At 40.4% G+C, this 273,956-nt stretch overlaps 1 protein-coding gene across 2 annotated transcripts; it reads right to left on the reverse strand.

Moving 5' to 3' along the window:
* Positions 1 to 12,582: 12,582 nt before the first annotated feature.
* Positions 12,583 to 195,189, reverse strand: SLC35F4 (solute carrier family 35 member F4). Of its 2 annotated transcripts, none has more exons than XM_019725797.3 (8): positions 194,843 to 195,189; positions 37,518 to 37,703; positions 32,766 to 33,063; positions 27,876 to 28,095; positions 19,285 to 19,410; positions 17,034 to 17,226; positions 15,106 to 15,195; positions 12,583 to 13,026 (listed from the first exon to the last, which is right to left on the reverse strand). In XM_019725797.3, exons 1-8 carry the CDS (start codon positions 194,943 to 194,945, stop codon positions 12,785 to 12,787), a joined length of 1,458 nt encoding a protein of 485 aa, XP_019581356.2. In that variant the 5' UTR covers positions 194,946 to 195,189; the 3' UTR covers positions 12,583 to 12,784. The 2 variants fall into 2 exon arrangements, with proteins under 2 accessions (XP_019581356.2, XP_019581357.2); XM_019725798.3 differs by having other exon boundaries at positions 12,772 to 13,006; positions 194,843 to 195,137.
* Between the last annotated feature and the right edge of the window lie 78,767 nt (positions 195,190 to 273,956).

A 273,956-nucleotide genomic window follows, 5' to 3' on the forward strand; every position in this document is an offset into this window, starting at 1 on the left:
TTTTCACATTTTCAACTGGGGAGAACCATACAGGTGCCACTGAAGACAGGCTTTCTGAAAAACAAGCTCTAGTTCTGAATATCCCATTATGGCTTGACTTACAAAGTCAAAGATTTGGCCTAAGAGATCTGGTCATGTCTGGATGGTCATAAAGTTGTGTCTCTGTTTCAACTATCTAGTGCTCTGTGACCTAAGAGCAGTGGCTTAAAACAATAAGGATTTAGTATTTCTCATAACTACTGTGTTGGTGGGCTCAGCTGGGCAATTCTTCTGCTCCCTCTGGGGTCAGTCAAGTGGCAGGATTTGGCTGGGGGCATAACTAGGGCTAGAACATCCAAGATGGCCTCACTCACATATTGGGGCCTAGGTTCTGTCTATTGGCTGGAGATCTCAGCTCGCCTCAATTTGTCTCTCCAGCCCAATAGCCCTGACTTCTTTTCCCTGGCAGCTCAGGGCTTTGAAGAGGGTGAAAATGCAAATTACAAGGCTTCTTAAGGCCTCGGCCTGGAAGTCACACAGCATCACTTCTGCCAAAGTCTATGGGTCAAAGCAAGTCGGGACCACCTCAGATTCAAAAGGAGGGGAAATCAACTCCACCTCTTGATGGAGCAGTAGCAAAGCCCCTTTGCAAAAGAGTACACTGCATGCCACCTTTAGAAACAATCTGCAAAGGAGAAGGAAACTAGGCATGGAAAAACTGGTGATGCAGGAAAATAGCCTCAGGCCAGAAGACTCAGGACCTCTGAGTGGGCTCTATCTTTCAGGGATTGCCTGGAGAAAACCATGGGATTCTGGGGTGCATTGGTAAAATGGATTAACTGTTACCGGTTGTCTGCTTTAAGCCATCACCATTACCCCACAAGACCCTTCTCCTCCCTTTACTCCTTGCTCCCCCCTGCACTATTTCCTCACTTGTAACCCTCCCTCACCCCACTCTTATTGGCTCTTCAAACCCTTGTACTCGAGTTGCAGTACTCCCCCCTTATCCACAGTTTTTCCTTCCATGATTTCAGTTACTTGCGGTCAACCGCGGTCTGAAAATGTTAAATGGAAAATTACAGGAATAAACAATTCATAGATTTTAAATTACAAGCCCTTCTGAGTAGCATGATAAAATCTCATGCCTTCCTGCTGCGTCCTGCCTGGGATGTGAATCATCCCTTTGTCCAGCGTGTCTACACTACACAGACTCCCCACCAGTTAGTCACTTGGTAGTCAGCTTGCTTAGCAGATCAGACAGTCGCCACGTTGCAGTGCTTGTGTTCAAGCAACCCTTGTTGGACTTAATAATGGCTGCAAAGCTTCAGAGTTGTGATGCTGGCAATTCGGATATGCCAAAGACAAGCCGTAAAGTGCTTCCTTTAAGTGAAAAGGTGAAAGTTCCCGACTTAATAAGGAAAGACAAAAATCATATGCTGAGGTTGCTAAGATCTACGGTAAGAAGAATGAATCTTCTATCCGTGAAATTGTGAAGAAGGAAAAAGAAATTTATGCTAGTTTTGCTGTTGCACCTAAAACTGCAAAAGTTATAGCTACATTGTGTGATACGTGCTTAGTTAAGATGGATAAGGCATTAAATTTGTGGGTGGAAGACGTGAACAGAGAACTTATTCTGATTGAGGCAACGTGTTGCGCCAGAAAACATGGAGCCTTTAGAGGCTTTAGCAAGGGTCCCCGTGAAACAAGTGACACCAAGCCGTTTATTGCAAGCAAGGGATGGTCCCACAGATTTAGGAATAGTTTTGGACGGATGTGTTCTGTAAGTTAGTAGCATGTATACTTTCAGTTAAAAATAAGTAAATAAAATAAAAATTACTGGAGAGCCTGCATCTGCTGATGAAGCTGCTGCCACATTTCTGGCAGAGGTGAAGAAGTTGATTAGGGTTTGGTACTATCTGGGGTGTCAGGCATCTACTGGGGCCCTTGGAACATATTCCTGGGAGATAAAGGGGGATTACCGTACTTGATTTTTCTGGCAGAGGCAGAGGTATCAGGTGGAGAGTCTTCTTCATCTGCAACTTAAATACATGTGCACATACACACTCAGTGCTGTATCTTTTATGGGTAATTAGAGAATGTGCCATCTGGGGGCTGCAGTTTGGCTTTCACAGGGTTTTGTGTTCTTCATATAGGCTTGCATTCCCCAATTGTGCCATGGACCCCAACAGACACTATTGTTTTACACCAAGGCTGTCCCCCTTTCACTTGTTTCTATTATCTGCCAGGCCTCTGAGGGCATTTATGTTTGCATTCTTGATTTAGTCCATCACCCCCAATTTACCAGTAAGAGAATCCAGGCCCAGAGCGGTGAGGTGATTGACTTCTCTGAATAAAACGAAACAAAAAAACCAACCACCCAACCTCTGCTTTCTTATTTATTATCTTTTTTCATCCTTTCAAAACCCAGTGGGAGAGTTCATAGATGAGAAAATCAATCTTTGGGTCTTAAAAAAGGCCTACAGCTTGGGTCTCTTGATTTTTCTCTCCAAGACATTTTCCAGTATAGTCTGCGGGGTTGGCCTGACGCATACGGAAGGAAGAATGTTTTCTGTTCCTCAGGTTAGGCCAGCATTTTCCTGGGATTCTAGGGGATCTTCTGGACTCGCCCTAAGCGCAGTCCCTAAGTACAGAGCTGACCTCATCTGGCGTTCTTGGAAAACCCTGAGCAAGTGAAGTTCTTTGCAGACCCCATGAATCATTTCTGTTGTTATCTTAGAGCAAATAATAAAAGCAAACGTGAAACTCAAGTGAGCAATGTTACTTTGTGCAAACATTGCAGAACGCGTCTTTCATGTTGCATTGTGGACTCCTAGAGAGGAGGGCCAGCTCATTCTTTTGTTCAGCATCTAGAACAATGAGCAGCAAATAGTGGGTAAATAGATAAATAGTTGAAAGCCTGAATGCATATGTTTTTGTGGTGGTGTGGGGTGGTGTGGTGAGTTCTTTAAGTGAGACGGCTTTGCTTTCTCCATGGATTAGTAGAGACTGGGTACCCAGGCTGGCCTCTTCTTACTGCCACTGTAATTTTACACAAACCTAAGTCTCACTTATCTCACCTCTAATAAATAAATAAGTAAATAAGTAAATAAATAAATAAAATGAAGTGAGAGAAGATAATCTCTTCAGTTCATCCCAGGTTCAAAATTCTGTAATTCTTTTTTATATTGGTTCAGGAAATGGAAAAAAGTACTTTAGTCACATATTTTGTGTTTTTCTATCAGTCCTCATTTTTAAAATTTTGGAGTTTAAACTCTCCTACTAAAGGAAGAAGAACCAATCAGTGATTCTTGAGAGACATGCTTGGAAAGTTATGCTTGAGTTGAAGAAATATATTGCCTTGGAAGCTAGTGAGTGTGGGTCCCTGTGGCTCATTTGTATTTTACACTGCCAAATCTTGGGACAAATGAGCGTTCTGGGACGGAGAGAGCCAGCATAGCCTGTGTGGTTATAGAATAGGCCAACTATTAATAGTGTTCACTTAATAGATTACAAAATAGACTGAGAGACTTACAAACTAGGAGATAATTATTTCTGTTTTCCTGGATTCGGCAGACAGGCACTTCCTGAATGTTCTGCCATGAATAGTGTCTGGCATTTAACTGACACTCATCAAAACTCCACTGAGTGAGCAAATGCATGAACCAGTGAATAATCTATGCTGATTCAGTCTTCTTTTCTACCTGAACAGATTGCATCAATTGCGTTTTCTTCATTCTTTCTCTCTTTTTCTCTCTCCTGGCTTGAACGTTATGCATATTTATCATATGCCTATCGTGGTTGCCCTTACTTCTGCTTTCCCCCAGATGCAAAAAAATGTAAGTCTCCTTAAATTTGATTCCCAGTCCCATGTCCCCCTCCAAGGAGGCAGCCACTGATACGATCTTGTTATTTGTTCCCTGAGATATAGAGGTAGATTTTCTATGACGCTGATGAAGCTGACGTTCCGGACCCTTCACTTGGATGCTCCAGTTTAGTACATATTTAACAAGTGTGAAGTTAATTATTATCTCCCTCCAGCTCCCTTGAACAGGCTCAATACACATATAAAGAACTGCATGACTTTTTCCAACTTATATAGACAGAAATCTGGAGAATATGTGTAGGAATGGATATTGAGAGTGTGGGATTAAGGTAAAAGGAATGTAAAGTTGGAAAGCCTTAAAAATGGGACTGAGGTTTGAGAGCCATGAAGGGGGAGGGGAGAGAGAAAGAGAGAGAGAGAGAGATTTATCTCTTCTGTTTATTCCCAAATGGAGTCTGTCACTTACAAAGGCCATGGAGATAGGTGAACCCTTAGAATACAATGCAGTGCTAGGAAAGAGATGGATATTCTTAGCAAAATACATTGCAGAAGGTGTGCTGGCTGGGATTTAATCATTACCATTGAAAAATGCTAGTTGTCTTTTAGCTATTTTATCTGAGGGCTTCTCTCCTCTCCTTTACTGCAGGTATGAATAAACCCTCCCCATTCTATCCATTCAAGGACACCATACAAAGACACAGAACGACTTATAACTCACAGGAAAGGCAGGACCCTGATGAGGGAAAAGAGGGGGTGGTGGTGAAAAAGGACAGAGGACCTGGGGGTAGTGGGAGAGACAGAAAGTGTGAGGAAAGGGGGGAATCTTCTGATGGGAGGTTAACTAGGAGGTTTTGCTCAAGAAACTGGACCAAGATGCAGCCAAGAAGAGCGCACTTGGAGACGTACTGAACAGCCTAGGTTGACGTCACCCGTGGACTTGACATAGTTAGGAAGTTTTCATTGGATCAGAAGGAAAGACTGGCAGAACATTCTCTAGGGTTGTGTGTGTCTGCTTCACTGGCTGACAGTAAGACCATTTGTTTTAGGTTTTAACCACCCCTCCCTTTACAATAAAGAGCATAGTGTCAGGGTTACAGTAGAAAAAGAAATGACATGTGTCAGTAAAAACAGCCACAGATCTAGAAGATTCTTATTTAATCACATTGCTTCTGACATCAAGTCCCCTTGATTCTCTCTAGCCCCACCATCAACCACAGCAAATCAGATTTCATGGATCTGAGTAACCAGCATTGGGCCATTCTTATGATTTATTAACCCAATGTACCTCCCAGCTGGGTCATGAGTAATTTGTGTTGCACTTAACACAGAGAGGAAAAGAATATAACAGTTCATTTTCCATCTGCCAAACCTAGGAGTAACTTTTTGGCCAGTCAGCTATTATTTGATCAATTGACCCGTCAGTTAACCATGCACCTGGGTTAAAAGATAGTTGATGGTGAAGTCAAACTGGAATATTTCATGAATCAAGGCATTCATATTGAAGAAAAAATTCATTTTACAAATGGCAAGACTTTTATTAATCATTACTATGCAAATAGGTACTTTAAAATGAAGCTCTGGGTTCTAGCTTAATTTTCAACTTTTCTGTATTTTAATTTTATAAGTGGTGTACTGTTTTAGGGAAATGGCACTTTACTTACATTGCTGGGCACAAAACTTTCCTGGTTTATCTATAATAGCAGAATCTTGCACTACTTTCTCATCCAACTAAGAACAAAGATGGTAGAAGAACAATAGTTAGAGGGGAAACAACCAAAGATATTGGCTTATCAATTAGTCATTTTTAAATAGGTACTGGCCTTGGAATTCAATGGCAAATGTGATTCACTAATCCCATTAAAAGATGCCACTACTGTTGTGAAAACTAATGTCCTTGCCCAGGATGAGATGGGAAGTTAACTCTAGTGAAAAAAACAGTGGAGCAGGAGTTAGCCTGGGTTCAAGCCAGTGATGTACCACGGGCAAATGTGTGCTCTCGGGCAGGCCACTGTTACATTCTCGTTATTTCTTCCCTCAGGTATAGTGGTAGATTGTCTATGACACTAATGAAGCTGAAGTTCAGGGCTCCTCACTCGCACGCTCCAACATTTTAGTACATATTTAACAAGTGTGAAGTTAATTGTTATCTCCATCCACCTCCCTTGAGCAGGTCCAATACACAGAAAGAACTGCATGATTTTTTTCCCCTAATTTATACAGACAGAAATATGGAGAACACTTCAGAACCTACAGAACCATAGGATCAACGTTATGAATGTGGACTTTTATATTATTGTAGATTGTAGATGAAAAGAGAGAAGATAGGGATAAAGTAGAGATACAGATGTGCCAGAGAGGCTCTTGGAAAACTGAGAATTGAGTGATAAAAGTTAACACCGTTATTAAGATTAGGTAATAGCAATGGCATCTTGAAGATAGTACTCTTTCAAGGCCACAAGTAGGAAGAGCTTTAGAGTCCTGCTCAAACATAGTAGATGATGTTAACATTTCCAAGAGAAGAAACCTTGGAAATGTCAATCAGAAGTAGGTTATCAACACAAAACAGAAATATCGCAGGGTCTACTCAGCACTGATCAGGGATACAGGTTCATGTGTAGGGGTGACTGAAGGAAAGGCGAAACTCGTATGTAAAAGGAGAGAATTAGACTGGTGTTAGTTGATGGAAACAGAATTATTAAAGGTAAAAATATAAGTAAAGTTTAAAATGACAAGTCAAAGTTGGATTTTATAAAAGATGGAAACTGGAAATATTTTAACATTAAGATGAGTTAATGCAAATAAAAAATGTAACAAGATAGAAACTTTGGTGAATGTGCCCAGGTAAATCACATCACCAGTATGATCCAGAAGATGGAAAGTGCCTTAGTTTTACCTTCTTGGGACTTTAAGAGTGAGGTAAGCCAAGGACACTGATGGAGGTAGAGCAGCAGTCTTGGTGCAGTGAATTTCAGTGCATAACTTTCACTTACGTAGGTAAATGGAATCCTTAATTACACTATAAGAAAAAAATCCATATGTAAGGGAAGTAATCAGGGAAAGATGAACTCTGGACTTGTTAGCTTTTCCCTTAAGGGAAAAGGCATTTAGAAGGGCTTTGTGTAGCAAAGAAGAAGCTCAGAAAGAGTTCTGTCTGCTGGACAATTGTGGGTACCATGTGTAGCTGCACTGACTATTTCGGTCATAACCAGCGTCTATAAATCAAGCGTTGGCAAATTTATGGTGTCTACTTGTTAATATCATTAACTGAAAGGAGCTTCCCTTTGGGATTTGGTAGAACACATTCTGCCAGTGGATTGTGTAAACGGCTTGGGATGGGAGCAATTGTACCAGTCAGTTCCTCAGATGCCTCTCTTTACCACCTGCTATTGTCCAGCAAGGATGAGCTCCTCATCTTTACAAGGGAGAGGGAGTTGAAATGGAAATCAAAAACAGAAGGGAAGAGTTTGAATCATACTTTTGACTCTCCTTGCTTTGATTTTAGGCTCACCAGCAACCTTTTCATCAATGCTCAGCTTCCCAGGTAGATTTGCCTGTTAGGGAAAGATTGTACCAGCCTTACTAATGTGAGAGTTTTGCTCCATATGACAGTTCAATTTATGATTATCAATGAATACATTTTCTGTTTATAGTCTAGTGGTTACTAGTCTAGTTCTTCAACTTTAGCCTGCATGGGAATCCCGTGTCACCTGAGCATGCCCTTGGTTAATTTCAAGCAGGGCTTATTAAAACTAGATTGCTAGCAATCCATAATGGGAGCCACAGATGCAAATTAAAACTTTTTTCAATTTCTAGTAGCTTCATTAAAAAGGTAAAAAGAAACGAGGTGAAACGAATTTGATCATGTATTTTATTTAACCCAACATATACAAAATATTCTTGTTTCAATAGGTAATGAGTATACAGCAATTAATGAAATAGCTTACATTCTTCTTTTCATACTAAATCTTCAAAATCTGGTGCATTTGACGGAACACATCTCAATTTAGATTAGCCATATTTCAACAGCTCCACGTGGCTAGTGGCTAACATATTGAAATGAACAGTGTGGTTTTAGAGCCTCTGAATTCTCTGAATTTATTCCTCCGGAATAAAGCAGCTAAGTCACACTATTTTTGAAAACTGTCAGGGGTTTTTGGAACAACCCCCGAAGCCCATTCCTGGAACCCAGGTTATAATTCTTGCTCTTAAGATTCCTCAAGCTCCCAAAGGATCTGTTTCCCGTCTCCAGCAGACAATGACCAAGTAACCTTTGCTTTTGTGGCACACACGTGGAGGCACACTGGCTTATCAGAGCTTTAAAACATTGCTCTTTCTGCCGCTGATTTCTCGATACTAACACTCCCAGACCATCACCTCCTGTGCTCTCCTGTTCTCACTTCACCTCCAATTACTACAGGTAACTGGAGGTAGGGGGTGGGGGGAGAAAAATAAATAAGAAGAATTAGAATTAATAGAGACTTCTGTGTCAGCCAGATAAACCAGCATCTCCTGTACTAGGTGTTCTCTATACTTGTGACAAGGGTTTATGGATAAGTAAGAAAGAGGATTTGTACTTAAATATCAGAAACATTCTAATGCTCGTCCGGGTATACTGTTCACTCTTTTATCGCTTACGTTGTCCTTCTCCAAATCCTTTGTCCTCGGGTGCATCTTGACAAAGCGCTGGCACAAAATTAACAGGCGTGCAAAGCCTGGATGAGCAAAATTGATTTGCCTATAATTTGTTTGTGAAGCGATCAGAACGTGGTTGAAGTGATTTTAATTTCAGTGCCCAAGTTGCCAGTCTGTCTTTTTGTCAGGCAATTAGTTCCACTGGCTGGGCAAGAAAGCCACAATGCACAATGCCGGAGGGAGCTGGCCACATGGAAACGGTGTACCCTCTTTTGCTTCCTCCGAGTGTTTCTCCCGCTAGGCTTCTTTTGTCTCTCTGGTTTATTTTGGGTAAAATTCCCCGCTCGGCACCAGGCCCTGTGACGTTGCTAAGCACAGTGCTGTGGATCCGTGCTCTGGATAAGGACCTGGAGGAAGGTAAACAGACAGAGGAAACGCTAACAGTAGTTAATACTTCTGGACTGTCCGGCAGTGTGTTAAGCTCGTCTACACGTGATTTTATTTAATACACCATCAACCTCAAATGACAGGTATTAATAGCCTCATTTTACTAATGATGAAATCAAGGGGCAGAGAGAGGTTAGTAATTAGCCAAAGTCACACTTCTAAGAAGTGCAGAGTCGGGGTTGCAACCTGGGTGCTCTCTCTTCATCCCTGAACTGTGATGCCCATTCGGTCACCCTCAGAAGCCATGGCCTCCTGGACTTTCGGGAGGAACCAGGGTTGGATAAAGAGATAGTAGTCACCTCAACAAGGCACTTCCACCCAGGAGGGCAAGGACTTTGTCAGTATCCTCCAAACCCAGCTGAACTTGGCTCGTTGAAGGCATATGATAGGCACAGAGAACGCACAGCGATATTCATTCAGTGCCTAAAATACGTGATCCCATCTGACTCTCACAATGCCCATGAGACCTAGCAAGGAGAGGTATTAGTATCTTTATTTATGAATATTCTACTTTTCCTGAATTAAAGGGAATATCTCACATTCTCAAACTGATTTAAACAAATTTCTGAGTTGGTTTAATTGTCGTGGTAACAACTTACGTGTGATGTTTGAAGTTCCTGGAAGCAGAGGCCATTTGCTAGACATTTTGCGTCCCCTTCCTCACAGTACAGAGAGAGGACATTTCTATGACCACAGAAAGTTCTAGCAGACGCTGTTGCTCTAGAGGCGGTCAGAGGCCAGGTGGTGATCATGTAACATAACACCCTACATCAGAGCCAGAAGTAGAACTTAATAATTTTTTGATGAATAAACGAATGAATACCATAATGGAAGTGTTTTCTCAATATAGACGGAGCTAATTACGGTGCTCAGTCATAGGTTGAAGTAGGGCTTAGCTGACTCCATTTTTCAAAATGAATCGTCAAAAAGAGCAAAACAACTCATTTCTTAAACATGTCAAAACGCAATTTTAAATGTCGTGCTAAGTAATGGCAAGATGCTGGGGTGGGTTAGTCAGTGATTACTGCCAGTTAGTAATTTAAAAACAAGGCAAAAGCAATGTTTGTACCGATATGGCATTTACATAGTCAAAAACAACTTGACTTAGATAATGAATTAATTCATATTTGTTCATAATATATTTCATTTCTTTTGTGCCATTTTTCATGTAGCTTAGAGCGTGCCGTGGTGATTATTTTAGTTAATATCATGTCATCTACCTATGTCAGGCGACTGGCATCGACTTTTTAAAAAATGACAGAGAAAAAATGTTAAGGTTTTAATTTACCATGATGCCCAGCCAGTGGGTTGGTATCCTGAATCCCTTTTGCTTGCCCTGTTATCGTCTCATTTACACTTTTGGGGACACTTGAATAAAAAAAGAATACTAGAACGGATACCACAAAGGCTTGGCTTCTTGCACTAAATTTCCCAGAAAGTGCAGATTATCTGAAATTGCTGGATGCCCTAATCAGCCTCTTGGGCAAGAAGTGCCTTTTATCAGTTTACTAAGTGTGTATTTTGTGGAAGCACAGCAAAGGCTGTGGCACATTTAACCCCGGTTGGTCTTTAACTAGTCTCACCTGAGACAACCTGCTCTTAAGTAAAACTGATTTACTATAGTTCAGGGAAGGAGCATATCTCCAATGTGAAGCAACCCATCACTGAATGTCTGTAAGTGCCAGGCACTGTGCTAAGAACACAGTGATGAGTGCCACACAGATCCTGCTCTCCAGGAGCTCACGGTCTACAGAGAACTCAGGTGAGTAGACTGACAATTACCGGGGAGTGCGACCAGTGTGATACTGGGGTAAGCAGAGGCTTCTAAAGAAGCCACATTGTTCAACTTGGGGGGTAAGAAAAAGACTTCCCAGGAAAATAAGACTAAATCCTGTCACGAAGCCTAGGTAAGGGTTATTCAAGTGAAGAGAGAGGAAAAGAGAATACAAGAAAGAGACATTGTCTTGAAGAACTCCAAGTGCAGAGTAAAGTATAGAAATTCCAGGGGGCCGCAAAGGGTGGGATGGTGGAACGAGGCTCTGGAGCTGTGGTCTAATATGGTAGCCAGTAGCCACTTATGACTGTTTAAATGTTATTTCAAATTAATTAGTAATAAATAAAGTTAGAAATGCAGTCCCTCAATTGCACTAGCCACACCTAAAGAGCTCAATAGCCATTTGTGGCTACCGTGTTGGACAGTGTAAATATAGAATATTTCCATCATCACAGAAAGTTCGATTGGACACCTTCTCTAGAGGCTGTCAGGGGCCATTCAGTGATGAACTTTGAATGACATACAAAAGTGTTTGGACCTTTTCCTGAGGACAATGAGATGCCACTGAAGTGTTTTATTCAGGAGAGTAAAACGATCACATTTATATATTAGAAAGGTCACCCTGCAGGGCACAAAAGGGATTAGAGAGAGGCAAGACTGGGAATTAGCGAGACCAGTAAAGAGTATATTTCATTCATCCCTGAAAGAAAAGATGGGGCCTAGAATAGGTAACATAGGGAAGTGTATAGATTCAAGAAATATTAAGAAAGAGAATCAACAGGACTTCTGGTTTAGATGTGGAGGGTGAGGAAGGCAGAATCTAGGCTCGATCCCTGGCTTGGGCAGCTAGTGACTAATGATACGATTAACCTAGACAAGGAACAAGGGAGAGGAAGGGAGAGGTCAGGGGAGGAGAGATGACAAATTCAACTTTGTTCTTGAACCCGAAATGAACAATGGGGCATCCAAGTGAGCTTGCAGAAGGCATTTGGATGGTCAGATCTGAAGCTCAGGTGACACATTGGGGCTGGAGATAAAGATTTTGAAGCCGGCACCACCTGGGTGATGTTTGAAGCCATGGAGCAGATGAGATCCTGGAGGGAGAGAGTGTGGAGTGAGATGCAAGAAGGCTGAGGACTGGACACTGACATGATGAGACCAGTCTAGGAAGGGGAGCCCAGAGAAGCAGCCAGCGAGGGAGAAAGAGAACCAGGAGACTCCAGTGGGACGTAGGTGAAGAGACTAGTTCAAGAAAAAGGAGTGGTCATCCTGTCAAATGCTGCAGAGAAGACAATAAAGTAAGGATCGAACAGTGTCAGTATGGTTTTTTGAGAGCCAGGTCGTTGGTGACTTTGGTGAATGCACTTCTGGAAGAATGATGGAGACAGAAGGTAGATTGTAGTGGGTTGAAGAGTGAATGGGAGTTGAAGAATTGACAGCAGATACAAACAACTCTTTCAAAAATCTTGGTGGTGAAGGGCTTTAGAGATGGCTGGTAACAGATGTCTTTAGGATCACTGGGCCATTTTCAAATGTCTACCACATATTAGAGATATTTGTAGCCTCTCATGCTCTGGACTATTCTAAGCTTGTTGAAAGTACAGATGGGGTCTTCCATATCTTCACATCTCATAGTTCCTAGTGTAGGTCTTGTATATAGAAAGTGCTCTGTTGATTAATTACTTTCCAGCTTTCAAATTTAAGGTTCTTGTTGGACTTAAATACATATATTTGTATAGTGTGTATCCTTTTCATGTGTTTTCTTCTTATGCAACTTTCTCTGATGGAATGAAAACAAATCTCAATTCCAGATGAGAAAAAGGTAATGACAAACTCGTAATTTAAAAGAATCGTATGTTTTCAGGAAAATTTGTACATTCTGGGGAAATAAATCCCTCCAAAACAGAAGGACTAGACCAAGGATGAGTATGTTTTAATAAAAAAATTTTTATTATGATTGTTTACACCAGTTCCTTGATAAGCATATAAATGTAAACTTTTATTGTTGGCATTATTTCACATATGACTTGTCCAAATTCAGAATTAATATGGTCAGGTGAGTGTACAGGGGGAAAATTTTATTATATTCACAGAATATACACATACGTGCATTCAAAACGTGTCCCCCTTCAAGCTAGTGGTATGGACACCGTCCCGTTGGCCCTGCTTCTGCTCCGCAGGTGTACGCTGGGATCCGTGATATCATCCATATGCTCCTCACTCTTCTTTTCCTTCAGGCTGTTGATGAATCTCAGGGTAATTTCATCCCACTCCTCCGGCAGTAGCATCAGCAGAAACCCAATGCAGATGATGATGGTGGCAGCCAGGCGGACGACATTGAATATCACCTCCTGCTTCAGGAGATCCACAGCTAAGTAAGAAATATCAGGTCAGTCACCACCTAGGACTGTTTCTAAGCTTCTTTGAAAAACAAAAATGACCAAGGTCAGTGCTACTTCTAAAGACTTCAAAAAGTCTCATTCTTTCAAGTGCATCTTTCCTTTCCTATGCCATTATCTATAGTGTTCCCTTCATTTGTTTTCCATTCCTGATCTCTAAATCTTACTTAGCCTTCGAGGCTTGTGTCATCTGATTTAATTACCCTGCAGTTTTCTTTAAGACTTTTCCTCTGTATCCCTTCACGCTTCTCTAGTTTCATGGGACCGTTGAAGATTTTTCAAACGCGTCAAGCTTGTTAATATCTAGGTCTTTGTACATGGTTCTTTAAAAAATTTTTAATTGAGATGAACTTCATATAATATACAATTAACCATTGTAAAGTGAATTTAGTGGCATTTAGTACATTCATCATGTTGTACAACCATCACCTCTATCTGAATCCAAAATATCTCCATCACTTTAAAATAAAAGCCCCCACCCATTAAGCAGTCCTCTATCCCCAACCCACCAATCTGCTGCTTGTTTCTATGGATTTACCTATTCTGGATATTTCGTATAAATGGAGTCACATTATATGTGACCTTTTGTGTCTGGCTTTTTTCACTTATGTTTTCGCGGTTCATCCAAATTGTAGCATGTATTTGTACTTTTTTTCCTTTTTATGGCTGAATAATATCCCATTGTATGTATCATAATTTGTTTATCCATTTACTTGTTGATGGGCATTTGGGTATTTCCACCTTTGGCCATTGCTAGTAGTGCTGCTATGAACATTCATGTACAATGATATTTTTGAGTCCCTGTTTTCAATTTTGGGGGGTTATGTACCTAGCTGGTCATAGATATGCTGCTCTTTTTGCATAGAATGCCCTTCCCACATCATCTCTACTTCATCCAGCTAAACCCTCCGTGAGGTCTCTCCCACTAGGTTTCTTGCGGGAAGCTTTCTTGGTGGCCCCTCCTGTATTCTCTCAGAGCATTCAGTACATACCTCTATCAGAGCAATTCTCTCTTTACATTGTATTAACTCAGTTCCTTTTGTCTCCCTCTCTATAGTACGTAAGCCCTGCAAGCAGGGACTGTGCCTTATTCAGAATCTATCACTCGTGTTATCACAGTTCCTGGCACAGACCAAGTGCTCAGAAATTCTTTATTCTATGGATGAATGCATAAACTTCATTGACAATTACACTCCTCTCCAATGTTCCTTTCCTCTGAATATCTTATAGTCTTTGGAGTCTGTCACATAATTCGACATTTAATAATAAATTACTTTGTAGAGTTCTAAGTTATTTCACGTATGTTGGTCCTGTTTTCCAAATTCAGGTGTAAGCTTTCCACAAACAATAATATCATTTTTTCCCTGTCTCTTCTACAGTCCTGATCACACATAGTAAGTGTTCAATAAACATTTGCTGATTGTCCTAAGGCAAAGAAAGATGGCTACCCAAGGCTTGGAATCACAGATTTTTAAAGTTAGAAGGACTGTACAGTCATCCAGATAACCCACTTCCGTTACTTGTTTTACTGACAGTTTTCACTAGAAAGCTTATCCTAGAATAATAGCTTCTCTTGTCCCTGAAGTAAATCAAATTGCTTTTTCCTATATCTGTTCCAGAGGCCATCTGCTCTGCCCCCAAGAGAAGCTTCTGCAGCTCCCCATGGACAGTCTAATGAGGAGCCAACACCCCGTACATTTCCTACACTTTCATTAGTGACGTTTACTTGAGAGTCCTATGCTGGGATGCCTTTTGTTTCCATAGGACTGCCTCTAAAAATACCACAAAATTAGCTTGTCAGGGAGATTACATGAAACCCAAATGATACATTTGGCATTTAATTCTAAAAGCACAACCAAGTGAAAACAGTGTTTGTAATTGCAAATTTTAAATCTGCTGCATAGTTATTCTGCTGTCTGCCACCTTCATGATGTTTAAAAACATCTTCCCAGGCAAGGGACATAATTCACCATTGCTCAAGGAAACAACACAAGGCGTAAAACAAACATGAACAGGAGACTTACTGTGCATCTGTCAAATCGTACCAGTACCTGCATTTCCAGGAACACTGAGCACCGTCCCAATGGAGATTAGGATGGGGTATGTCAGCACCACACCGACATTCACCAGGATGTTGAAAACTGTAACATGAAGGAGGATGAACAGGATAAAGGGGAATGGATATGTCGGGTGCTTTCCTTCTTAGCATAACAAAATCAACGTCTGTGCTAAACATGCCTTCTAAACTGTCTGTACCTTTGGTCAATTAATCCTCTAATTTTGGAGATGGATGTGTGCGTATCTAACCTGCAGTAGTCTTACTCTTTTTTCCTCCTCTGGCACCCTGGCTGCCTGATCTCTTGCCAGTTGGCTGGCAAAGGGGGTATGGAGCAGATGCAAAGAGGTGAAATACTCATTTCACTGTGCTGTGACACGACAGCCAGTGGAGTGTGGAGACCATGCTGCCTGGGGGAGAACCAGCATCCCACTAGCACCGTGGCACCCAGCCTGAGCAGGCTTGCTCAGGAGTGTGTATTAGACGTGCCAAGGGACAGACGTCGGAGGAGGGTTACTTTGCAGCAAGCCAGAGATCATGCATACACAGCTGGGGCCAGAGTCAGTGAAACTTTGGTTATGAGGCTTCCCAGTTAGGTTGGTTTGGGCCAGGAAATTATCTAGGCACTTTCATTAGGATGCCTGGTCTTATGGAAACACTACTGTTGATTTCTACTTAGCGGAGGTTATGACAGGTCATAACCACTTATTTCTGGCCTTCAAAAGCAGAATTCAAAGGACCAACACTTTGTGTTTGATTCTTTTCTTGAAGTGTCTCCTGTCTTGCTTAAGATCTCCTCTTAGGGGCCTGCGCCAGAGTAGAAAAAGATGACCCAATGCATATAGGGAAGAAAATAAGGCCATTTTTGCTCCTCAGAATTGCAGTGCTGCTTCAGATTAGGTTTCAGACTATGTCACACTGATAAAGAAAGTCAACTGAGGGGTGGCAGATGTCTTTCAGGTCAAGTCTTGTGGGTAAGGGCGGAGTGGGCAGAGGGGGCTATCCTTAGGTGATATGAGGAAAGAGAAACAGAATGAAAATGATTTGATTCTGAGTAGAGACACTGAGTCATTGGTTGGTGACAGTTCAACTGCTTGGTGAGAGAAGAGTGGCTTCGTTATTTTTCAAGCTCCTCTCCTCTGAAGTGACAGCGGCAGCGCAGCTTGAAAGTGGGAGCCTCCTGGTTACTCAGGGGAAGGAGACAGCCTCGGAGTTATAGGGAGTTACAGGAAGAGAGGATATCAAAAAGAGTTCAGGTGACTTTTTCTTGGTCATCAATTAAGCAGCCTACTGAGCTGAGCCCCAAGCCCAGTTCTGCCTTCTTCTTTTGCTTCTTGAGGGCTTTCTATCTCAAACTCATTCTCTATACACAGCCAGAGTGGGCTGTTTAAAGTGCAGATATGAGTCTGTCACCTCCCTGCTGAGAGATTAAGTGGCTTTTAAAAGTAACCTCCCTGAATGTGTCTTTCTAGGCATCTTTCACGACCTGCTTCTCTCCCAAATGTCATCTCTTTTTTCCTCCCCATTCCTCCTGCCCTCAGTGTTCCAGCCACTTTGAATTCCTTGAATGAGTGTTCGACTCTCATTGTCTCATTCTCTCCCTCTGCCTCACACACCGTAACACAGTAACATCATGAGTACATCATGAAGAATGGACAGGGCTGCTTGAAGCTCAGTGTGATCAGAGTGGCCTGGACCTCCAGCTCACACTCTAACTGACAGGAGACACACTAGTCAGCGAGCTCTGATCTAATCAAGCAATAGCCTGCAAAGAACGTCTAAACATTCAGTAACATTAGCCAACAGTAGGTAAATTTGGGAAATGGAGGACAGAGGTACACAAGGGAATAATCTGATAATTAAATTATCCAAGGAAGGGTCAAGAGAAATCAGGAATGGAAAGATACCGCTGGGGTCACTTACCCAGCCACAGCCCTGCCATCCCGCAGAGACAGCCCCACGGCAGAGCTGCAAAGGAGGCCCACTGCTCCACCTTGGTGAAATACAGGATGACCGGGGTGAAGGAGATGAAGATTAAATTGAAGACACCCAACGTGGAGACAAAGTGTGCCGCTTCACCAAAGTTGGCACTTCCGAGAAACATCTTAAACAAAACCTGAAATAGGAAAAAGAAAAGAAAGAAAAGCTTTAAGCCACCCAGTAAGAGACTTTGCTGTATCAGAAAGGTGAGTTCTACTCATCCACACAGTGAACTTACTAGCCCAGAGTCTATCCTCCATATCTTCTTACCTTGCCATCTGCATGGCATCTAATGGGTTGTTGAAATAAGGATGCCTTATAGCCTTCAGATGAAACAGCAAATGCTGTAAAATGAATTCCTTATGGTGTTGAAAACTGCTATGGTACTGTACACTGGGTTAAGTGGCCACCATCAGTGGTGGGTATAGGACGAGTGATAAATAAAAAGAGAGAGGCCCAGGAGAAACCTAGACTGAGACACCATCAATTCCTCCCTCCAAGCATGGAATTCATGGCACTATTTCAACACATACTGAAAATCTGATTGGATGGAGAGAGCCTGTCGTTATGTGGTTGAGAGAGATAATAATTTACAAGCACTTTTCTCTCAGAGCCTTAAATACTTTGACACATACTGTGTTTATTCTCCAGATTAAGAAAAAAAAAAATTCCCTAGATTATAAATCTGTGCACAGAGAAAGATCACAAGGAGATGTGAATGGCTAACCCAAAGTCACACATCAGGCTGGGGAGGAGACAGGACTCTAGTCGATAGTTCTTGGCTTTCTAACCCCTCCGCTTCCTATATTAATCCTGAAACAATGGGGAATGGAGCAGGTCTTTTCTACGGTGCACATATGATTTTGTGCGTGTCAGCAAATATTACCACTCCCAGAATGAATCCATCTGTAACATGGTCAGGAGAATCCTTTCTAGGAGAGCCATCCTGGTCACACAGCAATTCCAGGTATTGCTTTTAATTTCAACCGAACTTCTTTCTTCCTTTTGAGAGACTTAATAAAAAAAACTTGATCACATGCTAGTCTTGGGTCATATCAGACATCTCAGTGGCATCTCAGTTGGGGGCAGGTTAGACACTAATGGCAACTGAGTGAACACTTGTCAAGCTTGTCACACAGAATCAGTGGGCCAGGAAATGTCAATATGGAAATAGACTCTATGTCCTCTGAACAGCAGCGCTAGTGAATAATCAGAGCAGGCATCCAGGAGAGATGCAAAGGGCATTTTCTGCCTTTCAGAGACCATTTTCTCATTCAAACACCAAGAGAGATGAAAGTGGAACAATCCTTTAGCTATATCCAGAAAATTGGCTCTGAAAAGTGGAGCTTTGAGGAAGAACCTTTTAGATCTGCTCTCTTAGTCCTTGCTTCTGAAGTTAGAGGCAAGGACTCTGAATAGAATTTTCACTGATGACAGGTAGCTCCAGGGAAGAAAGACTGGTGAGTAGGTAGTGCAGACCCAGAGTATCCATCAGAGACGAAAAGAGGCTGTTCATTTTGCTACTAACATGAGCTTCTGTGACTCATGTTCCTACGTGTAACCTCTCAAATGACAACTTATTATTTTTAATACCTCAATTGGAGTTAAAATAATGACCACAGATAGTTCAAATAAAGAAACATGAAGAGAGGAGAGGTCTTTCTCCGCCCCTGCTATAACTGGTTGATGTTAGGGGCGGGGGAGGGCCATGGAGCAAGGGCTTTGAAGTTGGCCAGTCCAAGTTTAAATCTTGGCTCTAGCACTTCCTGATTGTATGACTTTGGGCAAGTTACTTAATCTTTCAACACCTCAGTTTCCTCATCTGTCATTAAAAAAATATTAACATACCAAAACAATATCTGTTGACTAGAATGCAAAGAAATAAAAGAAAAAATAATGCCTCCATATCCTAGAGCAAACATTTGAAAATTTCATGAAAGTTGCTAAATGCTTCTTCAAATCTAATTACCTCTTTGAAATTGGGGTTCAGTGCCTATGTCTCATAAAGGTGCATTAACACAGGTGAAATTCTCTGGCAAGTGTCCACCATATAGTAAGCACTCAATAAATGGCACTTATTATTAAACCATCTTTATTTTTTTCTAGCCAAGATTTTCCTTCGTCCTTCCTTACTTTATTACTTAAGTCTAAGCTAAAAATGACAATGTACTACATAAGAAAGTGCACAACGTACCTTATATAATGCAGACGTAGAGGCTGAGCCCACTGCAAATGCCACACCTATGATGGAGTCAGCATGGAAATTATCTGCATACGCCATCATGACGATGCCCGTAATTGCCATTATTGCAGCAACTATCTGTCAAATAGAATGCAAAGAAATAAAAAAGAAAAATTGATACCCCCATATTCTTGAGCAAGCCATTGAAGACTTCCTGAAAGTTGCTAGATTCTTCCTCAAACCCAATTACCTCTTGTACATCTCTGTTCAGTTGCAGGAAGGGTCAGTATTAACAAGAAATCAGTATGCTCATGAGACATCTAGGCAGAGAATATAAAAGTTGCTCACATGCTAATTAAGTGCTAAAAATTTAATTATTTAGCTCAACTTTCTAGAGATTTTTACCCGTATTGGTGAAATAAATTTAATAGGAAGTTACTTCTAAGCATTTTCATCCAATTGTTTTTTCTTCAAACAATTTAGCATACATTTTAATCAGCTCCTTGTATCAATGTGTGTTTCTGAAGACCTCCACATAACCAGGATTTGATTAGAGAGACATAATAGTGATGCAGCTAAGAAGCAAAATTTAGGCCAAGGGAGGGAAAAAAAAAAGAAAGTGAGTAATCTCTTATAAAGAGCAAGCTTGTACTGTCACTTGGAATGTCAAATGGAGGCAGTTCTTCCTTTTGTTTATATGCAAATTAAACCACAGAAAGGTAATTCTATTTAATTCTTCTGGAGCATTAACTGCATAAAGTGAAATGTTCATAATTTGGCTGAAATCATAATGGTTTACTATAAATTAATATGACACTTGTTATATTCAGAACAGGAGTCCACTCCTTTAATGAAATACTGGTTTGCAGCTGTTTCTTTAATTGTCTTGAAGTGGTTCTGCTGGAGAACATTTCAAAGCTACAGTACACAGTAAAATAACAACCCTGGAATAGGTAACAATATGTCATTTTCTTGTGAAATAGTCTCATCAACTTTAAAATCAAGACACAACTTGGTGTGAAATTTAAACATATGTGGTGATAAATTTTAAGCTTCAGTTCTGAGTATTCTCAAGTAAATCAGTTCCTTAGTAGATAGCTTTTTCACATGTGATTTTTTTTAAACATTTTTGGCCCTTAGTGAATTATTTATTACAACAAAATGTAGATCTTTAACATATCACCGTAGACTTGCTCTAGGCCAGTGCAAAGTATCGCAGTGATGACACATATCATTTAGATGTTGCTAAAGCAATTCTTTTGTTAATGACCACCAAAAGCAAATGCACAGTTGGTTTCAGAGCCCGCTCCATACTGAAGTGTCCTTTATGAAAAACAGCAGGCGTGCTTCAGAACAGATGCTGACATGTCAGCAGTGAAATACTGTCTTCATAAAGTGTTATCCGGGAGGCTTCTTGATGGGAGGGGTTTCTCGTGCTGAGTGAATATCGTGTTCTCTGAAGCTGCCAGGCATGTGTTCTAATGAGACTATGCCTCAAACTATAGGGAATAGAATTTAATACACACACCATGAGGTATCAAGGAAAATTTCCAAACAAGAATAGTCTCATAAATAAACATGGTGAGGGGGTTATCTAGACCTGGAAATTCTGTGAGGGCTATCATTTTCTTTGATTTGGGGATATATAGTTCAGGCAGGGATTTGCAACAATTCTTTGAGCAGTCTGATTTCAGAGAATGAAAAGGCACATTAGACACTGACATTTCCTGATTTGTTTTCATGTTTAAATAACGTCCATGGCTTAAAGTATTCGGGTGCACAGGTCGATTTTCCTTATAGGACTGAACTTGTAGGTAATAAGTTTGAATTAATATTTGTTTTCTTTTGGCCAAGCATCAGTTGTACTTTCTAGGTCAAATAAACAAGACAGGGTTAATACGGTGTTAATCCTACTGCACTTTAATATGATGTGCTTTTCATATTTAAAATTATTGAAAGTATTCTATAATATTTAATTCTGGGTTTAGGGAATTATGAAAACAAACAAAAAAGCGAAAAACAAAATCACTGTCTGGAAAGTGATGAATATCTAATACTATTATCCCAAGAATCTGACCACAGTTGGAAACTCTTTCTTTTCTGAGTCAGCCATTAGTAAAAATATATATGTCTAGTATTTCTATTATACGTTTTATGAAGATAGGAATTAGATATGGACAAAGATTACATAATTTTGCAGCAATTCAAAGTTATAACCATGGTGAGACTCTTTAAAATCTCCATTACATTTTATATTCAAGTGCTTGTGAAAATATTAGCTTAGACCACTTAAATTGACATATAAATTACAGCAGTGTCTCTTTCAATTGCTTTCATGGAAAGAAGCATTTTTCACTTTAGGGGGCCAGACAACGCTGTTAGTTAAGTTCTCAAAGCATGAAAATCTGAATATTTGAGATGTTAGAAAAATTCATCTCTACGGTATGAACAGTAATTTATAGGTTATATAGGTTTCCTGTGGGGAAAGATAAGTTAAATTATTTTCCACATTTTTATTTAAATTCCACAACTATAAATTCTCTATCACCATCTTTTAAGAAATTTTCAATACGTATGTTTCTTACCTACACAGTTGAAACTAAGGGAAGGGATCTCAGCTAATCTAGAAAATGCAGGGAAAGGTTGGGTGGAAGCCCTCGTGGAGCGGTCATTTGGATGGTCCCAGAGTGAGTGGCACTGCTTGGCACCACTGGTTAACTGCAAAGCAAATATTCCTCAAATTTGCAGAGAACAAACAACCCAAGCACAGATCTGAGTCACATGCATTTTCAGAATTCATCAGTCATTAAGGATTAATAGCCTGTTTTCCTCAACAGAAAAACATAAAATGGCTCTTCTCAGGCTCAGGATACTGGAAACGTGCCTGCAGGAAGCCAGGGCCTTAAATATTGTGTCAGCGGTGCTCCTATGTGCACATCCACACGGTGAAACCACAGAAGTGCTTCTGAGTGCCTTAGCATCCCATGAGAGACTCCTGTGCTGAAAATGTACCATCTCGTTGTGCCACCTGCGTGGCCTCGGGAAAACATGGCTCTCCTCACAACCTATTCCAGTTCCAGCCCCATCACCAACCAGAGGTATCTAAATAAGACAGAAAACCTACCACGACCATTACCTGAATCTGTTTTTGGGGAAAATGTTAGTAACCACAGTGACCATAAAACTGACAATGTTTAAACCTCTCCGTCCTCTCACATCATGCTGAGCCCGTTATCCCAGCATGCCACTGGAATGACAGGAGACAGCTACCTTCCTCTAACAGTCTCTGCATCAACTTTCTGGGCCAACCAGAGCGATCACGAGGCCATTCGTGTCTGTTCCTAAAGCCCAAAGAGGGCCATAAACGTAAACATTTGGTGGTCTCACTGTGCTATATACCGTACCACCTGTGACCCTGCATGAAAGCTAGGCTTCTTTTACCTCTCAAAGAGCTAGTGTGTACAGATAAAGGCTAGGAAAGCATCTTGCTTTTCGCTGTTTTTGTCTTCTTATGTCTTCATTTTTTTCCCCTCTTTTGGCTCAGGCCCTCAAAAATCACCAGAGTCCAGCCTTTTTCTGGCTTTCCATGAGGGTTTCCAGCCTCGTCACATTCACCGTGTTTTCCACTGACAAATGGTTTCCAGAATTACTATTCTCATAGCAATATCAGCTCTTCTAGGGTTCAAGATACTGAGATGAACCTTTAATTGCTTCTCTTTCTCTTTGTAACCCTAATATCTTTCCTTAATTTGCCTTGCGGTTAACCCTGTTTCTGCAGGTGGGTGGAGCACGCAGGAGCTTCACTGACTCACAAGGACCCTTGAATCCCAAGCCTGCCGTAGCCTCTATTGTGGAGGGTCTCAAAGCTACGCTGCCAGCCAGGCTGTACTCACGTTCAAGACTAAAGGTCAGCCAGCAGCTGAAGGTGGGACACACATTCATGGCTTGACCTATGAGACCTGCACAGATGACCATCCTTGTTCTCTCTGAGTATATTTAGAGCCTGTTTTCAAGGAACCATGGCTATACAGAATTCTTAAATTTATCCACGTGTTCCATTTAAGGTTCCATGAAGATAAACCATGTGTTTCCCTCAGATCCAAAGAACTCGGGCAGGAATTGAAGTGAGAGAAGTGAAAGAGGTGGGCAGTGTATAGCTGTCCTGATACAGTGCATGGGTGAGGGGGAGGAGGGTCAGTCCTTAGGATGGGTCAGACACAAGGGGTTCAGAGCCTCAAACCAAGATTCCCACTTCCCCACCCCCGGCCACACATATACAATGAATTTTCTATGAGTAAAATCCAACTGAAAATGATCTCAATGGGAGATCAAGATGAAAAGGAGGAAAAGAAATGCCAGAAGGAAAGACTAAAGTGTGTGTGTGTGTGTGTGTGTGTGTGTGTGTGTGTCTGTATGTTTGTGTGGTGGGGGATAGAGTGTACCTATTGATGGCTCCTTGTTGAAGGGGTTATGGATTCCTCATGGACATAAAACTGGAGCCATTACAACTCAGCGTTCTCCCCTGGTACTCATAAATCATTCTCCTGCCAAGAGGGGGATGAAAGGGCTGAGTCTCACTACGCACCCTCTGCTGCCTCTTCCAGGAACCATCAAGGTTCCGGAGAGAGGATTCTGCTCTGTACCTGAATGAACAGTTACTGCATAAATGTCAACCAAAGGCAAGATGGAAACGAGAGGTTTTCTTGAATCTCATCTAAATGTGTAATATTGGCACAAATCAGTAGCAGCTCAGCTCCAGTGTCCTGATTTAGAGTGCTCTGGAGCCCAATTTGAATTCAGAGAAGTGCAGTTTAAGCCATGAAAAATTCACGTTAACTGACACACTCCAGTCAGTTCTTGGTAGATGTAGCAAAGTCTCCAAAAGTGCCACAATTTGGGAAGTTAACTGCATAGGGAGACAATTATAACTAGAAAATATATGGGTGCCAAGCTGAAGGGACATGAATTCATCTCCTAAATCTGCTAAGAAAAATGGGGTCTCTTGAACCATTCACCACCTACCAATTTTCTTCATATGTTCAAGGAAATTTAAAAAAGGAAAGAAAGTTTCAATAAATAATATAAAAAATGAAGGGGAGACAAGACCTTAAAGGAAGGTTTTCACTTTCTAGTCTAACATTTACTTTTCATTGGCGGGAAATAGACAGCAGTGACAGAGAAGAAAACCCCCAACCAGTAGCTCATTTTCTTTGAGAAAAAACTTTTTACAAAGTGGTTTCTCTGCTTCTCATGAATTTAAGAACTCTAGCTACACAAGATAAGATCTTGGAGATGGGAAAACACCCATCTTCAAAGCTGCAAGAACTGGATTCTCACTTAAACAAACATTTTTGCAATTAAAAAAAAAAGATCTTTTAAAAAAGTTTACTAATTTCCATGGGATAATCATTTATCAACTGTAAGCAACTACTCATGAAGGAAGTTTCTAACACACCAAAGTTTACCGGCGAATTGATTGAAATGATTTCATAATAGAAAAATAAGTGTGTAACAGATTACCTTTCCACCGTAATTCAATCAACATTCAGAGGAAACAAAATAATAACAAGTTATTCAGAATACAAAATTAGTTTTTTTGTGAGCATTGCTAATTTTGGCCAACCAGTGCTCCAGATAAATCCATATTTACTGATATTATAACTTAAGGCATGAAATATAGAAGTAGGGAAGGACGTATATTTGTTTTAAATGTGATCATTCTTGAGGTTAAACATATGAGAATTATAATCCAAAATAGGTCTTTTTCTAAACTACTAAAGCCTTAGAATGAGCCAGAAATATTAATTTTAGTTTGATGACTGAAAGCAACCCTTTAACTTTTTTTTTTTTTTAAGAGTATTCCAAGTCAGGTGGCAGATACAGGCTGTTCTTTAGAGTATTTATGGATGTAGCCAATAAGAGCTGCATTTATATTGTCAGTATTCTGTTTGCCCTCCTTTAATTTCTCCAATGACCTAATTATACATGTTTTCAATATGTGTCAGGAGGAAAAGAATTGCTGATACTGTCAAAAGGCAAAATGCTGAATACATTTTGGTGCTTCTCATATTCCATGGCCTGATTATGGGCATCGTTAAAATTACACCTGGGCAGGTTTCTGAAACATGGCATTCGACACTTCCTAATGTTTTATAATGAGAAGTAAAGTACTTCCGGTCGTTTAAAAAGAAAAGCATGCCTGACATTAATACTTACTATTTTGCTATCTATGATGTCTTACTTTATGTACATACTTACAACAATTACTATCGGCTACTTAATATTTTTTCTATCAAGTCTTATTACTTACAGATGCTGTATTAATTTCCTGAGGCTACTGTAACAAATTACCACAAACTTGGTGACTAGAAACAACGGCAACTTATTCTCTCACAGTTCTGGAGGCCAGAAGTTTAAATCCAGCGGGGCCGTGCTCCCAACAGCAGCTCTAGGAGAGAACACTTTCCTTGCCTCGGACAGGTTCTGGTGGCTGCCCCATTTTCCTGAACTTGTGGCCACATCAACTCCAATCTCTGTCTCTGTGGACACATTGCCTCCTCCTCTTCTGTGTGTCTCTCTTACAAAGATAGTTGGTATTGGATTTAGGGGCCACCCAGATAATCCAAGATGGTCTCTTCTTTGCAAGATCCTTACGTTAAGAATGTCTGCAAAGACCATTTTTCCAAATAAGGCCACATTCATAGGTTCTGGGGATTAGGACAAGGACACCTTAGTGGGGGCCCCCATTCGACCCACTGCAGGTGCCAATTTAAAAATGGCAATGGTTTGTAGCCTCTAGGCAGATTTCTTATATTTCTGTGATTTCAATATAAGTTATATAGCTAAGTTTTTTGTTTTCCTTTAAAGACCTCCAATAAACATTGAACCTCTTTCGGTATGATCTCTCGCATCAGTAAGTTAAATGCATTCATTCAGTCTAATGCAATCGATTTTCTCAGCAGTAAATCTAATAGTGAATATATTGGTTTCCTTTTTGTATTCAGATGCCACTCAAAGAGCAGAAAAGCCTTATGTCTCTTTCCCCCCCCTTCTCACAACGTCCTCCAAATTCTCATGAGTGATCCATGATGGTGGTAGATAGAAAAGAGAAAGATTTCATAAGCATGAGTTTATTCACTATATCCTCAAATATCTATTGAGTCCCTACTTTTCCCCCTGAATTATTCTAGGTGTTAGAGGCAGAGCTAGATGCATGGGCATATGACCTATACAGCTACATAGGGCCCCTGTCCTTGGGGTAATGCTCTGCTATTGCCATCTTGAAATTATTAATAATTTCTCTATCAGGGAGCCCTGCATTTTCATTTTGCACTGGCCCCCACATGTTATGTAGCCCATCCTGAATGGATCACTGAACTCTACAGGGAAGGGCCCTGTTCTCAGGCACTTGTCAGGGCACCTGATGGTGGAGAGCCAGCACCAGCACTACACATATAAAAAAAAAATTATGCTAAGCCCATTGGGTGTCAAATCTAAGATTAGCTAGTGCAGAGAGTGGTACCACATCTGGGTCTATTCTAATAGTATCATAGACCAATTTAGAGTTTCTCATCTTGTCTTCTACCATAACTATCTACTTCTTGTTCATGCCAAGCTTTAGTCTTGAATTTTTGAGCAGCCTCTCCTAAGATGCAACCAGAATTTGCTATTTAAAAAAAATAAGGTTAATGGTTATCATAAACTCTCTATTATAGACATTAATTTCAGCATTTAGGGAAGAAAGGACCCTGTAATCATTCCAACAAGAGCAATATTTTGATAGCAAAACAAATTTCAAATCCAATCTTGGATATCTCTTTCAGAGAACAATAATTATGTGATGTTTATCTTCTGAGAAAAGGCTATTCATTTAGACCTCCTTCTAGAGAATTATTTTCTGAGTATTTTCATCTCATTATATAAATGAGATCTGGCTTCTTAAATTTGCATGACTTTCAATCCAGCTAACATAGAACAAACACAGACATTTAAAAAAAAATATTTCTGAAAGGAGTAAACTCAGAACTGAAGTAGTTGGTGTTAGTTTAATGCAATTCAATTAATTTGTACCCAAAACTACAAGCTATTGCTTTAAGTTCCATTTCCAGATTAGTCACATAGACATATAGCCACTTTTAACAACACTGTACCATTACCAGTGACTTTAATTACTATTTAGTAATCTTATCTAATTACACTAATATTAATTAAATCCATCTCTGGGGGGAAAACATGAGGGAATTGTCTTAACATATGTTGATTGAAAAAAACCAAATCAGAATTGTTACTGTGGCTAGTTTTCTCAGACCCTTCTTTCCTGAGGACAGAAGGAGTTGATTACACTGTTAATTCTAAATAAGTACTTCTTTTCCCTGTCTGTTTTGGTGCCTCCTGTTGGAAGCTGCCCACTGCTCAGAGGAAATCTCTTTATCCTTTCATGAGGTTGTAACTGCCTGGGCATCCTTATAAACCTTCAAATTCCGACTTGTGCTTAGAACCAATGGGAATGTTTTACAGACACTTCATGACACAAAACAGCTCTCCTGATGCCAAGGAGTCATGATTAAGGGCCGCCTCACGCATTGAATCAAGTGTGCTATTACCCTCACTCCCATGAACCTGTCTTTCAGCACGATCCATGACAGCAAGAAGACAAACGCTTTGTTACAACAGAACAGAGCAGACACATCCGTGGCTGTCAGCTTCTTTAAAGCCAGTAAATACAGGTAGTTAGTCAAAGTCCATAGAATAGAAAAGGGAGCAGTTCTTTTAAGAAAGAGCTTCAACGTCAGACCATCTTCCCCAAAAATCCGACTGCATTCCCTAGGAAAGAAAAAGAGGTGAAGAGTCAGGTACTGTTTGTGATACATCTCGTGTTGCCTAACTCTCGACAGCCATTCTCAGGCAAGAGCACAAACACTCAAGACTCATCGGTCATCCGTAGAACATACCAAACCCAGTTCTGCCATCTACAGACCACAAAGGGTTCCAAAAAGAGCCCACATCCACCCGGCACAGAGCTAGCCTAGGCCTCTCCTAACCCACATATGCTCTCGACATGACTGGGGCAGACATTCTGCTGTTGCTGAACATTCTCAGCGAAGCTGGAAAAATACAGAAACAAGTGTTTGCTGGAATTACTAGTTGTTAAAAGAGAAGGTTTTTTTCCAGTGGGCTAATGCAGCAGCATCAGGATGATGCTACTGTGTGAAAAGGCTACAGACAACTTGCGGCTTCACATATCATGTAAAGCCACTCACAGCTTGAGAGGTTACTATTCCTAAGGCACTAAGTCTCTTTCTAATATATTTGCCCAGTTAGATGAATTTCTTTTTTCTCTAGCATTTTAAGGCAGAAAAAACAAAACAAAGAAAGCTTCTGTCATAACCTCAAAATAGTAAAAAATAAAGTAAAATAAAATAAAAACAAAACTCAACAAAATATAACTTTGTTATATACACACATTTGGCCCCTTTGGAGGAATTATCTGAATTCATTGTGTAAAAATAGTCACTTCGGTTAAATCATTCATTTGTTTGATTTCTGACTAAATTGATTATTTAGCCCAAAGGGCCATTTTAAACAAAATGTTCAAGCTAGTGATATGGATAGACAACAAAGGAAGTGATATAGTAGCTGCTTATTTCACCATAAACTAAAAATAAGCTTGCCACTGGGAGAATTCAGCTTTATTTTTTTCACTCAGTTGTTCATAAACGTGTAACCACCTACTGGGCAACTATACAACGAGCCAGGCCCTGTATTTTCAAGAGCAGTATAAAAATCTTGTTCAAACCAACAAGTTCTAATAATGTTTACACATCTATAATGAAATCCATTTACATGGCTCTAGATCGTACTAGCACTGGCTTCTCTTCCAGCTTTTCCTGAAAAGAAATAATTGTGCCTCAAAATATTGCAAACCAAAGTCATCTCCAGCCAATGTTTGCGTGCCATGCCTGACGCCCCTTTACGCCCCAGGAGGACCACAGGGAGAAGGAAATGACACAATGATGAGTCTCTAAGCATAGGGGGATGGCCTTCAATAGTATCCCATGGTAAACACTGTGCCCAAGCAGCCTAGAATGCTGGGAATTACAGACCAGCCATTCCAGGACGGTTAAAAATGCAACACGCGCACACTGAAACCATGTAGTCGTTCACTTTCACGTGGGAGACAACCAAAGAGAAGGATTTTTCGAAAATGAAAATGTGATTTCCCAAAGGTAAATTTTAACTGGAAAGAGACAGAACTTTAGTGAAGGGACTAAATCACGTAGGCACAAAGCCTTAGTAAAGGAAACAGAAATTACATGTGTTCACACACACAGGACAATAGATGGCCTCTCCCAAACCCTATAGCCGTAAAGATACTTGGAATCAGAGCCACACACAGAACAAGCAGCAGTGTTCACAGAACATCCTGGGCACAGGTTTCATATTCTGTACTTACAAAGGGATCTGCTGCATGAAAGTCTGCCAGCGAGGGCCGGAGTTGACAGTCGTGGGTTTATCCTGACATCTACAACTACTAAATGCCTTTTAAAATACACATTTATGAAAGACTGTAACAAACCCATTTCTGATTAAAGAATTTCTTATCACCGGCCCTAGCCAGGCAGTGATGGTTGTTCTTCCCCGGAGTACACCATCATGTTGGGTTGAGTGTTCTCAAGCAAACACTTGGTATGCATGCAAGTGAACGATCTGACCCCCCAGGGAAGACCAGTAGCAGCAGATGGACAGGGAGAGCCCCCCAGGCAAAGCACTGCTGAGAGGGAGAGCACCCCCCACTCTCCCCGCAGAGACTGTACTTTTCTCCTGGCTAGCCCTGTCCTCCAGGCATTACCTACCTCATTGTTCCCCTTTTTTTCCTTCTCTCACTGTCAACTTTCTCACCGTCAACTTTCTCACCACTTATCGCTGCTGTTGCAAGAATTAAAAATGCTCTCCATTCAAATGCCAGGTCACCTGTGTAGAACCTTATGCTACTTAAGCATTAAACTGCTAAGAAATGCAAAATTTCCAAAAAAAGAATAGATTTCTATGGAGAAGCAAATAACAGTGGGTCTCTTCTTGGGATGGTGAGATCAGTATTTCTAGACTAGAGTCGGCATTGACAGGTGGCAAAACTTGTACTGAAGTTTAGACGTTGGGAGACACCAATAATTTAATTATGCGCACCATCATTATAGCAGCTACTAGTTATTGAGCCATTTCTGGATGTCGGATGACATTGTAAGCACATTTCATAGGTACCTGACATAGACAAATATATCTTTGGCTCTAGTTTCACGCTTTCTAGAGATTTTTTTTCCCTAAGAAAACACCCCTATTCAAACTGTGGCATATAATATTTTTCTTCTTAAATTTCAAATTCACCTGAGGCAATTGAATTCTCTTCATAGTATATATATGGAAGGATCAAAGTATCAAAAACTACTTCCAAACAGACAATTGTTACCATCTAGATTTAATACTTTATGAAAAATTCTTTTGATGTTAGTGATAAGAAAAGAACTGGCAATGCTTTCATATCATTCAAGAGAAAAGGAGAAACTAGTCAGAGGGTCTGATGCTGTGGGACAAATTCTGTTTCTAGTCTTACACACTAACTCCGTTTTCCCATTGTTCTGCCCTCAGAGCTTTGGGGAGTGCCTTCTTGGCAGAAGGCGTTAATGAGTCTACAGGGAACAAAAAGATCAGGGATCTCAGAATCTTCTGGTACTAAATACTTCTCCTATGGAGGAGGCCCTGGAGAACAGTCCCTTCAAAGACAATGTTTTCTGTTTGACAATCAAAGCTCTTCGATTCGGTTTTAGACATGGTCAACTTCACTCTACCGGCACTAACAGTTGGAGGTGTCCCAAATCACAGATTTTGCTAAATTCAGTGTCAGTCCATCATGGGAGATGAGGTAAAGATGAAGCTTATTTCCAAAACATTTCTGTCAGCAGCCGCCTCTTGTAAATGAGTTGTCTTAAATAAAACCGACTTGGCTTGCTCTGACGTGCTCTGAGGTACTACTTCCCATATTAAACTTTCATTGTTCGTATCAACCTGTGTATCTAAACCATAGGAGAATTCCAGCAGAGCCCTCCTGCCATGGGTAATGCACGTATTTTCAAAGAGGGAGAATTTTAGTCTGATCATCATGTCCCCTGCAATTGTTTATTAAATGTTATTATTAAAAAAGAACTTACACCCCGAGATCATGTCTATGTTAATGGGAATCAAATTCCAAGTATCTTTGACAATCACAAACAAGTAGAAGGCTTTTTTTTCCCCTCAAAACCAGAAAATATTAAAAAAAAATTTTTTTCTTTAATTAGAATTGAACTTTCATGGACACACGTGGAAAATCCACTCAGTGTGACTTTAATATTCCCAGGCACTTCCAAGCTGGTGATAGAAAACGGAAATTGAAGACACAGCCTCCACAGTTTATGAAGCTTTTAGAATAGTCTTATAATGCACCAATTATAGTAGTCATTCCTTCTTTCATTAGGAACAGGGGCAAGACAGAAAGTTTCTTTGGGCTCCCACAAGACAAATTTATTGTTCGGCCAAGGAACAATAAGCTAGTGTGGAGAACTGTTTCTCTCCCACTGCCATCCAGTGAGGTCCCGACTAGTGTTTTTTCTTGGTGATCAGAGCTACTGTCTTGGAAGTTATTCTTTAACACTGGGCTGTTCCTTTCCAAGAAGCTGTCTGTTAGCAAAGGAACTTTGACCCAAACGCAGCTTTGGCTTTCCTTGAGTGCTGTGCAGGGCTGGTGGACATTGGCCTGCCAGCTTCCAGGGCTCTCCAAGATGGGGCTGCAGAAGCCAGGTTTAGCACCGAGCAACCACTAGAACCATGGTACTACCAAGTTCATGGCTGGAAAACCAACAGACAAGGGCCCCTGTTCTCCTAGCCAACAAAGAACGGCATCTTTCAATCTACTCCAGGGCCATGTATGAAATGAGGTCATTTCATCTGCTTAGGCAGCACAGTGTCCAGAACACAGAGCAAATATTTTTCAATTAATCTTGTTAATACAGCTTTTTTTTTCTTCTTTTCTTCTGGGCTTGAGATACTAGGTGTTGGTTTAAAACATGACTCTCAGAGATAAATAGATCTCAGTTGAAATCTGGGTTCCATTATTTATAAGTGCGTGGCCTTGGACAAGTCATTTAACCTTGCTAAACCTGTTTGCATTAGTGTTAAAATGGCGAGCATAGCACCACTGTAAAAGGCAGGTATTACCACCAGTGACGAGTACATAAGGTAAGATATACAAAAGCATCAGCACAGTGCCTGGCATGTTGCAGACCCTCAGCGATTTTTTTTTTTTTTAAGGGGGAATGATTCTGTTTCCTGGCGGTCATGTATTCATTACCAACCTCAGATCCTGTCTCTCCACACGCTTACAGTCCAAGAGATACAATTATGCATATTTCCATGGAATTCTCTTAAAACATCTCCTATTGGCCATTTAACATAAAACTTACCTGAATTTTTTCATTGGGGATTGCTTTTCTTGAGCAGTGGCCAGATGACCAGAATAATAGACTGGGAAAAACATAATGTTCCAGTTTGTTGAAAACCACGTCATGAAAAATGGACAGTAGAAGTTCTTATAAGTAATTTTTACAATCTGTGTTGTTCCAACCCAAGACGATGACACTGACAAGACGATCAAGAGTCCCCAGACAGCCTTCAGAACCACGGATGTGCAGGAGAGGCAGCGAGCCTTGATTCGGTTTTCTTGGCTGCTGTTCTCAGGATGAGTCTGTGTTCCATCATCTCCTGTAAACAGGAACGGGAAACAGATGTGTGGGAATCACGTCATAAAGCAGCAATCAAAGAGGCAGACAGTAGAATCACCAGTGGTTTTATTTTCGACCTTCATTTGAAGAGACTGATAACTCTGGCTCATTTTCTCTCCAGAATCTCTGCTCTGTAAGGTACAGTATGTATCTGGACCTCCATCCAGGCCCTGACGGTGTTCATGAACTAGCTGTGTGCTGTGCTGTTCTGCAGTGTACTCTACCCACTTCCTTGTAAGAGCTTCACACATTTCAGCCCCAAAGACTTTGGCCTTGGCCACAGGACCTGCTTTGTTTAATCAAATGTGAGCAAATGTGCGTATGCCACCTCCCAGTAGAGCTTCAAGAGGCATCACAAGGTCTCACCAGCTCTCTTGCACTTCCTCTCTGTCACTAGATGGAAAATCCCCAGTAGGAGCTGCTCTTTTAGTCTATGTGGAAGAATGAGCAGAACCAGCCGAAGCATCTCTCCATCTGCTGACATGAAAAGTGAGCGAGAAATAAGCATTTGCTGTTATATTCCACTGAGGGTTTTATTTTATTTTGTTTTGTTTTGTTTCTTTCTTTCTTTTTTTTTTTTAACTGCAGCAATGATAACTTTTAAATTGAAAAGCATTGTGTCCCAAGAACAGAGTAGTCCTGACTACACAAAGTCATTTCCCATCTCAGGACAAATTTCCATGTAGTTCTGGGAGCACAGTGAGTTCTACTTTGTATTTTTACATGGACTAAAAATATTTAGTAGTATTTTTTTTTTTTACACTAAAATAGTCAGAGCTCTCTGAAAGTGACAATCCTGAAGGCCTTCTCCTCTGATAGGGAACACAAGTTCAACACAATGAATTAATGTGCCTGTCAGGAAGTTAAGTGGGAGCAGAGGGCCCCCTGTATCCCTGTGCTCCCTGAGATCCTGGATGGTCAAATCCTGGGGGAAGGGAGGCAGAACTGTCTGCAAGTTTCTCTTTTGTGACTTCAGGCATCTCCCTTAAGCACAAGGTTTATTCTGGGGGTGAAGAAAGTGGTGCAGCCTGCAGATTGCAAGTGGCAGTAGATGCGTTTCTCATGCTATCTCTCCAGCGCCTGCTGGCTGTCCTGCTGAATGTGTTCCTACTGCTTAAGGAGCCAGGCATGAGTGCCCCACGGGAGTAAAAACTTTCACCCAGCTAAGGCTTTCTGATGTAGTTATTTGGGGGGAGGGGAGCAAGCCTGGAAAGTGAATTCTTCATTGGGAATATAAACCAAGTAAGGATGAACACAGCAATTACTGTATAATTTCCAGGCCTTACAAATAATACTGAATGCTCAGGGCCTAGGCCTCCAGAGGATGGAAACTGGTGCTCTTTTATCCATTTACTCAACCAAATCCTGTGGAGACTACCAGGAGCTAGTCAGTCAGTTGGGTCCCAGGGGTTCAAAGAGTTGAGTTCATGGCCTAGTAGAAAGCCAGAAAACACATCCAATACAGTGTCATAAGAGCCAAGTATGGCAGCTACAAGGTATACAGAGGCAGAGGAGAAGCGCTTGTTAAGGGGTGGAATAGGACATGATCAGGAGAAACTTCCATGATGCAGTGATGTCGAGGTGACTCTGGAAATATGAGTTAGCCAATTCCCCTGACTGTAGAGACAATACTTGCTCTTGAAAACAGTTCTGCAAATTCCCTGTATGATCATGTGGCTTATGCAGAGAGTAGAGGGAGGGTTAAACCCTAAAATGAATCAGAGGGTAGAATAAGGCTTTTGTGTTGGGAGGCTGGGAAGGAAACACAAACCTCTCCACATAAGTAGGTATTATTCTCATTTTATAGATGAAAAAACTGAGACTTGGTTTAAGGTTATCTAAGGATGAACCCAAGTCAGTATGACCTCAGGGTCCAACCTTTTTATTCTGAATACTCACTGTGTCTAGCATTGAGGTGTGAGTGCTCTGTTCAAGCCCTAGAAGTTTCAGAAATGGTTTGGAGAAAGTTCTCTTTCCTGGCGGGAATGGCAGTGTTGCAGTCTTGCGGTTTCAGAGAAGTGACACTTAAGAGAAAAGTGTACTCTACTACACTTCAGATCTCGTTATTCTCAGGGACTATCTCACAAAGGAGAAATGATTTTACACAGTGTAGGTATCACTTTGAGCTGGTATCTGCCTTCACTGTCACCTGTTTTGAAGATTGCTTCTGGACTACCACCATGCCATGGGTGGCACTTTTGATGACATTAATAGTCACCTACATCCTCCAATAGTGTTGGCCTATTGTTCTATTAACTCGATTTAATTATTGCCAATTCTTTAATTTTTACCATCTATAGGTACCATAGAGAGATTAGGTCTCCAGAGCTCTTTTATTTTTCTATTTTAAATATGATTTTCAAAAATAGCATTGCTTAGATTTATAGTTTTTGTATAGTACATCATTAAAATTGATTTCCTAGGAACTCTCCATCCATTTTTATGAACTTTGTTGGAGTCACACACATTGATGGTAGAGGCTACTGGAATTTGGAATCATGTCCTAGCCCTGCCATTGTATGGCCCTGAGGACGTGTTTCATTCCAGTCTTAGCTTCTTTATCTGTCAAACAGCAATAGTATCGATCTCACAGGATTCATTTTGAGTTTAAGTACCGTAACATTCATGAAAGCCTTGTGAGCTGCTCTTCAGATTCTTCTCCTTTTATTTTCTTTGTGGTGCCCTGGAATATCCCCAAGTGCCTTCTGAATTAGCACAGAAAGAGTAAATTATGTCCCATGTGATCTTTAATAGTATAGTTTTTGAAATTTATAATCTGTATATGATAGATAGGGCAAGTCTTTATTAACCAGTATGTTTAATTAACTGAAACATTCTATTCTGCGGATAACTGGAATAATAGGAATATTACTGCAACGTATTAAAGCCAATTAAAACTTTCTGAAGATCTAAGATGTCATTTTCTTTACTTTTTAAAAAGAATTTTAGCCTTGGGGCTCATACCATTTAAAAATACTGCCATTTGTTGAAAAACATCTTTTTTCATATGAATAAAACCTCTTCTCAAATTAGTAGGACCCTAGCAGAGGCTTTCAGGTTTCCTCTATACCTCTGTTTACCCCTCATCTCTAACTGTGTCCCCTGAATTGCTATGTCTCTTCTTTTTTTTTTTTAAAGCCAGTTTTATCAAACTTCTGTTTTTGTTTGTTTTGTTTTTTGTTTGTTTGGGTTTTTTTACTACCCACTTTTTTTTTTTTTTTTTGGATGGAGTATTTTGCTGTTGTTATTGTTTTGAAGGATACAAGAGATTTTAATATGTTGCTGGCCAAGCTGAAGGAACAAATGGAGAAGGAGAGAATGAAAATGCAGGTGAAAGAGATGGGGAGGAGGTGATCATGGTACAGGAAAAGGAGTTAGCAGTGTGGCAAAGGGAGAAGTGTGGTCACATGACGAGAGGAAGTGAGCATGGACTCGGTGCTTGAGAGCATTCTCTGGGGAAGGCAATAAGATGTCCATTATCAAAAAGTAACGGCATTGGACAGCAGCCTACTGGACCCAGCTGCCTTTAGAAATGCTAAATTTGTTGGGACACTCATGGATATAGTTATGAGATTTATCTAGCAATTCTAGTGACCCAAGTAACCCAGAGGTTACTGAGTGGTCAGACAGATGAGGGGAAAGGCTAAAGGTCTTGACTGATCAGTAAATGCTGATTAGAAGGCAAGTGAAGTGTCCTGAAGGAGGTGTAAAATTGGGAAAACCTGAAGGGCTCCAAGGACTGGTAGTCCTGATGAGGACAAGGGCAGAGTCTGATTTTACTGGTGTTTTTATTCTTTTCAAAATGAGCACAGTGTGTTATTATTGAACCCCAGGACCAAGATGAAAGATTATGGCTTTTGATACCTTGAAGAGGATGAGAAAATCTTTATAAGTTACCTTATGAACATCATTAGATGCCATTGTTTAACCACATGGTAACCCTTCAACGATATGTTTTGGTATTCTCGGCTACACCACACACCCCTCACAGATTGTACAAATATGCTCCTTGACTTATGATGGGGTTACGTCCTGATAAACCCATCATGAGTTGAAAATATTGTAAGTCTAAAATGCGTTTAATACTGCACTGTAGGGTATGGGTTGTTTGCCCGTGGCTGCATGGGAGCTGTGGTGGCTGCTGCTGTCCAGCGTTAGGAGAGAGTATCATACCACGTATCACTAGCCCAGAAGAAGGTCCAAATTTAAAATTCGAAGTATGGTTTCTCCTGAATGCGCATTGCTTTCACACCATTGTAAAAATAAGAAAATCCTAAGTCGAACCAGTGTAAGTCGGGGACCATCTGTCTCTGTACATTTCTAAATCTTCCCCTAAGAGTTCATGTAGTACCTCTGCATTCTGTGCCTGTGGTGAAATATTTCATGGAGGGTTAGAAGATTGCCGGGATGGATGAGAGGAGGCCACCAGCATACCTGATCTGTTCTGCCTTTCCACTCTGTGTCCACAAACTCCAGATGATCCTCGGCTCTGAAGTTCAAGAATGGGCGCAGAAGAGTCTTCGGTGATAGAGAGAGGGGACAGCTGTCTACTGACGCCACTGTGTGAACTGGGGCAGTTCGCTCCTGGTTTACATCGAGTAACCGATGCTCTGGAGGTACCTGGGAAGAAAGAGTTCACACCAGTGTGAGAACTTCCTGGAGGAAAAACTGGAAATAGATTTTAAGTGCCTCGGCAGTAAAATGTACGGCTGCCACAACCAGAGTCCATATGGACCATTCATTGAGCACATTTCTAATTTTATAAAAGGGGCTCCTGAAAAGAAAATGCTAGGTTGGCAAGGTCTGTGTCTCTAAGATAAAGGGTCTTTTTAGATAAATTCAATAACTAGAAATGAACATTAGAATACGGTGTTTGCATTGATAACATATGTCCTAAGTTAGAACAGCTAACACTAAGAGTTTGCCTCAAGGAAAGCAAAGTGTAATGTTATGCTTGCTTCCTCCCCTTCCTTCCCAAGGCTGACTGTGGGATACCTAACTGGTAAGACCGCCAGCAGTGTCACCTGTCATATCCACTGTGCACTTTCCATCAGATTGATCACTGAAATCCAACTTCAGTCTGTCTCCTCAGTCACCTCCTTCCTCTCCTGCTTCATCTTCCACGAACCCTCAACCCGGTCTCAGCTTCATGGGCCTACAACAAATGCACTCACACAGGGCGCCGTGCTCAGAAGGAACCCCAATCCCCTCCACATACATACACACATCCCAGGGTGGGTTTTCTGTAGTTGCCATCTGGAAATTCTTAATATTTTTATCTCCTAAACTGTTCTTTATAAGTGGCTTTTGATGGGATAATGGGGCACATACAGGGACTTGGAGCCTCAGTTCATGCATGGCCTTGTCTCCTGCTGTCTCCCTACATCCTGGGGTGGGTTTTCACTTTTGTCCCTGCCTACCAATCTCACCGGATTCTGGGCACTGGCGTGGAAAGCGTTGGGGTATCAGGGTGGGACTGCCAGCGTCTGTGGGGGCCTGCCCTGACCCAGCAAGTAAGTATCCCCATCTCTAAGGGAGTAGACATTAAATAGCAAATAACAAAACACCATGGCATGGGGAGAGATAGATAGATAGATAGATAGATAGATAGATAGATAGATAGATAGATAGATAGATAGATAGGATAAGAAGGGAAAAGTAATTTTTCTGCTTTTTGACCAAGAGGCCCTACATTTTCATTTTGCACTGGGACTTGAGTGTCCTGCCCGAACCTAAATACTCCATTCCAGTGAAGCTGCTTCTGGCTGTGTTCTGATGCCTTACTTTCAGTGCTGACAGCTTTTAGGCCTTTGGTGTTCCGTTCCTCCACCTGGGACACTGAATCAACACAAATCCTTGAACACTAGATCAAGTCCTGATTGGTTCCTGCAGTCTTTGCTGTTACACATACTTGTACGCATCTGTACTTTCTTTGAACGTGTACTGTCTGAGCTCATTTGGACCGCAGTCATGCACTAGCTGCCCCGATACTTAATTTTCTCATGTGTGAATGCTTGACTCTCTGTTTTTGTAAGCTGCCGATGTCAGAGACTGTTCTCTCTCGCTCTCTGTTTAAATAAACTTCTAAGTTTGGAACAATTTTATATTTACAGAAAAGTTAAAAAGATAGTTCAGAGAGTTCCCACATTCTCTTCATCCAGTTTCCTCTAATGTTAACATTTTATATACCCCTGGTACATTTGTCAAAATTAAGAGATTAACTTTGGCAATTACTATTAACCACACTTCAAACTTCATTTGGATTTCACTAGTGTTGTCACTAATGGCCTTTTTGTTGTCACTAATGACCCTTTTCAATTCCAGGATCCCATCCAGGATGCCACATTACATTTAGCCATCATGTCTCCTTAGCCGCCTATGACAGTGTTTCAATCTTTCCTTGTTTTTCATGACCTTGACAGTTTTGAGAAGTACTGTTGAAGTGTTTTGTAGAATCTTCCTCAGTTGGGGTTTTCTCCTTGTTATATTGAGGTTATGCATTTGGGGTAAGAATACCATAGAGGAGAAGTGTCCTTATCACATGTTATCAGTTATTGCACTCTACCAATATGACTTATTACTGATGATGGTAACTTTGATCACCCGGCCAGAGTAGTGTTTGCCCGGTTTTTCCAGTCTTTCTCCCCTTTCCATACTTTGTTCTTTGGAAGCAAGTCATTAAGTCCAGCCCATACTCTGGGGTGGGGAATGGGGAAGGGTTAAGCTTTACCTTCTGGAGGGAGAGTGTTTACCATGTATTATTTGGAATTCTTCTGAAAAGATTTGTCTCTTTTCTCCCTTTATTTATTCAACCATTTATACCAGTATGGACTCATGTATATTTATTTTATACTTTGGGTTATGATTAAACCTGAGTTGTTTACTCTTTTGCTCAAATTATTTCAGCTTTCGCCATTAGGTGATTGTCTTCTGAGTTCCTTTGATATATTCCCATTCTTTTGTGTTTTCTGAACTCCTCCTTACTTTCTGGCACTGTACAATGCTCTGGCCTCATTTTTTATTCTTCCTGCCTCACTCCTAAAATCAGTCATCTCTCCAAGGATCCCTAGTTCCTTTAATTGGAGAATGATATTTAGAAACCAAGAACTGGCTGTGTGTTTATTGTTACTGGAGCACCTCTGAATGTGTGTCTTCTGAGTTGTCAGAGCTAGGAAATATGTGTATATATGTCAACCTATGCATATGTATATATCCATAGTTATTCCTGTTATCTATATAGCTTATACTTTTTTAAATGATCTCTAAGAACCAGGTAAAATGCTCTATATACAGTGTGACCTTAAGAAATACTTGTTGACTTTGATGAGGAGCAACTGGGATGATTAGATGCAGAGGATCAGAACTGACTTGGACGCTGAGGGCCATCAGCTCCAAGACAGAGCTACTGTTTTGACCACTCTCTGGGGCATTTGTGTTTGCTCCTCCTTGTAAGTTGTGAATTTCTTTAGTCTCATTGATACCTGGTGGAGAACAGAGGCTGTCATTTGCTCTGGGTCATGGAGGCCATGTCTTGTTGTGGTACTTCTGAGATGTCAAATGAAAAGTCAAATCTTGATAAAACGATATCTTGGCTTTAATTTGGCTTTGAAGACATCATGTTATGTACTATGTGAGTAATCACATGAAGCAATCAAATCAGAACCTCGAGAAGCAGTGATGCGCCCCAAAAGAAAGCTGGTGTTCCTGAACCATCATCTCCCACAAGAACCTAGCAGGACAGCAGCGTAATGTAGATGCAAGTGTTAGTTCCACAGCTCAGGCCCCTCCATCTATGACAAAAGCGTATCTTGTCTTCTCTTCTTTCTTTTTCTCTCAATCTTGGGAAAAACTAAGTAGAGGTATATAAAAATGGAGGGAGCTGTATATATATCAGTTGGTGTCTCAAGTTGACTTCATTAAAATGTATTATTTAATCTTGGATTTAGAAAAAAACAAAAAATATACAGCTACTCAAAATGTCAACAGAAGCATTACATACTGATTACTATGCTTAAATTAATACTATGTTAATACTGTTATTATCAAAGTATCAAAAATATATAGGTTGTTGTTTTCCATATCCAAAATATCTACTGTACCTATGTTTCTAATTGAATATTTCAAATTCAATGAAAAAAGGCTGTCTAAAATTCAGTGAACCCTCATTTATTCATGTTCTTCAAGAGGTACTGCCATTCAGATACTCCAAGTCATTTTCAATTATCTTTCGAGTATCTTTTATAATTTATTTTTACATGAGGTGTGCCTTCTCATGTCTTCTTAGGTGAATGTCAGGTTTCATTTTGCAATCATTTGGCAATTGTAGGAGGAAAGAAAGAAGTCCAAAAATAGGTTGGATAGCAAGTTGAGATGGGTTGAGATAAAATATTGGCCATAGGTACTAAAAAGTTGGTAAATGTGTAGCTAGCAAGTGTTGGATTTGTAAGCTAAATGAGTAATTTCTCTTGCTTCCTCATTTTCACTGAAGTGTTACGCCCTGGCTTCTGGACCTCCTTATGGAAAATAGCTCAAAACCCATTGCCTACTGCCAGTTGCCTCCCACTGGTTGATTTGTGGAAAGACCCAAGAGGAGTTGAGCCACTGGAAATATTTAAATCATTGTCCTAAAAAGGCAAACTTTAAACTTCAGAGCCAGGCCCAGAGGCACGTTTAGAGCTGGAGCCATGAAATAGTCATCTGTAGTGCTATAAATGAAGACACTGTCCGATGCTCTGTGGCCTGGTACCACTCAATTAATATAAAGCCAGTGCTGACAAAAATAAATATTCAGAATGTCACCTGGATGATAAATAAATCATATCTATTTTCTATGCCACAGTGAGTGCCTAGGCATTGCAAATTCAGTTAGTGGGCAATGTTCAGACTTCAATAGGTATTGAGAGTAAAGGGTAGTAGCAGTGACGGGTTGGAAGTCTCTCATTAGTCACACCAGGTGATCCCCCTCTCTCTCTTATAAAGACATCCGTGCTTAGGCAGCCCTTACACTTGTCAAACACATGCTCTGGATTTGTATTTTAAAGAAGGCGTTGAGGTCAATATTCATGTATTTGGGCTCCTTTCTCCCAATAAATTATCACCCTTAATATTTGCTTGTTTAGATCATTTCTGGCCCTAAATCTCCCTCCAGTACCAAGCTTTCTTTCTTTAGTGCTGCCAGGGCTGACCCTCCACTGTGGCCCTAATTACACCAATGTTTTATTCTACCTAAAGTTGTTTTCCTAATTCCAGCTTCCTCTTATCTCGCCCATACCCAGTTTCTGACTCCTCAGCCTTCTTACACTTTCTGTCATCTGTAGAATTAGATTATGCGTGATTTCTGCGGAATATTCATAGAAATCTGAAATTGATTTTTAAGTATTCCCAAAGTACCTAAGGAAGAATTTTGAATCTATTTGGGTGGCCCCATATATGAATCAGCAGAAATACCTCAAAATTGCCTTTACCATTTTTTTTAATGATAGTCCTGATTTTAAATAAGTTCCCAGATAATAGAAAGTGTGTTGTTGTTGCATAAGAATACATAACAATTTTTTTAAAAGTCTGAGCCCAGTTAACAACTCTCTGAATGTTTTTAATGTGGATACCTTGGCCCTCTGTCCTATTTTTAACTGCCCAGCACCCAGTTCCCTTCTTGTTCACAAGGACACCCCTTTTACACGAGCCTTGGTGAGAAACAGTGCCCCGTATTCCACAAAGAAAGCTAAAGAAACCCAAATAATTCTCTGTGCCCCTGGCAGAAGGGGTGTGGGCACGGATGGCAGGGTGCGGGCACGGGTGGTAGGAGTGTGGGCACGGGCAATAGGGGTGCAGACATAACTCAGTTTCAGCAGATCAGACCCTTCTGTCCAGAACTTTGAGTCTCAAGGAAGCTAGGATTGTTGTCAGCAGGGTGTCAGGTAGTGAGTGAGGGCGATAACAGCATCCTGGCAGATTGCCCCAGCGGCTCAACAGCAATGGCCTCTCAGTTCCTTCACATTTCCCGAGGTTCTGTGAGTCTCTCCTCCCAAATCTACCCAATAAGTCTCCCTTTTGTTAACCAGCCACAGCTGACCTCTGAGGCTTCAGGTCAAGAGCCTTGTCTCATACCGACTCTCCAGGGCCTTCACAGGCATCCAGCCCCTCAGCCCCTGCTCCCCTGGACCTTCTTCCCCTTTCCTTCTGATGTCTTCACTCACCACTTCTTTTTTGTAATTTTTAAAACGTTTTCAATTACACTTAACATACAATATTATATTAGTTTCAGGTGTACAACATAGTGATTAGACATTTATGTAACTTACAAAGTGATCACCCCGAAAAGTCTAATACCCACTTGACCCCATACATAGTTATTAGAATATTATGAACTATATTCCTTATGCTGTGCTTTACATCCCTGTGACATTTATATAACTGGCAATTTATACTTCTTAATTGCTTCATGTTTTTCACCCATCCGTCCCAAACCCCTCCCATCTGGCAACTTCACCGCTTCTTTTTGGATTGCAGCCACCCATGTGGGGCAGTATCTGTTCTCAGAGAGGGGCCCATTGAGAGCATGAAGATTTTCTGGAATTCTTGCCAACTTCCCTGTAAGAATGTAATGATATACATTCTTAAAGGGGCATAGCTAGCCAAGCTATCTTTGCTAAACACCTGGGGGCAAGCTTTCCCCTGGCAGGTCGCTGGCTGATTCCCAGTGTGAAGGTGGGGAGGGAGAATAAGATGCAACACCGCACTTTCCCCTATGTCACTCTGATGCCTACAGCAAGTAGAGATTCATTGGCCATACAGTAAATACCCCTGTCCTGATGGTGCTGAAATATTCACTTTAACTCACAAAAACCAAAAGGAATTTAGGATCCCCTTTAGAACATTTCCCATGGAGATCAGCTCAATAAGTTGAAGCAAAATAGGTAAGAAAATGCTGTGCTGTATGAAGAAAATAAAACTAAAAGTGCTGTCCTTGTCTGACATAAATCTATAGTTCAGCTACTCCTAGAGCAGTAAATATAGTTCTGCAAGTCGTACCTTTGCACACACACTCCCTTCTCTTAGGTGGTAAGATGCTGGCCTTAAGACTACACAACTATTTTGCTTTTTATAATACCATATACACTATTCCTAAAATACATACAAATAACGTAATGGTATTTAAAGTCATATTTTAGATGCAGTAGGTGTGTGTATGCTTGGAAATAACTTCTTGTTAAAGTAACTGATTTTAATTTGTTTTCTAATACTGGTTTTTCATCTGCTGAGCTTACTTCCTGGAATCATCCTGTTTGCTTTTCATACGTCTTCATATTGCCTTTCTTCTAGTTGAGGCTGCCCCCAAAGTCTGATTTCCTTGAAATATGAACCAAGACATTTACCCACATACAGTATAGGAGCATATGACGAGTGCTAAGGTTGCTATATACCTTGCAGCATCACTGCCATCCTCTTGCAATGTCACTATTGCCCCGAAAATCTTGAGAAATATTCCCTACTGATGGCAAAAACCCTTTACTTACAAATTCCTCTCTGGTAGGCTCTCCTGAAAAACATTCCCTTCCAAATGGCCCTGGTGAGTTTCTTGATTGATGGATTTGACAAAGCATTAATAAGGCAGATTCATAATTCATTAAACAATTCAGGATCAACCAAAAGACCTGAGGCTATTAGACTCATTCATCCATTCATTCATTCATTCATTCATTCATTCACAAGGCATTGATGCCTACTAAGTGTCCAGCCCTCAGCTAAGTACAAAGAAGACAAAAAAGCATGGTGATTGTCCTCATTTTCTTACAGTCCAGACAGGGGAAAAGCCAATTACACAGTCATTTCTATAAAGAGAGCTACATGCCGAATGGGTGGATAAGGCAGTCTTTAATCAAGGAGCCAACTGATTGCTCAGCCCCTTGCCCCTGCCAATGGTCCAGAAATATCTTCTCATTTGGGAACTTGCTTTTAAACCATTAGACTATGGATCAGTTCACAGAATATGTATGCCTTGTTTATGAGCAGAAAGAAAGAAATGGGCAGTTGAGTATGCCAGGGTACAGCTAATGCCGTGAGCGTATACATTTGTCACTCCGGGAGGGGAGTGCAAGTCAGGAACTGGCAGAGGCAGGTGATTACTAACTTAAGCTACAAGCTAAATAAAACTATTTGCAGGTTTCTGCCTTAGGGGCTATGAAGAAAGTTGAACAACCAGCATCAGGTCATTTTCACAATTTTAAATTGTGTGTGTCCTCACCAACCAGGTGTGTGAGTGACACAGTTCGTGAACTGAAACCCACAATGGTAAGTCCCAGCTCCACACTCAACTAAGCCTCTTCCTTACTTACCTAGATCCTACTCTCCCTTCAGTGTCCAGCTCCAGGCCTATCACCAACTATCTGGGCCCAATATCTACTTTCAAGGTTAATCACTGCCACTGACTATCTTTAAGCAGGGAAATGGAATGATCAGATTTGGGTTTTTAGAAGATTGCTCTACAATGTGGAGACTGGATTAAGGGGGAGTACATCAAAGATAGAACTACTTGTTAAGAGATCTCTGGCAGTGGTCTGAGGAAGAGATAATAGTGGCTTTGAAGAAGTTGTAGCAGTGAGGTCTAAGAGAGGAAGATTTGAGAGCTATTGCAGAAACAGAACTGACATAACTTCATAAATGATTGGATGTAGAGAGATGGTGAAGGTGAAGAAGGAGTCAAGAATAGTATCAGTTTCTGTCCAGGACCCCAGCATGGATAAGACACCATTCACTGAGTTAGAAGAAGGACCTAGTTTGAGCGGAGGGTGATGAATGTAGTATTAGACATGTTGAGCTTAAGGTGCATAAAAGTTATCCAAGGGAAGATAGACAGCAGGCAGCTGGGCACAAGGTCTAGAGTTCAGAAGACAGATTTGGGATCGAGACCCAGATCTGAGAGCCATCATAATATGGACAAGTCATTGAAGCCACAGGAGAGGTTATGGGTTGAACCGTGTCGCCTCCAAATTCACATGTGGAAGTCCCAACCTGCAGTATGTCTGAATGTGACCTCATTTGGAGATAGGGTCTTCAGGGAGGTAATCAAATTAAAACGAGATCATTAGGGTGGGCCCTAATCCCATGTGACCAGTGTCTTTAGAAAAAGGGGAAATTTGGATATGCGTGCGCACACACACACACACACACACACACACACACACACACACACAGAAAACACCATGCTAAGATGAAGACAGATATTGGGTTGCTTCTACAAGCCAAAGAATGCCAAAGATTGTCAACAAATCACCAGGAGCTCAGCAAGAGGCATGGAATAGATTCCCTCTCACAGGCCTCAGAAGGAAGCAACCCTGCTGACACCTTGATCTTGGACTTCTAGCCTCCAGAACTGTGAGACAATAAATGTTGCTTAAGCCATAGAGTTTGTGGTACTTTGTTATAGCAGGCCTAGGAAACTCATAAGGGGGGGAATGAGACCATCCAGAGAAAGAATGCTGCATTTGGTGCCTAATAGTGCATTAGCTTTTATTAGTTAGGTGGGGAAGTTAGGGAGATAAAGCTTGTCAATCTCAAGATCTGTGAATTCCATACGCTATAATAGAAAACTAATTCAAGCCAATCACCCTTGCCTGTAGGCAGCTGTACCATAAGTCTCAGGATGTATGTACTTCCCCAAGGGACAAAACCTCTATGCATATGAATAGATGGAGAGCACTCATTGAATCACTTCCCTTGCAGGGTCTGGGAAGGAATGCAGCTACAGAGGCAGAGGCTTTTCTTAGCCTGAGGAAGGTGGGGGGCGGGGGGGCTGTGCCCACCTCTATGAACCCCGTGGGTTCTCCTGTTGATCCTCACTGGACTGCACCTATCTTAGGTTGCTTTCCACGTGGAAAGTCGTACCCATCTTTGACTGTCCAGCCACCTTTCTGGGACCAAACAGGGAGGTACAAGGTGCAAACCCAAAGGTTAAGCAAAGTCCCAGAAAGGATCTGTCTCGCAGACTCTCCTTTCTTTGGGGGCAGGTACAAGGAGACAAATGGTTAAGCTGCTGCGTGGCTACAAGGATGTAACAATACGGGAGCCAAAAAAGGTGAGTGAAAGAAGAAGACCATGGCACAAAGTGTGCTTTTGTGGTACCACGGTCGTTGTTGACCATGGATTACTGTTTGTGGAGCTGTAGGGGCAAAAGGATTGGCATTTATTGAGAAAGGTGTGGAGGTGGGAAAGCACATGCTGCAAGTATAAACAGCGCACAAATGCAAAGGGAAAGGAAATGTATTCTATATTGAGATTTTGAAAATACCAAAATCATGTTATTTTAAGGAGTAGATGAACCATACCAAATCTGTTGTGTGGAAGGGGGAGGATGGACACACATGAAGACGGGTGGATGGAAGGAGACCAAGTCTCTCTGCTTTGATTCACAATACATTGGGGCAAAGAAGCTAGAAAACAGATGAATTATAACGCAACATGGAAAGCTCTAATACACCAACAAATCCTGGGCTTAAAGGAAATGAAGATCTACAGCATGGATGGGTAGATACAAGCAAAGATGGCAGAGCTAGGTAATTCAGGGTAGTTTTGTTGGAAGAAAGATAATCCTTTACTCACCGTGCAAAAGGTTCATAAAAATCTTGCATGGCTTTGTAATTTAATAGGAGAAGATGTAAAACTTTCTTTAAGCTCCCTGAAATCTTCCTACCCAGAATTCAGGAGATCTGATTTGGCAAATTAATCACTTCCCTGCTGCATCCATGGTTGTTGCAAATGTCCAATCCAAATCCTCACTAGAAAGGTCATTTCTTGGCCAAAGATGAGGAATATGTATTAAATTTCTATTCCTTTGGTAAGCAAATGGAATAAATTATCCCCCGAGAGGACCGTACTTACTGAAGTGAGGTAAATTACAGCAGCTCTGCAAGTGATAGAATGCTTAATGCACCGGTACTGACGGTAGAGCATAATATATTTTAAAATTCTCTTGTAGAGGCAGCTCCTGCAGTTTGTTAGGCATGCTCACTCTTGCAATCCTAAATTTATCTAATGGAGTGGAAGGTACTTCTGATGTTCACGCTGTCTGGAAGATGACTTAAATATACTACACAGGACATGGGATAAGGTAAAAGGTCCTGCTGGCAATGCCTTCTAAACATTCCTTGCTCCATCTCCTCTTGCCCTCTTTACCCCTCCAGTTCCCCACATTATGCCTTCATTGGCTCTCTCTTGCATAATTGACTGCCACAGGCTCAGTCCCCAGGACTGCACAGAGAGGAGCTGCCATGTGCAAATAATGTATCTGGTATCAAAGAGAAAACTCTGGATATCCTTGACCCACACACCTACAGCCCAGAGGCTAATTTTCCTGGCCACTGTTTTGGCTAGAGGAGATTTAGCAAACCTTATTGGTTCATTCATAAACAATTGCTGAGGTGTGTGCCAGACATTGAACTAGGCTATATGGGCTCCAAAGAGGGCAAAGACCAAGTCTGTCTGTGTTGGTTCACAGCATATTGGGGCAAAGAGGCTGGAAAACAGGTACGTTATAACCCAATGTGGAAAGCACTAATATATTGACAAATTCTCAAATGAAAATGAGAACCTGCAGGAACCTGAGCCTGGAATGTATAAGAAATTGTGAGACCCCAGAAGTAGGAACAATACTTACAGGACAACTACGTCTTGGGAAAATAGCCAAAACCAGCAGGAAAACAGCCTGTGGTGTGTGGGGTCATCTGAACTCAACAATAGTGAAGCTAAGTTGTAATGATGTGCAACTTGGGCTAAAAACCAATTGTGGTTTTCAGCCTTAAAAACTCTATAATCAGCTCCCTTTTTCAAGCGACATCCACAGAACCTAATTCCTTGGTTTCTTTCCGTCAGTGTTCACTTTGTCTCAGAAACTTCATTATTTTTTATTAATATACAAACAAAAGGTTGTAGGAGTATAGAAGACTATGCTTTATATGTTTTTGTCCCCACCATCAATGCCTAGCACAGGAAACCTGGGTGGAGAAGCTTTCTGTGGAGACTAAAAGGATAGTGAGTGTGGTTCAGTGCTCACTCATGCATCCAACAAATATTTACCGAGTGCTTCCTATGTGCCAGGCACTATGCTAGTTGCCAAGCAGAGCTTAATTGATAAAACAAATAGGGTCTCATCCTTGTGAAGCTTAGTATAAGGGAACAAACATATAGACATATGAATACAGCACGAGTAAGCAAATACATCAACAAATAATTACAAATTACAAGGACTGTGAAGAAAGCAAGAGGGAGTGGTGATAGAGGATAACCGAGTGGTGTCCAGATAGATTGCTGTAGTCAAGGGAAATCCCTCTGGGAGATTAAAGGTAAATGGAGACCTTAGGTTGAGGAGAAGATACACATACAAACACAGAGGGAACACTGATTCGGGAGGCAGGTACAGCATGTGCAAAAGCCCTGAGGTGGAAAAGAGTTTGGTGAGCTTTAGGAACGAAATACAGGTCAGTGTAGGTGGAGTACCACAGACAAAGGAGAGAAGCGCATAAGATAAGGTTAACAAGGAGACAGAAGCTAGATCAATTTTGAGGTGGGATATCTGGATGCAAATATCTACTGGGCAACTGGACACATCTGACAAGAGTTTGTGGATGAAGACAGAATTGGTCACACAAACTTGGAATCATTCGCATCAATGAGACAGCGGAAAACTGGACAGGAGATTAATTACCTAAAGCAATGACCATAAAGTAGATGCCCAGAGGGTCTGTGATGAGCACCCTGGGGAATGCCTGTTACCAAGCGGTGCAGAGACTGAGGTCAGCAAACAAAACAGAGCAGAGGAGTCACAGGCAGAAGCAGTCATAGAGGTGAGAATGTAAGACAAGAGAGTTTCAAAAGGAAGACACCAAACACTACCAAGAGCTCAGGGAGATTGAAGGTGGAAGAAATACCCACTGACTAAGGCTCTAGGGATGTCACGGGTGTCTTATGAAAGCAGTTTCCGTAGCGAGTAAGGGAAGGAAATGGAAAGACTAGGGATGGTGGCAGAGGTATGAGAAATTGGAAGGTAGACAGCATCAGCATCCGGTGAAGGTTATTCCAGACATATGGGACAATTCCAGCTACAATCAAGTAACTTGTACAGGATGAGTTTCCCCTCTCATTGCAAACAAAACTGGACAAACCGTATGAGGCAACTGTTTGGCCAGTAGGTGGTGCAAGATGGCAATCCCTAAGAAAGGTCACCTGGAAAGCTCTATGATCTCCAGCTTTTGCTTGGGGAAAATTTCCTCCCCAGGGTACAGAAAGCTGAATCTGAGCAGAGCCTTGAGGTACCACCAAGTAGAGGAGGCAGAGATCAAAGTTCGGGGCAGCTGACGTCATTGGAATTCGTGGGGCAGTCAGAGAGGAGGGAGCTGTAACTTCTGAGGCTGTTACAAGCAAGTCACAAGTCACTGGCTTATTTCTCCAGCCATGCCATTGATTACTTCTCCCCATCCAACCCCTGGGCCTACAATCTGTGAACTCATATTTAAGTTCAAAGTCTCAGTTTAAGTGTTGCCCACGTTTAAGGGCATTCCTTGACCATTTGCCCCACTCTGTGCATGTGCGCTTACCTAATAACACCATATTGCATTGTAATTTCTGGTTTACATATTTTCCTCCCTGTCTGTCAGCTTCTTAATAGTGTGGACTCTGCCTTGGCCATTTCTGAGTCCCCAGCCCTGGCACTTAGTAGCTTTTTGTGAGCATTTGCTGAGTTGCCTTGCCTTTAAGGAGAAACTAAGTGTAGCACCTAATTATGTTCAATAAATTTAATGTGTATATGTCTTATCATCCTCACACATGTTCAAGAAATATTTAATGACTAAATGAATAAATTGACACCATTAGAAATGCCTTAATTAAGGACAAGAACCCATTTCTACTTGTTTTGAATCTCTTACGCCTCTCTGAGAGGATGTTGGGTACACACTAACCACTGAATAAATACTGGTGAGATTGGTTGATTAGCAGGAAAATCAATAAACTCTAGATGTATCAAGAATTTCCTCATATTTGCATCTTTGAAATGTGAGCACGGAATGGAAACCGCAGTGGAAATTACTTTTCGATCTCTCATGAACACTGGATGCAGTTGATTCTAAGGCAGGGGTTTCCAAACTGTGGGCTGTGGCCTGCAGGCCAACTGCAGCCCGCAATCCATTGTTAATTGGCCCACAGCAAATTCCAAAAATATGTTTAGTTTACTTAAATAAACCAGGTGAGGCAATACGTACTTCACCTCGAGTGAGTGGCCCGGCTGTTTGTGTATTTTACCGCATATGGCCCTTGGTGAAAAACGTTGAAAAAAGTTTGGACATCTCTGCTCTAAGGAGTCGCCACATTTAAGATCTGAACAGCAAGGACAGGCTTGTTTTTGTGTCCCTGTTTCTGTTTTCTGGATGGAAACCATTAATAGACACGCTGAGCTGTTCTGATCAGCAGGGGCATGGAACAGAATCAGCTTTCCAGGCTTTTTGGCAAATCTTAATAGAGTAATTATACAATTTATTGTGTGTCTGGTTCCATCAGGGGCCAGATCAAACAAAGTGAAACATCTGAGGCTTGATATTTACAAAGTCTTATTTGAGGGGTAAAAGGAGAGTCTGTCGTATGCTTCCCTGAGACAACGGCAGTTTGTGCCACTCTCTCTATTCCTTTCTGGCCTCACCGGTGGACCACTCACAGTCACAAGCTCAAGTCCCCCTGTCTTCAATTGCTCCAATGGAGCAATTGCTCTACTGGAGTCCCAATTGCTCCAATGATGCTCTTTGATTTCTCAGTCACTTGGAGCAGCATTCATTGAGAGGCATTTCTAATAAAGCTACGGTCTGAGGAAACTTGTTCCCATCTGAGATTTCGCACAAATTTTTATCTTTTCCCAGAAGCTGCTGATAGCATAGCTTCCAAAATATTTCTAAGGTCAAGCTTGACTTCCGGCATGGTCTCCCGAGAGCATAAATTCTGCACCGTAGCACAGTTGAAAGGGCCCAGGTTTGGAAGTCAGATGACCGAGGACACAATGTCAGCTCTGCCTCTCACCGGTGTTGTGCTCTTAAGCAAAGGGTCTTTCCTCTCCAAGCCTCAGGCATCTCATTGGCCAGGAGGAAAGTAATATGTATCTAGTGGGGCTGTTGTAAGGATTGGACAAGATAATGCATATCAGTGTTATTTTATTTACAGAACATCATAGCACCCAGAATAGTGTCGTTCACCTAGAAGGCTCCCAAAAAGTATTTACTGATGTAATTTTGCTTAAACTGAAGGGATATATTAGGTTGGGGCAAAAGTAACTGCGATTTAAAAGGTTAAAAAAAAAATAATTGCAAAAACCGCAATTACTTTTGCACCAACCAATACCGTAGACAGAATCTGACTTATAAACTGGAGGTTTTCCCAACTCTAAATGCATTTCCCCATAGAAACAAAGTTATAAAGAGTGGTTTGACCATGGACTGGTACTAAAATCCCCTTTAGTGGATAATATTGCTAAGATGCTATGTATCTGCAGTGGGGAAGCACAGGCATTAAGCAAAACAAGAGAAACTGACTGAAAACAATTTTATATTTATGTTGAAAGTTTGGGTTGTGGAAAGTAGGTTACATTTAAGAAAGAGAAAGAAGTTGTAGGTAATTACTGGGGGAAACTTTTATGTATTTCCCAAGGCTCTCGGCTGATGCCCTGCATTTTTATTCTGTTTCATTCCCATCAAACCTGAATACTGCCTTCTTTGGTACAGTTTATCCCACTAGCATCAATTCTTGGCTTACCAAATGGTGGGGTTTTAAGAGTGTAGTGTATTTCCCAAGGAACAGAAAACTTTAAAAAAGGATGAGTGAGAGAGAAACAGAATATTTTTTATAATAACTCTAAGAACAAGTTGAAAAAGAACTTGGAAGCAAATGGAGTTAAGTGTGTCGGTGTGTATGTGTGTGTGTGTGTGTGTGTGTGCGCGCGCGCGCGCGTGAATTCTACCTCAGGCAATCATTTTAATGAAGACATGAGCTGTCACAGCAGAGGAAAACGGTATATGAGCATTCTCTCTCTCTCTCTCTCTCTCTCTCTCTCTCTCTGTCTCTCTCTGTCTCTCTCTGTCTCTCTCTCTGTCTCTTTCTCTCTCTGTCTCTTTCTCTCTCTGTCTCTTTCTCTCTCTGTCTCTTTCTCTCTCTGTCTCTGTCTCTCTCTGAGGGTGAAAATGGGAGTGGTAGTCAAGATTTCAGAACAGGGACTTCCCCATAATGGCTTCCAGGTGGTATTGGTATGTCAGCCATTCCAGAACTTGGTTTCCATTCTAAAACAAGTGGATAAGAGGGGCTTGTAAAGCAACATGAAGGAAGGGGTCTGGGTGACTTCTTTGGAAAGTCACTTAAGTTTCCTAGATTTGGGTGTTTACAGTTTACATCTATAAAATGAGCAAGTGGGACTAGACACTGTATGGGAAATTTCAGTGTGAAAATTTTAACTTTTATGAAGATCGTATGACATCATACCAACTAACACTTTGTTTTCACCTAAGTACAAGTTAAAATCATAGATTTTGCTTGTGAAACCCAATATGGTTCTTTTTAAAATTATTTTTTATTGGGGAACAGTGTGTTTTTCCAGGGCCCATCAGCCCCAAGTCATTGTCTTCAACCTAGTTGTGGAGGACGCAGCTCACTGGCCCATGTGGGAATCGAACCAGCAACTCTGTTTTTAAGAGTTTGCGCTCTAACCAACTGAGCCATCCAACCGCCCCCCAATATGGTTCTTCACCCTCACTTGCTTAAAACATTATCTTCCCTAAGCATTGCCATGACAATTGCCATGAAATAGTTTGGTGTCTTGTGAGGAGAGGAGTTTCAGAATTATACTGAGATATAGGCCAAATCATTTGGAACTTTCCATGGAGTAAAAGATATATGTGAGAATTCCTGAAAGAATAAGAAACAGAAACTGTCTTTCTTTTTAAATATAAAACTACTCATATTCTACAGTGTTAAATACTGCTTTATAGAGTGTATTTTCAAGAGAAAATTCAATAAGATATATGACAAATTTATTAGACTTGTGTGCTAGGGGCTTTTATCAAAGGACATAGTTTTTAAAATCCACTGCACACATTGTGAAATTGATAATCTTTACAAAACAACATCATAAAGTTTTAGAATCTCAGTTACACATAGAGAAGGGATAGGGTCAAATTTGGCATTTTGCCTGAAAAGATCATTATACCAGAAATTAGGATTTCCAGGGCTTAGTGGCTGGATTACCTGCTGAGTATCTGACCCTGGATATTTTCTTTTTGTCATTCTGTCTCTTGATTGTCTATACCGGGGGTGCCAAAAATATATATACAAGTGGACACTTTGGTCAGCATTGCTCAAGCAGTAGTTCACTGTAGTTAGAAGTATCTGGACACTGATGGTAACCACTTTGAGTGCCTCTTGTAATTGCAGAAGTCAAACATGACTTGCATTCATCTTTTGTTATCAGTATATATTGAGTATATTACAATTTTAGTAGTTTTTTTCCTTTTTTAAAACTGTGTATACACTGTTTTGGCACCCTCTGTATATGGAACTGGGAAATGACTACCATTTTCTCATATCAAGCTCTTATTGCTATGCTTGTATAGTTTTTGTTGTAATATTGCAGTATAACACAAAATTTACCATTTTAACCATTAAGTGTACAATTCAGTGGTTCAACACTACCATCCATCTCCAAAACTTTTTCATCTTCCCAAACTATAACTCTGTACCCATTCTCTTATGTTAACAGTGTTTCTCTTCATCTACTTGGAGCATCAAACAATAGAGGTCTCATACCATGTACCCCCTTAGTGTGGTGGTGAGAAAATAATTTTACAGAATTATGAAGGAGAAATTGAAAAATGCAGACTCACTAATTTGATGTCAAATGTGCTGCAAGGTTTACATATCACATTGTAATGATTTAAAAGCCCTGTTGAGTTGCCCTCAAAAGTGTGAATGTTTGAACTAGGTGATGTATACTCGTATACCCACACTGTGAAAGCAGAACAAGAGGATTCTTGCCCCTTTCAGTAAAAAACAAACAAACAAACAAACAAAAAACAGGAATTAACTGAGAAGACTGACAAGAGTTAAACACCTCCGGAAGACCTTCCAGGGATGCAGATGAATCAGGTAGGCTGTTGCATGTTCCCGGAAGACACACCCCTGCGTGCCATTCCACCTGGGGATTTTCCCAGAATCCACCTTTCACCTGTCTACTCTCCATTATTTGCTGTTCATTTTGAATCCCATTCCTTTTACTTGCTGCTTTGGACCATCCTTGCCTTCCTTTCCTGCCTCTGCTTGCCCACGGTTCCCCTGCCCCTCACATGTAGCCACACTCCCATCTTGGATAAGAACAAGATTCCCTTTTGTTTAATCCTGTAGGTCAGTCCCATATTGGAAATATGAGCTCATTCTAATTGCACTTATTCATATATATATATATATATATATATATATATATATATATATAAACATGAGTGAGCTACCTAATCAGAGATATGTGTTATATACAATGTGTTATGCATTTGTTCAGCCACTTACTCAACAAGCATTTACACAATACCCTGCATGTACTAGGCACTATCTTAGGTGCTGGGAAAATAACTGTGAATGAGAATGTTGCTGCCCTCACAGAGTTTAAAGTCTTTAGGGAAATATAGACCAGAAAATGGGCAATTACAATGGTATAGATAAGCAATATGATCGGAGAATAGAGTGGATCTGTCTGAGCCATGGCAGGGGAACTAGCTAGGCTGGGGGCTCAGACAAACTTTCCTGGGGAAGTGAAATCTAAGCAGGAGCCCAGAGAAGAAGGAGTTAGCCAAGCAATGTCGTAGGGAACCTGGGACACACTGCATGCCATTCACAGATAATGATAATTTCATTTTTTAAAATTAAATGTATCTGTCATCCAGAAGAGAAAATAAACTCTTACCTGATGTGTAGGCAACAGAAAGAACTTTAAAGGTGCCATCTAAATGCAGTAGAGTCTGCTTGTCTTTGGGGTAAATAATGATGCTGTCTTGTGATGAGATTTATTTTCTTTTTGCATTTCAGTAATAAAATCACATCAAGTGAGATCCAAGAGAGGATTTAAAACTAGCCCTAAGTGTTTCTATCAGACATTTAGAGCTTATTATTAATACACAAGTAAAAAAGATTGATCATGTGACCAAGATTTTAAAATAAGATGTTAAAAGTCTTGGTACCGTGTTTTCCCAAAAATAAGACCTAGCCAGACAATCAGCTGTAATGCGTCTTTTGGAGCAAAAATTAATATAAGACCCAGCTTATTTTACAATAAGGCCGGGTCTATATACTATACTATGCTATGCTATGCTATGCTATGCTATGCTATGCTATGCTATGCTATGCTATGCTATGCTATGCTATGCTATACTATAATACTGGGTCTTATATTAATTTTTGCTCCAAAAGATGCATTAGAGCTGATTGTCTGGCTAGGTCTTATTTTGGGGGAAACAGGGTATATTTGATTAAAGAATCCAGTCATTCATAAAACATTAGTAATGTCTTTATTCTTTACACCTCACATCTGAACTCAGACATGAAAAGATGTATGTGCTCTGTCAGAGGATCTTAATCTATGGTCCAGGGACACCTGGGGCCTTCAGGAGGTCCCCAAATGTTGAGAAATTATATCCAAAAATTGTGTGTATGTATATATTACTGGGGAGAAATTCCATAACTTTTAATTGACTGCTCAACAAAATTCTCACATCTCCCAAAGTTTAAGAACCACCGCTCTGAAGTATGTCAGCAAGTGCTAAAATGGCAGTTAAAGCGAGACGGAACTTTAGAGAACCTCAGATGTGAGTTATCCCACTTGTGGATTAAGAAACGGAGGTACCATTTTATCCTCATACTCAAACTGAATGTGTTCTCCAGGCAAGAAAATCAACTTAAAATGTGGCAGTGAAGATTTTGGTTAACAGAAAACCAATTTAAGGACAGAATTCCAAACCGTGAGGACTGCTAATCAGTAGAGTGGTGTTTCTAAAAAGGAGTACAGAACTTTCCTTTTTCAAAATTTTTGAAGAAAAATATGGGATTTTTGTCCCCCAGAAATGTAAGGTAGAGGATTCCTGGCTAAAGACAAGAGAATAGACAATGTGACAATGCAATCCTTAGATGCCCCCATTCTCTTTCCTCATTTATGGCAACATTCAGGCAAACATGACAAGGCCCATCCATATGGTTTTCAAACACTGCCTTATGTATACAAAACCAGCAGTGGAAAAGGTTGTGTGCTTGTTCTTCCAGCTTTGCCAGTTGGAAGTAATGGAAGACTTCAGACCCCATAATTTGTTCTAGGATGGACGTAAAACTCCAGTATTTGGGATTCAAATATTTTATGATTTGTGATCAATTGGACATAGGCCAGATTTGAGTTTGGCTCTGTAGTCTCAAAAAAGCTTCCTTAATTAAATAAAGATATTATCACTTTACTAATCCAGAACTTAAAAATCTGTTGCCTAAACTAATGCAGGTAGTGTTGATAAAGAGAGAATTTTAATTCTTTTTCCTTTAAAAAAATCCAGCCTTCAATGTATTAGTTTGTAAGATTCCATGTTAGTTAATATCTCTGAGTCGAAAGGACTGGCAGTTTCATCTTCAGCAATTAATGTTATTTTCTCCTTCATTCTTTAGAATTAGACTCAACCCAAGCTCGCATGGAATTTCAGTTAGGCTGATAAGGACCTCAGTTCAGCTACGTAGGAAAACGTGCATTTGATTCAATTTCTTTAGTATTCCTTTATTTCTTCAAATGCTAGACTCTCATCTAGAAGTCTTTACATACTTTCCTTATCTACATAGTGCTGCCACAAGAATAGCAGCTAAGTAAATTACTGAGACATTAGCGAAGCCCAAGAAAGACCTCTGCAATAAAAATGCAAAAATAGAGAGCTCAGCCTCCAAATCAACTGAAATCTAAATAAGTCAAATCTAAGCAACTTTTTAAAGTTTTCTCTTTGGGGGAATCTCACAAATTCTCCCTAAGATAATTTTCATCTCCAAACCCCCACTTATGTAAGTAAAAACTGTATGTAGGCAACAGGCAGTTTCAGCTATATTTCAAGGATTTTTACAGAGAATACACTCACTGATGACAACACTGAGCATGAGGAAAATAAACCAGCCACACAGAGAAGGGCAAATGCCTGTAAATCGGCATTTACCGCCTGATGGAGGCGCGTTTCATTCAGAGACATTGGAAGATGCTAAGGGCATCACTCGTGCCCAATGTTTCTTCATCTTTTGAAGTCTTGTTTACAGTGATTTCTCTGAGTTCAGTTTGAATCTCCTGTTCTCTAGTAAACACTCTGCTTCAGCTGCACCTAGATGTCATCTAGAGATGCTGCTGAAATCTACAAGTACTGATGTGCTGTTTCCCTGGGAAACCATGCAAACACTGTTTGACCTCCACTAAAATTTTCCTCTTAATCAATTGTTAGGCACAATGGGAAACTATACCAAAAGAAGAGGGATATCAAGATTGCTTTCCACTTAAAGTGCAGCAGGGTTGCTGAACTGAAGCGTTACATAGCTACGTATATATTACATTATCTATCTATGTATGTATAAATGTAAATGCAACCGAGGCAACATATTTTCACGGTGAAGCCAGAAGGAAGCAACTGCAGCAAAATCTATGGAAAAATGTTGAATCCACTGTGCAAATCATATGGGACAACTGTGATGCCAGGTTTTGTATTCTGACTTTGATAAAAGGTAATTAATTTTTATAGAAACTTCAATATTAAAATGTTTCCATAAACAGAATTTTCTTATTTAGTGATGACAGATATTATCACTATATATGCATGAATTTACCAGCACAGATAGATCTCTGTGGTTGCTATGCACTTGGATGCCCTAGATTGGAGCTCAGGAAAGAGGGATGGAGTTTGAGAGCATCAGTACAGCGACTACAGTCTTTGGAGGAGCTGACAAATCGCAGGGGGAGCCTGAAGGAAGTAAAAAAGAGCAGGCCTCTGGCAGAGCTCTGAAGAATACTTAACAAAAAGCCCCCAAAACCTTTTTAGCTTGAAATGATTTAAAACTTACATGGAAGTTGAAAAAAAATTGTCCAGAGACGTCCTGTGAACACTTCAGCAAGCATTTTATCACAGTCATACAGATTGCCACAGTCAGGTTACCCAATAGCTTTATCACCCCCAAAACCCTCCCACATACTAATGCCCTTCAGATCCACCCAAGGTTGTTGCGTCTATCAATAGTTTGTTCCTTTTTATTGCTGAGTAGTATTCCATGGTATGACTCTACCCCCGTTGGAACACTAACTGTTATGGGACTAAGAGAAGAAAAGTAGCCTACATATGAGAATAAGAAAAATGAGACCAGAGAGGGAGAAGCAGGAGAGCTGGAGTCCAGAACTAGAGGAAGAAAAGTGCTCAGCTGTGCCAATGGCTGCGAGTGAGATACGGACAGGAAATTCAGCAGCAACAACCACACCCAGCAAGGTAGTGAGAATCCACCGAGTGCTAGGAATGTGCTAGGCTCTGAAGGCAAAACCGGAAGCAAAACCAGACCTGGTCCCTGCTCTCATGAGTCTAGATAGTGAGATGAAACCAAACAAATAATCTCACTATGAAAATATAAAATTTTATAAGTGTGGATGAAAGAAAGGGAATGTTGGTTACAAGACAGTATAACAGAGGGACAAGACCTAATCTAGAGCTTATTCATTCATTCATTTCTTCTTTTATCTTTTCATTTATTGTGCAAGACTTATTGAGGGTCTAGTATATGTGCCAGTTCTGTGCAAGATTATGGGGATATAACAGTAAAGAAGATGGACAAGGTCTTTGTGGCACTTACATACTAAGGTGTGGAAGTGATGTTTGAACTGAAAGATCTGAATGATAAGAAGTAGTGAAGTAGATGTGAGATGGCTTCTCCACAGAAAGAAAAGCATATGCAAAGGTCCTGTGGCAGTGTGCAGCATGGTTCATTGGAGAAACTGAGAAATGTGGCTAAAAGCTATAGAGTGGTTTTAAACAAGGAAGTCAGCTGATCTTACTTATAAAAGGACCAATGGGGTAATTGTGTGGAGAGTGAACTATAATGGAGTAGGGAGTTCCAGTGAGAGATGGTGATGGCTTTGGCTAGAATGGTGAAGATGAAGATAAATAGCCAGAGTCAAGCCAATTTTGGAGACAGACCTGACAAAATACAGTGCTAGTTTATCCAATCCAAGCCAGGAGAGGGGGTAGAAAGCAGGGGATAAGGGAGGGAAAGCCTTAAGAACAACTTCTGAATTTCTGGCTTTTGCAATTGGTGGATGTTACTGAGCAATGAAGGAAGAATATGGGAGGCAGGAGGACACATCAGGATGTGGAGAGGGGTGGAAGGGACACTAGGTGATCCATCTTAGGTGTGTTAAGTCTGAGAAGTCTATGAGACACCCCAGTGGGCATGTCAGAAAGTCTGCTGGATTGCACAATCTGTTGCTCAGAAGATAAGAGTAAGCTGGAAATACATGGGAATGGTCAGCTGAGATATGTTTCAAATCGCTACAAGTTTTGATGAGATCAGCTAACACACCTGGAGAGCCCCAGGGGGAAACAGTACTGAGCCCCAGGAGCTCCAACATTTAGAAATGAGGTTGAAAGGGAGCCAGTAAAGGAGACAGATGCTTAATAACTAAGCATCTGTGAAACTGAAATTCAGAAAGGCCTCAAGGGTGGTAGCTTAATATGCCCCATTTGAAATGCCAAAAGAAATTATTTTCTAGGAATTACTAATGTATTCCTGGAAGCTAATGAGCTGTTTTGATTTCTGAGAACAAATTTAAGTAAGTTTGAGAAGTTGCATCAAACAATCATGCCAGTGTATGTAATTACGCCAACACATACGGCTCCTAACCACCACTCACTACTTCAACAGCAGTAAAAATGTCGGCGATAATGCAAGGGAGAACAGAACCTTAACTCACAGCTTCCTGGCTATACCAGGAGAAGTAAAACAGCTTTTACTTCCAGCTTTTATTGTTGACTTGTTGAAGTAGGTTTTGCATGCTTTTAACAGATGCTTCAAGCAAATTATCCATAACTTACACAGCAACCCTTAATGACTGCTTCACAATCACCAAATTAGACAGCCAGAGACAAGAAGGGAGCAGAGGTGGGCATGTAGGGATTGAGGAGAACCAGGAGGAGTTAGGCAGAGTTTACTTCCCTGTAGAAACCCATCCAAACTTCAACACTAAACACTGGGCACAGCCTCTTTTGGTGGGGATGAGAACAGCCTGAGCAGAACTGTTTTCTGTACATTCGATTTACTTACTAAACATGTAGATCTTACTGAAATATTTTGAAAACTTGTTTCTACGCTTATTGCAAAGGCTACACTGAAAATACCCTTCTCAGCAGCTTTATTCCTTGCGCTGTTCATAACAGATTTGTAGCACGTTTGTAGACTTCTTTAACAATTTATAAAGACTGCTCATATACCCGATTTTATGTTACCCTTCCATTAATCTGTGAGGCACTTACTATTATCTTTGCTTAACTGGTGAAGAAACCAAAGCTTAAAAGGTTGCTAAAAGTAATTTGTCACATTGCCGACAGTTTTCCTAGTAAACACTTTAAGATTGTTTCGTTCCCTGGATCTTGAGCTTATTACGCTAAGCAAAATAAGTCAGACAGAAAATGTAGACAACCATATGATTTCACTGATATGTGGGATATAAAACTGAAAACAAAGGAACAAGACAAACAAAGAAACAGAAACTCATAGACACAGGCAATAGTTTAGTGGTTACCAGAGGGTGGGAGGGAGGGGATAGTAGAAGAGGATAAAGGGGGTCAAATATATGGTGATGGAAGGAGAACTGACTCTGGGTAGTGAACACAATGTAATATACAGATGATGTAGTACAGAATTGTACATTTGAAACCTATGTAATTTTACTAACCATTGTCATCCCAATAAATTTTAATTAAAAAAAAGATTGTTTCATTCCAGAATCGTGTATCAAGCACTTGCTATGGATCAGGAATTGTGCTAGCTAGGATCTGGAATATAAAAATAAATCGGGTAATGATTTCTGCTTCCAGTCTACTGATACTTGTTAGTAGGGCTACCAGACAAAATCCCATACAATATATGGGATAGACTTATACTAAAAACTATTGTTTATCTGATTCACATTTAACTGAATGTGCTGTATTTTTATGTGCAAAATCTGGCAACTCTACAAGTTATTAGAAATTTTTATGAACCACAGAGGCCAACAGAGTTCTCCTTGTTATTTTTACATTATACAAAGTGATTCTAAATGGTTCATTTTCCAGAAAAATTGTATCTGCCAACAAAATGCAAAACACAGACTGATGGTTATTAACCACAGCATAACCAGACAACAAATTATAATTTGTTGTATTGCAACAAATAATTATAAATTATTTTTCTAGCTAAGAACAATTTTATCTCTTCTAACTTATTATATATAAAATTCTTTTTTAGTTTACAAAGAGTTTTGCACGCATTATCTCATTAAACCTTACACAGAAGAAATGATATGAAGCCCAATTTACAGAGGAGGAAACCAAGGCCTAGAGAAGCCACCTGACTCGCTTACAAGTGAATAGTAAGTCACGGTGCTCTGAAACCAGTTAATCAATTCCCAGCTCAAGTGCTTCTTTTTCTACAGGATTCTGGATGCTGATGACAATTATAACTGCTAAAGTAGAATCCTAAAATTGAACTCTTCCTCCCTCAGTTTTGGATGAGGCCACAAAGGCAGAGGATAATATAAAAGTTGTCAGGTGTCCCCAGATCCTAAGTCAGGGTGCCTTTCCTAAGTCCATCTATAAAAGAGACAGCTCTGGAGAGAGTTGTTGATGAGCTGTGCACCCTGGCTCGGCCCCTCACCCTGTGGTGGTGGAGGGGGCTGCTTCTCCCTCTCTTTAGGTGGATGGGCAACATGGAAATCACTTGGGGCACTTGCTGTATGTCCATAACGCAGCACATAAGACTCAACGTAAACTAATGAGGTCTGGCCCCAGGACTTTTGCTGGACCTTTGGGAAAGGTACTCTTTAATTGTTGAGATTACTTAAATTGGTACAGTACAAGCTTGGAGCTTTTGTCTTTGCCACAAAAGAAAATGGAGAAAGACAGGGTCATCATTGTTTTGGCATTCACATCAGGTTTCACCTAAACACGATACAACCCCTGGACTTTTCAGTTTTATAAGCCAATAGATTCTGTTTTTGTTTTTCTGAATCCAGTTTGCGTTAGGGATCTGTCACTTGTAAATGAAAGGGTCAGGACCATTTTAAAGGCCCTAAGCAAGGGAAGCTGATGACATTTGACCTAATAGCTACTGCCAGCACTTGGAAAACAATTTGAAAACAACCTCATTAGCGAAATGGAAGATTAAGTCAATTACCGAGTTTGACCTGACAGGAGATAATGAGAGGTGCCCCTGAATCACCACACTGCCTGTTCTCTGCCCAAAATGTATCCTGCCTCATTAATGACACAAGTTATTCTATTTTTCTCTTGTGAAACCATTTTCTCATCCTCTCTTATCTATATGCATAAATTAAAAAGATGGAGGCTTAATCGAGAAATCCTCACTTCCCCCACCCCCATGTTAATACGGTATCTTCTGCTTAAGATTAGCTTGAATCTGTAACATCTTATGTTGATTCATGATTATGCTTGGTTAACTATTCACTAAAAATACAAGCTTATTGGTTTCATCAGTGTCAGATAAAACTTTGAAATATGTTCTTAATTGAGGATCTCATCATTCCATTTTAAAATAATTCCCAGAACATTATTGCCTTCTTTGTGTGAGGCCTGATAATTTATTAGGAGATATGGCGGAGAACATGGTACTGACCCCGATTTATTACATACGTGACAATGGTCTACATCTACTAGTCTGCTAGGTGTATTCATTATGAACCTACTAGTACGTACAACTACCACTACTTCTACCAGCAAGCTCCTGCCTTAGGATACTGGGCCTCCCAGGTGTTCTGGAGCAATGAAGGGAAGACACGGGTTCATCTATGAGGAAGAACCTTAAGAAACTCTTTTCAGCTTATGGTACCCGTGGACATTACGGGTACCTGAGGCATCCTCTCAAGTCCAGCCTGAAGCAGCTAACTTTTCCTCAAAGCAGACAAAGGCCAGTCCCTTCTTCGCTATTAAAAATCTTCTCTCTTTTTCTCTCAATACACCCCCTTCCTTAGACTATAACAACTCACATCTCATAATAAGTCATTGAGTCCCTCATTGGGAAAGGAGGGCACAAGAGGGGAGGGAAGGTTAATGTTTCTCTCTAAGGCTCCTCTGGTTTCCTTATCTTCTCATATGCACTGTAAATGTTCTAGATGGATCCGTGTGTTTTCAATAGCCTGACTACATGGTGTTTCCAACATCTCGGCAACTCAAATTCCATGAACCCCACTGCGTAAATATGGGAAAGATAAAGAATCCACCTCTGCTCATCTAAACCCTAATCACAAAAAGTACGAAGCAGAACAGAAGTACAAAATGACTCTAGACCTTAGAAAGGGAAAAGAAATGTCAGAAAGCTTCATGCCAAGAGAACACATGAACACATAGGCTTGAACCAACTGTAGATTTGGGTGTTTTCTGTCCCTTAAATTGCGGCTCTGAGTAACTCTCTTGTTTTATTTGGGTACTAGTTTTTTCAACAAATTTCACACCCAACAAAGTTCAGTGATACTTTCTTTCAACATGTGCCAAATACTGTTTAAGAGCATTCAAATGATATTTTATTTGCTTCTTTTTTGATAAGGCATCATCCCTATTCTACAGATGGAAAAATTGAGACCTAGAGAAGTAAAATGACTAAGGTTATACAGCAAGTATCATCACACAGAACCCTGATACATCATTTTGGATAACATAGTTCCCATAAGTTTGGTTCACATAGATTATCTCTATCAAAATAGTATGTAGAAAAGATGAATATTTTTAGGTTCAGTCCTTTAAAAAAACCACTTGAAACTCAAAAGGAATCAGGTGAAGTTTTACAAATTATACTCACATAAAAATAGAACTTACACAGACTCGATTGAAGGCAGACAGTTGATATACTGTGGAATTTATGAAATGATAGAAAGTAGACATTTACATGAGCTATGAATTAACTGGTTAATGAGGGCTGACTCTGCACACCAATATAATGGCTTTCCGGTCCTTTATAAAAATTCATTTTTTCTTGCTAGAAGGCATTATCACAGTGAAAATAAATATTGTGTTATAAAGAGATCCTGTAAACAAATATTACCTAGGCTTAGAGAGGAAGCAAAGATAATTAGTTATACAATGTAAGCTTTTTTCTGTTCAATATCATAGGCACCTGTTACACCTTAATTATTTCCTCAGAGGAAAGATGATCATGGATATGCTAGTTTAAAAAGAGAGATTATGATTAAAGTAAGGTGGTGATAAACAATACTGTGCTTCAGTTTCACTGAAAATCTTACCAAGTCAACAGAGATGGCCCCCGAATAAGATGCTGGGGACCTGAATCTCTCTGGACCTGAGTTTCCTCATTTTTTAAGATGAGCGTGTTGGCCTGGATGACCTTAGACTGCAAAAAACAACAATAAAACAAAAACACCCTTCAAAATAAATGTTGGTGAAAGGAAGGAATCGATCTTTTTGTTGCCTTACTTAAAAGCAAATAACAAAATCCTCACACAGTTTATCAAATAGAATTGACTAATCTGAATACTTAATTTTGAGAGTTTGAGATGTCCTCAAATCTGTTTTCTGCTGTGGCTCTGTAATTGTGCATATGAGAAGAGGGGAAATGATCTGTGATATTGAACCAAAGCTGATGGTTCATCTTACAAACAATTCTAATCCCAAACAGTTTAATCACTAATTTCCCTTTTTATTTAGTGCTGATGCCACCTCATGGAAGATTCTGCTTGACCCTTTTCTCCAGGCATTTCCCCTCCATTAAGTAACCTCTTTAGATTGCAGGCAACCCATTCAGACGGTTAGAAGCATTGACCTTCTATATTTTTAAAAAATCTCAAGTACATATACCTCTGGAAGTTCAATACCACCAAAGTCACAAGGCCATTTACAAGGATTACTTTCAAAGGCCGTTTATGGTTACTGTTAAATAAATTATATGTTCAGTGTCCTAGAGCTTTAGAGAAGAGATAAAAGTAGGATCCCTGCCTTGAAGTATTTGCAATATCCTGCCAAGCCCAATAAAATAAGGCATGAAAGAGTATTTCAGTGTAATAAGAACAGTCAGGTCTCACTGGGGAAAAATTCACAAGGGAGACTATCACAAAGAGAAGACCCAGCAAAACCAAGGCTATTCCCTCTGCTACAGAACTGAGTGATTAGAGAGAAATGGGGGCTCTGGCCTCACTCCTCCGGCATCATCACACCGTTTGGACTTGAGGTAAATGTGGAGGGAATCACTGGTCAGCAGGACAGGAGGCCACCAGCGCCCACTCCCAGGCTGTTGGATACTACAAGTGTCCAAACTTGTAGGGAGAGCAGTTCAGCTCTGGGACTTTGATTCACTTTTCATCACCACAAATTTAGATGCAAAATAGAATTGCTGAAAACACAAATGTATTTAGTTTGTCTGCTTCCTAATCAAGACTATGGCTATAATCTGGAATTGTTCCTCTGAAGTAATCTGTGCCAGGGAGCCGGGGGTGCTCGCTGCCACCGTGCAGAATAGAGTCTCTCCACGGCAGCAACCTGATCAGGGATGGGGCCACTCTCAGTCAGTGTATTACTGTGCTAGGGCTGCTGTAACAAAGCAGCATGAACGCAGTGGCTTAAACCACTGTAGTGCATCGTCTCACAGTTCTGGAGGCTAGAAGTGGGAGATCAAGGTGTCGGCAGAACTGGTTCCTTCTGAGGCTGTGAGGGAGAACCTGTTCCATGCTTCTTCCCCAGCTTCTCGTAGTTTGCTGGCTGTCTTTGACAGTTTTTGAATTGTAGGAATATCACCCTGATGTCTGCCTTTATGGCGTTCTCCCTCTGTGCGTGTCTACATCCAGATTTCCTCTTTTGTAAGGACACCAGTCATATTTGGTTAGGGCCCACCCTCCTCCAGTATGACCTCATATCAACTAATTACACCTACAACAACCCTGTTTCCAAATATGGTCACCTTCCGAGGTCCTGGAGGTTAGGACGTCATATGAGTATTTGGGGGAGGTAAGTCAGGAAGCTGTAAAGAAGGGAATGTTCCTGAGTTTGCAGCGTTCTAGCTTATTTAAAGGTCTGCTGATTACGCCTGAGTGCCTCCAAACCACGGGATGTTGTCAGGTGTTGTCACAGCCCTTGATTCGGTACTCCATGGTGGCTCCTACTGCTACATCAGTGGCAGCTGTGAGTCTTCAGAGCTTAACTTGAACCACTCGGGAAATGTCTTTCTCCCCTACCTAGAGTCACCCGTCAGCTCAGCATGTTGTTTACCATGTACCAGAAAGGCTGAGCTGGCACTGAACCACCTCCCTACTCTATTCTTCCTCTTTTTACAAAATACAAAGTGATAAACAAGTTACAAATATCCCCTTTCTAGAATTGAATAATATTTAACAAACATTTGAGTACCTATTCTGTTTGGGAGGTGGGGGGCACTGTGCCAAGAGCTGTGGAGGAGAACAAGAGAGATGGGTGTCTATCCTCGTTAAGTGTCCTGGGAGGGAGACTGCTGAAAAATATAGCAACAAGACATCGGGCTACTTTTCTATCAGGTGGTCTAAGGTATCTAAATTGGCCTTCTGTGTCCAGACATTTTGTGAAACCTGCAGTGGTGAGGAGGGCTGGGCATTTAGGGCTATGGCCAAGTGTGCATGGCCGTTCACAGATGCTACCCTACAAAGCCTGCGTCATGCACAACCACACACTGCGCCTCCGAGTTTATCATCCTCCCCTTTTCAGTTTCTGGGTCTTTGTACTATCACCTTATCCAAAGCAGTTACTATAGACCAAATGTTTGTGTCCCCCCAAATCCATACATTGAAATCTAATCCCTAAAGTAATGGTATTTGGAGGTGGGAGCCTTTGGGAGGTGATTAGGTCATGGGGATAGAGCCCTCCTGAATGGATTAGTGTCCTGATGAAAGAGACCCCAGAGAGCAACCTTGCCCTTCCACCATGTGAGGACACAGTCAGAACACTGTGTCGTCGGATGTGGGCCCTCATGAGACACCCGATCTGCTGGTGTCTTGATCTTGTACTTTCAGCCTCCAGAACCGTGAGAAATAAATTCCTGTTGCTAAGAAGCCACCTCATCGATGACTTTCTGTTATAGCAGCCTGAAGGGACTAGGACAGCTGCATTCCTGCCAAGGCTCACACCACAGGCTTCCGTGACCCATTCTTAGTTCTTTCTGCCAACGCATACAGGCTTGCACTCTACACCCACCGTTCTCACTGCGTACTTGTGGGTGACAGCCTATTATCACCAGCATCCCTTCTCATTTTTCACCCATAATAAACTGCCAATGTTGCAAAGTGATCGTTTTCATAGATTAGGATGGTTATCCCTTTAGAGTCACAGCTCCCAGTCACTTATATCCTAATGCATGTGGTCCCCTGACCCCTAATCCATGAAGAGCATCCCTGAGGACTAAAAGAAGAAGGCATTGCCCCACACTGCAGCCAGGATCATTTTCCTAAGGCCTGGGGTTGATCCTGTCACTGTACTGTTCAAGAGTCTTCAAGAGCTTTCCTGGACTCCAGAATAAATGCATCATGTTTTAGCACAGATTACCCCAGGCTCTGCTCCATCTCTTCCCTACCTGCGTTCCCAACCTCGTTTTCCACTACTGTCCTTTCACATTTTACATTCTAGCCAAATTGGACTACTCGTTTCATTTAAATGTTTTAAACTTTCTATTTCTGTGCTTTTATTTTTACTGTTCTTTCTGCTTGATATTTGTTGCCCCAATGACATATGCCAAATCTTATGCAATTCCTCCGATAAGAATTTGTCCTCTCCCCATTCTGTGTTTCCATGACATTCTTAGTGTAAATGACTGAGCACAATTACAACATTCCATCATGACTTCTTTATTTGTGCATCTTGTCTTGGCTATTAGATAGCATATTCCATAATGGATAGACCTGCCAATTTCCTAGAAGTACTGAGCACAGAGACTTAGACATGGCAGGTGCTTAGTCAGGGTTCAATTTCAAAGCTGCCAATGAGTCAAAAAGCACAAGCTCAAGCACCATCTGGGTGTTTGACTCAAATGGCTTTTCTGTGCTTTTCTTGCTTTCCTCCCTGCTTGGGTCTTTCCCACAGGAACTAATTGCCAAGCGTATATTCTTCCCTCTGCCTTTCCTCTATTGGGTAACAGAAGGAAGAGGGCCATGAGATTCCCAGATCAGCTTTTTAGTCTTTTCCTGGGCTTTGGTTTCGTTAGGATACTGTCCTTGATAGACTGTATTGAGCACAACTTTGAAGCACTGATCCTTCTCGTACAGCAATTTAAGCTTCAGGTCAGAACTGAGGTCCATCTCATGCTATGGGTCTGCTCCTTCTTTTCATGAACTTTCTATGTGAACCCAACATAGTATCATTAGTGACTTTTGTGGGTTTCTTTTGGTGTGATATAATTTACCCCACCACCTCAGGCTAAGGGTTGCTAGACTGTCACAATATCATGTATGCATCATTTGCCCCAAAATACAAGATTTGTGCTTGGCCTTGCTGTTCTCCACCGTGCCACAAACAGCATTAGACATGAGGTTCTATGCAGCTGCAAAAAGTTCATACTACCAACTGGGGTTGAATAGACCTCCACACAGTCTACTCTTCCAAGTCAGAAATCAGGCCCTCACTGTGATTTACTTAGCATAATAATACTGGTGAACAATTCATTATTCTGGGGAATTTGAGGTTTGTAAACATTCTAAAATAATTAGGTGAAGAAACATAGGGTTAGAAAGGTACCAAAAAAGAAAGGTTTCAGTTCTGTGTTGGCCACTAATTTACCATATATATAGCACAGTGTTATGAATTTGGGTAAGTTACTGTGTCACTTTGAGCAAGTTATTTAACCTCCCTGAGTCTCAATTGTTGTAACCATTCAGAGCTTTTTTGAGAATCAAATAAGAATGCACATAACACATGTCAACAGTGTGCCTGGCACATAACAAAGTCTCAATGAGAAGAGGCTATTATGATTACGAAAACTCAGGTAAGTTGATTTTCTCCTTGGTGACTATTCTTCCCTCTTTAAAACAGAGATCATAGTTGTCATTTAGTGTCATCTGATAAGATTGTTTTATAACTTGCTATCCATTAAATGCACTAAGAGTCTCTGATGAAAACCTCTCTATGAAGGGAGAAATTTATATTTTTTTTTCAGAAAAGCAGTTAGTTATGATTTAACGTGAAATATTTGTTCTCCTAATACTTTATTAATACAACTAGTGTCAAATATGTAAACTTTCTAAATGTTCCAATTCATTATTTTAAGTGGCTTTTTATCAAATAGAAACATCTGTGTTGAAACAACTTTGATTCAGTGCTTGTCACAGTGACAGTGGGATTTGTCAGGTTTATAATAAATTTCCTTGCATGTCTGCATCTATTTGAGATGCTTACCAATTAATTAGAGAGGAAGAGCTCCTTTAGTAAAAATAAAATAGCAGACAGGACATGAGGAGTCCTTATCCATCAGGTTTTAAGGGACTTTCTGACATTTTTGCTCTTTTTCTTTCTTAATTGAAGGACACAACACTGATTTCCTAATTCCAACACCAATTCCTAAATTGAGATCCAGTTTACAGCCAGATATGGCTCTGGTTGCCAAGGTTCTTTGGAGAAATGCTAAGGGTCACAAAGCCTGACTCAGTTGGCAATGGTCTGTCATTTGGATGTCACCTGTTCCTATCACCCCAGCCCCAAACGCAAAGACAGGCAAACAAACCCTATGACCCTGCCTACCACATAGTAAATACTCAATGTGTGTTTCTAGTAAATAAATGAGTTAATTTCTACCCTTTATTCCCCATTTGAACATTTCAGGACCCTAGATTTTGAAGGAGAGCCTTCAAGCAGAAAGGGGTCTACAAGACCCAGAGAGAAAGAAGAGGAGATGAGGAGGAGAGAGTCCAATGTTCATCCTCAAGAGTGAAGATGAGACCACTAGGCTCCTGGGTATCACTGTCTGGGAAGCCAAGAGCCTATGGAGCAGGATCTTAGGTCATAAGAATTCACAGAGATTTCTCTGGCTTTCCCCAGGTGTGGGACTGGATCCCTGCAGTAATTAGCAGGGAAACCCTTAAAATGAGAAGGGAAACTGTGCCTGTCCCTTCCAGGACAGCAAAGGAGTTGGGATTGGAAGCCTCTCCCCATTTCCAGCCGGTCATGAGTGGAAAGGAATCCGGAGGAACAAAGAGGGTGGTGGCAGTAATTAAGGAAGGGGAAGTAGGCTGTGTACCTGAAGCCTGCAGCCTGCAGGAAGGGTAAAAAGAACATGTGCAGACAGCCTAGGTGAGGTAAGGGTCCCCGGGTCTCAACAGTTCAAATGTGTAATTTTCTCAATGAGCTGCATCTATACCACCCAGAGTCCTCAAAGGGAGCAGCTGTATTAAGTAACAACAGTGGCAAATGCTTGTATAGTGCTTCCTATGTGCCAGATAGTGTTTATGGGATAGGCACTATTAGTATCCCCATTTTACAGATGAGGAGACTGAGACACAGAGGAGTGGAGTATCTTGTCCAAGTTCTCATTGCCAGTAAATGTTACAGGATTCAATTCTCAGTGATCTTTTCCCAGAGTCCAGGCCGTTAACCACCACATGAATTCTTCCTCTATAAACTAAGGAGTATATATCTGAGGGGATGGATCTTAGCTTTAACATCATTGTTTATTTAAACCTGAGAAAAATAAACAATTCAATGACAAATTACAATTAATGTGTTATCTTAATAAACTTTCCCCCCTCAAAATAGCAGTAAATTGTTTTGGTAATATAACCATGAAAAAAAAAAAAAGACTTTCGTGATGGAGCAGATCTACTATAAAAATTAAAAAGTAACTCCAAGAAATCTGCTGAAGAAGCACAAAGTGGTGAGCTAGTTAGTTGTAAGCACAGCTAGGCAAATTAGTCCCTGGTGATTTTGGATCCCAAATCACCAAGAGACAGGCCCACTGGAAGTGAACGGAGCTTTGTTTCTCCACTCAGCTATGCTAACATGCAAAAATGCTCAGAAGAGATTTTTTTGGTTTGGTTTGCAGATCTGTTTGTGAGGGATAACCAAATATGTTTGAGCATCCTAGAAAAATGGGGCTCAATTAGAGGGAATGGGCATGGCTCAAAAGTGTAGATGAAGCATGATTTACAAGGCCTTTCTGGCTGGTGAATGTCTGCAGGTCACTGTCTTCAGGCATGCATAGGTGTGCATGTATCACTGATGCATGCTCATGCAGTGGTGTATAAACCAAACATCAAAAAGCTGTATATGGATTAGATTCAAAGGCATCACAATTAGCAAAAAAGCTTGGTTCTTGACCAGTTGCTGCTGGGGCTACCTTTACAGTTCACAGCTGTCCTACCCTTGTGCCAATCATAATCTGTGAAGCAATCCACCTGCAGCCACATGGTCCACTATGGAACCATAATCCATCGTGGAAACTAACCTCCAAGATGGTCCCCAGTGGTGTCCATCTCCTGGTGTTCACACCCTCATGTGGTCCCCTCCCACACTGAACTAGGGTTAATCTGTGTGACCAACAGGACACGACAGAAATGATGACATGTCACTTTTGAGATTAAGCAATAAATGACACTGTCCTTGTTGCTCATTCTCTTTATCAGCTAATTCTCTTTGGGGGAAGCCAGCTGCCATATTGTGAGCAGCTTTGAGAAGAGGTCCTTGTAGCAAGAAACTGAAGCTTCCTGCCAACATGAGTAAATTTGAAAGCAGTTCCTCCCCCCCAGTCAAGCCATCAAATATTTTGACTGCCAGCCTGTGAATCACCCAAGCAAGCTGTTCTCAGTTCCCAGATTCCTGACTCTTAGAAACCATGTGAAATAATAAATGTTGGTTGTTATATACTGTGGGATGATGTGCTACGCAGCAATAGAGAACTAATGCATCCACTTGGCTAACACTTGCCAGTTTGAATTGTTCGGTTTCTTCTGCACTATAGATGGTCTCAGGCAATAGTTTCACAGAAAATTAAACTGGGCGGACAAATCTTGTCACCGTGAAAACAGTTACAGAACATTGCAACATCCCTTTAAGGCTTTTCATCTTTACAGATATCCAGGTCTACAGAAATGAAATGACTTATCCATGGCCACCCTGTCAAGGTTACAATGTCACTGCCCTTTCAGACACCTCCTAATCCAGCAAGAGCCTCTGGGGCACCCACCTAATCATTGGGATCAGAGGCCGTGGGTAGCAGTGAGTGGGAACTGGGAGGAGCCCTTTTGATCCCTGATGGTCTTATTGCTGCCTCAGTTTCCCCAAGACAATTAGTTTTCAGGAATCCAAGACAAAATGGTTTGAAGAACCATGGATGAAACCAAGGTCAGGTTTTGTTTTCCTCTTTTCTGCTTGGCTGGGCAAATGCTGCTAGGGCTCAGGGTCACCAGCCAGACAGCAGCCCCACCCACAGTGGGGAGCGTGGTCTTTCTGGTGCATGAGGCAACAGTGCATTCGCATCCTCCAGAGGCTTACCAGGCACCACTCCTGTCTATTCCTCATGCCTACTGAGGCATGCTGTCAAGCTCTAGAGTTTCCAGGATCTATTTTATGGCAGTATTTTACCAGCCCCACTTAGGGAAGTTGGACATATGGCCTAGTATTATTGACTTCTTGGTTCTATTCTCTCTTTTTATGGACCTTTCAACATGGTCTTGGCAATGCAATAACCTGAAGCCAGTAAATAACTGTAGCAACAATAAATCAGTAAGACTCAGTCTCAGTACTCTTGACGATAGAGGTCAGCTCCCTCAAGGACTTCAGCCCGGACATCGAGCATGAAGCTACTGTGTGTGAAGGAATATGAAGGCTACGGACGCAGGTGCCCTACGTGACAGGACAATCAGGGCCCTGTACTCTAGGGCGGTGAGTCTCCCACTTCTGTGAACATCAGCATGAGCCACACGTCTTGTTAACACAGCTTGCTTGACCCCCCTCTCAAAGTTCCTGACTCAGTATATCTGGAGTGGAGTCTGATCATGTGCATCTTAACAAGGTCCTAGGTAATTACTACCAGCCACACTTTGAGAATTGCTCCCCAGAGGGTTAGATTTAGGGTCACAGACTCAAGAGCATTCAATAGCCAGACAGAAACAAAAAGAACTGGGCATAACCTTAGGAAGTGGTGAGGCCTATGGCAAGCTGCAAAGTATATTCATGATTTATAAGTCATTCGACTCAAAAGCATTACGTTAAACCCAGTGCAGGAAGGCAGCCGTCTGGGACCCTAGCTCAGGTGTTTGCTGCCACCCACCGTTCACTCCAATAGTTCCAAATGCACCCTTTGAAAAAGCACAGAAATTCATGCTGTCGTTGGAATTCTACAACTTGGACTGAGCCCTTTTTTTCCCTAGTTTTTTTCACAGAAGTTAGAGATCATTAATAATTATGGTGCCAAACTAATGCCCATTAGAAATGAGCTGACACTACCATTGGAAAAATGTGATTAGAGCATCCTTCTAAGAGTTGGCAAGGTGTACAGGATATTCCTCATTTCTCCCTTTAGACGCACTCTCCATCCTACTTTCCCACCTGCTGTGCTCCCAGAGGCTGACTGCTGGGCACCAAGTGAACTCAGCTCCCTTCCTTCAGTTTCTGGTTGGGACTGGCCGACGTGAAGCGCTGGCAGGAGACTGGAGGCAGGAGGAGAGAAAGGTCACCCCCTGGGCCATGGCGGTCACTGTGCTCATCTCAGACCGCAGCTCCTCCTCTGAGGGTTCCAGCTACTTTTTCTGGGACCTACTCCTTCCAGGGTCACTTCATGTCCAAGGGCAGAAACAGCTTCCTGCTCCACCATTCCTTGTTGGTTTCCCTTTGCCCTAACCAAACCTTAGTGACTAGTCCCTTTATTACACTCTGTGCAATCACCCCTTTGAGTGTGTTTTGTGTTCCCTACCTGGACCCTACATGATCATTCACAGCTTTGCTGCACAAGATGTAGAATATTCCTCATTAGTATCAACGTTACATAAGACAATCAAGCAGCAACAAAGCAAATAGCAGAACAGTGGTTATTTGGCCTTTGGTAAAACTAACCACAGAATGCTGCCCAATTACAGAACTCACGTTTTTGTCCAAGTGCCAATCAGCATTCCACTTCTGGAGTCCAGGTTCAGGTTGTTCAGTGGTAGACCACACGGGCGCAGTATCAGCCTGACCTAGAAGAATCTTGCTGCCCACGCCTCCTATGCGTTTGTTATTGTTACTGAGGGACTCAGCGCAGCGACCTCTGAAAGCATGGGAGGGAGCCTCAGAAAAAGTGACTATCATTACAGCACAGGGACCGCGGAGCCAGGACACAGTTCCCTGCACCTGACATCTAAACACAATTGCTCAGATTCCTCCAGTTTGTGAATGACACATTTGGGACAAGCATCAACCCTTTAGTTCCATGGGGGTTCTAGCAATGGAAAGTGCCACAGGTAACTGAAAACAGAACTTGACAATTGCCACAAATTGGTCTGCTAGTCAAATCAGGCTGCCAGGCCCTCGTTAGGAGTGACAGGTCTGTATCACTTCTTCTTTCAGAACAAGAAAATATAAACCGTCCTGGGTCATGAGGCAAAGCTGTAAGTGAAAGACTGCAAATGGGCAGCTTGCGGCACTGCCCGATCTACCAGCATGGTTCAGTCTGCCCAAACAATGTTTTTATGTTTTTCACTTGGTTGCCAACATACAATATTTAGGAGATTTCATATAAAAATTTGGATTTTCAGCTTTTATTGAAAAAATTTTCATAGCAGTATGATGCTATACATAGAGTAAAATACTCGATAAACCTTGATGGAAATATTAATGGCTATAAACTAATAAGAGAATGAGGATGGTTCAGTGTTGCCCATCACCTAGAAAGGCATTTACTAATAATCAAGTATCTGCTGATGGCAAGGCAGCTACCAGAGACAGATGTACAGAGAATACACAAGTCCCCCTTTTATCTACCAGGATACTTTTCAAGACTGCCAGTGGATGCCTCAAACCCTATATGTATGTATATAGTTGACCCTTGGACAGTGCAGAGATAGGGACCCCCCATGCAGTCTAAAATTTACACATAATTTTTGACTCCCCCCAAATTTAACTACTATTAGCCTATTGTTGACCGGAAGACTTACAATAACATGAATAGTGGATTTACACATATTTTGTATGTTATAGGTATTATATACTGTATTCTTATAATAAAATAAGAGAAAAGAAGATGTTATTAAGAAAACCATAAGGAAAGTATATTTACAGTATTTATTGAAAAAATCCGCATATAAGTGAACCTGCTTAGTTCAAATTTGTATTGTTCAAGGGTCAAGTATACTGTTTTTTTCCTGCACACACATACCTTTTCACATAAAGGAAGCATTTAATGGCTTCTCTTTGGCATATCCAAATTGCCAGCACCAACTACTTTTGCACTTTGGGCTCATTATTAAGTAAAACAAGGGTTATTTGAACAGAAACAGTGTGATACTGCGATAGCCAATCTGACAACCAAGATGGGCACTACGTGACATATGGGTGGGAGTGTGTACAATGTGGACGTTCTGAACAAAGGGGCAGGTCATGTCCATGTCCTAGGGATGGAGTGAGCGGGTCAGTGAGAGACTTCATCAAGCTACTCAGAACAGCACGCAATTTAAAACTTATAAATTGTTTATTTCTGAAATTATTCATTTAGTATTTTTGGGCCATAGTTGACCATGGGGAACTGAAACTGCAGAAAGTGAAACCACAGATAAGGGGGAACTACTGTGCTTATTTGAGCTAGCCCAAGGTTCAGCAAGCCCATGACAGATGTTCCTCGACTTACGATGGGGTGACGTCCTGATAAACCCATCATAAGTTGAAAATATCGTTAAGTCATAAATGCATTTAATACACCTAACCTACAAAACATCATAGCTTAGCCTAGCTTGCCTTAAACATGCTCAGAACACAATATCCAAAAAACAATGGCAACACAGGACACTGTAGAGTACCGGTTGTTTACTGTCGTGATTGCGTGGCTGACTGAAAGCTGCTGCTTGCTGCCACTGCCCCGCATCATGAGAGTAACATATCACATGTCACTAGCTTGGGAAAAGATCAAAGTTCAAAATCTGAAGTAAAGTGTCTACTGAATGCATATCACTTTCACACCATTGCAAAGTTGAAAAATTGTAAGTTGCGCCATCATTAAGCCAGGTCCCACCTGTATTTGTGATTCCATAATCGCTAAGGAATGACTGTGTCCCAGGGTGTTTTCTCTACTGTCACTGGGATGGTGGGAGATGTCCATTTTACAGGTAGCATGGGGGGCGGGAAGCTGGACAGCCCAGTTCTGAATCATGGATTACACTCAACTCAGAATGAAAACCACACTGCCCTCCATGTGTGACAATAATTGCATCAACTACTAGGGAGGGAGGTGCTTCTATAAACACCAGGCCTTCTGGTCTCCAGGCCTGTCCTGTTGACCTGAAGGCTTTCAAGCACAGTGATAGATGAAGCTCCAGGTTAGAAAACAGAGCCTAACAAGCAGAGAGAGTAAGAGATGTTGCCTTCCCTGGGCTTCCCTGGGGGGCCATGTGCACCCCATTCCTTGGTGGGCTGATTTAACAAAACGCTGCTGCTTCATTGTGAAGCCAAACCATTCTCCTTTCTTCCCCTTATCATCTACTCCTCACACTTTAAACACACACACACACACACACACCACCTTAAGGACTGAAAACAAGCAGAAGTTTACAGAGAAAAAGACACTTGTCAGAGTGGAAAACATTACGGTTTTCGACTCAGGTCTTCCAGAGAGCTTAAAGATGGGTTAATCTGCATAACCACTTCAAATTTTAAATCATCATAATAACAGCTAACATTTACTGTACTAGCCATATAATTACAGGCCAAGTATGTGTATGTCACTTTATTGAGACTGCTTTATTTAATTCTCTTGACAATCCTATGAGGCAAGCACCATTGCTATCTAAGTTTGAAGCCTGAGAAAACTGAAGCTAAATAACTTGTTCAAGTCTGGACAGTAAGTAGCAGAGCCACAAGGCTGGAGAGAGAAACTGTGGCACAATGGAGAACTACTTGGCAATAAACGGGAAAGAATTACTGATAAATGCAACAACATTGGTGAATCTCAAAACATGCCGAGAGAAGGAAGCTACAGTATACATTGTATAGTAATGACTTGGAAGGTTCAGAGATTTTAGCCTGTGTGGAAGCTACCCAGTTATCCTGCCCCCTTTTCCTGGATGCTGGTAGAAGACCCAGGACTCCTGGGATAGAGTATTTTTCACAGCGATAGCAACAGCCAGCGCATCAGCACTGTCTCGCATAGGACGTGCAGGATGACGGGAAGAGCCAGGGGACATCTGCACGTGCAGTGGAGACCCTGAGCTTGGCAAACCTGCATCCTTTATTGTGGGCAGTGAGCACGCCTGCTCTTCGCTTGCAAGGCACACACAATCTTTGTTTCCAGAGCCATTTGCTATACACATATCCTTGAACAGAGAGTCTGGGACAAAGATCATTAGTGCCTCTGATAGCAAGATGTGCAGAAATATGAGCAATTCCAACACTGTATAATTCCACTTGCATGGGATTCTAGAGGAGACAAGTCATTTTTCTCAGGTAGTGGTAACGCTCTGTATCTTAAGATGGTTTTTGGTTACATAGGTGCATTCATGTATCACAACTCAGTGAAAATACACTTAAGATTCGTGCATTTCATTGTAGGTAAATTTTACATCAAAAGAAAAAAGTGTAAACAAACACTAACTCTAACTAATGATAGGTATGCCTAAGTATTTAGAGGGAAAGTGTACTGTCTGCAGTCTACTTTGAAAGCACTCCAAATAAACTGGATTAACAGAATGATAAAGGGATGATGAATAGATAGATAACTATGCATAAATCAAGTACAGTAAAATGTTAATGGTAGAACCTAGATGGTATGCATACAGATGTTTGCTATAAAATTCTTTCAACTTTCTGTTTGAAAATTTTATAATTAAAATGTTGCAGAAAAAAATGGAAGTCTAAAAGAATAAGAAAACATGGATGGACATGAGGAGATAGCCTTTCTAAATTAAACAACAAAGAAAACCATGAAAGGAAAAAATTGAGATGACTACATAATAAGTTTTTTAACTTGCACATATGTAAAACACCCTCCCCCTACATACGCACAGAAGCATATAGTCAAATGGTGAAAATGAAGAGTTCTCATAAAGCAAAAAGAAAAAGATTAATACTAATAGAAAATGAGCAAGGGTCATGAACAGGCAATTCATAAAAAAGTAATGCAAAAATTATTAATCTATTGCAAACAAAATATGCAACATCAGTCATCAGAGAGATGAAAACTGAAACATCAATAATATGCTATTTTTGCCTACTTAATTGTCAAAGAACTTTTAAATCATCACATACCCAGTGTTGGTGCTGATATGAGGCTGATTTGAGTGACCAGAATGCATGAACTTGACTCTCAGTTCCTCCACTTAACAAGTGAAGTGACCTTAGGCAGGGTACTTAACCTCTCTGTGGCTCAATGTTCTCATCCATAATGTTGGAAAAATAATAGTATCCATTAAGTTAAAATACTACATCTCAACAATGCATCTAGGCACAGAGAATAGGTCAATAGTCTGAAACAAAAAACAGAAAACCCAGTATGTAGATTTTTGGGAAGTTCAGAACACAGAACCAACAGGGTCCCAACTGTGAACCTAATCACTGTGGGAGGGATTCTATTATACGCTGAAAAAAATGCCTCAGGTATTCTTCAGATAAATATATGGCTAACTCATTTTCTAAGGAGCCTAAATGTACAACTGTTGTACTATGATTTTTCCCAGAAGTAAAACATCTTCAGGAGCTAGCAGAAAGGAATGCACATCTTAAAGAAATCTTCACAAAGTCACATTAGAATTTTCTCCCTTTATAAACAAGGTAGAACAAAAATCACCAACATCTTTTCAGCAAAATAATTTTCTACCATTGCAGCAAGTTTTAAAAATACAATGAAATAGAAGAAGTTATGTTAAAAGCTGGGTTTTAAAATTTTCAGCAATTTCTCAGACCTAGAGCAACCCTGAGACCACTTCCGGAATCACCTTTCCCCCTACAATCACAGCGGCTTTGGGCATCCAGGGCCTGGGTCTGGAAGGCCTCACCCTTCCTACCTGTCTCAGGGCTGGGTATCGATCTGGCTTGGGAATCTGAGCTAACAGTTGGCATCACAGACGTCTTCTCTCTTGTCTGCAAATGTCTGGGCTGCTTTCAACTACACTTTCCCTTTTTTTCTACAACTTAATAACATAAGTTTCTGTCACTTTTGATTTTTAAAATTAGTCCACTCGAGTTAAAAAGTGTCAGTTTAAATCTGATTCAGCTATCCTCTCCCCATCAGAGATTGGACTCCCGAGACTATCGCGCAGGGCTTCACGCAAGGAGGAGGGACCATGGCCTACCTCTGAGATTCCTCCTATCCCACCAGCTTCTTGTGGTATCTAAATGAACCAAAACAAAGACCATAGACAACTCCCAATGTCAACCAACCATCCTTCTATAAGAAGATTTCTGTTCCATCTGTTTACCTCCTACCCCAGCCCTGGAGGAGCTGGGTTTGGATGGCGGTGGTTTTCTCTAGGTAGTGTTCATTTTCCCTCCAGGTTCCTTCATTAGAGAAGAAGCCTCTCCACCTCCAGGGGCACCTGTGTCTCTCTATAACCCCTCCCTCCATGATTTCCTGTACTCCTGGGACAGCCAGGAGAATCACAGCATCTTTCTTCCAGAGCCTTCCAGAGCCTTGGAAAATGGATGGGTTGCGAGGTGGTTGGCAACATCTTCTTCCTAGCACACCACACCCTTGCAGGCACAGGCTCTCCCAATGGGGCCTCTCTAGAACAGATGCAAGTACCAGTCTCTGCTTACACCCCCTAAGTCCCACCCCTGGTCCCCAAGCAGCACCTGAAGAGCTCTTCCCAGCTACCCTTCTGACAGAGACACTAAGATGGGTCTACAGGTTGGGTAAAAAACCATATGTCAGTCTTCCCTTCTGGAAAGCACCCCCAGCCTCAGAGAGTGAATGCTTCGCCAGGAGCCCAGCCCCCTCACTTGGCTCTGAGGAAGAGAACATTCTCTGTCTCCTCTTTCAGAGGTCTCTTCAGGGTTAGAGAGTTTGTGGGCAGATTCTGTAGCTCCTTAGTTAGCTGCTTAGGGAGGGGAGGGATGGGGTGGGTGGGGTAGGTCTGGGAATGTCCAGTCCCAATTGTAGTGACTCATTTTGTTTAGCACCTTTTGTTTTGAGCTTTAGGACTAAACTGTAAATCAGAACAATGTGAAAATCCCCCACTTGATATTACTTGTAACATGTATCTTTCTTTCTTCCAGAAATTTAGATAAATGAGTATAAATGCATTGGTATAGATGATCTATGGGAGAAGAGCCAGATTTTCAAAATGCTATAAAAGAGACGGGTTGCAGCTGAATTGCAACTAAGGGTAAACAGTATTACTAACTTTAAATATAAAGACATTGATTTAGACCCTTAGGTCTCTGGTGGCATCTATCGATGGATTTGTCCTGCCCAGCTGATTAGAAAATCAAAGTCACATGGGAAATCGAGTACAGGCAGGTATGACCTTTAAGAAAGATTAGGGCCTTCACTTGACCTGACCACCAGAGGTTAGACCAAAATTGATTTTGACGACTTTGAGGAGATTTGAAGAAGAGAGCAGAGACTGCCCTTTGGTTAGAAATGAGCAATCATAGTAAATCTTTGGCTTTAGGCATCATTGGCAAACGGGTAATTTTCCTCAAGTAGCACAAGTATTACCCTTTTTCAGTATTAATAGTAGTTCCTTTTATTTTATTTCATTTGGACTGAATTGTTCTAAAGTATTCATCGACTGCTTTAGTCCTAGACAAAATATACTGATCATATCACACTATCTTTGATTATCCAAGGTCAAATCCCAATTGGTGTTCCAGGATCTAATATAATGACACCCTCAAAAGCCATTTGACGTGAGCAAGTCTTTGCTCCATACACTAAACAACCTCCAAGTTCACTGCTGTGTGAATTATTTGTTCCTTAGAGATCTTTCTGAAATTTTCCCTGTGATCAGTCTGACGAGCCCTCTCGCTGCTGCATACTGTCCGTTAGAAGTCCTTATAGTGTGAGGCACCTGGTCTTAGAAAAAAGACAACCACGTTCATTTGAACTACATGAAAATCAAGAGTAAATAAGTTATGAGAGTGGGTCTGAGCATCTCCAAGAAACAAAGTGCATCACCCTCACTGCATGTGACAACATGGTTTGATGTTCAGGGACCATTTGTGGTTATTTCTTGGTTCTTGGCTGTGTTCAGGATGGATGAGGTTACCAGCTACTTGAGTTTCAAATAAGCAATGTTGAATTATAGTTTCTAGATAGAAATTAGTTGTCATACCGAAGCATTAATTCTCATGTCACTGGATCATTATTTCAATTAAAAATCTACCAAGAGATGAAAATAGTCAGCCCATCTTTGAAAATGCCTTCATGTTACCAAGGAGCCAGTTACTTACTTACCTGGCCCATATCTTGAAATTAATTCCTAAAGCTATTTTTACTATGCGGCTGTCCCTGGAGCCACACTCTAAAGGATGCTATTTCCAGCATGAGCTCAGTCGTTCAGAGAAGTATCCTGGGGTTTTCAGTTCAAAAAATCAAATTAGTACAGCTGGGTCGATTACCAAAAGCCATTAGAAGACTCTGGTTGCCTTTTAACGGTTCCCTACTCTCCTGCACTCTTTTTGCCTTGGAACCACGGATGTTCAATAGGAGAACATTTTTCTGAATTGCTTTTGACACAGGCTGCAGACAGGCAAGCATGCAATCAGAAGCTCATCCAGAATCAAAGTTATGTGACAGTGCTGATCTTGGTTCTAAAAGTCAAAAGGAAAGTTTAATTTTGACACAAGACCCATTCTGCTCTGATCCACGTCAAGGATATTCACTTATTATGTTTTTCAGGGGTTTTGATGACCTCATATCAATGTTAAAATGTGGGTCCCTAGATAACATAGAATGATCACTACAGTCTTTATCAATTATATTTTCAGATTTATTGGGAAATATTTTCTGTCTAGGTGTGTTATGGATTGAGCTGCTCCCCCCACCTCTGCCCAATGAATGTATATATTGAAGTCCTAAACCCCAGTATCTCAGAATGTGACTGGAGATAGGGTCTTCAAAGGGTAATTAAGTTATAATGAGGTCATTAGGGTAGACCCTAATCCCATGTGATTGGTGTTCTTATAAGAAGAGATTAGGATAGACAGATACAGAGAGAGGCCTATGGGAAGACACAGGGAGAAGACTGTGATCTACAAGTCAAGGAGAGAAGCATTAAAAGGAACCAACGTTGCTGACACCGTGATCTTTGACTTCCAGCATTCAGAACTGTGAGAAAATAAAATTTCTGTTGTTTAAGACACCCAGTCTTTGTTATAGCAGCCATAGCAAACTAATACGTTTCACTGGTTAAAAATCCACACCATAAGCCAAAAAGGTAAAGAAAGCTCATAACCACATATGGCAGCATTTGAGTTACAATTTGAGTACCTTTCTCTTCTAATTGGCCCTGTTTAAACATCAGTTATGTATAGAATTGACACCATCCTTGATTGGTCCTCACAGAATAGTTACTCTTTGAACAATGGTGTTCTTTGTCCTCTTTCAAACATGGAACATCTGAACACTTTCTCATCTGGAACCCAATGAGCTCTCCTGAGTTCCAGGCTCCTTGGCGTTTGTTCCTCCTCTAGAGTCTGTGTGTCAGTTGAGCTGACCCCCTCTCTTCCCAGTATTAACTAATGAACCTCTCTCCCACCATCTCCTATATCCCTTTCTTCTCCAGTCTGAAGCAGAGACCTTCCTGTGAGACACACACATAGGTAGGTACTGATTTTCAATACATTGTAGTTATCTCCTTTACTGGCCTTAACTTAGTCACCAAGGAATTAATCAGCTATTAGTGACAGAGTCCATCTCTACTTGCCAACAACAACAACAACAACAACAACACACATCAATGTACTAAAATGTAATTCCAAAAAACTTAAACAAGAGAACCCTCATTTGAGACAAAATGTCTTTTTAACAATATGAAGGCTGAAACAGCTGTACACTTAAAATTATAGAGATGAAAGATGAATTGCTACATTGCAAGTCTGTGGAATCATCCATGTGGACTTACTCCTAGACAGGGGTGGTTCTCAACTCCAGGTGAGTCTCCTGAGGAATACTTAGAAAATTCTGATAGATCTCATTCACAGAGATCCTGAATTAACTGCTCTGCAGTAGGACCCATTCATCAGTATTTCAAAAATATATCAGGAATTTGAAGGAGGGATCATTAATGAGGGAAAGAGTTAAAAAGTTAGTAAAGAAAAAAGGCAGAGATTATGAGAGAAAGGGAGAGATTGAGAGATAGAGGGAAGGAAAAAAGGCGGTTGGTTTATTTTTTGTTCCTAACTACTAGGCAGGACCCAGTGTTTCCTTTGCAAGCAAAATTTGGGATAAATTAGGTTTCATTGCAGCTAAGAGCATCATATTAAGACCTTGGAAAAACAACTCAAATTGTGTTGCAGAATGGATGTTAATTCTACCTGTGGCATCACCATGAGACAACTTTATAAATTATAGGGTACACTAAGTTATTTTGATGAGGTTATGGATTCTTTATATCGCTTACTCAGACAGGGATAACAACAGAATACAACCATTTTTACAGTTTCTATTGATTTTTCAATAAAATGAAATTAATGATGATTACACCTCCAAGATGTGTTTTCTCTATAATAAGCTTGGCATCTCTTAACCTGAGCAACCACAGTTAGATGTCAAGGTGGGCAAGATCCCATCTAGATGTAACCAATGGTCTGCTAGCCTACTGCAACCCTGTTTTCTCGCTATTCTTCCTACTGGGTAATATTCATTTGTTGATCTTATTGAGGTCCTCAAATGACAAATACTTGGAAATTAAAGCAGGATCGTGAGTTATTAGAAAGGGCTTCTCATAATTTACCATTGTAAATTAATGTAATTTTTTTCATTCTCCAATCTAACAGACAACAAGAAAAACCTGGTTAAAACAGTGCCATGGAGACACCATGTTCAGGTAGAGCAACCACACACAGGGAAGTGGGCTGAGATGACACCAAAGTTACAGTGTGCAAATTATTTGTTAGTCAACTGCAATGCAGAATATCTTTTAAAAGATATTAAAAGAAAATACAGCATAAGAAAATTTGTTTTTCTGTCTCTCCTCTTTCTCTATCTGAATATGTTGTGTTTCAAATTCAGCATTCTTCAAAATGAGCTAATTTCCTCTTCCTTCCTGAATTTGGGACCTCAGTTAACAGTATCATCCTCCAATCAAATTAGAAAACTCCCCACCATGATCTCTCTCTCTCTCTCTCTCTCTCTCTCTCTCTCTCTCTCTCTCTCTCATCCCCAATCCACTCCCCTTATGTAGCCAATACTACTTCCTAATTTTTTCTGGAGTCTCTCCCCCCACTGCTTAGCCCAGTGCCACTAGCTTACTTGAGGCTCATGTCATTACTTACCTGGAGGACGGCAAGGTCTCCTGATGGAGTGCTAAGCCTTCGCAATGCTCAAATACTTTTAGGAATGAGGCATTTATTAAAACAACAACAAAACACTTTCTGTGCCTGGTCTCACCGCTTCCCCACCAAGCCATTTTCCATAACGTACCCAGACGTATCTTTTCAAAATGAAAATTGAATATATTATTCCGTTGTTTAAGATCTTTCAATGCTTTAAAGACATAGCTTAAATTTATCAGCATTCTAACCCTTTCATCCCTGCCCACACTGATGGTTCATGCTGTCTCCCACCTCTACAACTTTGTATACTCTACTCCCTCTTTTGAGAATATCCTTTAGCACTCCCTCTCTCTAATCCTAAACTCCTTCTCTAGCTCAGCTTCTAAGCCTAAAATGAAATGTTACACCTGGCCAAGCCAGCATCTCTTGGAATGAGTTAGTTGATCCATCCTTACGGTGAGGATTTGTATAGGCCCAAACGCTCTATACAAATCCTCACTGTAAGTTATTCATTGGGCAATAACTATTGAGCAGATGCTAGGCACACAGTAGCAAATAAGAAAGGTAAGGTCAATGCTTTCATGTAACTAATAGTCTGGTGGGGAGAGACAGATGTTACACAAAAAGAGTAATATCTAAAGTGATAGAGTGACAAAAATCTAACTGGGAGAGATTGAGGACAGTACAGGAGACAAGAAAGTGGAGATAACTTAACACATTTACGGTTTTTATTTATTTTCATGTCTGCCTTGTCCTCTAGGCTGTGACCCACAGAAGAGAAAGGACATCGTGTTTATTTATGTAAATGAGGGCACAGCAGAGTGTCTGGCTTGTAATAAGCAATGAGTAAATGTTGGATGAAAGAAGGAGGGAAGGAAGGAAGGGAGGGCGAGAAGGGAGGGAGGGAGGGACGAGGGAGGGAGGGAGGAAGTCAGGAAGTCAGGAAGTCAGGAAGTCAGGAAGGAAGGAAGGAAGGAAGGAGGGAAGGAAGGAGGGAAGGAAGGAGGGAAGGAAGGAAATGAAAAGATGTGACCTCATACTTAGTTTTTGCTACACCAGCTCTTGGGTAATATACCAAACTGAAGGCAGAAAGCCTAAATGCTAAATTTAGCTGACCATGTACTCTAACTATGATGGACTGATACCTAACTTCTTTTTATACATTGAAGGTCAAAGGAAACTACAGTCCACATTCAAGGGCAGGAGTTCAAGGGCAGTAAAGGATTTTATGGATGTTATGGAGTCAGATACAGAACTGGAATCAGAGCATATATAATGATGGGCACGCTACTGGGAAAATTAAGAACACGGGTGCAAATTATAATACCAGAGCATGAATAATCAACAGAAAAACAGGAGCTTCTGTTGGCTATGTGAAAGTAATATTAATTGCAGACATTTATGTGATCTACTGACCATTTATGTTTATGTTGCGGCACAATGATAATTTTTACTCACATAACATTACATTTTTAAGATTAGCTTTGTTTCCTGCCTTCTCAAACTAATATTGATCTATAGTGCCTGCCATGTAAAAGACATTTACCTGGGCTCTGTTAGGGAATACGCAAAAGATTTTATCTGTTTTGCAGTTGTTTTGTTCCTCTCCTTCTCTCTTGCTACATTCCTTTGTTATTTGATGATTTCTTGTAGTTATTTGTTTTGTTTCTTTTCTTGTTATCTTTCCCAGTATCATTTTTAAACATGCACGTAAAAATTTTAAATATAATCTAGACAATTGATTTTAAGAATTTAATATATACTTTATGTAATAACAATGATCTCAGTAGATACAGAGAAATTATTCATTAAAATTAATTTCTCATTTGTAATAATTTTTTTAAATCCTTAACTAACAAAGAACAAAAGGAACTTCCTTAACTCCATAAGGGAATGTATGAAAAACTAACAACAGTTACAAGTTTAATGGTGACACTTCAGAAACATTCTCATTAAAGTCAGAATGAAGGATGGTATCTATTACTTTTACTCTTTAACATCATATTGTTTGTTCTATACTTGAAATAAGAAAAGTAAGTGAGAAGAATAAGAATTGGAAAGGAAGAAACAAAATGTCCTTATTTGTGATTGCCATAGACTATCCCAAAGAATTTACAAATGATTAAAATTAATGAGAATTCAGTAAATTCTTTAGTTACAGGAATGAAGTATAAAAACCAACACCATTCTGCCGTAATAAGGATATAGAACAGTTCCATGATCCTCCAAAATTTTCTTGTGCCCATTTGTAGGAAATCCCTCTGACCCTTAGTTCTTGGAAACCACAGACATGGATTTGCTTTCTGTCACATGGTAGTTAGCCTTTTGAATCTGGCTTCTTTTACTTAGCATAATGCATTTAAAACTCATTCATGTTGTTGCATGAGTTAGTAGTTTATTAATTTTTTATTGCTAAGTAATATTCCACTGTACGATATACTACAGTCTGTTTTTCCATTTAAAAGTTAAAGGACATTGGGGTGTTTCCAGTTTTTTAAATTATGAATAAAGCTGTTATACATATTCATATACAAGTTTTTGAGTGAACGTAAGTTTTCATATCTCTTGGATAAATTTAGAAGTAGGATAGCTAAGAAACTATTTTCAAAAGTTACTGCATCATTTGTATTCCTATAAACAACACACAAATTCTAGCTGCTATACATCTTCTTCAGCATTTGGTATTGTCAGTTTTTTGTTTTTTGTTTTATTTAGACATTCTAATAGGTATCCAGTGGTACCTCTTTGTTGTTTTACTTTGTATTTCCCTAATGACTAACGATATTGGTTTATAGTTTTCTTTTAATGTCTCTGATTTTGGTGTTATGATGATATTGGCTTTATAGAAGGAATTGGGAAGTGTCCCTTCCTCTTCTATTTTCTGGAACAGATTATGTAGAATTGGTATTATTTATTCCTTAGATGATTGGTAGATTTCACCAGTGAAGCCCTCTGGGTCTATGAGTAGAAAGTTTTTAACTATAAATTCAATTTCTTTAATATGCATAAGGCAATCCACATTTGCTATTTCTTCCTCTGTGAGCTTTGACAATTTATGTCCTTCCAGGAATTTGACCCTTTCACTTAATCAAATTTATGGGCATACACCTGTTTGTAATACTTCTTTATTGTTTGTTTAATGTTTCATGGGTCTATAGCAATGTCTTCTTTGCCATTCCTAATATTGACAATTTGTGTCTTTCTATTTTCTTGATTAGTCTGGCTATAGGTTTATCAGTTTTATTGATCTTTCCAGAGAACCAATTTTGGGTTTCATTGATTTCCTCTACTGTTTTGCTGTTTTCAAGTTCATTTCTTATTTTTATTATTACATTTTAATGCTTGCTTTAGGTTTAAGTTGCTCTCTTGTTTTTTAAGTTTCTTAAAGTGGAAACTTAGATCATTGATTTAAGACATTTATTATTTTCTTGTACAAGTATTTAATGATATAAATTGCCCTCTAAACATGATTATGGATGCACCCCACAAATTTTGATATGTTGTGTTTTTACCTTCATTCAATTAAAAATATTTCTAATTTTTTTTGTGACTTGCTCTTAGTGCCATTAATCATTTAGAAATGTGTTGTTTAATTCCAAATATTTAGGGATTTTTTTGAGATATATTTCTGTTATTAATTTCAAGTTTAACTCATTTATGTTCAAAGAACATATGTAGCACGACTCCAGTTTTTTACAAAGTTGTTAAGGTTTGTTAAATGGCCCAAAATATGGTCATTATAGAACATTTAGAAAATTCATATTAGCAAAAACAATATTTAAAAAAATCTATTGCCCAGAGATAGTTAACAGTTTTATATGAATTTTTAAATTTATTTTATTATACCCATATATATATACATGTCTGTATATGTATATATACACACATACACACGTGTGTTTATGTGGACACATTTACAAATGTAGAATTATGCCACGCAGATACTTTGTAATCTACTTTGACTATGTAAAGCAGCATAAATGACTGGTCATGATATGAGCTCTTAAACCACACTGCTTGGGTCCAAATCCAGGTTTCCTAATTTACTAGCTCTGCAACCTTTGGCAAGGTCTTTAAATTCTCTGTACCTCAGTTCTTCTCATGTGAGATGGGATGATAATAATAGCATCTTCCTCATATGGATGGTTAAGAGAATTACTTGAATTCATATAAATAAACTACATAGAACAGCACCTGGCATCTTCCTTCATTATATTAAGTGCTTGCTATGTTTTATTTTTGCGTTTCCCTGTCATGGTTCCAGGGTAAGGGTGCACCACGATTTATTTAGCTCATACCTCAGTAACAGGCATTTAGATATTTTCAGTATTCACTAGTACAATCTCACTGTGATAAAGATCACAGGTGGAGCACATTCACGATTATTTTCTTCCTTGGGATGAATTCACAGAAGTGCAATTGCAATTTTGAAAGATGGGCGTAGTTTTAAAGGTTTTTTATGCTTTTACTCAAATCCCAGAGAAGATGTTTGTTTTTGTCATTTTCATTTATTTACTAACCCATCATTATGTAACAAAGTGTGCAAATGTGTCATTTTAGGAAGTATTTTCCAAAATCTAAAATAATTCTTGTTGAAGTTCCAGTAGATAACAGTATTAGAGCACAACTTACTAGGTTAAGCTTCAAAGAGCTCCCCAAAGAAAGGATTTCATTCTATGACCTTAGAGCATGAACATGTTACTTTTGTAAATGAATCCCAGAAAGATGACAGCAGATGTCAACCAAAACTACAAAGGAGAATGTGCTGCTTCATTGAGTAAGTTTTTAAACTGTATTAATTATATCTGGGAAATCAATAAACTGATTATGGAAAAATTGCCTTTTAGACATTTATAGCTTTCTTAAGTTAGAGGTGAATCCACCCTCTATGGGTATAGATCACATAGATCTTTTATAAAAGGAAAATGTTTAATAACATACAGTGCATAGAAATAGAAATTTCTCTCTATAAATATATAGTATATGTAGATGTAAAATATATATAGTATATAAATATATATATACATTATACCACATATAAATATACACAGTATATATAATAAATTGGGAAGTGTTCTCTCCATATAGACCTATGTATGTAAAGGTATATAAAGAAGGATATTTCCAACCATGAATACTTATCTTCCTGATTTGATGAAAAGTCCACTTGATTCATTAAGAACAAAAACCGGAAGATTTGGGGATAATTTCTTCCACGTTTTAACACTGAAACCCTAAATGGCAGTGTTTAGGGAGGTGAGGGATATGGCATAAAGAGGCCTTCAAAGTTTTATCTTAACAATCTTCCACATTAGGCTCTTTTCCCCAGTGTGAATAGCAAATGTTTGAGGAAACTCTGGTCAGCAAATAAATACAACCAAACCCAAGAATCTCATCTCAGCTAAAAAAGTGTGGTTCCTGAAACCAGGTGAGACATTCTTACATATTTAACCAATCCTTGAGCCATTCTTCTCAGAAATCAAGATTTGCCAGAGGCTAAATCTAATCACACTAAAAGAGAGATCACTCTAGGGAAACCATCTTACCTCAAGAAAACTATAGCAGAACAAAAAGGCAGCCCAATTTTGGGGAAAGAATTGAAGCAATTCTATTTCCTTGCAGCAAACAAACTGATAGAGAAAAGCTGATTTATCTTAAGGACACACAGAGCCAGAGAACTAGAAAAATGAGGTGCACAAAGCGTTTTTCATTTAAAAAAAGCTCTCTTTAAAAAGGATTAAAAATTCTTCTAAAATGCAATTTATACTCCAAGGTATAGCTTTGCTTTGGGTCCAGAGTCTGTGAGATTTTTCTGTAAAATTAAGGTTTGATCGCACAGAATAACTAATTTAGTATATCTTCAATATTTCAGGGGTGCGGAGGAGACCAAATATGCAACAGCTGCCACAAGAGACGAACTGAGCCCATGGACTTGATGAGAGGATGGTCTTTTTGGAAAACAGGATGCTTAACAGAATACTAGTACCAAACCTGAGACTGTTCTTCGATTTTAAATAATATTCTGGTACCAGTTTTAACTGTGCCTTCTGACGTGACCCATCTTCATGTAAAAAATTCATGTAACTTTCTGGCATCTTTAATTTAGTTGAATAAAAGATCTCATTAATACAAGTTGGTAATGCTAGTTTATCAAAATGTTTGCTCTGTGCCTCTTTCATTACAGTGCACATTAGCAGAAACAGTGAGAAATATGTCAACTTCTCATTTAATTTATACATCTTAAGTCTAAACACTAAGAGAGACATCAAAACTAATTTGTTTTAGACCAGCAAAGAACAGCACCAGCAAACGCTTTCTCTTTTCAAAGTGCTTTTCTATTATTAATCACTGTATCTGCACCGTGTTCCAGGAGCTGGTTCAGTCTAATCCCCATTGTATGGATGAGAACTTTGGGGCATACGAGCCAACAGTAATCTGTTGTAGGCTGTACAATGAAGGCAATGGACAGTGGCCACAACCAATGAGGATAATAATTTCTGAGTTCTAATTCTACCTCTTCTATAGATTGTTGGGATACATTGTCTTTACTTTTTTAAAAACGCACACACATATACAAATATTCTTTATGTCAAGCTACAGTTTATATTGACTTTGCACACATAGGTGTAAAACAAATCACCAGCTGTTCTGCCAAGGCAGATGCCACAACAGAGGAAACGGAAACTAGAACTCTGGAGTCAAGTAGACCAATTCAAATCTTGGTTTTGCCACCTACCAGCTATATAACCCTCTCTCAATGCCATTGTTTTTTCTTCTGTAAAGTGGGGCTAATAGCATTATCTTCACAGAGAGGTGATGAGATAACAGAGCAAACTGTGAGCTTAGTAATTGGTACATAGTAGATGCTTGACTATCTGTTCCTTTCTTCCTTCCCCATCTCATTAGAGAATACAGTAGATGTCAAATTAAGTTAAATCATTGTCTTTTACTACTTACCTTTAATGAGTGACAATCTTCAATTTTGCAAATGCAAATAACAAATAGCACAGGCCAGGCCTAAGCTGCATGTGCACAGTCCTCAGATCAGCTGCTCACAAATGGCCATACACCGTGTCCCTGTCATTAGCTACTCTGTCCAAAGGGCTAATGGTGATGGCAGTTGCTGGCAGGTGGGCAGTGGGAGAGGTGAGTTGTTATGGACAAGACTAATCCAATACCAGGTAATTATTCCCCCATATGACTCCCTTCCTTAAACACTTCTCTTTCCCATGGATACTAAACTTGGCATGGGCAAGCTACTCTCATACTCCTTTTTACTAATTAGCATTACCCCCCAAAACTACTTAGGAAATTCTTGGTAGTTCCTTCTAAAGAGAATCACTCTAAGAAGCTGAAACTATCAAGATATCTTTTCAAACAACTCTCATCCTCTTTATTGTCATACTTTGCCAGTTAGAAAACAAGTGACTCAAAGTGTTCCTTCCTCAAAAGGACAGGCTGTGTCTTGTTCTCTGCAAAAGGGAGCCCAGGCCTGATGCAATGAGCCTCAGATTCCCAAAGATCCTTGGGGTTTCCTGATAGAACTTTCCATTGCTGCCATGCAAGTTCCAAACAAGGGGACCCTGACCCAAGTATAACTCCTCACCTTTTCTCCAGCACACAGGGCTTAGAAAGAGAGAGTTCGAAACTTTTTCTTTCTTTCTTTCTTTTTGATGTGAAGTAATGTAGAGATCCAAAATTTCGTTGCATGACCTTGAACCAGTGTTTTAACATCCCAGGACTATAGAGACGTTGGTAGCAAGTTTAGCACCTTGACCACCACTCCATGGTTTCCTACGTGGGAAGACAGACTGGGGTATGGAAACCTCTGAACTAGGAGCTGAAAGGCCTGGTTCTAGTCCTAGTTCTGAGAGCATTTGTGTGGGGCCTTAACTTGCATGGCTTCAGCTTCTCCCATTTAGACAACAAAAGTCAACGGCCAAATCAGTGATTCTGATGAAAGCTGAACTGTTGCCCCAGAAAAATGGTCAAAATCACAAAAAATGGCCCCAAATCCCAGGAGAGGCCCTGGCCCACAGGGCAGGATGGGCCTTCCCTTTCTAAGACACTGCGGCTTTTGTTCTCATGTGTCCTGACAAGAAGGGTTGTCTCATCACCTACCGGCTCCTGTTGCTCTTGTGGCAGGAGACAAGGAAGAATGGGTTAAGGAGAAAAAAGCACAAGACGGCCAAGGTGACAAATGATGACTAGATCATTAGCTAGATAAACTCTCCCTACACATAAACTTAGGCCTCTGTGCAAAGAAAGAGCTCACTTCTGTGGCCCTGTGTGCATTTACATAGGAAGTCAGCCAAAATATCTCATTTATTGTTGATGTCATATGCATAACAAAGAGAGAAAGAGAGAGAGAGAGAGAGAGAGAGAGACTGCCCTGTAGTTATTCCTACCTAGGAATAGATGGAAGCCCACTCTGCGTACCAATTGGCCAGCAGGGCGTCCTGCAGCAGAGTGGAATGAGAAGTACTCCTTGGCCAGTGCCTTACCCTAGTGAGGGCCAGGCAGCAGAGAACTCTGTAGTAGCAACAGAAGGTCACCAGCAGCACAAAGATAAAGAACAAGGTAGGGTTCTGCATTGCCTCCTGATTAGGCAACGTTGTACCTAGCTCATAAAGCTGTTCTGAGAATTAAATGAGTTAATATATGTAAAGGACAGTGCCTGGCACTAAGATAGCATTAATAAATGTTAGCTATTAGTACCAAAAAACTAATTGACAAAGAAAAAAAAAACACACTACTGGAATGCAACCCAACAGTGGGTACTGAATACATATGGAATCAAAAAGATCTTCTACTCAATAAGTGGATAAGAAGGCCCGGAACAAGAAGATAAGGTAACTCCTAACTCATTTAGTTAACACAATAAGAAGTGCTAACTTAATGCATTTATAGTTGTTGTCATAAAACCCAACACTAGCTGTGTAAGACCTGTGCTGTTTCTCTGTTTGACCCCAGATCCACTCTCTGCTCCACTCGGCATCCCAGAAAGCTGACCTCTACAGTGTGGCTCCCTTAGTCGCTGACCTCTTACTAGGTCGGGACAATAGGAAGCTCCAGCAAGAAATGAAGGCAGCTGTGTGCCCTCCTCTATGACTCCAGCTCCTGTTGAGTGGCCCCACTCTCTCAGGGTTTGGGTAACATCGTTCCCTCTCTTTCTCCCCTCAGGCCAACGAGTTATAACAGTTTTCCACTGTGACCAGACTCTGAATATTTCACCATCCCTTGCTGGTCTCCTTAACACTGTCCACACCTCTGAAAATAGTCCAGTATTCTTTCTTTAGTTAAATCCTTTTGATTGTGACATCTGTTTCCTACTGGACACTAACTAAAACACTGTTACTTTCTTATCTAGATGTTTCCTTGAAATCAGTCATTTCTCCCCAACTACAAGTTAGCAGAGTTGCCTTCTTTCATTCTTTATCTCTTTCAGCTCACTGCCCCACTCCCAGCTTAACACAAAAAGCAATGCGTTCTGGGCACAAAAAAATGGCTGACATGCCTAGTCCTCCATTCGATCCCATGTTTCCCCCGAATGAAAGCACCATTAACTAAAGAAATCATTTCTAAAACTTCACATGCCTGTTGAAAGGGGTCTGTGCTTCATGGCTGAGCTGCTATAGATAGTTTAGAGCAATTGTTCTCAACTGCAATGTCAGCCTCAACATAGCACTGAATCAACTGTGAATTCTGCCACAATAATTGGTTACTAATCATACCTGTATATGCATCTTATAGATATTATGTCTATGTCTATCTATAAAAAAATTTAGAAAAGATATAAGTTTTGTCAAAAGTGTCACTGTCCTAGACTAGATTCTAATCTTTTCTTTAAAGTGAGAGAGGAAAAAGGATGGATTTGCCACCAGGGCAATGGGAATAAGGGCTGGAAGTGGTCACGATAGTGTCATTTTTTCACTTACTACCTATTTGTTGAAGTCCACCATGTGGCAGGCCCTGTGCCACGCACAGAGGATACAGCAAGAAATAGGACAAAATGATCTCTGCCTTTGGAGAGTTTATGGTGTGATGGTAAAGGCAATTTTGACTAAGTTCACGAAAATGGTGAGTGTCATGAAGAAGAGATCCAGATGCTATTTAAGCATATGACAGGGGACCCAACTTACCCTGGGGAGTCAAGGAAGTCTTCTCTGAAGAAACAAAGTTGAAAGATTGACTGACATTGGCTAGATGAGTAAGAGTGAGAAAGAGTGAGAAAAAAATGTGTAAAGACCAGGAGATGAAAAAGGAGATCACGTGTTCAAGGAGTTGAAACAGGCCAGCAAGGTGTAGCAGAAAGAGTACATACAACACGAGGCTGTAGACGTGAGCTGGATCAGGCAGGACTTTGCAACCAAATTAAGGATGTGGATTTTATCTGAAGGCCAGTGGGAAGCTATTGAAGGGCTTTAAGAAGGAGAGAGTCATTATGAGATTCTGAAAAGATCTCTCTGGCTGCAGCAGAAAAGGTAGAACAATGAGGGGAGGCATGGGTGTGGGGAGACTAATTTGGAGGCTGGTGCACTTAGTCTGGGCCAAGGATGACACTCGTTTGAATCAAGAGAATAGTGATGACGGAGAGAAGTAGTTGGATTGAGAAGGTATTGAGAAAAAGCATCAGTAAGACTTGCAAATTGGTGGGATGTGGAGAATGAAGGAGAAGGTAGAGTTATGACAACTCCCAGTTATCTGTCTTGGGTAGTTGGATGGACCGTGATGCCACCACCCGAGATAGGGGAAGACAGGATAAAGACGGAGCTGGGGGCATGAGAACATCACCTGTTGGGTTAGATGAAGAAAAAGTGGTAAGAGCTGCTGAATTAAACTACAGATTGAATCATATAAAATTGTCAATATTGGACTATTTTTGATGTACAAAAATGTAAATTTAATTTGGTTGAAATTAATACCAGCCGCACTGGTGCAAAAGCCTCTCTTCTAGGATTAACATGTTTAAGAAAATCATTGTTTGATTATGGTGTTCCTTGAGTCTTTCTTTAAGGTTAGTCAGGAATGTCTCTAGTCAGTCAAGAAGAAGCCATAGAAAGGGGGCACAGACGTGCATGCACACACATACATGGGGGCCTAAATCAAGGGACACAAAGGCACGGACTCATCCAACCCACGTGAGGAAAATTAAGCTGCATGCAGCACCAGTGTAAGATCAAATGCATTCAATGTACTCCAGAGCTATTCTAGGACTACTGGAAAATACTTATTCAATTAACTTAGAGCCTGCAGTGAAGTGAGACTTTAAAAACTGGTTCACACGTATTCACCTTTATACTGGAAAAAGCAGCCAAGAAATGTACTGTGTTTGTTTCTAATTTTAAACAAGAATCCAGGTTTCTTACTCTGGAAATCACTTAGAGGAACAGGCACACAGCACAGCATATAGAGGCTCCATCCTAGATCTTGGCTCACTGTCAATGGTCCTATAGTGAAAAGCGGCAGCTCTTCTTTTTTATCTCCCCTGCAAAGCCCCATAGGGGACAATCAGGGGTACTAACCAGGGTCTAACATTTCTCAGTGCACTTTCTGAAAGGACTATGCCTCCTCTTCAGGTTGTGTCCTCTGCTACTGAATTTCAAAGTTCTGAGCCTATTTCTCTTGAAACGAAATCACATTTGCAATGGGACAGCATCAGTTGTCCACACAATATGAGATTGTTTTCACTGAGTACAGCACCATCCTCTAGGTCACTTCAAATTAGGGATTCACTTCACTTTGCCTGGTATTAGTATGTTATTTATGATTAAGTAGACATCCAAGGAATATACTGCGAGCAAAAGGCAAAAGTCCACACTTAAAAGATTCAAATCTAATACATTAACTACTAGTTCAAGGTAATACTAGCCGGGAGTTTTTCAAGGTATTGATATTAATAAGTTGATTTCTTACACATAATATTTTCCACGTGAAGTCTCGTTTCCAGGTTTGTAACGGTGTCTGCCTGTTTTCTTCATTTGCCCCAAGGCCCAGGGCAGGGAGGGAGGGAAATTTATACTTAATATTTAATTACCTTCTTTGCTTATTTTATTCCTCAACTGCTTTAACTGATGATTTTTTTTTAAGTAGAAAGGGATTATTTTGAATTGCTATGACATTTGTTAGTTTCTCTCAAGGAAATAATTACATATTTATATTTCATAATTTTAAAGATCTTCTAAATGCTTATCAGAATAGATGTTACTTATAATCCACCAATAGGGTGATTTTAAAAATTTTATAGACATGTCTGTGGCTAGCTGGTTGTAGTTGGTAAGAGCAGTAATTCCTTATCTTTGGGGATTTTCTATACTTTGTTGTTTTTGGTTTGATTTTATTATTTTTATATATTTATTTTGGAAAGCTTCTATTTTATTTTAATTATTATTAGTTTCAGATGTACAAAACAATGCATATAATAGTTAGACATTTATACCCCTCACAAACTGATAACCCTCTTCCCCCAATTTACTACCCCTCTAACATCATGTATAGCTGTTACAATTTCACTGACTCTATTTGCTTTGACTTTGTACTTCCTACCACCTCCACCTTCTCAGAGACAGCATATACACATCTTCATATAAATGATCTAGGCCAGAAACCAAAAACATATACTGAATTCTTTCTTTCCTTTTATCTAATTCTCTTCCCAGTTTCAATCAAGTCACCAAATTCTGCTTGTTCTCACTCTTAAGCATATTTCTAATCTCTCTACTCTGCTCCATCTTCAAAGGTGCTACCTTGGTTTAAGCCTCATGATCTATCACCTGGACAACTAACTGCCAGAGCATCCCAACTCTTTTCCCTGCTTTTAATTATTTCCACCTCTCAAGCAATCCACAGTACATCAAGCATGACCTTTCTAAACACACAGATCTGGCCATTGCCTTCCCCTTACAACCCTTCAATGGCTCTCCTTTGCCCATAGAATAAATTTCAATGCCCTTAGCTTGATTTGCAATGTCATCTGCCTCATAGCTCTTTCCTCCCTTTCCAGCCTTATTTACCCGCCCCCATTCCATAGCCCCTCTCGGCACCAGCCATGACCAATTATTCACAGGTTCTTGAATATACTCTATACTGGTTCATACCTTTATACCATCACATATTTTATTCTTTCTATGTAGGAATCTTCCCTGCCAAGTTACATTTTTCCCCTTTTGTGTCAGCACCAAACTGGGTAGATATTTTTGCATTTATCACACTATACAATAATTCTGTTTCCATGGCTGCCTTCCTTTGTAGAATATAAGAAGGAAAGAGAGTTTTCTCATTCATTCCACCTTTGCCAACACCTAGCATGATGTCTGACTTATGATATATGTTCAGTGAACAGATGCATAAGGTGTTAAGTGGCATTGGCATTAAATTTTTTAAAAACTGAATTAATGAATATTATTTTGCTATAAGAATATAGGAAATTCCTTCAAATACATATGTTGTAAAATGTTGTCCAATATTCATTGAATTGTTGTTGTAGCCCCACTTCCCCGCTCCTAATGAATCTGCTACTCATTGTTCAAAGGCCACAGACAATGTCTGAATCCCAATCATACAAATATTTCTATACCTAGAGAGAAAACAATTTCACACAATACACCTAACAGAGGGACAGTAGCCACATCTTTATGTATAAGACATGACGTTTATGGATATAAACAACATTTAAGAAGATAAATGTCACTCAGAATCAAGAAGCAACTTGACATCTTTTTGCATAACAAAATTAGATTATTTTTAACTTTGACTCATCCCCAAAGAAAGGGATCCCCCAAAATTGTTCAGGTCATAAACCTGACAATAATGCATCCATAAATTAAACCAGAAATTAAGAGTGTTGCATCAAAAACACAACAACAAAATAAAAGTCCCAGGACCTGAGTAATGTTTTAATTTATTATTCACTCTTTTAAGATATTCATCCAGACCAGCTAAAATGTGTGTCCCTGCTGAGAATCTTAAAAATAAACTTTAAACTTAGGAACTCTGTGAATCCAGTCCCTTTACAGAATGAAATCATTTATTTGTTGACTCTGCCTATAAGTGAAAGCATACAGCCTCTGTTTAGTTTAATTAATTATGGATATAAATTGCCCTGAAGTGTTTGTTTTTCTTTTTCTTTATAAATAAAACCACCAAGAAAGAATACTGAAGATATTGCCTGCCTGTGTGCATTCTTTCATGTAGCAAACACCTATTAAAGCCCTTGGTAGGCCCAGGCTATTGAGAAGAATAATTCGCAGCCGTCTCCTTCAAGAGGCTCTCAGCTCAGTGGGGGATATGACACCTAATCAGGTAATTATAAAACCTGTAGATGCCAGATCACTGCACTGTACACCTGAAGCTGAAGCTGAATAATAATGAATGTCAACTATAACATTATTATTCACAAGAAGTGGAGTACAGCATAAGGAATAGAGACAGTGGAAATGTAACGGCTGTGTGCGATGTCAGAGGGGTAGGAGATTGGGGGAGGAGGGTTATCACTTTGTGAGGGGTATAAATGATAAATGTCTATTACAGTGTTTTGTACACATGAAACTAATAATAATAATAAAATAAAAACCATGTGGGAGGTTAGTGATAGAGACACAGGGTTTGCTGTAAGCTCAGAAGAGAAGTATCTAGGCCACAGGTAGCAGATCAGAAGAACAGACTCACTGTTTTGAGACTTAAAGGGCAAAGAATAGGTATGGTAAAAGTAAATCTGGAGTGAGATGTGAGGAATGGGAAGATGAAGGAGTTTACAACTACTAATCTCTGTTTTCCCAATAGCGGAGCATTCTAGCTCATTTGCTGGGAGAGAGGAGTCAAGAATTGAGTAGGGGGATCTCTTCTAAGACGGTGAAAGTATGGAATCATTTTTGAGAGGAATAGGAAAGGAAGGTGACCAAAGATAAGAAAATTGTTGAAGAATGGCTCTGAGGGCTTAGTTAGGGGACTAAATCTGTAGGTAAGCCAGCCTGCAGGGTTGTAGGAGAGAAAGAGGCAAACAGGAACATGTGTTTCGTAGACCCATACGGCAGAAGAATATAAGAGGAAGTGAGGGGGCTGGTGAGAAATCAGTTCAGATGGCTCACCACAGGTGGGATGGAAAGGAAGGTCACTCAGCAGTGTATGGTGACCAGTGTGACCGTCACCTCTGTTTGCCCAGGACCAGCCTGGTGCAATTATTGTAGTGTCCACTCACTTGCAAAATACCCTCATTGGACAATTAATTATATGGCCCCCTAATGATGGTCTGGGAGAAAGAATAAAGGAATGGGCCTTTATGAGGTTAAAGGAATAGGGTGTTGTGGCCAAAGAGTGGAATGAAGGAGTTATGATTTAACAATGGAGGGGTTCCTGATAATGAGAAGAGAGAGTGTGGTCCGGGGAGTGACTGGCTGAGACGGTGCAGAGATGACAGTTTTTAGAGTTAAGGTAGCCCAGGAAATATGAGGCTAATCAGTTGGCTGAGTCATTTTCATGGCCACTGAGAGCAGCGCCTGGTATTTAGTATACGTTCAATAAATGTTTGAGACTATGACGGGAGTTGGAGTGGGAAGGGAGACTATGAATCAGGTCCCAATGATACAGACAATAGGCAGTTGACCAGAAGAGGAGACACAGAAGCGAGGAGGGGTTTTGAGATGGCACAGATGCCTGATTACAATATAAAAATGTAATTTTAAAACAGAGAAGAAGAGTAATGATCAGACAGCAGTCAGGAGCAAGCCAGTAGTTTGTGGGGAGAATAACAGGGCTATAGGACGAGCTGCAGAAGAGCTGTCCCCAGGAGAGAGGAATGGCGAGCACCACTGCGTGAGGGTTTCCATGCCGTCAGCAGAGGGCAGCAAAGGTCCCGTTAGGAAGGAGGCCATGGGCTCTGTCTCAAGGTAAGTGAGTCCTACTGACGTCAAAAAAGTGCAGAAACCAAACATTAACCTTAATAGGAAGTTTGATGGTACCAGGTGATTTCTCGTGTACCATTTTTTCCCCCTTGTATCCTTGCCTAGACCTTCAAGGGATGGTATAATGAAACAAGGACAATTCTGGGCTAAAGTGTCAATTATTTTATGTTATTATCTAACAATTACCAAGTTTCCTTGAAAATAAGACCTAACCGGAAAATAAGCCCTAGCATGATTTTTCAGGATGACATCCCCTGAACATAAGCCCTAATGCGTCTTTTGGAGTAAACTTTAATATAAGACCCGGTCTTATTTTGGGGGAAACACTGCATTAGAAAATAACTGGTGACTATAAATATGTCATTTCTACTTCTCATATACGTATCATGAACAGCCATTTTTCTAACTCATTTTGGGAGAGAACTGTAGCTTGTCCCAACTAGTCAGTCTCTGTCAGTCTGTGTGGAATATAGGGGCAGACCTCAGTGGGCAACTATGCACAACTTGTTTTGAATTTTATGAAAATGTACAACATACTAAATATTCTCAAAACGCTTACCCTTTAAAAGTGCAAATTAAATTATCATCATCAAATACAAAGAAGGTAAAATTAAAAATGTTTCATTTCAATAAAAAGAATCTCATCAAATTCAGTATGTTTAGAATAATTAGAAAATATCTGGGTCCCTCTGACCTGAAATCATAGTTTGGGGTGGGGTAGAGAGCACACAGTTGAAGAATTCTGGGCCTATTGAGTCAGGGGGAGACTGTAAAAGGAGTTGGAGAATGGTTCATTCCAAAACTTATTCCAGTGAAACAGATCCTGTCCCAATCCTCTGCTGTCCCCTGTCCCAGTTACTAAGACACATGTCCTCAAGCACGTGGCAAGTCTCTTGACTGAAAATTACCTGTCCATCCAGTATTGACTTCAGTATTTTCATCTTTTCAAATTCTGATTAGTATGGTGACCCTCAGACTCGGGACACCAGAGGCTCATTTCATTAACTATCTATTGTGTTTTCATGATTTTTTTCCTTGGGTCAACCCCTATCTAAATATCAAACAAGAAAATGGAAAAATTGTAACTCAGGTCACCAGTTGTATAGAAATATCAGAGGTGACTTTTATTTTGGTTTGTTCTTATGAGGAAGTGTTCTGTGTGAATAATCTAAACTTAATCAAAATATCACTGTCTGAGCTAGGGGGCATCTCTGAAAAATGGTAGCAATATAGGTGTGCATTATTTTATTTCTCCCTGTTTCATTATTTAGATCCACATGCTTCTGCAGCAGTAGGTATCTATATTTATTTCATAAATCTGTCAAAAATCACGGCAGCTGCAACTATGAGTTTAGCCAACAGTTACAAATAAGAAACCAGCATCCTTTCAAAAGGATTTTAAATTTCAGACCAAAATATGGCACAGTGAAAGATACAAAGCTTTTCAGAATGCGGTTTGTATTAAGGACAGTGGTGACAGTTAGGGATGGAGCTGCTAAGGGAAAGTATGATATTTAAATTAAAGTAGCAGTGGGAGATACTTCTTGGGAAGGAGACATTTTCTCTTATTCATAGAAGGGAAGACCTTGACAAGACAGAAGAGACCATTTAGTGAAATCTTTTCATTTAACCAAGGAAAGGATGACGGTCCCAAGTTTTGGGGTCTGTTGAAAGACCCACACCACACAGAGCCCAGGTGAGAACCAGGAAACCAGAATTCTCAGGACCGGGTCAGGGCTCTAACTTACACAGTCTCTTCTTTAATACATGGGTACCACATCGTACATTCATGTTTGGAGGTAACACAGCAGGGGTTTCCACTAAACACTCCATGACCGTCATGAACACCTGTCATTTTTTGACCACCAAGCATTATTTCCTAAAGTCTTCTGATTCCTTTGAGGAATCACCTCTCTCCTACTAGGACAGGTTTTGGTGGGAGGCTCAGTCAAGGCACCTGCCCCACTACTGTGAAAGCTAAAGCCAATTCTGGAGTTTCCTCTACCAGAGGTGTTTTCTCCCACCCTCCAGCAGCCAGGGGCAGGTATAGCTGGGTCTAGGGAATCCAGCAGTTGACCTTGCCAAGACTGCCTAGAAGTCAGTGCCTGCTCCTAAAATGTAATACCTCTTTCTTAACTTTGTGTTTTGAGCATGGACATCAGCCCAGGGGTTTTCCTATATTTTTGCAAGATATAGGAACTATTCCCACATGCAGCAAAAACAGAAAAACTACAAGTCTGCTGAGATTTGACTATAAACAGCTGATGGAGTTTTTGTCATGCTGGTATTATCTTGGGGTTAAAATCATTGAACCTAGAGCCTTTTAGAAGAACAGAGAAAGTTTCAATTGCAGATAAAATTTAAGATGAATTACAGGATATCATAAAACTGGTGGTGTGAGGTGAGCCTCTGGAAATCTCCCCTGGAATTTACAACAAATTGAAGAGCTATAACTCCACAAAGGGCTCCCTGTGCAGCAGACAGGCAAGACTAAGAGGCACACTAATGAAATCACCTAAAGGTGGGCAAATTGTGCAAGCGGAGGAGGAGGGAAGGGAGAAGTGCAGAGAAGGGGCCACACAGTTCAGGATGCAGACCTAGCTTGGTGCTCTGAGCTCACTGCATCCTGGAACTACCGCAGCTGCGGGAGAGGGAAGAACTCGGACTACTAGGGCTCCGCTTATGGCCCACAGGGCTGAGGGGGCAGCATATAACACGGCTGAACCCAACGCTCACCGCAGAGACCTCAGAGCAAAGACTGACAGAAGAAGGCTGAAAACGGTGGATTAAGCCCTCACTGCCAAGGAGAGAACGGAAGCCTTAGGCACTGAGACTAGCCGCCCCCTCCCACCCCTCCCAGAGCTCGCCCCGCCCCCACCTGTCCGGTGCTAGAAGTGGAACAGTAGCAGTGTCAGAGCAAAAGAACAGAATATTAGCAGTTCTGAGAACTGTGGTCCACAGACACGGACTCACAGCCCAACTAGTTCCAGCAAAGGGGAGGGAGCCGTGGAAGCAGGACCGGCTGTGGTGGTGGTTGCCACCTTTGCTCTGGGTCACCTCTCACAATGCTACCTGCCCCTGTCCCCACCTATCTGGGTGGATCCCTGCAGGAGTAAACAGAGCTGCTGAAACACACAGGCTCTGAATCTGGTGCAGGAAGAGCTTTGGAACTTCAGAAGCTCACCACATCCCCCACGAAGGTGGTGCCCTATGACCCAGGTGAACTGTTCATAGAGGAGAAGCCCACCTTCCAGGGAATCCCCCCATTGTGTGAGAAGCTGGAATAGTGCAGAGAAAATATAACACTACAGTGTGAGAGACAATAAAAGGCTGCGGTCAGAGAGAAAATAAGACATTCTACCAACATCTACTGGAAAACAAAAGAAAGACCTCTTTCTATCAACCTGTTGCAGAACCCAATCCTGTAGGAGTCTAGAAAGAGAAATAGTAAATCATTAATTGCCATGAATAACCAAGGTAACAAGACAGATCAGAAAGAAAATGAGAAGTCTCCAGAAAATAAACTTAAAGACATGGAAATATGTGACTTAAATGATAGAGAATTCAAGACTGCAGTTCTTAAAAAACACAATGAGATGAAAGAAAACACAGACAGGCAGTTTAATGAACTCAGAAACACAATCAAAGAACAAAATGAACATTTTACCAAAGAGACTGAAATTTTTTAAAAGAACCAAATAGAATTTCTGGAGATTAAGAACTCAATAGAAGAAATTAAGAACGAAATAACCAGCTTAGGTAGTAGAGTTGACCAGATGGAGGAAAGAATCAGTGACATCGAAGACAGAAATCTGGAAATGACATAGATGGAAGAAGAAAGAGACTTGAGACTTAAAAGAAATTAAAGAACTCTACAAGAACTTTCTGACTCCACCAGACAGAGCAATATAAGAATAATGGGCATACCAGAAGGAGAAGAAAGAGAGAAGGGAACAGAGAGTATATTCAAACAAATAGTTGACAAGAACTTCCCAAACTTGTGGAAATAACTGGATCCTCGAATCCAAGAAGCAAATAGGACACCTAATTACCTCAACCCCAAGAGGCCTTCTCCAAGGCACATTGTATTGAAGCTGTCAAAAACTAACGACAAAGAAAGAATCCTCAAGGCAGCCAGGGAAAAGAAGACAGTAACCTACAAAGGAAATCCCATTAGATTATCATCACATTTTTCAGCAGAAACTCTACAAGCCAGGAGGGAGTGGAATCAACTATTAAACTATTGAAAGAGAGAAATTATGAGCCAAGAATAATATATCCAGCAAATATATCCTTTGGATATGAAAGAGGAATAAAGACCTTTCCAGACATACAGAAGCTGAGGGACTTTTCTAACACATGACCTGCACTACCAGAAATACTGAAGGAGGCTATTTGACCAGCATAAATAAGGATAATTTGTGGCAACCAAAACATAAAAGGGGGGGAGAGTAAAGGCCTGAACTGGAATATGGGAATGGAGAAAGTAAGCGTGCTGAAGAAAATGGAATACTCTAAATATGAAACTTTCTTTTACATAAACTTAATGGTTACCACTCAAAAAAGAATCCAGAACTGAAATGTATAATGTAATAAAAGAAGAAACAGAGGGAAAAATCATAGGATACCACCACAAAGAAATAATAAACAACAACAAAAAGGGAAAGAAACAATGGAGACACAGTCCTACCAGGAAAACCAAACATAAAATGATAGGAAATCCTCACCTATCAATAATCACCCTAAATGTAAATGGACTGAACTCACCAATAAAAAGGCACAGAGTAGCAGATTGGATCAAAAAACTAAACCCAACCATATGCTGTCTCCAAGAGACACATCTCAGCTACAAGGACAAGCATAGACTCAAAGTGAAAGGGTGGAAAATTGACACTCCAAGAAAATGGTATCCAGAGAAAATCAGGTGTAGCCATATTGATACGAGATGAAACAGACTTCAGGATAGAAAAGGTAACAAGAGACAAAGATGGACATTTTGTAATGATAAAGGGGACTATAAAACAAGCAGATATAAAAGTCATTAATATTTATGCCCCCAGTCAGGGAGCACCGAAATGTACCAAGCAACTACTAACAGAACTAAGGGAAGAAATTGACCAAAACACCATTATAGTAGGGAACCTAAATTTGACAGTTATGGATAGATCATCCAAACAGAAAATAAATTAAGAAATAGCAGCCATAAATGACACATTAGATGAAATGGACATAATTGACATTTATAGAGCACTTCATCCTAGAACATCAAACTATACATTTTTTTAGTGTACATGGAACATTCTCAAGGATAGACCATATATTGGGACATAAAACTAGCCTCAGCAAATTTAGAAGATTGAAATCAAGCATATTCTCTGATCACAAGGCTTTGAAATTGGATATCAACTGCAAAAAGAAAGCAGAAAGAAACACAGATATGTGGAGATTAAACAACATACTTTTAAGAAACGACCAGGTCAAAGGAGAAATAAGAGGAGCGATCAAAAGATACATAGAAACAAATGACAATGAAAATACATCCTACCAAAAATTTTGGAATGTAGCAAAAGCAGTTTTTAGAGGGAAATTTATATCATTATAGGCCTATCTCAAGAAACAAGAAATATCCCAGGTAAATAACCACACATTACACTTTAAAGAACTAGAAAAAGAACAAATGAAACCCAAGGCCAGCAGAAGAAAGGAAATAATAAAAATCAGAGCAGAACTAAATAAAATAGCGAACAAAAAAAGATAGAAAAAATTAATGTGACAAAGAGCTGTTTCTTTGAAAAGATTAATAAAATTGACAAACCTTCACTAGACTCAGTAAGATAAAAAGAGAAAACACTAATAAACAAAATCAGAAATGAAAGAGGGGAAGTTATCACGGATGACACAGAAATACAAAGCATCATCCAAGAATACTATGAAGGACTATATGCCACCAAATTCAATAACTTGGAAGAAATGGACAAGTTCTTAGAAACATAGAGCCTTCCTAGGCTGAATCACGAAGAATTGGAAAATCTAAATAGACTGATCAACAGTAAGGAAATTGAAACAGTCATCCAAAACCTTCCCAAAAGCAAAAGTCTGGGACTAGATGGCTTCACTAGTGATTCTACCAAACCTTCAAAGAAGATCTAATACTTGTCCTACTCAAACTCTTCCAAAAAATTAAAGAAGAGACAGTACTCCCTAACTCATTTTATGAGGCCAACATTACCCTGATACCAAAACCTGGTAAGGACAACACAAGAAAAGAGAACTACAGACCAATATCTCTGATGAATACAGATGCAAAAATCCTAAACAAAATTCTAGCAAATCGAATGCAACAATGCATTAAAAAGATTATTCATCACGACCAAGTGGGGTTCATCTCAGGGGCACAAGGATGGTTCAACACACACAAATCCATCAATGTGATACATCACATAAACAAAATAAAGGACAAAAATCATATGATTATATCAATTAATGGAGAAAAAGCAGTTGACAAGATACAACATCCATTTATGATTAAAACACTTAATAAAATAGGTAGAGAAGGAAAATACCTTAACATAATAAAGACCATATATGACAAACCCTCAGCTAATATCATAATGGTGAAAAACTGAAACCCTTTGTTTTATGTTCAGGAACACGACAGGGCTGTCCCCTATCATCTCTGTTTTTCAACATAGTGTTGGAAGTCCTTGCCAGAGCAATCAGGCAAGAGAAAGAAATAAAAGGCATCCAAATTGGAAATGAAGAAGTTAAATTGTCACTCTTTGCAGATGACATGATGCTATATATAGAAAACCCTGAAGATTCCACCAAAAAGCTATTACAAACAACAAACGAATACAGTAAAGTTGCTGGCTACAAAATCAACCTTCAAAAGTCCATTGCATTTCTATATACTAACAATGAAATCTCAGAAGAAGAAATTAAAAAAATAAAAAATTCCTTTTGCTATTGCAACAAAAAGAATAAAATACCTAGGAATAAACTTAACCAAGGATGTGAAAGACCTATATGCTGAAAACTATAAGACATTTTTTAAAAGAAATTGAAGAAGACACAAAGAAATGGAAAGATATTCCGTGCTCATGGATTGGAAGAATCAACATAGTTAAAATGGCTGTATTACCCAAAGCCATATACAGATTTAATGCAATCCCCATCAAAATCCCAATGGCATTTTTAAAAGAAATAGAACAAAACATCATCAGATTTGTATGGAACCACAAAAGACCTTGAATAGCCAAAGCAATCCTAAGAAAAAAGAACAATGCTGGAGGTATCACACTCCCTGACTTTAGCTTGTACTACAGGGCTACAATAATCAAAACAGCATGGTTCTGTCAGAAAAGCAGGCACACAGACCAACGGAATAGAATTGAGAACCCAGAAATAAACCCACACAAATGGACAGATAATTTTTGACAAAGAAGAAAAAACATATAATGGAGAAATGACAGCCTCTTCAATAAACAGTGCTGGGAGAATTGGAGAGCCACGTGCAAAAGAATGAAACTGGACTGCTTGCTATCGGTCACCAAAATTAATTCAAAATGGATCAAAGACCTAAGCACAAGGCCTGAAACAATAAACTGCATAGAAGAAAACATAGGCACTAAACTTATGGACCTTGGGTTCAAAGAGCATTTTATGAATTTGACTCCAAAGGCAAGGGAAGTAAAAGCTAAAATAAATGAATGGGACTATATCAAACTTTAAAGCTTCTGCACAGCAAAAGAAACCATTGACAAAATAAACAGGCAACCAACTGAATGGGAGAAGTTTCTTGCAAACAGTGCCTCCGATAAGGGGCTAATATCCAAAATATACAAGGAACTCATACAACTCAACAACAAAAAAACCAACAACCCAATTCAAAAATGGGCAGACGACCTGAAGAGACATTTCTCCAAAAGGGATATACAAATGGCAAATAGACATATGCAAAAATGCTCAACTCACTAATCATCAGAGAAATGCAAATGAAAACCACAATGAGATATCACCTCATCCTGGTTATTATGGCTATCATCAACAAGACAAATAGTAACAAGTGTTGGAGAGGCTGTGGAGAAAAAGGAACCCTCATACACTGTTGGTGGGAATGCAGATTGGTGCAGCCGCTATGGAAGGCAGTGTGGAGGTTCCTCAAAAAATTACGAATAGAATTACCATATGACCCAGCAATCCCTCTTCTAGGTATCTACCAGAAAAATCTGAAAACATTTATCTATAAAGACATGTGTGCTCCATTGTTCATTGCAGTTTTATTTACGGTGGCCAAGACATGGAAACAACCAAAATGTCCTTCGATAGATGAATGGATAAAGAAGTTGTGGTATATATACACAATGAAATACTATTCTGCCATAAGAAAAGATGAAATAGTACCATTTGTGGCAACATGGATGGATCTTGAGATTATAATGCTAAGTGAAATAAGTCAGACAGAAAAAGTAGAAAACCATATGATTTCACTGATATGTGGTTTATAAAACTGAAAACAACAAAAGAACAAGACAAACAAATAAAGGAATAAAAACTCATAGACAATAATTTAGGGGTTACCAGAGGATAAGGGGTGAGAGGGCCTCTAGAAGAAGGTAAACGGTGTCTAATATATGGTGATGGAAAGAGAACTGACTCTGGGTGGTGAACACACAATGTGAGATATAGATAATGTAATACAGAACTGTACACCTGAAATCTATGTAATTTTACTAACAATTGTCACCACAATAAACTTTAATGGAAAAAAAAGTAAATACAAATAAAATAAAATTAAACTAAAAGAAAAAAAAGATGAGTTACAAAGAAGCAACACACACAAGTCTGAGGCTGAGAGCAGGATTAGATTAAAATTTAAGAGATAGGGGTGGCGGGTTAGATCAGTTGGTTAGAACGTGGTGCTGATAACACCGAGGTAGCCAGTTCAATCCCCACATGGGCCACTGTGAACTACACCCCTCCTTAAAAATAAAAAAAATAAAAATAATAAAAAGCAAAATAAAATTTAAGAGATAACAGCAGATTAGTGTGAAAGGCATTATTTATATACCTAGATGTTTACTTTTCAAACCTTTCTCTCTATATACTTAAATCCAGTGTTTAGTAGTTTCATAAGATTACATTTTTCTGTTTTGAGTTTTATTTTTTAAAAAAATAACAGCAGGTGGACAAAATGGTAAAATGGGGAAGAAAAATCTATCTCAGGAAAAAAAATAATCACCTCTCTCTATGCTCTGCCCTTACTATGGCCACGACTGAAGCGTGATGCATGGTGGCAGACTTTAGCTGCAGATTCCATTTCTCTGATAAATAAACCCTTTGCAAGGCTGATCTTACTACCTCAAGCATAATCAACAAGGGCAGTAATGTTTTATAAAATGTATTCATACTATAGGAAAAGGTTTTTAGTTCCAGAGTGCTGTAGGGATGAAAAATTCTGGTTGGTGATAATTAAGACACACTAAATGTTCACACATATTGCTCTATATGTCACGTTCTGCATCCTTAGATTTACAAGTCAATATGTTCAGCCAACAACTCTTTGGGAACCAGAAGTTGAGCCCTCCAATTGTAGTAACTAAGCAGATGGCATTACAAATGGAGTTAAGGCGCTTCATTCAGTCAGATTTTACAAATTGGGATGAAGAAAACCCAGCCTGAGCTACACTGGGTTATGGGAATGCAATAAGGAATCCTCTGATCTTAGTTGGAGGGAGAATCTTTCTACAAAAACAGTCACCCAGAATATCATACATCAGAACATTCATGCAAGCAGCTAAAAGACAACACGAATTTCTAACACATATACATCATTTTCTCAAACTGCATGAAAAATTTATTGCAAAATTTACATTGCATTTTGGAAACAAGCCATCTGTTGTTTATAGGAAAGGTCTTTGAAGAAAAGGATATGAAGTGAGTTTCAGAACCAAAGGTGACGGGAAGGGCATTGATTCATTTATAAATACATCACTATGCATAAAAAGCACATAGCCTGCAGATCTATAGGACATAGATAACTTATTGCCAGAAATTGCTAACATCCGGATCTGGGCTGCTCTGGCTTTGCTACTATTCAGCTTGGGTCTCTGTCCCACTGTCATGTCATAGGTTTGTGTAGGCGATGTCAGAAACCCCTGCTCTTCAGCCTAGTGATTTGGAAAGTACGCATTTTGAAAATAAAAGTTTTACATTCAGAAGTCAAGACAGAAATATGACTATAGGCTTTTTAAAATACATTTGTGCTACAAGGGAGTTTCAATTTTCTTTTTTTAAAAATCATTCATGACTATTAAAATCAGCTTGCATAGCCAAAGATAAGTAGAGAGATATTCAATCAGCCAATTAATTTAGAAATATCCAGGAAAAGTTTGGGGGGCAGCTCAAAAGACACAAAGGAAGCAAGACTGAACTTAGAAGCATATATTGGTTAAAAAACAAAACAAAACAAAAAACAAACATCTTACAGTTTCAACACTGATGTGTGTTTAAAAATACTGGAACATTTTTTCCCTTGATGTGTAAGTAACATGAAGGAGGAAATTTTCCTATTAACACAAAGATGAATTTTAAACATTTTAACCTTTTAGTTATGGAAAATTTCAAACATATACAAAAGTAGAGATGACAGTATAATGAACTTCCAACTACCTTTCAACCAGCTTCAGTGGTTATCAGTCCATGGCCTCGGCACGATACAGCATAGCATGTGGACAGTATGTCAGTATGTTATAAAGGACAATGCTATTCATTTGTTTTCTAAAGGAACTGGTTAGCTTCACTCTGTTCTATGGCTACCACTTGAATTTTTAAACCTACCTAGCTATTTTTAGAATCATAAAACCATATCCTCGCTCAATTCAAGACCCCCTTACCCAAGATCCTCATACAGTGTAAGGAAAATACTTCCAAAAACAATAGGAATTATTTAAAATTCAGGAAAGCTGACTTATGAAGCAGTGGATACCCCATCCCTGGAAAGGCTGAGATACAGGCTGGAGTTCAGCAAATATTTAATTTAGTCATACCTTGGAGATATTGAGGGTTCCATTCTGGACCATAACAATAAAGCAAATATCACAATAAAGTGAGTGACATTAATTTTTTTGTTTCCAACTATATATGAAAGTTATATTCACACTATACTGTGTTCTATTAAGTGTGCAATAGCTTTGTGTCTTTTTTTTACTAGTAAGTGAGTCAATACCTTTCCTTTATACTTAAAGCCAACTTGAGCTGAGTTTCTTAAAATATTTTTATTAAAATATAGCTAACATACATTATATTAGTTTCAGAGGTACACCATAGTTATTCAACATTTATACACCTAAAGAGGTGATCACCATGGTAAGTCCACCAACCATCTGACACTATCATAATATTATTGACTATATTCCATGCTATACATTACATCCCCATAACTTACTTGTTTTATAACTGGAAAATTGAACCTCATTCCCCTTCACCTTCCCCCCTTTTTAAAAATTTTCAATTACAGTTGACATTCAATACTATTTTATATTGATTTTAAGTGTACAGAACAATGATTAGACATTAGTATTATTTAAGAAGTGATCCCCTGACGGGTCTAGTACACACCTACTACATAAGACCACTACACTAAGACCAGGAGACATAGCAACCCTACCTAATACATTGACACAAGCAAAGGGAGCCAGCCAAAATGGGGAGACAAAGAAACATGTCCCAAATAAAAGAACAGAACAAAGCTCCAGAAAAAGAACTAAACGAAATGATCACAATGGAAAGGCTCCGTGTCACACATCACTTCTGGTATGGCAATTTCTGTATGCTGAGGAAACAAACAGACCTGAGTTTGAATCCTGACTTTGCCACTTTGTAGTTGCATTTCTTCTCTGAGTCTCAACCCTTCCATCAGAGGGTTGCTATTAGGATCCAATGAGGTAATATAAATAAAATGTCTAGCACACATAAGAAAATTAATAGATATCTTCCTTTCATCTCCCTTTAGTCCCAAACTAAGTTGCATATAATGACAGAAAACACACAGAAAAACGTAGAAGTATTTTACTAAATGAAGTAACATACATATGTAATTCTTTAATCACTGTCTTCTTATGAGATAATATTTATTGGAATATTAAATTGATATAGTTGTTCCCATGAGTTTTCCCTAGACAATCCATATGTAAAAAGGATTGGAGAATACAGTGCTTTCATATCAGAATATTAAGCTGGGGCAACATAGGGCAAATCACCCCAGTGATTTATAGCAAGAAGAACTAAGGCAGTTTTCTTTCTTCGGTTACATTCTTACGCTATAGAGAAAATAGCAGATTTAGAAAATGAAAAGTTTTTGATAGAAAGGAAGAGAATTACATTAAAAGCAAATGGGAAAAAATCCTAAAGTAGGTAAATCCTTAATTACCCTTCCTCTCACTAGCTTAATACTCAGCTCCAGTGGCATTTTATTTCAGGTTAATGACTCCTAGGTGATTTCACTGCCCATGAACTTTCAGTATAAAATAAGTTCTTGAGTAGCCTTGTGCCTGTAATCAGCATCTCTCTGAGGAATGGGTGGCTCTCTCTGCCTTCCAATACTCACTTCCAGTGTGGAAAATTTCTAACAGCTACATGAGGCATCATTATTATTCTATATGTAACCACTGTGGGTTTTTTTTTTTTTTTTTTAATTCTTTCCTAGAAGTACCTGTCATATGACAAGTACTGACATCTGTGACATATACAATACAATATGCTCGAAAACTTGAGAATTTTTCTGGATTTGACTTATGTATAGTGCATAGGGTTTTGGTGACTTTATTGCAGATTTTTTTCTTCTGGAATATTGTGTTCTTCTTTCCCTCTTTTCACAGATGTCCTATAGCCATCCAAAGAAAACTGGTATTTTAAAAGTCTAAAATTATTTATTAAGAGTGTTTTAATTAGCCCATACTTCATAGCAAATCATCCCAAAACTAGTTGGCTTAAAACAATGTTGTTGTTTTTTGTCTCATGATTCTGCAGAGTAGCCAGCTATTCCTTTACTGGTTGTACCTGAACTCACTCATACAGCTGCATTCAGCTGGAGTGTTGGTGGGGTCAGAAGGTTCAAGATGGCCTCACTTATGTCTAACAGTTGACGCTGGCTGTTGCCTGGGTGCCTCTGTTCTCCCCCACTTAGCCTCTTATCCTCCAGGAGGCCAGACTGCCTTTCCTACATGACTGTCTCAGCACAGTGTCCTTATGCTAAGTGGTCTAAAGCAGAAAGTGCAAGGCCTCTTAAGGACTTGAAGTTGCATACCATTATTACCATTGAATTTTATGGATCAAAACAAGGCAAAAGGCCAGCCAATATGCAAGGGATGGGGAAATAGACTCTACCTCTTAATGGGAGAACCAGCAAAGTCACACTGTAAAAAAGGTGGGGGAGGAAACCATTACAGCCATCTTTGAAAACAATCAGCCACAGAGGGTTCTAAACAATGGTATCAAATTAAGTGTCTTGCCTTTCTCAGAACTCAGCTTGCCTCTCTAAGCCTGAGCATAGCACCATACCTCTCTCTGGCTCAGATCTCCTAAGAGTGAAAATGTAAGCCTTGGTTAGAATTGCAGCACATCTCTCAGTGTTCTGACTGCATTAATAATCCATAAAAGGATAAAACCTCACTTGCAAGTAGAAGTTTGAGGAAGAAAAAAAGTGTAGTTTATTTTTTTCACAAAAACAATATATGTTTTTTATCCAAGTTGGAAGAATAATGTAGGAAAAAAAGTTCAATCAAGTACAATACCACCAACTGCTGTGCTCCGAGGGTCCATGAAGGAAAATCTTTGAGATCCAAAAGTGGAGAATGTAATTGGGATGGCAGAGCGATCATCTGTGCACCCCCCATGATGATGCTGTGAGTACAGAGCAGCCCTCCCACACTCAACACACCCCAGCAAAAGTCAAGAGGCAACTGAACAGCAACAAGTGTGTGGATCATGCCTGGACTGCTACTCAGAAATTGGGAGCTGTGACCTCTCTGATTGCTATGAGTTGTTATCTGACTGTGAGCCTGACTCTGGTGTCTCTCTCTCTGCCTGGCAACACTGCAATTGCCCATGGGATATGCAGAAAGCATTTTAGATGCCTCTGAAAAGATAGAATGGTAAACTACCAGAGTATGATTTTCCCCAGAGTTTTGGCTACAGCTAATCTATGGGACATTTTAAAAGACTGGAGTACAAATGGGAACGTGTCCGAAGTTTTAAAATATTTGATTTGAAAAAACAAAATCATGAAGTTATTACAGACATTTGAGAGCCAAAATTTGCTTGCATAGGCATCATACTAAATTATAGCAAGAAACGTGGTACAGATTTTTCCCCTATAAATCAGTGATTCTTATCGTCTTTCGTAAAAGATTTTACAGAAGGTTTTTCAAGGTGTCAGATGCTTACCTGGTGTTTTCACTAGTTTGTCAATTAGATAGATTCACATTTTGCTCCAGTAAAAGATACAGGAAGATGACATCTGTGTGTGTGTGTGTGTGTGAAGGAGAGAAAGAGATAAATTATTCATCTATGCTATCTAAGGCCCCCCAATGGAACAATTCCACCTAATGTCCAAAACAATATGTGCTTCTATTTACTGTCTGGCTGTTGATCTTCCCAACTGGTTACAGTTAGTGATTAGAAATACCTAGGATCATAGCTATAGACCTCTTTTCCTCCAGCCTACTCCCTATTCTGCACCTGCTCAGATTTCTCAGTTTATTTTCTTCTTCCCTTATTAGGGTTAACCAATGATAGATATTTTCTTACTTTGAAAGACTGTAAGCTCTATTATCATCTCTTGACTCTAGACTGAATTATGGCACTTAAAGAACGTACAATGTCCAGAACTGTGAACAGATAACTAGAAAGGAGTTAATAACAAGGTTGCAGCAGTGGTAAAATGACCCTGTTAGCTGTCAGATGTTAAATGCATATGGTGTAGGCAGCAGTATGTGTCAAAGGCTCCAGGTTTTAGACTACTCAAGTTCAGACCTCAGCTTCTGACATATTGTCCTCTGTCTAAATTCTCCTCTAGTATCATAATGAACATTTTATTACTGTAAGCCATGCCACACTGGGCTTTTTCAAAGAGTGATGAAATGCTAACAGCTCCTACAAAATGTAGCAAAACAATGGGAAGAAAACCACAGATGAGCAGAAGCTTGGCACTCACTGCCTTCAAGGACACAGCAGTTGAATTAATCTTTTCCAAATGTAACTAATTGAATTTTCAACTTGAAAGTAAACAAAGATAAGGCTTATTAGATTACAATACTCATAAGTGGGAAAGGATCAGTAAGTACTAGAGGTGGTTGGAAAAATGAAATTATCTTGGGGTAAAGACTTGAACACACTGAAACACCAAGACACATTATAATTAAAATGCCAAAGGTTAACGACAAATAGAGAATCTTAAAAGTGGTAAGAGAAAAGCAGTTACCTACAAGGGAGCTCCCATGAGACTGTCACTGATTTCTCAACAGAAACTTTGCAGGCCAGAAGGGATTGGCAGGAAATATTCAAAGTGATGAAAAAGAAGGACCTACAACCAAGATTACCCAGTAAAGCTATCATTTAGAATCGAAGAACAGATAGAGCTTTCCAGACAAGAAAAAGCTAAAGGAGTTCATCACCACCAAACCAGTATTATAAGGAATCTTAGAGGGACTTTTTTAAGAAAAAAAAAAAAGATAAAAAAATATGAACAATAAAATGGTAATAACTACATACCTAACAACAATTATTTTCAATGTAAATGGATTAAATGCTCCTATCAAAAGATAGGGTGGCTGAATGGACAAGAAAACAAGGTCCTTACATATGCTGCCTTACAAGAGACTCACTTCAGATCAAAAGACACACACAGACTGAAAGTAAATGGATAGAAAAAGATATTTCACAAAGATGGAAACAATAACAAAAAACCTGGGGAGCAATACTTCAACCAGACAAAATAGACTTTAAAACAAAGACACAAGAGAAAAGAAGGACCTAGTAATCCCACTTCTGGATATTTATCTCAACAAACCCAAATGCTTCTTTGAGGGGACATGTGCATCCATATGTTCATTGCAGCATTATTTACATAAGCCAAGATATGAAGGCAACCTGGGTGTCACTGAATGAATGAATGAATGAATGAATGAATAAAGAAGAGGTGGTACATATATACAATGGAATATTACTCAGTTGTAAAAAAAGAGGAAATTTTGCCATCTGCAACAACATGGATGGATCTAGAGGATACTGTGCTGAGTATAAGTCAGACAGCAAAAGACAAATATATAATTTCACTTATAAGTGGAATCTAAAAACAAAATAAACAAACGAAACAGAAACAAACTCAGATACAGAGAACATTTTGTTGGTTGGCGGATGGGATAGGGGTTGGGAGTGGCTTAAAAGGGGAAGAGATTAAGAAGTACAAATTGGTTGTGACACAGTGGTCATGGGGATGTAGGGTACAGCATAAGGAATATGGTCAGTAGTATTGTAATAACTATGTATGGTGTCAGATGGGTACTAGATCTATTGGGGTTATAGGTGGGAGGGGGTTGGGGACAGGCTGAAAAAGGTGAAGGGATTAAACAGTACAAATTGGTAGTTACAAAATAGTCATGGGGATGTAAAATATAGGGAATAGAATCAATAACATGGTAATAAGTGTATATAGTGCCAGGTGATACTAGTCAGGGGGATCACTTCTTAAATTATATAAATGTCTAACCACTATACTATACACTTGAAACTAACATAAAATAATATTGAATGTCAATTCTAATTGAAAAGTTTAGAAAGGGGGGAAAGATCAATAATACTGTGATAGCATGGTACAGTGTCAGACGGTTGCTGGCCTTATCATGGTGATCACTTCTTTAGCACAGGGAATATAATCAATAATGTGGTAATAACTATGTATAGTGCCAGGTGGGCACTGTTGAAAAACTATGATGTACACCTGAAACTATCATAATATTGTATGTTAGCTATATTTTAATAAAAATCTTTTAAAAATAAAAGATTTGAACATGCTGAAACTTTGAGCAAGGAGAAAAATATATAACTAATGTCTACATTAAAAAACTCTGAGAGGTGTCCTAATTATGTCTGCAAATGAAGGTTCAGTAATCTATGAAGTTAATTTCCCACTCCAGAACTGCTGATCCATCCAAACCTTGGAGGACATTAGGAGCTCATTTGATTCTTAAGTGGTAGGTACCAACTCACCTGCACTTATTCCACAAATTTTTGTTGCCCTCCTATTTATATGGCCCATATCCATCTCAATATCACAGGGAGTGTAAACCTGGACAGAAAGCAAAATGACCTCTGTCCTAGGAAGAGATGTCACTAATACTATGAGTGATAGTCTCCCCAGCTCCCGCCCAGGGTCCACAGACTTGCTAGACCCTGACCACCTGGAGCTAGGCCTCCATCTGATTCTTCCTCCATTGGATTCTAATTCCCTCTTGGATGTGGATACTTGTGGGCCCCAGGATGTGACTCTGCTTCCCTCACTGTATCCTGCCACATACTGTTTTGGAGATCTCACGGTTGTCCATGTTCTGCTGTAGAATATTACATGAAAAGATTAAGAAAAAAAATGAACAGATTTAATTAACCCGCTTTTCAGCCAAATTAACTGTTGTTTCATTTATTTCTCAAAATCATTGGAGTCTGCCTAATTCCACTAGATTCACCATGTCAAATTCATTAGTATACATACAGTCTTTGTTTCATAAATGTGTGAATTTTCATTTTTTTTTAAAGCTTCTGTCAATGTGTAATTCAGGAGAAACCTCAGCTGTGTTCTGGACTGCCTTCCTCCAGATTGGACACAAAGAAATGACTCTCACTCTCACTTTGCAACTTATAAAAATAATACAATCAAAGTTTCTTTTGTAATCAGTTCACTGGTGGTGGCCAGGCTTTTTGTGTGTGACAGTGTGTTTCTTCTTATATAAAGACTACCCTGGGAACATTCATGGCTTATGCACCTGCCAGGAGGTGGGGCTACTAGGACTGGGGAACAGACATTTTGAGACAGTCCTCAGCGTGCCTGTGGGAGTTAATGCAATCATTTAGACTTCTAGGTGTTGTAAAATCTCTGTGAGACACTCCACCACCATCCACCGGAGGGTTCCACGTTTGAGAAGCTCCATTCCAGGGCTCTTAGGGACCCAGGAGGCATAAGGACCCCAGCACATCAGGGTTTAGCACTTTGCTAATTACATTTGTGTCTCCCTTCCTTTGACTATCTGAAGGTTTCTCTGTGTGGTAGGAGTGAAACAATGCTGCAGCATCGGTTTGGGGAATTATTTGTTCTTAAACACAAAATTCCTAGGTTTGATTGAGAAGGGCATGGTCTCAAGAGCAACTTTGGGCTCTGCACCCCAAAACGGGTATTATCAAATGCCATAATAAGCAAAATGTCAGAATCCAAAGATCCTGCTTTCCTGGACCAAACTGCCCCCTGGGAATTGTGTTGCAGACTGAGCCTGCAGGGATGTTTGAGGATTGAGACTCGGCAACAGTGTGGAGTTTCAGCCCACCCTGGGCTTGCAGCGTGCCTATTTTGTTACCTTCCTCAACCTCAGAACAGATCAGAACTAATAATTCCTACCTGGCAGGTTCAGAGTGGCAGAAAAAAATCACCGACATGGGGTGCCTAGCATAGAGCAAGCGCTCAGCAAATCGTAACTGTATTTTTAATTTAAAATGCAAGACAATGATAACCTGACTCCTGGGATAGTTTTGTATCTATTTGGGATAATTTATAAAAAGCCACAAAACTCTATTTTTAAGATTGGAAAAACATGCTATTATTACTAGTCATATATAGCATTTTCCAAGTACTTACTGACATAATTTGGGCCATTTATTTCAGGACTGCGGGTAAGTTATTTAATTGTTGTTTTTCTTTTTTTTTTCCCCAATAGCATGCATATTTTGTCTCCTGATACACTGAAACCCTTAAGCTGCCTAAACTCTATCCACAGGAGGTCCACAAGGCATGCTTGGTGGAAGAATGATAAGGTTTAGTGATTCTAGTGTTTTGTTTGTTTGTTTGTGGGGTTTGTAGGGGTGGGGCTGCTTGTTTTTGTCTTCCAAAGCTTTGCGTCATTCCAAAAGGACTCAAGGGGTAGATATTATGCAAGTACCACTTATTATCCAGAAATGTAAGGCTAGAGAAAATGTGCTTTAAAAATACAGGAAGGTTATTATGACATGTTTGAATTCAAACCTGTTTCTAAGGGCTTTGCAGCAGCTCAGTATGGGGCTGTCTGGCTGCCTACTTGTATCTTCTGCCCTACTCAGGAAAGGAACCTGAAAGAAGCCTAAGGGTGGAAGCTTTTGAGATAAGCTATTTTACTAAGGATCATGTTTCCCCGAAAATAAAACTGGATCTTATATTAATTTTTGCTCCAAAAGATGCATTAGGGCTTATGTTCAGGGGATGTCATCCTGAAAAATCATACTAGGGCTTATTTTCCGGTTAGGTCTTATTTTGGGGGCAACATGGTAACTGAGACTGTTAAGAAAGGTATTATCCATTCCATTTAAGATATTCAGAGTCGTGGGGAATAAAATAAAATAAAAAGGAAATAAACACATGAGCCATAATGTCCTCTAAAATGTTTGTCTTGCTTTCTAGAAGGTTATCTCAGAATGAAAGCCTGCTGTTACAATATACTAAAAACAAACAAACAAACAAAAACAACTTAAGAAGTAAAGCCAAGAACTTCAGAGGGCAAATGCTTGCTGCACAGGGAAGTATGGACCCATGTCATCAGGGACCTGCTGAAGTCATGCGTTCTTCCTCAGTGAGACATTCAGCTACGTTTTATGTCTATCGATGGAAATGTGAAGTCCCTACAGGTTTAGCCCACATTTCCAATAAGCACGCCAAAAGGTTAGACTTTGTCTCATGTACATCATCAAAGCTGCTTCTAATTTTGACTACTTTTTTCTTTAACATTTTCATATGAAGTATTTCAAATTGATACAAAAGTAAAGAAAGAGGTATAATGAACCTCCAGGTACCCATTACCCGGCTTCAACAATTAGAAACCTATGGCCAATATTATTCCATGTATACACCTAAATACCTCCCCTATTCCTAGACTATTTTGAAGCAGACCCCACTTCATTATATCACTTCATCCATAAATATTTCAGCATGCATTTTTAAAAGATTAGAATTGTATTGTTATACCTACCCACGGTGCTATCAGACAATCAAAAAATATTTATAGTGATTCCTTGAGGTCAGTAAATACCCAAGTCTGACTACCTTTTGTATAATTATACACAAGTTAATTCTACACAAGTTGAAGCATTTACATGAAAATCACAGCTGCCACAGAGACCCCAAATCTCTGAACTTTGTTAGAATTAAATGATTGATAGAGAACAGTGTCTAGCATAAACTTCAAGAAAAAAAGTCTATTTCAATGAAGAAAGTGATCCACTCTTAGGAGCATTTGCTTTCCCCAGTGAACTTAAACAGTACATTTAATCTATCCACTTAACTTAAGGTGATGGAGTGTCTACACATGGAAAATTGAAAACATGATATTTTTAGGTTCAAGTTGTAGAATTCTATATCTGACCAGGAAAACATCTTAGAAATCTAATGAAGCCAGTTTGAGCTTGACCAAGCCAGCCATTGGATAACTTGTTGGTTTATTAAAGAAAAACTGAGGTTTGTGTTTTACTGGTAGGTTAGAAAAATCAGGAATATAACCTATTGAAGCCCCAAATTCTAACTACACCTGAATGTTAAAGTCGCTTCTACAGTATATTAACAGTCTAGATCTTGTGTGTGTGTGTGAGTGTGTGTGCGTGCACGCAAGCACATGCACGTGTGTGTATTACATAGTTTTATGCAATTTTATCACATGTATAGGTTTGTATGACCACCACCAGTCAAAATACAAGGTTGTTCCATTACAAGGATCCCTCATGCTACCCTTTTATAGACACTGTGGTGTGCATGTGTTTTAAGGTATGATTCATGAACTACCTGTATCAAAATCATCTGGGGATCTGGGGGCGGAGCCTGATGTTGCTTATGAATTCCAGAGCCTCACTGAAACACAGCTGAGTCAGAAGTGTTGTGGGCTGGGGCTGGCAATTTGCATTTTAACAAGCTGTCCAAGGGATTTTTATTTATATTAAGCTTTAAGAACCTCTGTCATATTTCAGTATTCTGGCTATAATATATATTTTTCTTAAAACTAGACCTGAAGAGATCAAGAACTTTTAAATTCAGATGCAATCTGAACTGTTGCATCTAAATATAATGAATATAGTTCAAGCTCACATGGAAAGGCTATTTTGGAATCTGGGGGAGAAACGCAATGTGTATAGTTTACGTGACTGCATCTAGAGTCAACTAAAATTGCAAAGTTTAGACTGTAAATTCATTCCCAAACATGCAATATAAAACACACCTCTTTGCTAGCTCCTACCTGAGCACTGTGCTAGGGAGTTTACCAACACGAGGTATTTAACCCTCAGTCTAATCCTGTGTTGTGGATCTGCAGGTCCTCATTTTATAGATGAGGACACAAAGGCTCAGAGGAATAACTTGCCCACCAGATACACAGCTAGTGCTCAGCTGAGCTGCGAGTAAGACTGACATCAATATTCACACTCTTTCCACAATGCCAAGAGGATTCTGATATAAAAAACAGAGGGCAGTTGAGTTAGATTGATATGAACACTCTCTAAATTTCTCATTTTGTGATTGAAAATTTATCTTTATTAAGTTTTGATGCTGTTGTTGGGAACTCAAAAGATCTATTACCAGACTGCAACAATGTAAGTACAGTACAGAAATTGAGAGTATGCATTTAGAAATCTTCATAGCAACTTGACACTGCTGTGACACCCAAATAAGTGAGCAGCAGACTTGCATCCTTGAAGAGAGCGAGGCCAGTTCAGAATCCCAAACTCGCATAATGTGTGTCATGTGCTCAAACCACATGCTAGTCATACTTAGCAGGACCATGTACTGGTTTGTGATGGATTGGGAACAAAGAATTGGTCCTTCCCTACAGATAGTTTGAAAAGCACTGGGTTTTGCAATTGAATAATTTAAAGGTATAAACGATGCACTTTGCATCCCATTTTCCCATGGTACAGGGCAGATACAAGCTGACCAGCCTCCCAGAAGCTGCCCAGCTGTCTCATTTGGTGACACACCAAAGGCTTTCTCAGACCACCATGATTATAACACCAACTACAGTCCACAACACAGTCACGTACAAAATGTCAATGCTTAGCATGTTTACTTGGGGAACCCGGGAGAGGAGTACTCAGAACACAAAATTCACTCCCAGGTCCCTCACATGTGACTTGAAGTGACATCTATATTGGAGCTCTGATGTAAATTTACGGGCAGTTTCTGTGGTTATTGTCAGTCCCTCCTTTAGCCAGATCAAAATCCTTTTGATTTGGAATCTGACATCTCTTGTCTCACCTGCCCAGCCCCTCTCCATTTTCTTTGACCTAATAGACACAATTTAGAAAATCAGCATCATCATTACAGCAGCTAGAATATACTAAAAACTTGTGTCAAACATGGTACAAGGAGCTTTATGTAAATTATTTCATTGAAGTCATAAAAACTAAATAAAGTACATATAATTATCCCCATTTAGTTCATAAGAAGGACTAAAGCTTAAGGTAATTTTCTCTGGGTAACACGGCTAAGAAGAGGTAGGACAAAGATTTTATTTCATCCCCTATGTTCTTAATCAATTTAGATAAATTAAATAGTCAACGGTATTAACATCTCCATGTAGTTAGTGGTAAATAGCTCCATTTTACAGATGAGAAAACTGAGGTACAGAGAGGGTCAGGTACCCAGTGAAAAGGCAAGTAAGTTCTCATGACTCAGAATGATGAGCTTCAGATGGGCGCTCACTTAGGGACTATGTTTTTCCTTGTGTGACTACTATTCACAAATGTCCCACTCTGCTGTTTGAAAGTCATTACTTGTACTGTCTAAATGGAGATTTACTTGGGCTGACTATCTCAGAAAGGAAACAGCAAAACAAATCATTTCACTTGAAGTTATGAATGCCTAGAGCTTCTGGGCCGTGTTTTTATTTTGGTTAATATGTAATTTAGGCTCCTCGCACGTGAATGCAGAATGAGGCTGTATACAAAGAGAGAAAAGCCAAACTACATTACAAGGAGTAGGATAAAAATAGAAGGATGTTAGTTCTCAAAAACGACGATGGATATATTAAAAATTCCATACTCTCAATGAAAGTATCATTTATGTGGGTATCGGTAGTATTTTAAGGCATAGAATTTGGCCTTTATTAAATTTTTAGTAAGTTGATATGCAACACTGAATCCAAACACTGAGATTTGAAAAATAAGCCCTTAAAAAACATTTCCTGTATGTTTGTGTGCCTTTTTCTCACAACCAGGAAATCCATTACCTTTCCCAGATATTTGGGTAACAGAGCAAGATTGCTAATTAGTCTTTCCTACTCCAGGCTCCCCGGCCAGGTCATCCCTTTCCTGCCATCCCTTCTGCTTTTCTGATAGAGCAAAGGCACTTAATACGATCCCTAGAAAGCAACTCTCAAAAGAGAGATGAAGTTTGTTGGGGTGAGGGTGGGGGTGGGGTGGAGAGTTCCTAAGAGAATTTCCCACATTTTAATGCTTTGGGTTTTATTGGTCAAATTCCTAACAAATCCTTTTTCATGACAATTTGCTGACAAGAGTTTACCTAAAAGTGCCACTCAAACTTGCTTTCCCAAAAGAGGAATCCCCAGTCGTATAATCCCCCTCCCTCCAGCACCCCAACTCCAGCCCCAGCTGTTTGGAGGAAGATGCAGACACCTGGGGTCCAGCAGTCTGTCCTGCCAGGTGGACGCTCGGCATTGAGATGGAAAGCCCTGCGTCTTGTAGGAAGCCCAATATGGCCATTACCTATCAGGATCTGAAACAGCCATTTTCTATTTTAAGAAACATTGATACCTCAGGAAAGCACGTGCCATCCTGCTGCGGCTACAGCAGGAGCGGGAGAGCAGGGGTGCATGACCTTGAGAAGCAGGAAAAAGATCCTTGGCAAGGGGTGGTCACATAACCTGGGGCTTTCTCTATGCAAGCACTCTACTTTCATTGTCTTCACTCCTCCCTTCAGACTTTGGGACCCTGAGGGCTTTGTTTTACCACTGAGGACAGCAGGGGAGAGAAAAGAGTTTGCTTACATGACAGAGCCACTTGTTCATGGTGGGGCAGCGAGCCTGAGGCCTCGTTATGATTTGGACTATTTCTGACGATTACTGGCAGCCTTTGATGAAGAGTTGGTGTCTACAAGGTGGTATGTACCATCTTCTGGGGACAGTGTTTGGCCACACCCAACCCCCACTCACTATCACTGACGACTCCCCCTACAGGAGCAACCACAGCCTCCTTCTCCTGGTGGAGTCTCCCCAACACTGGGCAGCCGTAGGGTTCGTAACTGTGTACCAACTTCCATGAGCCTTTACAGGGACCCACAGGTGCCTCAGAGGTAATCTTGTACATTTCTGAGGGCTGAAGAGATGGATATAGGATAGGGGCTGCTCCCTTCTTTTCCGCAGATATCTCACGCCATGGTCTTTACAAGCCCTGTTGGCATGGTTGCTCCACTGGGCCTTCAGACATCTCTAGACCAGATGCACGTACCCATTGCTCTTTTCCCACAAGCCCTCAAATGTCAGGGAATACATGATAAACTTCCCTCCAAAGAATCGTCTCACACATACCACCCTGAGGGAAGCACCAGGAAGAGACTGACATTTAGCTCAGTGAACATCCAGCCAGCTGCCTTTCTTCCACACTACCCAACCTCTAATGATTCTCCTGCTGTCCCGGCTTTTAGGTGGAGGGGAGGGAATAGCTCCTATTCTCCATGAACATGGGCTTCCCCCCAGGTTAGACTCCCTCCATTCGGCCCTTTCCTTATATTGTCTGGGGTGGGAAGTGTCTGTGCCATTTCCACTGTACCTGGTATCTCTGGGTGGTCTTGGCAGGAAGCTGTCTGTCCCCAGATGGGTGGCTGTACAGACTTAGAACATGTGCAACAAAGACTTCCCTTCTCTCTCAAGTTTGGTGAAATGACCAGGACATAGGAAGAGTCCCTTTAAACATCCTTTACACAGAGACAAGATCCTTGGCAATCATTAAACCAATGCATTTTAATTGTTCCTAACTTAGAATCGGTTCTGGGCACCCTTCTTCCTGTGCAGTTTATCACCCAAGGGAAAAAGAGAGTTTTTGCTTAGGATTCTTTAACGAGACTCCAGGCATTTGCGGAGGAAGCAGACGAATTCAATTCCTCCATCTCCCCTTCAGGGCCAGCTCCCCTCCCTGGGTGTAGCACCAGTGTAGTCTCACAGAGCCCCTTGCTCAATGTTCTGCTGTTGCTGTCTTGAAATTCTCAATAAGTTTTGGGAAAAGAGCCCTGCATTTCCATCTGGCACTGGACCATGCAAATGATGCAGCCTTCCTGCTGGTATTCGCATATCCCACTTACCACAGGCCTCAGGGCCTCCAGATAAAGTGAAGATGAGAGCAGTGGAAGAAAAAGGAAAGAAAGTCAACATTTTCTGGTCTAAAGAATCAAGGAAGGAAAAAGCAGGAGGCAGGGACAAAGGCAAGCAAAGTGGTCAGCATTGTGTCCAATTCCCCATCTCTGGACTGAAGCCCAGAGAAAGGGGGGATGTTCAGCAGAGTGGGGGAGCCAGATGGAGCAGGGACTTCAACTCCCAGTGCTAATCAGAAACCTGGCAGGAGTCTCAGCCTGTCCCTTACCAAATGGGGCTGCCACAGAAAGGTAAACTTGGTGTCCTGGTGTAGGTAGGCAGGGGGCCCTCGATGCTTAGCTCTCTTGGCCAGGCTGGCTCCTATGGCCTATGCATAGGAACCAGACATTCCCTTGGCTCCCAGGTGCAGACTGGAAAATCTCCAGTGGACCCCAACACAGCAGCCGTCCAATCCACCCTGAGCCTGCCACAGGGCTCACTGTGTTGGCAGGGTTCCAGGCAGTGGATGACGCAATAGAGACACTCCCAGGGCCCCCATTAGTGAAGCTGAGCTAGCCAAGTCCAGACAGAGGGGCCCCAGCCACCAAAATTTAAACAGTACAGGAGGGATCGGAGAATTTCAACACTCTGCCACAACAAGGTCCTATGAGCCCCTCTCCCACCACAACCCAGAGACCATGTCAGAGAGAGGAAGCAGAAACAGGACAGGCAAGCATGACCTAAAGGGCCTATTTCAAATGATAGTCCAATCAGTGTGACGTGGGGTTGACAATTTCTTTCCCATTCCCTTACAGGTGGGAGTTTCCAAGGAAGACCAGATTGATTATAAACAAAAATAATGGAATTACATTTCCACTGCACATGTAAGCTCATAACCCCACTACATTTTATGTTGTATCAAGTGCTACATTAACATTTTAATTATTCATTATAAAAGAACACAAAGATGATATGTATAAATAAAATCCACACATATAATCCTCAAGCTTCAGTTTATCTAGTGATTCCCAATTTTTCTTTACCAAACCTTACTTCACAGTGCTAATTTCAGCAGTTTTATGCAAATTACTTTCCCAATCATTGTCTTATTTGACTTCAAAATAACCTTTAAGGCAGGTAGGAAAGATACTATTGTCCCTATTTTGCAGGGGACTTGTCCAAAGTCATAGGGCCATCACAGGCAGAACCAGACCGGAAGCCGGGCCAGACTGCCATCCAGTGCTCTTTCTACCTGTTCAACACTTTATAGCCAGGCTGCTAAAAATGGATAAATGTAGTAGATGCATTTACTACGTCTTTTCTACTAACCCACTTCCCTACTCGTCAGGGAACTTTTATGGACAGCTGCTCTCATTTCTATGTCTATGTCTGATTTCTGTTCTGATTTTTATATTTTCCTTTTGTCTGCTCACTTTAACTTCATTCTCTCTTGTTGTTAGTCTCTTACGATGGAAGCTGAGGTCTTTGATTTAGACCTTTCTTTCTTTTTAATATAAGCATTTTAGTGCTATAAATTTCTCTCCAAGAACTGCTCTAGCAGCATCCCTCATATTTTGATATGGGGTATTTTCATTTCATTCACTTAAAATTTCTAAAAAGAAATCTTTGATTCATTATTTTTAGACGTGTGTTATTTAGTTTCCAAATATGCAAGTATTTTGCAGATAACTTTCTGTTATTGATTTCCAATGTAATTCCACTGAGAACAGAAAACATCCTCTGTATGATGTGTAATCCTTTGGGAAGGCTCGTTCCCTGGCCCTGGCTAGTTTCTTCACATGTATGTACGGATCAGTTCTTTGTTGAAAACTCAAGGAGGAGCCTCTGCAGATCTCTTGACTTCTCTCTCTGTCTAGGTCTCTCCTTTCTGGTACTCTGCCCTTTGAAATCTAGCCAAGTTACTCTCTCCCAATTCTTCAGATTCTTAACTCCATCTCTTCAACTCAGGGAATCTGTTAGACTCTGTGTGGGTTCCTTCTTCTTACACTGCAAACAAGAAATTCTCTCTAGGCAACAAGCGGGGGTGATTGGTTGTGGGACTTGATCCATTTGCTTCAAAGCCTCAGGAAGGAGAGTCCAGTTGGGCAAATCTAATTCATGTGCCTGCATCGTTGCTGTTGGGATTCAGAGAGAGGATGAAACCCTGATTCTGTCCTAGACTCACCCAGTGGTGGTCTCCCTGAACAATAGGCTCAGATGCTCTGCAGCAAATAAAACAGCAAACGTATACTATATCTGTCTTTCGAGGTCTCTCAATTTTATTCACTTAGGAAAAATTGTCCAAGACTTGGACATGGGCAAAAGGATTACTGAGAACCCTCTCTGTGTAGTGCTAGCCATTATTTAGCAAGCCGCCCAATGGTTATCCGATTTTTTAGGGATCCTTACCTATGTTTGACGTGCTATTGATGAGGATATTTTATACTCTGTAAATGTAAATATTAATTGCAGAAAAAAGTGAAGTAACTTGTTTCGTAGAAATGCAAATGAATGAGCCCAGTGATACAAATAATTTGTACTGAAATGAAAAGAGAACCCCAAAGTTGTAGTTTTACTGTCTTGTAGAACCTTAACCACTTTTTAAATCTTAATTAACAGTCTTATTAAAACGTCCTTTCTTTCACTTCAAACACTTCAGTTTCCAGTTCTCTTTGAGCCAACTTTTCATATTGCTATTTCCATCATTAATGACTAAAATATATTTGAAATGTGTTCATTTTATATTTGTATAAGTTATGTTTTCAACTTTTGGGATTTATACTTTGATAATGCTTTCCACCAACATCAAAATACCAGCTTCAAGAGACACCCTGGCTCTCCTACTTTCTCTAGCTCATTTGTGAATTAAAAATATGTAGAGAAAGAACCCTGTTCTCCTTAATACAACAAAGGCATACGAAAGACTATTTTTTACCTTTTAAAAATAATCTAAGATAAAAAGAATACCAAATATTCAGAGGCAGGATCGTATTATGATTCAGAGTACAAACTCTAGAGTCAGAATGACTACTATTTACTGGCTTTGTAACTTTTCTTTATATCAGTTTTATCTTCTATAAATTTGTGATAATAATTTCTACTGGGTTGTTAGGAGGATGAAATGACTTGGTACTTACAAAAAACTTAGATCAGTGCCTGAAACATAGAAAGTACTATACTAGCTAATATTATTAATTACATTATTATATTACATATATTATTAACACATATATTTAATATTATTAATGTTTGTGCTGCACGTTTACAAAGTACAGATTTATAATCCTTTAATAGTTAATGACACCACTTTCCAAACATATATCTTACCTGACATTCCACACTATAGTAGCTTGTATTTTCTGAAGAGAACATCCCAACAGATGCTACTTCTCATCTCATTTACTACTTTAGAGTGTAACCGTGGCACACCCTTATCAAGAGGTAGTATCTACTTACCCTACCATTGAACTTCAGCTGGCCTTAGTGACTTGCTGGACCAATAGAATATGGCAGAAGTGACAATCTGTGATTTCTGGGGTCAGGTCATAAGAAGCCTTGGAACATTGCAATTGAAATGCTTCTTTGGCATGCGACTATCGCTGCAAAGGCCAAGCCACACAGAAAGGGCTACATGTAGGCATTCTAGTCGATTGCTCCAGCTGAGTTTCCAGCCAATAGCCCACATCAACCACCAGCCATGTAACTGAGTCATTGTGGATATTTTTACCCCAGGTACGTCTTCAAATGACTCCAGCCCTATCCAGCTCCTATTCAACTGAAACTGCACAAGAGAATCCAAGTAAGAATCTCCCAGATGAACCCAGTTAACCCAGAGAACCATAAGAGATAATAATAAATTGTTATTTTATGCTACGAGGCTTTGGGATATTTTGTCATACAGCAATGGACCACTAAAGGGCACCCCCTTTTGGTCTCCCTGCCATGGAGTTCTAAGAAAAAGAGCCATCTTGGTTTATCTCACTGTAAGTTGATCTACCTTAAGAATTACGCTGCCAAGCAAAAGCAAACTAAAATTCTAGCTGTTACAAACTCTCCGTCCTCTTGGACATAATCTGGGGAGGCTACACGTTCACAGCTCACTTACAGAATAGTCATATTCAGCATAAATATTTGAAATTAGTGAAAAGTCTCTCAGGCTTTTCCTAACTTAAGCTCTCCCCTCCCTTCAAGAATTCTAAATTGCCTTTTTATCAAAGTGAACATGGCTACTACTGAGTTCCAAGATTTTGAAAACCCTACATGGGTAAAAACTAAGAAATGTACCATTTAAAAATTGCAAGTATTTTTATATCACTTTAGGAAAATGTAAACACATGATTTTCCTTTGGAGCAGGTGAACTTTGGATTTAGAGCAAGGAAAGCCAATGGACCTTCAATTGTGCGAAAGTATTACAAAGACCCCTTTCTAAAAACAGGGAGGTTTGAGGCTGTCACGTCCAGGAGCTCAGTGTACCATGTACAGATTTGTCTCATGGGTGAGCAGAGTTAGAGCTGTGTAGCTAACACTAGCTTTAAAGCAGTGATTCTCAAACTTGAAATCATTTTTAAAAGAAAAAAATTATTGGAAAGCCTCAGTACTCTTTTAAATTATTTTTATTATAAAATCACTTAAATATGCACAAACATAAAACAAATATGTATTGAGTGCCTACTATGTGCCAGGCACTATTCTAGGCACTGGTGACAGACTATATCCCTGACCGCAGGCAGTCTGTAATGTGGGAGAACGAAGATTCTAAGTGAACCAGGCCACTTATTTTCTAAACATGCCCTTAGTCAAGACCGAAAATGAGGAAATGTGATAATGCTGCACTATTGTCATCTGATGTCTTTGTAAGACTAAAGGGCAGGACACATGTGCAGAGAGGTGGAGATGCCCTGGGAGGGAGTCAATGTTCCTATTGTCAGTTGTCCTGGGAAAGGGTTGAACCAGGAGCAGGAAATGGGGATGCAGAAAGTAGGCCTTACAGGGGAGGTAAAGAAAACCCCTCTGCAGGAACCTGTCAGTCATTTCTGGACTGTGAGGCTATTTTTGCCCACAAAGCCCATTTTACCCTGGGAACCATAGACACAAATATTTTAAGAGCCTATAAAAATGTTTGAAAATTGGGGGAAAATTTATTGGGCTCCAACATAAGAAAACTGCTAAATCAATATTAATAGATGTTTAATTAAGTGCCTCAACATGTAACATTGTGTCAACAGCACTAATTGTTAAAATTGGTATTCAAAACATCATTACATTGGGAAATAATTAATTGGTCAGGTTATGTCATTTTGCAAGAGTTCTCAAATATGTATGATTGCCAAGAAATCATTCTCAGTAATGAATTAAATGAGTTGCCAAATAATTTCCAAAGAAAACTTACAAAAATCCTTTCATACAGTTAATGTTAAATGAATGTAAGATACAGGTATGTGCCAATGTGTTTGAGAGGAAGTCAAGTACAGTTTCTAAAAGTTTGAGAACTTACAGGCAACAAAGCTCTTAAACGCTGAACAGTTCTGGTTGCCCAGAGCCCTCTGGACACTGGGAGCTGAGTGCTTTCCTAGCCATAATGGAGCGGGCCAGCTGTTAAGTCAGGAGGGGTGTGAGCAGGGAGCCACCTGGGCCTCTCTAAACCCATACAGTGCTTTTGTGTGGCTTAGAAAAAGGTGACCCTTCCAAGTAGATGGAGTACCCTCGCCAACGCATAGAACAGTACACGCCAGAATGGTCAACACTCTTCCACAGATATACAAGATTGGCTTCTGAATCTGCACAGATGCAACCAGCCCAAACTTCATAAAATCATGCCATAATTTCAGTGTCACACATCCATCGTGTTATTTATATCTTTTAACATACAATGAACGGCAACCAGCCTTTCTCATTCTGGAAGGTGATCTTTGTGGATTCTAGTAAGAAATACCATCTCTGAACAAAGGCTGTGCAGAACCACCAAAGCGGGTATTCAACCAGAAAAACTAAGTCAGTGCTGGAAGGGCCACATCAGCACCTACTACAGGGCCCAAGAAGTATGGAAAAGTGGACAAAGGGCACTGGATCCAATGTTGTCTGTGTGCTTAGAGATTCTGTAACAGTGTTTTAAGTCACCTCTTGAAACAAATGAACATGAATTTTCTGCCTCTTTCTTTAGAAGACCGATGTAATACAAGTTTTAAATGGATTTTGACCACAATTTCCCATAGCCTACGGGTGAGCCTTTTTTGAAAAAGAGCAGCCAGAGTTACAAAATTTTACTGATGCTTTGCATTAATCACTTAAAAACACCATCTGCCTCCTTTGTCAAGGGCCCCAGTTCTGAATTTAGAAGAGAAAATACAACAACAAAACCCACAGAAACAAAAATTAAACTGTGAAAACACTAACCCAGGGATAAGTTCTGTCGACAGCAGAGCTGGGTCCCAGACGATCCATTTAGAACAACGAAATGGGAGCCGGCACTACTGAGTGAACAGCCTATTAACATGCCTCTCATCAGTGGCCCCGAAGTGCCCCTCAGAGGGCCATTCAAAGGGCAGGGCACAGGGGTCAGGCAGCTCATCCCGTCTGACAAGTGGTGGCAGGGCAAGGGCTAACTGACAGGACATCTGTCTGCTAGATTACTGTGCAATGTGGGTCTTGGCCAACTTGCAGCATTTGGGAGTTGGTTTGGAGTGGTGGGAGAAGAGGGGGTGTCAGGCCTGGCTTGTTTTGCTTATACAGTTAAGAAGACAGAAATATTATATTTCGTACTCAGTTATTATCATTGAGATAAGGGCCTTTCTCATAACCAATGATCAAGGTTCCCAGAAAAACAAATATAAAATCAAGCATTCTGGGGGATGGGGGAAAAGGCAAGGGTAGGGCTTAAACTCTTGGGTTATGTTTTCACCTTTATGGCCGCTCTCTTCCTCGTGAACTGTCCAAGCACCCCAAGCTGGGAAATGGGGTGATCTATGGTGCAGGGCCAGGGCCAGTGGGAAGGGGGTTTGCGTATACATGACTTGTAAGGACTGTCAAGTGAAATCTCATAGGCCTTTCTCCATGGCCAGCAAATGAATATGGGTCCTGGTACATTTTGTAATACAGTAAATGCTTGGAACTTTCAGGCCAACTTATTGTCCCATAAGTCACAGTACACCATAGAAAAATCTGGTTGCTTTGTCTTTCTTAGTGCATTTAAAACCATGGGAAGGCCTGATACCAAAAACTCGGTTTCGTCCTGCACACTCAGAGGATAAAATTGCTTCACTTTAAATTTCTTAATGCGAAAAACAGAAGCACTGATATTTTTCATGCTCAAAACTTCACTGGCCAATTTAAAATTTCAAATCAGTCTTTCCCCTCACAGGTTATTCCATGTTTCATAACCAATTCCAGTGTTATTCCATGGCCTCTGACTGCCTTTATAGCATAGCTGAATTCTTTTGGAGAGTATAGTTTTACCTCGTATTCTTCTAATGACTTTTCTCCTAGCTTTAATATCTCCAAGTCAGATTTTTTTCTTTTTTTCCTGGCTCTGCACTTATGAATTTTAAATTTACCTGACTAGAAATTGCACATCACCCGCTTCACCTGTGCTTGTGTTCATACCCTATGGTTCCATTTAATAACACTAGAGACTAATTTATAATGTGTAACCCCAAATTCCTGTGCCTTCCATAAATGGGGCTGAAAATATGTCTCTTCGCTTACGAATCACTTCAGACCAAAGGTGCTATGAAGCTGTAATGGAATTACACAACTATTGCAGTTACCTGCGTAGAGAAACTAGTGGGGTGGTATTTCCTAGCAACATGGAAAAGAAAGCAAAAGGTACATTCTATATAATCCAATTCTGCTACGCATTGTCTCCCTGAAGTCGTAGGTTGTCAAACTGTATAAAATTGTCCAATATTTTTAAAATTGTGTAATTATGTTTTTCTAGATGTATCTGTGCTTCACAGTCAGTTCTCATAACTAATTTCACTTTGCAAAGCATGCGTTATCTTTGGCCTTATAATCCTTTTTGGAATCCCCATCTATCCCTGTGTGTCTCCATGTATAATTACACATGGAAATAGGAAAACCTATCTGTGAAGCAACACTAAAGAAATATACTCAAAGCTTATATAATATACTATATTTCTTGTGCTTTTAGCCACTTTTTCACTGTCAGGAAGTAAAATGCCATGAACAGTGACTTAGCAGCAGGGGGGAAATTTTTCTCCAATTTTCTCTTTCAGACCGTGAAAGTAAATGTATGACTCCCAGAGCTCATCTCCCCTAAGGACTGAAGGAGGAAAACCATAAGAAGTATAACATTGTTCAAGGTCAATTTCAGGGAATAAAATATATAGTGAAACCAGACCCTTGGCTGCTTCCCTGGAGACAATTATCTTCCTTGATGACACTTACGCATGTTAAATGTTATCAACTAGATTTATTGAGCACTTACTATGTGCTACGCATATGCATTAGGCACATATACTGTACATAACTCACCAACCCTACATGGAAGTTACTACTGTACCCATTTAATGGATGAGGCAACAGGCATAATCCTGTTAAGTTCTTACAGTTAGTACAGGACAAAGTCAGTAAAGTATGAGATGAAGCCTGAATTCATATCCAAGTCTGTTGGCCATCAAGGCTTGTGCTTTTCCTCTCTACCACTGTTAAGGGACATCTTTTATTAGGAAAGCCAGTCAGCATATTGGGCTATAACTTTTCCACTATAGATGCTGGTTACTCAACTTTAAATAACGGCTTCTGTCAAGAATAGCCCTTTTTTACAATAGAAATTAGGACAAAATAGGCTCTAGAGAAACAATCTAACATCAATCTAACAATCTAACAACCAACATGACCTGAAATGTGAAACTAATTAACAGCCCTTTAATTGTTCATGGCAATTGCCAGTTACTGCAGGATAATGGGAAAGCCAATTGAATAGTCATTTCCAGGTTGTCCCCAGGATCTCTAATGACATTTCTCCGAAGCCGGTACCAAGTCTAGGCCCTGAGAAACTGGTATGTATTAGTCACATAAACCGGATGTTAAATTCATGCCACCAGTAAAAATATCTTCCACAACTCATCTTCCCTAAGGATTGATGGAGGAAAATCATAAGAAACACAACAGAGTTCAGAAGTCAAAGTAACATGAGACTGATATACTTCGGTAATCTCTGAGAGGCCAGGCACGTATTGGCGAGTAATACAAGCAACAAATGTTTATCATAATTACCCTCCGTTATCAAGGACAGCTTAACCATACTCATCAGCAGCAAAGTAACCAGTAAAACATTTTTTTTTTAGAAATGTAATCAAAATGATTAATTTACATGAGTCCATTACAATTACCCAAATGATCACAGTAGTTTAAATGTTTTGATGATGGAAAAATTAGTCTTCAGTTACCTGGAATATTGTGCTACATGAAATGTCTTTGGGATTATGCCAGACATCACAATTTAACTGAGATGGCAGGTGTGATATTACACTGACTCCTGACCAAGGCAACATTCTCCTCGCCCTGATGCTAGATGGTCAGGCCAATTCCTGTACAGCTGTCCTGCCCGATGTCCCTGATGATACAATGAGGCAATAGCTGAGAAATTGCCTTTTTTTTTTTTAAAAGCACTCAACAAAATCAAGGTATATGACTTACCAAATACACACACACACACACACACACACACACACACACACACACTCACACACGCGCCCATGCACATACACACCAGTGTTTGGAAAGCAGGAAAGGGAATTCTCCAAAGGCCCGACTTCATCTTACTGCATAACTTCCCAAATCCTAAGAATATGCCTCCCAGGGACCTCTGATGAACAGAACACACGCAATTAATAATGAAAAGGGCTGTACCCTGAGAAAAATCACAACCGTTCTTCCTTTTCTATGCTCATTTTTTAAACTTTTTTTTTGCCCTTTTTCCTTTACAGTAGCCATGACCACTAGATCTGTGGGTTCATCTGGCTTATTTTAATTCACACTTTGGGCTTGAACTTACTTTAGATTTCCCATTTTATTCATCATTCTGGCCACTGGACTTTGGACATAAAGGCTTCTTTGGGTATGTTCTGAAAATGTTATGTCGGTAGTACCTTTCAAATAATATATAAATAAAACTACTCAAGAGTGTGTGCTTGATAAAACACAGGTGCACAGATAAAACACACTTCTGGGGAAAAAAAGACCTTTTAAGGATTCAACTATCGTATATATTGGTACCAGACATTAATCAGAAGACCAGAAATCTTGAAGATGTTAGTGGAATTCAGAGGATTGGGTTTTGAATTCCTGTACCACCACTTACTAACTATAAATCTTTAAACAAGTTACATTATTTCTCAAAACCAAACCTTCTTCATCTATTAATTGGAGGTAACATGAGCTCCTCAACTCAAGGGGTTGTTTTGAGAATTTACATTACAGAATGTATGCTTTTCACAGACCTTGGCACTAATTGGGGCTCAATAAATGTTAGTTGCTAATATTTTCATTAAATGTAATCATATGAGTATTCATTTCTAGTCAGTTTGTTTATATATATACAACTTAGACTATTTACCAAGTGTGGATCAATGGAAAAAGAACAATTTTTGCAAACATTCATGTTTTGTCTGTGGCTTCCATGTGTATAGTCAGCCTTCAAGTTTCCCTTAGGTAATCTAAAAGAGCTCAGAAGACTGCATTCATTTAGAAAACATTCACTGGGGCCCAATGCGTGTAAAGAAAGAAAAAAAGATTCAAGAGCTTACAACCATGCTTACTCTCAACGACCCAAGTGAGCACAGTGAAGTCCTCAGAATTTCTGGCCAACATTACGTATTCAAATCACTTAAACAATCTGGCCATGTGATGATCCAATATAATAAAAAAGTTCCAAATCAGCCATGATACAGCATTATACATTTAGTCAGAAATATCAGCTACATGAAAGTCACCCAGAAATCCAATGTCCTAGAAGCCACTGGATGAAAAAGACCAAATCTCACCTCTTTGATAAAAGAACACAGGAAATATGAGGCTGATTTCTAAATAAAATTAAAAGAACGAAAGTGTACATAGATTATAGTATAAAAATATTTCTGAAATGAAAAAAGAACACAACAAATAGGTTGATTTCTAAATAGAGTTAAATGAATGAAAGTGATACATAAATTATAGTATAAAATGTTTTTGCAATAAACTTAATATAAAATTAATAGTCAAAATATTTAACTTTCATTGCTCCAGAGTAACAACTCTCCACCCCTGAATTGTAGGTTGTCATTTTTGATAGTCATTATTTGCTATTTTCATCAGGTTCATGAACTTTCGCTTGATCACCTCAGCTGCAGAATAAACTGCTGCTAATTCTGATAGATGAATTTTAATTTGTGTACAACTTTTTACAGTTAGAGTTGGAAAAGAATTAGAAGTATTAGCAGGTAAGATGAAGATAATGCATTTCTATCTATGTAAATTGTTTCGAATTGACATCAGTAGAATATAGCAAAACTCATACAACAAAAAGCATTAGGAACAGAGTAGATAATGGAAGGAACTTCTCAGGTAGCAAAAAAACAAAAAACAAAATGAAAAAACAAAATTGAATTTTGATTCTTGCTTCAAAAATATTTTTCTTTAAAGTGTAGGTGCAAATAGTGTCATTCTAAAGCACCATGTGTGCAGAATGAAACAAGCAGACACAGCTGGCTCCTGGCCATAGCAGATGGAAGGAAACCAATGAAGCAGTTAAGCATCAAACTGAGGGACACACACACACACACACACACACACACACACACACACACGAGACTCAATAATTATCTGATGTTGATGAAATCCTGTTTCACAGGCATCTCAGATGATAGGTGACACGAATGATATTATTGACAACTTGATAGACACTGACCAGGTGAACATGCTCTTACTACTCAGTTAAAATATGGAAGCACATTCATTCACACTTGCTCATGCACAAATCACCTCAAACTTCCTAATTTCATGACTGTTTCCTGCACAGAAAGACTTTCAGAACCATGTCCAAATTTCCACACAAAGTACACTGCTATAACCTCCCACAGGCTGCGAGGACTCATAAAACTGGTTTTTAAAGACACCCTCAGTGAGAGGTTGTCAGCCTGACATTCACAAGTCCTGTGACTCAGCCAGAGCCCAGCAGTCCCACGCTGTCACGTGTGCTAGGGGAGGACAGACACTTGCTGCCTACTGGGCAACTTGCAGGTGGGACTCATTCACGCTCCCTCTGCCCCAGGTAATCTATTTTTCTGTTTTTAGTATTTCCAGCGTAGGCAGGCCAGCAGGACTCCTCCTGGGAAGTGGCATTGGGAACTGGTATAGAATGAGACAGGCCATATGGGTCAAGAGGAAAAAGGAACTTTACAATGTCTTGCTCCCCACCTTGCACATTAAAATGCACTGTTACTGACTAGCTGTGTGTTGTTTTGCTAGTCACCTAACCTCTTTAGACTTCAGTTTTCTTATCTGCAAAATAAGAGAACTGAAACTCTAAAGTACCTTCCAACTCAAACATTCTATGAAGAGTAGCTGGGAAGTATTCCATGTTCGTAAAACTATTTTTAAGAAGAGTGTCTGATGAAAAAAGACATTAAAAAATGCACAGAAAAACTAGTCACCTTATAAAAATGGAAGCCAAGAGAGAAAAAGGAAACCTAAGCCCCAAACATAACATGTTAAATACTGCATGGTAAACAGGAGTACTGGACTCATTTAGTCATCCCTGTAGTAGTGTTATATGTCCTTGCCACATCCTGATAGAGTGTGCAATGCACTGCCCCACCCATTAACCTTGTGACTGGCCATGTGATTCACATTAGTCAATGGGATATTAGGAAAAATCATACAAAAAGAGATTTAAGGTGTGTTTGTGCATTTGGGTTGTCCTCCTGAGGTTCTGCCATTGCCATAGAGAAAACACACCACAGATAGTCACTGCCTACTCAGCCTGAAATCCAGAAGAGACCCAGAGAGCAGTCCTGAAGGCCAGCCCAGTTCAGGTGAATACCACAGACCCACGAGCAAGAAAAAAAGTATTTTTGTTGTAGCCACTGAGATTTTGAGGTTGTTACAGAGCATCATTACAAGAAAAGCTACTGATAAACTGTGTAAGGAAAGAACATATGGAGAATGAAGAAAATGCCTAGAGAACCTAAGAAGATAAATACCTAACTATCTATATCTATAACTAACTACATCAAAGAACCTAGAAGGAAGTATACGCAATGTGGTCTCAAGTGTATGTGAAAATGACAGTGATGTCAATCTGAAAACTGTACACAAATTACAACAGGAACTTTTACACTCAGTTAGAAATGAACATAATTAATAACCATAAGTAGTTAGCTCAGTAACAAAATTAGACCTTTACTGGGACAGAGGTAAAATTCTGGAAAATTCTAAAAAGTCCTGAAATTTCATTTAGAACTCTGGTTTTCACAAACTACCACATACTGTCTTTTCACATTGTACTCAGCCTGGAGGCACTGCCGGCATTTACCACCATAAGCCATGGGGCTGTCACGCACACACCTTTTATTTTTGCAGATGGACTTTTATTTTTTAATTTTTCTAATTGAGATGCAATCAACATATAACATTGTGTAAGTTTTAAGGTGTACAGCATGATGGTTTGACACATTTATATATTGCAATGTGATTACTGTCTAAGTGTTAGCTAATATCTCTGTCACTTCACATAATTATCCTTTCTTTTTATTGTGAGAACAATTAAGATCTAGTCTCTTAGCAACTTTGAAGCTTATGATACAGCATTGTTGACTATATTCACTATGCTGTGCGTTAGATGTCCAGAACTTATCTACTAGCTGCAAGTTTGTACCTCTAAACAACATCTGTGCATTATTAGATCTCCAGAACTTATCCAGTTATTGCAAGTTTGTACCCTTAAGCAACATTCCTCCAATTCCCTCAACCCCCCGACTCTGGTAATCACCATATATTTTCTGTTTCTATGAATTCAGCTTTTTTAGATTCCGTATTTAAATGATGTAATACAGTATTTGTCTTTCTCTGTCTGACTTATCTCACTTAGCTTGGTGCTCTCATGATCCATCCATGTTGTCACAAATGGCAGGATTTCCTTCTTTCTCATGGCTGAATAATATTTCAACATTATATATGTATTTCACTTATATATGATATATATACATACATATATGATATATATATATATATATATATATATATATATATATATATATATACCATATATATCACATCTTCCATATTTATTCTTCTGGTGACAGACACTTGAGTTGTTTCCATGTCCTGACTATTGTGAATAATGCTGCAATAAACATGGGAGTGTAGCTATTTCTTTGAGATACTGATTTCAAGTCCTTCAGATATATACCCAGGAGTGGGATTGCTGGTTCATTTGGTAGTTCCATTTTTAATTTTTTGAGAAACTGCCATACTGAGTTCCATAATGGCTATACCATTTTACATTCCCAACAACAGTGTATGAGTTCCCCTTTTGCCACATCACCAGCATTTGTTATCTCTTGTCTTTTTGATAACAGCCATCCTGACAGATGTGAGGTAATAGCTCAGTGTGGTGTTGATTTGCATTTCCCAGATTAGTGAAATTGAGCATCTTTTCATGTACCTACTGGCCACTTATATGTCTTCTTTGGAAAAATGTCTGTTTATGTCCTCTGCTCATTTTTTAATTGGGTTACTTGTTTCGTTTGTTTTTGTTGTTGTTTTTTTGGTATTGAGCTGTATAAGTTCTCTATATATTTTGTATATTAAGCCCTTATCAGATATATGGTTTGTGAATATTTTCTCCCATTCTGTAGGTTGCCTTTGTAATTTATTGATTGTTTTCTTTGCTGTGCAGAAGTTCTTGATTTTAATACAGTTCCACTTGTTGCCTGAAGCACACACCTTCGTAACAGACAATGTTTTAATTTCTCCTAGGATCCAGAAGTTACTGAATCTGAACGAGTCACCTTTATGGAGAAATGTGCACACATCTATCCCATAATTAAATAATATAATTACCATGCTGCCATGTGATTTTTATGCTTCTCTGTCTAGTGGAGCCAAGAGTCCTACTCGGCCAACTTTAAAACTTTTATAGTAAAAGCACAAATGTCTTAGTTTTATTTAACAGCTTAGTTTTGTTTAACAGACTAAGCAGAAAGGACCAGAGAATAAACTAGGCAGAGAGGATAAACTACCAAAGCTTGGTCAATATCAGAGTATCAATCATGCTTGTAAGAATAGAATATCTGTTATTTTATTATTTGTTAATAGATTATGTAACCCAGGACAAAAAAGTTTGTGAAAAGTTTGTACATCAGCAAGTTAGTATTATAGTAATATCACAACAATGTAAAAAGAAAGGCTCTAGAAAACAAGGTTTAGAATATTCTTAGAATTGTTAGCACATTGTCTTTGAGTGGTAGAGCATTTCAGTGACTAAAATTTTTCTTTCTATTTTTCTGCATTGTCTATATTTTCTTTATTGACTATGCATTACCTTTCCTAAATTACAATTTCATTCATTCATAATAGTTTTCCTTTTTGGTATACGTTGTTTTGTCTTCTTCGACAACCTTACCAAAAATGTGGGAAAGCAAATTAATATTACAATAAGTTTATGTATTTATATGTGATGTTCAAAAGTTTTCTTAATTACCAACAACACAAATGTGTGGTCCCACAACTAAAATTATAGCTGCATTTTTTTGAGCCTAATGTTAACCAGAACAATGAAATGACATAGTCTCTACAAAAGAGTTGACAATGCCTTACAGTTGGTCATTAAAAATGAAAATGCCATCTTATTGTAAGATCAGGGAAATTTTGACATTACAAAGGACTTGAAAATATTGTGTCCCAAAGACACACTCATCATATCTCCAAATTTGTAATTATTTCAACACAATGGAATGGCCTAACTCAAAAGTTATATGAAATAAATTATAAATATTATAATCTCAAAAAATAAAGAAGTAGCATACTCTTCATCCCAGAGAGCTTCAAGACTTTATTTAATAGAATATCACAATTACTATTTCTTCAAAGACAAGTAGAAAATAAAAATGAAATGATTTTCCTAAGGCCACAGAGTAAAAACATTATTATGCTAAATACTTACTGATTTATGAATGCTTCTTGAGTGTGTCATTAGAATCTTGAAAATATATGTTACCATTGGGCTAGATAGAGAAAATATCTGTTTTTTAAAAATCAGAATTCCCAAGTTGCAAAATTAAAGTGGTAAAATTCATTTCCAAAGCAAACATTTAAAAAAAATAAAGCTATCTACTTGGCTTTGTGGGGAATTGCTACTAATAACTATTGTTATACAGTTCACAAAAATATGACATGTTATTTCATTGCCTGATAATAAGCTTAGCAGAACAAAGTGTAAATAAATAACTCTATGCTATTGTTTTTCAGCCTCAGAAAATTGCACGTACTTTTACTAGTGATAATTTTGTGCACTTAAAATCTAGAAACATTCATTAGAAAATTAATAGTCTTATATCATAAATAATATAAGCACATCTTTAAAAGACATGGAAGATTGTAAAATTAACAGTAAAAGACTACCATGGACCACTTCAAAGATTTACCTACATTTCTAAGAAAGCTAAGGAACAATGTTGGGAGTTTATTTAATGTATAAATTCTCTTATTTTGTAAGGGCCAAAAACCAGCAAAATGTATTTCCTGTTTATTCATACTACACACACACACACACACACACACACACACTTACATCATAGCAACTAAGATCACCCATGAATGGATTTTTTTTAATAAGGGCTTTTTTTCTTCTCCATAAAGAGAAAACACCTTACCCTTGCCCTGGTTGTCTGTGGGTGGAGAAGCAGAAGTCTTACCAGGATTCATGGAAAAATAACAGACTTATGGAAGAGACTCCAATGGGTGAAGTCACTTGTAGTTAATACCAGAAAGAGCAGTGCAGACATTGTAAGTCATCAGATTACACAGGAGACCAAACAATACAGCACCCTAACAGTTTGGGGCTTTACTAAAGAGAAACAGCTTTTCTGCCTCCACAAAAAGAAATTTTTCCGAAGCACAGTCTGTCCCTGAGGGAGAGGAGTGACAAATGGGATTGGTCAACTCAGGGTAAATGGAAAGCTCACTCTTTCTTCCTTGTCAGAGTGCCTGTTCATGAGCTCTCTCTGCTCCTCCAGCCTAGTGCCTCTCCTGAGTGGCCTCTTCAGTTGGGGGAATTCTTTCCCAGCTGGGTACCAGGGTGCCACCTGGGCATAGGGCAGTTCTGCCTAACTCAAGGGTTCAGCTGTTAGCAAGCCACATGGCCAGCAGAGCGAAAGCCATCACCTTCCTCCTGACTTCTGGCAATGAACAAATGATATTTGGTCCCCATCTTTACGCTACTATATCTCAACTTGTTCAGAAACAAAGCCTCTTTGAGTACAAGTTTAGGGTTAGTTTTGTTCCAATGGTGCTATAGCAAAACGCTATACTACCCTCAGGAAAGGACTTTCATCCCTTGCTGGTTGATGTGCAACAACGCCTAGCTGAATCTACGGCCTGATTTATGAGCAAGTCAGCTACCATCACGTGGGACAGTGAGTCCGCACTTGAATAGTCTGCTTACCAACAACACAGTTCTGGCCATCGCACTCTATGGTTTGGGCTCTTATTTATTAATGTTTCTCTTTGTCAAGGGTCATTGTTTTTTAATGTCAAGTATTATGCCAAAAGGAAACTACATCACCACCATGAAAGGAAAATGAGTACCACTTGTCAAGGATTAACACTGAAAACATGCATAGCACTGAGTATATGCCAGGCACCCTTCTAAGTGCTTTATAAATATTAACTCACTGAATTCTCAGAATAATCCTATGAGGTAGGTAATCTTATTGCTGTCATTTTCAGATAAGAAAACTGAGGCATGAAGAGACCAGGAAACTTGCTTCAAGTCAGGCAACCAGTGAGGGGCAGACGGAGGTGTGCCCCAAGTATCCTGGCTCCAAAGTCAGCTCTGACCCATCGCAAACATAGAAAGTGACCATAATGACAAAGGCAGTGAAAAGAAATCAATGCTCTCACAGTATAAAAAATATGAAAATGAAATGCAAAGCATAACAGCCAACTGATGAACAAAAATTCACACCTGGAAATTCTATTTTTCTTGCCTAAGAAATAACTTAATAATCAGTCTATAATAACATTTCCAATTTGAAAATGAAAATGAAATACAAAGAATAATAACCAATTGGTTTATGAAAATCCACTCCGGAAAATCCTATTTTCTTCATGCGAGAAATAAGTGTTGATAATAACTCAATACTAAAAGCTTCATTTTAAAGAGCTTCATTTTAAGATTAATTAGAGTGAAATGCCCTGAAGAGAAAAAGTGTTTTGTTTTTGCTCCTCTTTTGCTATGTCCTAAGCAGAAATCTATAGAGGTTGAATAGACTTGAATCACTCTGCGTTCACATAATGGCATTTTCCTCACCACATTCTTCAGGGTCCTTATCAGTAGCGATTTTTACTCCCCACCTCCCTCTTCGCCCACAGGAACCTGCCTTTATTGATCCATGTAGCCGGCAGGAAGTGAATTAGAGTTCTTGGCTCTACTACTGTAGCTTCGCCTAAGCAATAACACTGTATCTGTGAGGTCAAGGATTTGATGGGCTATTCTCTTCATAAAGTATGCATGAAGAGAGACAGTGTTAACTCTCCCCCAGCCCATTTCCTTTGCCTCCTGGTCACCCAGGTACTATACATTCCCCAGCCTCCCTTGCAGTTAGGTGGGGTCACATGACTGGCAAATAGACCATGAGTAGAAGTGATTCATGGCACCTTCTGTGATCCTGAATGCCCTCTCTTTGCTTGTGGCTGGAACAAGCCAATTGAAAGACCTAGAAGAACGTAAAGCCCCCGAATAGAAGGTATCTGAGTCCCTGAATGACTATGGAGCAGAGGACCCTCCCCCCCACCAAAGCCCACACCGGACTATGATGTGAAGTGAGAAATAACCTTTCACTGTTTTAACTCACTTTGATTTTGAGATAGTTCATGATAGCAGTTAGTTAATACAATCCTCATCAATATAATACATTAAAACCAATGCTCAACTCCTACTAGTATTTGAAAATTGTTCTTCTGTGAATCCCTTAAAATGACCATTCTTTGGGAAACGCTCATGTCGGAGACACTGCCCCTACCTACACAGCTTGGTCATTCCACAGAAAATGTGCTTCCAGATGCTGACAAAAATGATCAAAGCTTGTGTCATACTAATCTCACTCTGCTCTGGAATTTATGAGTTTTTCTCTTTCTGATAACCCTACACTGTAACTGGCACATTGAATAAGTAGGACTCCTGGGGTTTAATTACAAAAACTTGCTTTTTCCCATTATCCCTTTAACCCAGTCAGATCCTTCCTTAACTCTGACTTTGATAGTCATAATCAGATCTTTTAAAAAACCTGCTGTCATTTTAAATCACAACTGCAATCCCAATTCAGTATTTAAAAGTGTCAAGTTGGGTACAGTAATCAAAAGATCAATCTTCATTCAAAGTTAAGACTTCTCTCTCCCACATACACCTCCATTATCCTGGGCCAGCAGCCAGCTGCTCCCCCACCTTTGGGGAGTGGGTTCTGGTTAACATCTTCTGTATTAAATTCTTTCTCCTCCACCTACCCTCTGCTATTTCTTTTTTTTTTTTTCTTTTTTTCCACTGCTATTTCTGACCCATGTCCCACCCAACACTGAAGCCACAAGGGAGAAAAAGTAAAAGGACAGGAAAATTCCTACTTGACCAATACTATAGTAAGATAGTGCTGTTCTTTCTGGTGTTGATGTACATTTAAAGAGGACATTTTCTGTTGTATCTTTATGAGTCCTCTGGAGACTCCCTTCTGAGTCCCTCTGACTGCAACTGTGTTGACTCAGCATTTCCTATGGCTGCCCATTTCCAAACGCCATCAGCTCTTGTCCCCTATGCCCAACCCCCCACACGCCATTGTACGCCTCACAGCCTTTTACTGCCAGGGTCTCCTCACACCGGTTGAATCCCATTAGAATTATTCCAGGCCACTGGTTCCACATCTGGTCCCTAGGATACACATTCCATCAGAAGGCAGTGTGATTTTTCAGAGGTGGCAGCAGCTTACCATCCCATTGCTCTGGCTCCTTTGATATCCCAGTGGGGACAGGGGATTGGGTGACAGACACCTAATCTACCAAGCCCCTCTACTGACAAGGGTCACATTTTAAGCTCTCTGGGGAGTGTGGTAGAAGCCCCCTCTTCAGATTTGTGATGAGGTTGTGAACACCTCACTATTTCCTCCCCTTGCTTAATTTATGTAGAATCACAACGCAGCTTTCCCCTCTTTTTTATTTTTATTTTTCTGAGAGGAATTCTCCTCACAAAATTTTAATTTTGAGTATCAATTCACCTATCCTTACATAGGTGAGGGGCTTAATGAGTCATGTAAGTGGTTTTCAGACTTCCCTTTCATAATTCTGCATATGGTTTACCACTCCTTTGGGAATGGACCTTCTATTTATCTTGCTAACTCAGCTGAAACTTCACAATCCTGTTATCCTGGTTAAATCAAGGTCTTCCTTGTGAGCCAGCATTCCAGTCCATACAGATCTGAGGCTCTGGTATCTTATTTAACATGTCTACACTTTAAGACGGCTTGACTATTATTTCTTACACATAGCAATCGCTCAATTTGTGGGTTAACAGCTATTCCACTTCCATTTCTTTTAAGCATACAATTTAATGTTTTTTCGACCACCCCTGCTGGGGGCTTTGTCAGTCTATGTTTCTATTCTCCCATATTCATAGTGCAGCAATTTGGTTGGAAGGGAAGGCTAGGGGACTACTCCTGAAGTTGCAAATGCTCAGTTTTTACTCTGATAATAGGTTGTAGATCCATCAAAAACACCAAAGTGTCCTAAAGATGCTTTTCTTCACACTTGACATACGATGAGAAAGTTTCACTTGTCCATATTGAAGTTATCTTGCTAATATATTTGCTTACCTGCTCATTGTATGTCCCTCTGCACGCCCCACCCTCACCCCACTGGCCTCTCTTTCCCGTGACAGCAGAGCGCTCACTCACTGGGTTGATGGCTGTTAACTATCACCAGTGCCTGTCACTGTGACAGAGAAGATGCTCTAAGCCAATGCTCCCCAGGCTCCAGGGTGCATAAGAATTACGTCGGCATGATTCTAGTAACTCAGTAGGCCTGAGGTTAGGCCTGAGAGGCTGCTTTTCTACACAATAAGTGCCCTGCTGATGCTGATGGTCTGCAGGTGACCACACTTTGAATAGCAAGGTTGAAAAATATTTGTTGAATGAATTGTACTTTTTGCTTGATTGTTTGCTTGTTTACAATAGTTTAGGAAGGCTGATAGAGATTATAGGTCAGGGAGCCCCCTTGCCACCACCAGTGACTATCCCCAATTTTCGCCTCGGTTCTCACCTTTCTTAACATCAGCCCCTGATGTTTCACTGTCTTTCACTCGGGTTCATGTGAGCCCATCCTTCCTGCAGAAAGTCTCTGAGTGCCTGACAGTTGTAAGATTGTTCCTAGTAAACAGTTTTTGCAATTGAAAAACAAGAGCTCTGTCTTTGACCTTTTTCAGTTGTCTCTTCATGGTCCAGGCATCATTTCAGAGAACACTGTGCAAAAGGGCTAGACCTTAGCTTCGGGTTGAGGACTCTAAATTGCACAAGTCTCAGCAAGTTTCAAAGAAAAAGGCTCATCCAATGCCACATAGAAGTGAAAGTGACCATTCAGACTACACTGGGAGGTTTGGCCTCATCTTACTTTTTAACTCCTCTAAGGCAGATGGATGTTTTGCATAAATTTGCATACTGTGTTTCCCTGAAAATAAGACCTAGCCAGACCATCAGCTTTAATGCGTCTTTTGGAGCAAAACTTAATATAAGACCGGGTACTATATTATTTTATTTTACATTACATTACATTATGTAAGACCTGGTCTTATATTACAGTAAAATAAGACCAGGTCTTATATTAATTTTTGCTCCAAAAGACGCATTTAGAGCTGATGGTCTGGCTAGGTCTTATTTTCGGGGAAACACAGTAGGAAAGTGGAGAGAGGTAGAATGGAAAGAGCAAAAATTTCAAAACTTGGTTTTCTTTCAGATTCTCTACTTACTAGCTGTGTGACTTAGGGTAAATTAGATAAACTTCTGAGCCTAAATTATCTCATCTTTAGAATAAAGATAAGAATAGCAGTTTCGCAAGATCACTATAAGAATTAAATACAAATATATAGCAAGAGACCAAAGGCAATGTCTGGCATGTAGGAAATACTGAGCAAATATCCCTCCCTCCTACCTCAAGGACCAGCACAGACCTGGAAGACATGGATTCTGCAGGAACCATATGTTGTAAAGCACTTTAACTTTTAAAGCACCTTCACAGCTGTTTTCTTACTTTGTAATTCTAGGGAAAAAAGGAGCAGGTGGCGGGGGGAGAGGAATACCCAAAGAAAAGAAAAGCAGGAACTAGGGAAGAAACACAGGACATTGCAAAACAAAAACGAAGCTTACAGTTTCATCAAATATAGGGCGAGGATAGGTGACCGTCAGAGGCTTCCCCAAGAGAGGTGAAGGGCAACTGACAGCAAGTTAAGTCCACAGTACCTGTTCTCCAATTATTAGGTTGGTGCAAAAGTCTTTGCAGTTTAAAAGGTTAAAAATAACTGCAAAAACCACAATTACTTTTGCACCAACCCAATAAAATAATAATAAGCTAAGCATCTGAATTTGTTGTGAATTTGACAGAAATTAACTTTGGAGAAGAAAGCAGTGTTGCTATTCCACTCGCCTGTAAGTGGAGCAGCAGCAGCACTTGGCCGTTCTGAGCACTGATGTGAATTCCGTGGTGGGGCCTAAGGGATTCAGCGGAGCCATGCTACTCGATTAAAACCTCAATGTAGTCTCTGTGGTGTAATGTTTGCTGGACCCTTTTACATGTTAACATCAAAAGCAAGTGCAAATCTACAGTACAGATAGAATTGGGGCTCAGCAGGAGCCCAAACTGTACCTTTCCCCTCCCCGCCTCCTTCTCAGGGTCTACATATATGGAGCTACCAGGCATCTTCCAAAAGATAAGTTAGACTAAAGGTAGAAGCAGCACCCTCCCTCTTTGTAGAGAACAGTCTCTTCTCATCCGGAGATATGCAAAGACATCACCTGAGGCAGTTGGTTAACATGATAAGGCTTGTCCACCTCAGGAGTTCTCCCACTGCCCCTTATTGCCTCCAGACTAGGTTGCACCACAGGCCCAGGAAACAAAGTCCCTGATCCAGTAGGAGTGATACATGCTAATAGGACCTGCTCATGTGTGCAAGTAGGAACCTGGAGAATGGAGAATACATATGAGAACGGGTCTTCGAGGTTTTAGATTAGGAGACAGAAAATATAGCCGGGATGCAGAAGAATTTATTGATACAAGAACCTTTTGCTATGATTTGGGTACTTAATGTTTTGGCAAAATCACCTGAGACTGGTTCAAAAATGTGCCTGGAATGTCCTCCTGAAGATTGAATATGTCAATGGCCTATTGTAAATTAGGTAGAGATATGAAATTGTCCTAGCAGTGTATTGAGGTAGGACTCAGAAGGCCCTGAGAGGTGAGAATATTAGAATAGATTTAAGTGAGGTTGGAGAACTCACCACTTGAATGCATTCTCCAGAAAGGCCCCAAGGTAGAATGCTCCGGTGAGAGGCATACCAGACTCACTGGGAAGCAATGGATGTCCTCTGCAGGTTAAAACCGACAGTAGAGGACACTGTGTCCCTTACTTTAATATCACTATGTCTGTGGTGCTGATGGGACTTGAGGATGGCAGAGGCCAAATGGTGGCACTTAATCATCAGAGATGAGGTAGAAATCATTACCTTCATGGCATCAAGACTGAACTGACAATCAGGGGACTTTGTCTCCAATAACGAGAATACACAGGTATAGAACCAACAGGAGGAAGTAGGATTGGGCTCTGTCACCATTCCACTCAGTGACCAAGTTGCTAAATGTGTGCTCCTTCTCTCCACGATCTTAGCAGCTGCTTATGAACCTCCTGGTTCACAGAGAAGGGGAAGCTTCTACCAGAGGACGTGGTGTGGACCTGTAGCTATGACCAAGTTAGTTATATGGCCTCTTCCTTCCAGTAGACTAGTAGCCAAAGAAAGGATCACTGTCAAGGTGGGGGTTGTGACCCTGATTGTGATAAAGATCTAGGATTGATGCTGTACAATAGGGATGCAAGGAAAATGCAATCCAGGGAATTTTCTGGGGGTATTTCCGTACCCTGTGATCATATTAAATGGAAAATCTCAGCAACTATGGTCCACAGGTGTTAAAAATAAAAATAGACAAAGGCTCAGACCTCTGAGGGATAAAGATCTGGGTCATTGACCAGACAAGCAACTTAGACTTGCTTAAACACTCTAAGCATGAATGAACTCTAGAATTGGTTAGAGAGGAGTGTTATGACAAATACCGATCCCAGCCTCAGAACCAACTGCAAAGTGAGGACTGAACTTTGTGGAAATCACCCTGATGTTTTACACCTTTCATAGGATTACAGCAGTTTTGCTGATAACCTCATAAGATTTTTACCAAAAACCTATGGCAAGCGTCACAATTAATGGTAAAATTTTAGAAACACTACCTTTAAATTCAATTTCAGAATAAGGATCCCTGCTATTAAGACAGCTAATCAATATCCTGAAGACATCCTAGCCAACACATTAAATCAAGAAAAGTATTGAAAAGAATAACAATTGGAAAGGAGATAAAATTGCCCTTTGTTGTACATGATTGTCAATACAGAAAATCTGTGAATAAATTACTAGAACTAATAAAAAGATTAGCTATGTTGCAAAATACAAAATCCACATTCTAATATCAATAACATTCCTTTATACTCATAATATTGGATTAGAAAATAAAAATTTAAAGATTTCATTCATAATAAATTATGTAAATATATGTTATATGAAGAAAACTACAAAAACATTATGGCAAAATTTAAAATACATGAATAAACAAAGAGATAACGCTCAAGGATGGGGAGAATCTAATTAGTCCATAGATTAAATGCAATTCCCATGAAAAGTCAACAAAGCTGTTCATGAAATTTGGTAAGTTGATTCTATAATTTGTATGGAAAAGCAAAAAGCCAAGAATAGCATAGACAATTTTGAATGACAAAATAGGAGAACTAAACCTACCAAATATCAAGGCTTCTTATAAGCCTATAGTAATTAAGACTGTGTGGTGTTGGTAAGGAGATTAGCAAATCGTCCAATGGAATAGAGGACTCAGAAATAGACCCATGCCAATATGAAAACCTGATACCAAGCAGGGGAGGAACTGCAAGTAACTTAGAAACTACATAGATGAATGATTCAATAAATTACACTGGGACAACTTGCTATCCACGTAGGCAAAATAATAACCCTGGAAGCCTATACCACATCGTCAACAAAATTAATTCCAGGTAGATTACAGACCTATATGTGGAAAAGAAAGCTTGAAATATTTAGAAGAAAATACAGAATTTTTGACCTTTCACTAGGAAATAATTTATGTAACCCCTCCCCTGGCCACACAGAAAGAAATCATTAAAAAAAGATAAGCACAGTGTTCAGCCTGTAGACTTCTTTCAATATATGCTTATTAGAATTCATAATTACCTGCATCTTCACATCATAACTGCCATTTCGGTCTAAATAAATTCAGATAATCAAGAGTAGGTTGAAGAGTTTTTAGGGCAGCAGTTGAGGGCAAAATGTGGTAGTGGGTATGTAAGAGAAAAATAGTATGCTTTATGTAGGAGCTGGAATTCTTTATAGCACAGAAAGCAAGCCATAGGAACACAATGTAAGGTACGGTTCTCACCAATGATCTCAGGTGACTCAACAGCTTTAGACATCTCAGTAATTAATGTTTTATTCTGAACTTACGTTAGTTGTTCTCTTCAGAGTATCTATAACACAGCAGCCTAAATTGCTTCCTATTATTTTTCCTGTTTGAAAGTATTTGCCAAGTGGGTGTGAATAAAAAGGAGAGAAAATTTCCTTTTCGGTAATACACAAAACTTCTTGTTTCAGAGAATGAAATGAGAAAACCCCTGAGGAGTGTATTTTTAGTGTCAGATCTCATGACAAGGCACTGACTTCTATAAGGATTATCAGTCTCACAAATTTAAATTGATTGAAGTCACAAAATACTTGACAAAGATGTAAATCTAAAGTAGAGAAAGAATGAAGAATTCTTATATAGCCAACACCTTGGAAATGTGTGTTAACAAAATGAGAAAGCTTGCTAACCCATAAAGCTTATAAAACACTTCATTCTTTAATTTGACCTAAATTTCTTCAGCTTGATTTACTATATCAGTTTTAATCTTATTTCATTTTTCATACATTTATCATTTTATATTTTTCAGACTTAATTCATATTTTTAGGACTTAATTCACTCATAACTGCCATTGTTGCCTTATCTGTCATATATCTGGTTTGCTCCTTATAAAAACAAATCAAAGGCTAAAGCAATGCTATTTCAGCCACACTTTCAAAGTCACACATCCAACTTCTTCTCAGGCTTTCAGATTTTTGTGCAGCACATCAAATTATACCAGAATCCAGACTCTAAAGGTGGCTCTTTTAGCAAAAGTGATTATAATTTAGTGTAGAAATTCACTTAACAGCTCAGTTTACAACTGGGCAAAAGCAAATTTTAAGTAACCAAAAGGTTTTTAGTGGGATGATAAAGGGTGTGCTCAGGCACCATATGAACTGCAACACCAGGTAATAAGGGCATTTCTCAACATTAAAGCAAGACCTTCAAGGACCTGGAGCAACAAACTCAGCAGAAGTTCACTTTATAACTTGTTCGTTCAGGTAAAGTTTATCTGTGGACAACCACCAGCATCTCAAGTATAATTAATTCTTTGTCTTCTACCATGGTTGGGGAAGTTTGGTTAAATCAAATACTCTGTTTAACTACAATATGAAAAAGTAAACTTGAGGGGCGGATGTGTGGCTCAGTTGGCTAGAGCTTGAGCTCCGGGCAACAGGGTTGCCAGTGCCATTCCCACATGGGCCATAGAGTTGTACCCTCCGCAACTAGAATGAAGACAAGGAGCTGCCACTGAGCTGCCACTGAGCTCCCAGGTGGCTGGATGGCTCAGTTGGTTAGAGCACGAGCTCTCAACCACAAGGTTGCCGGTTCAACTCCCACAAGGGATGGTGGGCTGCGCCCCCTGCAACTAACAACAGAAACTAAACTTGGAGCTGAGCTGCGCCCTCCACAACTAAGATTGAAAGGACAACAACTTGACTTGGAGCTGATGGATCCTGGGAAAAACACATTGTTCCCCAAAAAGGCCTGGAAATACACACTGTTGCCCAATAAAGTCCTGTTCCCTTTCCCCAATAAAACCTTTAAATGAAAAAGAAAAGAGGGCCGGCCCAGTGGCTCAGGTGGTTGGAGCTCCGTGCTCCTAACTCCAAAGGCTGCCGGTTAGATTCCCATATGGGCCAATCGGCTCTCAACCACAAGGTTGCTGGTTCAACTCTTTGAGTCCCGCAAGGGATGGTGGGCTCTGCCTCCTGCAACTAAGATTGAACACGGCACCTTGAGCTGAGCTGCCTCCCGGATGGCTCAGTTGGCTGGAGCGCGTCCTCTCAACCACAAAGGTTGCTGGTTTGACTCCCGCAAGGGATGGTGGGCTGTGCCCCTTGCAACTAACAATGGCAACTGGACCTGGAGCTGAGCTGTGCCCTCTACAACTAAGACTGAAAGGACAACAACTTGAAGCTGAACGGCACCCTCCACAACTAAGATTGAAAGGACAACAACTTGACTTGGAAAAAAGGCCTGGAAGTACTCACTGTTCCCCAAAAAAGTCCTATTCCCCTTCCCCAATAAAATCTTAGAAAAAGAAATTAAAAGGATATAGAACTGAAAAGATAATTTAAAAAAAAAAAAAGAAAAGAAATGTGCAGAAATGGACTTTCAGCAAGCCTAAAGCCTACTTCTGTTCTCAGTATCCAAGAGTGCTTGGGATATTGATTTCCATTTCATCTGGTGCTAAAGTGACCACTCAGAAACATGCCAGAGTTATTCTGTATTAAACAGTGGACCTGGTGAGGGGGCTGGCATATGGGAAATCCAGAATAGTTGGGAGAGGCTGGAAATAGGGTCTGGGTTTGGTGAGATGAGTGAAATGTCCCAGTGCAAAATTTAAGGAGGTATGCGTGATCAGACACTGACCCTGCATTTGTACACCCCTGAGGGTGACTGCCTCCTTACATTTTGTGCCCTGGGCGTCTCACTCCCCTCACCCTAGTCCTAATCCTGGCTGAGAGGACACAAAGAGGCAAAAAACAAAATAAAACAAAACAAAACCATGAGTGTGAACCCAGTGACATCTTCAGGCCATGCTGATGTTTCTCTAACACTGAAGTAAGTCCCCAAGGAAAACACGGATCTGGAAGGCCTGCACCTCTGTCTAGGAGCTTGTTGCATTGTCTGATTGGTGTGGCTACCTGCCTAGAGGTAAATGTTTGTGTCCTTTGCAATGGAATAAGCTTTAACTGTGTCTCTTGGCACTTTTCCATCAATTACATCTTTGTCCTGAAGTGTCACCTATACAATACCTAACACTAAAATAAGATTCAAAATCAAAGTACAGAAAATCAAGGTCATCATGAACATCAGTGATTATATTGCAGGTTTAAGGAGTTAGCAGACGATAGCAGACCTATGGAAAGAAGCCTAGGTAAACTAGCTATTTTCTACATTCACTTAAAAATTCTGTTTATTAGCCATTTGACAGTTTCTTAAACAAAGCTGTTTTTGTCTCTTATATGCTAAAAAAACCCCAACATGTTACTAGCTCCAAATAAATATAGGTAATTCAAATACCAATAAAGAAACTGTTCTTGTACAAAGGGCAGTGGGTTTTCTGCCTAAGGACAACTGACCTGGATGCCCAAGGGGTCTCCTAGAGTCCTAATTATCTACTGCTGCATCACCAGCCACACTAAAATTTTGTGGCTCAAAACAACAAGCAGCTTTTGATTTTGTGGGTTAGGAATTCTGCCTCACGAATATCAAATGGGGCCATTCAGTGGTATTCAACTAACAGCTGAGCTGGAGGCTACAAGATAATTTCAATCACATGCTTAGAAGGCTGGGCTCAGCTCAGCTGGGCTCCTCCTGTCCCCCACAAGTTTCCCCATGTGGTCTCTCCAGCAGGATCAGGTGTCTTACAGGGTGATCCCGTGCTCCAAATGCACGGGTTCTAAGAGCCAGCTAGTAGAAGGTGCCAATCTCTTAAGGCCAGGATGGGAAACTGTCCCAACATCACTCTATACCGCTGCTGTCTTTTGTCAGCGCAGACGTAGAGGCCCACACAGTTTCAAGAGAAGGATAACAGACCCCACCTTTTGAGGGGAGGCATATCAAAGAGTTTTGGGCCACTTACTTTATTCTGCTGCTCCTAAGCAGCTTCCATCTATGAAGTTGTAAGACACTGGAGCAGTGCCAGAGGTGCCCAGCCCCCACAGAGCACATTTCATGTCCTCTTTTTGGATCGAGTGTGACTATGATTACCTCTCAACCCCCGCAAATTGGGGAGGGAGGGCCAGACCAGGCCCTTGGGGAATCAGAGTCATCACACACCTGGGCTACCTGAGTGGAGTCAGGAAAACACCTGAATCTCAGCTAAGCCCTGGGCTGCATGGGACAAAGCTGAGAAAAACACCAAAGCTCCTCACCATTTCACTGAGGCCCCTGACCAAGGCACCAAGTCTGATGGCCACATTTCTGTCGTTATCTTATTTGACTTCTGAGTAGGACTAGACACAGCTCCGCCGTGGCTCATTCTTTAACCATTATTGTCTCTTGGTTTCCATGATAACATACACCCCTGATTTTCCTCCTACTTCAAGGTCCACTTTTTTGTTTCTATCACTGTTGCTCCTATCTCCTCCTCTGCCAAATCTCTCAAGCCTGGGGTGCCTCAGGGCTTTGTTCAGAACCTAGTCTCTTCTGTATCTATATGTTCACTCCCTAAGCATTCCCATGCATTCATACACTGATGAAAAAAAAAAAAAAAAAAAAAAAAAAAAAAGAAGAAAAAGAAAGAAATAAAAGTCCATATATTGATATACTCCAAGCCTGAGTCTTCAGTCTACACCTCTTTTGTGAACTCCAGGCTCATATTTCTGGCTGCCTATTTGATATTTCCGCTTGGATGGAAATAAGCATTTCAAACTTAACATGATCAAAACGAAGTTCTTTTTATCCCCCCCAAAGGTTATTTCCCCCAGTCTTTCCTATATACCCAGTTCCTCAATCAATGACCTAGGAATCATCCTTAGTTGATCCTTTTCCTTCATCCCCCTTCCCCATGCCCTCTCACCCTCGCCATCCCCAGACCTCCCTCACCCACCACATCTAGTGTATTAGCAAGTTCTCTTAGCATTACCTCCAAAATGTATCCTAAATCCAGCTATCCTCTCCACCGATGCTGCCATCGTTTGCCTGGTCTGCAACAAAAACTGTCCACTGGATTATTCTGTTTCCACCCTTATCCTTTCACATTATCTCCCTTCATTGGCCAGAAAGACCTTAAAACAGAATCATGACATCTCCCTTTTTAAAACCACCCATAGTCCCCACTGTATCTAATACACGGAGCCTTTGGATAGTTATGATAAAAAACTACGGTGAATGCTGCTGCTGAGTGCCATCTAAGGGAAAGTCAGGGATCTTCAATACAGGAAGCAACATGTCGAATCTTAGTAATGGTGGGTGACAAGTTTCAACTTGTTCAGTGCAGTCAGTCATGTGTGAGCTACAGTTGAGAGAAGGTATGTTTTAAAGTGCCGTACATCTTCCTCCATCATGACCACACTCCATGTCACACATCTCTTCTGATATAACAACATTACGGTGTGTCCTCATCCACCTTATTCACTAGATCTGGCACCGTGCAACTTCTGGCTCTTCCCCAAAATCAAAATGACCATGAACGGTAAACATTTTGAATCCATTCAAGACATCAAGGCAGCCATGACAGCACAACTAAAGACACTCACGAAAGAGGACTTCCAGAACTGCTTCAGAAAGTGGCAAGAATAATGGGATAAGTGCTTCAAAGTGAGGGGGAGTATCTTGAGGGGGAGTAATGGCAATGTGTCTTTTACTGTAATACATTTTTATTATTTAAACATTCACCATATTGTTTGATCACACCTCGTAATTTTACTTATATGTGGAATCTTAAAACAAATAAGCTAAGTGACAACAAACTCAGATACAGAGAAGGTGGTTACCAGAGGGGAAAGAGGTTGGAGGAGGGCAAAATGGGTGAAAGGAATCAATTGCACGGTGATGAATGGTAACTAGACTTACAGTGATGATCACTATGTAGTGTACACCAATATCGAACTATAATGTTATATACCTGAAATATACATATCTTGTATACCAATTCTACCCCAATAAAAAAAATGTATGAGAAATCACTGTTTGGCCACATTAAAAGGGAGAAAGCAGGAAGCAGAGGAAGCAGAGTGAATAATAAATGAAGACTGGTGGAGGGTTTAAGTGCTAGTATAATTAATAAATAGGATAAGTTGGGTCTGTTCTGGTACTGGATGTGTTTCTTTCATAAGAGTCTCTAAGCAGCTATCAAAAGGACTTGACACTCCCTACACAACCCTATAGAATAGCTTCTTAGAAAGGATCAATTCACCAAACAATAAAAAACAATTCTACAAGCTTTAGAGCATGTTCAGTAACAAGAAAGTAATTACTAATTTTTCTCTTGAGGAAGTTATTTTCTATCTTCATCAAATATTTCTCCAGATATCTATAAAAATGAAAGGCAAGAGGGCACAGAATTCTGCAGCAAGAAGTGTCCAGCTGTCTACTGACAATGGTGGAGAGTCCTATATGATCCCCAAAGCGGGGCTCAATAGAAGCCCAAACTTTGATGATGTTTTATTAACTGCCTTGTCTAATATATAATTATAAGGCAGTCCCTCCCCCCACCCCTTACATTTTTGAGAAAACAGCAAATAAACAATGTGTTTAACAGGCGCTTGGACATACTATCTGTCTAAGTGCATGGATGATTTTTACAAAGCATGAACCTCAGCATAAGACATTATTAGGCTTTCAACTAATAACCTGCATCTCCATTTGTTTTGATCAGGAAGGAGCTCTATGATGAATCCCAAACCCCTCTAATTATCTCTTCTCCCAAGTTTCTTCTCATATAATTTCTGTAACAAAGAAAATATGGAAGTAATTACCAAGTCAGGCAAAAATCAGCATAGCTGCTCACCACCAAGCAGGCACTTTCCAACAAGTTCCAGCTGAGATCACAGGGAGCCCACTACTAGATTAGTGGTTCTCAATTTGTACTCATGTTCAGATGCATGTTTGAATCTTATGCAAACTGGAGATGTACATTTGAATCTTGAGGGAGCATTTAAAAAAATAAAAAACCCATATCCCAGATCCAACACCAGAAATTGTGATTTAATTGGTCTGGGGAAGGGTGGAGAAATTTTTTAATCTCCCTATATATTATAATGTATATCCACACTAGAAAAAAAGCTATGAGCACAGGCTGGTTTGCAAGAAATTTCAACACTGACAGAAAGAGTGTATTCTAAATAATAATAATATTTGGTAATCCAATAGACACACCGGGTCAAATTCTCATGTGATAGGAAAATCAGGGGGGAAATTAGAAAATGCAGGCAATGGGCATATTTAAATTTTTAAAAGATTACCTTTATTTGGCAGTAGTAGACCTATCTTTCTTACACATTCCCCCAGAAGCCCTTCAAAGCAATTTTCTTTTAAATCCCATACAAGCAACCTATGCTCCCTGCAAAACTCTTAACTATGCACAATGAATCCATTAAGCCACAGTGTTGCCCAGAACTAGCTTCTTCCACATGTTGGTGGTAATCCAGAGAACTGGGGTGGATTTGGAGGACTATTCTTCCAGAAAACAGCAAAAGTTCTCCGGGCACCAAGAGGTGTGTCATGGGGTAAAATTCAGCAAAGGTAAGCAGCGCTCCACTAGAGTACCTCAAAAAGGGCACAATATTATGCAACAATTTCCCCATAGCCCAACCTCTCACCTACAGGACGCTTTTCAGCTGTATTACACACTGGTTGTTTTTAAACAGTTGTGTCGATAATGCCTCATATAGGGAAATACCTCTATACAATCTTAAATAGGTTTAAAAAGCCCTCAGACTTAGATTTCTGGGCACCGGTTATGCACAAAAGCAGTATGTCAGGTTTTGTAATGGATAGAAAATATAATATATGGGTCTGGCCCTCAAGGAGATGGTGGTTTTGTTGCAGCAGGAAGGTACACACATAGTCTGTGACAGGCAGGCACCACATGAGATATACAGAAAATACGATGGTAGAGGAGTTCAGAACAGGAGCTCACTGGGGACAGGAGTCATTAGGAACGCTTCTGGGCAGAAAGGAAAATTAGACCAGCTCTTGAAATGCAGTTAGGAGTTCAGAAAGAGGAGAAGATAGCCATGTGAGATTACCCTGAGCAAAACCTCTCTGGCAGGAGCAGAATGTGCCTGCAGGTGGGGAGGGGGGGAGGAGTACACTGGGGCAGTGACTCTCAACAGGTGTGCTGTAGTCCCTGGCTTGCAGGGCCACTAACTTTCATTAAGGTGAAAAGCATAGTTGTGCTATCACTGAGGAAAGCTGTAGTCAAAGCAACGTCTCTTCGCGACAGAATGCAAGCTGAGAGAGTTGTGCAAAGCGGTGCAAAGCAGGTCTAAAGCTTGCTGCTATGAAGGGAGCAGGCCAAGTCAGCAAGAAAAAAAGATGGTGGGACTCTGGAACCTGAGGGAACTTTTCCTCTAAAGCATGTGTGGGAAGGAAAGTGTGGCCCTGGCACGGTGCTCAACCTCAACCCAGCGCCAAAGAATGGCCAAGAGAATGAGGACACCACACGACCTACCAGTGGCTGCCTTTCTGAGCGCCAAGAGAGCACTTGCTACTGCAATGGGACTTGTAATGTAGTGACTGCTGGCTAGTTTTGTGTGATTTTGAATCTTTTAATCCCTTCAACCATGCAGTAAATAATTCTAGTATTTCAAAGGAGGCTATGAATACAGAAAAGAAAAACTTTGAGAATCTTCACACTAAGCAGTTTAGATCACAATGGGGAATCACTGGCTTTTTTTTCCCTTTTTTTTTTTTTTTTTTCCATTTTATTTATTTATTTATTTTTTAATTAGGGGAATCACTGGTTTTTAACAGGAGAGTGGCTTTATTGAAAGAATACGGCAGGTGGACTAATCTTGCCATTAAATGCAAATGGAATGGAAGGAGGAGAGACTATACTAGTGAGGACAAAATTTATGTCAATTAAAGTATTAATTTTGAAAGGTAGGGAGTGTAATATTCTACTTTTCAACAAAATTTCACGTAGATTGTCTTCTACATAGGAAAAAAAACTAATGGAAGTAAAACCTAGTAAATATTGCCCCAAAAGAAAGTGTTTACATAGTAATATTTCCCCTTTATATATTGTCCTTTTATTCCAACTTCATAATGTTTCAGCTGTGTGGTTTTTGTCAAATTGCTCAATCTCTGTAAACCTCGGTCTCATGATCTGCAAAATGGAGTAAACCACCTTTTCCTAAAAAAAAAAGTAATATATATGATAGAATATATATATATATATATATATATATATATATATATATATATATATATACACACACACACACACATATATGAGGAAGCTTTTTGTTTAAACCTCCTTACCTTTGGGCAAGAAACATATTACAGGCCAAATATGACTTCCAATAAGCCCCAAACATGAGGGTTATAACCCAATTTCATATTGTGCCATGGAAATCCTAAAAAATATATCTAGATATCTCTAGGAAAGCTTGCAATCTAGAACGAAAAAAATTGAAAATATACTTGAAGAGTCAAGTGACTGGAAATTCAGTTAAGAAGCCTATAAATTAAAATAATTTTATAGGTCTCTAATAAAGCAGGTTTATAGAACAGGTATTAAGTTTGCTATTGCTAAGAATTGCTGTAAGGATAAAATTAGAGGATTTGTTAGAAAGCACTTTGCAAACCCTAATGCACCTAAGATAATACAAATTATATGAAAATTATGAATTCTAATACAGGAAGCTGATAATTAGACATGTTCATGCTTACACAAGGTCATAGGATGGCTATCAGAGCTGGAACTCAAACCCAAGACCCCAACTACTAGGGGTGCCCATACCATAGTCAGCAGACGAAACCCACTGGGTTCAAAACTCAGCTCAACCACTTACTAACCACATGGTTTGGATCAGTTCATTTATTTGAGCCTCTATTTCTTCACCTATAAAATAGGAATGGTAACATGTACCTCCCAGCATTGTGGAGAGGATGAAAAGATATAATGTATGTAAATGCTCAGCACTGTGCCTGGCACAGAGCAAATACTCAATAAATGGAAGTTATTACAATGATTGCTACCATTTCATGCCATTTTCACTGAACTGGACATAACCCAATTCTAGTGGCGCATTGGTCATGATTTCTGGTACGGGGTAGTGCTTTGGCAGTATCAAAAACAGGCAAGACTTGCCATCAGCATCTTACCACTCCCCTTTCCAAGTCCTTCTTCCCCAGATCTCACCTCCTGGGCTGGAACCTCATGTTCACATAAGGCTGGTGGGTGTATCCCAAGCATTCTGTCCTTCTCCCTCCTTTTCCATCTAAACCTCAGCTGTGCTCATTCTTCTGGACACTGCACTCTGCTTTCCAAGGCAACAGCTAATTACTTGACAGACTAATCTACTAAAGTATTGACAGTCAAAACTGAATAGTGCATTACTTTCCCCCAAACTGAGATATCTTCATCTTAACAGGAGACCCACAGGCACACAAACTGTGTGCTCAACTGTGAAGACAGCCTTGCCTCCTATGAGTCCAGCTCTGTAACTCCATATCTGAAAAATCTACAGGGCACAGGAAACTAGGAGGTTGGATCAGTGTCTGCACAATTTTGAGGGAGAATTAGCAGTAAAATCAATTTCCCATAACCTGATGTCATGCAGGGTCTCTGCTCCCGCTGCCCGCACAAGAACCCAGGATCTGGCAAGGTCAAAAAGGAACCTCAACAGAGCCATGGATAGAGGAGTCATACCACTATAGTCTCACTGGTGGCTGGGTTGGAGACACAGGAAGCAGGAGACACATGATCCGCAATCCGCTGGCCGCTTCTCTGCCAACCAACAACCAACCAACCACCAACCAACCAACTAACCAACCAACCCCTTGCTAACTGCAATCCTCTGTGCTAACTGTAACCTGTGCTTGCCAGCCACCATCCACTGCTAGCATAGCCACGGCAGTTATATTAGTGGCCAACAGCTCACTGGTTACAGCTGATGGCCATCCGATCACAGTTGATGGCCATTTACTACCCGAGCCAGCACCTTTCCACTTGAGGCCAAGAGCCTGGAAACTGCACTCATGGCTCTGTCTCCACACTCCACCCCTACAGGGTCTCGCCTCACAATCTACGCGACAAGCATCTTCTGCGAGGGGCCCTGTGCGAGGAGCCTGGAGGTGAATGCAATATCCGGGACCCAGCCAGGGTTTCTCAGGGCACTATCAGTCCTGGGCACAGCCAATCTCCCTGGGCACAGGCAGGGTTCTCAGGGCACCACCAGTCTTTCTGGGCACAGCCAGGGTTTCTCAGGGTACCGCCAGTCTTTCTGGGCACAAAGTTCCTGGGCTTCTTAGGGTACCACCAGTCTCCCCCGGCACAGCCAGTCACCATCCGCTGCTAGCATAGCCATGGCAGTTATATTAGTGGCCAATGGCTCACTGGTTACAGCTGACAGCCAACTAGCCACTGAGCTGATGGCCATCCAATCACAGTTGATGGCCATTTACTACCCGAGCCAGCACCTTTCCATGTGAGGCCGAGAGCCTGGAAACCGCACTCCTGTCTCTGTCCCCACACTTAATCTGAAAGAATATTTTAAAAACCCATACTTGGCAAGAAAAAAAGATTGTGGTATGAGAAAAAAAGTATTCCCAAACGAGAAGCAGAAATAAAACCAACATATTAGGTAGATGTGAGAGCAGACCAAATTTCCCTCTTTAAAAATAAGTGGGAAAAAATATTAATTTCCCTTTTTAAAAATAAGTAAGAAGAATATTAAGTAGGAAAATGCATTATACAACCAGGTCCATCTGCAAGGAGAGGAAGGTTAAGAAAGGCAGCCAGCCACCCAAGATGTACCCTTTCGGATGTGAACCACAACTTCAGCAGGGTTGGAGCCCTGCCCTGGTCCTGAAGGCTTGAACACGGTCTCTCAGATCCTTAATTTCGCTACCAAAGAAGGTTCCCCAATAGCATCATGAGTATGCTACAGTCTCTAAAAATCTTTATTTTTCTGAAGGTATCAAGTTAAAAGAACTATTAGGTTGGTGCAAAAGTAATTGCCGTTTTTGTAATTATTTTTAACCTTTTAAACAGCAATTGCACCAGCCTTTCTCATTTATAGTAATATATGTATTTTTTGAGGATAGCACCAAATTGTATTTGTGATTTTGCATTTTTTTTAATTTTTATTTTATTTATGTATTTATTTATTTATTTTTTATTAGTTTCAGGTGTACAAAACAAAGTAATACTTAGACGTTTATCATTTATGTCTTATAAACTTAATTTTAATGACTGCATGGTATACTATATAGAGGTACTTTAATTTATGAAATCATTTTCACATGGCTGAACATGTATTTATTTATATTATTATGAATTATTAAAAATAACAATATTCTGTGATTATTTTGCACATATCATTGCAATTCCAATTACTTCCTTTGGATGGATTGCTAGTGGGTCTACAAGTTAAATATTTCAAAGGCCCTTACTATAAACTGCCATATTTCTTTCCATCAAGTTAATAGAAATTTATCATTCCACCAGAAAATACAAAATGTTCGTCTTGTCACACACCCATCATACAATGACCATTTTTTTAAAACAAGAAACTAGAGGAAGAAAGATGTATTTTCGAATCAAGAAAGGTTGTGGCGTTTTAGCCACATCACTTCAACAGCCATTTCCCCTGAGTAAATCGGGAAGTAAATATTATAATAACACCAAGTACCATGAACAGAATCCTGATGTTACAAGGAGGTTCTTAAGGACTCTTTTGAAATCAACTCCTCAGACCATGAATCAGCCAGGGTCCCAGCAGGAGCTAGACTGTGCTCTAGAAAGGGGAGTTGAGGAGAGTGGAATAAGTGTTTAGAAAAGAGTGGGACAGAGTCAAGATTTGCAGGAGGACAGCAGGACAGCATGAAGGAGCTATACCACCCCTAGGCCTAAAGGGGAGAGAAAGGGAGCAGGACCAAGCGCTGCAGAGAGTAAAGGATGCCTAACAGAAGGTGCAGCCCAGCAGGTGAGTGTCAGAAGAAGGACACCCCGAGTTCAGTCTCCTCCAGACCTCCCTACAGTGTCTTCCATTAAACAACATCATTCCAGAAGGCAGGGCAAGGGAGCCTGGTTACTATACACTGAATGTTTGTGTCCCCCAAAATCCATATGTTCAACCCCTTGCCCCCAGCATCGATGGTATTAGGAGGTGAGACCTTTGGAAGGTACTTAGGGTTAGATGAGGTCATGAGAATTGAGCTCCCAAGATGAGATTAGTGTCCTTATAAGAGGAAGAAACCAGAGTCCCCTCTCCACCATGTGAGGACACAGCAAGAAGGCAGTGTCTGCAAGCTAGGAAGATCCCTCATCGGAAACAAAAATGGCTGGCACCTTGATCTTGGACTTCCCAGCCTCCAGAATAGAGAAATAAATGTCCATGGTGTTTTGTTATAGCAGCCTGAGCAGACGATGACACTGGTAGATACAGTTGTACAGCTCAGGCTCTCAGGCACAGAGGAGGGTGCAGAAGGGCAGGGAATGGGTCTAGAGGGACAAACTGAAAACATCCTACAGACAGATAGTAAGAGACAAGCAGTGTTGCAGTGTGGCAGCAGTCTATGCTTCACAAACCACCACGGTAAATAATCCATCTAGTGTTGTTTTCTGTGGAATTTTCAAGCAGCAAGTAGGAACATTACAATGTAATCATTTCCCTTTACTTTAGTAATTTAAAGAATAAAAATATTGAAGCTGTTTTCCTCTCAAGAGAACAGGATATTTGTGGGTCCAATAACATCTTTGCCAAATAGAAGAAACATTAACTATATCTTTAAATGACTCAGGCAGAGGAATGCATTCTAATAAGCCATTGAGTGAAAAACCCTACTGTGATTGAATTTATTTTTCCAGAGAAACACAGGAAAGTCATGAATGTTTCATTAAAACTCCTCCCAATCATAAATGTATATCCATGTCTTAACAAGTACGTTTTCAGCACTGTAACTCTCCAAGCCAGCTAACCATTATGTAAAATTGCCCTCAATCCCTCACAAATGACTCAAGGGTCCCACTGAGGCTTTATCACACATTATTTAGTAAATCCATGAATCTACAAAATAGGAGACATGGAAAATCATGGCAACCAGGGGCAAGATTGGAGAGGTAGCCAGTGTTTGAAGCACAACACTAGGAGGGATATACAGTCTTCCTGAGCTCTGAAACCCACCTCCTCCCAGTCCACCCAACTTAACTTGACCTTGCCTTGGGTACTTCTCTTTCCTCTGCAAACTCAGTACAGGAGCTTGCAACTGGAATGGACTTGAAGAGTTTAACTGGTCTAGTCCCCTGCTTGCAGACAAATTATTATCATTTTGTACAGGAGGAAAAGGAAACCCAGAGACTTCAAGTGGCTTGCCCAAGGTCACAGAACTAATAAGTAGAAAGAGAAAATACTAAAGCTCAAGTTCTGATCTTCCTAGCCCAATGCTTTTACCACTCCAATTTTTCCATGGTCTGGGTCTATAAATGGATGAGGGAAAAGAGAACTCACATTCTCTATACATCTCTGACAGCGATAGCCATGCCATTGAAAATAGCATACTGAAACTGAAATTAATCTATTAATTTCACTCACCAATTAGGAAATTTAACATTTCATAGCAAATTTACCCTTCAGAAAATGTCATGAAATATATCAAGTGTTGGTTTCTATGGCAGAGCCAACACAGACCCATTGTACAAGGATTTTTATTCTTCCCAAATCTTCATAATTATGGGAGAATTTATTTAGTTAATGATAAATATTTTAAGACTAGGAGAGCAAGTACCTAATGACGTTAATTGAGCAGCCACAAATCACAAAAGCATAAAACTCAATTAATGTCAAGCACAAAATTCCTCTACTTAGCGCTCATGGCAGCAAGACTGACACAAAGCTTACAGACACTCAGTTATCATCGTCACCGTCATCACCATCATCATCGTGATCATCATCAATCTCAAGGCAATCTCACTGCTCACTGGACACAGATTTCTCATCTTTCGTGGTCTCACATGAGTATCTCAATCTTATCTCATAATGACATTTGTCAAGGACCATCCTTGCTACATAAGTTAGGTCTCATTCCTTCCTTTTGAACATCAACACAGATTTCCCAGGCCGCGTCCCTTCAGGGGAGCTGAGTCAGTGTTCTGGGAGGGGGCCCAGGCAGCAGTGTGTCGTGAAAGCTCCCCCAGGTGATTCTGATGAATCAAAACACAGATACCTGGGCTCTGCCCCAGGACAACAGACCCAGAATCTCTGGGGTTCAAGGCCTGGGACATCCACATTGTGCTGCACACCAAAAAAAATGAGAAATGTACTCCTCAATTGACAGGCATAAATCTATCCACACCTCCAGAGAGATACATTGGAGCAACAATCTATGTTAAATGAAAATTCAAATACAGACAGACTCCAGCCATTCCCACAGCTAACCTCTCATTGGCTTTCCAATTTGGATAAGTGCTAGATTTGCTCCTTAGGGCAGCTGTTGAGTATATTTAAATATACCACGGAGATTGCAGGCACCACTGTTACTAGTGCTTCATATATTCACAAGTCACCTTTATGAGCCCCAGCATCACCCCAAATAATAAAAACGTCCATTAAACAAAACACAAACCAAGGAAAAGCCTAAATTTGAAAAAGTGTTTAATGTTACTAAAAGAATCTTTTTGTTTCCTCTCTTTTCATGTATTAAAATAAATCTGAATCTATTTATGCTTTCTTGTGCTGATTTTAGTAAAACACTAAAAGTTTATAAGCTAAAGTAACAACAGTGGCAAACTTCAAAACTCATCTAAGACAAGAGCAACCTGGCATCATAAGACACGCTTAACCAGAGAACAAGTCACCACCCATGACATCTTAAAATTTCAGAGTATAAAATTCCGACACCAAAAAGACTGAGCTGGTAAAAATTGAGAACAAATGAGTTCTGAGAAGTAAAATCTATTTCAAACGAAACAAACTACAACAAGATTTTGCGCTTCGCTGAATAACTGCAGCACATTGGTATATACACTTTTTGCTTTTTGCTTTTCCCTCGACAGATTCATTCTCTCTGCTTTGTGCAAGCCCTAACAGTGAGCTCTTAAAATGTCATAAATCGTGTCAAATCCTGTGCTTACAAGGAGACCCAAAGTGGTAATCATGTATTTCTCAGCTTTAAATACAAAGAAAAACACGCTGCTTGCCTACAAAGTACAATGATGACAATTGCAAAAACACCTCAGTAGATGATCCCTGGTCTCTGTTGCCAGTGAAGGGAGGGGAGACAAGAAGACGAATGTTAGAAAGAAGAGTGGTGTGACTGAACCACCAACCTATTAATGGAAAGTCCAAATACAGTGGAAGAGCAACATCATACTTACTCCAACTAAAATTAGATCAAATCCTTCTTGTCCAGTGTGTCAGTACATTGAGCTGCCTCTCAAAGAACCAAAATAGAATGGTTGAAATGTTAACAGACCAATGCAAATGCTGTTCTTTGCTGTAGAAACTTGAAAACAGAATCAGTGTTATTCACTATCCCTATAGGGTGATCAGTACTTGGAGTAAAGGCCCGCCCCATTTCCCCCAGATGCTGTAACCATATTGTTGTTCCGCATTAAAGACCAAGTTATTAAATAGGCTACAAAGTCCAGATAGGTCTTGTGGGATGTCTGCAGTTAATCCCCACAGTTCCTAAGCAATGGTGAAGCCACATTAACAACAGCTACTTCTCAACAATCTGAAGTCAGACTACATAGTAGATGGGGAATTATAATTCAGTAATAATGGAAAAAGTTTACATATACCAATACTCTCTAACTCTCCCATTCCCCAAGCTCTTCTCAACACCCCTAAAAAGCAACAAATGACTTGTTTGCATTTCACACCCTCTCCCTCTTTTGCTCTGCCTCATTGTCTTGTCAGCAGAATAACACTCAAAATACGATCGACAGGAAAGAGATGGGGGAGCACAAAGATTTTTCAATATTTCTGCCATGTCACTTATCAACTGAATACTCAAAAGCTGGTTGGAGAGAAATGTCCCTTGCCCAGTTTATGCTGCTATCAACACTTTGGAGTTCTGGAAGACACCTCAAATTCAACATGCCTCATTTACCAGTGATCATCCAGAAACACCTCCACCTTGTAGCCTCCCTGACCAGTCAAAGTTACCATCATTCCACCATTAAAACCTTGGGGTTACCCTTGGCTCCTTCTTATGCTGGTATCAAGCCACAGCTAGTCCCAAGTGATTTCAACTCTTTCTCCAGAGCCTCTCAGAATACTTCTTTCTTTCCATTTCCATTGTTTGGGCTGAGAGTTAAAGAATGGGCAGGAATTGTCCAAACAAACATTGTTGGAAGACATTCTGAGAAACAGAACAGTCTGCATCAAAACCTAAGATGGCACACTAGGAAACTCCTGGTCACCTGATATTGTTGCATCTGGAGTGGTAAGAAAAGAGGTGAGAAAGGGCCCTAACAAAAAGAACCTTAGATTCCTCAGTTAGATACTTGAACTTTTTCCAGTAGACCAGTATTTTGTAGATTTCAGTAATTTGACTAATGCCTTATCCACATACCACCTATGTTATTATTATTTGCTTTAGTTTTTTTTGTAAATGGACTTACTTTTCTATTACTAATCAATTTATTTAACATTGAAATTTGCTGTTACTTTTTAAACATGTCATTATAGAAATTTTTAAATAAACACAAAAGTAGAGACAAAAAAATAAACCTGCATATACACAGCATAACAAATACCATGTTTCCCCGAAAACAAGACTGGGTCTTACATTAAGTTTTGCTCCAAAAGACACATTAGGGCTTATGTTCAGGGGATGTCATCCTGAAAAATCAGGCTAGGGCTTATTTTCCAGTTAGGTCTTATTTTTGGGGAAACACTGTATCAACCCATGTGTAATCTTGTTTGCCGTATCACACGACTTCTCCCAGCATACATACAGCTGAATTACCTCATCTGTGATAAGCAGATCACAAATACTGTATCATTTCATATATGTGTATGATAAGGCCTTTTTAAAACATTAAGTACAATACCATCATCATACCCAAGAAGTTTAACAATAACTCCTAAATATCATCTAATGTTTGGACATTAAAATTTTATATCACTCTCATATAGGAAAATATTTATCATAATTTTTTTAAATGTTATTAAAATTATGGCATGAGATGTTTGTATTTGGAACACTTAGCTTGAGGCCTCTTCTCCTTATTAAAAATGGAGATTAGATATGTTGGTGTTATACTTCCTCATTGTCAAAAGCAGAAGGATTACAAAAGAATTTTTAAAGGAATAAATTTCTTACTACGTAAGATTATTTGATGCCATGTTCACGTACCACCTAAATCATCTCTCATTTCACCAGGAATATTTCTCCCACACTTTGTGAGACACCACCATAGGAAACAGGAAAACATAAGAAATCTAGGCTTGATGGAATTCATGAACTGGGAAAACTGTTCTAGCAGCAGCAAGAACAGAAGTGAGCTACAAAGGAGAAAAGGATGGCTTCTTACTGGGTCCCATTACTTATTCAATCACCCATTATTTCTTGAGAGCTTGTTTAGTTCTAGTAGACCAAATCTCCTATGCTGTAGAAGAGAAACACACATACTCACATGCACTTGACCAAAGACTAGACCTCCGCTATCGGGGAAGGTTTCCTTTGACTGATCTCACAACTTCAGGGGGAGGGGAGACACATGAAAGTGCAGAGAGGAAGGGGACAAACACCATCTAGCCAACCAGATCAGCTGAATCAAACCTGGCAATCATGAGGTGACCGATGTCACAGTTACATGGCACTTACATGCCACCCCATCATTTCTTGAACCTTCACTGTCCCCCAAGCTAAACCCCACCTCTCCAAAGCCAATCTTTAGCGCCAGGCCCCAGATCCTCCTCCCTCATAAGTGCTCTCTCTCCTGGGACTAAGTCACCAAGCCCTCAAGAATGCCAAAATATGACATTTTCTAGAATACTTCTCAACTCCCCCCATCCCCAACACACATACACTCAAATATCTTCCATGGCTCCCCTTTCACACAGAAAAACTTCACGTCTTTGTTGTACTATTCAGGGCCTCCTAAATATGGCTCTTACTGATCGTCCCAACTTTGTTTCCTAGTATTTTCCCAGAGTCTTCTGTTTTAGGTGGCCTGACCTAGTCACTGTCACCCAAATATGCCCAGGCACAAAATCATTAATGTCTGCCTATTATAGTTTAATACTGCCCTGCATCCTGATTATTTCACTCATTATTTGTTCCACCTTCCCAAGGTACAAGCCAGAAAAGTCCTATCTCCACACTCCTTAATGTTAGGGTTAGGGAATGCAACTTAGTGTCTGAGTATGACTGTCTGGCACAGAGGCCGTATGAGTGCTCAAATTCTTTAATAAATACCTTTTGACTTAAACTAGCAAGAGTTGATTCTGTTGTGTGCAACGCCAAACCCTGATTGATGCCTGACGCCCTGCCCCTGTTCCTTCACTTAGCTCATTTCCTCCACTGGGAATAACCTCCTCAATCTACACAAGGCCCAATCTGACTCCTCCATCAAGTTCCACCTTGTCCAAGGTTTCTTCCTTAGGTTTCCTCCAACACTTTTCCCAAATCCATGTAGCTCATGTTTTTATCACACATTGGAAACTTAATACATGCTTTTCTCTTATAGCTACCGTCTTTTGACACATCCTATTTCTACAGCTTGAGTATGAGTCCTTGTGTTTTCATCCTATTTCAGTAGTTAATGAGTTCTTTCTATGGGTAAAATACTGTGTGCTGCACACCAGTGATACCAAGATGACTAAGCCAAAATCTATGCCCTTGGCAACTCGCAGCCCAGTGGGAGAAATAAATGAATAAACACAGGGATACAAAGCAACGTTCCATAATGGGGGGTTTATGAGTTCAGGTAGAGGAAGAACTCACAATTGCTGGGTAGGTGTGGGATGGTAGGGAGGACAGAAGTGAGACTCAAGCGCAAGTGGGAATTTACCAGGCAGGCAAACAAAGACAGAGAATGTCTCCTACTTCTTAACAAAACTTAGCTTCTTCCCTAAACATTCTATGTGCTCAAATTACCTTCTAGGCAGGGGCCAGCAATATGTATGTCTAAGAGTATCAACAAAAAAACCCTTGATCAAAAACCCATAAAAGAAAATGAGGGAATCAGAAGAACTTAGTCAAACAATTTTTTCCCGAAACCAACGCATCTTCCTTGACTTCTTGCTGTGTGGTATAATTCAACACTGTCCCTGCCTTCAAGGTCCCATGCTTATTTAAAATGCAGTGTAGTTAAAGAGCTATATCTATAAAAGCAGAGAGTTAAACAATAAAACACTTGACAATTCAGTCTTACAGTAGAAGAAAAGACCCAAGTACCACATGATCAGGTGCCAAAATTAATGCAACCATGAGAATTTTTTAAAAAGAGTGATTGCTTTACCTTGTATGGGTCAGGGAAACTTTATGGAGATACAGGTATATAGAGAGAAGTGCTGAGTGAAAGGCAGAAAAATACACGACAAATTCAGGGGTCAGTAAATAAATTGATTTTGCTGGAATAGAGAATTTGAGTGGAAGAACAGCATGAATAAAAAAAGAACTAGAAAAATAAGCATGGGTGTTGGTTCACAAACTTGGGAGCTTCCCAGGTGAAATCTGAAACTGGCACCGGAACACAGTGGGCAAAGAGAGACTGAGGAAAGAGGCAGACAACTCCCGATTGTAGGTGGCAGGTTTAATAAACAAGGCAACTTACTTACAAGGCTTGTCTTGTGTTGTCTGCGAGACAAGTAGATTTCCGTATCCCCCTGCTAGAATCTTAAAAGTTTGCAGAGGCCTTAACTGGGTTTAGAGGCATATTCCTTAGAGATGGTCTCAACAACACCTTACTCTCTCAAGGCTCATCCTTGAAAACGGCTCCAGCTGTGGGAACACTGGCCGAAAAGTGTGTTTCAAAGACAGGATGAGTATCTTCTGATTCCCCTGGTTTACCTCACAGGTCAACCTGAGGTTACATCCTCCGGATGACCTCCAACAAGAGATCACTTCTGAGGATGCAGTATGTGCACACACACAAAGGACAGAAACTACTTGTTGAGCACCTATTACCCATTAATTATACATGTACCCATAAGTTATCTAAATTAATGATCAGATAAGAGCACAGGGGCTTAGAGAGGTTAAATAGTTTGTTCAAGGTCAGTCTAGGTGTATCCAGATGTGAAAGACAAATGTGGCCTCTGACCTCCAGCTGACAGGCTAGCATCCTCAGAGATTTTAAGTAGATGGGCTGAGTTCATATCCTGGACTTCCAAGCCCAAGCTCATAACTCTCCAGGACTTCTCTGTTCCTATTTAGCACCCAATTAAGTCAAGTATTAGAAAACCTCACCCCCTCTTCACCTCACATGTTTTAGTTGCTCTTTGTGTGATATCTATGGCAATGACCCAGCCTGCATATCACAATCACCTTTTGGACTTTTCCCAGTCCCAAGGACCTGAATTGGAGCCAGACATCTCTATTTTTTAAATATTCCACAGGAGATACTAATGCACAGCCAAGGTTAAGAACTTGAACACAGGTCTAGGGCAATGCTTCTCAAACTGCCTGTGGTGAGAAACAAATTTCCGTTTTTAAAATTTCCCCTCCTCATAGATCAAAACTCTTGCAAAATCAATAAAAATGAATTAATCGAAAAAATAATCATGCACTGAAATATCACAGCAATGTCAATTTTTTATAAAGTTATCTCAATAGTTACTCTCAATTTCTGTATTTATCTTGCCACGGACTGGGAACTGTTTCCCTTCAGAAATATCTTATTTTCTGATACCAAAATCTTAGACTCATTAAGTTGCTGGGTAACAAAGTTTGTTCATTCTATTTTCAGCCTATTGGGTATAATCTCTGTGACAAAGTTGATATATAATCAATAATCTAAAACATACCCCAAAATTTATTACCTAAGATCTAAATGAAATCCACACAAGTACACTTTATTCTACTCTCTTATATGACATCCAGACGAATGATCGAATAATGATGTTAATGATAATAATAATATTAATAGCTACTTTTTATTGAGTGCCTAGTCTGCCCCCAGGCACTGTGCTAACTTTTTTTACACATATTATCTGATTTAATTCTCACAAAAATCCAAAGAGGAAAGAACTTTTAATATTGCTATTTCCAATGTCAGAAAGCTGGCTGGAAAAGCTGGAACTCATACCCAAGAGTGCATTGATCCAAATAAATACTCGTTTTAGCCACTGCCCTACACTTCCTCCCAAAACTAATGATATTCATTTGTTCACTGAATATCGGATCAAGGCCCATCTATATGCCAAGTACTGTGTCCTCAGTCACATGCAGCATAAATTAATACTCAAACGCGCCAAAGTAACAGTATATTTACTCAAGCTCCAAGGGATAAAATTTGTCACAAAGACTATATCAAATAAGCTGGAAATAGAATGACTAAGCTTTGTTACCAAGCAACTTAATGAGTCTAAGATTTTGGTATCAGAAAATAAGATATTTCTGAAGGGAAACTGTTCCCAGTCTGTGGCAAGATAAATACAGAAATTGAGACTAAGCATTGAGGTAACTTTATAGAAAGTTGACATTGCTGTGATATTCCAGTGCATTATTTTTTCGATTAGTCCATTTTTGTTGATTTTGCAAGAGTTTTGATCTATGAGAAGGGGAAAGTTAGAAAACAGAAATGGGCTCTTCCCCACAGGCAGTTTGAGAAGCATTGCCCTAGACCCGTGTTCACAGTCTTGGCTGTTCATTGGATACTCCTGAGGAGCTTTAAAAAGTATGAGTGCCCGGGTCTCAATCTCAGAGACTCTGTTCTGATTGGAATGGAACACAGCGTTGTCATTGGGATATTTAGAACTCCCGGGCTTTTCTAATATGCAGCAAAGTATTTGAGAACCACTTTCCTCGTACTGGTAAGCGATTAGGGCACACGCTCAGAGGTTAGTGAACTGGGAACACACAAAAGTAATTATTTTATGTTACTTTGAAAACTATTTTAAATTACAATTCAATGTTTTATTAAAAATAAGGGTAAATAGACAGAATGCTATGATATATAGTCATGTTACATACAATTTTTTTTATTAGTTTCAGGTGCACAAGACAAAGTAATACTTAGACGTTTATCACTTATATCCCTCACACTGTGTGAACCCCCCTCCCCCCATCCATTATCCCTCTGACATCGCACACAGCCATTACATTTCCACTGTCTCTATTCCTAATGCTGTACTCCGCTTCTTGTAACTATATACATATACATACACACAGACACACACACACACACACACACACACACACATATACATATATAAACTTGTAGTGGACATATCAAAACAGTATGGTACTGACATGAAAACAGACACATAGCTCAATGGAACAGAATGGAGAGCCCAAAAATAAATCCATTCCTATATGGTCATTTAATCTATGACAATGGAAGCAAGAATGTATGGTGGGGTAAAGACAGTCTATTCAATAAATGGTGCTGGGAAACCTGGACAGACAAATGCAAAAAAATGAAGCTTGACCACCTCCTTACACCATATACAAAAATAAATTCAAAATGGCTTAAAGACTTAAAAGTAAGATCTGAAACCATAAAATTCCTAGAAGAAAATATAGGAAGAAACTTCACAGACATTACCCGGAGTAAATTTTTACTGACATATCCCCTTGCGCAAGGGAAGTAAGAAAAAATAAACATGTGGGATTACATCAAACTCAAAAGTTTTTTTACAGCAAAGGAAACCATTAATAAAACGTACAATTTTTAATGTAAAATTTTTAGTGCAATATAACATGCATGGAGAAAAATACACAAAACTTAAGTCTACTGCTTGATATTTTCATAAACTAAACACATCCATAAAACCAGCATTCAGATCAAGAAACAGATCATGTACAATGTCATTTGCCCCCTAGTTATGACATCTAAAACAGCTTCCCACTGGAAGGAAATAAATTTAATGTACTCTGCCACTATGAACAAGACATTTGTCTTGGTTTACAGTTGGAAGATTTCAAAGAATATAAATAGAAAGTACAGTGATTCTTCCTGGTAAAGATAGCAGATTGAATAAACACATCTTTATTTGTCCTTTTAGGAAATTCCACTAAAATGACAATAAGTGAATTTTTTAAAGGCACAAATCCACAAGAATCAGGAAAGAAGACAATAACAAAATTTTAGAAGCTAGAAAGTGGTAAATGACTTGTCAAGCCTGAGGAAACTGAAACCTAAAGTAGAGGAAATGGATATTAGTCCAGTTTACAACCCAGAATTTCCCAAAGTTACCAGTTATCACTATAAAGGGGATGACAGTGATGTTAAAATCAAGAGCTTTGGTTTGGTCTGTTTAAGAAGGCTAAAGGCTTCTTAATCCCCACCCTCACTCTGGTAACATTTGACCTTCCCTCCCTTTATTCTGGCAAAGGCCCGAGCTTTATTCTCTTGAGAGGCCCAAACAAGAGTCTACAGGAACACTGGGCATAGTTGAATATTGGGATACCACACCAAAATCATGGACAAAGTAAGTGAATCTATGCACACTGCTCACTGACATGCCTAGCTTTCTTTCCTACTTGGTTCCCAAAAACGACAGCAGCCAGTCAGGAGATTAGAATAGTGTTATGCAGGGTGTCATGCAGGGTCTCAGCTCCTGCTCCTCACATAAGAACGCAGGATATTGTGAGGACAAAAAGGAACACCCACGGAGCCATGGATAGGGGGTTCATACCACTATAGTCTCACTGGCCGCTGGGTTGGAGATACAGGAAGCAGGCTCCATACTACCTGCAATCCGCTGTCTGCTTCTCTGCCAACCAACCAACCAACCAAACCCCTCACAGCCACAGCAGTTATATTAGTGGCTAATGGCTAACTGGTAGCAGCTGATGGCAACCCAGCCAGAGTGAATGGCCATATGATTACAGCTGATGGCCATTTACTACCCAAGCCAGCACCTTTCCATGTGAGTTCGAGAGCCTGGAAACTGCTCTCTGGGACTCTGGTTCCCTCACTCCACCCCTACAGAATCTTGCTTCACAATCTGCGCAACAAGAGTCTTCCACGAGGGCCCTGTGTCAGAAATCCAGCTCACAAGAAAAAGTTTCAGTCCAGTTCAAGCAATGTCCCAGGGGGTGTCCCTCAATGTCCACCTACTTTTTGGGCACAGCCAGACTTCCTGGGCACAGCCAGAGTTCTCAGGGTACCATGCCGGAACAATAGTGGCTCACAGCCAAGGTGCTTACATATCCTTGCTGGCCACTGGTCCAGATACAAAAAGCAAACATCCGCCAGCACCCCAACAAGGTGTCTTCCTGCACCAGTCTCGCTGGCAGCCAGGTGAGATACAGGAAGTAAACATCTGCCTGTACCCCAACAAGGGGTCTTCCTGTATCACAGTCTCGCTGGCGGCCAGGAGAGACACAGGAAGCAAACATCCGCCAGTTCCACTACTTGGCGGTACTTTCCCAAGCAAACAGTCAAGCAGTCCATCAAATCGGATGGAGCCAATTCCCCATAATCCACAATCATTCACCAGGGCTGTGCGCTGGCCTCACAACGTGAGCCCTCTCCGCAGGGCGAGGGCTCCAACTCCTCCCCAACCTGGGGGTGAGGGACGACCTTGACTTCACCTGTATCCTCCACCGAGGACTCAACAAGTGTTTCCTCCTGGGACCACAAGTCCCACACCTGGTCTGCCTCAGCAAGCACTTCCCAGCCCACACGACCGCAACAACCTTCGCTTTCTCCAGCCTATGCTGGTTGGAGAACCGTCCACTTCCTCCCACCCCTCCATGGGTATCCAGCTCCCGAGAACAGTGGCCACCGGGCACCACACTGTGTGGAGGCCACATGTCCTCCCAGAGTCAGACGCCATTCCTACCTGGCCAGAGTCCGGCTGGTCGCACCAGGTGTCCGAGTGAGTGGAGGCCTCGGTGTCAGATGTCCACAACTCTAGGAGCCCACGGAAGCAGCAGACCACCAAAAGGAAGGAGACGCCCACCACGGCCAACAGGGTGGTGTGCCATCCAGAGGCTCAAGAGGCCCGCCAATTCACCGAGGGGTCACATTTCTCCCAAGCAGATAGCGCCTCCTGTTCCTGGCACCGCTCCTCATGGGCTTCCTGAAACTGAGCTTTCATATGTATAACCTTCTCCATTACCCCTTTGGGGATTCAGGCCGGTGCCGTACCCTGCTCACTGCACCATGTGTCACGCAGGGTGTCATGCGGGGTCTCAGCTCCCGCTCCCCACATAAGAACGCAGGATATGGTGAGGCCAAAAAGGAACACCCACGGAGCCATGGATAGGGGGTTCATACCACTATAGTCTCACTGGCCGCTGGGTCGGAGATACAGGAAGAAGGCTCCACACGACCCACAATCTGCTGCCTGCTTCTCTGCCAACCAACCAACCCACCCCTGCGTAGCCACGGCAGTTATATTAGTGGCTAATGGCTAACCTGTAACAGCTGATGGCCAACAAGCCACAGTGAATGGCCATCTGATAACAGCTGATGGCCATCTAATAACCGAGCCAGCACCTTTCCATGTGAGGCCAAGAGCCTGGAAACTGCTCTCTGGGACTTGTAGGAGCCTGACTCAGAGAAACTATGCTATCCGGAAGCACATGGCCTAATTCCTGGAACAGTCAGTTTGCCCTTAAAAGGTCACGTCTCTGATAAGTAAAGCCCCTTCCTCATTCCGCTCTCTCCTTCCTCATTCACTCCCCGCCCAGTTTACCCTAACCCATATAATCTTGTAGCTGCAATAAAAAATTTGAGGCTTGATCAGAACTTTGTCTTGCCTCCATTTCTTCGCGCCTCCTATTTTCTCTTTTCAGGGTGTCTCCCTTCGGTCCCTGTTGAATGCCCCGCTGGTCGGGGCAGGGACTCAGTCCCACAAATAGTCTTCTGTGATCTAAAGAACCAGATCTTAAAGAAAATGATATTGAGGATTCCCAAGAAAAGAGCCCAGCTGTTTCACAGTGAAGTCGTAATAGATAAGCCCTTGTTGGGAGACAATTCATCATGGGTCTTCCATTTCTGAACATCTTGTGTAGGATCTGACAGCCTTTTGTTCTGGACTACCTTTTCAAGGCCCTGTAGAGTTAACAGTTTGGAAGGTAGAAATAATGTCTCCCTCTAGAACAGAAGGCAGGTTTGTTTACTAACGTCTTCCTCTGGAGCGAAGGCTGAGGGGGTGCTATATGTCATTATAAGTGATTGGGATTCCCTAAGCTCAGGAGTCCTCAGCTGTGACTCAAACCTACTACATAGTAAGGAAGCCCTTGTGGAACTTGGGGAGCAAGGGGAACCACTGTGAGCATGAAGCTCATGCTACTTGCTAACCTGTGAATAAGAAAGTCCTTTGTACCTGACCCAGGTTTCTCCTGTCTTCTGCTAGCATCCATGAAACTGTAGTGGGCTAACTTGCAAGGAGGGTAAGATCTGTCATAGTTCTTAACCTCCTCAACCATTCTCACCACTTCCAAATAGTTTTGGAGTCCTATACTCTAGAATGTAAGCAGACGAACAAAAATCACGAAACATCCAAGGATATTGGCTAAAAATAATAAAAGAAAAAATTTAAAGCAACTTGGAGGAAACAGCCCATTCAAGAGAAAAAACTTCTAAAACCATATTAGTAATATCCTCAAGGAATAAAAGAAGCTATTATATCCATAAAACAAAAATAAGATGTAATAATTTTAAAAGGAATATTAAGAAAACAAAAGAGAACTTTTACAACTTTAAATGAAACTTTAAGTGAAAAACTTAGTAGAAGAGTTTGAAAATAAATTCAGGGACATAGCCTACAAAGTATAACACACAAAGAGATGGAAAACAGGAAAGAAAAAATTAGAATCTGATATTTCATTACAGCATAAGCCATTAAGTCAGCCATCCACCTCTCAAATTCCTGCTATAAAAGAGAGTAAATTTCCCCATTTCTTAGCCAATATAAATTGAGTTTTCTTTACTTGCAGCCAAATCCATCCTGGGGAAATCTTGGGAACCGGTGTGTTTTGGAAAAGGATAAACTGCATTGTGGTCTGCAGCAGGGGATAAAAATGGAACCCGTGCCTTTATCAAATAAAGTCCTTCCCCAAACTTGCTCATTTGCCATAATTTTTATGCAAATTGGAGAGTCCAACAACTATGCTATTTCCCATTAGCAAATAACTATATATCTCACAATGCTTCCAACTCCTGATTTTCTGTTATATGTGTATGACTATCATCCACCAAATGTCTGACAAACAGTGCCTGGGGAGAAAAGTAGATTGTGCTATTTGGTGATAAAAGTAGCTTTCCATATCAGTGTAACTTGCTGCCTTATACATCAGCATGTATAATAGTAGCAACCAAAATTTTGTCAATGATCTCACAAGAAACCTTTCCTATTGCCTCAAAAGCCAATTCCATCAGAGCCAGTGAAGAGAATGTGGAGTTCTCCTTAACTACCTAGAAGCTAATATCTTTCCAGAAAGCATGACTTGAAATCTTTGAATGACATTCGGGAAAACATTTGTACCACCTTTGAGATATTAAAGAGAAAATCTCAGGCCCAAAATGGTATCACTCATGCTGAAAGCCTATGATACCAAACCTAGATTTAATAAATACCTGATTGAACTGCAGTTTCAACCTGTTCCAGAAATGTAATCTCAATCAATCAGTCTGGAATTTTCTGGTGGAGCACCAGTAAGGTAATCTGCAGGTGGGCCCTCTCCATCCCCATAGAAAGAAGAGGTAATCTGCATGATAAAAAAGCATTTCTGTCCCCTTCTCCCCAAAAGAAGATGTCCTCATCTAAAAATAATCCTTGCTTTTCTTTTGTTACTAGCTCCTTTGTCCTACCCTTCTTCCTATAAGAACCTTCCATTTTGTACAGTCCCTCAGAGCTCCCTTCTAGTTGTTAGGTGGGATGGTGCCCAATTCATGAATCACTTAATAAAGCCAATTAGATCTTCAGATTTACTCAGTTGAATTATGTGTTTTTAACAGAGAGAAAAGGGAAGTCCATCCTGAGAGCAGTCAGTTCAAAGAGAAGTTCATTCTTCACTTTGCTTACTTTGTAGAAATAAATATGATACACTTTTTCACTGAAAGCTTTAAAGTCACTATTATAATGCAGCTGAAGATCACATTTTTTTTTTTTTTTTTAAACATAGCTTCTCAGGAAAGTAAAGATCCAGAATGACATGTTCATAAAATGTCTGTGCAGACAATCTATAGATTATCTAGATACACTGCAGGATATATTTGAAGGCTAATTCTGCTTAGACAACCTTAAAATTGAAACATAATTTCATCCTTTTTTTGCTGACAAAAGACAGCATGGATGATGCAGATCTCACATCAAAGATGATTTCATTGACTTGAGTACAAATCAAATGATGTGACATTAATTCAACTTGAAGAATCTATGAGAAGTCTGGTGTTTATTGGTACAAATCCAACCTCTTTCTGCAAAATAAGCTATAGGACCTCTAACTTCATATCCTTGTGAGTTAGACTTTTTAGAAGGTGTTAAAATTTTAATCAAATTGAAATCAACCCGATGTCAAAGATGAGCTGCATATTCCTGTGGCTGAGGCTACTCCACAATTTCAAACTACAAGAGCTTTCTCACTAAAATTCACTTTTGAATAAAACTGAAGTTCATGTTTATTTTAGTTAACAAATTTGAATTATTTCAATTTTTTCAGGCACTACCATTAAATTTTGCATCCATTCTCATAAGACAAAAAAAAAAAAAAGATACAATTTGTTGAAATCACCATTCCTATAGCCTGTTCCTAAGAAGTAATAAATGTCTAGTGTAATGAAATAAACTACATAAAAATGTTTGGTGTATATGTGCATTTTTGGGGTGAGGGGGTAATTTATAGCTTTATTTAGATTTTCAAAGATTTCTGTGTCCCCCAAAATGTTAAAAAGCACAAATGTTAAAAACTATTGTTTGTACTATAAAAGAACAGTCCTCTAAGATACTACATAATTACCATGTTAAGTCATAGGTGATTTCTAACACGAATTTAATCCATTGTCATCTTGAAAACTAGCAGTTAAGTTTTCAAATGTGATCTGATCCAAGGCCTAAAACATTGGCCAGCAAGTTCCTATAAAATTGAAATTATCTTTTGAAGTTCAATGCATTAAAAGCTTATTTAAGATACATGACAACTAAGTGCAATGCAGTATCCTGGACTGGATCCTGGAGCAGAAAGAGAACCTTAATGTAAAAACTGGTGAAATCCAAATAGAGCCTAGATTTTAATTAATGGTATGTACCAATATTGGTTCCTTGGTTCTGACAAACATACATTGGTAATGTAAAGTGATAATAATGGGGTAAAACTGGGTAAGGGGTATAGAGGAACTCTCTATTATCTTTGCAGCTTTTCTGTAAGTCTAAAAATATTCCAAATAAAATGTGGATTTAAAAATAAAACATCTACTCAATTTTTAACAAGGTTTAATCAAGCAACAAATATTTATGGAGCATAAGTAGTGACATACATTATAATTGTAGTTTGTAGTAAGTGCTATAAAGGAAAAATGCATGAGATGAGAGAGGTGTAAAGCTGGAAAGGCCTCTCTGAGGCAGTGGCACTTAATATGAGACCTGAGAGACGGCTAGAAGCCAGGCAGGTAACACCACCAGGAGGAGGGATGAGCTTGTTCATCAGCCCAGAGGAAGGACAGGGTCTGGAGCACGTGCCAGTATAACCATAGCACAGTGAGGGCATGGGAGAATGGTGCCATCTGAAGAACTCGACCCTGCAGGGCCTTGTAGGCTGGGTTTGGGGTTTTATACTTTTCCAAAGACGTATGGGAAGCCACTGAGGACTTTAACCAGAGGAATGGCGGCATCTAATTAATGCTTTTTAAAGATCACAAAGGCGGCTACATGGACACGGACTAGAAAGGTCAAAGACAACAAGCTCCTGTTTCAGGTGCTCACAACTTTTTTAAAAATTAAGGCGAATTCTGTATTACATCATCTATATATCACATTATGTGTGCACCATGTGATAGATAGGTGATGTATGAGTATTACAGAATTGTACACTTGAAACCTATGTAACTTTACTAACCATTGTCACCCCAATAAACTTTAATTTAAAAAAATAAATAAAAATGAAGGAGAAAACGTTCTCAACTTCTAATATATTTGTTCTAAAAAGTCCCTGGGAAATAGATAGGTATCTGGCTTCTTTAGAACCTGCCGCCATAACCCCAGCAGGGAAGATGTTGTAACCCAGGCTCCCAACTCATTCGACCTGGGTCTTCCCTTTAGAATGCCTATGATTAAACATGAGAATGAACAGAAACACATGATAGATACCAAAGTCACATGATCTGGGGTTTGGCAAGAAATCAGTAGCAAAACCCTGCTGGACCTTCCACCCTTAGGAATCTTAGCTTTCCCAAGGGGTAAAGAATTCCTAGTATGTCTGGTTTTCAGGACCATAAAACTATTACTGACACCTCCCTATTGTTGTCTTGGCATTAGCCCAGGACAAAAGAGAGAAAATATTAGACTTTACAATAGTGTAATTACAGTCCTCGTTTAACAATATACAATGTTAAATGCCATCCTCAGTTACTATATCTTGAGTCTGAAGAAAGTGGTGTGTTGCCCTATCTGACCTCGAAAAAGAAATATGTCTTCCACACTTGTTGCAACCAGTAGCACTCCAATAGAATGTAATAAGCAGTCCGCAGTACTGGCTGGGTAATATTAAAATAGAACTCCCTAGGGACTGATAATCTAAACAGACACTTGGATTTTCTCAGTTTATAGAAATGCAGTGTCTATAACTTCACTAAACAGTACCTAGATACACTCTAAGGGCTATCAGGATCAAATAATAATAATAATAATAATAATAAGATCTTGAATGAAGCCTACTAGTTGATATGAAAAACTTTTCACACATACATCTATGAACTGAACAGCTACTAAGGTGACTGTCCAGCCAATCGCTCCTTTTCTCTATACTCATAAACTAAGTCTTCCCCCAGTTAGTAGGTTACAGGAGAGAGCCTGTGGCAGCCATGATTACATAACTCGACCCTGCCCCAAACTACCAGTCAATGCGCTCAAGAGTGTGTGCTTGATACAAAGTAGACCAACGAGTCCCTTTCCCCAGGAAAGGGATTTAGAAGTAAGAGATTCTTGCTCAATCTGTCTGGTCTCTTGAACAAAGGACATATAAACATTGGAACTGCTGGCAGAGTCTATTTTCAACCATTTGGACCAGAAAATAGAGAAAGCCAGCCTGCAGCAAGAGACAAGAATGGAGAATGTGTGCCAGAAAAGAGGAGATAAAAGGCAGAGAAAGAGGGCTTCCCATTTTCCTCCACAGCCCTCCAGGACCTTATGCTACATTATACCCCTTAATTCCTGCCCTTAAAATCTGTGAGAGACCCCAATATCCTTTCAATTGCTGCCATTTTTGCTTAAGCTAGTTCAGGTACAATCCTGTGACTAGAAACTAAACAAGCCCTCAATAACACTCCACGTCTCTCCATTTTATTGAGTCTCAAATAACAGAACTAGCTTGCCCAAATTTTTTAAGCCAAGCTCTCTCAAAGGAAAATCTAATTCCAGCCTCTGAAAACAGATAAATGCAACAACATGAAAGAAAAATGCTTATCCTAAAATGTTAAGTGGAAAAGAAGCAGGGCACAAAATTGTATGTATATCAAAATTATGACTACACTATAGCGTCACTAAATCAAGACGTGAACCCCAATATGCATTAGGACTATTGGAAGGAAATTAACCAAAATAACAGGAGTTATGTTACGGTCACAAGATTATTTTCCTTTTTCTCTATATTCCTCTGTATCTGTTAGTTAGTGCTTTATAACTTAAAAAATTATAACTACCGTGCTTCTCCCAAAATAAGACCTAACTGGAAAAATAAGCTCTAGCATGATTTTTCAGGATGACATCCCCTGAACATAAGCCCTAATGCGTCTTTTGAAGCAAAAATTAATATAAGACCCCATCTTATTTTGGGGGAAACACGGTATTATAACTAAGTAAGACTATGAATAAATATGTAAATGCTTTTGTAACATAATGATGTATTTTTTTAAGTAGAACATACAATACCTTATTTGTTATATTTGCTACTATATAAATAGCCAAAAAAGGAACTGCCCCTTTAAGATTCCACATATAAAAGGAACAATAAAACTTCCACTAGACCATTCCAAATTAATCCTCAGCCTTCACTTCCTCTTCACCTGATTGCCCTACTAATGCTATCTAACATTACCCACCACATCCCATGCTACCCATTGTCATCTGGAATTCCACCCTTCCCCTTCCCACTCTCACCTCCACATTCCCCCACCTCCCCCACCCCTGCATTCTCCTTTACTTTGATGTCTGGGTATTTGCATCTCCATACATGCAAACCCATTTTGCCGCCCATACATAGATCCTAGACTTGTCTCCTCTGTTTTGGATCAACCCAGTGGAAATAATCTCATCACAAATGGCCTCCAGCCCATTATAAATTATCCCTAAAGGCATTCCAAGTAGGACTGCTCCTTTCGGTTACAACATCAGGCAAGCCAAAAATGGCTAAGGGGTGGAAGGCAACATCCAAAAATAAAAGCCATTATGACCTTGGATAATTTGTAAATTATCTTGAACATTGCTGTAACACAATTTTCCATAACAATTCAAAGTATGATATTGGATATGGTGGGAAAAAGTGGTAAACCACTTATTTACCAAAAAAAAAAAAAAAAAAAAAAAAATGAGCAAGGCTCTTTGAAATCAATTCTATTAGTTTTCTCCATAACCATAACAGATTCCATACATTGAACTGGGCGTTGTACCAGACATTCTATATACATTATCTTCCTTAATCCTCACAACGACCTGTGAAGCAACTATTATTATTTCCATTTTCCAAGAACAAAATTGTTAATTTAAGAGGTCAAGTTACTTACACAAATTTAAAAGGCTAGCAAGTAGCAGACTAGGGTCTTGTGGTCTTTGCATTAAACCTAATGGCCTCATCCAGGTCATTTAAGGCTTTCTAAAGAAAGTATATCAAACTGAATGTGAAACCCGCATGTTAGCTGGTAGTAGAAGTAGTATTCTATAATACAAATATTCAGTTTATATGTAAATTTGTATTTTAAGTGAAAAATACATATCAGAATTGCCATTGTAGAAACTACCACGTTATCCATATTAATGACTATGCAGTGATATTCAGGATCAACGTAGCCCTCATAGTCTAAAACTGTTTACAAAATACTACCTATCATATACAAAGAAGCATAAAGCTTAGTATCGGGTATAAACAGAATATGAACTGGGAGAAACGTTTGGTCCATTCATTTCACCAGCAAGAGACAATTTTATAACTCATCCAGTTAGAGTGCTTAAGTATTATATTCATATTGTACCATGAAGACCAACAGCAACCACTTTAAAGGGGGGAGGTGGGCACATTTCATTTCTTATAATTCTAGTAACTTTATACTTACTACTCTGTATTTTTAAAAATTGCCTTACCTCCACCCCATTCAAGTACAGAAAATATTATGAAGGAAATAGGAAATATACAAATGCAGAAGTTACAACCACAAAGGTAAAGTGACCATACCATACCATTTGGTGTATTCTCATTCTTTGAATAGGCACCTGTTTGTTTCATTCATAGCAAGCAAATTTTTTAAATTTCCTTCCAATCACTACCATCACATATTATTTTTTTCTGTGTGAAAACAATTGACGCTCCAATTTCTTCAAAGGAATCTAATCATTCATTCACTAGTACAATAAACTTTATTGAGTACCCAGAATGTACTAGACACTTTGCCTAAGAGGCAAATAAATAAATAAAGATAAGTCCCTTTCCTCCTCAAGCTCTGTGGGTGACATAGCCTGGTGTAAACAGCCCAAAATAGTAGTCTGCTAAATGCTGGAACAGAGGGGAGTACATAGTATTACAGAAGCACAGAAGAAAGAGTCACCCAGCCTGGAGCAATCAGGAAGATTTACAGAAGACAGTGCACTTAAACTCAGCCTTTAAAGATAAAGAGGAGCTTTCCAAAGCGTGAGGAAGGAGACAGAGGGAGAAGAAGCCATTTGGGCCATAGTGTACAAGGACACTGAGGAGCAGAAGAGTATGGGGACAATAATTTTAATAAAACAACGAGCTGCTTAATGAAACTATGACCAGGATTTGTGGAGGCCATGTGGGATGTGAAACTAAAAAGAAAAATTGAAGTAAAAATCCAACCATTTAAGTAGATGAAGGTGCTTAAATATATGGGAAACTATGTATACATTAAATTTATAACAAATATATAGACCAATGAGAGAAATGTTCAGTACGAAATAAAAAGTATTTGCCTGTATCTGTGGATATAAAAATGACCAAAAGGACAGTGCTAACCAAAACATTAACACTAATCACCTCTGGGTGGTGGAATTATGAGTTATTTTGTTTTAATCTGTCTTTGCTTCTCTGCCTTCCAGATTTTCTGCATTAAGCATGCATTACTTTGGCAATTAGGGAGGAAATGTGTCTTAAAATAGAACAACGTAAGCTGAGCTCAGGTTGTGGCAACTAAGGAGTTTGGACTTTATTCCACAGAAAATGAAGATTTATTTCAGGCAATTGATTAGGGAAATGAGGTGAGCAGGTTTGCCTTTTAGGGAATTAAAGGTGGTCAAGGTGAGGCTGGGCAGAAGATGTGATGGATAGAACTAAGGCAGTGATGGTGGGAGGGACAGTTGGGGCAGGACACTGAATATGGGGTGTGGGGAGAGGGCGGAGTCTGAGGATAACTCCAGGTTTCTGGGCAATTGGTTAGAGACAGATATTGGAAGCTAAAAAACATAATAAGAAGGCAAAGTCACATTTTAAGGACAGGATGATGAATTTAGTTTTATGTGTGACATGCCTGGAGGACATCCAGGTAGGAATTCTAGTATAAAGTTTGAAATGTGGGTCAGAGTTCAGAAAAAGTGGATCTAGAAATACAGACAGATATAGTGAAGCCATGAGATTGATTAGCTTAACTCGGGGAAAGTAAAGAGTGAGAAGAGACAGCTGAGGCTGGAAATTTGGGAAAGGCTAAGTCATAGCAGTCAGACAGTCAAAGGAGCCAGAAGTTGGTAGCGTTCCTTTTGGTGGCAGGATGATCAGAGATAGGATCACAGCAAGGGGAGAAAGTTTTACTGTAAATGTGCAACTATGAATGGAAATTAGCTATAGAACCTGGTCACGTACAGGGTATAGCAAAAACAAAAGGCCAACATATGGTGTGTTGTTTGTACCATATGGCATGGTACAAAAAGAGGCAACTGGCTACTATCTGAGAAGGTGGAGTGATGAGACAGAGGCAAAGTAAATGGACTCATAGAGTTTACTGAGTGAGATTCTTCCATAGAGGGTGGGACTCTTTGCAGACTGTCAAAGATGACCTACTGTATGGCTGTTCTGAGACAGTGACATCCACCCTCTTTTTTACAGAGACTGGCGTCCACAGAGAGGTGTCCCAGGTCTCAGAGTCAGTTGCTGACAGGTTTAGACTACAATCAATTTCCAAACCACTACGGTTTAATTCACTGCACATCAACATACTGCCTCCTTACATAAGCACAAAAAGAAACCTCACCCGCAAACCTTCAATAATGGAACACAATAAAACAAATGAATTTATCCTTTGACTTGAATTGTGGAAATGAATGACTTCTTATAGTATACAACCTTTTTATCTCTCTGACCACCACCTTTTATCTTCTGGCTAACTACCGCTAGCCTTCAACCCCACTGAGATTTCCAATCCATTGATTTCCCCCCCACCCCCCCTCCCGTTTTCACTCTCCCCAATGGTCTTCATTTCCTCTCTTCTCTACTTACCAGTTTTCAATTCTATGGTCAATCATTATAATAATACTTTCTTTGCATACACTCACAACTTTTTTGCCCCTATTATTTTATTATACCTATTGGATAATTTGTAACTCTGGTTAAACCCTTCTCTTCACTTGCTCCATGTCTCCACTGTGTCAATGAATACAACAACCTACGGACTGGTTTCACTTTAAATTTGTGACCAGAAACTTTTTGTTTTTACTGTCTTTTTTTTAAAATTAAAGTTTATTGGGGTGACAATTGTTAGTATAGTTACATAAGTTTCAGGTGTACAATTCTGCATTACATCATCTATATATCATATTGTGTGCTCACCACCCAGAGGCAGTTCTCCTTCCATCACCATATATTTGACCAGAAACTTTAAATGGATCCTTTAAGGCAGCCAGACCACCTTAAGGTACTTCCCCAGTTTGCTCACTCTCCCTGTTTAAGTATTCACATCTTCTCTCTCCTCCAACCTCTACCTCTTCTCAAATTCTCATTCTCAGTGGATGACCTTGCTTCCTATTTGGAGAAAACTAAAGCAACCAAAAGAAAACCTCAAGAGACTCCCACCATCTCAGTTACCCACCTTCCAGAACCTGCACCTGTACACTCTGCCCTATATGTTCCTTTCTAAAGCAATGTCTGTTCCCTTGTGCACTAGATTTAATACCCTATCTCTCCAACATCACAATTTTTTCTTTCTCTAATGAGTCATTCTCATATTACATGCAAACATACTGATATTTCTCCTATCTTAAAAACAAAACAGACAAACAAACAAAAAATCTTCCTTAACCCTACAACCCCTAATCCCTCTTCCTCTTTGCACAACACTCTTTGATGCGTCATCTATACTCAGGTTTCCAATCCCTTCCTCTCATTCTCTGTAAACACATTCTAATGCATTTTATGCCACTTTACCTGCTCGTGTCAAAGTCACCAATGATATACCCAGTTGCCAAATTCATGGTCAGTTATCAGTCTTCATTTTACTTGACCTTTCATCACCACTGGACTCAGATAATCCCTTCCCTCTGAAACTCTTTTCTGGCTTCCAGGGTATCACATGCTTCTGGATTCCCTTCTACCTCCCTAGGAGCTCTTTCTTGGTCTCTTAATGGTCTCTCCTTTTCTCCCCAACCTCTTAACATCTGAGAGCCCCAGAGTTCAGGCCTTGTTCCTCTTCTCTATATACATTCACTCTTTGGAGATCTCATCAATATTAGGCTTTAGACAACATCCAAATGCTGGAACATCCCTAATTTATACCTCCGATCAGACATCTCCAGCCTTATTCAACATCTCAACTACATTTAACCTTTCCCAAAAGTCATCCTTACCCCCAACCCCCTAAACTTCTCTGACTTGCAGCCTTTCACACTTCAGCCACTGGCAACTCAAACTTGGTCAAATCAGAAAAGAGGGGATCACTTTTTACTCCTTTCTTTCTTGCAGATACCATAGCCAATTCATCAGGAAACCCTATTGGCTGTAATTTCAAATATAACCAGAATCTGACCACCTCTCACTACCTCTATTGCTACCACTCTGATTCAAACCATTATCACTTCTCACCCAGGTTATTACAATAGCATGCTAACTAGTCTCTCTGCTTTCACGCTTGCTCCAACAGAGCAATCAAATTGATTCTTTGGAAAGGTAAGTCAAGTCACATCACTCTGTCAAAACCCTGAAAAGACTCCCCATTTCATTCAGCGTACAAGCCCAATGACTTGCAATGGCCTCTAAGACCCTGCTTCATCTGAGCCCCTGTATGACCTCATCTCCAACCTCTCCCCCAGTTGTTCATCCCACTTCAGCCATGCAGGCCTCCTTGCTCTTTCTCTAGCACGCCAGGCATGCTTCACTTGGAGCTTTGCCCTGGCTCTTCCCTCTGCCTGGAACATCTTCCTCTCAATGTCCACATGGACAACTCCCTCATATCTTCAGGTCTTTGCTCACTTGTGACCTCCTCAGTGAGGCCTTATTTGACCACCCTACTTAAAATTGCCACAATCGCTAGCCCCCTCAGAATTTTAAAAATTTTTTTACACTGTTGCAATTTTTCAAAGCAATTTGTAATTTTTGTATTTTTCATCTTGAAATATAATTTCATAATTTGTTTATTATTTACTGTCTGTCTCTTCCCACTAGAACTTAAGCTCTAAAAACAAAAATACTTTTGTCTGTTTTGTTTACTGATGGATTCCTAGCACATAAGAGATGCTCAGTTAACAACTATTTAATGAATAGATCTATTTCCCACCCAGATCATAACTCGAGGCTAGAGAAATGCTTTAATCATCTCTGTACCATACATACATATGTATCAGAATAAAATATACGTATTTGTATCAGCCTGACTACTAGAATTTGTTCTAGACAAGGTACTCATTTTCCTGACTGGCAGGGTGGCATCAGGATGTATTAACAGGACACTCATCACTGATGCATATTCTTAGAGGTGAGTCCCTACCTACCTCTAAAAAGATAAACAGCATAGATATCAAGAGATCATCCCATCTTGAAGCCTCATATGTAACCAGACAGAAAATGGGAATGTCATCTTGCCTTCACATACTATATACTCCTCTCCACAGCCTTTTCATAAATATATCCCTCCAGCCTTCCCCCAAGCGGTTACTCATTCCTGATAACAGCTAAATCAATTGCCCATATTGTACTGGTTTGCTTCAATGTGTTTGTTCAGTAGTTGAAGCCTGAATTAAGGGCAGGGTTATTTCATGGTGCTCGGCTGCTTGGCTCTCTTCCAGCTCTCTTCTCTCCTCGCTGGTCATTGTGCAAAATGGCAACTTCTTCCTACCTCCGAAAGCACAAGCATCCTGAAAGTTATTTCAGTATCACGTAATTCTCTGTCCGTGTGAGTTTCTCTGCCTTCACTGTTTCAACTCCATGGCCTAAAGTGAGGTAAGTGCCCATCACAAATAACTATTCCAAGTTCATCTTTATCCCTTTTATCTTCAGTTACTGTCTTGGCCAACACTCAGCCCTCTTTCTGTCCTGTTATTGCATGGCAAATGAAACACATAGAGCTACTTCAACAAGTAGGAAAAGATAATATGAACATGTCTTTATTTAAAATGTCACTTTTCCAGTATCCTTTTGGGTTTGTTCTTTATTAACCAAATTCCACTGTTATGAAAATTATAACAATATACTACCCTGAGTTTTGTAGTTTCACAGACAGCTTCTATATTCTCCAAGCAACCAAGAATCCATGATTCCTAATTAAAATATTCAAAGGTGAAATCTAAGGAATCTCCACATGGTAACGTCAGTGACTTCATGTAAGTTTCTAGGGTTAAAAAAGAAACCCTTTGCTGATAGGGAATAAAAAGTTTTTGAGTCTATAGTACAAAGATTCAAACTGCATTCCACAGCATGTTATTTTCTTTCCAGAAAATTCTAACACTATATCATTACTTTTGTATGGAAAATGAATAATGTATGCCTCTAATGCTAAAAACAGCTAGACAGAAACCATCCAAATCAGATTGGCCTTTCCTGAAGCCAAATGAAATCTTGAACTAGAAAATATCTGTGTGAGGACAGCCCATGGAAGAAAGCTCTTGAATTATTATTCAATATAAATGGAGTATAGTGGGAGAGAAAGTTACATGGAAAAAAAGAAAAATGTCCCTGGTCTATGTGTCAGGGTTTGTCTGCTTCAGAGAAATTGCAATGTTGATTGTACCCCAAAATGTCACAGGAAAATACCAATCAGAAATGCTTCTAGGAGCTTCCAAGCCTTCTGGTTAAAATTAACAGCAAAAACATTAATTGAGCTCCATCTATTGCAATAGAAATGTATTGATATAGAAAAAGTGAAACCCCACCTGCACGGGAATTAAGCCGCAGCTACTCCCCCATTTGAGACGAGGCGAAAATGAGCCAGCAGAACTAATGCCAGCAAATATAGACAGTGGGTTTGTGTGTTGGGGGAGGGGGCCAAAGTAGAGCGCACCTCATCTCCCTCCCAGCAAAACTGCTCCAGAAATGCGAAAGCATCTGCGCTGCAGGACCTCACTTAGCCAGAAGAAAGCTGGTACCCAGCAGAACAGCCTGCTGGGGCTCAGGGGAAGACGCGACGTGCCCTGGCGGCGCTTCCCCCTCGCACCCACCCCACCCCCAGTCATGTGCACGGTCTCTGACTCCAAGCTCTGGGACTCGGAGACCCAAAGCAGGTTCTTTCTCTGCCCGGGATGGCGAACCTCCCAAACACGTTTTGACAAGAGTAATTCCCGCGCTGGCAATGTCTCAGCAGCCCAAAGCGAGCAAGCTGACCTAGCGGGAGCCGGGACCCAAGTCTGGTTCAGCAGCCCTGGCTGGTCCCACCCCCGAATCTATCCAGCCTGCGACCCCAGCGCCCCGCCAGCAGCCTGGCACCCAGTAGGGGCTTTCGAGAGTGTAGCCCCAAAGGCTGACTTTCCGCTAAGTAAACAGCCATGTTAGCCTGCTCCGGTCGTAAATAAGCCAGGGGTGAGCGGGCCGACAGCCGTCTGGAGCGCTCACCGGGTCCTTTCTGCGCCTCCGCCCCCAAGGCTGCGAATGTTTCCAAACTCCTAGGCGCAAACGACCGGAGCCCCATTTTTCTTCCATGGTTCAGGACCGAGGACAGCGCACATACTTTGGCCCACTGGCCCCACTGCCAAGAGGGTGGCGTTGGCGGCTCAGGAAAGGCTGCAGGTGTCCGGACGACTCTCCCTCTCGCATCCCACCCCCCTCCGGCGCTTCGAGCAGGGCAGCCCCGCGGCATCTTACTTTTCTGGCTGGAGTAACCCGGGTAATAGCCATAGTAGCCTGTGATCCGCAAGATCCGGTCCTCGATGGTGGCCACCCCGTTGGGAGCCGCCTTGACATCCATAGAGAGCGTGGGGCGGCGGCCCCGGGCGCGGCGGGGAGGAGAGCGCAGAGCGGGGCGGGAGAACTGGTGCAGGTGCCTCCACCGGTGCTGATGTTGCAGCTGGTGCTCCTGCGCCCGGGCTCTGATTCCACCGTCCGGCGCAGCACAGGCTCCGCATCACAGCAGCGGCGGCGGCGGAGCAGCCCCCACTCTGGCCGGCCTCTCTGTCAGCCTGGCAGCTCTCCCGCCCGCCACCCGGCGCTCTGCTGCCCGAACAGCGCCCCCTCACCTCGGACGCCCACCGCTGCCAGGGCCGGTGTGGGCGCCCCTCCTGGCCGCCAACTCTCATCATTAACCCTTTTGCGTCCCTTTTCGAAAGAGTAGACATCCCCCCAACCCCACCTGACATAAGGGAAGAGAAGGTGAGACGGTGGCAGGGTCTCAGAGAGAAGGGGTGGGGGTGGAAGAGACCCAAGCGGAACCCAGGGCTGTTAATGCGAGAGGTGCACACTGTCGCTCAGGGAGATGACACCTCCAGGGCGCCCCCGGGCCTTGGTCCACGTTTGGCGTCTACACCACCTGGGATCTGCTGATATATACAAGCGTTTGCAGGCGTTAATCAGTTCTCGCAACTTGCCTAGACGACGGAGAGTCTTTTTTTTTTTTTTTTTTTTTTTAAGAAATGAAAAGAAAAATGAGGCCCCAGCAGGTGGTACGTGGAGTGAGTATCCAGGTATTGTGGACACAAAGGCTTTAAGAGATCAAGCGACAACCACGTCTGACAGTCTAGGTCCGGACCTTCCATCCTCTCAATGAAAACATCAAAGGCTTGGGAGGCTCAGCTGCGCACAGCATGTTTATTTTGCCAATTCCAAACGCCCTGAGGAGAAACGATTTTCTCCTTTACTACCAAAACCATCAGGGGGAAGCCCTTCAAAGCTGAATATCTGGACCGGTGAAAGTTTTAGCTACAGTCTGGAGACTTTCCATCTGAGTCTGGAATGTCCTTGAAGCTGTGTGTTCTGAACACCATCCCCTCGAGTGTGACTCTGCTTTGGCGAGAGACCCACCGAATTAGTCAGTGAGCCATGGGAATGATCCCTCTATTCAGTCTGCTGTCACAACCTCCTGAAAAATAACCTTCCAAGTTTCATCTCGGAAACTAAAGGGTGTGAGGGTGGAGGTAAGGTGTCAGCTCATAGTTTAACGGTCATTATCCAGAGCCAGTCTAAGACATCCCTGCCAGATCTCACATTTCTAAAGTTTAGGGGGATAAAAACAAAAACAAAACCAACAAAAACACATGAACCACAGTGCCTCCTCAGAAACCTCTAATGAATCAATCACACTATTCTGCCTTCAAGCACTTTCCACACTGTGTGTGGGTCCTTAAGATAGAGGAAATATATATACTTAAAAAAAAAAAAAGATGGATAGGTTTAAGCATATTAAAATGCAATATGACATTTCACAACGTGTGAAGGGTTTTCATCCAGACACAAAACCTAGCACAGGATTTTGAGAGTGGAGTGAATCTGAGAAGATTGTGCCTGGGACGAGAGTTCATAGAGAATCCAATTTCCTCCCACATCTGCTTTCTGGGCTAGGAAAGATGGAAGTTTGGAAGGAAGGAAAAGGTCAGCATGAACTTAAAGGAAAAAGCAACTCCAGTGCAATGGTGGGGAGTTAACCATTTAAAGCAAAAATGAAAGAATAATGCCTCTACATTCCGCTACCCCCCACCATGAAGCAATTTTCAGCAAACATTTATTATTTTTATTGTTTTTGTTTCTGTGGAAAACCTTGTATAAAATGTATGCATTGCACACAGTAAAATGGGTTGATCTCATTAATTTAAGATGTCCTTTTTTATTAGTTTCTATAAAACAAATTTGTCTATATTATATCTAATATGTGTTTAATAACATCATAATCTGTAGCATATTGATATATAAATTCAATAAGCGAAATTAAGAAATAACTCAAGCAAAACCTTCTAATATAACAAGAATATGAATATGCAGACTTTAAAGACAAGTGGTTTTGTCTAATTAATGTTTATAATTTATCTTACCATAATTAATGTATTTAAATTCTAAATTACACTTATTGTGTAAGTTGTTGCCTTCTTGTTAGTTTTGCTTTGTTTTCACAAATTTCCAGAGAAGTAGGCAAAAATGCATTAAGTGGATCTCATCATTCATACAAATAGCAAGGTCAGCATAAATACAAATAATGTAAATATTATACCCACAAGAGTCTGTTTCTAAAAACAATTATAGAAATTCTCAGACTGACCTGGAAATTCATTTTTTAAAAGCAGAGCATGTGCAAATGACTCTGTAATCATCTGTAATAAGGTAACTAAAACAGTAAATTAAAGCAGTTGCTATAATCTAGGACACATTTTTTTTAATGCAACAGAAATTCTACAATTATAAATTGATCAACAACAATGAGAAGTAAATTCTGCTAGTGATAAGCACTCTGGTGCATTTGACAAGTTTTTTAACCTTTCAAGTGTCATTTTAGACATCATTAAAAATTTATAGAAATTATTTTGAGGGGAGGAGAATTTTTTAAAAAACCTTTCTATAGGTTTGCCGGCTCAGTCTACCAGGTTTTGGAAACCCAAATACAAAAATTCAAATTTACAAACAGTGAATTATCAATGTGCCTAAAATCTATTCTGAAAAGAATGAAGAAAGATATAATTAAACAAATAAAGACTGAAGGTGGTTATTTGATTCACAATATGGTTCCTTATAGTAGCCAGTGTCACAGAGTCAATTTCCCTAGTAAATCAATTTCCCAAGTATATCATAATTTGATTTATAAAAATTTTGTTTGTCTGCAACTTTTTAGGAATACTTCCATGCCTAAGCACAGGGCATCTGTCTGTGATTCCAAGTGAGGTTTGATATCTGGACCACATTTATTTTGATCATCTGTTCAAGTTAGATTAGATATTTATACTAATCAAGTATACTATCGAGTATAAATCGAGTATTTATACTAATCGAGTAAATTGGCTATTTGTTTTGTTTAAAAAAACAAAAAGCCAAATCATTTGTAAAATAGTTCATGTGATAGTCAGTCTTTGTGTCTGTTGTTAAAAGAACTATACCAAGTAATAATATTTAAAACTAAATTGATCACTAGGTATACATTCTAATTCAAAGATAACAGTCTATCATAAAATCATTTTAAAATACCACATCAACCTTTACACCTTGGAAAGTTTAGTAAAATAAAAATCTGTGGAATCCAGTCTTCCTTACTCTGATTGGCAGCTAGAGGTCAGAAAATCTGGTGTTTAAGTCCTCTTTCCATGGCAGGAACAAGTCACTTAATCTTTTCAAACACCTATTCAGAGTTACCAGTGAAAGATGCTGAAAGAAGGGTAAAAGGTTATTTCCTCCGGGAAGCTAATATACTCGTAGTATACCTACCTCCTTGAGCTAAGAGTAATTTGACTGTTGGAGAGCCAAGACTGTTTAAGCTTTAATAAGCAAGGCCCAGTGTTGTCTTGTACAATCATCAGCGCTACTTACAAAGAGTTGACCTCATGTGGTTTGCACAGTTTGTGTTTAAAAGCATCTGGCATCTCGCCAACCAGGTGATAAGCACTGGCATCTGGGAAGAAAAAAAAAATTAGTTTTCATATTCTATTTTCAGGAAAGCCATTTTGAGTATTTCACCAACAAGTTGTCAGCTACCCCATTGGGAATGCCAGCACTGCCTTTTTATTCCAATCTTAGGTAATCGTAGGCACACGGATAATTCACTGTTTGTAAATTTGAATTTTTGTATTTTGGTTTCTGAAACCTGATAGACTGAGCAGGCAAACATATAGAACGGTTTTAAAAAAAATTCTCCTCCCCTCAAAATAACTTACCTTTCAGCTCATGGTAAGACCAAACGGGGTTGGGAGATCAGCACTCAGTAGCTGCCTGAGAAGTCAGGGTAGAGTCTACTCGACATTGACCTCCAGTGCCAGGCTCCATCAGAGGACTATTTATGAGGTCCAACTCTTTGGAAATGCATCAAACTTCTTTGGAGAAAGTCTTAAGTAATTTCAACAAATACATTCAACTTCTAAAATTTGTCTATGATCTCTCTCTCTCTGTCTTTCTCTCTCTCTCTCTTTTTCTCTCTCTCCCTCTCTCCCTCTCTCCCTCCCTCCATTCTTGCCTGTCTGTCTCTGTCACTGTCTTCCTCTGTTTTCCTCTCCTCCTTCTCCCTCAGCCATATAACATAGTGGTTTAGAGCACAGACTTTGGAGCCAGTCTGCCTGGGGCCAAATCTCACCATTTCCTAGTTGTGTAACCTTGGATAAATCTCTCAAACTCTCTATGATTCAATGTTCTCATCTGTAAAATAAAAATATTGTAGCTATTGTACCTACCATGTTTCCCGAAAATAAGAACTAGCCAGACAATCAGCTCTAATGCATCTTTTGGAGCAAAAATTAATATATTATAGTAAAATAAGACCGGGTCTTAATTAATTTTTGCTCCAAACGACGCATTAGAGCTGATTGTCCGGCTAGGTCTTATTTTCAGGGAAACGCAGTGCTTCATGAAACTGTTGTGAAGATTAAATGAGTTTATATTTATAAAGAGCTTATAACCGTCATTGGCATACAGTAAGCATCATAAATGCTAACTATTGTTATTTTTTTGTTTTATGCATATATAGAACCATCTGAGCTTCAGTTTTCTCCTCTGTAAATGGGCTCATACTCTCTACTTAATACTGTGACTGTGATGGTTAAGTGAGCTAACATATGAAAATATCTTACCAAGGCCTAGCACATAGTAGGTGCACAATAAATATCAATTTTCTTCTCCCAACTCCACCCTTGTTCTGATACTTGTTTATTACTAAAGTTAATTCACACTTTACTAGGAATACCTAAGAATTGTTGGAAATTTACATTACTAGGAATTTCTCTGTGGCAGTTGCTTTCACAAGTCTCCTTTAATCCTTTCAACCATGGCAATAATCACATGAAGCAGATCTTGGAATCACTTTGGCAGACCATGGGAAGAGGTAGGCTGCTGAATGGAAATGCTTTACAGAAAGAGAAGCTGCTCAGGGTCAGCAGTTCTTCCTGTCCTTTGAGAAGATCTGAGGACACAGCATTGACTTCAAACTGAGAATGGGACAAAGGCTGGTGGTCCCCAGGTATGGGCGGGACTTGGGTCCTGGTTGATGACAGTGTCCCAGGGAAGTGGAGTGACCTCAGGGGGATCACAGTGGGGAACCCTGAGGGAGGCTGGGCCATTAGTCCTGGGCTTTCCAGCATCGGCAGAGATTCTGTTGCCTCCACTGTCGAATGCGGGCTTAACTAGTGGACGCCTCAGCAGTGACGAGAGACTGAAGACCAGAGTGATCTCTCCTTACTGCAAAACCCTGCAGCAGGGGAGCCCCAATAATACTGAGACTGCATTTTCCACTATTCTTATGGAGAATGTGGACTCAGTAAGATTTACAGTAAATTAAAGCTAATGAAGATATTTGTAGCATTTCGAATAGCTGTGTTGGTAGTTATACATTGAAATCTGGTATGTGTTCATATGACAAATAAGACTTTCTGTAATTTAAACATCTAAAATGCCATGTATGTCACAACCTCAAACCGACTGTATATTATTTATCCCACAAGACTTTCTGTGATATTACCTGTTAAAAAGGCCAAACCTGCTGTGGTAGTCATTGGTACTCTGCCAAATATCTGTTTCTCGCCCATTTTATGTATAGCACGGCATTGCACTTTCTGCCCCCTTGTGGTTGTGTGAGGGCTATTGACCGATTCTAGTTCTTAACAAAAGGGACAATGATTGTATCCTGGCCAGAGCTAATCTAATATAAGCCACTTGGAATTTTCTTTTTTCCTCCGGCAGGATAACCATCAACATTCAAGATGACGTTGACACATAAAAAGCCATGTTACTAAAAAATTAAAATCAAAAGGAATTTGAATTTCTTCCGTAAACACTACATTTAATTTTCAAATCTCATTCTGTTTATCCTTTGTTTTCCAAAGATGTACTATGCATATTCAAGTATCAGCAGTTCCTGAAGCAATTTATCAATAAATGACACTGAAGACAGACTAAATTGCTGAAAAGAAACATTATGGGTGGTATGGAAAATCAGAGAGAATAGAAAATTTAAAACTCATCAGTAAGACAGCCCACAATATATGTCCAATACATTCACATCTTGAATAATTATTGCCAAAAGCAATCTCAAGAATGACTTTGCCTTTTAGCTTCAAGAATTACTAATTTGCAAGAAATATGTTCACAAGCTTTTTATTTCATTATGATTTTCAATGTCAGTGATACCCATTAATAAAACTTGCCCTTCAAATACCCCAAGATAATGCAGACCATCAGCACTGAAGTGGACATATATCTTTTTTTCTTTCCTGGCTACCCAGCTGATTTAGAGGAGGCTCCTAACTTACCAGAAAGAGTACCTTTCTCAAAAGAAAAGCTAAAAGGTTGTTTCAAATAACTTTTCTGTTCCCATTCACTTCCCTACTTTCACCTTGGCAGTGACCAACTCTGTGTGGGTTCCCACCGACTTCACACAGACACAGCCTGGCAGTGCCTCACCTCCTGCGAATGCCATGCACCTCCAGCCCGCTGCCCCAGGGCTTCCCTGTTGCTGAGCCATAAAAGTGCATCTGCTTGGATCAAGCACGTGCAACCCGAAAGTGCAAGGGACAGAGGTAATACGGGCAAATGTGCAATCATGGGAGAAGGGAGCTGGGATAGAAATTCTTCTTCATTCTATTCTGAATAGACTAACCTGAGAAGCTGTCATTTATGCAGCCTCTCCCCCACAAAATAGAGCAATCAGTCAGATCCGTCAGTCTTGATGCCAAAGGATGGTCAACTCGGTAACATGCCTTTGTATTGTTGGGGAAAAGATTGTTAGGATACACAAAATTCAAAAAGTGATGGTGAGAGTAATAGGATTATTCATAATCTTTCATTTTCCAAACTTCCTGAAATATGGTTTTACTAACCTTAAGATGAATGCCACACACACACACACACACACACACACACACACACACACCCCAAACCCTAAAACCCATTCTATTTCATTATTCTCCAATGTGGCTGAGTTTTTATGTGCAATGTGCTGGAGAGTGTCGCCTGTCTGCACATTAATCTCTTCCATAATTACAATTATCTCCTTTCCAGTGAATGTGATGAAGCCTGACTAAAGGTCTCTAATTCTTCTGGCTCTCCGTGTTCTCATAAATAATAAAACAGGGCTCCATGACAACGAATACATAAAAAGTTTTGTAACACCTCAAGGTAGTGTTAAAATTTTCTGATTCTTAAGCTACTAAAATGCTGTAGGTACACTGTTATCTGGGCATAAGTATCACTTGGTTCCTTGTAGAGGAACCATGCCTGGACCGTCACTGCGGTGCTGTTGGAGGAGGTCATTAAGAGGATGACTGCGGGTTGACCTGAGACCTGGATCTGGGCAATCAGAGGCTTCTCACCCCCTCCTCTGTCCTTGGAATGTACAGTCCGCCCATTGTTCCCATAACTGCAGCCATTGTCCAGGATGCTGCCTTGCGAGAGCAACGTGTTCTTGAGACCACCTGCATGTATAACTGAAACCAGTTAAGGCCTTTATACAAACTTTTAAGATCCTGGCAGGCAGGTGTCGCGATCTACTCATCTTGTGGCCCCCCAAATCAAGTCTCGTAAAAAGTTCCCTTGCTTATTAAACCTGCCACCCACCAATCTGGAGTCATCTGCCTCTTTCGTGGGTCTTTCCTTGCCCTCCATGTACAGGGGCCAATTTGCAAATCAACAAATTCCTCTTCATCTGGCTACTGCTGCTCATCCTTCAGTTATTTCTAAAGGGACTTTTACTCTAGGAAGCCTTTTCTGAGCACCCCTTCCTGGAGTGGCCAGGTATTTGCCCCATTAGAGTTCTTTCCATACAGTGTGGTCTTTTCCACACTGTATACTTAAGTGTCTCAATGGCAGGGTCTGCATTTTGTTCACCACCATGTGACCAGTGCTTCTCAGAGTGTCTGGCACATACCAGACAATCAAAATATGTTAAGGGCCACAAGAATCATTATAATAAACAAAACCTTTCACCAGGAGCCTAGGATCACTTTCTTGAAGAGGGGTGAGACACAGTCACCCCATATAGGTTGACTTGTTTCAAGACCAGAAAGGTAACAACTCGCCCAGTGCTAAGTTTATAAATGAGGAAATTGAGGCTAAAGAGCCTAAGTCAATGGTTCAAAGGTCCCTCAGCGAGTTGGTAGCAATCCTTCCATTCTCAGTGCACCATCCTTTGCCTGACACGGCATGGTCCCCCCTTCTCCTGTATGGCTTTCCGACTGCTCCTTACGATAATCAGATCCAATCTATCTGCTGTCTCCCACCCGCCCCACACCCTTCCCAATCAGACTATGCACGTTTCTTCTTCCTCTTCTTTTTATTTTCTGGAAGTTATATGAATTATATTTCTGTATTTCTGTAACCTGGTCACTTATCTAATTTGGTTTCCAGTTGAGTTGAACTGTTACCCTTTGTCTTTTGGGTGGGGGTGGGAATAAATAAATAAATGGTGTATATTCTCTCTAGGTATGAGTAAATGAATAGAATTATATGTTTTCTCATTATAGGATTGATATTTTTAAAATTCATTGCCATAAATAACATGGGTTCATTTTGACATATCTTTTGAGAATCATTAATTATTTAGGAGGTTTGAATCTACTCCTTCATGTGTAATCATCTACTATAATGTTTAGGAGACTTCTTTCTTTCTTTCTTTATGATTTAGTTTTAAAAAATCATCATCTGGGTATAAAGAAGGTGGTGAGTGCATATTATTATTTTTCCTTTTCCTTTAACTCCCTTCCTTCCATCTACTACTCTGCTCTACTATCTAGCTTTCACTGCATACCAAGCAACCCAAAATCTTAGTAGCTTAAAATAAAAACCATGTTCACTTTTCATGACCTATTGGTCAGCTGGATGGTTCTACTGATCTGTCCAGGGTTGGCTGATCTTGGCTGGGTTCATTCATGCATCTGTGGTCAGCAGATGGATTAGCTGGGTGCTGAATAGCTTAGGATGGTCTCTCTCATATGTTTAGTGGATGGGGAGACAAGGGACATGTATTTCATCATTGCAGGTGATGCAAGCTGGCCCAGGCTTGTTTAAGACAGCAGTAAAGTCCCAAGAGTAAGAGTCAAGCTTGCAAGGCCTCTCGAGGCCCAGACTCAGAACTGGTACTATATTGTTTCCACCACATTTTCTTGGTAAAACAAGTTACAAGGCTAGCCCAGTTTCAAGGGGTAGAAAAATAGATTCTGCCTCTTGATGGGATTGCTGCAAAAAAAAAACTGTGGCCATTTTTGGATTCTACCACATCCACCAATGTAAATCAATGCCAGGGTTGCAAAACAGATTTATCAGAAACTAGCTGTGAATGTCCTTCCTGCACAATGTATCCTTTAATAGAATTCCCTGACTCCAGTTAAGCAAAGCATTCTTCCAATTATAGGTTAACAGAGGCAATGTGGAAGTGACTTCATTAAGCAAAATCTGGCATTAAAAGGTTACCCGCAGTGATGAGATTTTTGTCTGAATAGAAGCTGCAGCCTTTTGCACAACATATAATTCCAAACCTTCTGACTTCGAAATGGGGAGCAAGAAGTCAGACACCCACACAGGCTGGGTCCATATGACATTGGTACAATCAGACACAGAATAAGGAAGTGCAGTGAGTTTGACTTGGCAGGCCTATTTTCACAGCCAGGACGAAAGGTGGGGACCTGGAAAGTTAAGGCATTCACTGTGCTTACCCACTGTAGAGGCACTTATCACACTATATAACAAAGATATAATTGACTCCCCCCACCACTAGGTTTCTAGTTTCTTTGGGACATAAATATGTATTTAAATCCCTATTTCTTGTATATAACACAGAGCCTGGCTGTTGAAGGAAATGCAAGGAGGAGTTATTTTTGTGACTCAGAAAAAGACTAACCTACTATAACCACATTATATTTTTAAATGAATATGTGTAAATACTCTTCTTCCATATGAGAAAAGATTCTTCCATATGAGAAATTACAGAAGTACTGGTGAAGATAAGTTACTCCTTACAAACACAGAAAACACTGCTATTCAGCTTAAATCAGGAGAAAGGAGTTGGTGACTCTCAAGTTATAATCTAAAGGAAAAAGGACCAAGAAATGCGTGTTCTAACAGAAACCCTTAGATTTTTCAAAAACTTGAATCTAAATTTTAAATTCACAACTAAACATTTAAGAGTATATTTCCAATATTAACTTCCTAACTGTTCTGGCACAAAGATCCAAAAATTTCTTTTCATATTATTGTAATTATTTATACTCAATCTCATTCCAAAAAGGAATTGACGTGGTTTATAAAGATACCACGTTGCAGGGTTAAAATAATAATAATAATAATAACCCAGTAAAGAATGGGGAAGAAAGTAAATTAAAAATAGAAACCAGAAAAATGAAGCCAGAATAAGGACAATAGCTGCCACAAGCTAATACACTTTGTAGAAGCAGCCATAATTTGACTTGGAGTTTCCCAGACCCCAACCTAAAAGGAACTTGTGGTTGCCAGCACTACTCATCCCAGAGCTCAAAACAAAGCTCAGAGAAGCACAAGTCATTTGGAGTGTGCCCCAAGGGGAAGTTTTTTCAGGATGTTCCTAAAGAGGAGCCCATATCATGTTCTAAACAATGGCCTGAAGAACATCCACAGGAAGATACAAAAGCATATGGCCTGATGGCACAATGTTAAAGCAATTTTGAGTCGAATCACATTGACAATGCACTGCAAACATAGTACCCTCTTATAATGTTTAACTAATCCAAAACTTAAGTTTGGAGACTCATGGGCTATCTATCCTTCAGGGAAGTCTCCGTAAATAGTGATTCTGTCAGATGAGAAACTGGTAAATATCACCAAATCCTGTAGATAATAGTTCCCAATTGGTCTTTTTCTCTCGATTTTTCAATGCCACTACCCGAGGTCAGGCAACCCTCCTCTTAGCTTGAATTACCACACAGCCCTCTAACTGGTTGGTCCAACTCTAATCCATTCCTCAAACCACAGCTAGTCTGCTTTTTCTAAAACAAAGCTCTCTTAAAATGCCTGAATGGCTCCTCCACGGGGTTCTTAGCATGAATTCCTCACCCCTAACCAGTGAATACAAAGTTTGATCTCCATCTGTATCTCCAGCCTCAATCCTCTGATCCTTTCATTGCACCTGCTCAAATGAACTCCTCTGAGATTGCTGAGAAAGTCATGCTTTCTGTTACCTCCGGATCTTGAAATGTGCTTGCTGTTCCTTCTCTCTGGAACACTATCCCTCAATCCTGTGCCCCCTGCCTTTGGCACGTTTTCTTCATGTCTCCAGCTAGAAGCTGCTTCTTCAGAAAAGCCTTCTTTACTTGTCTTATCTCCTTCACTTGACTGTAAACGCCACAAGGGCAGCTCCTGGCTCTGTTTTTCTCACCACTGTACTGCCAATGCCTAGCATAGTACCAGGCACTGAGTAGGTGTTTAATAAATATTTGCATAATTGATTGATTGATTGATTGATTAATACTGCTTATGACAGACAAGTCCTTAGAGTCAAATATTCTTTTACTCTTTAAACGAAGATCCATTTACCTATTTTAACAAGCAATAAATCTCAAGATATTTTTGACATTGTCTACTGAATATTGACAGCACACATGCCTACATTGAAGAACATACTACCTCTGCCACCTCCATCCAGGCAGGGTCAAAATTTTCATCACCAAACAAGTCATAATCCTCTCTTAAACAAGGACATACGGCCAATTGAGGCCCCAACTTTTTATGGTCTTCAAGCATTATCAGAACCTTAGTGTGGAAAAACTTTAAAGTAGGTGCCAAATTTAAAGTTGCCAAATCATGTTTCAAAGAGTTTTGCAAGGTATTTGACATTGCACTTTTTGATAGAATACTGATTTCAGAATCTTATCTTGTCATGCAACAGTAGAAAGAGTCAGGAGACCTAGATTCTATCCTGACTCTGTAATTAACTGCATGTGTGGTCACGCTTCAGTAGGCTGGTCCCTCAAAAGTTACAGCACCAAACAAAAGCAATCTTAAAATACCATTGTCATTTGTAGCATTTAACCTCTACACACGAAGTACTATCATCATTTTAGGCTTTTAACCTCTGCAATTGAGAAGGACCTCCTAATTTATGTGAAGAAGAATGAATTGAAGTCTGAAAATGAAAAAGAGAAAAAAATAAACTAACTGATTCATGCAGAGAGAACAGACAACTACATAATTTAACAAGATAATAATTTTCATGCAATTTTTAATAGGCTTTCTCTCTGTTTTGATGGGATTCCCACCCCTGAAATTCTGATTTAATTGTCCAGGGTGAGGGTACATCACTGGTATTTTAAACTTTCTCTCTGGTGATTCCAATGTACAGAAGGGTTGAGATGGCAAAAATGAAGACCAGGTTTGGAGTAACGTGGCCATTTCCTTTCCTGAATCCCATTGAAGGTATTAATGTAGTTTCATTTCAGCTAATTTCCTTTTAGTCTCTTTAGGCTCCTCTGTTTTCTAAACCAGTATTTCTTTCTAAATTTTTCGGAAGAATTGCATTTGGTTGTCTGCGTTATTTACATGCTCCAACTAATTTTGAACTTTAAAATCACAAATACAAGGAGAAAGAAAATTTTTCCCTCTGACAAGTCAGGTGATAATGCTACTAGTAGTAGTGGATAAAAATAACTTCCAATTATAGTCCCAGGTTCTTTTACTATTAAGCTGCTTTTCTCAATGTTCTAAATTTAGTTACCACCACAGTCCTTCCGTGGCATTTTGATAATATTGACGAACCTAAATCCTTTTATATCAAAGCACTGACAATAACTCTTCTACGTGCTTCTTATTTGCAGGAATCCAATTTAATAAAAGCCAAAGATAATCGGAGCGTCTGTTCTTCCTCAACAGATTTTGGCTTTAAATCATGTATGAAATCACCTTTAAGTGTAGCACTAAATCAAACCAGTAGAGTATGTTTAGTGACTGGATGCAAAGTTTAAAAAATGCACTCTGGTGGGGTAATCTCCAAATATCCACTGGGTTCACCGTTTGGTGAAAATGCTCGAAATGGATTGGATGCTTTTTATAATTAGTCTCCTTTTCACCTAGGAGACACAGGCACTAAACCATTCCTCCAAAGAGGATACATTAGTGTTACAGAATAGCATAAAAATACAAAAGAAGGAGCTCCTTCTTTACATCGATCCTAATGTCTTACGTACAGCACGTCAATGTACACAGAGAGATCTCCCGAAACCAGGCCTCGGCACCTATTGCTCACCCTGGCAAATCAGATATGCAGTTCTTAACGTTTGGAGATTTTATACTAAGATAGTTTTGTTGCTGTGACCAGTATACAACAACAAATAATACTGTGCCTCACGCCATTGGCTGTCCAGGTTCATAGAAACAATTATTAAGTGATTAATCAAGTTACAGCAAAACACAGACGCTAGGAACTTCCATGTTAGAAAACTCTCCTTCTGTGCTTTGGTAAGGATACCACAAGCAGGAGGAATACCAAAGATTTTCCAAAGGATACAATCGTGCATCACAACATGTTTTCTTTAAAATGGCTCATGAGACCTGCACACTGTTTTTCCTTACTCTGCAGCGTCTCTTTTCCATCAGAAGGTATTTCATTTCTGCAGTATATACAGACACAGTGACCTAACTAGAGACCTTAAGAATCCCCTGCCCCAAACACACCTTCCAAGCCTTTTCTGTTTGTATGAAAGTCAATATAGTGCAGTACCTAAAGCACAGATTCTGAACCCAGCCTGCCCAGTTCAGCTAAACGCCAGCTATGTCACCATGAGCAAGTTATTTGAACCACACTGTACTTTTGTAATGTGATGCATTACAGATAACTCAGGTAACATAAGTTCTCACTTATGGGGTTGTTATGTGATAGAAATACATTTGAAAGATGCTTAGAACAGTGCCTGGCACAGAGTAAGTGCTGTACAGGTGTCTGCCAGCACTGTTACTGGCAGACTTTATTTCTAGAATTGGTTAGAGTGGGTAACATCCTAAATAAGGTTTATCTCTGCCCTAAACTTAAGTAGGAACTTTTAAAAGCTGACATCTTAATGTAACTTAGAGGTAGGAGACAAATTTTATTCCTGGGGGCTTCTCCTAAATAGCAGGAAGGGTATAGGAAGGAGAAAATAATATAGTTTTTCACCATTCTTCTTCCCTTTACCAAAACGGGTAAGGGAGTCCTCCCAAAGAATCTGACCCTTACCAAAATAAGGGAAAATACGTAATTTCAAAGTTCCTGCTAGTTCTTTGCATAGCTGAAGGTAGTGGTCTGTGTGTCAGGCCTTGCCTTTCGCAAAGCTCCTTACTAAGCTTTTGACCACATAAAAGCAGGTCAGGAACTATTCTGGGGTGGTGAAGGGAAACGTGAAAGCTAAATTCCTAGGCATAATAAAGGAAGAATGAATTGGGTGTTGCACGTTCATCTGGAAGCAAGGACAAGAAAAGAGAGAGGAACCCTATCAAGGTAAAAAAGCCAGAAAAAAATTCCATCATAACTGGTTGAGACACTTAAGAATAGCACTATTCTTATGTAGTTCCCTGCTTTTCCACTTATGCTATACTAGGAAACACAAAACCTCTGTTGCCCCAAAACACAGCAGCCTTCAGTTAGCCACTCTGTGGGTAATTTAGGGATAAAGCAGTAAAGGAAATTATAATTTCCCTGCGGGACCAGCACTGCAGAGCAGGTTTGCATGAAGGGAGGCCCACAGGCCTGTTTTGAGCAGAGTAGTGCCGTATAAGGTGGTTAACAGCCAGGTAGAAAACCAGTGGAAATGACAACCCTTTTCATGAAGTACATTGGAAGAAGGTCACCCTTGAAGGGAGGGAGGCAGACTCAGGCTATATTCAGGATCTCTAGGCCCAGGATGCTTTCCCCACACTTTATATGGTAGACTCATGCCAGGTCAACTGTGCTATAGATCATGCACACAGTTCTCTGAAGCTATACTATTGAGCCTGACTAATGGGGTGCTATTACATCACCTTGGGAATTGTGCTACCTATTAAGGCTGAAAATGGAAAGACAGAGCCCCTCATTGCCTTCTGAATGGGCAGCCTCTCTGAGGCTGACGACTGTGGCTTTCACAGGTATCACATTGAAGGATGAGCACCCATCATCTCAGTGAGGAGTTCCAAGGGGATCAGGGAGCTATAAGCTCGGGCCCCTTTTTCTCTCCTGCTGTCAAGGGAACCACTACTCAGAGAGCCCCAGCAATGGAATCCATCCAGGAAAGTGTCAGATGCAAGGCAAGGATTAGCAGAGCCCCTGTCAGCCTACACACAGCCTCTTCTGCACATTATTCTCAAGAGGGAACCTCAACACATCACCTTCCCCTGAGCCACACAAAGGCACAGCTAACTATGCAAAGTTTGTACTTGCCTGCTTCTTGGGGTCAGCTGGCAGGAACACACATACACATACGCACGCACACACACCTGCTCAAGATAATTTCCGTGCAGTAAACCATGGCAAGCACCTTCTACTGCCCCAGAGATGCCAAAGGTCCTGATTCCTTGACCTAATAGACTTCGTAGCCTCTGGCATGTCACTTAAACTCTCTAAAAAGTCCTCCATGGGATTCTTAGTGGTAGAAGACCCGCTCTGCTTAATTAACTTCACTGTGGACGTTATTACCATCTCTTTTCATATTTACTTAAGACAAAGTTGGAGCCAAGGAGGATCTCAGAGGAAAGGAGATTTGCATTCTTTCTGGAGTTCACGCCAAACTACTGAGAAATGTGTTAAAAGCCACAGATCTGAATTACTTTCCATCAGGACAGGAAATATAAGTTTTCAGAGGCACTTTATAAAACCGCACACCTCTTTCAGCTAGCACTTAGGACTATCAACGTCTTCGGCAGGGATGTGAAGAGGACTTCCACCTGCAGCCCCCGCCCCCCCCCCCCATTGGAAATACAGCAGTAAGAGACACAGACTCTGAAATCTGAAAGACTGGCTTCATCATTTTCTATCTGACAGAGCCATGGGTTCCTTCGCAAAAAGGTAATAATAATATGCTCTACTGAATACATTCATTTTAGTAATTAAATGAAATAATGCACGCAACACACTTAGCACAGTGCCTGGTGCATAGTAAATGCTCAATAAATACTAGGTGTCATTATTACATTGTTGTTGCCATCATCACCATCATCACGTGAGTGATATGGTCTCTCGGAACAGAGACACGGGGAGAACAGGGAATCATGACAGAGAAGTTAGACTATTTGTACTTTGTTCCAAATTGGAAAAGCAGGAACAAGAAAGTCATTTGATTCTTGTTTTTGAGACTACTTTATCTTGTCAAATACTATGTAGTGCTTACTATGTGCCAATTACTGCTCTCAACATAGAACTTAATAAATCAAAATTCATTCAATTTCAAGTATCACTAATTTGATAACAGTATACTACATACATCATATTGAAATTTTTGTTATAATGCCAAATATAAATAATTTGGAGAACGCATATGCTTTTCGTTTATACATTCTAAGAATACTAACGGAACACTCCTATAGGCCATGAGCCCGCCCTGGTGCTGGTCACTGGGATAATAACGTTGAATAAGACGGAAAAGTTGCCTGCTCCAAATTTGCATTCCGCTGAGATGTTTGACATCACCAATCACCCTGCTTTGCTTTCTGAATAAAGTTTCAATCTAGACCAAATTTAAGATAGTCGAACCATTTATTTAGCGCGCAGACTTGGTTGTGACCTATGTTAAGTATTTGGCTTCCAGAGGCAGTTTGTCAGTGATTCCCAGGAAGTACACTCAGCCCGGATGACCAGGCAGGATCGGTCACATTGCCAAGTGACGATGCAGCAGGAAGGGCTCAGCGTCCAATACCGGGTGTCTGTCAGGATCAACAACGGCAGGGACACGGGAGCGAGAGCCTTCCTGGCTGACTCGAACTGGAGCAGGCAGCAGAGACGCTTGGAGTACTCCCTGGAGCACTGCTTCAAGCCGTGTGACACAGCTGGGCAGGGCCCCTGGAACAGGGGAAGGTGGCCGGCAGCGATCTCCGCTGGCTGATTCCTGTTCATCAGGCACATTGGTCAGACAAGGCAGTGCGAGCAGAGCAGCTTATCCAAGGCAGGCTGCCTTCCTGCCTCTCCAGTGTGGAGGGGCCTCCTGGCCGGAAGAGTGCTTCTTGCACTGTGCTGACGGTAGGACAAAAAAACACAGGAATATATTTGTGTGCACATTACAGTGACCTTAGTACAAATTGTGCCAGACATTTAAAAAGATGTTATTAAAATGCTGCCTTTGTTATAAGGAGAATATCCTATGCTGCTGCCATTAATACTATTCTTAGTCTGCTATGGCCAGAACATATCATTGGCTTCCCCATTCATTCATTCATTCATTTGACAAATGTTCATTGAGCGACTACCTGTGTAAGGCCCTGGGGATACAGTAGCAAGCAAAAGAGATCAAAGTCCTGTCTTTGTAAAGTCTACAGTTAAGTGAGCTGGGTGATCTGTTAGATTACTGTTCAGCAAATATTCACTCCCTTCCATCTCCTATTGTGGGTGCAGTATTCTTCTCTGCCCCCATTGACACTGGACTTGGACGTGTAATTTGCTTCACCCGAAAGAACATTAGCAGATGACATGTGAACAAAGACCAACATACTTGGCTCTTGCACTCCTGTCTTTCTTCCTAAGAATATGCTTTGCGTAGCCACCAGCCCAAGGAGGATGAGGGGACATATGGAGCAGATAGGAACCCACCCACCTTGGAGAGAAGCCTCAGTGACCAAGAGCCTAAAACAAAACTGCCCAGCTGATGCCAGCCTAGATTAGCTGAATCAATTGACTGTAGTTGACCTACAGACCCATGAGCATGAGAACAAATGTTTGTTTCTGTAAGCTTCTGAGTTTGGGGATGGTTTATTATACACATAATCATGGCAATAACTCTTTTTATGGCAATAACGCAGAGCCAAACAAAGCAAGAAAATGTTCAACGTTTTGAAAGTTTGATTATAAGGTGTGACTTATTTTCTATGAAAGAAAAATTATATCCCAGTAGAGATAGTTTGGAAAACATCAAGTTTCTTATCCTGTTTCTGTGGTTGTAACCCCCTCTCCTCATGTCAGATCTGCATAGGGGCTTCATTTATCAATATCCCTTATCCTGGATATAAATCAGAGGGAGTCTAGGTCTCTCTGAAAAACCTATACACAAACTGTTTTGCCCAACACGCTCACCACTGTATGCCTAGTTTTGTGGATTCATATTTTAAGCAAGCTGTGAACAAATTAGAGAAGATTTAGAAAAAGATGAGAAATGTTATCCAAGGTCTTGTAAATGAGGCATGAAACCATGGGAAAGCAGAGTGGTAGGCTTGTAATAGAGACTCTGTAAATATTGTTGATTGATGTTAAAGGAGAAAAATTAAAGGAACAAGATAACAGTTTTCCCAAAAATATAAATGTGAAATATATTGGCAAACTCTTTTGTCTCCTACACTAAGGAGCAAACAAAAATAAGCAAACTATTTTTAGTAGGATCATTCTAGATTAGACACAGCAGAAAAGAATTTCAGTTGAAACACTTTTCTAGGGAAGGCTCAATATTGCCTCTGGTTAACTTGTTTAACATGAGGATAAGCAAGGGATGTTGGGGCCCGATCAGAGTCAGAGGAATGTATCAAATTACTGTTTCCCCAGTATTTCCAGGTTGTGTATCTCTTTGATGCAGTGAAAAACCCCATAGACCACATCCTCTGTTCACTCATGTAAGCAACAAGAAAGATTAAAAAAAAACAAAAACTCAGTGGATCTAATGGGAAAATTGAAGTTTCCTTTGAGATGCCCTACTACGATGGTATCTTTTATTTCAAAAATAGATATGCGTTCAATTATTTAACAAAATTTCATTAAGCATTTACTGTGTGCCTGGCACTGTTTTTATGCAGTTTAAATACTGCAGTAAAATATGTCACCTGCCCCCATGGGGTTTACAGTCTATCACAAGTGTGGCTGAGAGTAGAAATAATAATACAAATACAGTATATTGAGCTGATTGCTTTAAGACCCTGGGTCTATAGTTCTTACATTATTAGAGGTAAGGCCTGCAAATTTATGGTTTCTAAACATACAAGAATATGACTATAAGAATCATTTTCCAAAAATCTATGTTTTCATTGGTTATTCATGACATTCTAAAGTTTTAAGATAAAGTTAGTTTTGGAGGAGTTTCTCATGTTTTTGTCTAAGTGCATTTTCCTTCATCTTTTTACTTCTAATCAATAAGGAAAGATATCAGGAAAACGTGGTCTGAGCGGCCTGCGGCAACCCCACCACGCCATATTGTAGGGAGGATCTGGGACTAAGCATGTACACTGGGCGCCCCGTTTTGTGAAGACTGTGTCTAGAAACATTAGTCAGATGTCACTTTTGTTTTTTGAGTTTTTTTAAATATTTTTTTTTATTAAGATCAGGTGTACAAAACAACATAATGATTAGACATTTATTCCCCTCACAAAGTGATAACCCCCCCAAGTCTACTACCCCTCCGATACTGTACACAGCTATTACAATACTATATATATACACACATATATATAAAACTATAATTGATATTCAATATTATCTTATATTAGTTTCAGGTGTACAGTGCAGTTGTTAGGCATTTCTATAATCTATGAAATGATCCCCCTGGTAAGTCCAGGACCCATCTGACACCCTACAGTCTTTACTGCATTAGTTATATTCCCCCGACTGTATTTCACATCCCCGTGACTATTTTGTGACTACCAATTTGTACTTCCTAATCCCTTCACCTTCTCCCCCATCCCCGAACCCCCTCCCATGTAGCAACCATCAGTTGTTTCTCTGTATCCATGAGTCTAGTTCTCGGGTTATTTTGCTCGTTTATTCTGTTCTTTAGATTCCACACACAAGTGAGATCATATGGTATTTGTCCCTCTCAGTCAGACGTCACTTTTGGTCTCATTGGAAGACTAGCTTCTTGACATCCTTTCGCCACACTGTCTCCCAGAGGATTCCAGGAGTGGTAGTCTGGCTGCATAGCCAAGGCCGGCATGCAGAGGGTATGGCTTCCTATTGACCAAGTCCATTAACACATTACAGGCAGCTAAAAGGTGTGCCAGAAATAATTCCACTCTTCTATTCATAGTTCCTGAACCATTTGGCAGGAGAGAAAACTGCCTGGCAGATAATACAGGAACAATTCATTTGAAGTTTCAACACTGATTATAGTTATCAATACCCAATAGTCTGCTTCTAGTGAAGAATTAAGCATGAATGACAATTTTTGTTTTGCATCTGACACACAAAATGACTGGGATTAGCACCTTGGTATTAAAAGCAGTACTCGCGACTGGTATTTTTTACAAAGTTATGGAACCAGTCATATGCTTCACACAATGTGCAGAACCATCTTCTTTTTTCCTCAAAGAGCAGATTGTTCTCCCTATACACTCCTCTAGGTTTTAGCAGCCTGCAAACCTGTGGGGACAACATGGTTTTCTAAAATTTGACTTGTAAAAACCGAAAAAATCTGTGAATAGTTTTTATTATAGGTTATAATTAGTTTATATCACCCTTTTGCTAGCTTAAAAGAACAAAAATAACACCCAAAGGATAGAATTGAAGATAGCAGATAAATAGTCATGGCTCTAAATGCCCTTTATCAGTTGGGAATCCCAGGTTCGATCTCTTCCACCTGTGTATCGAAACTTTTTAGAAGCTCTGTGGAAGGATAGCAGGGGTGGAACCAAGGCTTGTTTCCTCTCCTGAAGTCACCTTTGCAAGATACAGAAGCAGCAAAGCCCCTTCTAGTGCCCCTTTTGGGGTGCCTTCATGGTCTTCATGAAGTTATGGGTCTATACACTTATCCATGGAAAAATAGCAATATCCAGCATACGCGGAGCACATGGTATGTGTCAGGCGTTATATGCATTATCTCATTTTAACCTGACAATTATCCTTTGAGGTAGATTTGAGTCCCATTTTTCAGATTTTGAAACAAAGGCTTAGAGAGGCTACAAATGTGCTCCAAGGTCACATAACTAGCAAGTGAAGCAAGCAGGATTCAAATCCAGGTCTATCTGTCTCCAAAGCCCATGCTCTGTATCATTACACCATGCTGTCTCCCAGAAAATCATTTATCTTGTTTCAGAGGCTTGATCCCCTCTGTAAAACTCATCAAGATAGCTTGTGGACAACTCAATTCAAACCCTTTTTGTCCAAACGCCTAACTCATACTGCATGTCCATTTTCCATAATTTTTAGAGGCCTTAGCTCTTGGTAGCTTTTTCCCTCAAAAAGGATGAGGCTATGCTATTTTTAGCCAACATCTCCACACATGCTCTTCTCAGGACTGAAGGACACTAACAGCTATACCAGCAGGAGAGGGATGGTCAAGATTTAAGGTTTCGGTCCCAGCAAACTGGCTCTGTATGTGTCCTGCTAACTTGCTGCTCTTTAAGGAAATAAACCGGCAGAACTACAAAATGAGTGAAGGGAATTGAAAGGTACAAATTTCCAGTTTTAAAATAAATAAGTCTTGGAGATGTAATGTACACCATGGTGACTATAGTTAATGATACTGTATTGCATATTTGAAAATTGCTAAGAGAGTAGATCTTAAAATTCTGAACAAAAGAAAAAAATTATAACTATGTGTGGTGATGGATGTTAACTAAACTTACTGTGGTGATCATTTTGCAGTACATATATATATCAAATCACTATGCTGTACACCTGAAACTAAGGTTATATGTCAAGTATATCTCAGTCTTTTTAAATGGCAAAAAAAGAAAAGAGCTAAATGGGGCTTTCCAGTCTAATGGGACCCTCTTTCCCACATCAACCAAACCAAGCAACCCCTCAAATTAGGTGGTGAATGAATTTCAGTGTAACTACGTGATGGTTCAAACCCCTTTCCAAAACAAAATAATCACTGGGATTCTTTTTGTTTTTCATAAAAATTTAAAAGTATTTTCATTTAATTTTTCATTCAGATAACTGAATATAAGCTATATCATACATCCACAACCTTAAATACAGTTAGAAGACGTCCCTGTATTAACTTGCCGAAGTTTTATTAGCCAACTCATAGGAAGATAATGGATGGAAATAGACCATATCAAGTCCCTTACACAATTACACTCTTATGAAACAAGCAAAGAAAATAAATTTAAAATGACAAAACCCAATGGGTAGTACTAGTGTACACACACAAACACACACACACACACACACACAAGGTGTGACAAGTAAGTCTGCGAACTCATCCTAGAAAAAGTGCTACATACCTCATTGCTGATTATCACTATGGTCACCTCTGAAGTACTCCCCTTGGGAAGCAATGTACTGACCCCAGTGCCTAGTCCACCCTTCAAAGCAATTTTGGAACTCTTTTTCTGGAATGGCCATCAGAGCTGTCATCGTTTTACCCTTTATGTCCTGAATGTCATCAAAATGTCTTCCTTTCAATATTTCCTTTATCTTTGGGTAAAGAAAGAAGTCATTGGGGGCCAGATCAGGTGAGTAAGGAGGGTGTTCCTATACAGTTATTTGTTTACTGGCTAAAAACTCCCTCACGGATGGTGCTGTGTGAGCTGGTGCATTGTTGTGAAGCAAGAGCCATGAATTGTTGGCGAAAAGTTCACCAACAATTTCATGTGCTTGGCTGGTATAATCCTGTGCTTTTTCACACAGCCTTTTTAGCACTTCCAAATGGTAAACTTGGTTAATTGTTTGTCCAGTTGGTACAAATTCATAATGAATAATCCCTCTGATATCAAAAGAGGTTAGCAACATCGTTGTAACAAGTTCATGAACTTAATTGTCCAAACTCAATTGTATTATCCAAGGTACTATTCACTGACATTAGGGCAAGCAATCTGAAACTGAGCAAAAAAAGCCTTAAAACAGTTCATGCCTTTTGAACTGGTAATTTCATGTTCCAAGAAAACAGCTTAGAAGAAAGAAAGAAGTCAATTTTACAAGTAGTCCCTTTGCAGTACCATTTAAACACCAAAAGGATGAAATCGCAAGTTTCCAAAAGAGAAGAAATGTTGTTCCACAAGCTGTTTTATATATATACATATATTACATATTATATATATATAATATATTATATATCATATATATGATATATAATACATATATTTATGATAAGGATATTTAAAAGAGATACATAGACTATATTAGTGCCCAGATACATAAAATAACATTAAGTGAAAAAAAGCAGAACAGAAATGACAACAAAAAGCTATGTAAAATATGTATAATTGCTCAACTTGGCACTGGTATGTTCTCCTTAGGATGAGTTGTTGAGCTGTGTATGATTTGTGTATTTTTCTGTAAATATTTCAATAAACCAATTTCTAAAACCTATTGCTGAATTTTTACCAAATTCAGAGCAAAACTATTGACATTCATGGAAATAAAAACAATAAATTTTCACTCCCCCAAAATGAATGATAAATAAAACCAACCAATAATTTCAATTTTTTAATGTGGTTTCACTTAGTAAACTTAATATAATCATGAAGTTGAGCCTCAGCTTCTTCACAGGCCTGGAAAACCACAAGGAACTATTTGAGAGTTTCAGGGATAGACAGACTTACTTGGCATCATCAACTAAAGAAAAATATCTTACTATATAAACAAGGAAATGACCATTTGTCTTCTCTTCCACACCTACTCTAAGTAAGCAGAATAGCCTTTTATTATACTTCACTGTCACATCAAACTGAAAATTATGCATTGAGTGACTAATTTGTGCTGTGTGCTGAACTGAACATTGTTGGGGGCTGCCGATGTCAGAAACGGAGGATACCTGGTACCCAAACCATGTCACCTGGCAGTACTGAATTTGTGGGGTCTGATTCTCAGCAGTTCAGAACAGAAACTCACTACTATCTATAAACACAGAATTACCCAATTTCTCAAGCACAGGATTATACCAGCCAAGCACATGATATTGCAACAATACATTGGACTTCTTTTAAGCCCAATGAGTTGTTTTCACAATAATATTCTTGACTGACCTGCTTTGCCCTCCTGTTTAGGACCTGCTTCCAGATATCCGGTATCTTGGAGGCCAATCAGTAATTAGAAGGTTTTTCAGTGAGTCTGGACTCAAAGCCAAGGATGGGAATTTGAGAAGGGTTTTATCTTCTTTGTGACCCCCGAAACCTAGTATTCTACCACTTTTGGCCAATCAATCAGGCTGAACGAAATGTATTAATTTATAAAACTGTCTTCCTATGAACTTCCTATGTATTCTTAAAGAGCAGAAGCCACACCTTAGCTGTACAATAAATGTATATTGAATTGAAATTGTTAATTTGGACTCTCTTTACCCCAAAATACACCCCGGATTGGTCAGAATACTAGCACTTGCCAGACTCAGTGTGTATATATCCCTTAGAAAGTACAGAGTAAACCACCCTGGCTATGGAATGCAGAAAAGAATGGAAGGCAAGAGGAGATGCCAACAGACCAATTAAGGGGCTAATTGGTAATTTAAGCAAGAAACAATTACAGAGGGATAAGTAATTGTTGCATAGTCATATAATGGAAAACTACAGATCTATAGTGAAAAAGAACGAACTATAGATCTATGCAACAACATGAATGAATCTCATAGACATAATGTTACATGAAAGAAGCGAGGCCATAGATTAATACAGTATGATTCCATTTATGTAAAGTTCAAGAACAGAAAAAACTAGTTGATGATGGTAGTGGTCAGAATAATGGTTTCCTTTGGGAAGGTAATAACTAGGAGAGGGCAGGAGCGAGAGCAGTAGAAATGTCCCCTATCTTGATCAGGAATGTATGTGTATATGCACTTAAAATATGGGCTCCTTACGGTATTGTGATGTTTCCCACAAACTATTTTATGTAAAAAAAGTTTTAAAATAATGTTCGTGGCCTGGCCTAATGTAGTGGCCATAGATACTTGCAGAAGTGAACAGATATTGGAGAGATAATTGAGGGGTAAAGACACTGAGAAGAAAAAAATGATCAAATGCCTGTCAAGTGTTTAGCGTACAGCCTGGCACACAGTAAAGCTCAGCAAATGTTTGTTACAATAAGAATTGCCCGAAAAGATTGGTGAGCAGATTAAATTAATTAATATTATATATATATATAAAGATATATATATATATATATATATATATATATATATATATATATATATATATTTTATATATATATATATATATATATATAAATTAATTAATTTATATATATATATAAAGAACTTAGATTCTTGGATATAGTAAATTCTCAACGCATAGCCACTTTTTTCTTTAAGTTATTAGGCTGTAACCTCTTTCACATTCGTTCTTCCTTGCTAGACCCTGATCTTCTTCTATTATCTGAAAGATAACCTGTACCCTACTCCAGGAAAATCATTCCATCCCCTCTCATGAGTTTCAGTAACTTAACTAAATGCCCCATCACAGCTGACTACAGATTGGCCCCCAAAGTATCCTAAGGAACCCTTCTTCATCAGCTTCACCAGAAGCATGGGAGATGAAACCATATGAAGTTGATGCATGTACGTTTTTACTCTGCTGGTTGCTGCTTTGTCATATCAGGATTGTTAGCACCATTTCTTGCAACATTATGTCAAGAGACTCCCTGATAGGGTTAAAGCTCCTTAGCATTGTGTGGGAAAGGACATCCCAGTACCATCTGCCAGGCCTGCAATTCTATTAAACTGTCAGCATGATAAATGACAAAGAGAAGGCATTAGAACAGGAGAAAATCTACAGTGAAGTACTGGGGTCATAAAACAAGAAGAACAAAAAACGATTTAGGGCAAGTACACAAACCATCATTTATAATAAAATTTTCACTTGCAAGGAGGGAACAGAGACTGAACTATAACTCCTGGGTCCAAGCAGAAGGCAGTAAGACAATCAGTCATCCCTCAGCCCTGATTTGCAATCACAGAACAGTGATGCACTCTCCAGCCGTTCCATCTTTGCTTCCAACCAGGTCTCCTGGAGAATCACTGAAACACACCTTGTCCACTCTGTGCAAGGAGATGGTGTTTAGATAGCCGGTTACTCTATGCATCCCCTTTGCTTACAAAAATAAACAAACATCTCTGAAATAGAAAATAATTTGGTTACTTCTCTTCGATTACAAATTATCTCGAGAGAGCTGTCACCCTCTGCATCACTGCCCTGTTTCTAAATTTAGCACCCCACCCCCTCCCGCCAATGACATTTTCTGTCAACGGACTATAGGCAATCAGTTCTTGAATATTTGGGTTTTGGAATGAGTTCCAATGAGTCTCATTTAGAGCCACAGGTAATAATGCCAATATTAAAAGAAATATTGACTCTATGAATGCTAAGAGATGACTGCTGAAGTGCTAAGAGATTAAAATAGCTTAGAATATACCTTCTCCAGGAGCAAAGGAACTAGTGGCAGCAAAAATCATGAATAATCTCCATGTATATAATGCTTCCAGAAGCATCCCTGGAGGTGGATTTTCCTAAAGAGAAACTTTATAAACACTGAATAACAATTAACATTTATATCATCTTGGGTTTTTCTAACACTTTAACCAAAACTAGTGATTAGTTTTGGTTAAAGAAGATCAGTGATGGCAGAGTAAAAATGTAATTATATTAATAACATAAGTAGGCATACCAGATTCATAATAATGTTGCTTCTTCTGCATTTTCTGTGTACATGCTGTGTTACCACATCAAAATGCTTTAAAGCAGCAAGTGAAACACTATTCATTGCTTTAGACTTAGGACATACAGTGATTTTTCTTCTGGGCTTAAGACACATGGTCTTGGGGTATTTTATTGCCTAGGAAATGGAAAGTTAATAACTAAGTTAACTAGTTGGGTACATGGGTGCTTCAATCAGATCATTAAACACAAACCTTTAATGAGTTTCTTCGGCAAAACCAGAAGAAAACAGAGACACAGGAAACAGATCCCTGAAAACATCTCCTGTCTCTTCTAATATATAGGCATATGATACAATTATTCATCCATTTCAATTGAGGCAACAAGCATTTAAAATATCTGGCAGATGTTCCATTACTCAATTTGCATGTTAACATTTGTATTATATTAAAGGAAAGAGAAATGAGGTCAGCAAATTCATTAAGAGCTCTCTTGCCTCTTGCCAACCTATTCAATATGGAAATAAATATCCAGTTATTTGATACATTTTCCCCATGTTGCCTTATTGATTTGGTTAATCTGTTATAAGTTTTTTATTATAGGTTTTCTAGGAAATATCTTTCAATATTTCTATAAATCAAAATTCATGGTTTAAAACCACTTTGGGAAAGAGTTGGAGGACTCCAGAAGAACAGGCCCATGGCCCCTGGGTGAATTTTGTTCATATTTTGCTCCTACTAGCCATCAAAGCACTGCTCTACTACTCTGAAGCTCCCCCAAATCAAGCACTCACAAAAGTCTGTGGTGATTCATGGGTACACAGCCCATGAGAGGACGCAAGCGTGCTGTGACATACAAGAAGCAGCAGGCTATGGTCTGGTTGAGTCACAGCACTAACACTCACCAGCTCTCGGATTTTGCAGAAATTGTAATATGAGTTCCTCTTTTCTAGCTGATCACCTGCTATGGCCACGTATTGCAATAAGCACTTTGGACCTGCCATCTCATTGAATCCAAAAAATAATGGCCGGCATTATTTCCTCAGTTTTTCAGACAAGAAATCCGAGGTTCAGAGAAGGTGGTAACTTGCCCCAGTCCCCACAGGGAGTCTAAACCTGAGTGATGAACTGGCTCGTGACCACCCCTCTCACTGCTCCAGGTATTTCACTTTAAAAATGGCATAATAGCACTTTCCATGATTCTATCACAAGGAAGCTGGGAGAAACCAACAGCAGACATATAATATGTGAAACTCTCTGAGCAACAAAAAAATGCTACACAAATGTACAGGCTTTGTATAATTCTCAAATCTTTGGGCTTCAGATCACAGGACACCCATCTGAAACTGGATTAAGCAAAAATAATATATTGGCTCGTGTAACTGGTAAGTCCAAGGCACGCAGGGCTACCCTGGGGGGGGGGGGGCTCAGACAATCCTGTCAGGGTTTTCTCTTCACGTCTCTTGGCTCCTGTTTCCTTCTGCTTTGGGTGCATCATCACGCAGGCTCTTCCTCTGTGGTGGCAAAATATTCAACCTACTCTAAGGGCAGGAGAAGCAGGACGCTGTCTTGCATGCTACAGCAAATATTCCGGGAATACTTCACATTGTGTCACATGTCCATCCCTCAACTGAGTCAGGGGGTGTAGTGATATACTGATTGGTTTAGGTCTGGATCACGTGCTCACCTCAAGAGCCTAGAGTCAATTCAACTTCCCACATACCACATGGACTGAGGATAGGGGTGGGGTAGGGGTGGGATGAGGGTGCCCCAAGGAAACCGAAGCACTCTTACCAAAAAAGGAAGCCACACGGTAAAACATCCACTAAAATATTTTGGTAACAAAACACTGTGCTTAATATCTATTTGTAAGACAATGACAGAGAATGCTTAGTAAATAATATTAGCTAATTAATATATGTAGAATGCTCCTGAGTTAGAAAGTTCTACCATATACACTATATCGTTCTAGTCTCATTATATTTTTGCCAAGTACAAATCACCAATTTGCAGATGAGCAAACTGAGTCTCAGCATAGTTAAGAGATTTACCCAAAGCCACCTAGATGAGAGACAAAGCCAGAACTTAAAGTCCTTCTGATCCCAATTCAGAACTCTGAGAAGCTATAGGTTTATTACTGTGGATTTTGATTAAATATGCCCTGGAAGCAATGCCTTAAAGAAAGCATTACTAAGCACAGAAATTCAAATAACATCTTTCTATCCTATACTTTGGGGAAATATTAAACTGCCCTTTGAGTGTGGACATTTGCAACAAAAACATGCCATTCTAATACTTATTTCTTTATTATATTGGACATTCCTAGTGACAATGTAAATTGTTGGTCCAGTCTTTTGGAAAGGCAATTTGGTAATAAAATATCAAGAGCTAGAAAAATGTCCATATCCTTTGACTTAAAATTCTACTCCTCGGAGTTGATCCTATGAAAATGATGAAAATAAATGAAGAAAATTGGATGGGTATAAAAACATTCATAGCAACATTAATCACATCACCATTTTAGAATTCAAAGAGATAATACATGCAAAGTGCTTAGCAGGATGCCTCCTAATCAGTTAATGTAGGCTGCAAGAATTCCCTGCTATTCAAGAAAGCAAATGGACCTTCACATTTGTGTTTCATCTGCATGGAAAGTTGTCCCCACCCCACCCTCACCCCCAGATACCTTTGACTCACTCCTTCTTTTCCTTCAGCAATCTGCCCAAATGTGACCCCACAGAGAGGACTTTCCAAACCACCCTCTCTAAATATTAACAGCACATCCTCACTGCCATTTTTCTATCTCTGTACCGTGCTTTATTTTTTTTTAGCACTTACATTATATATTTATTTGGTTTTTGTTATCGTCTTTCTCTTCCCCATGAGAAGATAAGCTCTATGAGGGCAGGAACTTTGGTTAGTTCACTGCAATGTGCCCAACCTCTAGAAAAATATCTGGAACACTGTTGAATAAATTATTTTTCTGTCCTTATTCTTATTCTTCAACCACATTTCTCCACTTATCAAAATTTTTTCTTTTGCCCATTTCTCTTTTGTCAGAAACAAGACTCTGGCAGAGGCAAGATGGATCAGTCTGGGAAAGTGTCTGACAAGCAGAACCATTAGGTCTGCGGGTGGGTCAAAGGGCCAAGATCTAAACCTATAAGCAGAGGCCAGAGCTCATATGCTTGGGAAAGATATATGAGAAGTAAGTTTTATGGTGAGTCCAGACCTGGATAGTCAAGTCACAAGAAAAGGATGGGGGAATCTGGGACCCAGGGTGTCTAGCAGATCAGGTATAGGTCAGGCCATCAGCGAAGATGGGCAGTCAGCCTCAGAGAGGCACCGCCGAGCATATTTTCAGAGATCTCATCACAGGAAAAGTAAGTTCTGGAAAAAAATTTCAGCCACTGGATCACACGAGATGCCAGAGAAGAATTTTATTATTAAGAAAGTTAGATCCCAAGCAGAGATCCCAGTTACTGGGGTACACTGAAGACGGATACACTGGTCAGTCAGAGGTCAAGGGCTGCTCTGGAGGGGAGAAGACTCCCCGGCACTTCCAGAGAAAGTAACTCCAATAACCCAAGCTCATCTCTCAAAAGGAAAGGCTGCAGGTGCTGGCTGATAGAGGCTAAAGAAATCTGAAACCAGGGAGAAAGGGGAGGTACAAAAACAAGTGGTACAAAAGATCCAGGGACGTGGCAGCTTCGTAATATGGTGACTTGGCCAGACTGAGCTACATGTCTCAGAATTCCCATCCATTTAAGTTTCCAGTTCAGAAGGCCCAAAAAATATACCTCAGGTAAGATTTGGAGGGTGAAAGTGGAGCAGTGGCCATTTTTATCTTGTATGTTCAGAAGGGGGAGGCAGGCATTTTTGTAGCTCACACATGTTGTTGCTTCTCTACCGGCTCACCTCGTTACTGTGAGGCAGTGACCAGGCCTATCATTGCCCTTCCTCCAGGGTAACTCCACCTCGCCCTGGATCTGCCTGCATCTTCTCCCATTTCTGGCTCAGGTATGTGCTGAGCTTTTGAGAAAGGATACCCGCTTCTCCTGCAGGACACCATGACGTCAAGGTGGGAAGCAGTGAGAACCGACATGGGTTCCAGCTCATGCTCACGGATTCCAGTTGGTCCTTGCTCTCCCCACTTTCTATCCATCTTCCCTTCCCAACTGCCTGCCTGCAGACTTCAGGTCCACGTCAGAAGTGAGATGACAGCCTTACAGAGGTTGTTTAACAAGTTCCCAAAACTGTATACAGTGAAATTCCCATTTTAAAAATCATATATCTCTAGCCTTCTGGTTTTATGATTAAAAATGACTAATAAAGTTTGAATCTATAGATACATATATATATGAACTTTATTATATATATATATATATCTCCAAGTGGTTCTATTTCTCTAAATGAACTCTGATTGATACAAAGTAGATCTGTGTGGAGGACTGAGCGTGTCTGCCAAAGTCTACTATTGGGTAAATTTTGTCTCAAAAAAACATTAAAAGCCTGCACATCATGAAAACCTATATAATTTAATTAATGTCCAGTTTAAGTGTTAGTCTACTCCCATAAGACAAGGTTTATAGACAAAAATCTAAAGTGTAATAACAGGAAATCCCTGACAAGAAAGATAATCATGTAAAAACTTCTCAAGCTATTTGCTCTGAATAAAATTAATGCCTATGATTAATGCTGGAGATCTATCCTACTGGGTTATTTAAAACTAATTCTCATAGACCTTCTTTTGACCCAACAATATATTTTCCTGAGCATATCATCAATTTCATTAAATCTTTCGATTCTGCCATTTGACATGAATTCACAAGTTCTTTTCTTAAACAACTTACTTAACTGGTTGGGAGATTGAAAAATATTCTTGCAAAGCAAAAAAAAAGTGCTGGGAAAGTGGAATCACTCAGTTTTTGAATCAAGAGTCACTATAAATATTTAGTAGTTTTATATTCTGGTGAAACTCTATATCAAGCTATCACCCTGATAAATTCATTAAAAATTTAAGCTGGGAATTTGGGGTCTGAAAAAGCTCTGAATTATTCATTCTACCATAAATCTACTCGCATCGCTGAAAGATGTATCTGTTGGTGGTAAAGTTCCACTAGTGTGCATTTGTAGTAATAGGAGAAACAAGATCTGAATCAGAGAAGATGCTAAGTCTATTGAGAAAGAGCTCATCTTCATAATTACAATCTGAACAGTGTCGTTACATCCATAAAGGAAGGCAGACACTGTTGTCAGATTTCTCTTGATTTAATGTCCTGTTGAAAGCAATCTCCTGGACTCCAGTCTTCTGTTCTATGCTTAGAATATTTTCACTCACACAAAAGCAAGACAGTAAATGAACAATGAATTTAATAGTAAAGCAAAGTTGAACTAAATTCAAACTGTTGTTCACTTCGTGTACATCAGGCCAGAAAAGAGTTAATGGGAGAAACATTGAGGGGGTTTTCTGCCTTTGTTGTTAGATCTCTTTGCCTTTTTTTAAGATGACATTTATTAAACATTTCTCTGTATTAGGATCTGGAATTTTTAAAAAAACACATATCACCTTTAATCCTCAGCTCTGCTGGGTGGATACCATCATTTTCCCCCATTTTAAAAATGAAGAAACTGAGAATCAGAGAAGTTAAACAACTTATTCCCAGGTAACAACGGTAGGAAGTGATGGTGCTGGGATCTGAACTCGGTCTTTCAACAAAGCTTACGTTCTTCGTTACTGCTTGCTACAACCTTAACATTACAGAAAGTCAACACAGAAAGTCCATAGAGTGAAAGGTGATTTTGTGCACATGAGACATGGTTCTTGTATTAGTAACCTAATGCTATGGAACAAATCGCCCCCCAAATGAGTGGTTGATAACAATAAGAATCATTCATGATCTCATAATTCCATCGATGAGGTTCAAGAGTTTGGCAGTGGCTTGGCTAAGTGGTTCTGGTTTGAGACCCTCATGGGGTTAGACGTCCACAGGGACGTCAGTCATCTGAACCCTTAACTGGAGTTGGACGGTTTACTTCCAAGATGTCTCACCCAGATAGCTGCCAAGCTGGTGCTGGCTGTTAGCAGGAGGCCTCAGTTTCTCTACATGTGGGTCTCTCCACAGTGCTGCTTCAGTGCCTTCACAGCTTGGTGGCTGGCTTACCCCAGAGCTAGCAATCCATGAAATCAAGGGAGAAGCTGCAATATCTTTTATGATCTAGACTCAGAAGTCATCCCCTGTGACTTCCATAGTATTCTGTTGCTCCCACAGGTCAACTGTGATTTACTGTAGGAGGGGAGTACACAAAGGTGTGAATATCAGGAGGTAAGGGTCCCTGGGGGCTCTCTTGGAGGTTCATCACCTTCCTGAATCCATGCAAAGATGGCACTCTAGGGGCAATCAACCTCCCCCAGGGACTTCACCGCAAATCACCTCCCAGATGCCTTCAAGGCTTGACAAAATTAACAGCAGCTCTGCCTCACTAAGATCTGAGGACCAGTAAATAGGTTAAAATTTCATTTAGGCCAATCTTCAGGATAATTGAAATGCTTTCCACAATATGATTTTCCTGTCACAAATACTTTCTGTACTGCTGTCTTACCCATTTCTCTCTATCTGGTCATAACTTTTGTTAATTGAATTCCAGGTAGGCATTTTAGCACCTATTCAATATTCATTTGTCTCCCTCTTAAGGACACTACCACTACATCTTTCCCTCCCCTCACACGCAGCCCACTAGCACCCAGGCTGACAACCATGGTCTCCACTTCTCTACCTTAAATGGTGAGAGTACTGGGCTCTCTGCAGCCAGCTCTGGGACATGGGCTTAGCTGGCCAAGGTGCTCAGGGGCAGATCCACTAAGATTCTTGTAGAGTGATTCACACTATCCCAGCCCAATATGCAAAACCAATACACTTAGTTACAATCCTAAGTAACCATCCACTTCAGTTACGGGGGGGGGGGGGGGGGGGGGGGGGTCGGGGGGGGGAATCCTCTTTCTAGCAAATAGTGACTGAAAAAGACCCAGCAAAAAAGCATTATTTCTTGACCAGTGAAATCAAAGAACATAGGTTGGGTGGTTCCCTCATATTGGGTGGTCCCCATCTTCTGTTAACACTAATGGGTTCTACTCTCCTTATTTGGGGGCCATGGGTTAGTTGGTGTATAAAATGTTTAGGACCCTGATGTGTGGCTTCCCTTGGACATTGTTAACTGTCAATGTTTGTTTGTCTATTCATTCAACACACGTTTATGAGAACTTGTATGAGCTAGGCCCCTGTGTTGGGGCTACTGTGGGAAGAGTCCTAGGCGCCAAAAGAGAAACAGGCATGACCAGGACATGGTCTTTTAAAAATGTATTGATTTTAGCAAAGCCAGAAGGGTAAGAAATAAGCACATCCCTTTCCAAACTTGTAACTAGAGTAAAGTTACAAATAGGAAAGGGATGGTAGAGCTGCTGGCAGTAGATTGGGATCCTGACCCACAACTTGCTGCTGACCCTTCTAAACAGCCCATGCCACGCTTCACCAAAACTTCCAAAGGCTTGGCTTAGGTCTTACAGTGGAGATTCAATAGTACTGGGGGCCAGGCCAACTCAAGGGCAGCTTTAGAAATGCTGCTTGCTGGGCTGGAGAGAGAGAAAGTGGGGATAAGCATGTTAACACCGTGGTTCTCACCCACATTAAGCTAGTGTGGTACAACGGAGACCGCTAGGTGCCCCCCACCCTGAATTTATGTTCCCTCTTCTGTGGTATGACTTCGTTGCTGGGAGGTGACTGTCCAACCATAGATTTATTTCTCAGTGCATCTTACCTCTGGATGTGAGCAAATGACTAGTTCTCACCAATGAAATGTGAGTGGAAATAATAATATGTGGCATTTTTGGAATTTTTCCTTAACTGAAAACAGAAGACAAACGATCCACAAGATGGAAGGAACCTGGGTGTCTGAATTACCATAGGTAGAAAGCTCCATGCTGAGGAGGACTATATACATCAGACTGTTACATGATGGAGAAATAAACTTTTCTTGTGATAAACCATTAAAAAGTTTGAGGTTTATTTATTATAGCAGCTAGTTTCACCCTAATAGAGAGAACTAAACTTATGGAACAAGGGGCAAGAGTCTATTCCCTATGCTCTGCCTATAAGGAAAAAAGCATTTGGAAGTTTCTGACTTACAACACTAAGAAGGACAAAGCAGTTGAGGAAAGGATTTTAACATGTAGTTAACACATGTCAGGGTGAGTGTAAACAAGTACAGTGTCTCGGAGTAAATGGTCTGCTCTCTGTTTCCCTGGTTTCCCATCATACTTGAGTTCTGCAGGCAGGGAGAGGTCAGGGATCAGGGAAGAGAAAGCTGGATCCTTCTGCAGGCTAATGTGGGGAACAGGCTTTAGATTTCCCAGGTGGGCCAGTAACTAAGGCCACCCGATCAAGCAGCGTTCAATTGTAACATCTGGGAGTGAGGAAGGGTGGCCAAAGAGCATTCGCAATATCCTACACCAGGCAGAGTGAGGTGACAGCCTAGATGTCCCAAGAGGGCCAGTGGGTATCCCAGGGGGAAGATGTCACAGCCCCACCCTTTGGAGGGCATTGAAGGCTGAGGAGAGGAAGACTCTGGGGAGTGATTCTGGGGACAGAGCATGACTTGGACAAGGGCTTTCAGGTAGGAAAAGGCCCAGTGAGAAAACAGTGATTCTTCAGCAAATGATCATTCTTTGCCTCTATAAACCACCCCACCACCTTTCAGAGTGCTTTCACAAGCCTTACCTTTTTTGGTGTTTGCTCACACCCTGGGAAGTGAGCCTCCCTGTTCAGTGTGCCATGCCAAACCTGTGATATAAGCAGAACGCTTGTACATGATTTCCTTATCTTTCGATTGAAAACTCACATTCCTTATTCTATAAAATGTACGTCTTCAAAAAGCCAATTACATTTATGTAACCAAGCAAGCTTAATTGAGTTACTACCAATGAGCTTACATTACATTTGCCTTTGGCTATAAATTCTTCTGACTATATTTTCTGAATCAGATATAAAAGATAATTGACCCTGTGTAAAAATCAGACCAATTGCTTCAAATGGGATTGGAAACCTTTGGAAGGCTCTGTCCAATTAATCTAGTCACCATTTCCCTTCCCAAGGAGCAGCCTTGGCTCTTAGGTCATGTACTAACAACTGTAAAATTCATGGATCGATAAAAATGAATAGAACAATGTATTATAATCAGGGCTCTAACCCTTATGGGACAACTTCTAGTCCAGTGGGCTTGATGGATCCCATGAGCATCAAGAAGCTTGAGGAAAAAAAAGTAGCTGAGGCCGCTGGAAATATTTTTTTACAACAAATGTACAGATTATAAAGCTCTCTTTTTATAGCACTATAACTAATGCTATTGCAGATATAAACCTTCCTTCCCACTGAAAGGGGAAAAACAATAGAGGTGATTTAATTTTCACATGTTCTCCTAATATTTTAGGCATGGACCATCTTCAGAGCATGCTTTGTACTTCTTTCATGTCTTTAGTTATTATAATACTTATTTCAGATTAGTCATCTCATTGAACCAGGAATTCATGCTACTACTGTCCCCTTCCATATCTAAGGCTGATATCATTAACCAATCATAGAACTCTGTCTTGATGAAGTTGGAAATGGTCACAGAATTCTTCTCAACACAGCTCCCCAGGCAACTGCTACTAACTGGTGGGGAGCTGCAATCAGTCTGCCATTCCCGCCTGAACCTTAGAGCAGCTCTGAGTCTTCTGGGGTGAAGGAGCCACACAGTCTGTACAAGAGCCTTTTTCATTTCACAGTATATACAAATATTATAACATTATGTTGTACACCTGAAACTAATGTCCTATGTCAATTATATCACAGTTTTTATAAAAGAGCCTGAAAGAAAAGCTGACCTTTGGGGACATTCTGGCTTCTTTGTCCCACTTCTCCCTGCTCTGGGTTTCTGCTGGATGGATGAAAGGACAGTGAAATGTAAGGTCGGACCCACTACCTGAGCAACTTAGTCAACCCTCTGGAACTGGCAGCTGGAACTGGTCAGAGGGATTGACACTGGCTAATTTTGCGACCAAGGGAGATGTCTCCAGGGTTTGATTTCCACATTTGTAGAATGCAGCATTAGGCTAGTTGAGCTGTTGGGTCCCTTATTCCTCTAACTCATTATGAGTGCTGGGGTTCATGAAAAATCCAGGGACATGAACTACATTGTCCAAAATTTCAAGTGAATAAAAACTCAGTGAAGTGAGATCAGTAAAAATATTAACATTTGAGTGCCTACAATGTGGCTTAAAGCTCTAGTTGTTTTAAAATCTCTCACTCCATCCCTATGTAGCTGTTGGTATACCTATTTTTCAGACGAGAAAACTGGGGATCAGAAGATTTGCGCTAACTTGCTCAAGATAACACATCTAATAAGGAAAAGCTCGAGAATCCAAATATTTGTTGGTACCAAAGTCCACTCCTTCCAACATATTCAGTTTCAAAATCCTTTTAAAACATTCTAGAAACGGATTTAAGATTAGGAGACTGTATGAGACTGCATCATATGAAATTGATGATAGTCAACATTTTTTTCCCCACTAAACATGGCAGTTTCAAAAGTTTAACCCAATAGTTTTCTCACAGGTAATCCTTGCACAGGCACTGGCTGTTCTTGAGTTGGTTCGCTTTCCTCACCCACCTCCCTCTAACCACCCAGACTGAGTCGGGTGACTGACCCCGAGGTCCCGGAATGTAGTAAGCTTGGTGGGGCATTCAGAAGTGGCTCTAGCTCCTGAAAATGCAGAAACTCTGTCCACCAACAACCTCAAATAACCACAAAATCGCTCCAACTCCTGTCTCAACTTGCTTGAAATCTGAAAGGAGATCCAAATACATCCCACCCAACCATACTGTTTTCCCATCCCACATCCGCTCCAAAGCCTCCTTCTACATGCTTTTATCTTCCCCTCCTCTCTCTCCTGTTCCCCATTCCTCCATTCTGTGGATTGACTCAGCTTCACTTTAGCTGGGGGAAGAAGAGGGGAATTGAGCTCATAATTGGAGGAGAGTCTTGGAGAGCTGGAAGGAGGTGGCTTGTCTGAATATTTCCATGGTAATCCTTTCTGCCCTGTAACACAGATCTCAGGTGGGTTTGTTGTTTGTTCTTCCCATACATTCTCCTGAGCCTATGCCAAGTAACAACAGAGTGAAGAGTTTCCTTGAATAACAACTTACTGTCAGTGTATTGTAGTACTTATTTTCTGCACTGTGGAGGGCTGGCTAACTTCAAAGACAAAGACTGGGCAAGAACAGATTCTTCTGGGAAATGGGAAGGAAGAAAGAAGACAGGTAGGAGTGACCTGGAATACATAGAACAGGGAAACACTCTCTTAAGCGGAAAGTTCTGAGCCAAATTCGAAGGAATTTTCCTTCTTTTTAACAAAAATGGTAGGATAGCATTTATTCATGTTTTGTCAACAAGATAATTCGTGTCACTTTACAAAGTGCACAGATGTGCTTGAGTTGGCTTACTGCTAGAGCTCTCACATCCAATTAAGCCAATATGGAAAATACCCTCTAGCTGAGATGTTAAACAGAGTCCACAATTCATATTCATCGAGTGCTCACGCTTGGCACAGCCATCGCTCCCTCTACAGGTAGCTCGCAGCCTCTATCATCTGCTATTCCTGGGCGCTTAGTTAGCACCTGCTCATTTACTGCTGTTGTTGCTCTTTTCTGTTTAGAGTATGGCATATGCAGATCTGGTTCGTACCTGAACACTGCCATTTCTAGTTCACCAAGCAAGGGCAATTCTTTCGTCTCTTTCAGTGTCAGTTCCCATGTCTGTGAAGCTGCCGTGGTTCTCACTACCTTGCAGAATGACTGAGAGCGTCTAGTAACACCCTGTCTGTCACACAGCAGATAATCCCCACCCCACCCTTTTTTTTTTTCCATTTTTACTAACAAACCGTAAGTCCCTGTGCAGGGCATGGGTCACAAACTGTTTTCTACCCTTCGCACTTCTCCCAGGTTTAGCCCATGACCTATAAATGCTTGCTGTTGCGATGCTCCGGCTGCCTACTCTTAGTGTATTCCCATTGTTTCTTTAGAAAGGAATTCTGATGCTTAATTTCACTAAGGAAACTTACAAGCAGATACCACGTGCAATTTTTTTTTCTGCCCATCACTTGCACAATCACAAAATCACACTCACAGCCTTTTCTACTTCCATCCACGGAAGTAGTGAGACTTAATGCACACTGAATACGGGTAGAACTTAATAACATTTAATAAGGCGATCCCACAGCTTTACAAAGATTAAGGCAGTGACGATAAGGCATCTTGATGCTAGAAAGCAAGTTAGGAAGAGAATCCACAGGGGGAAATACCTACACGGATGTGCCTCAGCCCCTGTTGTGTGCTGGTGCCACAAACCAAAAGTAAGGGACGGGGAAATCCCTGAGAAACTGAATGACTAACATGATTTCCTTCTGTTGGGAAGATATCCTTAACCATTTCTTTAAAAAAAGAAAAGGAATATACTAATGGAGTGGGTGGAGGGATGGATACATGTAGCAAAAGGCGCAGTGAGGCCTGGGAGAAGGCACAAGAAGGTGAGTGAGCCTGATGTGAAATCACCAATGTTTCCAAAAGATGCATTCAATCTGCATCCTCCCCTCACCTCCAGCAGAGACTGTTTAAGTCCTGCTGAGATCCCACAGCTGCCCTCTGGCCTCTCTTCTGTCCTGCTGAATGCAGGAGAAGCAATGCTGAAATTTGCCACAAACAGAGAATAAAAAGCACAGCCAAGTGACCAGACTTGAGAACCGAAGGCAGCAGCCCCAAAGCCATCAGCTTTGACCTTCTTTAAAGGTGCAACAAGTATAACCTGCCCCAGACGTGACCCCTCCAAATGGCACCCCACCAGCATTACATTTAAAGGTCTAGCTAAGTGAGCCCTTTCTGTGGATTGGGGCTTTGCCATCCTGCAAGCTGTCCTGTTCCTGTTGGAATGCACAACCCCCTTGGAAGAGTGGTAGCTATTAACATTTGGCCATAATAACACCTGCCTTGGATGTAAGCCTACAGTTTTAAAAAGACTCACATGCATTAATTCCTTACTTCTCAAACCAGAGGCTCCTCCTCCTGGTGGTTCAGAGGGACTATGGTTGGGAACCACGTGATTTCCAGTCTCCCTCCAGAATTTCTGATTGATTACCTTTGTCTGGAAAACCTTTGCCCCCTTTTGTGTGAGTTATTAGGTGGTTTTTTCTTTTTTCATATAAAAGTTTTAATTTTAAAACAATTGTACGTTCACATGCAATTATTAAGAACTGAAACCAAGAGAGCCCCTGTATCCTTTACCCAGTTTCCACCCATGGAAACATTTAGCAAAACTGTAGTACAAGATCACACCAGGATGCTGACATTGAGACAGTCAAGAAACAAAACGATTCTGTCACTGCAAGGATCTCTCATTGTTGCTCTTTTCTAACCACAGCACTTCCTTCCCGTCGCCATGCCCTCCTCAACTCTTGACAACCACTAATCTGCTCTTCATCTCTATAATTGTCATTTCAAGAATGTTGTACAGATGGAATCATGCTGTATGTACACTTTTGCCATTCGCTCTCCTCACTAAGCATAATTTTTCAGAGAATTTTCCAGGTTGTTTTATATATATAGATCCATAGTTCTTTTCTTCTTCTCCTTTCTTTCTTTCTTTCTTTCTTTCTTTCTTTCTTTCTTTCTTTCTTTCTTTCTTTCTCTCTCTCTCTCTCTCTCTCTCTCTCTCTCTCTCTCTCTCTCTCTCTCTCTCTCTCTCTTTCTTTCTTTCTTTCTTTCTTCTTTTTTTTTTCTGTTTTGACTAAGCTGTATTCTATGGCACCGCTATACCAGTTTGTTTAAACATTCACCCACTGAAGAACTGATTGTTTCCAGGTTTTGGCAATTTTAAATAAAGCTGCTATAAACATTTGTGTACAGGTGTTTATGCGAGGATAAGTCTTCAGTTGTCTGGGATAAGTGCCCAGCAGTGCAATTCAATAGCTGGGTTGCATGTGGTTGTTACATGTTTAGCTTTTTTAAGGAACTGTCAAACTGTTTTCCAGAGTAGTTGTACCATTTTACATTCCTACCGATGAGTGATTCAGTTTCTCCACAGCTTTGCCAGCATTTGGTGTTGTTGGTAGTTTTTATTTTAGCAATTGTGGTAGGTAAGCAGTGATATCTCATTGAGGTTATAATTTCATTTCCTTAATGACTAATTATTTTGAACATCTTTTCATGTGTTTATCTGCCATCTGTATATCTTCTTTTGTAGAAATGTCTCTTCAACTGTATCGCCCATTTTTTAATTGAATTGTTTGGGGTTATTTACTGTTGAACTTTGAGAGTTGTTTTGTTGTTGTTGTTTTGTTTTTTAAAGGGACTGCCACATGTAGCACCTCATTCGGATTTGTCTAGAGTCTTGGAAGCTTGACTACCTTACTCTCCTACAAATGGACCTTATGAGCTTGTTTGGAGGTTCCAGCAGGGGAGCGCAGCTACTCGCAAACCCTTGATGGAAGAACGTTCCTCTCCTCTATTGGGGAAGGTCGTCCTCTTCGACCCAGCACGCAGTTTCAGGAGGGACACACATGAAACGGTGAGGGAGGAAGGGGACGCCCGCCTAGCCAGCCAGATCAGCCAAATCAACCCTGGCAATCAATGGGGTGAGAGATGTTGCAGTCAGATCACCCTCACATCTGAGAGTTTTTAAAAATATATTTGGGGCAGCCAGGTGGCTCAGTTGGTTAGAGCGCGAGCTCTGAACAATGGGGTTGCTGGTTTGATTCCCACATGGGCCAATGAGCTGTGCCCTCCACAACTAGATTGAAGACAACGACCAGGAGCTGATGGGCCCTGGAGCAACATACTGTTCCCCAATAAAAAAATTTTTTTTAAATGTAATTTACATACTGTTCCCTTGGTGAATATGTGGTTTGCAAATACTTATTCCCAGTCTATAGCTTGTCTTTTATTCTCTTAACAGAATCACAGAACAAAAGTTTTTATTAATTTGATGAAGTCCAATTCATCAAATTTTCTTATGGATCATGCTTTTGATGTCAAGTCTAAGAACTTTTTCTCTATTCCTAAAGGCCCAATATGTTCTCCTACATTTTTTTCTAGAAGCTTTCTAAATTTTTAGGTTTTACATTTAAATTCATGATCTAAGACAGAAAAGTTTTGGACAATAACTGGCTGACTCCGTCATAACACCACGGAAAAACTGTGGACTCACGGTCACCCGTCCCAGCAAAAGCTAAGTGGGAGCCTTGTACATAAGGTGAAAGAATGAATGAAAAGAGAGTAAACAAAGCAAACAGTGTTTTCGTCTTTAACATGGCATCTGAGTTTGGTGGGATCAAGTTCACCAAAAGAAGGAAAACAATCATTGGCATTCAGGAGATAACTCAAAAATCGGTAACTGTTAAGACGTGTTCCTCACATTTACATCCAACCTTTTCAAAATCCTCTCACAGCTCCCACTTCTATAGGAAACACAGAGATTTGGTGTGTACCACTTTCACCAAACTTCCTTAAGCACTCCCTCACTATCATATCCAGGGTCGCCTGTAAGGTTAAAAAACATGAATTATTAAAGCAAGAAAAGACACTGTATAATCGACTTTCCCAGGAGAAAACCACATTATAAAATGTCAGAACAGCATGAAACAAAGACACACATCACATACATGACAACACCCCCCAACCCCAACCCCCACCATAGCATAGCCCTGAAGAAGTGAGTTTTCCAGCACGCACCTCCAACCCTGCACTCTCATGGAAGCTTAAGGGTGACCGTTCGTAACACTGACAGAGATTCTCAGTGGGTTTTTTTCCTCCCTTAATAGAAATTTTTCTCCCTTAACAGTTTATTTTAGAAAGAAACTGCAGCAACCTACCATTCTTAGATTCTTAAGAGAGAGCGTGCTTTATAAAGGAATGAGGGAAGATTTACCGTATTCTTCACCTCTAAAATAACTTCCTCTCCCAAAATCATGGTGTTAGCAAAACTCTCTGTAAAGAACATTGTCTTCTCAACTCTAATTATAGATCTGAAATTCAGGCAAAATGAAAACACAGAGATTCTGGAGGAGCCAGGAGAAAGAGTAGAGAGTCACAAGTGAACACAGTCTGATTCCCTTCCCTGCCTTCTCGCTCTCAAGTGCTCATTGAGCAAGGAGGAACCACACAAGTTTCACACAGGCTAACATGACAGACCCAGGCTAAGGACCCTGGGTCTGTCATGTTAGGCTGTGTGAAACTTGTGCTGAGGGAAACTGTGAGGCAAACTTGTTCGAGAGGGCTCTTAGTGTCCACTGACTTCCTTCTTCACTGCTGCCAACCACTCCCCTTCTCTCCCCCCTCCCAACTCCTCATTGTCTCTCACTGACTCCCACCAGGTAGCAACACCTGGTATTGTCCTGATTTTTTGAGGTATCACTCACTCCTCTGCCCTATAAAAAAAATTCCCATTCTCTCTCTCCACCTCCAAGGTGTTGTGGTCAGTTAGCAGCACATTGGGAAAACCCAGATAAATGCATTCTAATTAAGCTGAAACAAGCTTAATATCTTGCCTCTCCCAGGGCACATGTATGTATATTGAGTGCAGGTGCCTTAGCTGCAGAAAGCAAACTCCTGAGGATGGCATTTCAGAGGTAGGCCAATGTGCGAAATATTTGGATGTGGCCCTCAACTGACCTTAAAAGGCAGTCTCCTATTCTGGTCATTCCTCAAGTCTAACGTTTGTCGAGACCATGAAGAAAGAAAGAGTAATGGACTCAAAATGGTGCCTCCTTCAGGAAAACTCTGAAGTGGTCATTAAAAGGGGGGAAAATTGAATGTGAAGAATTTTTGTGATTCTTTTTCACTTTGTAAGAAAGTAAAGTGTCAAAATCATAGAGAACATTATACCTGAAGGGAACCCTAGAAACCAAGCGTCGCCACCTGTCTCATTTTACAGAGGATGAAACGGAAGCCCAGAGCCTTGCTCCAAACTGCACAGTGAATGGGTGTCAGAACCAGAAGCAGAACTTCATTCTACTTGACTCCAGCCCAGCGCACCTTCTAGTACACCTCACCGGTGGTGTCCAATTTCATGGACAGTCGCTTGACACCTGTATCTGGTTAGATACCTAGTGATGAGAAAAGTAACTTCCCTGTGCTTTTGTCTGTACTTCTTACATCATCACACTCAAATTTTGAATTTGTTATATTTGAATTTATCCCTGCTATTGACAAAGGTAAAGGAGGGTCTCTAATAGATGACAAAATTTCTGCCAAAGGTCAAACTGCAAAGAAGGACACAGGCATAGGTAGAGTCTATAAAAGGGATATGCGGATGTGGCAGCCAGCTGGCTTGATGATGTGAATTTGGAAACTATCCCATCAGAAATGAGAAACCATGAGTGCAAGTCACATAAAAATGAAATTAGTCCTTTTCACACAGCCAGGAGGGAAAAACAATGTGCGGCATCCAACAGAGATTGGCGACACCCCATCCTCCTCTTTGGACATTATATCATGTTGTCCTGCCTGGGAGAGCTCCAATTGCTAGAGATCTGTGGCTCTTCTGACCTCTGGTCACCAATTATCTCACAGCTGCTTCGCTGTCAAAGAAAACACCCCAAACCCCACTCTGTCTTTACATTAAATGAAGCACGAAGCACAACTCACTAGAGGATCGAAAAGGCCCTATGGAAATTGTTCAAGCTTGAGACACCACCACCAGTATTAAACTTCCTAGCCCCTACCCCCAAACACCCCAGTGTGTGCAAAACTCTTTATGTGAGGTATGAGAAGTAAACTGTCATCTGCAAGGTAGACGTAAAGTTTCATGGGAATAGGATCAGCCAAAGCCCCAAATCCACTCATTTACTCTGATCCGTCCCCCGTGTCCTCAAAGAAGATCTCATTCATTCTCTGGTCCATCTCACTGCCTTACTGACATTGTTGAAACCCTCATATCTATTATGGGGAATGTGTCCTGCTTATAACATCTTCCCCTAATTTCCCATTCATATAACTCAAATGGCAAAAATTGTAATGTCAACTTGCTAGAGTTTGGCAGTGTTAGTTGTTTAGCCAAAGCTGTCCACAGTTTACATGATGAGAATGTCTCTAGTTCTGGCTCTCTGATGGATCCCTCCACCTCTTTATCCTGTCCAAAACATTGCAATTTCCAGAGAAACTAACAAAGATTGGCTTCAAACCATGAGCTGTCCTGTGAACAAATATTCTAATTTTGCCCAGAACACTGCTAGTTCATACCTGTTGTCCCACTGAATTAGTAACAGCACTCCCTGTCACTCAACAAGTGTCTTTGTTGGATAAAGTATATAGTCATCCTACCTGTAATTTGTATACATGGATATGGAAAGATGTCAAAACTATGACTGTGAAAAAAATCAAGTCACTTAATAGTATGTAAAGTACAATCCCACTTGTATAAAAAAATCAAATATGTGTGCTTAAAAATACAGATGTAGAAAATTTCCAAAAGAGACTTTGCAATGATTACTTTAAGGAAATGAGAATCGGGGATGGGGGATGGTAAGGAGGCCTTTTATTTTTTTCACTTTATGTCTATTTGATACTTTTACTATTAGCATAAATTTATTTTCTAATAATTAAAGAATGGTCTATAGGACTGAAGGTTTAGAATTCCTGTGATGCAAAAGTGCTGCTAAGGTTTTATTATCACAGTTATTATTTATCAATGTATTTACCTGCTTTAAAAACAGTGACAACCAAAAAGTATGTAGCAGCAGTCAGTGCCATGAAATGTATGATTCAGAACTATCTCTCCCCACCCAACCCCCTCTTCTGTCCTCAGGCTCTCCTCGTACATGAGTAAGAGAGTAAAAGTAAGGTAGATAAAAGGATAAAGTTCACTGGCAAACCCAGAGAATGTTGACATGGGTGGGCTTGCACCAGGCTCCTGGGTGGCAAACATCTTTTGATTTCTGGGGTGGCTCCTCTGTCAGGTAGCCCCACTTCTCCCCCTCTCCCTCAAGACATACACGCAGATTGGTTTTTCTCTGGCTACAATTGTGGATAGCATACAATCAAATGTGTAGAACACAAAACTGAACAGAAAATCATGGATGTAGATTAAAAGACAAGCTCTGCACCTCGGAAGCAATAAATATTTCATCCTCTCTGCCGTGGGAAAACAACCTTCCCCTATTTTCCTGCTGATATATGAGTCTCAGAAGATCAATGAAGCAAAGTTCTCTCCTACTTACTTTCGGGGTTTAGTATAGTAAGTTTGGTATTTCACCAAAGACCCCACAAATTGTTGGGAAGCACATTACTTACAACACACCGACCCTAAGCTCTGGGGTGACTAAAGCAAATGACTTGTTCTCCTTGTTTAATCAGTGGGCCCCTTTCCCTCTTGCGTGCTACCACTTCTCTTATTGAAAATAAGAACAATGCTGATGCAAGTAGGTGAGTGAGTAAGTCAGCCAAGAAGAGTTTGGCAGAAGAGACCTTTTTGCTCTGGCACAGGATCATTTATTTGTGAAGGTCGCTGGACCACCTCATTAAAATCAATGCAGATTGCTTAACACAAATATTGACAAAATGAAATAGAACCAAATGGGAAAAAAAGTAAGGGATTTTAGGCCTGGATTATCGATACTCTGTTAAAATCTTCCTTTTAAAATTGCAGGAAGTATAAACCATAACATGAATCAGGAAGAAATTATACCAACTATCGCTCATTGAGTGCACCTGGAGCAAGAAATAAAATCTTCGTGTGAAAACATAATTAAAACACCTTAACAATTTGAGCAGGACAGCTTTGTTTAAAGAATATGATTATTTGTGGTATTTGTACTAGGGGTTTTTCCTCAGTCTCCATCTATATCATTTTTTATTTGGATGAATTTAAATCCCATTGCATGAATAATGAAAAGTCACTGATTCATTCTGACAAAGAATCAACAAAGAAGATGAGTTTAATGGTTCGGGTCTTCACGGCGAAGTCCATAGCCAAGTGAGCTGAGGCTTTGGGACGCATCTATTAACCAGTTCCCAGTGAGCTGCAAGCAAAAGGAGTCTCCTTCCTTCCTGCTTTTCATTTAGGAAAGCATTTTCTCTTCCCCAGCCAAGACACACAGCACAGTTGTCTGGATCCCAGCTTTAGGGGTCAATCCATCTGCCCAGCAAGGTTTCCCTAACAGGGGCATCCAGACTCTCATCTGCTTTCTTTCACTGTCCTGGCCAGTGTCACAAGTCCTATACTTTATGAAGTATTGGGTCGGTGCAAAAGTCATTGCGGTTTTTGTAATTATTTTTAACCATTTAAACCACAATGACTTTTGCACCAACCTAATATCTTGGCATACAATTATGCTTCAAATGAGAGGATTCCCAAGACATGGAAATTACTATTATATCAGTCTTTTACCAGGCACTGCAATGAGGCCTTTCTTTGGCTAAAGCACCAAGGATGCATAGAAACTGAGCCAAACTCTCCCAGGATCTCCACTGCCCTCTAATTGTTCAATTTATTAGGTTGGTGCAAAACTAATTAAGGCTTTTGCAATTATTTTTAACCTTTCAACCGCAATTACTTTTGCACCAACCTAATAATTGGTCATGGCCAGTGACTCTTATGCAACGAAGATGCTGTTCAAGCACTGCAGCAGGAAAACACAGGCTGGCCTCAACTTGCTTTAGGGTCAACAACCTTTCAGATAGGCATTTCCCATTTTTAGGCCTCTCTCCATAGATTGTGGGGGGGAAGAGAGGCTACTGAACTTCCCCTAACTCCTGCCTCTGCCAAGTGGAGATGAGAAAGATTGGATCAACCGCAGACCAGCCTCCAGTGCCCAAGGCAAGTGGGCGCAGTGCTTCTCTCCCCATTCTCTCCCTCAGTCACTCTGAAGTTGTACTGGGCTCCTTTCTCTTCCCAAAGCTCATTTCCACCTCATGGACCCTTGGAATGCTCTGCCCCCAGATCTTCCCATGCCTGGCTTCTTCTGGTCACATGGGTCTCTGCTGAAATGGCATCTCCTCACGGAGGCCGTTCCTGCTCACCAATCTCAGCGAGCAAGCTCCACATCTTGGGTGAAGTTGCCCAGAAGTGAACGCTGAGACGAGGGCTCACGTGCAGGTGATTTATTGAGGACACAGTGCCTGGGGAAACCAGTAAGGGAGTGACGGATAGAGGAGGAGACCTGAGAAGAAGCCACATTTCAAGGGTGAAACTGAGGCAGAATCCAGCCACAACCTGATCCCACGGGAGTTCTAGTGTTAATTAAGCCTGAAAGTTTGTCTGGAATCATTGCCGGGGAGCTGGGCGTTCACACTCCTGCACCTGTCAGTCATCGTGTGAGGCCGGCTGGAGGAAGCGAAGGTGGACAGAAACTCCAGCTCTTGCACCTGCCTGGGGAGTGGATCCAGCCACCCCAAGGCAGACCTTTGAAGAGAATCACAGGCTGAGCATTCCTTGGAGTATATCTGATATGTAATTTTAGTAAAAAAGAAAAATGAGAAGGTTCAAATTGAGGTCTACATTTAGCATGTAAGTTATTCAGAGATCCAGTCAAGAACAAACTGAAATATAATATATAGATCTTTGCAGAGATATTTTCATAGTTCCCAACATTTATTCCATGTACACACACTGCTGATTTAACCCAAACCTATTTCTAAATCTATTTTTTATGTTAAGAATTGACTTTGATACCATTACTTTCTCAGCCATTTGAACAGAGACCCATGTGACCAGAAGAAGCCAGGCATGAGAAGATCTGGGGGCAGAGCATTCCAGGGGTCCATCAAGTGGGAATGAGCTTTGGGAGGAGACAGGAGCCCAGTACAACTTCAGAGTGACTAAGGGAGAGACTGGGGGGCTGGTAGGTCCCCACAAGAGCTGAGATTCTGATGTGGAAGCTATTCACAGAGGATCTCCATGGCAGTGGTGAAGGGCCCCAAAGCAGACCTCCTGAACTGGGGCCAAGTGGCAGTTATAGATCTCAAAGGAGTCCCTCCATCAGCTATAGTGGAGGGGAGGCTAGGTGGGCCAGGGGGCAGGACTACAGCCTGCTCAGGGCAAGAGAGAACAGCTGCCAACTTTAGCCATCTCTGTCAGCAGATCAAGCAGCAGTCAGGTGGACAAGGGACATTGGCCTGGAGACCAGGAGAGACAAGGACCTCACCCCCTCAGGAGCCTGGTTCTGCCATGTTGCCCTAGGGTTATGGAAAGTCACCCCCTCCCTGCATATCCCAAAGCAACATTTTAGAAAAGAAGCAACAGAGTGAGAAAGGGAGGCTCTCTGAGAAGCTGAGCGTTTTTATCCGACAGAGACTCTATGCTACTACTGTTAGGTAGAAGTTACAAAACGTAGGAGAGGGAAGAGGGGTGGGAGGTGGTCCATAGTGCCTACAGGAAAAGCTCACAAGTAACTGATTAACTGCCTCCAGCCACATATCTGTTTTTACAACGGACGACAAGAGGTGGTCTGGAGCAAGATAAGGATCTGAGTTAGCAGACTTCCACCCATCTTAGGAGGTCACTCCATTCGGTGGAAGAGCATGTGCCACCTTTTCCTGCTAAATCAGTAAGTAACTCCCTTACCCCACCCGGCAAACTATGTAAGTCCTCAGGACAAGAGGACTGGGGGCCTATACCTCTCTCACCCACCTCGGTGAGGCCCGTTCTCTTCCCTGAGAACATATCACCAATAAACTCGGCTCGCATACTAATCAGCTTACTGATTTTTGATTCTTCCCCATTGGCAAGAAGAGCTGAGACTCCTACAACACTACCTAAGGGAGCTGTTTAATGTATGGGCTTGGACTATGTTTGAAATTGGATTGGACAGTTAAATAATTTTCTCCTGTGGGATGGGGCGTGAGAAAGGCCAAACTTCCTGGAGACAAAACAAAGATATACATTTTCCTCTAAACATCCAAGTTATACAGCAAGTTAAACGGGCAACCATACTACAAATATGTGAAGTGCATAGCAACAAGCCTGCTATATAGAAAGTGATCGATAAATGGTAACTAGGTTAAATAGGTTAAGTAAGGGCCAAGAAAAATCCATTAGATTCAGCAGTTAAGGAGATACTCCCTTTTGGGAGAGCAGTTTCAGCAAATGAAGGGGATGGAAACTAGCCACATAGGACATTCAACCTAATTGTGAAAGCCATGCTAGACCAACATTCTATAATACACGGTACAGCTCTCATTTTCTGTAGAGGCAAAAAGGGGTGTGAATAGAGTACAGATGAAGTCTGACTCTCCCAGGTCAAGGCTCAGTATTATCATCCACTGAATGGAAATACCCTTCAGGGAGTTTAAATCCTAGTTCTGGAAATTGGCTCCAAAGCAATACTCTTGTTGAGAATGGGGTTGGTTGTTGCTAAGTGTGAGATGACAGGTAAACATGAAAAAACATACGCTCCAAAGCTATAGCCAAGCATTCTTCAGTTAAGAAAAATCCTTTAAAAAATTAGTTCATCCTATAGACCCCCAAATGGTGGTTTTCAAGATGAGGCTTGCACAACTCAGAGTCTGGAGAGGACTCTCCGTGTTCTCAAAGCGCTGTCACTTCTCTTGTCTCAGATAAAGGCTGCTATGGCTTATGCTTCCAGGCAGAGAGGTTCCCTAATACCCAGTGCATAGTTCTGCTTCTTCTCCCTGAGAAGTAGATCATTTATCCATCAGTGGAGTAGTGGCTTTTAGAGAAATGGTGAAATAGGGATGCTGGTCCTGATCACCCACACTTTTCTCTCCGGGATCCCACGAGCTAATTTTGCTATCATTCCAACCTCTTCAAAACACAAAGCCCTCAGTCCACTCCCTGGCTGCCTGGCTGTCTCCTCTCCCAAACGCTCTTACATAACTGCTCCTCTTCTCCAAACTTAAGCAGTGCCCCAGGCCTGCCCTCACCTCCCTCCTCTTCCTCCCCCTCTCCTCCAATCAAAATTTGCTAGTTTTCTGTTCCATGATCTCAGGCCTCACTCCCTCCCAGGGGCAAAGATGATCATGTCTTTCAGATGACCTGGCATCATTACTCATAGGTACCTTGGTTACCTTGTAAAAATACGTAATGCCCCATGAAAAGATGCTGAACTTCATTAGCCCGCGGGGAAATGCAAATCAAAACCACAGTGAGAAACTACCTCACAGGCACTCAGATGACCATAATCAAAAATGTGGAAAATAACAAGAAAACAAGAGTTGGTAATGATGTGAAGAAATGGGAACCCTTGTACATTACTGCGGGGAACGTCAAATAGTGCAACAGTTTATCCACATTATCGACCACAACATGGATAAACCTTGGAAACATTATGCTAAGTGAAAGAAGCCAGACACAAAAGTCACATTTTTTATGATTCCACTTATATGAAGTATTCATAATAGGTAAATACATAGAGCCAGAAAGCAGATTAGAGTTTGCCTAGAGCTTGGGGGGAGGAGGAATTGCATATGAGCTTTTATTTTGGAATGATACAAGTGTTTTGGAACGTGACAGAGTTAGTTGTTACACATTATTGTGTATATGCTAAACGCCACTGAATTATTCACTTTAAAATGGTTAATGAATTCCACCTCAATATTTTAAAAAATGTTTATGTCTGCTTAAGACCATTAAAAAGTAACCCGGAGCGAGAATACATGGCCTATAAACATCTTGAAAGCAGAGGTTACATCTCATAAAAATGTATGTCCCTTATAGAGGCTAGCAAAGTGTCTGGTATACAGATATGTCATAAATATTTGTAGAATGAATAAGTGAATGGGTGAATGCATTTCCAGGGCTGGGTATTTTGTTGCAGGCAGCTACCAGCCCTGACCCTACCCCTGAGGACAGCTGCCAGTTCTGCATCTCACCGGGTGGGTAGGTGACGATTCCATCTCGGAGTTGCAAAGTATCTGTGAGCTTTCCTGTGTTCCAATACTTTGAAACTTAGCAAGAAATCTGTGCCTTTCTTTTTTCTCAATTTAAAATTGTACGTTTTGCTATCCTGGTTACAGAGATGCCACTGACTGAAATATCTTGCCTCAAGAGTGGATGATGTCAGCATCTCATTATCACAATGTTCCTCCCTGTAAAGCTCTCATGTTCTTACAGAGAATGCTCCAATTTAGTGTTAAGCCCCTTAAAATGCAGGGTTGTAACTAATCACAAGGGAGAAATAACTCTGTTGCAGTACAAGATGCTTAACCCATTCAAACTATGAAACAGTTGAATTTCCTGAAGTAAACTTAATCTTATTCCAGCCCTATTTCTGGACAGAATTTATTTTGTAACTCATTCAGTATCTCAAATCCTAAAGTCTCTTTCATAACCCTGTTGCTTCCTTTATTACCCAACCTGACCATAGGTGAGATAACTTTAAAAATACTTTTTGAGTTTTATGTATTTTATAATAATTACAAGCATCTTCCGCAAGCCAAATATGGAGTGAAGACAGTCCCCAATGAGTTTTTGTCTTTTGTTTCAATGAGGTGGCATTTCCAGATTTTCAGTACAAGTTTATCAACCAATTAATACCACTTGGTTTCCCAAGCCAGATATGCTATTGGAAGAATTTTAATGACAAATATAATCAAGGACTGTCACTGTGCTCTCGGAAGCCACTGCTTACACTTGTCCTTGATAATATGGCATCCAGGTCAACCATGGTTTTTGTTCTTATAATAAAAATGCAGATAGGACTTTTTTCAAGCAATTTCATATACCTTACCTAATTTGATATTTCCAACTACCAATGAGATGCATAGAATAGTTGTGTATTGTTATCTCTATTTTAAAAATTCAGAAACTGAGATTTAAGAATTTTTTTTAAATGTTTCAAGGTCACATACTTCGTAAAAGCACAGATCAGGCTTGAATCCAGTTCATTAAAAGGCAGAACTCCAGCCTCTCGCTTCTACAGCAATGCTTCTAATCCCTCTCTCCCACGAACACAAGTAAACCACCAAAATAAGTCAGAGTTTTATTGAAGCAATCTGGCTTATATTGCTTCGTTTTGTCTTGCAGAAAGAGTTACTCTGCCCTCAGTTTCTAGCTGTAGTCTTCAACAGTATTTGCCTGGAATTGGTAACATTAAAGACACCATGAATCGGAACTAAGATCTTTTTTCAAGTTATCCATCTGTCATCTGTTCACTGAAGGTTCTGGCAAAGAGCAGTGGGATCCTTACCCTATTCCTGATGTGATTTGTAATTTCCTGCTATTCCCCGATCTCTTTTCATTAATTACATTCATCCCCTGCACTTTTGTACCGTTTCCAAAACTAGAGGCTTGATATGATTTGCTGTGATAGCTGTGATTTTTTTAGCTCCTGGATTCCCTTTCTTTCTGTCCTGTAGTTAATAGTTACCCTATGTGGTGCTTCCTCCTGGCAAAATGCAGTGCGTTTTCCAGCAAGTTTCAGTCTGCTCACCCTGCCCGGGGTTACTGCCCATTCCCACGATGTCACAGGACTCTCCCTCAGCCTGATACTCCCCCTGCTCCTCATCTTTCCCCACTCCCTCTGCAAATCCCAGCGGTGCAAGTCCCCAACCCTGAGGTCTGCATGGATCACCCAGCTGAACTTCTTCCCTAACACTATTCGATCCAGTTAACTGCCAATGTTGGGAAAGTACAATTGGTGAAGGATATCAGGGGATCTATGGTGAACGTCCAGAGAGGTTAGTCCTTTCATGGAATCACTTGGTATCAACTTGCTTTTTCCCCTCAGGCCTTCCTTCCTTGCTGGGAGAGAATTGACAGGACAGGACAGCGAACAGGCTCATAAACACATGATTTATTTCTACTCTTGGGGACCATGCCCATGGGAGAGACGACAGGCAGCCACCATGCCCACGAAGGCTCTAGCACAGCCTCAGCACGTTTCCCTTCAACAACAATGAACCCCCTCCCCCAAAGGAGTTAGATATTGTCCCTGTGCAAACTCCCTCCAAGCTCTATCCCAGTTCCTGTCTCCCTCTGGTGGTTGCAGAAAAGTCAACACTGCTCTTGTTATTCTGGAGTCATCCTTGCATGGCCAAGTACCAGGCTGACCAAAAACAAGTTCTATTTCTACTGATGCAATTCATTCTATTTCTACCAAGAAAACATAAACACACATTTCCCCAGATATCCATAACCACAAACAAAACCTCTTGTAAGTAACGTTTCACATACAATTGAGTTAACCCAATAATTTCTCCCACATAGAAAATGTAACTTTTTCTCCTGAACTGTCCCCCCAAGCTCTCCCCGAGATAAATGAGCTTTTGCATAGTCTCGATTCCTAATTAAGTGTGCCCATCCTTTTTCCCACCCTCCACTGCTTTCATTCCCCTTATCCCTCACTTAATCAGGGCTGCCCACCTTCTCACCTATATTCAATACTAACTCTTCAAAGTTGTGCTTTGTGAGGCCTCTATGACATACCACCCAGCTAAGGTGGCCATTTGCTGAAAGCTATGCTTTGCAAATACGCCATGAGCCCATGAATTATCAGAGAGCCCAGAGACTTACAGCTGCTATTTCTGCCTTGAGCTAAGCAAAATAAAGAAGCTGCTGTCCAAGTGGAAATGAATTCCCACTGTGATACAAAACAGTGATTAAAGGGCAGCTGCTGTCATCACTGCCCTTTACTGAATGAGAAAACTGGGGTTCAGATAAGTGAAGTGCATTGCCCAGATGTTCACAGATGATAAATGGCAGGGCTGGGCCTCAAACCCCAGGTTGCAAGCATAATCATTGCACCAACCTGCCACTGCAGCCAGCCAAGTTGTTCTGCCCCAATTGCAGGCTCACCTACAAGCCTTTTGCTAGTAATTTGGTTTCCTCTGTGGCTTTTCTCAAAGTTTAGAATTTGCTGACCAGCCAAAAAAGAATATTTGGCTACATCTGACCACTACATTTATCCCTATAAATTGACAAATGGGCATCTTCTGAATTAAAAGGGGGCAAAAGTTGATTCATCCTAATCTTTACAATTTTTCCAAAATATTTCTGAGCCATGACATCTAAGACAAATGAGTTTCACTTCAAAGTCTCACCATTTACCACAGCTCTTCTTGTCTGTGTTCTAGTAGTTCCTCATTGCGTTATTGTATTTAGTGATTTCTAAAAACACTGCTGCCTCGGTTGGAGTAACTAATGCTAGTTACCGCAACTCAATAACAAAGGCTTATTTCTCACATAGAACGGTCTGACACAGGCTGCACTTCTCCTCCATCTTGTAGCTAAACCATCTGGAATTTGTGGCCTTCAAGGTCACCACATGGCAAGGAGAGGACAAGAATGAGACCAAAAGAAGGACGAGGAGACCGCAGAGGAGAATGACTACCATTTAATAAACACTGACTGTGTGCTGTGCTCTGACCTACTCACTTCAGCACGATATGTCAGTGTTCTCTATAGCATATGTACTGCTGATTATAAGGCCAGATCATTTTAAAGGTACACATAAAAAAATTTTTTTTTACTTTAAGAATTACAAATTTGGGAGATTTCTGGTCAAGATGGCAGAGTAGGTAAACGCGGTGGTACCTTCTCTCACAACCACATCAAAATTACAAAACAACCATCATTGAGAACCACCTAAAATCTTGCTTAACTGAAGCCCTTCAACTAAGGACATACAGAAGAAGCTCCCTCGACACGGGTATGAGGGGCAGAGATGCAGAACAGGCTGGTCCCACACCCGCGTGTGACCATTAAAAACGGGGAGGGATATATCTGCTGCAGAGGTCCCTCCTGGAGGAGCGAGGGGTCCCAGCACTGCACCAGGCTTCCCAGCCCAGGGTTCTGTTGCCAGGGAGAGAAGACCCCATGATTTCTGGTTGTGAAAACCAGCGGAGATTGTGGCTGAGTGAGATGAAGGGTGACTGCAGTCCCAGGGGCTCCTCTTAAAGTGCCCGTGCACAAACTTACTCACTGATGAACTCAATTGCTCTGAGCTCCAGTGCTAGGGCAGCAGTTTGAAAAACACCAAGGACATATGATATGGGAGGAACTGAGTTGTCTAGCTGCAATGCAAGGGCTGTATGGGGCAGCTTTCTCCTGGACAGAGTTGTTGGCAGGAGCCATTGTTTCTTTGTTGAGATCTCCCCTCTCCTGGCGTGCAGACACAGGTAGGCATCATATATCTGAGTCTCCATCAAACTGGCTCATGCTGTTCATTTGCTCAGCTTTGGTGATTCTGAGACCCTGCCTCACCCAACCTTCAGGCACACCCAAGCCTCTTCCAGTGGCTTTTTCATAAGAATGGACTGCTTTGGCTCATGCTGCAGACTTTTCTAATGTCTCTCAAGGGTTTACAAAACCCAAACAAGCAGCATCTGGCTTCAGCATGTTCTGTACCTCTGGCTGAGCAGCGCTAAGCCTGGCACTAATGACAGCTGGCCTTGGTCTCTCAAAACACTTTTGAGCACAGCATGGGTGGCAGCCATGTGCAGATTGCTTTGTGGCTCATGCCAGGTGGCCCTGGGCAGGGCACAAGATGCAGCTGAACCTGGCCTCCCAGGTGACCCTGGGCCTAGCACACTCAGTGGCCAGCTTCAAACTGAGCTAGAGCATCACTTGGCTACCGCCAAGTATGACACACCCAAAGGGCAGACTGGGCAGGCACCAGAGCCCTGCTAAAGTGAATCCTGATTCATAGGGTCAGCCCCTCCACAACAGGCCCTTCACTGTAGTAATGGTCAGTCATCACAACCAATGAGCCTGAAAGTCAATCCCTCTCACTGATGTGCAAACAGTAACCAAGCCTCAGCTATAACAGGAGGACACACACAACCCACACAAGGGACACACTTGGAGCATCTGGCTCTGGTGACAAGGGAGACTGTGCCATTAGGCCCCACAGGACACCTACTACCTTGCATCACGACAATGCACCAGCTCACACGGCACTGTCTGTAAGGGAATTTTTAGCCAGTAAACAAGTAACTGTATTGGAACACCCTCCCTACTCACCTAATCTGGCCCCCAGTGATTTCTAAGGCCATTCTACTAAGACCTAAGACTTGGAGACATAGCAGCCCTACCTAATATATGGAAACAAACACTAGAAGGCAGCTTAAATGGGGAGAAAAAGAAACGTGTTCCAATAAAAGAAGAGAACAAAGCTCCAGAAAAAGAATTAAACAAAATAGAGACAAACAACCTACCAGATGCAGAGTTCAAAACAATGGTTATAAGGATGCTCAATGATCTCAGGGAGAACTTCAAGAAAGATAGGCGACATGAAAATGGAGATAGAAAACATAAAAAAGAACCAGTCAGAAATAAAGAACACAGTAATCGAAATGAAAAATACATTACAGGGAGTCAACAGTAGATTAGATGAAGCAGAGGACTGAATCAGCAATTTAGAAGATAAGGTAGGAGAAAACACCCAATCAGAACAGCAAAAAGAAAAAAGAATCCAAAGAAATTGAGGCAAGTTTAAGGGGCCTCTGAGACAACATCAAGCGTACCAACATTCACATCACAGGGGTTCCAGAAAAAGAAGAGAGAGAGCAAGGAATTGAAAACCTATTTGAAGAAATAATGACTGAAAACTTCCCTAACCTGGCGAATAAAATAGATATTCAAGCTCAGGAAGCACAGATGAACCCAAAGAGGCCCACACTAAGATACATCATAATTAAAATGTCAAAGATTAAAGACAAAGAAAGAATCTTAAAAGCAGCAAGAAAAAAGAAGTTAGTTACCTACAAGGGAGCACCCATAAGATTGTCAGCTGATTTCTCAACAGAAACGTTGCAGGCCGGAAGGGATTTGCACAAAGTATTCAATGTGATGAAAAGCAAGGACCTACAACCAAGATGACTCTATCCAGCAAAGCTATCACTTAGAATTGAAGGACAGATAAAGAGATTTCCAGACAAGAAAAAGCTAAAGGCATTCATCACCTCCAAAGCAGAGTTACAAGGAATCTTAGAAGGACTTCTTTTAGGTGGGGGGAAAAAAATATGTATAATAAAATGGCAATAACGACATACCAATCAACAATTACTTTAAATGTAAATAGATTGAATGTCCCAATGAAAAGACATAGGGTGGCTGAATGGATAAGAAAACAAGACCGTTACATACGAGGTCTGAAAATTAAGTTTGTGAACTTGTTGCAACGATGTTCCTAACATTTTTGGTATCAGAGGGATTATTCATTATGAATTTGTACCAACTGGAAAAACAGTTAACCAAGTTTACTATTTGGAAACGCTGAAAAGGCTGCGTGAAAAAGTTAGACGACCTGAACTTCTCACCTACAATTCATGGCTCTTGCATCACGACAATGCACCAGCTCACACGGCACTGTCTATGAGGGAATTTTTAGCCAGGAAACAAATAACTGTATTGGAACACCCTCCCTACTCACCTGATCTGGCCCCCAGTGATTTCCTTCATTACCCGAAGATAAAGGAAATATTGAAAGGAAGACATTTTGATGACATTCAAGACATCAAGGGTAATACGACAACAGCTCTGATGACCATTCCAGAAAAAGAGTTCCCAAATTGCTTTGAAGGGTGGACTAGGTGCTGGCTTCGGTGCATAGATTCCCAAGGTGAGTACTTTGAAGGTGACCATAGTGATATTCAGCAATGAGATATGTAGCACTTTTTCTAGGATTCGTTCTCAAATGTCAGACCTTGTATGCTGCTTACAAGACCCACTTCAGTTACTAGATACAGAATGAAAGTAAACGGGTGGAAAAAGTTATTTCATGAAAATGGAAACAAACAAACCTAAAAAGCTGGGGTAGCAATATTTATACCAGACAAAATAGACTTTAAAACAAAGGCTACAAGAGACAAAAAAGGACCTAGTAATCCCACTTTGGGGTATTTATCAGAAGAAACACTACTTTGAGGGGATGTGTTCATCCCTATGTTCATTGCAGCATTATTTACAATAGCCAAGATATGAAGACAAAATAAGGGTTCCTGAATGGATGAATGGATAAAGAAGAGGTGGTGCATATATACAATGGAATATTCCTCAGCCATTAAAAAGAATGGAATCTTGCCATCTGCAATAATATGGATGGACCTAGAGGGTATTGTGCTGAGTTTAGTAAGTCAGACAGCAAAAGACTAATGTTATATGATTTCACTTATAAGTGGAATCTAAAGAACAAAATAAATGAAACAAACAAATTCATAGATACAGAGAACATTTTGGTAATTGCCAGATGGGAGGGGGTTGGAAGTGAGTGAAAAAAGGGGAGATTAAGAAGTACAAATTGGTTGTTACAAAGTAGTCATGGGGATGTAGGGTATAGCATAAGAAATATTGTCAGTAATATTGTAATAATTATGTATGGTGTCAGATGGGTACTAGATCTATTGTGGTGATAGATGGGAGGGGAAATGGGGGCAGGGTGAGAAAGGTGATGGGATTAAGAAATACAAATTGGTAGTTACAAAATAGTCAATGAAATGTAAACTAAAGCACAAGGAATATAATCAATAATATGGTAATAACTATGTATAGTGCCAGCTGGGTACTAGACTAGTTAGAGGATCACTTCTTAACTTATATAAATATCTAACCACTATGCTGTACACCTGATGCAATGTACAGCATAGGAAATATAGGCAATAATACTAGGATAGCATAGTATGGTGTCAGGTGGTTGCTATACTTATCATGGTGATCACTCCACTAGGTCTATAAATGTTGAATAACTAAGGTGTACACCTGAAACTAATATAATATTGTTTGTTAGCTATATTTTAATAAAAATCTTTTAAAAAAAGAATTGCAAAATTTTAGTTCTACTTATGGCTTTTCATTATGGTAGTAATACAGTTTCCTTTTTAAACTTTATTTTTCTTTAAGTCAACTTATGGAAAATCTTAAATAATGGCAAAAATCATAAAGGCAATACATAAATGCCTATAATTTAGGAAATCCAGCATTCTCTCTTTTGATCTCAAAATAACTCAGGGTGAGGAAGGTGGAATTAGACCCAGGTGACAAAAGTGGAAACTGAGGTTCTAAGTAGTTCAGTAGTGCTCCCAAGTCCCACAAGTACCAACACAGAATTTAGTCTCAGGTCTGTCTGACTCCAAAATGTATGGCCCTATTCAGGAAACCCCACTGCCCAAGACCTCCCCTGGCCATGACAGATGTGACCGCCTTTAGGTAGAAAGCCATGAACAGACTGAGGGAAGGTTCTCCACAATGGCTTCAGAGTCAGGCTCTACCACCCACCTCTCCCGTGACCTTGGACAAGTAACTTATCTCCTTGAGCCTCATTTTCCTTATCTTGGACATCTGTGATGAAGTTTTGTTAGTAAGTGCTTAGTAAAATGCCTGTCATATGCAGAGTGCTCCATAAATGTTAGTTATGGTTGCTGTTGTTACTAGTATTAATTAAACTAGTCCAGGCTTTTAGACTGAGGATATGGCCATTTTGGTCAGGCCAGGCTTGGAAAATGAGCTGGGCTGAGACTCCATCGTGAAAGAGAACCTCAGGGACTCCTGCTGGAGCAGTTGGGAAAAGGAGGAGTGGACTAGGCGGAGTTCAGGCCCTACCCAGAGGCAGCAGAACGTGGCCAAGGCTCTGGAGCCTCTGCCTCAGACAAGGTTTTACCTTCTCTGTGCCTCAGTTCCCTCATCTATGAAATGGGAATGATAACAATGGTGACCTCATATGATTACATATATTAACTGTAAGTTAATGTACAGCACATGGTAAGGGTTATATAAGGTTAGCTGTTTTTACTGGATCCTCTTTTCTCTCTAAGGAAGCTGACAGTTGTGGCAGTGGTGTCTGCTCAGAAGACCCTGGCTCTGGACTAAGACCTCAGTGCTTGAAGACCCCATTGTGGGCATAGCCAACCCTGGTCAGCCATAAGCACGCTGCCCCAAGAAGGACTAGCAGCCTTGGGGCTCACTCAGAGGCCACATGACAAAGGGCTCTGCATCCGGCCATCATATCCAATGGGACATTTCTGATGTCTCATGGATCCCTCCCCTTTTCAGGAGATCCACTTTTGTAAAAAGTATTTGATCCCAAACATTTCTTAAGAGAGAGCCCCTCTCTCATGCCTCTCTCTCCTCTCCTCTCCTCTCTCTCCCCTTGTGTCCTATGATTCTGCTGGTCTCTATCCAGGGACATGTAAGAATGCTCGGTTATAAGGAGCGGTGAACACAAACAGAATCAATAGATCTTGGGCAGTCCTGCCAGCAACCCTCAAGAGGAAGTAAGGAAAGGATCAAAGACACTGGCAGGGGGTGTAACTTCATTCAGGGTGGCCTTGATTCCTAGAGTGAACTAGGAGATTATTCTAAATTTCATGAGCGGTTCTCCTAGTTGGTAAGCAGAGAATAAGAAATCAAGGAATCATTGGGGTGGGAACAGAGGGTAGTGGGACGAATTGGGTTGACCACCAAGTAGGTGGCCCAGGGGCCCCCACAGTCCCTGAGGTGAGCTCAATGTTTCCTCTGCACACCCAATCCCCCACCTTTAAACGTGTAAATGAACTCGGGTCTGGGGAGGATGGGAGGGAACAATGTGGGACTTTATGCCTGAGCAACCCCAGGCAAGTGTGAAGCCTGGGGTTTCCCCGGGCAGCTATCAGTGGGCTGGGGTGGGGGCGTGGTGCTTGCAGTTGGCCCCCAAAGTAGGCTCTGGCCCATGATGATGCATTGGGCAGGTGAGTCAGCTGCCTCTGCCTCCCATTCAAAGGCAGAAAAAGACATGATTTTTAGGCTGCCATCACTTGGGCTGGGCCCTGGGACACACAGTGAGCTGTGGGCACCAGTCTGGCTTCTTTATACCCCACAAAAATCTGCATCGAGACCAAATACCATCTCTTGGAAAACAAACTATTTTTAATAATTCATTGGCTTACTTGTGGGGCCAAGGTCCCAGTAGAACACCGAGGACATCCAGAGGAGAGAGAATAAAACTCCTGGCAGGCTGCATTGCAGAGAACAGAGCAGAGCCCCAGAGTAAACAGGTCTGGAAAAGAGAGAACCGAGTTCTGAAATTAACTGGTTGTTCCATGAAAATGCAGGGCAATTAATAATCCTTGGGTCTTTTCCTCTCTCCCTCAATATTTATCCCTACTCTACTCTGACTTCCTCATGTCAAGCAGAGCCATGGCTTTAAACCATTAAAACTAGATTTGATCATGTCCCTTATCTGATTAAAACTTTTCCGTGCTCTTGGGTTAGAGTGCAAGATTCTCACCAGGCCTATAAATCCACCTCCCATCCTCACCTCCTGACAGCTCCTGCTGCCCATTACTTCACGTCCAACCACACTAGCCTCTCACAGAATGCCCTGCTCCGGGGTCTTTGCTCGTGCTCCTCTCTCCGGCTGGAATGCTTCCTCATATTTGCCAGGTTAATTCCTTTTCATTTTTCAAATTTCAGCCCTCCATGCCTCACCAGACTAGTGCAGGTTTCCTTGGTGTATCCTCATCACTCCCTATAGGCTTCCTTCATGACACTTAGTAGCACTGTACTTGATTATCAGTGTGGGTATCTGGTTAACATCTACCTTCTTCCAGAGACTTGTAAGCTCTGTGAGAGCAGAGACCTGAGCAACCTGATGCCTAGCACAGGCCAGATGCTCCGCAAATACTTTTAAGGAAATAACTAAATGAAGGAGTGAAAGGACCGATCCATCCCTAAAAAGAGATTGGAGGACTTGCTTAAGGCTGAACAGCTAAAATCCAAACTCAAATCTGTTTAACCCAAAGCTAATGCTCTAAATAACTATACTCATAATTCATTAGTAGAACTAGTAGACCAAAAGTGTCTTTCATAACTTAACAAATTAACATAAACTGTTTAAACATTGTAAATGAGACAGTGTTTATTTATGCAGATTGATCCTGGCTGTGAATAAATGCACTACAAAAGGAAAATAAGATTATGTCACTTCTGCCAAACTACTAATAAATTATTAAAAACAATTTTAAAGGGGAAAAAAGGCAGAAGTCTGAGAATAAATTTAAGATCAGATTGGCATTTTCCATTAGCAATTAAAATAAATAATTGTTAAAATAATAAATTTTAACAACAGTCTGAATTATTACCCAGAATAAAAAAGAACAACATTGTTTCATTAAGGTAAGAATGCTTTTTAAGTAACAATCCTTTACCTTTTTTTTCACTTTTGACTTCAAAATGTTAATTATTTTTGTAATCCTTAATCAATCCATTAGGTGACTTTCTCTGAAGAAAGGCAAATAAGTTGCCCTAGTAATGTTTAATTACATAAGTATTAAATAAATCCATCACGTAAAAATAAAAATACATTACCCGTAAAGCTGAAGTCCCCTCTGACAATGTCCCCCATAATACAGTCCCTTCCTCCTCACTCCAGAGGTAAGCACTGATACTGGTTTGCAAAATATTCTTCCAGATCTTATTCTTTGTGTTTTTACATGCAGATACATGTACCCATGTGTAATGCAGGGTCTCTGGTCCCGCTCCCTGCATCAGAACGCAGGCCAAAAAGGAACACCAATGCAGCCATAGATAGGGCGTTCGTACCCTATATTCTCGCTGGCGGCTGGGTTAGAGACACAGGAAGCAGGAGTCACACAATCCGCAATCCTCAGTCTGCTTCTCTGCCTGCCAACCAACCAACCAACCAACCAACCAACCAACCAACCAACCAACCAACCAACCAACCAACCAATCCCCTAGCGTAGCCACAGCAGTTATATTAGTGGCTAATGGCTAACTGGTTATAGCTGATGGCCACCCAGCCACAGCGGATGGCCATCTGACTACAGCTGATGGCCATCTAACAACTGAGCCAGCACCTTTCCACATGAAGCCGAGAGCCGGGAAATTGTTCTCTGGGACTCTGTCCCCATACCATGGAAAGCATTCAGAATTGTTTTGAGCAGTTTTTACATAGTGCGTACTGTACACATACTTCTACAACTTGAGTTTTTTCACCCACTATGCCTCAGAGAGCTCTTCCTATGTTTAATAGTAGCAGCTGTGAGTCAAATGTTGTTCCAAATACTGACACATATTATCTAATTTAATCCTTACAGTAACCCTTTAAAGTGGGTACTGTTATCATTTCCACAAATGGAGAAACTGAAGCAGAGAGAAGTAAAGAAAAGTCTTCCACAGACACAGCTGGTAGTTGATGTAGAGTTAAAAATATAGCCTCTAATATTTTAAACTATGCTTGACCAAAATTAAGTTGAGACATGATGTCATCCACTTCAATAGCAGGCGTCTTCAGATGAAAGTCCTTTTCAAATGTAATGCAATGAATTAACAATTAGCCTTTGTTTTGATAGGTAAGAGGGAAGGTTAGTAAATATTTAAATTCCAACCATCATAAAGTTCAAATAAATGTGTAATAATTTTGCATCTTGATGGCATGCATTTAAAATTTTTAGTCTGTTTGTTATGAAAGGTAAAGAGCTTTAATAAAGCCAAGGATTTTGACTTATAATCTTGAGCTCATGAATTCTTGTTAAAAATATATACACATTTACACTTGTCTCATTAGGGAGACCACCTCAGGGATGATGTAGATGCCTGATCACTGCACTGTACACCTGAAGCTGAAGCTGAACAATAATGAATGTCAATTATAATCATAGTTACAAGAAGCGGAGTACAGCATTAGGAATAGAGACAGTGGAAATGTAATGGCTGTGTGCGATGTCAGATGGGTAGTAAATGGGGGAAGGGGGGTTGTCACTGTGTGAGGGATATAAATGATACATGTCTAACTATTACATTGTTTTGTGCACCTGAAACTAATAAAAAATGAACATATATATATATATATACACACACACATATTTGTCAGAATATTTATTGTAGAAATTTCCGCCCTCATGATTAGCCCACCATCTCTGACTTCACTGCTCTGGTTCTAATTAACTCAACAAGTGCAGATCCACTTTAATTTAGGGGCATAGCTAAAGGCATTCTTCCATTTAAAACGTTATTTTACAAGTAAAATAAATGATTCTAACATTAAATTAAAAATCAGAACGTAGATTCTCCACTTTCTTCAAAGTTGAGTGGCGGTTTTCAAACACAGACAATCTGATTCCAGAACTAACACTCTGAACTACTACACAATGGAACAATTATATATACCTCACTCTTCTTACCTGCTGTGTAACATTCTATGGGATGACTATTACCAGTTTATGTGGCCATTCACCTACTGATAGCCATTGAAATGGTTTCTAATACTTTGCAGTTCCTAACAGTGTAGCAAGTACAGCATGCCCATTCTTCTACACAAGTATTTATCCAGAGCAGTGGTGCTCAAGCTGTGGTCCCGAGACCAGTGGAATTGCCATCAGCCGGAACTCATTAGAAATGCAAAACCTCAGGTCTAACCCCGGAATTTCTGAATCAGAAACTCTGGGGCTGGGCCCTAGTAATCTGTGTTCCCACAAGCCCTTCAAGGAATTTTGATATACTCTTAAAACTGAAAACCATCTCACTGGCGATACAGAATGGTGCAACTGCTGGAACACGGGGCACCTCTTTTTTGAATGCCAAAAATCAAGCCTCCCTGAAGTATCATGTGTAAAGATGAAATGTCAGAAATGTTCGGATGTTAATCTTACTTTTTAGAAAATATTTTCCAGAGTTAGGACTCCATTAAACTTTTCCAGAAAAATGAAGACTCGTTTCAGAACTCAAATATATTATCTGACAAATAGGGAAAAGTAAATTTGAGCTTAAAGTTTATAGTCAAAGATTTATATAATGTTAAAGAGATCTTGAAAGGTCAGTCTGAGAAGATCACCTGACACATGAAGGGACCAAGCCCACAAAAGGTAAACATGTTCTCCAAGCTCGCTGGGCTGGCTGGTGGCAGAGCGATGAAACCCTTGGATCCTGGTCCTAGACCAGTACACCAGACATTATATCACTCAGTATTATGCTTTAATCAAAAAGATCCCTTAAGAAAGATGTTCCACAGCATTAGAAAATCTTAATACATAGATTATCCTGATAATAATTTTGAAAGGCAAAAGAACTGGATGTTTAGTCTAAAAGAATGTTGCCAAAACCACATGATCCCAATATAAGAAAAATATTACCCCAAAAGTGTCCAAATAAAGTCAATCACGAACCTTCTCAATGACACACTCCCTGTCTTATAATTTTATTTGGCAGTTTTTATTGTAAAGTGAAAATATTTACTGGTGCATAATATTATAACATGAAAGGAGAATTCCAAAATATACCTACATCCCTAATATACTTATATTTACATTTCTGAGCAATCGGCCCATTTCTTATACATATACACTTATTTTCACCCAGTTGTGATATAGGGCACACAAGTGTTCTGCTTCGTTTTATCTTAAGATATTTGATAAGCATTCTTCCATATTTTCATGTTGCTACATAATATTCATAGTCGATTTACAGCTGTTAAACAGCCTATAAAATATGCCATAATTTACTTGGCCATGTTTTTGTACTTGTAAACGTCTCAGATTTGTTTTATACTCGTATTATAAACAATGCTACAATGAAGTTTTTAGATATATATTTTCCTTCCTTTCTTGATTTATTTCCTCTGGTTAAATTCAAATGAGCAGATTATTGAGTCACTGAGCATGGATCTGTTTATGGTTCTTAGTCTGAAATACCAAACCCACTTCTCAACCTGCCAGCAAAATTTTCAATTCAACCCCAACAAATGTCTCACACCAAGTACTCATTCCAGGGAGGGAAATAACAAGGCCAAAATTAAATGAAGTCTAAAAGAAACCAGCCTTCAAATAAGGAAAATTATTAATATTAGTCCATTTAAATTAGAACCAAAATACTAACCTGGATTCATATTGTCAATTATTTACATTTAACTGGAGCTCAATACCAAGAATCCTTCTCAGTAAGTTAAGAAAAAAATAAACATAAAATGGATATATAAGCCCTGACTTCAAGAGCTTATAAACTAGTGGAGAGATCCAAAATGGTGGAATAAACACTGCCTGCATCCTTCCGTGAACACATAAAAATTACAAGTAAATTATAGAGCAATCAACCTGGAGAACCAAGGTTCACTTTCTGAAGTCTAGCTGAAAGAAAGTCCTATGACTAAAAATATAAGGAAAAGCCACATCAAGACTGGTAGGAGGGGCAGAGATGTAGAACAGGCCCCAACCCTCCCTGTGGTGATTGAAAATCAGGAGGCATATCTCAGCCATGGAGGTTCCCCCCAGGGTAGAGAGGGACTCCAGCCCCCCACACAAGGCTCCCCAGCCTGCAGTACTGGTTCTGGGAAGAGGAGCCCCCACAACATCTTGCTGTAAAAACTGTGGGGATCCACCCATCCAGGTGGGACAGAAGGCTGCAGAAAATCCAGACATCCTCTTAAATAGCCCACATGCAGACTCACTCACAGGCGTTCACCTTAGGCTCCAGTGGAGGGATGGTGACTCAGGAGTCATCGGAGACATGGGGGGGAGGGGGGGGAACAGACTGAGGTGTACTTCAGTGGCTTCAGTGGGAGGACTGGAGGATGGTTGGCATTTTCCCTGTGTGAGGTCTTCCTCTGGTGCAGCTGATAGGCAGGCACCATCTTTCTTATGTTGAGCCCGCCCCCACCACAACCAAATCTGAGTACGATAGGCATGGTGAGCTACACTGTTCCACCCTGCTGACTCACTGGGACCCCACCTCACCCAACTTCTCCAATGCTGTAGGCAATTTCTCCTCCAGCAGCCAGCCCCACCCTCATTACAGTCTTTCTTGGAAAACTATCGGAGTTTGGAAGGCCCCCCTGCAGAAGGTGACTGGCGTTGGTGTTCTCTGAGACTTTTGCTGAGTCACTCCAGGCTCAGCACTGGCACCAAACCAGAATTTACATTAACCTGGTGACCACAACTCTTCCCACTCTACTTACTCCCTGAGATCCTGCCTACCCAACTTGCATACCGCATGAGGCTCTATCAGTGAACTTTAGGGGAGTTGGCAAGTGGCAGCAGACCTCGAGGTGTCCTAGTTTCTTGCAGAGCTACCCCAGGCCCAGTACTGGTGGCATACAGCCTCAGTTCATAGTGTGGCCTCCCCTATGTGCTTCTAGGTGTAGCACAGGAAGCAAAGAACTGGGTATTGCTTTGTAGCTTCTACCAGGTAGTCCCTGAACAGTCACGGGCAGTAGATTACCTGGCCTACACTGGAGCCCCTCCTAAGGGGCCCCAGAACCAACCTACTTGGAAGCTGGCTTCAGACCACAGCAGAACACTGCCCAATTAGCCCCACAAGTGGCACACACAAAGGTCAGTCTCAATGGGCAACAGAGCCCACTGTGGTGAATCCCACTCAGTGCAGTAAGCTCCACACACAGCAGCCCGTAAGCTGTAGATGTGACCAAACCCCACAGCCAATCAGCCTGAGGGTCAATCCCACTCACTGACATGCCAGTAGCTACCAAGGCGCAACTATAACAGGAGGCACATACAACCCACACAAAGGACAATCCTGGAGCACCCGGAGCAGGTGACCAGGGAGACTGTACCACTGGGCCTCACAGGACACCTACTATATAAGGACACCCGGCCAAGACTGGAAGAAATAGCAGGTCTACCTAATACATAGAAACAAACACAGAGAATCAGCCAAAATGAGGAAACAAAGAAATACATCCCAAATGAAAAAAACAGGAGAAATAATCCAGAAAAAATACTAAACAAAATGTAGGCAAGCAACCTACGAGATACAAAGTTCAAAACAATGGTTATAAGGAGGCTCAAGGAACTTAGTGAGAACTTCAAGAAAGAGATAGCAAGCATAAAAAAGGACATAGAAACCATAAAAATGAACCAGTTAGAAGTGAAGAATACAATAACTGAAATAAAGAATGTACTAGAAGGAATCACTAGCAGACTAGATGAAGCAGAGGATCAAATCAGTGATTTGGAAGCAAAGGTAGCAGAGAATACCCAATTGGAACAGCAAAAAGAAAAAAGGATCCAAATAAGTGAGGATAGTTTAAGAGTCCTCTGGGACAGCATCAAGCATAACAACATTCACATCATAGGGGTACCAGAAGGAGAAGAGAGAAAGCAAAGAGATTGAGAATATATTTGAAGAAATAATGACTGAAAACTTCCCTAACCTGGAAAGGAAATAGACATACAAGTCCAGGAAGTGCAGAGACTACCAAACAAGATAAACCCAAACAAGCCCACACCAAGACACATCATAATTAGAATGGCAAAGGTTAAAGACAAAGAGAGAATCCTAAAAGCAGCAAGAGAAAGGCAACTAGTAACTTATAAAGGATCTCTCATAAGACTGTAAGCTGATTTCTCAACAGGAACTTTGCAGGCCAGAAGGGATTAGCTCAAACTATTCAATGTGATGAAAAGCAAGGACCTACAACCAAGATGACTCTACCAAGCCAAGCTATCATTTAGAATCGAAGGACCAATAAAGAGCTTTTCAGCAAGAAAAAGTTAAAGGAGTTTATTACCACCAAACCAGTATTAAAAGGAATGTTGGAGGGACTTCTCTAAATAGAAAAAATGAATAAATAAAAATTATGAATAATAAAATGGCCATAACTGCATATCTATCAACAATTACTTTCAATGTAAATGGATTCAATGCTCACTCAAAAGACATAGGAGGGCTGAAGAGATAAGAAAACAAAACCCTTACATATGTTGCCTCCAAGAGACTCACTTCAGATTGAAAGCCACACACAGACAGAAAGTAAAGGGATGGAAAAACATATTTTATGAAAATAGAAATGAAAAAAACAAAAAGCTGGGGTAGCAATACTTAAATCAGGCAAAATAGACTTTAAAACAAAGGCTATAAGAAACTAATGTAAAATAATATTGAATATCAATTATAATGAAATATATATTTATATAGTCACAGGATGTAAAGTACAGCATGGGGAGTACAGTCTACAGCATTGTAATAACTATGTATAATATCAGAGAGGTAGCAGAACTTGGGAGGGGTTATCTCTTTGTGAGGGGTGTAAATGTCTAATCATTATGTTGTTTTGTACACCTGAAACTAATAAAAAAAGAAAAGAAAAAGTTACCAGCATAAAGAGAAAGGGAGAGATACAAAAACATAATGTGAACCAAAAAGAATACATATTGACATTTAAATACAGGTATTATTAATTATTCATCATACTATACTGGGAAGATGTGAAAATTGGGTAAATTGAATAAATAAATAATTACTTATCTTTAAAAAAAAAAAACGGCTATAAGAGGAGACAATGCAGGACCCAGTAATCCCAGGATGTTTATCTGAAGAAACCCAAAACGCTACTTCAAGGGGACGTGTGCATCCATATGTTCATTACAGCATTGTTTACAATGGCCAAGATGTGGAGGCAGCCTGGGTGTCTGATGGGGGAAGAATGGATAAAGAGTAGGTGGTACATCTATACAATGGAATATTGCTCAGCCATGGAAGGGAATGGGCCTTGCCATCTCTGGTAGCATGATCTGTGGCAGCATGGATGGACCTGGAGGGTATTGTGCTAAATGGAGTGTCAGACAGAGAAAGACCGATGCAATGTGATTTTGCTTATATATGGAACCTAAAGACCAAAATTAACAAACAAAACAGAAACAAACTCACAGATACAGAAAACATTTTGATGGTTGCCAGATGGGCTGGGGGTTGGGGTGTGGGTGTAAAAAGGGGAAGGGATTAAGAAGTGCAAATTGGTAGTTACAAAATAGTCATGGGATGTAAAGTAAAGCATAGGGAATATAGTCAATGATATGCTAATAACTATCTATTGTGCTAGGTGGGTACTAGACTAGCCAAGGGGATCACTTCTTAAATTATATAAATGTCTAACTACTATGCTGTACACTGAAATGAATATAAAATAATATTGAATTTAAAAAAGTAAAAAATATATATATTTGCTTATCTTGGAGAAGGAATGTAAACAAAACTGAGATGAGATTAGTGAGTAAATATTCTTACTTTGTTAAAATGCAACTTGATCACTTTTAAGAAGTGCAAGTCTGGGGCGGCTGGTTAGCTCAGTTGGTTAGAGCGCGATGCTCTTAACAACAAGGTTGCCGGTTCGATCCCCGTATGGGCCACTGTGAGCTGCACCCTCCACAACTAGACTGAAACAACTACTTGCCTTGGAGCTGACGGGTCCTGGGAAAACACACTTCAAAAAAATTAAAAAATAAAATAAAATAAAAGTGCAAGTCTAACAGGAGGTCATGGAGTCGTGGTCCATGACAAGATGGTGGTCATGTTCCAGGGTCCTACCCTCTGCCTTGTCAGTTTTGAAAGTCCACGTGACAGTCATCAACTAGAGCTCAAGGGGCCTTGGGGGGCCTTGGGATGATGAGTGACCCCAACGGAGAGGTATAAATTAAAACGTATTCACAATATAAAATAGTTTATAAGCCAATTATTTACAACAAGAAATGTACTGACTAAATATTGGAGCAATCTGGCCAGTACTCCTCAAAGAAACCCCAATTATAATTAGGAAGAAGGCTGCTTGGTGAGCATGGAATCAGACATTGGGAGTTGGCTCTATGACTCAGATGTCGGATAGCTTCAACTATCCATCTGCTCCATCCAACTTTACCAAGACAGAACAGGCTGTGTCCTTGGACCAGGGCAACCTCTAGATGGACTTGAATGACACTGCAACACGGTCCTCTGAGAATTTTTCTTTCCTTGCTGCCATGGCCAACCATCCCTTCTGAAGGACAGCTTTCCCTTCAGATATGTTAATAGCTTAAGTCAATTTCCAGTCAGGTTTTGTTGATCTGGGAACCATTCCATCCTGTTAGAGATGACTTTGCCTGCCTCTGCTCTTATCTTTTATGTGTTAATTGATGGTCCATGCTCAGGGTTACAATTATAAAAATACAAAAATTAACCACTGACAAAGTGTTTTCAAGCCAGACCTTGCCAGACTAGGGACTTCTGGAATTAAGAGGGCATTTGAAATGAGCCCAGTCGGTATTAGAATGTACATCGATTTTTCAAACAATACCAAAATAGTTTCCTCTCTTCGATAAGATAACCTATACTCCTGCAATCTCGTTTAAACTATAAATTTACTTGAAAAAAATTTCTTCTAAGTATCTAAGTAATTTTTAGCTCAACTCAATCCTGTTAAGTTATAAAAGATCCTGAATTAAGTGGACTCAAACTGATGAACTTTTAGTACACTACTTCAGGAACTGAAAAAAAGAAAGAAAGAATTATAATGTAAAAGGTGGGTTCTTCCTCTCTGCCATAAACACACCACTCTACTGTAACTCTATTATGAAGTGCTCGACAATCACATTCTCAGCCTTTTATTTGAACTTTCAGCACTTGCTAGTAACCTTATTTCTTTATTCAAAATGTTGCAATACACAAAAACTTAACCCAAAGCTGATTTCAGCTATTTACCAGCTGTTTTTCATTCAAAATTATAGATATAAAATTAACCTTGGCATTTCATAGAGACAGAGGTAGATTACTGCTGACAGTGTCTGGGGAAGGAGAGAGTGAAGAGCGACTGCTAATGCGTGTGACTTTCCTTTCTGGGGTAGTAAAAATGTTCTGGAATTAGACAGTGGTGATGGTTGCACAACCTTATGAATATATAGTAAAGACCAGTGAATTGCGGTTAAAATTCACTTTAAAGGGGCACATTTTATATGCCCCTTTAAAGGGGTATATGAATTATATCTTAATTTTAAATATTCAGTGTAACTTGTGTCTTCTGAGAAACCGTATTTAGACAATATTCATTGCCCCTGGGCAAAAATTACAAGAGGCATAAAGAAAGGGAATCATTGAAACAATCTTGATTTGAAAGACATTTTGGGCATTAAATAAACTAGAAACCTTACCCATAGGGAGAGGTTGAAACCCTAGTCATCTCTGCGGAGGAGCTGGTGAGTGACAGCAGTTGGGCTCCCTGAGCCCTTGGAAAATCATGAGAAAACAGCATTATCTGTTCTCCAAGTTAAAATGTTAGCAACATTTTATGTATTATCTTCTCTCAGGACAAGAACTCAGGGTGGTCATCAGATTGATCCCACTCCAATAACCATGGATGGATGCCCATCCTTCTAGAGAGAGACCACTTCAGTACATAAAAAGTGGCACAGATGTAGATAAGAAGTAGATATTAGATTTCTGAAAATGTGGTCTGTGAACTGAATTTGTATAAAGTGAATCATCACTCCTCTACCATTAACGTAAAGATCTCAAACATGTGTTGGGAAGGTGGTGACACTTGGCCTCAAACAATCTAAGACTTGCAGTTAAAATAGCCTAAGTTTCTGATAGGCCATTAGAAGTATGTAAGCTTTTTAGATATTCAGGAGGAAAAGCCAATTGAATGCAAGTGAAACAGGGGTAAGAGTGTCTTCTTCCTCCCCAGATGTCATACAAGGATAGTGAACCACACAAACAACTTGGAACAAAAACGTGTGCACACCACAGAGTAATTGGGCAAAGATTGGGGTGAGGAACCTCTCAGGGCCATTTTATTGAGATCAGAACATGCCCCCTCTCCAGTGTCTGGCCTGAATATCCTTAAAAGCTTGTCAGCACAGGTAGGGTTTCCATGGTTCTAGGGATGAAGAATGTGGCAGCAGAGATGGAAATAAGTTTTGGAGACAAACTATAAGAACACACTGCAATTAAATAGCAAGTAGCTTTAAACACAGAGAGAAGAAAGAAGAACCATTTGAAAGCATTGTGCTGAAGTAGAAAGGAGTCTTAGCATTGTCTCATTTTATAAATAAGGAACAAAGAGGCCCAAGAGTAGGAGTGATGGTTCCAAACTACTTGGCTGAGTCATAGCCGAGCCAGAACCCAAACCCAGAGTCTTAGCCCTCAGCCTAGTGGTCTCCTTTCCCTCCCTTTCCCCAGCGCAGCCAAACCTCCCTCATGGCCCCAAGCAGGTGACACAGAGCAAGGTGTTTGCAGAATGCCACATTGACAGCATTTAGCATCCCCTCCATGCGCATACCTCCGGATGCTCTGGTCATGCGGACTAATCGTTCCCTGCCCACCACTGTAGACAAAATCACATCACTCAGCATTCGACATGGACCTGGACTATAATGACGACTAACGTTAGTTCCTTTGCTAGGTGTCAGGCACTGATCTTAATGCTTTGCACTCACTAAGTCATTTAGTCCTCACAACCATCCTATGAGATGGGTACCATTATCACTCTTATTCTACAGATCAGGAAAATGAAGCACAAAGAAGTTAAGTGAGTGGTTCCCTAAGCCCCACGCAGACTGTCCAGTTCCCACGTTCAGCTCTGAGCTGGAGAGAGTTCGGGTGCCTTGCTGCTCCCACAGTATCTGCTCTGCTCTTCTCATATTACCTGTTGCGTGGTGGTGATATTTTCTTTTGTAGCTATATGCCAGGAAATTCTCTGTGGGTGATTATATGGAAATAACTAGACTTTATGCAAGCACTGCCTTGCAGGATATGAAAGACATAACTTTCCGGCAGCCACAGAACCCAGGAGGTAGGTGCTTAGAATCACTAGGCTTCATTGTCTCCTTGGTAATTATGGATTTCAACCACTAATCACCACTTCAACTGGGTCTATACACCTTCACTTCTTTCCCAAATTATAATAGCGATTTTCTAGGGAAAGATTAAGGATGAAGGGGTAGACATCCCGTGGTTCTTTTTCCCTGCTGGAGATTTCCATCGGGAGCAGAAAGCAGATGTTCTTTCCTGGTGCTTCAATGTCATGGTCTAATCACAGCCCTCTGAGTCATAGGACATGTGGGCTGAGATAGAACTGACAGAGACTTCATTCGGGCTCTTTCGGTTGCATAAACAGAATCCCACTTCGAAACACCTAAAGCAGAGAAGGGGGTTGGGGTATTTCATGGCCCCAAGGAAGGAAGTTTAAACAAGCTTGGAACTGAAAGGTATGAGCATGCTCTCCTCTGATTTGCCAGAAGCTCAGTGGTGAACAGAGTTGCAAAGGTAACAGCAAATTTCTAACATATGTGTGTACATGCTTCCCAAAACCCACATTGTCTCACCGCACCATCTCCCTTCACCATCCCCTTCGATCAGCACTGTCACTCTGCAAAATTGGAGAGTGCTTTGATTGTCTAATGCTGTGTAGCAACTACCTTAAATATTAGTGGTTTAAAACATCAACCGTTTTATTAAATTCAAAGACTTTTGTGGGTCAAGAATTCAGATAGCGTTCAATGGATGGTTCATCCTTTCCATGTGGTTTCATTGGATGTCACTTGGTGGTAGCCAACTAGTGGGTGGGCTTATGCAGGGGCCCAAGACAACTTCACTCACAGGTCTGGTGCCTTGGTGGGTTTGGCTGGAAGGCTGGGCTCAGCTGGGACTGCCTCTCCAGCATAGCAGCCTTGGGAGTCAAATTTCTTCCATGGCAGCTCAGGGCTCTCCAGAAACCCAGGTGAAAGCTGCAAGTCTTCTTTTGATATAGCCTCAGAAGTCTCAAAATAACACTTCTACCACACTGTCTAGTGAAACAAGTCACTAAAGCCAGTCAGACTCAGGGGAGGTGAATTAGACTCTACCTGTCAATAAGTGGAATATTAATTAATGAAGCCCTCTTTACTCTCCCAGAGACTGGTTGCTAGACAAGGGTCTACACTATTTAAATATTTCCTACTTGCTTAGATCCAAGGGAAAGATAAATGAGAAATGGAAACAAACATCTGATTAAATGGTTTAGTGGACTTAGAGGAGTGGCTTCAGGAGGGGCTATGATGGTGGCTCTCTAGGTGGCTCAGGTGGGAGAGCTACCCCCATCAATCCTGCTCATTTCACTGATGGGTGAAAGCTTCAAGAAGTCATGAAAAAATGGTTATTTTTAAAGAGAGGAGAAGAATATTGTGCTCATGCCACAGGGTGGTGAGGACTGAACAGACTCTATGCCAGCACTCAGAACATGCCTGGCACAGAGTAAGTGCCCTGTTAGAATTCACAATTATCATCATCATCATCATGCTTGATGGACCACAGAAAAACACTTTCTAAATTTAGGTAGACGTCAAAATGTAAGTCCTCAGAGGCTGATTTTTTCAGGACTATATTGGAAAACAAGGGAAGAAAAAACTCCACTTACATGCAAATTACCAACAATAATTCATTCAGGATTCTCAAAGTAATTACGTTTAATTTCAATGTATTCTCTAATAAAAAACAATAATGTTGTTTTAAAGCTCTCAGGTGCCTATCGCTACATGAATCACAGGAATGATTACATTACGTAAAGAATTGGTGGTATTGGTGGTGGAGGTGACAATTTGGGGACACTAACCACTTTTCTTGCAATTCCCAGAGTCCCAGGGAGTCTCGCGATAAGCCAGTGTAGCAGGAACAAAATGGCTTTGCCTCCACAGCCGTCAACTGCTTGATCTAGCCTGATGTAAACCTTTTCTCCTTGAGCAAGCTGGAGGAAGATTCTGCTTGTTAGAAAGTGAACTTTTGGGGCTCCATCATTGGGTTTTCCAAGGTCCCACAAACTCCCAGGTGCCTTGGCATCACTTTTCATTTCTATGAAGAAAGACCACTAGTGTGAAAAGCTCATATGACATTTTTATGTAACTCATGGTACACAGATCTGGCAGGATACCTGTCGCTAGTTCTAACACACTACTGGGATGGTTCCTTAAAGCTTGGACAAAATAATGACCTCTGGCAAATGAGGCAGAGCTACTGGAACTGCCTTGGAGGAGTGCTGACAGGATCAAAAGGCTCAGGAAGTTTAGGATGGTAGAAAGTATATATTTTGTGAGAACTGAACTGACTATAACCTAAGAGGGCCCACAGACACGCCCTTCAGTAAGACAATAAAGACTGCATTGCTGAGAGGGACTCAAATATTTGAAAAGCTTGGGTTAGCTGTCCTCTGAAAGTCAGTATTGGAAACAGGAGAATCTGCCATTGAGGTGGACTCCCACAAAATAAGTGTAACTAAGAGGATTCTGGAATGGCAAGTGGCAGTGCTTAACTGTCAGAGGCAAGGTGGGAATAGTTATCTACTGTTCAGCAAGACTTGGAATGGCAATCACAATGCCGTGAATACCGGTGTCTGTAGCAACCATAGTGTTGCAAGGAGAGACAATAGATGAAGAGCAGAGCAGGTATTACTTAATTTTTAAAACCAATAAAATGAAAGACCTGGAGATTAGAAATTTGCATAAGCTGCATTAATGGAAAACCATGGTCCCTCACCTTGTTTCCACATCTAAGTCAGTACAGAAACCCAGAACCCATTGATTTAAGGGGAGGCTAGGTTCTGCTGGAGGAAGGAATTCACAACAACACTGTAAGTATAGTAAATATTTTTTTTCCCCTAAAGTATATGCTAAGGTAACTATATACTGGGGAGGTAGGAATGTCTAGGTCTGTGCACCTGAAATGCAATCATATTCCTATAGATAGAGTTGGGGGAGGGGTAGGTATACCAGATGGTAAATAGAATTGTTTGTAATGTATCATTGGGAATAGATATTCTTAATAGCTGGCAGAACCTTCACATTGATTCCCTCACCATGGAGTAAGAGCCAGAATATAATAACAGGAAGAGTTTTATGGATGCCCTTGCAACTGTTCCTCACTTAGGCACGATAATAAAGCAGCAGCAATGTCACATCCCAGATGGAACTGCAGAACTTAGAGCCACCATCAAAGACTTAAATCATGTATGAGTGGCAGTTCCCATCGAGTCACCTGACTGTCCCCAGCAAAAACAAGATGCATCATGAAAGAGGACAGTGAACTGCCATGAACTTAATAAAATGATGACTCAAATTTCAGCAGCTGTGTCTGGTATAGTATCTTCACTAGAACAAATCAACAGAGCCTCTGGCACTTGGTATATGGCCATTAATACAGCCATTGATCTGGCACTTGGGTAGATGGCCATTCTGCCCAACCTTTATCAGTAAGGAGGATCAAGAGGTTCACTTTTTTCCATGGAAAGGAGAACACTATACATTCACTGTTCCTTGTCTAAGAGCTCTCCTTTGCAGCAGTCTGCAGAGATTTAGATTGTCTTGATAGTCTACACACATCACATTTGCCCACCATATTGATTATATCAATGCCAATTATACCTATGGAGTAAGAAATAAACTACTTTTGATGCCCTCGTAAGAAACATATGTGCCAGGGGGTAAGAGGAAAAACTCCACAAAGATTAAGGAGCCTGCCACATTGGTGAAGTTTTTAGAGGTGCAATGATCTGGGATATACTTCAAATCCTCCCTTACATGAAGGATAAATTTCAGTCTCATAATTTCTATCACTAAGCAAAAGATATAGTGCTTAGTGGACTTCTTTGGGTTTTAGGGGCAACAAATATGGCTCTTGGAAACAGTGTTCCAACTCATATATCAAGTGATTAAAAAGCTGCCAGTTTTGAGTGGTACCCAGAGAAAAAGAAGACTCCGCAGAAAATCAAGAGTGTGGTGTATGTAACCCGCCCTGCCCCTTGGGCCATGTGACCCAATGGGCACGATGGACTAGAAATATCTGTAGGAGATAAGGATGGTGTCTGGAGTCTGACAAGACTGGATAGGAGAATCTAGGATTCTGGATCAATGCCATGCCTTCTGTGAGAGAGAAATATTTGCCTTTTGAGAAACAACAAGTCCTAGAGAGCTACTGGGAACTGGCAGAAACTGAACGAGTATGTGACTAGAGTTGCCCATAAGGAACTGAGTATAATTCGATCCATCAAAACATAGTCAGCAGTGCAGCACTAATCCATTGCTGTAGAAACTGTACATTCAGGATCAGGCTCAAGTAGGTTCCAAAGACAGATATAAATGATAATATGAACAGTCCATGCATGGCACTTTTAACCTTTGTTTTTCTAACACCTCTCTTTTAACTCACACCAGTGGAAGAGGAGGATTCTCAAGTCCCCTTCACAGATGAGTCTGCTCAGTATATGGTTGTTGGCTGTAAATGGGATACTTCTGCCCTAAACTCACACTCAGGAGTGGCCCTGAAAGGTAGTGTACAAGGATTCTCTCGATTGGCAAAATGGGAATATAACTCTTGGTGGTTCATGTGTATGGAGGAAGCAGTTGTCTGAGGTATGAATGTGCTTGATATGCTTGTACTTTTGGCCAGTAGCAAATGGCTTGTCTGGCTTTTCAGAGACTAGGAAG

This window comes from Rhinolophus sinicus, chromosome 3 (assembly GCF_057876585.1).
Source record: "Rhinolophus sinicus isolate RSI-liver-muscle chromosome 3, RSI-T2T, whole genome shotgun sequence".
In the NCBI taxonomy this organism is placed as follows: domain Eukaryota; kingdom Metazoa; phylum Chordata; class Mammalia; order Chiroptera; family Rhinolophidae; genus Rhinolophus; species Rhinolophus sinicus.

Bases quoted from the DNA above. Each gene is read 5' to 3' on its own strand.
- SLC35F4 (XM_019725797.3), bottom strand. From the start codon at position 194,945: ATGGATGTCAAGGCGGCTCCCAACGGGGTGGCCACCATCGAGGACCGG. The intron at 37,704-194,842 runs GTAAGATGCCGC...CTTTCTTCCCAG, and splicing joins GGGTTACTCCAGCCAGAAAA to GTACCTCCAGAGCATCGGTT. The intron at 19,411-27,875 runs GTAATAGCACAC...TCTATTTGACAG, and splicing joins ACAGGTTCATGGGAGTGAGG to ATAGTTGCTGCAATAATGGC.